This window comes from Amblyomma americanum, chromosome 9 (genome assembly GCF_052857255.1).
Source record: "Amblyomma americanum isolate KBUSLIRL-KWMA chromosome 9, ASM5285725v1, whole genome shotgun sequence".
NCBI classification, from domain to species: domain Eukaryota; kingdom Metazoa; phylum Arthropoda; class Arachnida; order Ixodida; family Ixodidae; genus Amblyomma; species Amblyomma americanum.
This window is the reverse complement of record NC_135505.1, coordinates 150,665,560-150,953,917: the sequence shown is the minus strand read 5'-3', so window position 1 is coordinate 150,953,917 and position 288,358 is coordinate 150,665,560. Positions and strand designations below refer to the sequence as shown.

The 288,358-nt window shown below is 48.5% G+C and overlaps 7 protein-coding genes and 1 long non-coding RNA gene across 16 annotated transcripts; 3 read left to right on the top strand and 5 right to left on the bottom strand.

Annotated features, from left to right (window-relative positions):
- Window positions 1-39,044: 39,044 nt before the first annotated feature.
- Window positions 39,045-56,640, bottom strand: LOC144105755 (aldehyde dehydrogenase, mitochondrial-like). Its single transcript, XM_077638869.1, has 12 exons — window positions 56,477-56,640; window positions 55,644-55,784; window positions 54,714-54,840; window positions 53,841-53,902; window positions 52,229-52,471; window positions 49,268-49,370; window positions 47,492-47,676; window positions 47,272-47,429; window positions 46,251-46,415; window positions 44,675-44,749; window positions 39,351-39,390; window positions 39,045-39,250 (listed from the first exon to the last, which is right to left on the bottom strand). Exons 1-12 carry the CDS (start codon window positions 56,615-56,617, stop codon window positions 39,218-39,220), a joined length of 1,473 nt encoding a protein of 490 aa, XP_077494995.1. The 5' UTR covers window positions 56,618-56,640; the 3' UTR covers window positions 39,045-39,217.
- Window positions 56,641-64,820: 8,180 nt separating this feature from the next.
- Window positions 64,821-87,101, bottom strand: LOC144104888 (aldehyde dehydrogenase 1A1-like). The gene is made up of 12 exons (XM_077638118.1): window positions 86,941-87,101; window positions 79,585-79,689; window positions 78,103-78,243; window positions 77,666-77,792; window positions 74,845-74,906; window positions 73,056-73,298; window positions 72,420-72,522; window positions 67,452-67,636; window positions 66,615-66,937; window positions 65,824-65,898; window positions 65,709-65,748; window positions 64,821-64,985 (listed from the first exon to the last, which is right to left on the bottom strand). The coding sequence occupies exons 1-12, from the start codon at window positions 86,977-86,979 to the stop codon at window positions 64,953-64,955; spliced, it is 1,476 nt and encodes a 491-aa protein (XP_077494244.1). The 5' UTR covers window positions 86,980-87,101; the 3' UTR covers window positions 64,821-64,952.
- Window positions 87,102-95,366: 8,265 nt separating this feature from the next.
- LOC144104887 (uncharacterized) lies at window positions 95,367-114,713 on the top strand. 4 transcript variants are annotated; one of them, XR_013308647.1, is made up of 5 exons: window positions 95,470-96,611; window positions 96,673-96,911; window positions 96,977-97,220; window positions 98,022-98,124; window positions 104,989-114,713. It is a non-coding gene; the product is annotated as an uncharacterized LOC144104887 (long non-coding RNA). The 4 variants fall into 4 exon arrangements; XR_013308648.1 differs by lacking the exons at window positions 95,470-96,611; window positions 104,989-114,713 and adding an exon at window positions 95,367-95,453 and having other exon boundaries at window positions 98,022-101,294; XR_013308646.1 differs by lacking the exon at window positions 104,989-114,713 and having other exon boundaries at window positions 95,456-95,640; window positions 98,022-101,294.
- A 1,688-nt stretch (window positions 114,714-116,401) lies between these two features.
- On the top strand, window positions 116,402-144,749 carry LOC144104885 (isobutyryl-CoA dehydrogenase, mitochondrial-like). The gene is made up of 11 exons (XM_077638117.1): window positions 116,402-116,585; window positions 128,626-128,726; window positions 129,571-129,740; window positions 132,981-133,090; window positions 136,809-137,023; window positions 139,447-139,582; window positions 140,768-140,865; window positions 140,961-141,113; window positions 143,646-143,748; window positions 143,822-143,918; window positions 144,472-144,749. Exons 1-10 carry the CDS (start codon window positions 116,477-116,479, stop codon window positions 143,872-143,874), a joined length of 1,248 nt encoding a protein of 415 aa, XP_077494243.1. The 5' UTR covers window positions 116,402-116,476; the 3' UTR covers window positions 143,875-143,918; window positions 144,472-144,749.
- A 2,408-nt stretch (window positions 144,750-147,157) lies between these two features.
- Window positions 147,158-267,019, bottom strand: LOC144104883 (isobutyryl-CoA dehydrogenase, mitochondrial-like). Of its 5 annotated transcripts, none has more exons than XM_077638113.1 (11): window positions 178,620-178,914; window positions 178,028-178,128; window positions 175,406-175,575; window positions 173,355-173,464; window positions 164,328-164,542; window positions 160,217-160,352; window positions 158,096-158,193; window positions 155,814-155,966; window positions 153,087-153,189; window positions 150,528-150,587; window positions 147,158-148,941 (listed from the first exon to the last, which is right to left on the bottom strand). In XM_077638113.1, exons 1-10 carry the CDS (start codon window positions 178,726-178,728, stop codon window positions 150,535-150,537), a joined length of 1,248 nt encoding a protein of 415 aa, XP_077494239.1. In that variant the 5' UTR covers window positions 178,729-178,914; the 3' UTR covers window positions 147,158-148,941; window positions 150,528-150,534. The 5 variants fall into 5 exon arrangements, with proteins under 5 accessions (XP_077494239.1, XP_077494240.1, XP_077494241.1 ...); XM_077638114.1 differs by having other exon boundaries at window positions 147,158-148,924; XM_077638115.1 differs by lacking the exons at window positions 178,028-178,128; window positions 178,620-178,914 and adding an exon at window positions 266,978-267,019.
- l(2)34Fd (nucleolar protein 10 lethal (2) 34Fd) lies at window positions 165,521-167,794 on the bottom strand. Its single transcript, XM_077638110.1, has one exon. The coding sequence runs from the start codon at window positions 167,623-167,625 to the stop codon at window positions 165,568-165,570; it is 2,058 nt and encodes a 685-aa protein (XP_077494236.1). The 5' UTR covers window positions 167,626-167,794; the 3' UTR covers window positions 165,521-165,567.
- On the top strand, window positions 209,551-220,777 carry LOC144104884 (alpha-(1,3)-fucosyltransferase C-like). Its single transcript, XM_077638116.1, has 2 exons — window positions 209,551-209,637; window positions 215,236-220,777. Exon 2 carries the CDS (start codon window positions 215,250-215,252, stop codon window positions 216,369-216,371), a length of 1,122 nt encoding a protein of 373 aa, XP_077494242.1. The 5' UTR covers window positions 209,551-209,637; window positions 215,236-215,249; the 3' UTR covers window positions 216,372-220,777.
- A 3,757-nt stretch (window positions 267,020-270,776) lies between the features above and the next one.
- Window positions 270,777-275,354, bottom strand: LOC144104880 (uncharacterized). Of its 2 annotated transcripts, XM_077638109.1 has the most exons (4): window positions 274,961-275,354; window positions 273,762-274,456; window positions 272,759-272,909; window positions 270,777-270,902 (listed from the first exon to the last, which is right to left on the bottom strand). In XM_077638109.1, the coding sequence occupies exons 2-4, from the start codon at window positions 273,862-273,864 to the stop codon at window positions 270,809-270,811; spliced, it is 348 nt and encodes a 115-aa protein (XP_077494235.1). In that variant the 5' UTR covers window positions 273,865-274,456; window positions 274,961-275,354; the 3' UTR covers window positions 270,777-270,808. The 2 variants fall into 2 exon arrangements, with proteins under 2 accessions (XP_077494235.1, XP_077494234.1); XM_077638108.1 differs by lacking the exon at window positions 274,961-275,354 and having other exon boundaries at window positions 273,762-274,944.
- Between the last annotated feature and the right edge of the window lie 13,004 nt (window positions 275,355-288,358).

The following is a 288,358-nucleotide window of genomic DNA, read 5'->3' as shown; positions in this document are numbered from 1 at the left end:
TATATAAAAATAGGCTACATTATGCTCCCTGGCATCAAAAAACCCGAAAACTTCAAAACTGCTCGTTAGCGGTGAGCGTCTTCCATGAGAGTTCAATGGCCGAGCTCGCTTTTCAGAAAACACGTGCGTCCGCACCGCCACCTGACGGCTGACACAGCCCTACACACTGAAGGGCGCAAAGGTGGGTGAACCGGGACTTCTTTAGAATTTCGATGATCGCATGGAACGGAAAAGTGAAATTCTTTTTCGGGGTGCTGTTTCTTTAATGATTAATTTCTCGGTTCCTGCGCCATTTTTGGTCTCGCTTCTGAGCTCAATATGTGCAGAAGATAGCTCTGAACATTCTTATGTATAAAAATAGGCTACATTATGCTCCCTGGCATCAAAAAAGCCGGAAGCTTCAAAACTGCTCGTTAGCGGTGAGCGTCTTCCATGAGAGTTCAATGGCCGAGCTCGCTTTTCAGAAAACACGTGCGTCCGCACCGGCACCTGACGGCTGACACAGCCCTACACACTGAAGGGCGCAAAGGTGGGTGAACCGGGACTTCTTTAGAATTTCGATGATCGCATGGAACGGAAAAGTGAAATTCTTGTTCGAGATGCTGTTTCTTTAATGATTAATTTCTCGCTTCCTGCGCCCTTTTTGGTCTCGCTTCTGAGCTGAATATGTGCAGAAGATAGCTCTGAACATTATGATATATAAATATAGGCTACATAATGCTCCCTGGCATCAAAAAAACCGAAAACTTCAAAACTGCTCGTTAACGGTTAGCGCCTTCCATGAGAGTTCAATGGACGAGCTCGCTTTTTAGCAAAGACGTGCGTCCGCACCGCCACCTGACGGCTGACACAGCCCGACACACTGAAGAGCGCAAAGGTGGGTGCACCGGGACTTCTTTAGAATTTCGATTATCGCATGGCACAGAAAAGTGAAATTCTTGTTCGGGGTGCTGTTTCTTTAATTATTAATTTCTCTCTTCCTATGGGCTTTTTTGCCTCGCTTCTGCGTTTAATATGTGCAGAAGATAGCTCTGAACATTCTGACATATAAAACTAGGCTATATTATGCTCCCTGGCATCAAAAAAGCCGGAAACATCAAAACTGCTCGTTAACGGCACGCGCCTTCCATGATAGTTCAATGGACGAGCTCGCTTTTCAGCAAAGACGTGCGTCCGCACCGCCACCTGACGGCTGACAGAGCCCGACACACTGAAGGGCGCAAAGGTGGGTGCACCGGGACTGCTTTAGAATTTCGATGATCGTATGTAATAGAAAGGGAAATTCTTGTTCGAGATGCTGTTTCTTTAATGATTAATTTCTCGCTTCCTGCGCCCTTTTTGGTCTCGCTTCTGAGCTGAATATGTGCAGAAGATAGCTCTGAACATTATGATATATAAATATAGGCTACATAATGCTCCCTGGCATCAAAAAAACCGAAAACTTCAAAACTGCTCGTTAACGGTGAGCGCCTTCCACGAGAGTTCAATGGCCGAGCTCGATTTTCAGCAATCACGCGCGTCCGCACCGCCACCTGATGGCTGACAAACCCCAAAACACTGAAGAGCGTGAAGGTGGGTGCACCAGGACTTCTTTAGAATTTCGTTGAGCGCAAGGAACAAAAAGTGCAATTCTTGTTCGAGGTGCTACTTCTTTAATGATTAATTTCTCGCTTCCTGCGCCCTTTTTGGTCTCGCTTCTGAGCTTAATATGTGCAGAAGATAGCCCTGAACATTCCGACATATAAAACTAGGCTATATTATGCTCCCTGGCATCAAAAAAAGCCGGAAACATCAAAACTGCTCGTTAACGGTACGCGCCTTCCATGAGAGTTCAATGGCCGAGCTCTCTTTTCAGCAAACACGTGCGTCCGCACCGCCACCTGACGGCTGACACAGCCCTACACACTGAAGGGCGCAAAGGTGGGTGCACCGGGACTTCTTTAGAATTTCGATGATCCCATGGAACGGAAAAGTGAAATTCTTGTTCGGGGTGCTGTTTCTTTAATGATTAATTTCTCGGTTCCTGCGCCATTTTTGGTCTCGCTTCTGAGCTCAATATGTGCAGAAGATAGCTCTGAACATTCTTATGTATAAAAATAGGCTACATTATGCTCCCTGGCATCAGAAAAGCCGGAAACTTCAAAACTGCTCGTTAGCGGTGAGCGTCTTCCATGAGAGTTCAATGGCCGAGCTCGCTTTTCAGAAAACACGTGCGTCCGCACCGCCACCTGACGGCTGACACAGCCCGACACACTGAAGAGCGCAAAGGTGGGTGCACCGGGACTTCTTTAGAATTTCAATGATCCCATGGAACAGAAAAGTGAAATTCTCGTTCGAGGTGCTGTTTTTTTAATGATTAATTTCTCGCTTCCTGCGCCCTTTTTGGCCTCGCTTCTGAGATTAATATGTGCAGAAGATAGCTCTGAACATTCTTATATATAAAAATAGGCTACATTATGCTCCCTGGCATCAAAAAACCCGAAAACTTCAAAACTGCTCGTTAGCGGTGAGCGTCTTCCATGAGAGTTCAATGGCCGAGCTCGCTTTTCAGAAAACACGTGCGTCCGCACCGCCACCTGACGGCTGACACAGCCCTACACACTGAAGGGCGCAAAGGTGGGTAAACCGGGACTTCTTTAGAATTTCGATGATCGCATGGAACGGAAAAGTGAAATTCTTTTTCGGGGTGCTGTTTCTTTAATGATTAATTTCTCGGTTCCTGCGCCATTTTTGGTCTGGCTTCTGAGCTCAATATGTGCAGAAGATAGCTCTGAACATTCTTATGTATAAAAATAGGCTACATTATGCTCCCTGGCATCACAAAAGCCGGAAACTTCAAAACTGCTCGTTAGCGGTGAGCGTCTTCCATGAGAGTTCAATGGCCGAGCTCGCTTTTCAGAAAACACGTGCGTCCGCACCGCCACCTGACGGCTGACACAGCCCTACACACTGAAGGGCGCAAAGGTGGGTGCACCGGGACTTCTTTAGAATTTCGATGATCGCATGTAATAGAAAGTGAAATTCTTGTTCGAGATGCTGTTTCTTTAATGATTAATTTCTCGCTTCCTGCGCCCTTTTTGGTCTCGCTTCTGAGCTTAATATGTGCAGAAGATAGCTCTGAACATTGTGATATATAAATATAGGCTACATAATGCTCCCTGGCATCAAAAAAACCGAAAACTTCAAAACTGCTCGTTAACGGTTAGCGCCTTCCATGAGAGTTCAATGGACGAGCTCGCTTTTCAGCAAAGACGTGCGTCCGCACCGCCACCTGACGGCTGACACAGCCCGACACACTGAAGAGCGCAAAGGTGGGTGCACCGGGACTTCTTTAGAATTTCTATTATCGCATGGAACAGAAAAGTGAAATTCTTGTTCGGGGTGCTGTTCCTTTAATTATTAATTTCTCTCTTCCTATGGGCTTTTTTGCCTCGCTTCTGCGCTTAATATGTGCAGAAGATAGCTCTGAACATTCTGACATATAAAACTAGGCTATATTATGCTCCCTGGCATCAAAAAAACCGAAAACTTCAAAACTGCTCGTTAACGGTTAGCGCCTTCCATGAGAGTTCAATGGACGAGCTCGCTTTTCAGCAAAGACGTGCGTCCGCACCGCCACCTGACGGCTGACACAGCCCGACACACTGAAGAGCGCAAAGGTGGGTGCACCGGGACTTCTTTAGAATTTCGATTATCGCATGGAACAGAAAAGTGAAATTCTTGTTCGGGGTGCTGTTTCTTTAATTATTAATTTCTCTCTTCCTATGGGCTTTTTTGCCTCGCTTCTGCGTTTAATATGTGCAGAAGATAGCTCTGAACATTCTGACATATAAAACTAGGCTATATTATGCTCCCTGGTATCAAAAAAGCCGAAAACTTCAAAACTGCTCGTTAACGGTGAGCGCCTTCCACGAGAGTTCAATGGCCGAGCTCGATTTTCAGCAATCACGCGCGTCCGCACCGCCACCTGATGGCTGACAAACCCCAAAACACTGAAGAGCGTGAAGGTGGGTGCACCAGGACTTCTTTAGAATTTCGTTGAGCGCAAGGAACAAAAAGTGCAATTCTTGTTCGAGGTGCTATTTCTTTAATGATTAATTTCTCGCTTCCTGCGCCCTTTTTGGTCTCGCTTCTGAGCTTAATATGTGCAGAAGATAGCCCTGAACATTCCGACATATAAAACTAGGCTATATTATGCTCCCTGGCATCAAAAAAAGCCGGAAGCATCAAAACTGCTCGTTAACGGTACGCGCCTTCCATGAGAGTTCAATGGCCGAGCTCTCTTTTCAGCAAACACGTGCGTCCGCACCGCCACCTGACGGCTGACACAGCCCTACACACTGAAGGGCGCAAAGGTGGGTGCACCGGGACTTCTTTAGAATTTCGATGATCCCATGGAACGGAAAAGTGAAATTCTTGTTCGGGGTGCTGTTTCTTTAATGATTAATTTCTCGGTTCCTGCGCCATTTTTGGTCTCGCTTCTGAGCTCAATATGTGCAGAAGATAGCTCTGAACAATCTTATGTATAAAAATAGGCTACATTATGCTCCCTGGCATCAAAAAAGCCGGAAACTTCAAAACTGCTCGTTAGCGGTGAGCGTCTTCCATGAGAGTTCAATGGCCGAGCTCTCTTTTCAGCAAACACGTGCGTCCGCACCGCCACCTGACGGCTGACACAGCCCTACACACTGAAGGGCGCAAAGGTGGGTGCACCGGGACTTCTTTAGAATTTCGATGATCCCATGGAACGGAAAAGTGAAATTCTTGTTCGGGGTGCTGTTTCTTTAATGATTAATTTCTCGGTTCCTGCGCCATTTTTGGTCTCGCTTCTGAGCTCAATATGTGCAGAAGATAGCTCTGAACATTCTTATGTATAAAAATAGGCTACATTATGCTCCCTGGCATCAAAAAAGCCGGAAACTTCAAAACTGCTCGTTAGCGGTGAGCGTCTTCCATGAGAGTTCAATGGCCGAGCTCGCTTTTCAGAAAACACGTGCGTCCGCACCGCCACCTGACGGCTGACACAGCCCTACACACTGAAGGGCGCAAAGGCGGGTGCACCGGGACTTCTTTAGAATTTCGATGATCGCATGTAATAGAAAGGGAAATTCTTGTTCGAGATGCTGTTTATTTAATCATTAATTTCTCGCTTCCTGCGCCCTTTTTGGTCTCGCTTCTGAGCTTAATATGTGCAGAAGATAGCTCTGAACATTATGATTTATAAATATAGGCTACATAATGCTCCCTGGCATCAAAAAAACCGAAAACTTCAAAACTGCTCGTTAACGGTTAGCGCCTTCCATGAGAGTTCAATGGACGAGCTCGCTTTTCAGCAAAGACGTGCGTCCGCACCGCCACCTGACGGCTGACACAGCCCGACACACTGAAGAGCGCAAAGGTGGGTGCACCGGAACTTCTTTAGAATTTCGATTATCGCATGGAACAGAAAAGTGAAATTCTTGTTCGGGGTGCTGTTTCTTTAATTATTAATTTCTCTCTTCCTATGGGCTTTTTTGCCTCGCTTCTGCGTTTAATATGTGCAGAAGATAGCTCTGAACATTCTGACATATAAAACTAGGCTATATTATGCTCTCTGGCATCAAAAAAAGCCGAAAACTTCAAAACTGCTCGTTAACGGTGAGCGCCTTCACGAGAGTTCAATGGCCGAGCTCGATTTTCAGATATCACGCGCGTCCGCACCGCCACCTGATGGCTGACAAACCCCAAAACACTGAAGAGCGTGAAGGTGGGTGCACCAGGACTTCTTTAGAATTTCGTTGAGCGCAAGGAACAAAAAGTGCAATTCTTGTTCGAGGTGCTATTTCTTTAATGATTAATTTCTCGCTTCCTGCGCCCTTTTTGGTCTCGCTTCTGAGCTTAATATGTGCAGAAGATAGCCCTGAACATTCCGACATATAAAACTAGGCTATATTATGCTCCCTGGCATCAAAAAAGGCCGGAAACATCAAAACTGCTCGTTAACGGTACGCGCCTTCCATGAGAGTTCAATGGCCGAGCTCTCTTTTCAGCAAACACGTGCGTCCGCACCGCCACCTGACGGCTGACACAGCCCTACACACTGAAGGGCGCAAAGGTGGGTGCACCGGGACTTCTTTAGAATTTCGATGATCCCATGGAACGGAAAAGTGAAATTCTTGTTCGGGGTGCTGTTTCTTTAATGATTAATTTCTCGGTTCCTGCGCCATTTTTGGTCTCGCTTCTGAGCTCAATATGTGCAGAAGATAGCTCTGAACAATCTTATGTATAAAAATAGGCTACATTATGCTCCCTGGCATCAAAAAAGCCGGAAACTTCAAAACTGCTCGTTAGCGGTGAGCGTCTTCCATGAGAGTTCAATGGCCGAGCTCTCTTTTCAGCAAACACGTGCGTCCGCACCGCCACCCGACGGCTGACACAGCCCTACACACTGAAGGGCGCAAAGGTGGGTGCACCGGGACTTCTTTAGAATTTCGATGATCCCATGGAACGGAAAAGTGAAATTCTTGTTCGGGGTGCTGTTTCTTTAATGATTAATTTCTCGGTTCCTGCGCCATTTTTGGTCTCGCTTCTGAGCTCAATATGTGCAGAAGATAGCTCTGAACATTCTTATGTATAAAAATAGGCTACATTATGCTCCCTGGCATCAAAAAAGCCGGAAACTTCAAAACTGCTCGTTAGCGGTGAGCGTCTTCCATGAGAGTTCAATGGCCGAGCTCGCTTTTCAGAAAACACGTGCGTCCGCACCGCCATCTGACGGCTGACACAGCCCTACACACTGAAGGGCGCAAAGGCGGGTGCACCGGGACTTCTTTAGAATTTCGATGATCGCATGTAATAGAAAGGGAAATTCTTGTTCGAGATGCTGTTTCTTTAATGATTAATTTCTCGCTTCGTGCGCCCTTTTTGGTCTCGCTTCTGAGCTTAATATGTGCAGAAGATAGCTCTGAACATTATGATTTATAAATATAGGCTACATAATGCTCCCTGGCATCAAAAAAACCGAAAACTTCAAAACTGCTCGTTAACGGTTAGCGCCTTCCATGAGAGTTCAATGGACGAGCTCGCTTTTCAGCAAAGACGTGCGTCCGCACCGCCACCTGACGGCTGACACAGCCCGACACACTGAAGAGCGCAAAGGTGGGTGCACCGGGACTTCTTTAGAATTTCGATTATCGCATGGAACAGAAAAGTGAAATTCTTGTTCGGGGTGCTGTTTCTTTAATTATTAATTTCTCTCTTCCTATGGGCTTTTTTGCCTCGCTTCTTCGTTTAATATGTGCAGAAGATAGCTCTGAACATTCTGACATATAAAACTAGGCTATATTATGCTCCCTGGTATCAAAAAAAGCCGAAAACTTCAAAACTGCTCGTTAACGGTGAGCGCCTTCCACGAGAGTTCAATGGCCGAGCTCGATTTTCAGCAATCACGCGCGTCCGCACCGCCACCTGATGACTGACAAACCCCCAAAACACTGAAGAGCGTGAAGGTGGGTGCACCAGGACTTCTTTAGAATTTCGTTGATCGCAATGAACAAAAAGTGCAATTCTTGTTCGAGGTGCTATTTCTTTAATGATTAATTTCTCGCTTCCTGCGCCCTTTTTGGTCTCGCTTCTGAGCTTAATATGTGCAGAAGATAGCCCTGAACATTCCGACATATAAAACTAGGCTATATTATGCTCCCTGGCATCAAAAAAAGCCGGAAACATCAAAACTGCTCGTTAACGGTACGCGCCTTCCATGAGAGTTCAATGGCCGAGCTCTCTTTTCAGCAAACACGTGCGTCCGCACCGCCACCTGACGGCTGACACAGCCCTACACACTGAAGGGCGCAAAGGTGGGTGCACCGGGACTTCTTTAGAATTTCGATGATCGCATGTAATAGAAAGGGAAATTCTTGTTCGTGATGCTGTTTCTTTAATGATTAATTTCTCGCTTCCTGCGCCCTTTTTGGTCTCGCTTCTGAGCTTAATATGTGCAGAAGATAGCTCTGAACATTATTATATATAAATATAGGCTACATAATGCTCCCTGGCATCAAAAAAACCGAAAACTTCAAAACTGCTCGTTAACGGTTAGCGCCTTCCATGATAGTTCAATGGACGCGTGCTTGCTTTTCAGCAAAGACGTGCGTCCGCACCGCCACCTGACGGCTGACAGAGCCCGACACACTGAAGGGCGCAAAGGTGGGTGCACCGGGACTGCTTTAGAATTTCGATGATCGCATGTAATAGAAAGGGAAATTCTTGTTCGTGATGCTGTTTCTTTAATGATTAATTTCTCGCTTCCTGCGCCCTTTTTGGTCTCGCTTCTGAGCTTAATATGTGCAGAAGATAGCTCTGAACATTATGATATATAAATATAGGCTACATTATGCTCCCTGGCATCAAAAAAACCGAAAACTTCAAAACTGCTCGTTAACGGTTAGCGCCTTCCATGATAGTTCAATGGACGCGTGCTTGCTTTTCAGCAAAGACGTGCGTCCGCACCGCCACCTGACGGCTGACAGAGCCCGACACACTGAAGGGCGCAAAGGTGGGTGCACCGGGACTGCTTTAGAATTTCGATGATCGCATGTAATAGAAAGGGAAATTCTTGTTCGAGATGCTGTTTCTTTAATGATTAATTTCTCGCTTCCTGCGCCCTTTTTGGTCTCGCTTCTGAGCTTAATATGTGCAGAAGATAGCTCTGAACATTATTATATATAAATATAGGCTACATAATGCTCCCTGGCATCAAAAAAACCGAAAACTTCAAAACTGCTCGTTAACGGTTAGCGCCTTCCATGATAGTTCAATGGACGAGCTCGCTTTTCAGCAAAGACGTGCGTCCGCACCGCCACCTGACGGCTGACAGAGCCCGACACACTGAAGGACGCAAAGGTGGGTGCACCGGGACTGCTTTAGAATTTCGATGATCGTATGTAATAGAAAGGGAAATTCTTGTTCGAGATGCTGTTTCTTTAATGATTAATTTCTCGCTTCCTGCGCCCTTTTTGGTCTCGCTTCTGAGCTTAATATGTGCAGAAGATAGCTCTGAACATTATGATATATAAATATAGGCTACATTATGCTCCCTGGCATCAAAAAACCCGAAAACTTCAAAACTGCTCGTTAACGGTTAGCGCCTTCCATGAGAGTTCAATGGACGAGCTCGCTTTTCAGCAAAGACGTGCGTCCGCACCGCCACCTGACGGCTGACACAGCCCGACACACTGAAGAGCGCAAAGGTGGGTGCACCGGGACTTCTTTAGAATTTCAATGATCCCATGGAACAGAAAAGTGAAATTCTTGTTCGAGGTGCTGTTTTTTTAATGATTAATTTCTCGCTTCCTGCGCCCTTTTTGGCCTCGCTTCTGAGATTAATATGTGCAGAAGATAGCTCTGAACATTCTTATATATAAAAATAGGCTACATTATGCTCCCTGGCATCAAAAAACCCGAAAACTTCAAAACTGCCCGTTAGCGGTGAGCGTCTTCCATGAGAGTTCAATGGCCGAGCTCGCTTTTCAGAAAACACGTGCGTCCGCACCGCCACCTGACGGCTGACACAGCCCTACACACTGAAGGGCGCAAAGGTGGGTGAACCGGGACTTCTTTAGAATTTCGGTGATCGCATGGAACGGAAAAGTGAAATTCTTTTTCGGGGTGCTGTTTCTTTAATGATTAATTTCTCGGTTCCTGCGCCATTTTTGGTCTGGCTTCTGAGCTCAATATGTGCAGAAGATAGCTCTGAACATTCTTATGTATAAAAATAGGCTACATTATGCTCCCTGGCATCAAAAAAGCCGGAAACTTCAAAACTGCTCGTTAGCGGTGAGCGTCTTCCATGAGAGTTCAATGGCCGAGCTCGCTTTTCAGAAAACACGTGCGTCCGCACCGCCACCTGACGGCTGACACAGCCCTACACACTGAAGGGCGCAAAGGTGGGTGCACCGGGACTTCTTTAGAATTTCGATGATCGCATGTAATAGTAAGGGAAATTCTTGTTCGAGATGCTGTTTCTTTAATGATTAATTTCTCGCTTCCTGCGCCCTTTTTGGTCTCGCTTCTGAGCTTAATATGTGCAGAAGATAGCTCTGAACATTATGATATATAAATATAGGCTACATAATGCTCCCTGGCATCAAAAAAACAGAAAACTTCAAAACTGCTCGTTAACGGTTAGCGCCTTCCATGAGAGTTCAATGGACGAGCTCGCTTTTCAGCAAAGACGTGCGTCCGCACCGCCACCTGACGGCTGACACAGCCCGACACACTGAAGAGCGCAAAGGTGGGTGCACCGGGACTTCTTTAGAATTTCTATTATCGCATGGAACAGAGAAGTGAAATTCTTGTTCGGGGTGCTGTTCCTTTAATTATTAATTTCTCTCTTCCTATGGGCTTTTTTGCCTCGCTTCTGCGCTTAATATGTGCAGAAGATAGCTCTGAACATTCTGACATATAAAACTAGGCTATATTATGCTCCCTGGCATCAAAAAAACCGAAAACTTCAAAACTGCTCGTTAACGGTTAGCGCCTTCCATGAGAGTTCAATGGACGAGCTCGCTTTTCAGCAAAGACGTGCGTCCGCACCGCCACCTGACGGCTGACACAGCCCGACACACTGAAGAGCGCAAAGGTGGGTGCACCGGGACTTCTTTAGAATTTCGATTATCGCATGGAACAGAAAAGTGAAATTCTTGTTCGGGGTGCTGTTTCTTTAATTATTAATTTCTCTCTTCCTATGGGCTTTTTTGCCTCGCTTCTGCGTTTAATATGTGCAGAAGATAGCTCTGAACATTCTGACATATAAAACTAGGCTATATTATGCTCCCTGGCATCAAAAAAAGCCGAAAACTTCAAAACTGCTCGTTAACGGTGAGCGCCTTCCACGAGAGTTCAATGGCCGAGCTCGATTTTCAGCAATCACGCGCGTCCGCACCGCCACCTGATGGCTGACAAACCCCAAAACACTGAAGAGCGTGAAGGTGGGTGCACCAGGACTTCTTTAGAATTTCGTTGAGCGCAAGTAACAAAAAGTGCAATTCTTGTTCGAGGTGCTATTTCTTTAATGATTAATTTCTCGCTTCCTGCGCCCTTTTTGGTCTCGCTTCTGAGCTTAATATGTGCAGAAGATAGCCCTGAACATTCCGACATATAAAACTAGGCTATATTATGCTCCCTGGCATCAAAAAAAGCCGGAAACATCAAAACTGCTCGTTAACGGTACGCGCCTTCCATGAGAGTTCAATGGCCGAGCTCTCTTTTCAGCAAAGACGTGCGTCCGCACCGCCACCTGACGGCTGACACAGCCCGACACACTGAAGAGCGCAAAGGTGGGTGCACCGGGACTTCTTTAGAATTTCAATGATCCCATGGAACAGAAAAGTGAAATTCTTGTTCGAGGTGCTGTTTTTTTAATGATTAATTTCTCGCTTCCTGCGCCCTTTTTGGCCTCGCTTCTGAGATTAATATGTGCAGAAGATAGCTCTGAACATTCTTATATATAAAAATAGGCTACATTATGCTCCCTGGCATCAAAAAACCCGAAAACTTCAAAACTGCTCGTTAGCGGTGAGCGTCTTCCATGAGAGTTCAATGGCCGAGCTCGCTTTTCAGAAAACACGTGCGTCCGCACCGCCACCTGACGGCTGACACAGCCCTACACACTGAAGGGCGCAAAGGTGGGTGAACCGGGACTTCTTTAGAATTTCGATGATCGCATGGAACGGAAAAGTGAAATTCTTTTTCGGGGTGCTGTTTCTTTAATGATTAATTTCTCGGTTCCTGCGCCATTTTTGGTCTGGCTTCTGAGCTCAATATGTGCAGAAGATAGCTCTGAACATTCTTATGTATAAAAATAGGCTACATTATGCTCCCTGGCATCAAAAAAGCCGGAAACTTCAAAACTGCTCGTTAGCGGTGAGCGTCTTCCATGAGAGTTCAATGGCCGAGCTCGCTTTTCAGAAAACACGTGCGTCCGCACCGCCACCTGACGGCTGACACAGCCCTACACACTGAAGGGCGCAAAGGTGGGTGCACCGGGACTTCTTTAGAATTTCGATGATCGCATGCAATAGAAAGGGAAATTCTTGTTCGAGATGCTGTTTCTTTAATGATTAATTTCTCGCTTCCTGCGCCCTTTTTGGTCTCGCTTCTGAGCTTAATATGTGCAGAAGATAGCTCTGAACATTCTGACATATAAAACTAGGCTACATTCTGCTCCCTGGCATCAAAAAAACCGAAAACTTCAAAACTGCTCGTTAACGGTTAGCGCCTTCCATGAGAGTTCAATGGACGAGCTCGCTTTTCAGCAAAGACGTGCGTCCGCACCGCCACCTGACGGCTGACACAGCCCGACACACTGAAGAGCGCAAAGGTGGGTGCACCGGGACTTCTTTAGAATTTCGATTATCGCATGGAACAGAAAAGTGAAATTCTTGTTCGGGGTGCTGTTTCTTTAATTATTAATTTCTCTCTTTCTATGGGCTTTTTTGCCTCGCTTCTTCGTTTAATATGTGCAGAAGATAGCTCTGAACATTCTGACATATAAAACTAGGCTATATTATGCTCCCTGGTATCAAAAAAAGCCGAAAACTTCAAAACTGCTCGTTAACGGTGAGCGCCTTCCACGAGAGTTCAATGGCCGAGCTCGATTTTCAGCAATCACGCGCGTCCGCACCGCCACCTGATGACTGACAAACCCCAAAACACTGAAGAGCGTGAAGGTGGGTGCACCAGGACTTCTTTAGAATTTCGTTGATCGCAATGAACAAAAAGTGCAATTCTTGTTCGAGGTGCTATTTCTTTAATGATTAATTTCTCGCTTCCTGCGCCCTTTTTGGTCTCGCTTCTGAGCTTAATATGTGCAGAAGATAGCCCTGAACATTCCGACATATAAAACTAGGCTATATTATGCTGCGTGGCATCAAAAAGAAACCGAAAACTTCAAAACTGCTCGTTAACGGTTAGCGCCTTCCATGAGAGTTCAATGGACGAGCTCGCTTTTCAGCAAAGACGTGCGTCCGCACCGCCACCTGACGGCTGACAGAGCCCGACACACTGAAGGGCGCAAAGGTGGGTGCACCGGGACTTCTTTAGAATTTCGATGATCGCATGTAATAGAAAGGGAAATTCTTGTTCGAGATGCTGTTTCTTTAATGATTAATTTCTCACTTCCTGCGCCCTTTTTGGTCTCGCTTCTGAGCTTAATATGTGCAGAAGATAGCTCTGAACATTATGATATATAAATATAGGCTACATTATGCTCCCTGGCATCAAAAAAAACCGAAAACTTCAAAACTGCTAGTTAACGGTTAGCGCCTTCCATGAGAGTTCAATGGACGAGCTCGCTTTTCAGCAAGGACGTGCGTCCGCACCGCCACCTGACGGCTGACACAGCCCGACACACTGAAGAGCGCAAAGGTGGGTGCACCGGGACTTCTTTAGAATTTCGATTATCGCATGGAACAGAAAAGTGAAATTCTTGTTCGGGGTGCTGTTTCTTTAATTATTAATTTCTCTCTTCCTATGGGCTTTTTTGCCTCGCTTCTGCGTTTAGTATGTGCAGAAGATAGCTCTGAACATTCTGACATATAAAACTAGGCTATATTATGCTCCCTGGCATCAAAAAAAGCTGAAAACTTCAAAACTGCTCGTTAACGCTGAGCGCCTTCCACGAGAGTTCAATGGCCGAGATCGATTTTCAGCAATCACGCGCGTCCGCACCGCCACCTGACGGCTTACAAACCCCAAAACACTGAAGAGCGTGAAGGTGGGTGCACCAGGACTTCTTTAGAATTTCGTTGATCGCAAGGAACAAAAAGTGCAATTCTTGTTCGAGGTGCTATTTCTTTAATGATTAATTTCTCGCTTCCTGCGCCCTTTATGGTCTCGCTTCTGAGCTTAATATGTGCAGAAGATAGCTCTGAACATTCTGACATATAAAACTAGGCTATATTATGCTCCCTGGCATCAAAAAAGCCGGAAACATCAAAACTGCTCGTTAACGGTACGCGCCTTCCATGAGAGTTCAATGGCCGAGCTCTCCTTTCAGCAAACACGTGCGTCCGCACCGCCACCTGACGGCTGAGAAACCCCAAAACACTGAAGAGCATGAAGGTGGGTGCACCAGGACTTCTTTAGAATTTCGTTGATCGCAAGGAACAAAAAGTGCAATTCTTGTTCGAGGTGCTATTTCTGTAATGATAAATTTCTCTCTTCCTATGGGCTTTTTTGCCTCGCTTCTGCGTTTAATATGTACAGAAGATAGCTCTGAACATTCTGACATATAAAACTAGGCTATATTATGCTCCCTGGCATCAAAAAAAAGCCGAAAACTTCAAAACTGCTCGTTAACGGTACGCGCCTTTCATGAGAGTTCAATGGCCGAGCTCGCTTTTCAGAAAACACGTGCGTCCGCACCGCCACCTGACGGCTGACACAGCCCTACACACTGAAGGGCGCAAAGGTGGGTGAACCGGGACTTCTTTAGAATTTCGATGATCGCATGGAACGGAAAAGTGAAATTCTTGTTCGGGGTGCTGTTTCTTTAATGATTAATTTCTCGGTTCCTGCGCCATTTTTGGTCTCGCTTCTGAGCTCAATATGTGCAGAAGATAGCTCTGAACATTCTTATGTATAAAAATAGGCTACATTATGCTCCCTGGCATCAAAAAAGCCGGAAACTTCAAAACTGCTCGTTAGCGGTGAGCGTCTTCCATGAGAGTTCAATGGACAAGCTCGCTTTTCAGCAAAGACGTGCGTCCGCACCACCACCTGACGGCTGACAGAGCCCGACACACAGTGAAGGGCGCAAAGGTGGGTGCACCGGTCTGCTTTAGAATTTCGATGATCGCATGTAATAGAAAGGGAAATTCTTGTTCGAGATGCTGTTGCTTTAATGATTAATTTCTAGCTTCCTGCGCCCTTTTTGGTCTCGCTTCTGAGCTTAATATGTGCAGAAGATAGCTCTGAACATTATGATATATAAATATAGGCTACATTATGCTCCCTGGCATCAAAAAAGCCGGAAACATCAAAACTGCTCGTTAACGGTACGCGCCTTCCATGAGAGTTCAATGGCCGAGCTCTCCTTTCAGCAAACACGTGCGTCCGCACCGCCACCTGATGGCTGACACAGCCCGACACACTGAAGAGCGCAAAGGTGGGCGCACCGGAACTTCTTTAGAATTTCGATTATCGCATGGAACAGAAAAGTGAAATTCTTGTTCGGGGTGCTGTGTCTTTAATTATTAATTTCTCTCTTCCTATGGGCTTTTTTGCCTCGCTTCTGCGTTTAATATGTGCAGAAGATAGCTCTGAACATTCTGACATATAAAACTAGGCTATATTATGCTCCCTGGCATCAAAAAAAGCTGAAAACTTCAAAACTGCTCGTTAACGCTGAGCGCCTTCCACGAGAGTTCAATGGCCGAGATCGATTTTCAGCAATCACGCGCGTCCGCACCGCCACCTGACGGCTTACAAACCCCAAAACACTGAAGAGCGTGAAGGTGGGTGCACCAGGACTTCTTTAGAATTTCGTTGATCGCAAGGAACAAAAAGTGCAATTCTTGTTCGAGGTGCTATTTCTTTAATGATTAATTTCTCGCTTCCTGCGCCCTTTATGGTCTCGCTTCTGAGCTTAATATGTGCAGAAGATAGCTCTGAACATTCTGACATATAAAACTAGGCTATATTATGCTCCCTGGCATCAAAAAAGCCGGAAACATCAAAACTGCTCGTTAACGGTACGCGCCTTCCATGAGAGTTCAATGGCCGAGCTCTCCTTTCAGCAAACACGTGCGTCCGCACCGCCACCTGACGGCTGAGAAACCCCAAAACACTGAAGAGCATGAAGGTGGGTGCACCAGGACTTCTTTAGAATTTCGTTGATCGCAAGGAACAAAAAGTGCAATTCTTGTTCGAGGTGCTATTTCTGTAATGATAAATTTCTCTCTTCCTATGGGCTTTTTTGCCTCGCTTCTGCGTTTAATATGTACAGAAGATAGCTCTGAACATTCTGACATATAAAACTAGGCTATATTATGCTCCCTGGCATCAAAAAAAAGCCGAAAACTTCAAAACTGCTCGTTAACGGTACGCGCCTTTCATGAGAGTTCAATGGCCGAGCTCGCTTTTCAGAAAACACGTGCGTCCGCACCGCCACCTGACAGCTGACACAGCCCTACACACTGAAGGGCGCAAAGGTGGGTGAACCGGGACTTCTTTAAAATTTCGATGATCGCATGGAACGGAAAAGTGAAATTCTTGTTCGGGGTGCTGTTTCTTTAATGATTAATTTCTCGGTTCCTGCGCCATTTTTGGTCTCGCTTCTGAGCTCAATATGTGCAGAAGATAGCTCTGAACATTCTTATGTATAAAAATAGGCTACATTATGCTCCCTGGCATCAAAAAAGCCGGAAACTTCAAAACTGCTCGTTAGCGGTGAGCGTCTTCCATGAGAGTTCAATGGACGAGCTCGCTTTTCAGCAAAGACGTGCGTCCGCACCACCACCTGACGGCTGACAGAGCCCGACACACAGTGAAGGGCGCAAAGGTGGGTGCACCGGTCTGCTTTAGAATTTCGATGATCGCATGTAATAGAAAGGGAAATTCTTGTTCGAGATGCTGTTGCTTTAATGATTAATTTCTAGCTTCCTGCGCCCTTTTTGGTCTCGCTTCTGAGCTTAATATGTGCAGAAGATAGCTCTGAACATTATGATATATAAATATAGGCTACATTATGCTCCCTGGCATCAAAAAAGCCGGAAACATCAAAACTGCTCGTTAACGGTACGCGCCTTCCATGAGAGTTCAATGGCCGAGCTCTCCTTTCAGCAAACACGTGCGTCCGCACCGCCACCTGATGGCTGACACAGCCCGACACACTGAAGAGCGCAAAGGTGGGTGCACCGGAACTTCTTTAGAATTTCGATTATCGCATGGAACAGAAAAGTGAAATTCTTGTTCGGGGTGCTGTGTCTTTAATTATTAATTTCTCTCTTCCTATGGGCATTTTTGCCTCGCTTCTGCGTTTAATATGTGCAGAAGATAGCTCTGAACATTCTGACATATAAAACTAGGCTATATTATGCTCCCTGGCATCAAAAAAAGCTGAAAACTTCAAAACTGCTCGTTAACGCTGAGCGCCTTCCACGAGAGTTCAATGGCCGAGCTCGATTTTCAGCAATCACGCGCGTCCGCACCGCCACCTGACGGCTGACAAACCCCAAAACACTGAAGAGCGTGAAGGTGGGTGCACCAGGACTTCTTTAGAATTTCGTTGATCGCAAGGAACAAAAAGTGCAATTCTTGTTCGAGGTGCTATTTCTTTAATGATTAATTTCTCGCTTCCTGCGCCCTTTTTGGCCTCGCTTCTGAGCTCAATATGTGCAGAAGATAGCTCTGAACATTCTTAGGTATAAAAATAGGCTACATTATGCTCCCTGGCATCAAAAAACCCGAAAACTTCAAAACTGCTCGTTAGCGGTGAGCGTCTTCCATGAGAGTTCAATGGCCGAGCTCGCTTTTCAGAAAACACGTGCGTCCGCACCGCCACCTGACGGCTGACACAGCCCTACACACTGAAGGACGCAAAGGTGGGTGAACCGGGACTTCTTTAGAATTTCGATGATCGCATGGAACGGAAGAGTGAAATTCTTGTTCGGGGTGCTGTTTCTTTAATGATTAATTTCTCGGTTCCTGCGCCATTTTTGGTCTCGCTTCTGAGCTCAATATGTGCAGAAGATAGCTCTGAACATTCTTATGTATAAAAATAGGCTACATTATGCTCCCTGGCATCAAAAAAGCCGGAAACTTCAAAACTGCTCGTTAGCGGTGAGCGTCTTCCATGAGAGTTCAATGGACGAGCTCGCTTTTCAGCAAAGACGTGCGTCCGCACCGCCACCTGACGGCTGACAGAGCCCGACACACTGAAGAGCGCAAAGGTGGGTGCACCAGGACTGCTTTAGAATTTCGATGATCGCATGTAATAGAAAGGGAAATTCTTGTTCGAGATGCTGTTTCGTTAATGATTAATTTCCCGCTTCCTGCGCCCTTTTTGGTCTCGCTTCTGAGCTTAATATGTGCAGAAGATAGCTCTGAACATTATGATATATAAATATAGGCTACATTATGCTCCCTGGCATCAAAAAAACCGAAAACTTCAAAACTGCTCGTTAACGGTTAGCGCCTTCCATGAGAGTTCAATGGACGAGCTCGCTTTTCAGCAAAGACGTGCGTCCGCACCGCCACCTGACGGCTGACACAGCCCGACACACTGAAGAGCGCAAAGGTGGGTGCACTGGGACTTCTTTAGAATTTCGATTATAGCATGGAACAGAAAAGTGAAATTCTTGTTCGGGGTGCTGTTTCTTTAATTATAATTTCTCTCTTCCTATGGGCTTTTTTGCCTCGCTTCTGCGTTTAATATGTGCAGAAGATAGCCCTGAACCTTCTGACATATAAAACTAGGCTATATTATGCTCCCTGGCATCAAAAAAGCCGGAAACATCAAAACTGCTCGTTAACGGCACGCGCCTTCCATGAGAGTTCAATGGCCGAGCTCTCTTTTCAGCAAACACGTGCGTCCGCACCGCCACCTGACGGCTGACACAGCCCTACACACTGAAGGGCGCAACGGTGGGTGCACCGGGACTTCTTTAGAATTTCGATGATCGCATGTAATAGAAAGGGAAATTCTTGTTCGAGATGCTGTTTCTTTTAATGATTAATTTCTCGCTTCCTGCGCCGTTTTTGGTCTCGCTTCTGAGCTTAATATGTGCAGAAGATAGCTCTGAACATTATGATATATAAATATAGGCTACTTTATGCTCCCTGGCATCCAAAAAAACCGAAAACTTCAAAACTGCTCGTTAACGGTTAGCGCCTTCCATGAGAGTTCAATGGACGAGCTCGCTTTTCCGCAAAGACGTGCGTCCGCACCGCCACCTGACGGCTGACACAGCCCGACACACTGAAGGGCGCAAAGGTGGGTGCACCGGGACTTCTTTAGAATTTCGGTGATCGCATGGAACGGAAAAGTGAAATTCTTTTTCGGGGTGCTGTTTCTTTAATGATTAATTTCTCGGTTCCTGCGCCATTTTTGGTCTGGCTTCTGAGCTCAATATGTGCAGAAGATAGCTCTGAACATTCTTATGTATAAAAATAGGCTACATTATGCTCCCTGGCATCAAAAAAGCCGGAAACTTCAAAACTGCTCGTTAGCGGTGAGCGTCTTCCATGAGAGTTCAATGGCCGAGCTCGCTTTTCAGAAAACACGTGCGTCCGCACCGCCACCTGATGGCTGACAAACCCCAAAACACTGAAGAGCGTGAAGGTGGGTGCACCAGGACTTCTTTAGAATTTCGTTGAGCGCAAGGAACAAAAAGTGCAATTCTTGTTCGAGGTGCTATTTCTTTAATGATTAATTTCTCGCTTCCTGCGCCCTTTTTGGTCTCGCTTCTGAGCTTAATATGTGCAGAAGATAGCCCTGAACATTCCGACATATAAAACTAGGCTATATTATGCTGCCTGGCATCAAAAAAAGCCGGAAACATCAAAACTGCTCGTTAACGGTACGCGCCTTCCATGGGAGTTCAATGGCCGAGCTCTCTTTTCAGCAAAGACGTGCGTCCGCACCGCCACCTGACGGCTGACACAGCCCGACACACTGAAGAGCGTGAAGGTGGGTGCACCAGGACTTCTTTAGAATTTCGTTGATCGCAATGAACAAAAAGTGCAATTCTTGTTCGAGGTGCTATTTCTTTAATGATTAATTTCTCGCTTCCTGCGCCCTTTTTGGTCTCGCTTCTGAGCTTAATATGTGCAGAAGATAGCCCTGAACATTCCGACATATAAAACTAGGCTATATTATGCTCCCTGGCATCAAAAAAAGCCGGAAACATCAAAACTGCTCGTTAACGGTACGCGCCTTCCATGAGAGTTCAATGGCCGAGCTCTCTTTTCAGCAAACACGTGCGTCCGCACCGCCACCTGACGGCTGACACAGCCCTACACACTGAAGGGCGCAAAGGTGGGTGCACCGGGACTTCTTTAGAATTTCGATGATCGCATGTAATAGAAAGGGAAATTCTTGTTCGTGATGCTGTTTCTTTAATGATTAATTTCTCGCTTCCTGCGCCCTTTTTGGTCTCGCTTTTGAGCTTAATATGTGCAGAAGATAGCTCTGAACATTATGATATATAAATATAGGCTACATTATGCTCCCTGGCATCAAAAAAACCGAAAACTTCAAAACTGCTCGTTAACGGTTAGCGCCTTCCATGAGAGTTCAATGGACGAGCTCGCTTTTCTGCAAAGACGTGCGTCCGCACCGCCACCTGACGGCTGACACAGCCCGACACACTGAAGAGCGCAAAGGTGGGTGCACCGGGACTTCTTTAGAATTTCGATGATCCCATGGAACAGAAAAGTGAAATTCTTGTTCGAGGTGCTGTTTTTTTAATGATTAATTTCTCGCTTCCTGCGCCCTTTTTGGCTTCGCTTCTGAGCTTAATATGTGCAGAAGATAGCTCTGAACATTCTTATATATAAAAATAGGCTACATTATGCTCCCTGGCATCAAAAAACCCGAAAACTTCAAAACTGCTCGTTAGCGGTGAGCGTCTTCCATGAGAGTTCAATGGCCGAGCTCGCTTTTCAGAAAACACGTGCGTCCGCACCGCCACCTGACGGCTGACACAGCCCTACACACTGAAGGGCGCAAGGGTGGGTGAACCGGGACTTCTTTAGAATTTCGATGATCGCATGGAACGGAAAAGTGAAATTCTTTTTCGGGGTGCTGTTTCTTTAATGATTAATTTCTCGGTTCCTGCGCCATTTTTGGTCTCGCTTCTGAGCTCAATATGTGCAGAAGATAGCTCTGAACATTCTTATGTATAAAAATAGGCTACATTATGCTCCCTGGCATCAAAAAAGCCGGAAACTTCAAAACTGCTCGTTAGCGGTGAGCGTCTTCCATGAGAGTTCAATGGCCGAGCTCGCTTTTCAGAAAACACGTGCGTCCGCACCGCCACCTGACGGCTGACACAGCCCTACACACTGAAGGGCGCAAAGGTGGGTGCACCGGGACTTCTTTAGAATTTCGATGATCGCATGTAATAGAAAGGGAAATTCTTGTTCGAGATGCTGTTTCTTTAATGATTAATTTCTCGCTTCCTGCGCCCTTTTTGGTCTCGCTTCTGAGCTTAATATGTGCAGAAGATAGCTCTGAACATTATGATATATAAATATAGGCTACATAATGCTCCCTGGCATCAAAAAAACCGAAAACTTCAAAACTGGTCGTTAACGGTTAGCGCCTTCCATGAGAGTTCAATGGACGAGCTCGCTTTTCAGCAAAGACGTGCGTCCGCACCGCCACCTCACGGCTGACACAGTCCGACACACTGAAGAGCGCAAAGGTGGGTGCACCGGGACTTCTTTAGAATTTCGATTATCGCATAGAACAGAAAAGTGAAATTCTTGTTCGGGGTGCTGTTTCTTTAATTATTAATTTCTCTCTTCCTATGGGCTTTTTTGCCTCGCTTCTGCGCTTAATATGTGCAGAAGATAGCTCTGAACATTCTGACATATAAAACTAGGCTATATTATGCTCCTTGGCATCAAAAAAACCGAAAACTTCAAAACTGCTCGTTAACGGTTAGCGCCTTCCATGAGAGTTCAATGGACGAGCTCGCTTTTCAGCAAAGACGTGCGTCCGCACCGCCACCTGACGGCGGACACAGCCCGACACACAGAAGAGCGCAAAGGTGGGTGCACCGGGACTTCTTTAGAATTTCGATGATCACATGGAACGGAAAAGTGAAATTCTTTTTCGGGGTGCTGTTTCTTTAATGAATAATTTCTCGGTTCCTGCGCCATTTTTGGTCTCGCTTCTGCATTTAATATGTGCAGAAGATAGCTCTGAACATTCTGACATATAAAACTAGGCTATATTATGCTCCCTGGCATCAAAAAAGCCGGAAACATCAAAACTGCTAGTTAACGGTTAGCGCCTTCCATGAGAGTTCAATGGACGAGCTCGCTTTTCAGCAAGGACGTGCGTCCGCACCGCCACCTGACGGCTGGCACAGCCCGACACACTGAAGAGCGCAAAGGTGGGTGCACCGGGACTTCTTTAGAATTTCGATTATCGCATGGAACAGAAAAGTGAAATTCTTGTTCGGGGTGCTGTTTCTTTAATTATTAATTTCTCTCTTCCTATGGGCTTTTTTGCCTCGCTTCTGCGTTTAGTATGTGCAGAAGATAGCTCTGAACATTATGATATATAAATATAGGCTACATTATGCTCCCTGGCATCAAAAAAACCGAAAACTTCAAAACTGCTCGTTAACGGTTAGCGCCTTCCATGAGAGTTCAATGGCCGAGCTCGCTTTTCAGAAAACACGTGCGTCCGCACCGCCACCTGACGGCTGACACAGCCCTACACACTGAAGGGCGCAAAGGTGGGTGAACCGGGACTTCTTTAGAATTTCGATGATCGCATGGAACGGAAAAGTGAAATTCTTGTTCGGGGTGCTGTTTCTTTAATGATTAATTTCTCGGTTCCTGCGCCATTTTTGGTCTCGCTTCTGAGCTTAATATGTGCAGAAGATAGCTCTGAACATTATGATATATAAATATAGGCTACATTATGCTCCCTGGCATCAAAAAAACCGAAAACTTCAAAACTGCTCGTTAACGGTTAGCGCCTTCCATGAGAGTTCAATGGACGAGCTCGCTTTTCAGTAAAGACGTGCGTCCGCACCGCCACCTGACGGCTGACACAGCCCGACACACTGAAGAGCGCAAAGGTGGGTGCACCGGGACTTCTTTAGAATTTCGATTATCGCATGGAACAGAAAAGTGAAATTCTTGTTCGGGGTGCTGTGTCTTTAATTATTAATTTCTCTCTTCCTATGGGCTTTTTTGCCTCGCTTCTGCGTTTAATATGTGCAGAAGATAGCTCCGAACATTCTGACATATAAAACTAGGCTATATTATGCTCCCTGGCATCAAAAAAAGCTGAAAACTTCAAAACTGCTCGTTAACGCTGAGCGCCTTCCACGAGAGTTCAATGGCCGAGCTCGATTTTCAGCAATCACGCGCGTCCGCACCGCCACCTGACGGCTGACAAACCCCAAAACACTGAAGAGCGTGAAGGTGGGTGCACCAGGATTTCTTTAGAATTTCGTTGATCGCAAGGAACAAAAAGTGCAATTCTTGTTCGAGGTGCTGTTTCTTTAATGATTAATTTCTCGCTTCCTGCGGCCTTTTTGGCCTCGCTTCTGAGCTTAATATGTGCAGAAGATAGCTCTGAACATTCTTATATATAAAAATAGGCTACATTATGCTCCCTGGCATCAAAAAACCCGAAAACTTCAAAACTGCTCGTTAGCGGTGAGCGTCTTCCATGAGAGTTCAATGGCCGAGCTCGCTTTTCAGAAAACACGTGCGTCCGCACCGCCACCTGACGGCTGACACAGCCCTACACACTGAAGGACGCAAAGGTGGGTGAACCGGGACTTCTTTAGAATTTCGATGATCGCATGGAACGGAAAAGTGAAATTCTTGTTCGGGGTGCTGTTTCTTTAATGATTAATTTCTCGGTTCCTGCGCCATTTTTGGTCTCGCTTCTGAGCTCAATATGTGCAGAAGATAGCTCTGAACATTCTTAGGTATAAAAATAGGCTACATTATGCTCCCTGGCATCAAAAAGCCGGAAACATCAAAACTGCTCGTTAGCGGTGAGCGTCTTCCATGAGAGTTCAATGGACGAGCTCGCTTTTCAGCAAAGACGTGCGTCCGCACCGCCACCTGACGGCTGACAGAGCCCGACACACTGAAGAGCGCAAAGGTGGGTGCACCGGGACTGCTTTAGAATTTCGATGATCGCATGTAATAGAAAGGGAAATTCTTGTTCGAGATGCTGTTTCTTTAATGATTAATTTCCCGCTTCCTGCGCCCTTTTTGGTCTCGCTTCTGAGCTTAATATGTGCAGAAGATAGCTCTGAACATTATGATATATAAATATAGGCTACATTATGCTCCCTGGCATCAAAAAAACCGAAAACTTCAAAACTGCTCGTTAACGGTTAGCGCCTTCCATGAGAGTTCAATGGACGAGCTCGCTTTTCAGCAAAGACGTGCGTCCGCACCGCCACCTGACGGCTGACACAGCCCGACACACTGAAGAGCGCAAAGGTGGGTGCACCGGGACTTCTTTAGAATTTCGATTATCGCATGGAACAGAAAAGTGAAATTCTTGTTCGGGGTGCTGTTTCTTTAATTATTAATTTCTCTCTTCCTATGGGCTTTTTTGCCTCGCTTCTGCGTTTAATATGTGCAGAAGATAGCCCTGAACCTTCTGACATATAAAACTAGGCTATATTATGCTCCCTGGCATCAAAAAAGCCGGAAACATCAAAACTGCTCGTTAACGGTACGCGCCTTCCATGAGAGTTCAATGGCCGAGCTCTCTTTTCAGCAAACACGTGCGTCCGCACCGCCACCTGACGGCTGACACAGCCCTACACACTGAAGGGCGCAACGGTGGGTGCACCGGGACTTCTTTAGAATTTCGATGATCGCATGTAATAGAAAGGGAAATTCTTGTTCGAGATGCTGTTTCTTTTAATGATTAATTTCTCGCTTCCTGCGCCCTTTTTGGTCTCGCTTCTGAGCTTAATATGTGCAGAAGATAGCTCTGAACAATATGATATATAAATATAGGCTACATTATGCTCCCTGGCATCAAAAAAAACCGAAAACTTCAAAACTGCTCGTTAACGGTTAGCGCCTTCCATGAGAGTTCAATGGACGAGCTCGCTTTTCAGCAAAGACGTGCGTCCGCACCGCCACCTGACGGCTGACACAGCCCGACACACTGAAGTGCGCAAAGGTGGGTGCACCGGGACTTCTTTAGAATTTCGATGATCGCTTGTAATAGAAAGGGAAATTCTTGTTCGAGATGCTGTTTCTTTAATGATTAATTTCTCGCTTCCTGCGCCCTTTTTGGTCTCGCTTCTGAGCTTAATATGTGCAGAAGATAGCTCTGAACATTATGATATATAAATATAGGCTACATTATGCTCCCTGGCATCAAAAAAACCGAAAACTTCAAAACTGCTCGTTAACGGTTAGCGCCTTCCATGAGAGTTCAATGGACGAGCTCGCTTTTCAGCAAAGACGTGCGTCCGCACCGCCACCTGACGGCTGACACAGCCCGACACACTGAAGAGCGCAAAGGTGGGTGCACCGGGACTTCTTTAGAATTTCGATTATCGCATGGAACAGAAAAGTGAAATTCTTGTTCGGGGTGCTGTTCCTTTAATTATTAATTTCTCTCTTCCTATGGGCTTTTTTGCCTCGCTTCTGCGTTTAATATGTGCAGAAGATAGCTCTGAACATTCTGACATATAAAGCTAGGCTATATTATGCTCCCTGGCATCAAAAAAAGCCGAAAACTTCAAAACTGCTCGTTAACGGTGAGCGCCTTACACGAGAGTTCAATGGCCGAGCTCGATTTTCAGCAATCACGCGCGTCCGCACCGCCACCTGACGGCTGACAAACCCCAAAACACTGAAGAGCGTGAAGGTGGGTGCACCAGGACTTCTTTAGAATTTCGTTGATCGCAAGGAACAAAAAGTGCAATTCTTGTTCGAGGTGCTATTTCTGTAATGATAAATTTCTCTCTTCCTATGGGCTTTTTTGCCTCCCTTCTGCGTTTAATATGTACAGAAGATAGCTCTGAACATTCTGACATATAAAACTAGGCTATATTATGCTCCCTGGCATCAAAAAAAGCCGAAAACTTCAAAACTGCTCGTTAGCGGTGAGCGTCTTCCATGAGAGTTCAATGACCGAGCTCGCTTTTCAGCTAACACGTGCGTCCGCACCGCCACCTGATGGCTGACACAGCCCGACATACTGAAGAGCGCAAAGGTGGGTGAACCGGGACTTCTTTAGAATTTCGATGATCGCATGGAACGGAAAAGTGAAATTCTTGTTCGGGGTGCTATTTCTTTAATGATTAATTTCTCGGTTCCTTCGCCATTTTTGGTCTCGCTTCTGAGTTTAATATGTGCAGAAGATAGCTCTGAACATTCTTATATATAAAAATAGGCTACATTATGCTCCCTGGCATCAAAAAAGCCGGAAACTTCCAAACTGCTCGTTAGCGGTGAGCGTCTTCCATGAGAGTTCAATGGCCGAGCTCGCTTTTCAGAAAACACGTGCGTCCGCACCGCCACCTGACGGCTGACACAGCCCGACACATTGAAGAGCGCAAAGGTGGGTGCACCGGGACTTCTTTAGAATTTCGATGATCCCATGGAACAGAAAAGTTAAATTCTTGTTCGAGGTGCTGTTTCTTTAATGATTAATTTCTCGCTTCCTGCGCCCATTTTGGCCTCGCTTCTGAGCTTAATATGTGCAGAAGATAGCTCTGAACATTCTTATATATAAAAATAGGCTACATTATGCTCCCTGGCATCAAAAAAGCCGAAAACCTCAAAACTGCTCGTTAACGGTACGTGCTTTCCATGAGAGTTCAATGGCCGAGCTCTCTTTTCAGCAAACACGTGCGTCCGCACCGCCACCTGATGGCTGACACAGCCCGACACACTGAAGAGCGCAAAGGTGGGTGCACTGGGACTTCTTTAGAATTTCGATGATCGCATGGAACGGAAAAGTGAAATTCTTGTTCGGGATGCTGTTTCTTTAATGATTAATTTCTCGGTTCCTGCGCCATTTTTGGTCTCGCTTCTGCGTTTAATATGTGCAGAAGATAGCTCTGAACATTCTGACATATATAACTAGGCTATATTATGCTCCCTGGCATCAAAAAAGCCGGAAACTTCAAAACTGCTCGTTAACGGTACGCGTCTTCCATAAGAGTTCAATGGCCGAGCTCTCTTTTCAGCAAACACGTGCGTCCGCACCGCCACCTGATGGCTGACACAGCCCGACACACTGAAGAGCGCAAAGGTGGGTGCACCGGGACTTCTTTAGAATTTCGATGATCGCATGGAACGGAAAAGATAAATTCTTGTTCGGGGTGCTGTTTCTTTAATGATTAATTTCTCGGTTCCTGCGCCATTTTTGGTCTCGCTTCTGCGTTTAATATGTGCAGAAGATAGCTCTGAACATTCTGACATATAAAACTAGGCTATATTATGCTCCCTGGCATCAAAAAAAGCCGAAAACTTCAAAACTGCTCGTTAACGGTGAGCGCCTTCCACGAGAGTTCAATGGCCGAGCTTGATTTTCAGCAATCACGTGCGTCCGCACCGCCACCTGACGGCTGACAAACCCCAAAACACTGAAGAGCGCAAAGGTGGGTGCACCGGGAGTTCTTTAGAAATTAGATGATCGCAAGGAACAGAAAAGTGCAATTTTTGTTCGAGGTGCTGTTTCTTTAATGATTAATGTCTCGCTTCCTGCGCCCTTTTTGGCCTGGCTTCTGCGCTTTTTATGTGCAGACTATAGATTTGAAATTTCTGACATATAAAACTAGAAGAGGGCAAATACGGGCTGGTTGGTACATGTTTTACGAATTGGAAAAACAGCGCAATCAAAGACGAGACACAAGAGAAGCACAAAACACCAGCGCTGGTGTTTTGTGCTTCTCTTGTGTCTCGTCTTTGATTGCGCTGTTTTTCCAATTCGTAAATATATAACTAGGCTACATTATGCTCCCTGGCATCAAAAAAGCCGAAAACTTCACAACTGCTCGTAAACGGTGAGCGCCTTTCATGAGAGTTCAATGGCCGAGCTCGATTTTCAGCAAACACGTGTGTCCGCACCGCCACCTGACGGCTGACACAGCCCGACATTCTGAAGAGGGAAAAGGTGGGTGCAGCGGGACTTCTTTAGAATTTCTTTGATCGCAAGGAACAGAAAAGTGCAATTCTTGTTCGAGGTGCTATTTCTTTAATGATTAATTTATCGCTTCCTGCGCCCTTTTTGGCCTCTATTCTGCGCTTAATATGTTTAAAACCTAGCTCTGAACATTGTGACAAATAAAACTATTCTACATTATGCTCCGTTTTATGAGGATAGCCAAAAACTTCAAAATTGCTCGCGAACGGTGAGCGCCTTCTATGAGAGTTCAATGGCCGAGCTCGCTTTTCAGAAAACACGTGCGTACGCACCGCCACCTGACGGCTGGCACAGCCCGCTACTCTGAAGAGCGCGAAGGTTTGTGCACCGGGACGACTTTATTATTTCCTTCCTCGCAAGGAACAGAAAAGTGCAATTCTAGTTCGATTTGCGATTGCTTAAATGATTCATTTCTCGATTCCTACGGCTTTTTTGGCCTCGGTTATGCACTCAGTGTGTATAAAAGATAGCTCTGAGCATTCTGACAAATTAACCTAGGCTACATTAAGTCACCTGGCATAAAAAAGCCAGAATCTTCAAGGCTGCTCGTGAATGGTGAGCGCCTTTCATGAGAATTCAATGGCCGAGCTCGCTGTTCACAGAGCGCGTACGTCCGGAACGGCACCTGATGGTTCCCACAGCCCGATAGCCTTTCTTAGAATTTCGTTGCCCGGAGGGAACATAAAAGTGAAATTCTGGTTCGAGGTACGATTTCTTTATTAATTTCTCGCTGCCTAGGGCCTCTCTGGCCTCTGGTCTGCACTTAACATGTGCAAAAGAAACTTCTAAACATTCTGACAAATAAAAGTTCCTATATTATGCTGCCTGCCATTAAAAAAATTTGGAATACTCTTGAGCTTCGCCCTTACCAGTGGAACGCGACACCGTGTTGCAGCACTGTCAGGGAGTTCACGGAACGCCATTGCACACTTGGTGCGACGCCTTGACCGTTGGGCAAATCGCATACTGAATTACGTGTGTAAGCTTTAATAAACAAAGGTATTTCAAGAGGTCAAAAACCACAATGCATTCACTAGGACCACTTTTTTTTTTGTTCGAACCAATAGCCTTTGTTGCGGTTTATTTTCTTTAGTGCCTGCTTCGACAGTTTACAATGCACTCTCAAATATCAGGAGCGGACATGCGTTTCACTCACATGAGAACATCAGAAGTGTTTCAAGGAACACAACTGTCCCATCAAACCGATAACTTCATCTCCTTGTACACTTCATTCAGCTTAAATACGTTTTCTTTGAGGTAATACATAACACATGATTACATACATAGTACATACATAACATAGCTCCTTGTACAGTTCACAGCTTAAATACGTTTTATTTGAAGTAATCTCTGACAGACCGGGCAACTTCACCGCAGTGTCGTACAGGTATCCTGTTTCGCCAATACTGGGCAGGCCAGGAAGGGGAATACATCGTATTTGCAAAGATCCTGGTCAGGGGTCAGGAATAGTATCCCATGCGGCGTCAAGGGTAAGTATTCCTTTATTGTCCGCTGGAGCACGTCCCAAAATAGCAGCGCATCCCAACAATCAATAAAGACGTGTTCTATTGAATCTGGTTTGTGACACAACAAGCACTCTGCACACCATGGTAAAAACAATCCCTTCTCCTCCATCCGTGCTTTAACCGGCAAAGTACCAGTGTTAAACTTGAAGAAAAATGTCTGCACACCCGCTGGCACCGCCATTTGGCTTACTCTGCTTAGAGCATTTCCTCCTTGGCCTTCGCAATACAGAGGTCGACACATTGGCTCGGGGAAGACACAGTCAAGCAGATCTTTCAGCAATTTCTTTCGCGTGACATTTGTAAGTTATTTCAAACTGAAGAGAGCATCCAGAATCCTGAAAGCAAATATCACCTCTTTCAAAAATCGACTTGCACTGTACCGCATCTCGTAGACAGTGGTAATGACAGTTTTACAAAGCCGAAGAAGGCTTCACTTCAATAAAAGTCGGCAGGAAAGGGTCGCGTTGTTCTTGATATCACCTGCCTCAGGTACAAGTGTGGCAAGGAAAGACGCCATTTTCTCAAACGCATACATAATTATCACGTTCAGTCCTCTCCCATGAGGACTGCCAAACAAAAACTGCGAACAGACGACGAAACTTTCGATGATGTCAGGACGGCGCGAAAAGAACAAGGACAAAAGAGGCACAAGAACAAAACAGTACAGGCGCCAACTAGAAGCTATGCACCAACTAGCCCAAACCAAAGTACTTCTTGAACATATTTCTTCTGCATTGGGCCCTTTCCTCCAAACAAGTTCCCGCACCGACCCTGTCATTGCATGTTCCAACCTTATTGCCGCATCCATCTGCCAGTCACGAGTTGGCGCCTGTCCTGTTGTGTTCTTGTGCCTCTTTTGTCCTTGTTCTTTTCGCGCCGTCCTGACATCATCTAGAAGCTATGCACCGCTAGCCCAAACCAAAGTACTTCTTGAAACTTATGAACGCTAAGTCGAGAGCACGAAAAGACCTGCAACAAATAGCACACTTTTGAAACTAAGTATACTTTACATATATTTGCGCGCGAATATAGGTAGTTCCTTTCCCGACAACTTCTGTGTACGGCGCGGGCAGTTCTTGAATTTTCTCCTTCCAAAAGTCATCGGTATCTCGATACCTGTCGAGAGGAACACCTAGGCATTTGGAAGGAACATGTGACCATTTTATACTTGCATGAAACAAAGGCGCTGATGCCCAGTTCCCGTGCCAAAGGCCCGCACATTTGTCCAGATTAACAACGCTATTAGTTATATCACAGAACCTGCGAACAATCGACCTCGCATGTTCTAGGCTGCTTTGGTCGCTACAAAAAAAAAAATTGCCACATCATCGGCAGTATAGGCAATACTTAAATTTCAAACTTAAGCGAAAACAGCGCAAAAGACGAGGACAAAGAAAGAAAACAACAGAACCAGGGCTGGTCCTGTTTTCTTTCCTTGTCCTCGTCTTTTGCGCTATTTTCGCTTAAGTATGTATCACCAACTCTCCCGTCTTTCCATCGTCTTCAATTTCACATGCTTCAAGTTCAAAACCGCGAATACAGGTGTTATTTAATACATTCCGGCAAACTGGCTCCAGGTACAGAGCAAAAATTGGCGGTTACAATGGGCAGCCTTGCCGCACGGATGCGCTAACGGCAATAACGGCAAAAGAAAAAAAGGATAGCCTTAGTAGTGTGTTCTGGGCATGCTCGCCTCGCAGTCTGAAAGACCTGGGTTCGATTGCCGTATCTTCGCAAGTTTTCTTTTATTTGGAGATTCTCGTGTTACAACGCCGACGCTGGCTTCTCTGCGACACGAGCTCCTTAACGCTGTCGCGTTAAAAGAACGACACAGGGAGACGCGGATGGGACAACGATAAGTGCATGACATGGAGCCTGGCTGCTTGCGTAGCGCCCGCTCACGCCAAACAGCAGTTTCATCCTGCCACCTTCCCGTTTCATCCCGGTACGGTGCCGTCCGTGCACGTCCTGACAGCTGACCGCCGAGTGCACGCTCCCGCAGGCTTTCACCGCAGCGATCACACGCCGCCAACAGTTTAGTCGTGCGCAGTTGCGCTGCCCGCGCGCGCAGCTGGATGACTGGAAGAGGCCGCGCACAGTTTATGAAGTGGCTAAAAAAGGGAGCCGTGGAGCCCCACATTGCAAAGGCTTGACGACGAGGATTTGGTTTATGGTTGTTTAACGCCCGAAAGCGACTCAGGCTATGAGGGACGCCGTAGAGAAGGGCTCCGGAAATTTCGACCAACTGGGGTTCTTTTACGTGCGCTGACATCGCACAGTACACGGGCCTCTAGAATTTCGCCTCCATCGAAATCCGACCGCCGCGGCCGGGATCGAACCCGCGTCTTTCGGGTCAGCAGCCGAGCGCCATGACCACTGAGCCACCGCGGCGGATTGACTACGAGGAAAAGAAAACACATACAAGTAAAAGGGAAAAATAACTGACGGTCTAGCATTGTCAAGCACGAAATATTGCTTAGGTTGGTTTGGTTTTGAGTGAAGGAAATCGCGGACACCAGAACCGCGCCGTAAGGGAAGGGAGGAAGGGCTCATTCACACTTGAGAGTCGCAGAGGTCGCGCGACCAGCAGTCGTCTGCGACTAAACCTTAGTTCGACAACACCGATGTTCACACTTCCAAGGGCGACTTGTGGGTCACCTTCTCGTTCGATTCTCGTTTGAAATGAGAACTCTTGGTAATGACGCCGTTCGCGCGCTTTCGAGAGTTTCGTCTGCTTTGGCCGCGTCTCCTGCGCTCGCGCTTGGCCCTCGAAAATGATCTGGTCCCTCGATATTAGCAATGTACTGCGACGACCTGAGCGAAGAGGAAGATATAGCGGCAATGTGCACCGCTGCCGTATAAGCGGCCTGCCAGCCAGCCTGGATGCCGGCAGCTAGCGTCAGAAAAATGCTTAGTATGATGTTTGTTCGCGTTCATACGATGCTCTGGGAAGTATAAATTCAAAAATGAATCAATTTTGAGGGTCTTTGGCCAATACCGAGGTGCTGAATACAAGCAAATTTCTTCTCATAGCCGCTTTGCTGCTGTTGCCCAAGGCGGCTCGATCGCCTGGCGTCTGCTTTCTCCGCTGCTGAAAGCGTCGCGGAAATCGAGCATATTTTTATATTATCATAAGACGGGGTTCACAATAAAGCCTTGACGAAATTAGCATCTTGGCTACAGCGCTGGTCAGTTCCGAAACGCCCTCAGCTGCGGCATGGATGTGAAAGCGGCTAGGCTTAGCGACGACTACGGCAGCCAAGGAGCAGATAGAGCAGTTCGTCGCTCGGCGCACCCGCGAGCTGCGTCGTTGCCGAAAGCTCGGCTCGCTCGCTGATCGGTTCAGCGGTTTGCGACTCGCAGTCAGAGGCTGCAAAATCGAGCAGCGAGCGACTGGCCCGCGACTGTCACTTTTCGACCAACGCGACCGTTTGCGACTGTCGCTTTTCGACCACAACAGTCGCGCGACATCTGCGACTCTCAAGTGTGAATGAGCCTGAAGTTGGAAGTGTGCAAGGGGAAAAAGTACCCTAAGACAGGTTCGAACGTCCTCCGGGTGGGTCTCCGGAGGATCAAGAAAACTGTACCAGACTGAGCATGTGCGCGAACAGAAGATAAACAATTGTAATGAAAGATGCTACGGATACTCCAACACAAAGCAAAGTGGAGGACAACGAAGCAAGGGTTGTCGGGCTATAGTGGGCTGCATACTTGTAATGCCATCAAAGGTTATGCGCAAAAAAAAAGACGACACGAAGGCGGAATACACGCCGGGCGATAGCAAACAAACAACTGGTTTATTCATAAGCTGACACCTCTAAATATAAGACATGTAGGCGCATGTGCTGCGGATGCACCCACAGCATGCCTAATAAACTCGATAACACCATCGTACCCTGCAAGACGCACATTAACGAGGCTGACTCGCTTCTGTGCAAGGCGAGAGGCGTACCGCTGACGCAATTGTGCGCATTCTTTACCGAAAAGGACTCCATTATTTCCCGCGCCACTGCGTTGCTGCCCCGGCCAAGAATCTTGAGCTCAATCAGTCGTGGCCGGCATTGGCATTTTCGGTCAAATTCTTGCTACTTTACCTATCTCCTAAAGTGCATTCGTGCTCCCCTGCACGGTCATTGACGCAGCGTCCTGTTTCCCCAGTGTAGACCTTTCTACGTGTTATAGTGCAATCTCATATACACAACGCCCTTCGCGCATTTAACGCAGGGCCAAGCAGGACGCTGCGTCAACGAGCGTGCAGGGGAGCATGAATGCACGTTAGGAGATAGGAAAAGTGGCGCGAATTTGACCGAGCATTGCCGAAAATGGGCCAATACCGGCCGCAACTGATTGAGCTCGAGATTCCTGGTCGGGGCAGCAACGCCGTGGCGCGCGAAATAATGGAGTCCCCTTTGATAAAGAATGCGCAGAATTGCGTCAGCGATACATCTCTCGCCTTATCCAGGAGCAGATCAGCCTCGTTAAAATCTGTCTTGTGTGTTATCACGTTTACCAGGCATGCTGTGGCTGTATCCGCCGCGCATGCGCTTATATTTATAGGTGTCAGTTTCTGAATAAACTAATTGTTAGTTTGCGCTCGTCCATTCGTGTCTTCGTGTCATCTTTGTGTTTGCGCATAACCTTTGACGGCAATACAAGGACAACGAAACACTAGAAATGAGAGCAAGGTCACCACTCTGTAGCGTCCAGTCCAGCGGGGAGAACGTGGTGTGAGGGTATATAGCGCGGCAGGTGACCGATGTGCAGTCCCGGCGGTAATCGCAGCTGCCCGTTGCTGGAGACGGCTCAAGCACCGCCGCAGGACCGACCTTGCGACGGCAGGATACGCGGAGTCCAATCCAGCGCGAAGAACATGGTGCATCTCTGGTGGGAGGGTATATAGTGCGGGACGGCTCAAGCACCGCCACAGGACCGACCTTTCGACGGCCGGATGCGCGGAGTCCAATCCAGAGGGGAGAACGTGGTGCATCTCTGGTGTGAGGGTATATAGCGCGGCAGGTGACCGATGTGCAGTCCCGGTGGTAATCGCAGCTGCCCGTTGCTGGAGACGGCTCAAGCACCGCCTCAGGACCGATCTTGCTACGGCAGGATGCGCGGAGTCCAATCCAGCGGGAAGAACATGGTGCATCTCTGGTGGGAGGGTATATAGCGCGGCAGGTGACCGATGTGCAGTCCCGGTGGTAATCGCAGCTGCCCGTTGCTGGAGATGGCTCAAGCACCGCCGCAGGACCGACCTTGCGACGGCAGGATACGCGGAGTCCAATCCAGCGCGAAGAACATGGTGCATCTCTGGTGGGAGGGTATATGGTGCGGGACGGCTCAAGCACCGCCACAGGACCGACCTTTCGACGGCCGGATGCGCGGAGTCCAATCCAGAGGGGAGAACGTGGTGCATCTCTGGTGTGAGGGTATATATAGCGCGGCAGGTGACCGATGTGCAGTCCCGGTGGTAATCGCAGCTGCCCGTTGCTGGAGACGGCTCAAGCACCGCCGCAGGACCGACCTTGCGACGGCAGGATACGCGGAGTCCAATCCAGCGCGAAGAACATGGTGCATCTCTGGTGGGAGGGTATATAGTGCGGGACGGCTCAAGCACCGCCACAGGACCGACCTTGCGACGGCCGGATGCGCGGAGTCCAATCCAGAGGGGAGAACGTGGTGCATCTCTGGTGTGAGGGTATATAGCGCGGCAGGTGACCGATGTGCAGTCCCGGTGGTAATCGCAGCTGCCCGTTGCTGGAGACGGCTCAAGCACCGCCGCAGGACCGACCTTGCGACGGCAGGATGCGCGGAGTCCAATCCAGCGGGAAGAACATGGTGCATCTCTGGTGGGAGGGTATATAGCGCGGCAGGTGACCGATGTGCAGTCCCGGTAGTAATCGCAGCCACCGCCGCAGGACTGACCTTGCGACGGCATGATGCGCGGAGCTCCCGCAGCAGGGGAAGCCTGGTCATGCCAGAGGGAAGACGGCCGCCGATGTCTTGTCAGCCGGCAACAGCAGGGGCGTTACCTCGCCCTGCGGCCCTGAACACGGGTCGGCAGGCACGAAGAGCCTGCAGCGCCGGCAGGATCCGGACAGCAACAGCATGACCGTGCCCAACACGGTGCCCACCGTCTGAAGCAGCAGGAGGCACCCTGGTTGCGCTAGACCGGGCGGAGACGGCTTCCCATGTCTGGCCTCTCGGGTCCGCAGCCCTGCCCGTTGTCCTCTCGTTGTTGTTGTTGTTGTTGACCTTACACAATGTCCTCTCGTGTTTCGCTCCTCGCGCCGTTCGAGCCGCGTTTTCTTTTTCCTCGTCGTTTTGCAGGGCGTATTGCAGCCGCTATAGTAACGCAGGCGGCGCGAGTGTCTTCACAAATATGCCCCCTTTGACAATTTTTACCCGGAAAAAAATCTTTTGCATAAAGGGCCGAAGCACTGTCCGGAGCACTGCACCACACATCACTGACCACTAGCACACACACACACACACACACCACCGACCATTGGCTGTTGTCACTCTGTTAGCACGCACAGGGGAAAAATGCACCGACACAAAAATTCTAATTCTACAATTCTATATAGACAACAAGCTTATGTACAGACTACACCACCTACAGACAGGAATGCTACTCGGAAAAATAAATCATATTCGTGTGGCACAATGTCCGCCGAAACGACCAAAAAGAACTCACCACAAACAAAAAACAAGTGTTCGCCATTAAGGTTGATGTCCGAGAAGACTAACCGACACTGTGCTCTATGTCAGGTGACTCCATCCCACAAGAGCTTAAAAACACACCTCTGGAATCTGTGGGAAGAACCACCCTCGCTGTTCTCTCAAATATCGCCTTCCAAGCTTGCCTACTGTGCCTGCTCGAGCCAATCCGTGCTTACTAGCGGAGTGCTCTATGTTGCTGAATTCTGGCTCCATGTGATTTGAATCGGCATGTTTTATCGATGCGGCCGATGCAACAAAATGCATGAGCTTATGTTCGTCATCTTCGAAAGAGCGCCGATTCGAAGTGAGCATTCGATGCGGATCGCTAGTTGCAAACACCTTTAATATGCATGGGCTATCATCACATCTGGCGCCGTCATACACCTCCGCAGACTCACAGCGCAACGCACCTAATGCCTGAAGCTCAGCTGTCCGAGAACAAATGAAATCAGTGGGGCAGGAACCACACACCCTGCCTCTACGGTCTTCTGCCTGTCGGATGCTTCCAGCCCTGCTGAGCATCTCGAAGCCGCTTTTTTCGCAAGTGCTAACCTGATGCACTTGACGGCATTCGTGACCATGTTACACCCTTGTGCTTCAAGTCACCGTGCTCAAGAATTCCATTCCTATAGCACACGAAAAATCCAACAATCTTTTCTACAAACGCTGCTAAGAGCTGTCATGGCGGACTAACCTCTCCTTTTTCTTGAGTCTTTTTGCGCTTCACACACCCCTCGAAGGGCAACGCTCCTCGCCTCTGTCTGCCTGCGTTGAGTAAAGTTTTAATTATACAGACGGCCTTCTCGGCAAGGTAGTGCTGCTTCGGCACTAGGCTCCACACTAACCATTCTTGTGAAGTCCTCGACAGCGCTCCAGTAAGAGATGCCCGACTCACGTGAGAGCTCCACACTGTCCACGAACCTATAAGCTTTATTTGCATCTAACCGAGCCACGCGTAACTCGAATACACAAAGCTCTTCCTTACGATGCGATATCTCTGCCTCCCATTCTGCTGCACGGTTCTCACGCGCTCTACTCAGTGCCTCATTGACATAGGCCCGTAACTCGACTCCGTGAAGGCCCATGCGCTGTCCTGCAGCAACCAGCTCCAGCGTGCTCACCTTGTCTCACGCACACCGTGAATGGGTCCCTGTAGGATCAAGACAACTGTGCCAGACTGAGCATACAGAAGAAAAACAGTTATAACGAAAGATGCTGCGGATGCACTAACACAAAGCACAATGAAGGACAACGAAACACTAGAAATGTGAGCAAGCTTGTCACCACTCTGTAGCGTCCATTCCATCCCTGGTGCAAGGTTAGCGCGGCAGGTGACCGATGTGCAGCCCCGGTGGTAATCGCAGCTGCCCGTTGCTGGAGACGGCTCAAGCACCGCCGCAGGACCGCGACCTTGCGACGGCAGGGTGCGCGGAGATCCCGCAGCAGGGGAAGCCTGGTCGTGCCAGGGGGAGACAGCCGCCCAGGTCTGGTCAGCCGGCAACGGCAGGGGCGCCCTGAACACGCAGGCACGAAGAGCCTGCAGCGCCGGCAGGATCCCCAGGCGGGCTCGCTAGACTGTAGTGAAGTTCACGATGCAGCCTCCAGCGCCTCGCCGTGGCAGACGGAAGCATAAGAGGCGGCTCACCCACACTCACGTCCACTCAGCTCACGTCCCCTTACTCACACTGGTATCCACTCGCACACTTACGCTGATGTCCACTCACATCTCACTCAAACGCATATCCATTTACACTCACATCCACCCACATTTACATTCCTTCCGCTGCGATCACGTGCATTGTCATGCCTCTGAAAAACGCGCAGCTCATGCGCAGTACTGTTGAGCCCCGATATACTGAGCCCGGGTATATCGAGTGATTGGCAGTAAGTAGCATTGGTTGTCCTCTTTAAAATCCTGCGCAATAAGTACAGGGGAGTCACGCAGCATATCCAACTCCGATTTCGTAGGTCGTTCGACATATCGCACGGCGCAGCACCTCAGCAAGTGGCTGTTCTCCGGACGGCGCTCCCCAATGACATATTTCGCGCCTGCGCTGCCTTGCGCACTCGCTGGCAGCGCTGTGAAGCCACAAGTGAACGTGGGCTGCGCTTAACGATCTCTTGTACTCATTTCTCACGCCACATCGCTGTCATGCAGTGAAGCCAACATGAGTAAAGCCTAGCGGCGGCCCTCGCTTGTATGCCGGAGGTGTTGCGGAAACCACCTTTACCTCAACTTCAAATTTCCGTTTTTTTTTTGTGTGTACTGGTAACAGGATTCGACATCCTAGCTTAGGCGGTGGCTTGTCCTAAGAAGGCACTGTCCAAACCGGCTTAGATGCGAAGTAGGCTAGGAATAACGAGAACTAGTGAGAGGTGCGCTGCCAGTGTACGCCGGCAGGTGGTGCTGCAAGAAGCGCGTCACTAGCGCGGGCGCAATGCAATCTTGCTCGTATGGTTACAGATATAGGCTTGCATATGTTGCTATTTTTGATATATTGACATATCGAAGCATTCCGCGATCTCCCTTCGATATATCCGGGTTCGACTTACGGCTAATCCCGCGGGTGCACCCGACCGCGCTCCAGCAGTGGCTAAGCTGCGCGTGCACCTTTCACTTCTGTATGCGGCGCCACAGGAGAACTGGGCACCTTGGTTCAGTGCGTGAAGGATTCCAGCGGCGATTTCGTCGTCCTACAAGAAAGGAACTCGCAATTTGTGCAGACACTAGCCTGTAGTAAATGCGCGTGTGATTCGTTCGTGCGGCGCTTGTGACATGGTTTCATGTCATTCATGCATCCAGCACCCCGTCTGCCTCGCACTGTGCGGAGAGAGCAGGACAAGGGAGAGACGTTTTACCATCTTGCATAGACCGTCTTCATGCACACTACGTGTGCTATACGGCCGCCGATGAAAGCAAGTGTAATGGGGCTGCTAGTAAATGTTTATTGCTCCCAAGATTTTCCTGTGTTCCTAATATCCGTGACGTTGTGAAATCCTGTGCAAGCAAGATGCGGATAGTACGGCGGCTGTATAGCGCAAAACTGCGAGGTGTTGTATCCGTGCGCTGTGTTTCCGTAACTGCAGCTGTGAAGGGTCCTCGTTAGGAATTTTTCACGGGTATTCGGGCTATAACCTGGAAGCAAAAAGTGCGGCATTGTCAACATTCAGTGGTAACACGAGGACACATATTAGAATACTTGAAGTGAGCAACTTTTCTTGTGTTCAAGACTCACCGCTTTGACTTCCGTGTATTCCATGATGCCGTCTTCTCCCCTGCACGACATTCCACGCGTTAGATGATGCCAAATACGTTTAATTGCTCAAAGCACTTAAGGTCAGACTAGGCACGCACGCGCACACACCGACAACTGCGATATACGGTAATGCGAAATCTGAGCACAGCTGTCGATGTACTTGAATCACGGGCGATCGCACACGGAACACGCAGTGCAGAACGGCCGCACCTGACACGACGCGCCTCTGCTTGGCCCGAACAAGTTTCTCCTGGCGTGCAGAAATGTTCTCCGCGATTAAAGGTATTGAGTCCGAAAATAATGGCCTCATGTGAGATGTTATCAAATACCCCTTATAGGTCGATGGCCATAATGAAGCGTTCTCCACCACGCAGAACTCCTTCCTTTAGAAGTGGGAACGTGACCTGGGCTGACAGTGCGGGGCGGAATCCAATCATGGTATGGGAGAACATTGTCTTCGATGTAGCTGAGGAGTCGTGTCTGGATCACTCCTTCGCAGAGATTCCCCGTGCACGACGTGAAGAAATTGGTCTGAGGGAGTCCAAGGAAGGAGATTTGCCCGGCTCAGGAACGGTGATATTCCTGCTTGGTGCCACTGGGGTGGTACCTGGCCGCTGAGCCACAGTTTAGGTGGATGTGATCGGGGATTAATTTTCGGTTCAAAGTGCGTTCCGTTCCCGGGGCTGTGTTGCGGCCGCAAAGGCTTCTTCCGTGGCATCCAATTCTGGGTTAGGGCGTCGGCAGGGAACACAGGGCTCATTTCGGATGCGATGAAAATTGGACAAAAGAACACAGAGATGCACGATCATGGAACTTCCGAAACGACTTTTATGCACTAACTAGCTCGATCCGCCATCCCTCTGTAATTTTTGAGAAAAGGGTTTACTCTTGGGCCCGGTGAACAAGAGTTTGAAGGAATTGTGGGCCCCCGGCAGACCACGCAGACACCTTTCCATATTATGTGAAAGACCACACGAAATACATATAAAGGCCCGCTTTAACCAAGCTCGCAACCCAGGGGTTCGCTTCCCAACTAATTGCCCGCATTTTCTTTTCAGCGCAGGTCATTTACTTTGCATATTTGCATGTCGTAATGACATTTTAGCCATTATGCGACCTTCTAATCACCAGTTTTAATCACTTTTCAAATCCGCCGCTTCACGTGTGACGTAAACACCTTTTCGACAAATCCGGGTTTTCCGCTCAGGCCGCCGCGAATTTTCTGCGACACGGTTCCCTTGACGCTATCGCGTTAATATCCGATTTGAGTGGTACGAAATGCTGACACCAGTCGGAGCAATTCTGGGCAGGGACACAGGTGAAGATGCGCCACGCATGGTAGCTCGTCCATACGTTCCTTGAACCGAGGATCTAAAACCCAACGACACATTATTTGCCGTCATGCGGCACTGCTCAGAGTATTTTTGACATTCCGCTTAATAAATGAACTAAAATCACTTATGCAACACTTTTAATATTATTTTTAGGCCAAATGCGCTTGTTAAGTTGTAGAGGGGGTCAAAAACAATCGATTTAGTTTTTTTTTTTTCATCGTACCTCCTGCGTGGTCCTTTTTCACGGCATGCGCTACCATATATACTGCTGCGCTCCTGATCGCGTTTCGAACAAACGAAATTGTCCGCACCCAAGTGAGAGGCGGCCGCTGTTTCGACGGTCTGCACAATGACAAAAATGAAGAAAGCGGAGGCTGCCTAGAACCACGCTATTTCCCTTCTTTTGTTTTGTATGTGTGATGGCTCCGTCCGATTTGGCTGCCAGTGGCCTGCCCATCACTTATCGCAGACCATGGCGCTCGCTTTCCGGGAAGCGCGCACGATTCGTTCATTCAAAACGCGTTTGGCAGCGCTACATCACGGTAGCGTAAGAAAGCAATCCCGGGGGTTTTTAATGCGAAAGCATTGCTGGTCCCATTACGACAAAAGCCTCGGGCGTGCGTGGTGTGTGTACTCGCAGATGGTACAGAAAATCCCAGCGATAGGGTGCCATCATCAAGTGGCCGAGAACGCACACAGCAAGCCGAGCACCGCCATTTCAGACAATCCTACACATGTCGTTCTTCTATATATACCCCCACTGGACGACATCAAAGTCCGCCAGTTTTCCCGACAACATTCGTAAAAAAACTATGACACGGCCGTTTGTCGTACAGCGTTAAAATCCGGGTGGTGTCATACGATTTCTCGTTGCATAAAGCTTACATGTGCTAGTCAAGTTGGAGGCTAGCTTGCGAAAGGCATTCGAACCGACGACATATGCATCTTCATTGTATGTCTTCCCAAGCTCTTTACCTCTTCCTTTAAGGCGCGGTTGAGGTGTCTACCTAGGTGCGAGACAGTAACTGTGCCATTTCCTGACCCCAAAAACCAATTTTCCTATAAAAAATGTTACGCAACCATTCGTTGTATACCATTCCGGGTAAAGTCATCAACGCGCGCGCGCGCGTGTGCGGGTGGGTGTCAATGCACCAAAGGAGAGTAATGCTTCCTTCCGCATTTCCGCACGTAAGAAGCTGAAGTGTCTCTGCCGAATTATTTTTTTTTTCATATTTCGCGGGCTTTCTTTAAACGCTGGGAAAAAGGAGCACGCAGGAGGTACGTTGGTAAAAAAAAAAAATTGCATTGGTTGCTTTCTAACCCTCTTCACTAATTAACAAAACGCGCTTGACCCAAAAAAGAAGGCTTAAAATTTTCCACAATTACTTTTAGGTAATTAAAGAATTTACTGGAATTGAAAAATACTCCGCGGAGTGCGACACAGCGGGAAACAATGTCATTGGTTTCACCCAGCTGCTGTGCACCACTTCTTTTTTTTTTTTAATCCCCGGTTCAAGTTACGTGAAACACCCTGTAAAGGCGGGCGTGCCGGAAGCAGTGAGGGAGTGTGTGGGAGTGATGTGTGCGGCGTGTGGGGGGGGGGGGGGGGTGTAGGTAGTACAGTGTAAGCGCGAATTGCTCTATAATTGAGTAAAAACGGTCCTCTGGAGCACTCGGAGATCTGCTGCTCAATCCGTGGGGTAGATTCAGATCACTAAATATAAGGAATGTAAGCTGTTGGTAAACAGGACTTAAGCAGCATACGCTGCCCGTAAAGGGGTGTGCGCTAGATAACAGTCCACAGATGTTATACTACCTTGTAGCGTAATTCGTGTTTACAGTGCAGTCATGGGCTGTGGCCGTGTAGGGCAGCGGGGCGTCGAGAGCACTTGAAGAGCCAGAGTTTTGGATGAAAGAGTAAAGGGAGTATTGGGGTACTGGCCCTGGGTTTTTATACAGTACTCGTGCCGCCACGAGTGGAGTCGATTCTGTTCGTACCAGTCAGCATGACGCGTTTATATTACGTCATGCATGACGTCACTGCTTTCTGATAAGTCAACGTGGTGCGTTGCACGAGCTGTTTCTCTCTCTGTCTCTTCTCTGAAGACTCCTGCCACCTACGTCGGCGTCTTCAGACAAACACCTATGCCAACCTACACGTTTTACGTCGCCTACACCCAACACTTAACGAAGACAAATGTCTGTGGTGCGGCGACACCCCACTCTAACACACATCACATGGACATGTCCCCAAAAACCCCACCATCTGAGCCACGCAATGCAGCCCAGGAGATGTGGAAGGTGAAGCTGATGGCGAGGCGCCAGAAGGTCGACCGAAGACCCCGAAGCCCTTGAATGAAGGCCCACTGACAAGCGCTCCTACTACCACCCTCGCCAATAATCGATCTATCTATCTATCAATCAATCAATCAATCATTCATTCAATCAATCAATCGATCGATCGATCAACCAATCGATGTCCTTGCACCCGTTCATGTTAGCTGCCGCGAACGTAGATGACGCCGTATACGGACGAGAGGACACATACAAGTTGGCCTGCAACGACAGAGTAACCACTCTCTCACCGAAATCGGAGCCCCAACGAGCTAGAAAAGAGCAAGAAACGTCGTCGCCTTCCCATTTTGTCCCTGACGCTACGCTGCACCACATCGGAACGGTGGCATGCAGCTCGGTAAGGACGTCACCGATTTGAATCGAGGTTTCCCGGCGATAAATGCGTCTTTTGCTGACAGCATACCCTGAAAGAGAATCGATCTGTACTGGAAACAATAACAGGATGAAGTTGTCATCACCGTCTCTTCAACAGCTGTAGCTGTAAAAAGCACGGGACGCGGGGCAGATAAATAAAGTGAACCCTCGGAAGTCATGCGTGCCGCGTATGCTGAAACGCACCACACGGTCGGCCATCTACTTGAGCTACACTTTTTTACCGTACGGTTACATTTCATAACATAACCATGCACTACCGCTTAGAAACACTTCTATATCCCCCCGCACATATTTCTCTAACCAAACCCCAAGAGGTTGCATGGAGGCAACTCCTAACGAACACCTTCCCCAACCCCGCGATATATGCCCGCATATACCCTTGGATCTACTCTCTCTCTCTCCCGTCAACTATGTGGCCAACATGCCACTCTGTCGCACATACTCTGGGCTTACCCTCAGGACTCCCCTCCGCGAGGTTTCCAGCTCTCGAATCCCGACCAGTGGGAGGCCGCATTGCTCAGTTCCGACTCGGACACACAGATGCGGGTTGTGACAAGAGCCCAAGAAGTTGCCGAACGCCACGGGCTCATGGCCACTTGGTGGGGCTATAACCCCACACCATGTGCTACTTTTGTCGACGGAAATAAAATTTATCCTCCTCCTTACCGAAGACTACAGCCACCCGCTTTACCGACGCGTGCCATGTTTCGAGGCTACGAGGGGGCTAACGCGCTTCTTGTGCCGCACCCCACACGGCTGCTCCCCATGTCGGTTCATTTGGATCTCGTCCCTAATCCATGACCCACCAGAAGCAGCAGGTGGTGGCCAGTGCTGCGCCTTCCCCTTCGCAGAGCAGTGGTGAAAAGACGTACAGCGCGATTACGTACAGGCCGAGGTCGTGAGAAAGACGGCGAAAAGAGGGGATCCGAACGCGCGTTCAGCACCAACCGAGGCGAAACTCAGTCGGCGGCAATGAGTGGTGCCGGAGCGGAAACGAGTTAAAGCCAATGGGGCGACGAAATGGCTGTGGTTGTAGTTCGCATTTCGCAGTCGTAGACGTAACTTGAGTTTTTTGTTGCTTTGTCCCTGCCAGCCCTGTTCAGTCAACGCCTCGCAGATATGCCCCGTTGCTGCTGCCAAAAAACCTCGCATTGTACACTCGAGCGCGCTCAAAGACAGGCAGGCAGGCAAGCAGGCAGGCAGATTTTCGCACACAGCAATGGCTGCAGTGAAACTTACATTTCGCGACCGATTCCCGACATCTTGTAGCCTCCGAACGGAACGTGAGGTCCTATCTCGAAGTAGGTGTTGATCCTGCGCCGTAAGAGGGTCACACGTCACCGGCGCACTCACCGCCAACGAGGACGTGAAAAGTCGGCATGCTTTGCAACCAAACAGAGCTGATATTGTTGCCGGCCACGTTAGCTAGACTATCCCATAGAAGACCATGCGGCAGCCTCGCTGATAACCGGGACGAATGGGCAGCCTGGTTCCCAGTGCGTTCTGGTCTTACCTGCCACCTGAATTTTCTCACCAACGCAGTTTCGTCTCGTATATCATAAGTGCCTTAATAAGACCGCGCAAATCGCGTCTCTGACTTAGTTCAAACGGTTACGATACGATAATTTAAGCCCCAAACCATGATTCAAGTATTTTTTGTCGCGTTTAGCAATGATGCGGAAGACATTATTATGCATGGATCATCACATGGTATTTGCCTACGACCGTTCAATAATTTATCATTTAATTTCTTGTCAGCTGTTTCGGTTCAAGTAGCCGAACGAGTGCTACCACGTATAACAGGTGACATGAGGCATGAAAAAAACTGCAGTATAAACGCTGTTTCCTCGTTTTCTGTGGGTGTGGCTCTTGAGGCAGGCAGGCTATAATTAACTCTCTTGGGGCTCTTGAGGCAAGCAGGCAGTTTTAGTTAACTGCAATGCTAAAAGCATTGCAGTTGATTAAAACGACGAAGCAGTGATTACATTGCAGTTTTGTTCATACCTCGCGTCACCTATACAGAACTTTGATGTCACAGCCATCGCTCGGCTGTGGAAACCCGGACAGGTGAGAGAAGAGATCTAATTACAAATTATTTAGAGGTCGTAGGCGAGTATCAGATAGTAGCCCATGCATACTAACGTCTTACGCATCATTACAAACAAGAAAACACGCAGTATCCTCTTGTTTGTTCTTAACTCTCCTATGTTTACTTTTTTGGCAGTTCCTGAAACGGAAAGAAAAGGGTACGGCTCTGCCCACGCTCACTAGATAAGAGCACAGACCCTGGAATATTCCCTAGAAAGAGCACTACACCTCTTTTCACGGCTGTGGGGCCTGCAGTCCTCTTCACGGTCGCCTGGATCAGACGCCTAGCGGTGTTCACAGAGTCCCCCCATCCAGGCGGCCGTGTTCTGTTGTTAATATATTCGAGAATTTTTTCGTGGGCGGGGTCAAGGAGGATATAAGCCCATATCACTACACAAGTCTAGAGGAACCCTCTCCTAACCGTTGAGGCCGTGAGTGAAAACAATGTTCGGAGCAGACGTTGAAACGATGAACAGCGACCAGAGTGCAGACGAACACCACCTTCAGAAGCTGAAGTCAGCGCGGCGGTGTTCATCCTTGTCAGCGACGTTTTTCGTTGCCATGAATCACCAACTAGCCCTGTCAGCCACACTCGCTTAACAGCCGTCACGACGAAGAATAGCACTGACGAAAAGCTTTAGCTCGTTTTAGAACGCCACGTCCGTTTCCCTCATGGGGTGGCGCACAGAATGCGAACGGCATGTGGCGGCCATAATAAAGTGCGTACCAGACGACGCCTGCCTGGAGTGCGTGCGCCACCAAGGTGGCGGTGTTGAGGTCTTTCGTGATGATCCCCGCCGCTAGGCCGTAGCTGGACTCGTTTGCCCTCTCGATGACCTCCTCGGTAGTGGTGAACTTGAAGATGCTTTGGACGGGGCCGAATATCTCCTCCCTGCGAACGTCGTTTCTGTCACAACCGGCACAGGAACTGGCTGCGCCGCCAAAGGACCACATACAGCGACATGAAAAAGGGACCATGTTTCAGCCAGTGAAAAGGGAAGGAACTTGCCGCTGACTATCCGCACCTTGAATCTCTGTCAGCCACGGGGCAAGAACGCTTGTTCAGGAGATGTATGGTGTGGATACAGCTCGAGCACGCAGCGTCAGGTGTCCCTCGAAGGGGCCCTCCAGCCAATGGTATATCGGGCTAATGTCAAGAAGTCGCGGCTAATTCGATTAATTCGCATTTAATCTCCTGGCATCTGCCAGCCGCCTGCAATTTCACAATGTCAGATGCAAGGGGATCAACCGCGACGTCATGACAATAGGGTTATGCCAATGGTTGGAGGGCCTTCTTTGCGGGGAAGCTGTATCCTTGAGTTGCATATGATCTGGATAGGCTCTTTTTCTTATTTATCACGGCGCCGAATTACAGACTGTACTTCAAGTCAAGGCAGGGGCTCATTATATTTCAAATATTTTTGGCAGCCCCATGTTACTCAGTGTACTATCGCGATGAAAAGGGACGCGCAAAAAAAAACAATCATTTCAGCGCAGTCACGCAACCCAGTCTCCTGAAATGAGTCAATGCATGAAGGCACGCGCATGCTCTACATGCTCGCAACACTGATCCGCGAGGTAGAGCTGCAATGAATTTTGAACCCGGCTCCTGCGAAATAATCTATTCTAAATAAAAGTTTTCCCTCTCTCTCCGAGTAACATTTTGATCGCTATAGATAGTATCTGAAGCCAAAGCTTAATGTTGCGAATGATTTTTTTTTTTGCTTTATATATGCGGCGAAGAATACCTGGCAATGGTCATGTCGTCCTTGACGTCCGAGAAGACGGTGGGCTGCACGAAGAAGCCGCGCGTTCCGAGTCGGCGGCCGCCGCACTGCAGCTTGGCGCCCTCCTTCTGGCCCAGCTCGATGTAGCCCAGCACGCGATCCATTTGGGTGCCGTCGATCTGCGGGAATGGCGCGCACACCTCTTCGTTTGTGATGCGCTCATTTCTCCGCGGCCACTCACCTGGGCCCCCTGCGCGCATCGTTCGTCGAACGGATCTCCGACAACTCTCTTGCGGGCCAGCGCCACGGCCTTGGCGACGAACTCGTCGTAGATGTCAGCGTGAACGTAGGCTCGCGTAGCCGCAGCGCAGATTTCTCCCTGGTTCCAGAACACGGCTTCATGGGCCAGAGTGGCGGCGAGGTCCACTGCGCAGACGCAGTCCGAGCGTCGCTTATCCGTGCAGCCCCGCCTCTGAGTTCGCCCACCCTGCTCACCTTTCCCCTTTCCCACCCTGTGTGGCCTGTAGTTAACCTGGGTTCGAACCCGGCAGCGATGGCTATGTTTCGACAGAAACGAAACGAGCCTTCAAAAGGCGCCTGTGTGCTGTGCGATGTCAGTGCGCGTTAAATATCCCCAGGTGCCTCCGCTCACGACGCGGTTGAGATATCCACCACCGAGATGTGGCAGTCACTGCGCAGTTTTCTTTCAATGTGTGTATATATATATATATATATATATATATATATATATATATATATATATATATATATATATATATATATATATATATATATATATATATATATATATATATATATATATATATATATATATAAGTTGTAAGACAAAATTGGGGTTTGCTGCTCCAGCGGCCAGTGCCGCCGGAGGAGAGAAAGCTGAAGAAGACGAAGCTTACGCAGTTCGGTTTGCGAAGAAGACGAAGCTGACGCTCTCGAACTCTTGGCTTGGAGCTACGCTGTGTCGACAAAGAGCTTGCCTGTCCACATTTCTTGTGCGTCTGATTTGCGGCTTTACAATATATATATATATATATATATCTTATTCTACCGTCCACGAGAAACAACCGGAAAAACCCATGTGACCTCATGACATCATCAGTAATGCCTACATCACCAGGAAACACCAGGAAAGAAAAATGAAGTTTCTCTCGAAATGATCGAGTTTCGAACCCAGGCCGCGACAATTTAGTGTGACGTCAACGTAATCGCGGAACCGGAAGTGACGCCATCGGTCCGAAAGTGATACCACGAGACCGGAAAAGTGAATCTGTGAGTGACGTCACCAGACCGGAAGGTACGTTAGCTAAACCGGAATTGGCCTGGTGGCTCGGTTAAAGAAACGCTTTATATATACGCGTATGTCGTGTGTTCCTTCCTAAAGGCCTTCACCCTAAGGCCTTCAACCTAGATCTTCACCGAAAAGGCTTTTCAGACATTAGTATTACTTACTACCTATTAAGCAGACATAATTAACTAGTAGCCCATGATGACACTTGTTCTGTCTTTCTTCGCCTCCGCCCTCGTCCTTTCGGTGGCTCATAACTTCGTTATCCGCTGCGAAAACTATAGCCATTCCCACGCTGATTTGAGGATGCAAAATCGCAATCTCAAAACGATCGAAACTCCGTGTTTAGCGCCCATTGTGTTTAGCCTGTCGCGAGACCATAACCTAATTAAATTTAGTCCGTCGCACCACACAAGAAGTTATAGTAACTGTGAAAACGTCTCAGTCTTTTCTATTGCACGGATGGACGACTATATCCACCTGTAACATGCTTCTTAAGCGCTTGTCAAAGTACCCTATTGAGATAAGGTGGTTCGCATTTTATGCGAAATCATTGAAAGGCATATTTCGGATACATCTTTCTAGAAATGTAAACTTAATAAAAACCGAGCTTTCTTCCTTCTCTTGGATAGTGTTTTGCGAAAAGGCATTTTTCCTTTCAATACACAAAGTTAATAACGCGATGCGGTTCGGGTACAGAGCAGGACTCACAGTCCGCATCCGGGAAGATGATGAGAGGACTCTTTCCTCCAAGCTCCAACGAAACTTTCTTCAGGTTGGACAGTCCAGACGCTTGCAAGATAAGCCGGCCAACCTAAGACAAGAAAAAATGAAACATGGTGATTAGGCGTAGCGAAGGCCTCTCGCCTAACTGGTCGTATCATCGTAATACGCTGCTCCACTGAACAGCCCAGCAAGAGACCGGATGTTTCAGTCGACGCCGTAAGTAGCAACAAAAGCCAGGACCTGTACCGGGGGCTCCTCTTGCTGAACTGCCCATTCTTTCACAGCAGCAGCAAACATGCATCGATGTGCATGTGCGGCGAACTAGAAGAAAAATTACGGTGAAAAACATTGAAGGCAAGAATACGAACAATAATCGGAGAATTGGATAAAAAGATTTCATTCTAGCAAGAATTGAACTTGCGTGATGCTGCTATACCCTTAGATATGCGTATTACGGCATCTTTTGCATAGTGTTGCGGCTTTCATTGGACCTATGGTCCTGTAATTTGCAGCCATCAGAGCGCGCTCCCTGCCGGCTGGTCAACGCCGCCTACTTTCGCGGTTGTGCACGCTGTGAGCCTGGCGGATGTATTCCACGCTTCAGAGACTGTCAGTGAGACAGTGAGAAAGTTTCTTGAAGCAACGGCTCCGCTAACTAGCGGCACGCGCCAAATGCAAACGACGAGGCGTGAAGCAACTAATCAGTTCCGATTTGCGTGTGGAGCATGTGTGGCCGTGTTAAGTCGTGTTTGGCAAGCCCGTCAAGATGCTTGTGCTGTCGCCAAACCAGGCTGGACATTACCTAGCCGTCCGCTAGTTTATATATATTTTTTATATATATCGGCCACCACGGTCGGGATTCGATTTCGCTACCTTTCGATCAGTACCCGAACGCCAAAGTCATTGAGCCACCGCAAATAAACACTGAAGTCCACTCTGAGTTGAAGAGATAAGAGCTTAGTGCTTAGACATCTAGAATTTTAGTTCAGGCTCTACTCTGCACGACTCTGTCGCATACTACAGAGCCCACCACAGCGTGTACGAAGCTTTCAAAGAGCCTTCTGTTCCAGCGGTGGTCCGTGCTACAGTGTAGTAGGATATAACTAAAAAAGCAACAATAGTTGGTAAGAATGGGCCATAGTTCGCGGCGACCTGTATTACTCCGCTCACCAATCACAACAGTCCACAAAATCAGTTTTTTTTTTTTTTACTGCGCCAAACAAGTGAGGAGCAGCAAAATTCTTGAGCTTATGATTTCGTCTAGTGATTGCTACTTTTTTTGTGCGTGTAGGTAAAAAGAGCGGCTTTAATGACGGACTACTTTCTTCGTGTCTTCTTCCCAACGCTCTGCTGCCCCCGCGCGTTATTCGCAGAGGTGGAAGCTTCGCGTCTCTGCAGCAGCAGCGCGGAAAAGGGCGACACTCCCAATTCATTTGGCCACAAGTAACGACTAAGAGAAATCTCCACTGCTTCGAGCAGTACAAGGAAATATCCGCGCGGATATCAGCGGCCAGAACTATACACGCCGCAGTTAGCGTATATATATATATATATATATATATATATATATATATATACACACACACAGTGCCGCTTATCCGCCGGCCATTCGAGAGCCGAAGCGAAAACCGAAGGCGCGCGCGCTGTCCACGCGGCGTTCCAAGCACCGTCGATAAAGGCGGTCCCGGGGAATGATTTGTCACCAATTATCATCCGCAGCTATTGTCCTCACTGTCTACGACGAAGGCCGCTGACTGGCTCTCGGTGCTCGCAAAACTGTCGATTTGGGGGCGCGAACGCTTGTATGCGGGGATGAGTGGTACAGTGGGCGGTACATCAACTATCACTCCAGTACCGACAGCTACGTAGTAAAAGACCAAAAAAAAAAGCAACTTCACATTCTCTTGAATGCCCTGGAAGTATTGCAGCGAAAAGTATTTCTGGAATGGATACTTTCAGCTCTTACTCGTTTCCTTTTAGGATATACAGGTCATTGTATGCAGGAAACATTTGCGACCGGCTGACAGGTATGATCCGGTTTTGTTTTGTAAATCTCTCTTGACCGCGGTCACTGTGTAGTTTTGCGGCAGTTTACACAGTCTCAATAAAAACAATATCGCAGTATTTGAATAGCCGTAACAGGATAAAAAGTGGTAAAAAGTGAGTGCCGGCGATGTCACTGAATATCAAAGGCCACCAGATGTTCGGGATTTATCCGGAGCCCCCCCCCCCCGCCCTCCCCCAACCGCTACGGTACCTCTTTCCCTTCTTTCATTCACTCCTTCATTCCTTCCCCATTATTATTATTATTATTATTATTATTATTATTATTATTGTTATTATTATTATTATTATTATTATTATTATTATTATTATTATTATTATTATTATTATTATTATTATTATTATAGAAACAAAGCCATAGCGCTCCCTGGAAGCGGCGACCTGGGTACGACATCATTCATTCGACGGTGGGAAAAGAACTTGAACTACAATAACTGGCAAAGGGTGCAATAAAAAAAATTTTCAGTCGGCAGAGCTTACGCACTAAGAGCATTCCATTTGCCGGCACTGGCAACTTGATCAGAGCTGTTTGATAATAATGCGCCAGCATTAGAAGCCCCGTGGGGCCAAAATGCGCCGTCGGTCCTAAAATTCGCCCATTGCCTGCAGGGAAGCCACGTCACTTCCGGTATGCTGATGCACTCACATGCTAATGATATCACATTGCCATCACGTAAGGTATGAGAAGTGCTTGACATTGGGCTAGTCGGAACATGGTCGTATGAAAGACACGCGCTGCTTAGGTTGACGGAGACGACGCATAATGTAATTGGGTGTCTTCGTCTATTTCCGGCTAGTATCCTGGAGTTGCACTTAAAGAAGCCAGCTTGTCTGCAGCCAGACACGACTGCGCGTGCACTGAGAGAGAGGTGCATGCCTCACCTCGGTGGATCCAGTGAAGGCCACCTTGTCGAGGTCCGGGTGGCTCGAAATGGCGGCACCCGCCGTCTCGCCGAAACCCGGCACGACGTTGACGACGCCGGGTGGGAACCCGGCCTGCGCCACGCAGTTGGCCACCACCAGCGCCGTGAGGGGCGTCTGCTCTGCGGGCTTCACCACCACCGTGTTGCCGGTGGCCAGCGCCGGACCCAGCTTCCACGACAGCATCAGCACTGGCACGTTCCACTGCGGTCACGCAGACAGCCCGCTCCGCACGAATGCTGTCTCATGCGTCGCGCGCATGCGCACGACAGGCCGGCCCGAGGGAGCACGCAGGCTCCGTGCCCTGTTGCGTCCGTGAGCTCTTGGAACGAAAACTAGCTTGGAGTGAGCGTTGATCATGCCCTCGCTCGTGAAGCAGTGGCAGCCCGAAATGCTGCGCGTGTTGCGTGACGCTTTCTCGCGAAAGGCTAGCGAAAAGCAACCGACGGGACCGCGCCTTGACCCACCTTTCAAGCGCACAGCTTTCACAAAGCAAGTGTGATGCGCTAGGTTAATTAAGACGACCACCGAGTCGACGATAGAAGAGGTTCATCGGAAACTGCTCACAGTTCGCATGTTGTTGCAAGTATCGATATGAAACGGTTTGGGTGTCTCGCATAATATCGTTTCCCGTTTCCAGGCGGCGGCATAAAATTAGGTGGGCGGATGAGATTAATAAGTTTGCAGCGATAGGGTAGCCGCACCTGGCACAGGGCAGGGTTAATCGGAGAGACATGGGAGAGGCCTTCGTCCTACAGTGGGCGTAGTCAGGCTGATGATGATGATGATGACATTGAAGGAACCGGCGCGAACGTAAACGCGCCGCGCGAGCCTTCCAACGTTATCATTACAGCAGCGAAAGTTCCCGGAGTCCCTTCCCAAATCGGCTCAAAACCACTGCGAAGGCGGCTTGGAAGCGACTCAAGTGTTCTCCCCTCTCCAATGATGACGCGCGTGCCGACGGGGGAAGGGGGGGGGGGGTACGTCTACGCTGTCAGGTCTGTGTTTGAACGCGCACCGACTTGAAGGCTAAACAACGAACAGACGTAGCGCGCCTATATCAAGAGTGGCGTTTAGAGTCGCAATACAGTCAGTGCAATAGTCACCGTTTGTGAGTTCTGAAAGAAGACTACACCGCACGGCTCGGTACCAAGGACACTCAGCGCGCCGAACCAGTGGAATATGAGAGCGGCCCGCAAGAATGCTCTCGCGTCTTTGACCAGCAGCTATGAATGCGACAGCTGCGTATATAGGCTCCCTGTACTGAATGAAAAGTGGCTGTTCAGAGCCGTGAGCAAAGACACTGAATTTCGCCTAGCCTTAGGAATCAAACTGCGCCGGGTCATATTGAGGACGCCAGGAGGAAGACGTTTCAGCTCTGTATTTCCCGCGTAATAATTTATTTCATACGCACATAGCAAATGAAATGAACAGGTTAATTTTAATATTCTTTTTGGTTTAATCACTAATCGTTGCGGAATTTGTGCAGGGCCGATAAGTGGGATCAGGCACTGGGCTCTACGAGTGCAGCAGCGGGGAGAGAAATGTCCACGCAAGTGTGACATCAACTCACGGGTATGATTTGGCCGACGACTCCGACAGGTTCACGTCTTGTGTAGGCAAACGTGCTTCCGTCTGGGCAGAGGGCAGAGTTGTATTAGCACAAAGGAGGCATACTATACTTGCGAACAACTTTCTGTGGCACTGCAGCAGAGGCTAGCGGGAAACGGAAGGAGGCGGGAGGCGTGAAGGGGCGAGCGGGGGGGGGGGGGGGGGGGGGGATAGAGAGACGGCGTATTGAGGTCGCTAGGGAGCTCAGCCCCACGGCGCGGCGATAAAGGCCTGCCCTTTCGTGCCTAGCTACAGCAAGTTGACCAGGAATCGGCTGCGCACGCCCATAAGTTTGAGGGGCCCCAACCTTGACCCGCCCTTGAGCAGTAGGCGACCGCAAATCCGGCATACGCCTTCGTTAGTCCGTCTCCGTTATGTTAAAACTCTCTAACGTGTGCAGCACATATTGCGCATGTACGCGGCACACATTGCCGCATATATACGTAGGAGGCTAGATTGTCAATGTTCTCCAGATGAGCTTGGAAACAGGGAGCAGGAAACGAAGATAAGCGCCGAATGAATCACAGGCCTCCTTACAGAACAGGCAACAACCCCGTGGGCCTCTACGGGATGTCCCGCAAGGCAAGCTTTTTATCCATGGTGGTGCCGCCAACCTGCCAGCTGCGCGCTCAGGCGGGAAAGGAAACAAAGTGGTGCACTGATATGGTGCAGTGTCACTTCTCAGTTATTGCTCTTAGATCCTACTGGATGCCATCCGCAGAAGCAGTTACGGCCTGAGCGACAAATGGAGCCAGCGTCTGGCTCGGTGAGCAGCACCCTGTCCACAAAAAAAAAGGAATTGCGAAGAACTGCCGTTGTGGCAGCAGCTGCACACCCGTGGGTATTGTTTTTCCGTGAACTTTGTCGGCGAACCCAGCGAAGTAGCGGATGGTGGCGATGGAAGCCATTATGTCCCCGACTGCGCTTGTGAAGGGCTTGCCGTTGTCCAGGGTTTCCAAACTCTGCAAAAAAGCAAATTCGGTTACAAGGGTTATCTGTCAAGGCAACTGATTAAAACGAGAAATGTTCGAAGCAAGGGTTTTACAAGTGGTCAAACTTCCCAAAATACCAGCAAACTCGACCTCTTTCGTCGATATGCCACATATTTTGCAGCTTCTGCTCAAGTCGAAGATAAGGGATCCCGTCGCGCGAAATGCTGGTAACTATGTAAGCTGCCGTCGGAGACCAACCCAAGAATTCTGGACAAAAGCATTTTTCAACGGGAAAGAGTTTAAGAACGTAATATTTTTCATATATTGTAACATTTCAGCATAACAATCAATATGTCCGCATATCTCCGTCCACAGGCTTGCTTTTTTTTTTTTGCTATTAACGTTCTCGCCATCCTCAGAAGCGTTCCCCAGTTGTTTTTTTATGGCAGTCTTAACTGCCCCATACGAGCGATGGAAAAACTTTAAAAGGAAGATCTTGCTACACATCCGAAGAATGCACCACCACCTTCAATATTTACTTATCAGTAGGTTACATCTTTCCCATATCGGAATTCTTTCTCAAGAGATGTTGGACATGCGAGACTGTCGCGTGTCCACGCTGAAAATGTTGCTTTCTGGCTCAGTGTTGCAAGCGCCTCAGTGTCAGTGCTCGACGCCGTTCTTCGTCAGTCGGTTCGTTGGTCTTTCTGGCGAGACGCTTCTACCCAGCGTCTCTGGCTACATGCCACTTCTTGGTTCACTGATGCACGCGCCGCTATGCTTGGACATGGTGAACGCGCGTCGAGCGCAGCAGGCCCGCCCAAGAATCTCACCGCGATGTAGTCGAGCTGCTCCTCCATCAGGTCGGCCAGTCGGAGCAGCAGCCTCCCCCGCTTGGAGGCGTCCATGGTGCGCCACTCCGAGCCCCGGGCGAAAGCGGCTCGCGCGGCCTTCACCGCCTTGTCCACGTCCTCCTGTGCACGTACAGGCACGCTCAGCACTCCTGAACCGGAAGAACCAGCGGTCATTTCCCGCACAAAGAAGGAATAAATTAAAAACTGCCACTAACTTCTAGGCCCTTCAAACAAGTCGGATTGATTATTGATGCGTGGCCAGGTGATTCTATCAGAGAATTTACTGCTTTGCTTTGCTTCCATTTTTCGTATTTGCGAGCGAGGAAATTTTTCTACTCTTCTGCAGGAGGTGACGTCACGCATCGTCGCAGCATCGAAAACAGGGGTCTAGAACAGCGACAGCATGGCGTGGCAAAGTAAGCTGTGCTTTTTGGAGGTTAACCTCCCACTGCGACTCGGGCTATGAGGGAAGAGGGCTCTAGATAATGTCGACCACCTGAGGTTATTTAATGTGCACCGGCATCGCACAGGGCCTCTATAGCATTTCGCCCCACCGGCACGCGACCGCGCGGCCGGGATCGAATCCGCTTTTGTCGGCCGGGTCAGCAGCCGAGCGCCATATAGCATACAGCAGGGTTATGGGTTGTGCGCCCGAGCCGTTGGGAACATGCTCGGCCGGCTACAGCGCCAGTTCCCTTCTCCGGCGCCCACCGGCAGTCAGCGTGGGCGCATTTGCCTCTCGCGCCTCATTCCCAGAACAATGCATGGGGAAGTAAAAGGAAAGCGCGAGCATTCAGATGCGTAACACTCACCTTGTCGCCCTCTTGCACGTCAGCAATTTTCGCTCCGGTTGCCGGATTGTACGTCGGGAAGGTTTTTCCCGACACCGAGTCGACAAACTCGTTGTTAATGAAAATCTGCCACAAAACATAGAGGTTTACTCTCAAATCCATTCACAAAGACCTCCAAATAAAAGAGGAATTAGAGACATTTCCAGGCGGAGCATGACGAGGCAGACTGTCGCTACAACTTCGGTTTATATTGTGGTGGCTATACACCAATTTCTGGAAAGCCTCCAGGCGCCTAACATAAAGCGAAAAGGAACGCGTTTAACAAAGCGTTAAAGACGTCTAGCGCTTCCCGACCAGTAGTCAAGGGCAGCATTGCTGAAAAAGGCTTGACGTACTTTAATCCTGCTGGAAAGCCTCGCGAAGCTTTTAGCGCCATCAGGCAAGTTTGGTCCGTAAGACGCTGCCGCTTTGCAAGATAATCCGTCTGTGTAAGCAAACTCTCGGAACCACTAATGTATTTACAGACCTTGACGAACTTCACTTCGGGGTTACGTATGGGCGGCATCTTTCGAAGTAGGCGTCAAACTATACTTGACCAACTTAGCGATACGGGAGCAGCACTGTTCCGGAGCCTCGACGTTGGCCTGCGAAAAGTGGGCAAAATTAAGCAGGCCGGGAGCTTAAATAGACGTTGCCGGGACTTGGGTTTGCACAATCAGGAGCAGCCCACGCCCACCCAACTGGCGCCCCATGTGTGGGTTGTCCTTGGGCGCGTGTCTTGTGATGAATTGCCGGCCAGATGAAAAGGAAACATGATGAAACGTTAGGAATTTATCGCTCCACCGCAGCGCGCTTTGTCATGCAAAGGGGGCGCCCTGTTCGATTCCCCGCCCGACGGGAGAGGCATTAGCATGCGATGCAAATGGCGAACTTATCGCGGGGCCAGCGAAGCATTCTGGGAACGTTCTCTTCGCAGTCCGCTCGAAACGGATCGGGCTGGGGAAAAGCCGCTTCGAAACGGCCTCTCAGTTTCGAGTGGGCTCTGCCATCTGGACTCGAGAGGGGTTTCGGTGCATCGCTTATGGAACCACCGAGGTTTCAGCATACGCCTTTTCCGGTTTTCCCTTCTGGGCGGATTTCCGATTGGCGGATTTCACTATGCGAGCTTACTGCGCATGCGCGACATAGTCCATAATACACGCGCACTCATTTGCAGAGACTGAAAAAGTGTATAGGCCACCACAATACACGAAAAGACTGCGCCTCCAAACACGACATGCCCCCTCCCCCTCCCCCATTTGCCGTTTTTATTCCTGCCATGCATATTGCGGAAGAAAAGCTGAAGCCTGGTATTATACTGGACGAAGCCATTAAATTGTGAAAATAGTAAAAGAAATATGAAAATTGCTAACGCGCACGTGATACAGCTAACTGCCTAAGCCGCACCATTATGAGATACTTCATATATTCGCTCCAAGTGGACACTGAAAAAAATTTTTATGATTGTAGGCAGAGAACTCACGGACTATCTGAATATTCGACAGAGAAGCTAAGCTTTCGAAGACAAACAGGGTTGAGTACAAAAGCTAATTTTGAACTTGAGTCCCCGATATTGCTGTCTTAGTTAATGGAAGGCTTTTGCGAAGAAAAAAAAGTGCGTAGTGCACGGTTAAAGGGGGATCCGGCATTCAGCTTTTTTTTTCTTGGTATATTTACACGACACAGTTTGAGCACATTATAAACACTTTTGCGACAACTGTCACAAAATTTCACTGTTATATCTCCAGGCAATTTTTTTCTTTTTAATATAATTTGCCTTTGAATCCTGTGAACAGGCTGTAGAGTTAAGAAAATGTGGCAGAAAAAGAGGTTTGACATTCACTGCGTTCCTACTAGCGTGCTACAGGTCAGGACATTGTTATAATTTTTTCCCTAGGCACAAATTTTGGTTTTGAATTTTTGCGATGCAGAGTCCGTTGACAGGTCTAGACTACGAAGAAAATTCCATGCAAGGATTTCAAAATTATAAATTTGAAATACAAGAATGTCCTGGCCTGAACTATGGTCCTGGGAGTGAGCAAAAAAACGGGTTAAAATAAATGAGGCAGCCTTAAGAAATCTGCTCCGCAAGATGAGTATCTGGGCAGGAAACGGTACAGGAGGAAAACGCCACTGTACGAGCGTTTCCCCGCAACGCAGAGCCGCCGCAGTCCACGGAACAATTTGTTTAGAGTGCTTCCCGGCCGATGAAACTTTATCCATTGGATACAGCATAAACATCGAGGCATACAAACGCATACAGCAGCTATCAAAATATTAATTATTAATTATTGAACAGCGCACACAAGACGAGGGCACAAGGAGACAAACGACGAGACACGAGTTTCTCTCTTTGTGTCCTCGACCCCAGTGCGCTGTTCAATCCTTCCATGCACTACCAACATGCCCAAACTGCCACGTTATTAATTTTTTGGCCATTTTGGGGGATTTGAAAGCCGAGTACCCACCTTACGTGTGTGTTTGCTCAACAGGTGTAGGTCATACGCCTGTGCGCCGGTTCGTCAGCAGGAATAGTTTCCAATCCCAAGAACATTAGAATAGACCGTGGTCTGTGGTGCCTGGAATCCGAGTGCGCTTTGAAGCTGGAACGTTAATTTTTTATCTTCTGCGAGCAAAGCGCCAGGACGCAAAGAAAATTTGCTAAGCAGGTTTGTTTCCTCCAAGGTCCAGGTCGACACGCTACAAATTCTAACATGATCGCTTTAAAATCTACATGCTAGACGTTTCTTTTTAATGCGCTACTAAGATTACTTAAATTAAAGAATTCTGTGCTCGCAGCAATGGACGCCCCTCAAGGCCTGCAAAAAAGTCTTTCGAACTTTTGATACCATTAAATGGTATCATAACTTACGACCAATAAATGATTTATAATTGAATTTTTGTTCTGATGCTCTTTCGGTCTCACGAACCGAACGATGGATATGACGTGTAAGGAGTGTTTAGGTCTCGTAAGGCATGAAAAAAAAATTGCAGTACCATGATACCTTGTTTTTTTTTGTTATTCTAGCTCTCGAAGCAGGCTGACTTAAGCGTTGTAGTGAATTAAAACTATAAGCATCAGCGGTTCTAACGATTCGAGCACGAAAATATTCATATCGTCCGAGAAAGGCAGGTCTGGTGGTTTTAACAGCCCTTCCATATCTTAGTGCGGATAAAATAGCGGACAGAGACAGAGAAACAGGCGGGACACACGCTAGTATAGACACGCAGTCTGATTCCATGTCTCTGTCCGCAGTTTTATTCGCGCTAGCTATCATGTCGCAGCCCAACTTTCTTGTTTAAAAGCCCCTCGCGCCTCACATGCTCACTGTACAGAGCAGTGTAGTACCTCGAAAGTCTTCCCACTAATGAGCCGGTAAGTGCTCAGTCGGCATTTTATATTGCCTTGCTAGAAGAAAAAAAAACACATTTTATTGATCTTGCGACTTTCAAAGTCCGCGATGGTAAAAAAAAAATCACCTGTTCCGGCTTGATTAGCTGGAATGGACCTTCCTTACATGCTGCGCAGTGCCAACGGAGGTGGGACGTTAATGCTTGTCTAGCTGCGCCTGAACGCGCAGCGAATCTTCGGCAGATACCGTCGGCCGTTGTGCCCACAAGCGCGAAACCAGAGATCGGCGTCGCGTGACGGCGTAGAATAAGCAACGTATATATATATTTATGCCGGCCGTACATCCAAATGCCCCTCAGTACGACATCCGTTTCATTAATGATGTAAGCGATGTTGGGGGCAACAGACGTCGAGCAGTCCGTTTGCGTAGCTGATAAGGAAAGAGAAGACATATCTGTCGCGCTGCATTCGCTCAAACCAAGAGAAACGCAGTGGCTCTCAGTCAACAGCAGTCCAGACGCGTTGATGTCCTGCAGAGCCATTACTCAGTCGTTGGGGACAGACGACGGCAAACTGTGAGGCCAGCAGAGCTCTCTCTCTCCAACGCCAAACTGCTGCGACGCAAAGAGTTGGTGCAGGGTTTAGCACACCGCCGAAGAGCCACACGAACAGCCAGGCCATCAGTCCCTTCAACTATTTGCTTATCACGGGGAAACAGGCAAATTTCTGGTGCTGTGTGTAAAACTTTATTCACCCAAAAATTTCAGAATTTTGCTTTACTGTGGCACTTCGTAGTGTAGTTATTAGTGTTCTCTTTTCAATTACGTAAAGAGAAAAACAGTATATGCTGTGCCTACCAAGAAAAAAAATACGTTGCCAAAGTTTGAGAGACCGGCAAAAGTATTCACTAAAATGTGTAATATATTCAATCAGAAAAAGAAAATAAATAAGAATATATCACGAAAAAAAAAGAAAATAAATCTAGGATACATGTTTTTTGTGTTACTGCATGTGTCATAAACGAGTACTCAGAGTTACAGAACTCATCGAAACTTTGAGATCCATAACAAAAAGGTGGCAGTGTTTTAACGTAGTCAAGCCGAGTAGACGTGTGAAAGCATGTATTAAGCTTGGCTGGCTCATGGTTCTGCTTTGCTGGGTCGTCGGCACGTCTGGCGACGAAACTAGTTCGATAGCAGAATTAGTTGAAGAAGACGACGATGTGCAATGTGCACAGCGCGAGAGTGTTGTAGGTCATCCCATGCTTGCCATATGCAATCTGCAATTTAAATAGTCACCGCCTGGTTATGGCCAATCCCCCTTGTCGGTATGTGCCATATTGTGAGGGGAACCACAACAACAGTTCAACACGAAGAGTGACGGCTGCGGCGATGGCATATAGTGCTCTCGTACAGTGGCCAGCGAAGCTGGGCTGTTCGCGCTGCCGTGGCATCGAGTCCCAATCGCGGGAATATTTAAATTTAATTTGTTTATGGTTTGCCCAAGGTCACCCTGAAGGTCAAGCTTCACATATACTCGGTGAGCTGGTTTGCGTCAGTTGCCCGCGCGAAGCGGCAAGGTCGACCCCGGGCTGGCTTGTAAAAAAGTCGGGTACTCTGCTGGCGGCACATAATTGTTACTAACACGCCCGGTGCCTTCTTTGTGAGGTTCGGAAAGCAGCGAGTTTCCTCGGCAACGGCGAAAACGAAAGAGGGGCACCTGCCGATAGTCTGGGCTGGACGGAGCAGTCGTATCTCTGTCCGAACGAAAATCAGACGAACGGACGGCACCCTTTCACACAAAGCTGTCGCTTGGATCAACAAAGCCAAGTATCGACGCAGCGCAATCGCGGGGAACAGGGCGGCATTCGCGCCGTGATCGTTGACAGGTTTCGCGTACAGTTTAGAAATACTTGCTTATCACAAGGCTCACGGAAAAACTATCTGTAAGAAACCGAACTACAGTCCTTTTGTAACATATTGGATAGTATTACTTGTCAAGAAGCGGCCGGGATCGCGAAGAACAGGCCATTTTGCGCCATCGTTCAAATTGAACGAACGATTTGGATGGGCGCTTTGTATACGCAATTGTGTACTTAGTGAACTCGGAACTTTTTTTACGGAATGTGCTGCACCCACAGCGGCGATTTCTTCGTTTCTGGCGAGTTTATTTACGTTGTAAATGGAGTACATTTTTATACCAACTAGTGAGCGAAGTAATTAATATTTCTCAAAACAGTGAGTCTAGTAGCACGTCTTCCGCCATTTTCATGCAGGCAGGTTTTGCCACGATCGTATCAATTTTTTTTTACAACTTCCAGCGTCATGTGAATATTTGAAATAGTAAATCATTCCACGATTCATCCTGTGCGTGCATTTGACAAATACTAGTGTATCAATGTTACAGTTTCCAACCATTTTGACACTTATCCAATCTGCTACCTTCCTTCCTCTTAACGTTCTCCCTTACCACCAATAATATCCTTTTTAATAGTTCTCTGTATTGCCCTCATTTTAACTCCCAACATTTACGCGTTGACCTCCAGTGCTCCGCCCCACAGATTATACATACTTTCCTCCTGGGCCAGCCTGCTTGCCATGACCGGAGAGTACCCTCTTTGCCTAAGGTAACCAGGCTTCGTGGTTTGCTTACCATTCGTACAGTGGAGCCCTTACGGATATTAAAACTTAAGGGGTCGCCTAAGCACCAAACAATGAAGCCTGGTTAGTTTTTGGCAAATATGGTGCCTACCAAATGTTTTCCACGTCATGCTCGGCGGCGGCGATAAACAGCGAGTGTGCTGAGCGGTACTCAGAATCACCACCGACGAAGAACCTTCGAAGGGTGCTTCATAAGTGCCGACAACAGTCTTCAACAACTGCTTCGCGGGGGTCACACTCTTTGCAGAGGAACTCCATCGCGTCACACGGGGCACGCAAAGTGATAAGGCCGGCTGCCAGGAATAAATAACGTCGCAAATAACGCAGCAAACTTAGCGGCAATACGAAACGCGCACAACCGTTATAAGGTCGCCAGTGGCGTGTTGCGGGTCATTTACCGTTTTCGCCAAAAAGTGACCAAGCAACGCGGTTTGCTTTTCAACCGTACAGTGGCACCCTTAAGGCAACACTAAAGACTAAAAATTTCTAGAAAGGTGAGGACAAAGGTTCGCCTTACCTTGCGCGTATTTAGAGCTCAAGGTACGTCATTCGATATGTGCTCTATTACATGGCTGAGTAGCAAACGCTGTTGCGTGGTTACTTTTGGGAAAGGCGGTAAACCCACTTCTGCTGGTTCAAAATTCATGAAAAAAATAAAATTCATTCGTTCATAAATGTCTTCATCAATTCACTATTGCATTAATTCATTCGTGTCTGCATTTACTTACGCCTAGACGCATAATTCGTTCCTACATTCATCCATCACTAGCTGAAGGACCACCGAGGTCAAATCGAGGTAGGCCTAGCTGCATTCGTAGGTCACCAATGACAAAGAGGCATCTTTCACTGAAATTGCAGCCTTTGACAAGAGAATAAAGTGAGGTACAGGTGTCGCCATCACCGGCTGATTTCGAAAGTAAACCATGGATGGTGAGCCGGATCTCCGAGGGTATATACACCCATTGAACGGTGATCAAAGAAGTATTTCCGGCGGCACAAGTTTGAAACGAGGGGCGGGGAGTTTTTTTTTTTTAATTACAGGTTTCTCGATTACAAATGTGCCGTTTGCTGCCCGACAACATACCTATGAGAACAACAAAATCGAAGTTTACAAACAAAAATTTGAGTTCTCAGTGTCCCTAACTATTACGCGAGAGCGCATACAGTAGCTCGTTCGGTCGAAAAGCCGTCGGCGTATTCCTCGCCACGTGTCGGAAATAATCGGGGGAGAAGTGTTGGGCCAGTTGGTTCACACGATATTTGAATGGCGCAAAGGAACAAACACTGGAAAACTGTCCCCTTGTTTTCCTGTGTTTTTTCCTTTGCGCCATTCAAATATAATAATCGGGGGCTGCGCAAAAAAAATCTTATGGTAGTCTGCGGTTCTAGTAGCTGATGATTGATTGGTGTGTGTGATAGACGAATACGAGTAAATGAAATCATTGTAATTAAATCGTTTGATTAAAGAAATAAAAAAGCTGAGAAAAGGAAGGTTCGAAGGTGTCAAAATGCTCAGAATAAAAAAGCAAATGCTTGATGGTAATTAACAAAGTTAGAGTGTGCAATTCATCAATTAATTGAAGCAATTGAGAAAAATGAAAATGCGTTCAAAGGCGTTTCCAACGGGCATGGCGTCGCGCCGAACGGGCAATGGCGTTCCACTGTTAAAGGCCAAGCTCAAGCGCCCTCCAATTTTTTTCATTATTAATTCCATCGTGTAAGCAGGCTTCGCACTTCTCTGCTTCTTCGTGTGGCCAGAAAAGAACACGCAGTTGCTGCCTGCTCGAAGATGGCAGAGTGGGTCTTCTATCGAACGATGAGAAGCGAGCATCGAGAAACAAGTCACCGTGCACCTACTTCCTTAGCCAGAGTGAGAGAAAGTTATTGAAGAGAGGAAGGGAAAGTTAGTTGACGCTTATGACTTCAACGCGACTGTGCCAAGGCCGGGGTAGGGCAGATGGGGATTGAAAAAGGACAAGGAAAATAAGTCGGCAAAGAACTGTACGGCGCTCGCCAAGCCATTTTCCGGCACATCTTGGTTAGACGATTAATTTTTGCGGAGCAAGGGTACATGTGGCGAAAGAGCGCCAAGGCACAGGTTTTTCTCCCTCTACGCAAGGTGGGGTCAAAGACCCATTTTTCAGACACTTCACCCCAAAGAAGCCGAGCACCACACCAAGGGAAAGTTTTCCCACTGTATGACCGGTGGGTACCCGACGGCACTGGGGATCGAACCCCACACCTCTCGCATGCAACCCACCTTCATTTCGCTTATCAGTGGCATCGTAATACTATCAGAGTCTACTACGAGTGGTGGCTGTCGATCAAAATGGGCAAATTTTATTCAAAACAACTACTGACGTCAGGAAGCAAAAGCAAGGAAGCAGCCCGCACCCGTCTACGGAAGTAGCCGACCATCCGCGGCCCTTTAGACGTTCAACTTTGCTCACGAATTCTTCTCGGTTACCTTCGTGATGATCTGTTGGGAGAGAAATAAAACATCCTGATTACGGTCCGCAGCAAAATAAAAATAATGTATCTGCACTATGCTGACGCTCTTGAAAGGGGCGACTGATTCGCTCAACGCCTGGTGCGAAGACAGGCGTACATCCAGGAAAACAGTGGAGCTCAAACAAATAAAAACGCTATTAAGTGCATATGCAAGCATATATACGAACGCACTTGGAGATTATTTAGATAAGCTGCACAGTATTTTATCTTCCAGTTGACTGATCCCAGTGATACATATCTTCTGATAAGCGAACTCTGGTTATAGAGAAATTTGTGTTGGTTCCAATGCTTGTTTTGTTGCGACTGTTACTTCTTGAGCAATGTTTGATCATCTAGCTCTGCAATATGTTTTTATTAGAACTGATAGTACGAATAAATAAAATTAAATGAAGGATGTGGCCCGCGCTGCCAACGTATTGGACTTTTTTTTTCTAATCGGGTTGACGTTCTATGGAAACACAAGCAGATCTCATTTTTTCACGAGACTGACGTCACTCCTTCCCTTCCTACCCTGGATGCGTATCTCCTTTTCGTAAGGCTGGCCGTTGGAAATTAACGCCTAAAACACATTGCAATGTATAATCCAGCTATAGACAATTTAAGAGATGTAGCTGTCCGTCCAATAAAGTTGATTTTAAGAACGAAAATCTATTGACGGCCGAAGAAAAAGATATTAAATGGTGTCCCTCACCGTTTTAACTTCCGTGTATGCCAAGATACCATCTTCGCCCCTAGGATGAAGACCATGCACGCATGAGTTATCATTCACATCGCTTTCAGTGCAGCGGGAGGTGCACATAACTTACATTTCACGCGAGAGGCCTGACATCTTGTAGCCCCCAAACGGCGTCTGCGGGGTGATCTCCATAAAAGTGTTGATCCTAGAACAGAGAAGAGCCAGGAAGTAGGTTTCGTCAAAAGCCCGCTCCTGACGATCGTCGGCCTCCATGCATGGCCCTCATCTTTCTCTCGCAGCGGCTCTCCCTCGTTTTCTCAACAACTACGCTCGCGCACTCGTGCAGCGAGATAACAGCGACAGCATCGGCCCACGAGAGCGGAGCAAGGTTTGCGGGAATTGGGCGCACATGAAGCGAGAGTGGGCCAAGACACTGCATTAAACATTTTCAGGCAGATCGCGCTGCTTTCGAACAGTGGCGACAGCAATGACGCAGCACCGCCACCAGAAATCAGCTGTGGACCAAACGGGGCTGGCACGTGACGCAGGAATCTGCAGTCGGCAGAGTCGTCGCACTCATAGTTTCACGATAGTACGCATCTGCCGCTCTGTTTTCGGTAGATGGGGCAATACGTGTTATTACAGAACCCTCGTCTGCAAGCCTACCGGATGGCTAGTGTTCCCCTTTAATTGGTGCTCATTAGACCATTTTTGTTCTTAAATAATACAAATAAAAATAGCAGACGCATGCGCAGACATCTTTTAGGTCATCAATCTGAAAGGACGCCACAAATTCGTGTCCCAACGAACGGTGGCGCACTGCTTTGCCCTGCGTGTTTCTTCGTGTTACGCCGAGGACGACGAAGCCGCAGAACAGAGACACGCGCCTTTAGCAGCTCCCGCTGTAAAAGAACGGCGTACCAGACGACGCCCGCCTGCAGAGCGTGGGAGACCGTGTGGGCCGTGTCCAGGTCGCGGGTGAAGAGTCCGGCTGCGAGGCCGTACGAGGAGCTGTTGGCCCTCTCAATGGCCTCCTCGGTGGTCTTGAACTTGAACAGGCTCTGCACGGGGCCGAAGATCTCCTCCCTCGCTATGGCCATGTCGTCCCGGACATCGGAGAACACCGTCGGCTGGACGAAGTAGCCGCGGTTGCCGTGGCGCCCGCCTCCGCAGTGCAGCCGGGCGCCCTCGCGCTTGCCCGCCTCGACGTAGCCCAACACGCGCTCCATCTGCTCCCGGCTGATCTGCACAGGGTCAGACCTTTGTCTGTGCTGCGACCAGCTGAACGAATGGACCGAACTGACACGCGCACGACAGCGATGACTTCAGCTGCAACTCACGATATATATATTGTATTCGAAGTTTGCTTCAACTATGCAGGTCCGAGTTTTTTTTTACACTGTAACCAGCGCTACTGTGCTACTGTCAATCGCTCCGACAGTATATATTCTGGTTTCACGGACTTTCAGGAGAGCACAGATCTGAGTTGGTCTATGTATTTTTATATGTAAACATGCACGCATTCGCCTCATCGCACGTTTCAGAATGCATGCCTCATGCATTTATGTGCCGCATACGAAACCCCGTCGGGCGCCTGCTTTCAGCACCTTTTCGAACGCTTTGCAATTTTTCCTTTGATATTTGCTGGTCTCTCAAGAAATTAAGAACAATAGAACAATTGTTCGCGTGTGCATTAGAGCAAACTCGAGCCACTTGAGAAAGCAATTGAGGCCGCGAGATTCCTTTGGGGGCGCTGACCAGGGGCCCCTGGCTGGTGGACTCGTCGAAGGGGTCTCCCAGCACCCGCGCCTGCGCCATCTTGACGGAGAGGGCGACGAACTGGTCGTAGATGTCCTCGTGCACGAAGATGCGCGTCGGGGCACAGCACACCTGGCCGGTGTTTCGGAAGACCATGTGGTGGGCCACGGCCGCTGCCACTTGCACTGCGGAAACCGGGGGCAGATTTCAAGCATCGATGTCCCCAGACAGGATCCGACCTTAGAGCGGCGTGCGCTAGGAGGTGACCGACCTCGCAAGCGAGACGTCACACACTGCGAGAGGAGCGACGCTTCCAGTGTCTCGCTTCGCGAGGAGGAAGCTTCGGACAGCTCCTCAGCATCTAGGGCAGGGTCGCCGATGTCAGCCACACCGCAGTTCCAAAACAAAGCAAATGCGCCACTTTTTCTTTCGCATGGAATGTCCAAAATGCACTGTGCGAACAGCGGGAAACAAAACAAACACATGTAAGAAATAACAGCGCTGGACTATGTCTCTCTTGCGTCTTGTCTTGCGCGCTGTGCATTCTGGACATTCGAAAATAACGACTAACTTGTCCTGACACAAGCTTTGCCATTCTTTCAGCCTATAAATGTGGCTGGAAATCGCAGCCAGGCGCTTCTTCATGTGCGCGCTGTGTGCGTACGTCACTGTCAATGTGCTGCAGCGCCGAAGCGCCTGTTGAGAAAACATGCTTCGCACGAAAACATGGCCCAGCCGCGACGACCTCTGCCAATTCTCTGGCAGTAGGGCGCAGGGAGGTCCCTCTCCAAGTGACGACAGAATTTTGAGGGCCCCTATTTTTTATTTTTTGCATAACTCATAGCACGGTGTCGGGCCTACCCTGTACCGCAGTCGATTTCGTTAGAAGCGTCCAGAAACTTTGAGGGTTTTTTTTTTCTATCAGTGAAAAAACTCGGTCTTATATATCCCGATGCTGGAAATAATGGAAGCTAAATGCGAGGCTATCAGCTGCAGGCAGAAGTGAAAGGTCAAGATGCGTGCAACTGCTGTCGTTTTACAGGGGATGAGAGCCCTCGGTGTGATGATTTTTAAGATGCAAAGGCATCTGCGGCTGAACATGGGCATATCACAAGGTTAGTTTGCTTTTATGGGGTTTGAAGTCTCAAAGCGGCTCAGGCTATGAGGGACGCCGTAGTAGAGGACTCCGGAGATTGACCACCTGGGGTTCTTTATCGTGCACTGACATCGCACAGTACACAGGCCTCTAGCATTTCGCCTCCATCGAAATTCGACCGCCGCGGCTGGAATCGAACCCGTGTCTTTCGGGACAGCAGCCAAGCACCGTAACCACTAAGCCACTGCGACGGCTCACATGGCACAAGGTATTTGCGTTTATGCAAGGCGGGATGAAACACCCATTTTTCTAAGCCCTTCACACTGGAGAAGCCGAACACCAGTCCAATTGAGAGCTTGTACTCATTGCAACAACGATGGGCGCCCGGCGGCACGGGGCGGGGTGGGGGGGGGGGGGGGGGGGGGGGGGGGGAACACCGCACCTACCTCATGCGAGGCGGATGCTCAAACCACTAGGCAGCCTCTGCGGTTCACCCTCTATTTCCACTATTTTTTTGTAAAGGGAGACATAACACAACATAATGCATCACGATATAAATGCGGCACCAGTCAGAAAGAACTATCTTAGGCTGAACAATGAGATTGCTCTCTCGGCACGTGCATTCAGCCTGCTGCGCTTCTTCTATGCTAATATGTGCACGCTTGTGTGCGCCCTTTTACGTATACCCGTGCCTACAAGAGCACTGATGCGTGCACGATGTGGCGGCCTCCGCTGGTCCGACACCCCAATATCAACGAAGCTAATCAGCACAAATATTCCCTGCCTCTCCAAAGAGTGCGTAAACGGTAATAAAAAATACAAAAATCTCCAAAAGAAATAATATGACGCATTTAACAGCACTTCGATTATATGTTGGCACGTGGTGGTGGCGGCGCAGTGCTGCAAGCAGGAAGACAGCCCCGAAGGGCTTCCGAACGAAACTCTCGACTGAGCTGACTTGCGCCCACTAAGAATTCACTCGGTGGCGGCGATAGCGCAACAGCACTCGGGACGTCGAAGATCACAATCATCGTCTTTCTCGGCCGCGCTCAACTTAAAGCCGACGAATAAGTTTCGATGGGAGGAAGAATCTAGAATACAACGGAAGCAGCGGCTGCAATCAGTATACAGATAAATATGGTTGCATCTCGCGTCACAATGTTGATGAAACCGCGTGCCAGCGGCTTTACGCATAAATAATAAACAAACTATACAAAGCTTCGCGCCAATATGCACAGAAGCGAGGTCAAAAAGTAGAGATACGGCGATAACAGCAAGCTTCACAACGAAATGTCATTTCATCTCATTTACGTTGGAACTGACTCACTACTAAAACTACTAAAAAACTACAAATCTATAGTCTGAATGACAATAGACGTTTCTGGCATACCGGAGGCGTACTAGCGTAGACGTATACCGGTTTACCGGACCCCTCCTGCGCACGCGCAGTGGCTCCCCTTACCGCAACAATGCCACTGCACATGCGCAGGAGAGGTCCGGTAAACCGGTATACGTCTCCGGTATGCTAAAAACGTCTAATACCACGCCCGACTTTAGCATACGGAAAGGCCCTTTACCTTCCACCGTAATCTCATAACATTTTTGGTGTCCTTTAGTGCTTTAGCACTTGTATAGGCGTTGTCCGTCCGTCTGATTGCTTCGGGAGGGGCTGGGCATTCGGGTGGTGGTGGGTTCGATCCCCAGTGCCTCCATGTACCCGCCGGTTTTTTAGTGGATACAAGATTTCCCCAGGCCTGCTCCTCGGCTCTTCTAGGGTGAGATGCTTGGGAAGACAGCCTTGGACCAAACTGTTGTCTTGACGGATCAGATAAGTTCCGCTACCAAGCAACCCTAGATCCGCCTCGTGCGATAGAAGCCCATTAGTGGCCCTTCTTAACAGTCTGTCTTCTGTAGTCTGTCTTCTGTAGTCTGTCTTCTGTAGTCTGTCTTCTGTAGTCTGTCTTCTGTAGTCTGTCTTCTGTAGTCTGTCTTCTGTAGTCTGTCTTCTGTAGTCTGTCTTCTGTAGTCTGTCTTCTGTAGTCTGTCTTCTGTAGTCTGTCTTCTGTAGTCTGTCTTCTGTAGTCTGTCTTCTGTAGTCTGTCTTCTGTAGTCTGTCTTCTGTGGTCTGTCTTCTGTGGTCTGTCTTCTGTGGTCTGTCTTCGGTGGTCTGTCTTCGGTGGTCTGTCTTCGGTGGTCTGTCTTCGGTGGTCTGTCTTCGGTGGTCTGTCTTCGGTGGTCTGTCTTCGGTGGTCTGTCTTCGGTGGTCTGTCTTCGGTGGTCTGTCTTCGGTGGTCTGTCTTCGGTGGTCTGTCTTCGGTGGTCTGTCTTCGGTGGTCTGTCTTCGGTGGGCTGTCTTCGGTGGGCTGTCTTCGGTGGTCTGTCTTCGGTGGTCTGTCTTCGGTGGTCTGTCTTCTGTAGTCTGTCTTCTGTAGTCTGTCTTCTGTAGTCTGTCTTCTGTAGTCTGTCTTCTGTAGTCTGTCTTCTGTAGTCTGTCTTCTGTAGTCTGTCTTCTGTAGTCTGTCTTCTGTAGTCTGTCTTCTGTAGTCTGCCTTCTGTAGTCTGCCTTCTGTAGTCTGCCTTCTGTAGTCTGCCTTCTGTAGTCTGCCTTCTGTAGTCTGCCTTCTGTAGTCTGCCTTCTGTAGTCTGCCTTCTGTAGTCTGCCTTCGGTAGTCTGCCTTCGGTAGTCTGCCTTCGGTAGTCTGCCTTCTGTAGTCTGCCTTCTGTAGTCTGCCTTCGGTAGTCTGCCTTCGGTAGTCTGCCTTCGGTAGTCTGCCTTCGGTAGTTTGCCTTCTGTAGTCTGCCTTCTGTAGTCTGTCTTTCGTCGACTGTATTCTGTAGACTGTATTCTGTCGTCTATCATGTTTTGTGTCGTCTGTCCTTTGTTGTGCGGTGTGTCGTCTGTCTGTCTAAAGCCTGCTTTGTGGTAGGCTGTCCACGTGCCTGCTGGATTCTGGGTAACCTGCCCACCTGACAACATGTGCGTTTGTCAGTGTGTGTCTGTGTGTATGTGCATGTGCGTGTCTGTGAGCAGCTGTGCGTGTATGTGTCCGTGTGTCTGTCTGTATGTGTCCATGTGTCTGTCTGTGTATGTGTCCGTGTGTCTGTCTGTGTATGTGTCTATGTGTATGTGTATGTGTCTCTTGGTGTGTGTGTCTGTATGTGCATCTGTCAGTATGTGTGTGTCTGTGTGTGCGTCTGTCAGTATCTGTATATGTCTGTGTGTGCATCTGCCTACCTGTGTTTGTGTTCGTCAGTGTGTCTGTCTCTGCGTGTGCATGTGTTCAAGTCCACCTTATCTGGCTCAAGCCCCCACACACCAACAACAAAAGTTACACGGCTTCGCGTAAACGACTCGAGGGCAGCATGCGACGCACCCACCCTTCAGGCAGTGTACATATAGCGGCAAACATCAGACGAGTCCCGAGCTGTCGCATTAAAATTGCAGCCCTATATTCGCGTCAGTATACAAACTTAAGCAGCTGTGAGCAAGGTCAGCACGCCTGTCTAGAGCTCGGGAGCAGTGTGCTGCGGAACAAAAAGTGATATTTTGGCTCAGGTGTTCTATAACTGGTAGAATGGAGATGACAGGGCAAATACTATGCTTACGCGCCTTCGGTTTAGCGCCAGCATTATCTTTATAATCAAGTACCTGCCCGAAACTTCCTTTGTGCGTGAGAGCGACGTTCGAACGCTCTAGACAAGCGCGCTGACGACTGTCATATGACATTGCCTGGTAATGGCGTCCTGAACATAAAGCATATCTTTCTTCCACCAGCGCAGCAGAACGACAGTACTGTAAAATTCGCTGGCGGTGACCAACGGAGCTAGCTGCTCGCAGCAGGCTCCTGTGAGGGCGTTGAGCGCATACGTACAGTCGGCGTCGCTGAAGATGATCAGCGGACTCTTCCCGCCCAGCTCGAGAGACACTCGTTTACAGTTGGTGTCGCCCGAAGCCTTCAGCATCAGCTGGCCAACCTGAAAGACCGAGCACGAAAGTAGCACTTCTCATAAACAGTGTGAAACAGTTTTTCGTTTGCCGCCTGTCTTGAATGTGACAGGCACAGGCTTTCCTCCCTTATGCAAACAGTCACACAGCTTCTCGTTCATTCTGCCTCCCCGTCCAAGGGACGCTGGAGGGCAGACAACATATTTTGGAAACTCGCGTCTAAAGGTGGATTCACACGACATAACATTTGCCCACGGACTACGCGTCACGTGACGTCCCACTTAGTCTCCGCGAGGTCTGCGCCTGGCCCGCGTATATGGAAAAATTATGCTCGTAAGTAATCCGCTTATAGCACCCTCTCCTCCGACCTTTGCCTCTGCATGTGGTAGTTAGAGGACTAGCCGCGCACATGGACTTTCTCCATGCTACATTCACCAGCACTGCGGGCCTAGTGCGAACGTCATGGAGTGGAAGGGACGCGTCACGTGACCCCTGGTCCGCGAGCCAATGGTCCGTCATGTGAATCCAGTGGGGCAAGGTGGCAGCTAAGAAGGGCTGAGACCTGGGTGGATCCCGTGAAGGCGATCTTGTCCACATCGTGGTGGTTGGAGAGCGCCGCACCCGCCGTCTCGCCGAAGCCCGGCACCACGTTGAGCACGCCTGGCGGGAAGCCGGCCTCCCGGGCGAGGCTGGCCGCGTACAGCGCCGTGAGCGGTGTCTGCTCGGCGGGCTTCACCACCACCGTGTTGCCGGTGCACAGCGCCGAGCCAATCTTCCAGCAGAACATGATCATGGGCACGTTCCACTGCGAAGCCATTCAAAAGGCATGCTCTCCAAGTTTGGCCACAGCGCCGCACGACGCGCGTAATACCATAAATGGCGAGGCAGACATCTGTCTGCAACGAGCCTGACGGAGCGATATAACTCGAGGGAGTACACGCCTCTTTCTGCCACCAGCTTTTTATATATAGTCCACAGAAATAAAAATACCTAATGTAAATGAGATGCGTACAGTAGTAAGCTATATAAAATTGAACGAACTTACTGCACACAATTTGTAAATTTTTCGCTTACTTCAGTAAATTCGAGAATTACTTCTTGATATTATACGACACCAATAGAACTACTAGAAATAAATAAAAACTGCAATACAGGCAGAAATCCTTCTGGTTGTAAGGCTTCATTGCTAAATTGTTGATCACCTTTGAATTTTGTTCCTGATTTACGGTATGCACCCACGTATTTGCCCGCACTTTCATTGTCCTTAGACATCATCAAAATTATCCAGATTTAAATGTGCTGTAATAATCTTTTTCCTAACAAATCGCCCAGCATTTCACAATTCTAAACTGAAGAAACCTTTAGTGAAAAAATTCTTGAAGTTTGTAGCTTTTATCCGATTTTTTCAGTCTGGGCACTAGAGTTGTTATTGCGGTAGGTGTTGTGGCACATTAGCACCGAAGGGTATCATGCGCCAAGCGCGAGGTGTTCGTTACAACAAAGTAACTGAAGGTGTTAAAAGCTACATTTTGCTTAAAAGCCGGCCTCCCTTTATAAATCTAGGGGCATATATGTGTACAATCGGGTTTTCACCCGAAAGCTTGGATGGAATGGAATTTAATTATTGTCAAGTACAGTGAAATACTTTCTTCGCAGTTTATCAAGTTCCGCGAATGTAATTTAAACGTGGTCCGCATACTTCACAGACAGGTTTTTTGTTTGTCTGTAAGCAAAACGTTGTGTGTAAGGAGTGCGTGTGTCCAATGTGAAGACGACATAATGTCACATCGTTGACACGTTCTTGGTAAGTGTACGAATTCCATTCTATCAATATGGGTTTTACCGGGTGTAGCTTATTATTTACTTCATTATTCTATGTACACTGCCATTTGTCCTTCAGTTCATGGAGTACTAAATTCAAGAAATCTTTATAGGGCAGTTTACTTTCTTGATTTTCTTGTTGGGAGCTTGTGCAGCGCACACGTCACCTCTCATTGCCACCAAATCCGACGTGGCCTGGGACCCGGCAAAATTTCATGCTACTTCGTTGTGTTGGTGATCACCTTTATTATATTGCCAAGTAAAGACATCATCATAGAGTCAACCCAAAGCGCTTGTGAAGCAGCTCAACGGCGCATTGTCGAAGGACGAAGAAATCTCTGCACTAACCAGAAGCAGAACTCACTCGGGTTAAAGAAAACCCGCCGTATATCGTGCGCACACAGCCGATTTTAATAAGTCATGTGGTCTGCACCTAATACATGGTGCGTTAGAGCACTGCCAGTAAAGGCGGTGCGACTCCCCCCATTTCTCTTGCACTAAAAGGTAGAAAAAAAAGCCACTACACTTACCGGAATAATTTGTCCTATAACTCCAACAGGCTCGCGCCTTGTGTAGGCGAAAACTTGACCATCTAGAAAAGAAGTAAAGGAGCTAGCTGGTGATTCACGGCATATTGTAATTGCGAGTGGTGTTGTGCTTTGTAGCGAGCACCTCTGAAACGAGAAAAAGATTTTTCTTATTTTACGATATTTATTGTCAAAAACTATACCAAAAGGCAAAAGTGAAGCTTTCTTTGGTTGCTGTCAGTGTCAGTCAGACGTTGTTGGTAGGCGTTGTTTGGTGCATTTACAACTTCGTCATCGCACCTGGCGGAGACGCTGGTGAACGGTCAGACTACGCAGCCAACGGCCACAGCGAGCGATGGCTCATATTGCGGAATTTTGTTCCGGCCTGTTACGCACAGCACGAGTCCAATGTCTAGAGTGAAGCTGGCTTACCAGCGGCACCACCTCGGCGGTCGAGGAACCTATTCGTGTAGCGCATCCACATAGCGCCGATGTTGCGACATGATGTGAACAGAAAAGGTCACGACAACCTCAGCCGTCTCAAGAGACGCTACACTCCCTAATGAGGTGTTCTCAGTCCACAATAAAGAGCCGAAGATCTGGCTTTGAACTGAATGAGTCGGTAGCAGAGGTCGCCGCAGGCACGCATTCAGGGTCCTAGCGATAACGGGCAACCAGTGCCCAGCGTAATCAGCGTGGCGTTTTTGTTTTCATGCGGTACTCCGTTAAAGCGGGCAGGGTATATATTATTCTATTCCTTTATAATTAATTCTGAGCAAACTTTTTATTAATTTCATAGCTGCAAAGCGTAGTTTTTTTGTTTTTAGGTGGTCAACGACATTCACCAAGCAGCACAATGCCGTACGTTCGAGGCCACGATGGCAAGCTCGCGAACTCTCTCGACTGAATATTTCAAGCAAGAGACTATAGCGCAGAGTAGACGGGACACAGAAGAAACGAACAACACGAGCGCTAACATCCAACAAATTTTATTTCACACATCAAAGGCCGTAGGCAAGTCAAAGGCCGTAGGCATTTTATCCATCATGAAGGATTGTTTTGAACCCCTTGTTTTAACCACTGAATTTCCAGTAAATGACTATCAGGTTTTTAGACCTCAACTTCATCTTTCATCCTAGTCATATTTGCTGGGCCTACCAGCCTCGTAGTAACAAGCATATATTACCCTATCATTCTGCACATTCCAAACTAGTAAAAAGAGCCATCGTCAACATGTGTTTTCAGAACTCCCTGAGAAAATTATGTGCGCACAGGATGTATGAAAGTTTTAAGGAGCCGACCAAAAGGCTGACTGATGCTGGCTACCCCGACCATGTTCAGGTGTCTATTGCCGAGAAGCTTCTAAGAAAGCTGAATGAAGGTCAATGCCAACCGGCGCCGATGCTCGGCGAAAGGAAGCGCTTTGTTGTATTGCCATATTTGCATCAGATTTCTCACAATCTGAAAGGAATTGGACAGCGCGCAAATGCAACTGTCGTATTTTCGGCACCAAAGAAACTTGCCTCATTGTGCAAGATTGGAAGAACCAACAACAACAGAATACGTGGGTGCACGACTCGTCATCAGAAGCCGTATGTGACATGCTTTGAAGGTGTCGTATACAAAATACCGTTATCGTGCGGGGGCCATTACATCGGCCAGACGGGGAGGTGCCTCAATCAGCGATTGATGGAACACGCACGCGACGTCAAGAACGGGAAAGAGAAATCACTTGTTGACCACATTCGTTCATGCGCATCTAAAACGTGCAAACCAATTTTTGAAAAAACTGCTGTGCTAGCAAAAAGTAGCGACATGACCACACGATTAATAATTGAAGCTGAAAGGATAAATGCTTCGGGTGAGACATGTGTAAGCACTCCCTCTATCTTTCTATGTGATAAAGAACTCTTGTTTCTGAGGCAATGATACTGTTAGCACTGGTGATGACGCGTCTTTGATGTATATATATGCTGCATGTGTGAAATAAAATTTGTTGGAAGTTAGCGCTCGTGTTGTTCGTTTCTTCTGTGTCCTGTCTACTCTGCGCTATAGTCTCTTGCTTGATCATGCACCAACAAGCCCAAAAAGTCACGCTTTTGACTATTTCAGTGCAGAGTCTCGAAACACAAACTTGAACAATGGGAGGGAGGAGAGATTTAATCCACTGCCCAAAATTTTGATGAATGTACTTGTCTTTGTGTGGGCGACTTCGGCTATCATTGGCGGGGATTTTAAACTTTGGTCCAGTAAGAAGGTTGCGGGATGTAGGTGACAGCGAGGTGGGGAGAGATTGGGACATTGGCGCACTTGGTCCTGAAAAGGCGCCGCTTCAGTGGGAAGAGTGGTAAAGTTTCGTATTAACCTGAATAAAGACAGAACTATCAGATAGGGTTGAGAGATTGTTATACCGAAGTCTGCTCGCTAAAGTTAGGCTTTGAATCATTCACTGTTCTTCGAGGCCGAGTAAGCCAGCCCCCTCGCCGCTGCCTCTAGCTCCCCCTCCCATGCATGCTCACGCGAAGACAGGCCCTCACGTCGGAACGCCGGATGTCAGCCTGAGACTTCCCTCCCTTCTGTTCTTTAAGTATGTGTTACCAAACAGAACAGTTTCAAGGTGGGAAAATAGGCTCGTACAGTCCAAGTCGTAAGGAAGCCACGCCTCCTTTACAAAGAAGACATTGACAGCCGCCGAGTTCCCCGCTGTTCGTGGCCGTCACTGGCGCACCGTACGCCAGAAAACGGAGGCGCGAGAGCGGACTCAAAAGACGGCATCGTCACTGAATAAAAAAAGAAACAAAAGAATCGAGGAAGGGATAATGACCTGCTGGCACTGTCTGGCCGTGGATCTTGTCGCTGTATCCGGCGCAATACCGCAGGCACCTCACGCTGAACTTGACGTCACTCGCTGCTTCGCTGAACGGCTTCCCGTTGTTGAAGCTCTCCAAACTCTGGAACCAGTTCGCATTTGAGAGATTTTTCAAAACATGCGCTTTAACAGTGATCAAACATTTTCTATACAATCTATCGCAGCAAGACATTCAGTTCTTCTGACACGTGTCAGCACGTGCACAGTGTACCCTCCTCCGAGGCATTAATTCCCACTTGAATCAAAATCACACAGGTCGTTCACATAGAGTACACCTTCTATTCCCGGAGACGTGTCCACTACGGCGTCCCCCATAATGGCCCACACGCATCGCTTCGGGATCTTAAACCCCCATTTCCCGCTTTGCAGCTTTCTGGGAGTTCGCCGCTCACCGCCACGTAGTCGGCATCCCGTTCCAGCAGGTCAGCCAGCCGTGCCAGGAGTGCGCCGCGTCTGGAGGCGTCCATGGTACGCCACTCGGATCCCCGAGCGAATGCCGCCCGGGCCGCCCGCACAGCCGCATCCACATCCTCCTGCGCACATACAGCGTAGGGGGCATCTATCTACCAGAAGAGCTGCAACGCGCAGCGACACGTATTTCCATGTTAAGCATGTTCACGGTGTTCGCTTCCCGCTAGATTCGCTCCAATATCAACAGTCCCGGACAGTGGCTTTTCAGCACCCGCAGGCGTCGGTACCTGGATTCTAAAGCACTACCGCCTCGCTCAAGACCGGCATGAATCGGGAGAGTAGCAAACCTCCAGCACTGTGCAAAGATGCGAGCCGAGGTACACAGGGCAGGAAAAGATGATCATGCTCACTCGAAGCCACAACGAAGATGCGTACTCGGCTCGACACATGGTGCCTAATCCGAGTGCCACACCACTGGGGTTTTGCGCACGTGCTTCCTGTTCCCTCTGTTGGTGCACGCGTCATCGCCGCTGCTGCTGCGGGGCCATAAACCCGCGTCGCGAATTCGCGGCCGCCTCCTAAATTTCCGTCAGTTCTTTTTGTTCGAAATTCTGGCGGTAAAACCAGGCGATATTTTGTTACCTCAAATTAGGGCAGAAATTAGGTACTCGGATAAAATATCACTTATTGGGGTTTTATCGGGTAATTTTTTGCCTGAATTATTTCGAAATAAAGAAAAAACTGTATGAGCGCTTGCTTTGGCCCCCCTTTATGGTTGATTATTTCTCCATCTTTAACAAGATGCAGATTGCAGTTGCACTGAAACAGTTCACCAGATCAGATACTTTTTCTTAATTAATACAACTATTTACTCGGGTAGATCACCATGTCCTGCGCGCAGCACTTCCACTTTCGTTTACAAGACTTGCCTCCCTTTGTAGACTGCTAAAACATTAATTCATTATCCCACCGACTATTTTAGGCCTTGAAGTAGGACTTCTTCACGGAAGGTAGCTCTTGATACAATGTTGCCAATAAGACGCCTGGTCAGTGCCAGTGTTTCAGCATTTCGCTTCTGCAACGCGCACAAATTTCCGTACCAAATTAAGCTACATCAAGAATAGCGAGCATTAAGTGAGGTTTTAAAGCATCAGTTACCTGAAAAGATTAACTGGTGATTTAATTGAAAGTTATAAGCGCGTGATATCCGCTTATTTTCGCATAGGTGTTCATCTTCGTGCACCGGAAAACGCACATTCTCTAGAAGGCGCATTTTCAGGTAGAAATCGAAATTAACCCAATTTTCAAGAAATATTTTAGAGGTGCAAAAGAAGGGTAACATCGGATTTACTCGTAAACAAAGGGCCTTGAATATACAGCAGGCGACGAATGAGCATGCAGGACATGAGTGACAACGGCGTGCTTTACAGCATAATTTGCATATTGAACAGCACTGTACGCACCTTGAGTCCTTCCTGGACGTTAGCAATTTTTTCTTCAGTCGCTGGGTTGTACGTGGCAAATGTTCTGCCAGACTTCGCGTTGACGAATTCATTGTTGATGAATATCTGTAATGCCAAAGAGAACAGCAATATGAAGCTTTTTCTTACGCTAGAAGCTACAGCAATGCCAGCACAGCACTGTGTAGGCAGACTGTGTCCGGGTTATTCCCGGATGTTATCAGCTAGCACCAGCGAGGCCGTGGTTAGTGACACTCCCGCCATCGTGCAGCCTGTGCGGTATACATCACGAGCGGAGTTTCTTTTATATAAGGGAGACATTTAAGATCAAGCAATGGCAGCGACATCCCACACGGACGCAAATCAAATACATTGAGGACAGACATCACAGCTTGCCGAACCCGATTCATAGGCCCGATGTCAGGTCTATAAAGTAATAGTACCTTCACTTACAAACCAAACTTAATCCCGTATTCCGTAATAACGACGAAACGGATGGAGTCAGTAATCGACTCCTCCCGACGCTGTCTGACGTTGCACTCGGTATTTCGACACTGCTCATGTCCGACGCAGCTGCTGAGCGCGTGCTCTGTCAAGTGTGGGTTACGAAAAAGTTGGCTTTAACGCACTGTCAAATACGCCTCGCAAAGACCAATCTGAGCAATCGGTTGTCCTGGCATGCTGCGAAATGTTCCGCATTTAAATTGCGGTCTACGAAAGAAAAAAGAACGCTGTGCACCGAATTGCAGTAGTAGTAGTAAGTGGTGTAATAAAATAATAAAAAGGAAGGAAAGGATTTTTGCTTCCAAGTCATCTGCCATCGATACTGAAGCACCTGAACTGGGGCAGCGGGTATAAAGGCTAGCAGGCAGAATGGAGAAATGAAATGAAAGAGGTGAGGGGACACGAAGAGAGGATAGGGGGAGAGGTGATGTCTACAAAAATATTTGCATAATAATAAGCATGTACCGGTTACCGAATTTCAGCCACGAAAGTTCTTTTTCAAATGTCCGCAACTGACGTTATAGCTGCCAATTAGCAGATTCCGCGACGCGAAAGGACAAAGAAACGCATTGTCCTTTATTTAGTAATTGCCACTAGGAGGACAGGTACTGATCACAAACGCAAAAGCTTATTCTTCAGAAGAGATCGACCCGCCGCGGTGGCTCAGTGGTTAGGGCGCTCGGCTACTGATCCGGAGTTCCCGGGTTCGAACCCGACCGCGGCGGCTGCGTTTCGATGGAGGCGAAACGCAAAGGCGCCCGTGTGCTGTGCGATCGATGTCAGTGCACGTTAAAGGTCCCCCCAGGTGGTCAAAATTATTCCGGAGCCCTCCACTACGGCACCTCTCTTCCTTTCTGCTTACACTCCCTCCTTTATTCCTTCCCTTACGGCGCGGTTCACGTGTTCAACGATATATGAGACAGATACTGCGCCATTCCCTTTCCTCCAAAAAACAATTATTATTAATGAGAGATCTCAGGGAATCTGTGCGAGACAGAGGACGTCCAGCAATAGGAGGTAATCGAACCAAACCAGCCGGAAGCTTAAATGGCCACTACACGGACACGTTTAAGTATAACATTTGAGTAGAAAGACTTTCGAGACCCCGAATGGTGTTCACACACTACGGAGTTGCACTGTGCTCCACGACAGTAGCAAAAGAAACATTCACACGCTGCAGACGTCAAATTTCGTTTGTGTCTGTTCGCTTGTTAAGCGGTAACCGCATGAGGCGATATTCCTTCGCGATACGTCGCGCGATGACGCCGCCGTCGCCCATCGCTGCCTCTGGCGCAAACCGCACGGAGACGGGACTCAGCGTCGGAGCGGCGCGTTTTCAGTGTTGCTCGATTGCGGCAGCTTCAGCGTTCAGTCATTTTGCGTTAATTAACGAGTAGAGCAACGCTCGTAAGGCTTCACACAAGGCAAAACATAATAAAAACATTGAAAAATATATTTAAGTAATAATTTTATTTTTAGTCTACAACACACAGTCGGGTGACGCAGAAAAGCGCGCCAGAGGGACGCTGCGATGCGGCGCCAGGCGACATTCCTGCGCTGCTGCGACTTATAGTGCGTGTAGGACATATCCCACAGCACCCTTTCCTCTTGAACTTCATTAACGAGCCTTTCATTAAATTCTTGCACAGCTGCCATGGTGAGGGATACGCCGGCTGCTGCTCCGCTGAAAGCCCGCCGAAAAAAACATCGACTTTCGCGCGCAAAACGTATCGGAAGTTACGCACCCGCAAGGCCTACTGTCATTGGCTATAGTCTCGCATGGCACTTCCGGACGACGGGCGAAATTTTCTGCAAACCCAGAACCTGGGCGACAGGATGAGCGACAGTGCTTCGGCGGCCCTCAGCCCATCGCGCGATGCCATCGCGCGGCGTGTCGCCGCGAATTGTCGCCTCATGCGGTTAGCGATGACAGCGTTGTGCGTGTGTGTGTGTTATGCCTTTTTCCCCTTCTCTCTTCCTCCTTTTAGTCCCCTAATTCCTCTTCCCCAGTGCAGGGTAGCCAACCGGAACCCCTTTCTGGTTAACATCCCTGCCTTTCCCTCCTCCTCTTTATCTATCTAATTGTGTCGTATCTGCTGTTTACGTTTATAAATTACGGTGAAAGAGAGGCCGCCGATGAGGGCTCTGTATTTTCTTTGAGGACTGCTGTTATGTACTTCGGCTCCGAAACTGAAGAGATGGTAACTGAAACCAACGAAATCGAGGATCACCACTGGAGACGCCGTCTTGTGCACCTACATAGGCCATTTAAAATAAAAAAAAAGCATTCTTGTAATGCATGTTAAAATTTATCAACTGAAGGCAAATATTGACTCGTATTTTTTTTTTAACGCGGCAGCGTTAAGGGCCCCGTGTCGCAGAAAAGCCGGTGTCGTCGGCGCTGGCGGCGTTGGCCGTGAGCGAAAAATTCCTCCTCCCCCATCCTCCTCCTCGCAATGTACGCCACTGCCCCAACAGATAGCGCGCGACGGCGGCGCCTCCCGCTCGTCTCGTTCGGGCGCAGTGGGGCCGTGCGGAAATGCAGGAATCACGCGGTGAGCGGCGAACAACGCTGCGCACATCCAAAGCGCGTTCACCACGAAGCTTGCGGCTTGCTGCCCGTTCGTTCGGCGCGGAAGCTATGCTGGCGTTCGTGGCATCGGGTTTGTCGAGAACAATGTGCCGACGAACGAACTTGAGTCCCGCGCATTTCGGCAAGGCGCCTGGAAGCGCTTCTACGCAGTTTGCCGCTCCGCGCGTCCGTTTCACCGTACATAGCAGAGCGATTTGTCTAACGGGCAAGGCATCGCGCCGAACGGGCGATGGCGTTTCCGTGGACTCCCTGGCAGTGCTGCAACACGCTGTCGCGTTCCACTCTTAAAGGCGAAGCTTAAGCGTCCTCCATTTTTTTTTTTTTCAGATGACGTCGCGAACACACTGCACATGTGTAGGGGTTTCGAAGGCTTCTCCCCGCCGCGGCGGCTCAGTGGTTAGGACACCCGGCTACTCAGCCGGAGTACCCGAATTCGAACCGGCCGTGGTGGTGGTGGTGAAAAACAGTTATTTGTACTATTTACAGAAAGGTATTGCTTGGACCGGGTATGAAGGTCCCGGCCCTCACAATCAAAAGAAGGGGTCCTTAGTGGCGTTCGCGGCGGCCTGGGCTCTTATCACCAGGGCTCGTTAGTCCTGAAGAGTTGAGCAGCCGAGCAAGGCAGCCTCCCAGTCCTCTCGGGTGGGGAGGGAAAGCAGGATCGGCAGGGCATGCCCACACCACGTGGTGTGGGGAGGGAAAGCATTTCCCCACAGCGTGGACACTCGCCGCGGCGGCCTTGTTTAGATGGAGGCGAAACGCAAAAGGCGCCTGTTAAACCGTTAAAGGTTTTACGTCTCAAAGCGACGCAGCCTATGAGGGACGACACAGTGAAGGACTCCGGATAATTTCGACCATCTGGGGTTCCTTAACGTGCACTGACGTCGCACGGCACATGGGCAAAGGTCCGCCAGGTGGTCGAAGTTATTCCGCAGCCCTCCACTATAGGGCACCTCTTTCTTTCTCCTCCTTCTTTCTTATTTCAATTCTACCTTCCTTCCTTCCTTCATGGCGCGGTCGAGGCTTCCACCGAGAAGCTAAATATTTAGGCGGCTGCTTTTTTATGGAGGAAAAACGCTAAGGCGCCCGTGTGCTGTGCGATGTCAGCGCACGTTAAAGATCCCCAGGTGGACGAAATTATTCCGGAGCCCTCCACTACGGCACCTATTTCTTCTTTCACGCCCTCCACTACGGCACCTATTTCTTCTTTCACTCCCTCCTTTATCCCCCGCCGCGGTGGCTCAGTGGTTAGGGCGCTCGACTACTGATCCGGAGTTCCCTGGTTCGAACCCGACCGCGGCGGCTGCGTTTTTATGGAGGAAAAACGCTAAGGCGCCCGTGTGCTGTGCGATGTCAGTGCACGTTAAAGATCCCCAGGTGGTCGAAATTATTCCGGAGCCCTCCACTACGGCACCTATTCTTCCTTTCTTTCACTCCCTCCTTTATCCCTTCCCTTACGGCGGGGTTCAGGTGTCCAAAGATATATGAGACAGATACTGCGCCATTTCCTTTCCCCAAAAACCAATTATTATTATTATTATTATTACTCCTTTATCCCTTCCCTTACGGCGCGGTTCAGGTGTCCAACGATATACGAGACATACTGCGTCATTTCCTTTCCCCCAAAACCAATTATTATTATTATTATTACTGCGCCTTTCATTTCCTCTAATTCATTTTTTAGGGAATTGGAAACTCTAGAATGGCTCTGAGGTGCAGAGTCGATTCTAATGACATTTCAACCAAATGCCTCTGAAAAACTTCGTGCAGCAGCACAGGACTGGCAGTTGAGTCGAATGACATTCGGTTCGACGGCATCTAAATGCCTACTAGCGCAGGCAAGATTGTTCCCGAATGGAGCGAGTGAGATTATAATCACCTCTAGCAGGCCATGATCTCTGAGTGCAGCTGCGATCAAAACGGACGCAGCCACCGCTTACGAGAGTGCACCTGCACCCGAGGGGCCGTCACAATAGCGCCTTATGCCTGCGTCCTCAAACGAAGAATGGAGAAGCACTTGACATCGTGTGACAACAGCAAGAGGAAAGAAACTGGACGTGTCGTAAAAGAATGGTCGGATTCGAATTAAACGGCCATATATGCAGTTCACCAGTGGAGGCTATCGCCTTCCGACGTAAGGGACGATAACGGCGCTATCAGTTGACAGTGAACAATGGACACAAACTGGAAGGAGACGAAACAGATCTAGAGCTGCGTTTATCACTTTCCATCTTCGGTACTACCCGGAAGGCGCAGCAGCGCACACGGGCATCACGTGATGGAACGCAGCAGTGGCGAGTAAACTAGACGAGAGTTGCTTTTAGCCTGAGGTTGTAGAATGCAAGCATGGCCAGTAACGACGCACCAGCGTCGACATTGCTTACTTAACTGCCGTTATTACCTTTGCAATACAGTAAATCTAGTGACGAGTTCTCTCAAACAAAATGAACGCAACTTAAAGTAAAACATTCGAAAAACACAACTGAAAAATTTTATGTCGTCACAACAGATTTTTTTTTATATTTTCGGCCTTGAGCATATAATGTAGCAACGGAACTTTTTGAAGTATTCTGCTGTCTCTTTTCGTAGCGACACAAGTACAAAAACATACTGCAGTACTACACAAAATACAGTAATTCTACACAAAATCTTCTTACAAGAAAACATGAGGTATTCTGGGCACGATTATGTAGTTATTTTTCGACTGGGTAGCGCCATTAAAGGTGCCATCAAATGGTATTTACAGAGGTTAAGAAAAGCGCACGAGCAACTAGTACTCGATCACTCGCCACCACACCACAAAAAAAAAATGTTAAAGCTAGCTTCAATAACACCAAAGATATCGGCGAGTAAAAAATGATGCTCTTCCTCTGCCTCAGCGCATACATGCCAACGCGCCATAAAAAGATTAAGAAAACACGTCGGGACTGCACCCCACCGCACCCCATCCCACCTACGTCATTTGGGCACGCCTGATCAAAGCTTGCCCAGTTTGCCCATTCACGTCATCGGGATAGGGACGGCTAAGAACGCCCAGTGAGGTGTCACCCTAATCAATTGCGAGCAGCAATTTTTAGAAATGATTTGCAAATGATAGTGTCCATGCAGAGCTTTTAAATTTGACTCGAATGCACACAAAAACCACCTCTACAGACGTGTTTTTTGTTGTTCGGACACCTTTCCGCGCCTCTGCTACCCCATCATTTAGCCTGCTTCTGATGCGAATCGACATTTGGCGTTCCTGATTTTTACACACGTCACGCACCTTACATACATCATCCTATTAAAGGTCAACCACAGGAAAATGCGACTGAATTGCGCACCTAGTTCCTTTTACCTAATTCGCACAAGCACTCAAGAAACCCGTCACCACTTTCGTAACAACTCCATCAGCATATACACGTGCAATGTATACGACTGCTCACCTCATTTTGCACATAGTTCAAGGGTGTACCAGGCCAGCAGGGTATTAGAGGGAAATCAAGCGCGAATGCGCTCTCCCGCGCTGAAATCATGAATTTCTCAAATTCTCTGGTCTCAATCCTACGATCCACGCGAACGTCGCAAGCAACTGCATATGTACAGAAAGGACCTGCAGCTCTCTCTTCAACTCCGTCTACACACTTCCTCTCTTCCACACGCCCGCACCGCGCTTCACGCGTGAAGAAAGCTGGCTGACGCCGCCAACAAAACTCAGAGAAACCTTACCTTAGTAATAAGGGAGTAATTACTCATTGGCATCAAACCAAGCGCAGCCATACGGCTACAGAGGAAAGCTACTGGGTGGATGCCAATGGGTAATTACTCCCTTATTACAAATCTGCTCCACCTTGGGGGATTCCCCTAAACATTTGGCCAAACCTTACCTTACCTCACCTCAGCTAACTTAATATGTCATGGCTGCCTAGATGGTCGTCAGTTACCTTACCTTACCTTAATACAGTCCGTGTAGTGCTAAAAATACGGGTATTCAGAAGTGCCATTTTCGCTCAAGGTTCTCAACATCATATTAACCAACCCTTCGAAAAGCGGAAGGGGTGATAATTGTAAAAAAAAAAAATCCAGAGGCACTATATACTTATGCAGCTGCATTACTGACACGTCATATTCACTGCCAGCAAATTACCTTCCTTTTTTCTCTTAAACCCTGAGGGGTGCAGGTGTCGAAAGAGGTTTCTCGTGCGGTCACAAAGTTGAAATAAGGTTATCGCACTTATGGCCCTCATTCAGGGCTAAGAAGCGGCAGCTTCGTGCCCTCTCACCTGTGTGAACTTGACCTCTGGTTTCCTGATGGGCCCCATTTCGCCGCCAAATTACCGCCGGAGACACACCTGAAAAGCTAGAGCTTCAAATTCCGTCCGGCACTGTCCAGGTCCTATGCGTGCTCGCACCGACTGCGGCGGCAGCCCGCCGATACGCGCAGCTAAGATGCAAGTAACCGCGCCCCCTTGCGGACAGCGAAGAACGAGATAAAACAAGGCGTTCCGCGAAGATAGCTGCCCACCGGCCCCTTCTGCCCCGAGTTGGGCGACGTTTACAGACCGACTCAGGGCTGCTACAGAACTTTTTATTTTACTGTCGCGGCAGCTGATAGCGGAGCCGACTGCAGTCTATCGCACAGGCGTACAAAAACACGAAACTTGAGAGTCAGTTGGGAAGACCAGCAGCATGGGACATCGGCAGGTGCAGAACGGCACACGGGACAGGACGTCGGTCATAATTAAAACGTACAGGCGCGGACATAAGTAAACGGAGCGCGCGATTTCGTTCTAAGTGCAAGCATAAGGTACTGAAGAAACATCGTTCGTCCATGAGAAAGCGCACTGGCGTCCCCTACAAGTATGCGCACACCCTTGCTGGAAATCTGAATCAGGCAACGCGTGAAAAATGTTAAAATCCAAGAGCGTGCTCAGCTTAATTTTGTCCGCGCCTTTACTATCTCGATGGAAAGAAACGCGAACAACCCGGCGCACACACGCTGCGCTGCTTCAATTTATTTTCACCGCGCTTTTACTTGGGTGATAGCAAAAAGACCCTAGACTCGTCCATGATACATTCTAGGACGACTGTAATGTCTTTTTCGTACCACCCAGGTAAAATCGCGATGAAAATAAATTCCAACAGCGGGGCGTGTTGGCGCCGGGCTGTTCGCGTTTCTTTCCATCGAGGTAGTACATACAGCGCACAGGGTAAGGCCACCAACGCGAAAGGGTGACGTTCTTCCCGCATTGCTTTTGCACCGCAAGAACCATCTCGACAGTATTAACACGGTGGAAGCATCGGAAAGAACAAAAAGAAAATGTGGGACACGTGGGTCTCACATTTTGGACAGGGGCGGCCATCACCGCGCAGTTCGCCACCCTCACTCAGTGGACAGTCGACAAGCAACGGAAACGGCCCTGCAGTTTGTGTGCGCGTGTCGAATCGGTCCAGTCGCCGAGGTGCAGCGCAACCGTATAGACGCGTGCATTCCTCGCGTACGTATTCTCTGTACTCACGCTCCTTGGAGGGACCCAGAAGGCTATACGAAGAAGCGTATATGAAGGGCATACTTAACGGGGCCATGAAATGATGATTAGTGAGGTTAGTAAAAGCGCAAGGGCGATCGGCTTTCTATACCACTGGTCACCGCACCCCAAAAATTGTAACTGCGAAAGCATTATACGGCACATCGGCAACGAAACCTGGCGTCGTTGACCGCAAACGTGGTCACAAAATATCCCAGATGATTTCGCCGTGGTATCGAGATAAAATAAAATTTCTTCCGAAGGTGGAGGGAATTCAGCCCAGGACTTTCAGGTTACCAGGCTAGCTCGCAACCTATAAGCCACAAAACGTTTCTCTTTTTTGTTGCCTCTACTTCGCGAAGCGAAATACAGACTGGACGAACCGGAAAAGTGATCCGGTTCACAAACAACTGGTCTCGCTATAAATTATTCAGGTTTGTCACTTTCTCCAGTGCACTTATCCACTCAGTTACACATGGCTGAGTTTTAAAAGCCTCTGCGATTTCACTAACAGAATCGCCAAAATATTGACGAATACCACTGACATGAACATCTCCATGCCGAACAGCCATTCGGCGTTTCCACATGCTGTCTTCAGTAGCCAGCACAGCCAGGCTTTCTTTCACTGCCGTGGCATGACCGGCAAGATTAGACATAGTGTGTAACGTGAAGTTTGCTCGCAGTCCTGAAGGGCATTTCGTGCGGATATGCGAGAGGTGAGTGCGCTGATCAAGCTGCATCCGTTTTTGATACTGAGCACAAAAATATATATACTATCGAAAAATCAAGGGGAGGGGGGAGCCGCCCCCTCTTACCCCCCCCCCCCCCCCCTGAAACGCTCATGATTATTTATGATTTATATCAAGAATAACATCCATATTACCGCCCGTTGGTTAAGTTTTTAAAAATTTTGTCAGTAAACTGTGCGTCACGAATATACAACTCCTTCCTCCGAACGATGCGGCTTTAGATGCCGCCTGACTACTGAGGTTGCTGCCGCTTTAAGCATTTATATCGTAAAATTAGAAAATTAATAGACGTACACAGTTTTGTTAACGCTATGAAAGTACCTTCAAGACAGCTCTTGACGTCACGAATGCCACAGCCTTGTGTTAGAAAACGATGGCATCGGTAGGTATCAGTGAACCAGCTGCTATTTTTTTTATTCGCCAACTTGTGGGCAAGCCTGCAGAGAACGGCCGATGAGTGCTGGCGGCCGGAGCGACGCCCGACAACGGCCCCCTTATCGTCGCTGTCAACATCTGCTTCCGCGAGTGGCCCCTCCACTCGTCTCCGAGGCATCGCCTGCGGGTGATGGTTTATGGTTTATGGGGGTTTAACGTCCCAAAGCGACTCAGGCTATGAGAGACGCCGTAGTGAAGGGCTCCGGGAATTTCGACCACCTGGGGTTCTTTAACGTGCACTGACATCGCACAGTACACGGGCAGTCGCCGTCGCGATGCCACTCGGTGCACCGAATTGGGGCACATTTGACCGGGTGTACATTTGACACCCCCCACCCCCACCTCTGTTCAAGTGTACAGCATTCTATTTCGGCATATTATTGTCCCCGAGAAGAGGCAAAAGGAGGCAGATAGAGTATATGCCTCCAGACGAGGCCTACACCCCGATTACATATATCATGACAACGGTGGTTAAGGAGAAAAATAGAGAATTATTTGGTAACAAACAAAACACTTTCAAAATAAGCACGCACTCTAAAGTATAAACAGAAAGGCGCTGGAAACTGGCAACGACATTGATAAAATTAAGCCGTAACAGAGCCAAATACTGAACTGTCTGCAGAAAAACGCGTACACGACTATTTAGCAGTAAACAAAATGGTTTTGAAGAGAAGCTAACGATATGTGGATACTCCATAAACAGTAACAACAGAACGGAATGTCTCACATTGACGAGAAGTTATAAAGAAGGAAAAAGCAAAGTCAGTTTTTTTTTTTTAAGAAAAAAAAAACACTAGCACTTGCTAGACCGATTCCTTCTTAAGATTGGTACGCATTGCACGAAGTTTCAATTTGCTTACCTATGCTTTATTTTCCATGGTTGGCTCTAGATCTTGTAGTGGACAGGGAAACCATACGCAAATCATTCTCATACGCTTAAATTAGGTTATATTCCTTGAAATATAACTATTATGGAAATAAATGAGATCCGGCTTGATTTTATAGAAAACGTGAATTGTCAAGCTCGAGTTATATTATTCAAAAAAAAAATTGCGAACATGAAAAGTTTCTAAAAGACTTGTTTCGCAGGCGGGCTTGTACACATTGCACGTAAGGCTATTTTTTAGGAGGGAAATAATTTATGTGAACCAGTTTTATTGCAGTTTCCCCAACGGGATTGCAGTATGCAATATAGAAATGAACAAGAGCGAAATACAGTCCAACCCGGATATAAAGAACTCGAAAGGGATCGCGAAATAGTTGGATATACCGTTAACTCGATACATAATAATGGTAACAGATAAGCCTCTCCGTAATCTAGAAGCAAGAAAACTTTTCACTGTCCATGCAGTGACATGCCGCCTGTCCGCGTGCTGCAGCATAGCACCGGTCGCTGGGCGTAGCCCAGACTAACCTGGTGCGCATCGAACGATCCTGTGGAGCTAGGCGTGTAATCCTGTTGTCAGTACAGTACGTATACCGAATAATCGCTCCTTGAAATTAAAGTACAGTGGGTTTACGCAGCGCCTTCGGCATCGAAGCGAGTGAATTCAAGCGCGCCAGCCGTCGCAAGGCTTTAATAAGATTGGCTTCACTGCATCACAGTGCAATATGAGCGCAAGAAATCGAAGGCCACCCTCAAGCACACCCCACGTTCAGCTTGTAACGGGGTTTCACAGCGCTAGCGCTGCCAGCAGAGGACCAATAAAAAGGGTAAAAAATAGGGTGCATTTTTCAGCCGCTCATTCTATGCCATCTGCTTCTTGCTACAAGCCTGCGCACCAGACTTTGCCACATAATCCTCTAGGCGTAAATTAAAGTGCACTGTACATTTTAATATAGCTTCCTCGCAGGGTGAGCTAAAATGGTTATTTGTTTTCTTCCTCATCATTACGATGCAAGAATTCCCTGCCAGGTTGCACTGAAACGCTACAATGTTTGGTTTGGTTTATAGGGGTTTAACGTCCCAAAGCGACTCAGGCTATGAGGGACGCCGTAAAGATGGGCTCCGGAAATGTCGACCACTTGGGGTTTTTTTAACGTGCACTGACATCGCACAGAACACGGGCCTCTAGAATTCCGCCTCCATCGAAATTCGACCACCGCGGCCGGGATCGAACCCGCGTGTTTCGCGTCAGCAGCCGAGCGCCATGACCACTGAGCCACCGCGGCGGCTTACAACAATGTTACTTTTTTTGTTTTGGTCAAACGCTAATACATTTAATTATTATCACTTTTCCTAGCTTTTGTGAAATAATAATAATAATAATAATAATTGGTTTGGGGGAAACCAAATGGCGCAGCATGTCTCATATATCGTTGGACACTTGAACCGCGCCGTAAGGGAAGAGATAAAGGAGGGAGCGAAAGAAGAAAGGAATAAAGAGGTGCCGTAGTGGAGGGCTCCGGAATAATTTCGACCACCTGGGGATCTTTAACGTGCACTGACATCGCACAGCACACGGGCGCCTTAGCGTTTTTCCTCCATAAAAACGCAGCCGCCGCGGTCGAGTTCGAACCCGGGAACTCCGGATCAGTAGTCGAGCGCCCTAACCACTGAGCCACCGCGGCGGGGATAGCATTTGTGAAACGTTTCAAATACATAAACGCCATAACGCAGCGCTGAACGCAGACCGTGCGCCGTTGCACAGTTTCACGTCCATCGTGCAAAACCAACTTGCCCAACAGTTCGTGCTTTCAAAATAAACGACAGGATAACATTTTTCGTACCTTGGTGAAACATTAAAACGACATAAATGCAACTTTTGCTAAAAGGGCAAAGTAACCCTCCAAGTACAGGCTCGCCAGTTGTGGCCCGTCACTTCAGTCGTCACTCTGTAGGGCACCGTGGGAACTATAGAAGCAGGTGTAGTGGAAAAAACGGGAGCTGCGGCGAACAGGTGCAAAGCGGGAAATATCGACTCTCGACAAGGGCGCTGGTGTACTATTCCCGTTGCCAGTCTCAACGGTCTCAGCCACAGTATACCTGCAAACATACCCAACAGTTCTGGACAAACCACACAGTGAACAAGGGAGGGGAGAATCTCAGGGAACAGTGCCCCATCTCTCGCGCTCGGAAAAAAAGGAAATTATTTACAGGCAAATGTAATTGTAGGTTCAGGCAGGTAAAAAGAAAAAGATAAAATATGTCTCCGGTGTGCTCCTGTACGCAGCTGGTATGATTTGCTTTTTTTTAGTTTTGATGCATTCGTCATTTGTAGCCCGGCGTGTGTAGATAGCTTTGAACAGTTGGCGGCGATAGCGGCGCTTCTCTGTGTATAAAAGTCCCGCGTGTGTGCAATAAATTTCAGCTGAAGTCCGGCGTTCGTGTTGTCTTCACCCTTTGTCCTTGTCTCTTGCGCTGGTACCATGTTCCATAATAATGCAAACAACCAACTAGCCCAGCTGTCTACCCATAGCGACATTAGCGAAGAAGGGAAGCAAATGATGTCACTGATGATCACAAACTTCGATCTCACTAAGATTATTCCGGTTAGTTGCTCTTCGTGACAAAAGAATACCTATAACAATGATTTTTTGTAACAGCAATTTGCTCCGAACGTATCTTTGCATATGTACGTACAAGTACTTCATACAAACATTCGGTAGATGTGAGCTAACGCAGCAGTGAACGTAAGCCAAATAACATGATTTTTTATGCATCTTTTATTTCGGTGATTAGTGTCGACTAAGCTAGTCATGTACATGATTTCAGCGCCAATTAACATAGGATAATTGCGCACAGCCATTATGGCATCAGGAATGTCCACGCAACGAACGTTGCAGATAGCATCCTTCTTCGAAGTCAATATACAATAAGAGTGCGCGTCGGACGGACTATGCTGGTTTCAAGCTCCACAAACACCGCTGGCAGAAACTGATGAAACTATGGCAGAGGCTGATGAAGCGGGCTTATTGCTTCATTTGCATGAGTATATTTATGGTGCAAAGGGCAGCTGCCTGTCCTTTGCTGTTCGAGCTATACTGCACATATCTGAGCAAACAAAATCTGCAGCTCTAATAAAGTAAAGCATGAGCACTAAACTTAATTGAATCCCAATGGTTGATTGTAGAGGGTTCTAAATGTATAGCATAGTGATCTTGAGTCTAAAAATGTATATATAAGCATGTTCTGAACGAGTTCTTACGAGTGTAAGGAAGACGACGAGCATACGTGCGAGCCGCATTGGCCATCGCCTGGTGCACGTTCCTGGCTGGACTAGCTGACTTCCGACTGCTGTTGGCCCTGCTCCATTCTCGGAATAAACCACACTTTACACGAGGAAGTTTTCTAGATCTTTTTTGGCGGAGCATTAGCAGGCATATAACACCTCTTTTTGCCTCATTGTCCACAGAACATCTGAAAATAGATTTCTTCTAGGCATTACCGTATAGTTTTGTAGACGTTTGTTACACGTTGCGTAGCCCTTCTTGTGTTTCGTACGAGGTGCCGTAGTGGAGGTCTCCGGCTTGGTATCTTTAACGTGCACTGACATCGCACAGCCCCCCACGGGCGCCTTTTGCCCAAGAGTGATGCCCAAAGGGCCAACATACGTCGGAACCATATCCCCCCCCCCCCCCCCCCCCCGAATACCTCATAGCACCAACCACCACCACCTTTTGCGTTTCGCCTCCACCGAAACGTGGCCGCCGCGGTCGGGATCGAACCCGGGTACTTCGGCTCAGTAGAAAGCCCCGAAGAATCCGAAAGTAATAGCATTCATAGCGTGTTCTGCAGTCAAACGGGCGCCGTAAAATGCTCCTCACAGCCAAACAGTTTAACTGTTAAAGCTAAAATTTCGCACAGAAATGGCACTTGGTCGGCAGAGTGGGTGAGGCGTAGCGTTGCAGCTCAGAGGATCATGGGAAAGTCGTCTGCTACCACTACTTCCGGTTCAAATCCCCCACCCCCTGCTCGATCGCTTGCTTCACGACAGTCGCTGTGTTGAAAAATCGCATCTTACACACCAGATGTCGACTCTGCTGTACTTTGCAGCGTGTTTTCGCATGAAATTCAACCAAAATTATGTAACTGGTAGGAGGCTTTCTATGTTTATGGCGCTTATGGAGTGCGATGTGTTGAGACGCGGTGTGTTGAAGAAAATACATCTATCGTCTGCTAAACTGTGAAAGTTTCCCCTTCGTTGCATTCGTAGTGCGGCTGAAAAACATATATACAATGACCGACGAGTTAAAGGGACACTGAGGAGAACCCTATCAAAATTTTTTTGTTAGCAATATCTGATAGTTCGGCATTTCATGGCTTTGTTGACGCTTGTCCGGGAGCGAAAGATGCATTTATTTCAAAGAAATTTGGATTCGAAGTTGAAAAATTTTTCCCTCCGCTCCAATTCAAACTCGAGAACTTTTATGACGACACGGAGAACTCTTATGACGACACAGAACGGAGTGACGTGACACGTGACGTAAACGGAGACTCCGTGATTTCTGACGGCGAGCGGTGCGGTGCGCAACCTTCCTTTGCAAGCCTCAGAGATTCGTGGCTTCCATGAAGTAAGGAAAATTCCTCCATGGTGGCGCCTCTTGTCCTAGGAAGTCATCACGCTTGTACTTGCGAGATTGGCCTGTGGCGGCGATACCTGTATTTTGGTTCTTGCTATTTTCTACATTACAAGAGCTTTGTTTTCAGGAAGAGGGGCGTTTTTGTGATCAGGAGCTGGTATTCTATGGATACAAGCCAACTTCAATTTCTCCTCAGTGTCCCTTTAAACTAGTTCAAAAACACTCTTACCTTTCATTACTGTCAATTTCTGCGCTCATGAGAGTGTTCATACGCAGCACGCGCTGATCTCACGGTGATGCTGTGCAATAAGCAATGTCGCAGCACAAAAAAAAAATGAGTGAAAAAACGATGCCCGCAAGCACGGATGAAAGAAATATGAAACCGGAAGTAGCTGGCAGACGATTTTTTCATGGTTCGTTGCGTTCACTTCGGAAACGCATCTCCCTAATTTTTCTGCACTACATTTGTTTTGGAGACTTACTTCAATCAAAAGGAGTCGGGTATTTGCATCGTCTGCAGCAACGACGAAACCAAACAATGCTCTCTCAGCGACTGCACAGGTGGCGCCATCTCGTTTGTCGGCCGTGGAGATTTGACAAAGGCGGTGGTCTAGAATTCTTTGCAGACGTTTTACCGCGAAAGTCTTCAAACTTTGTGCAGTTTTGACCAAACTAAGCTTTTGTGACCATTGACAAGGCAGTTGCAGAAGAGTCTTCAAACCTCCCGGAGAAGAATTTCCTTAAAGGAGTAAGCCACGATCACCTGTACATTGCCTCACAATCTCCAAGAACTCGACTGCGGACAGTCAAGGAAAAGCTCTCTGTCGCGCGAAGAAAACTTTATTCAGCCACACAACAGTTAAAAGAAGAGAATGATTGACCTCAAAAGCCTTCTAAATGAAATGAAAGAAAAACAACTGATTTCTCCGAATGGACAAGCACTGGATATGCATTTGGAGAACTGCCACGAGAGCTTGTAAAAAGCTGGCGCTCTAACAAGCCCAAATCACCATCACAAAGACGATACAGTGAGAGGATAAGGAAGTTCGCCACTACATTGTATTATCAGTCTCCAAGGGCGTATGAATATGTGGCCAGCATTTTCCCAATGCCCAGCAAGCAGACAATTCGCACCTGGCTCAAAGTGATTGATGCATGGCCAGGGTTTACAAATTATGCTCTCAATCATATCAAAACATCATTTGAAACAAAAAAAAATGAACAAGAGTGGCTTTGCTGCCTAATGCTAGACGGAATGAGTATTAGGAAAAGGTGTGAGATGGACACTATGACAGGGAAACTAATTGGCTACGTTGAGTTGGGAAACAGTCAGAGTCCACTGGACACAGATGGCTCATCATTAGCTGGAGATGCTCTTGTGCTCATGACAGTTGGCATGGCAGCTCCATGGAAAATTCCCTTCGGACACTTCCTCAACAGTGGACTCAGTGGGGAGCAATTAACTCGAGCAGGTGACACAATGTTCACTGAACGTCAGTGCTGTTGATTGCAATGCTCTAGCTGCTAATGTATCCATGGGCAAGCTGTTTGGCTGTCAGATCCATGAAGCTACAAGTGAGCAGTTTAATTGTGACGGCCTTTCCCCACCCCTGCAACCAATCGAGGACCGTGTCCCTGGTATTCGATGCTACCCATGGATTAAAATTACTCAGCAACCTCCTGGACGATAAGAAAACACTGCACAGCAATGAATATGGAGTAAGGTATTTAAGTTTGATAAAATGTAATTCGCCTCTAATATATTTATTGTCTTTTGCAGTCAAATGAATGGGGGTTTGTCGAAAAGCTGCAAGACCTGCAAGAAGCTGACGGTCTTCGAGCAGCAAATAAACTCTGGAGGGCCCATATTGAGAACTACAGACAAATTATGAAAGTGCGATTGGCTGCACAAACATTCAGTGCATCAGTGAGGAAAAGCCTAAAGTTTGCCAAGGAGTTTGGAATACAAAACTTGCATGGGTCCGGTGGAACCGCAGAATTTATTGCTGATGTCGATCGGTGAGTTCCGACGTAAAGTTCTTGTTTGCATAAGTAGTGCAATCTTCTTTTAATGTTTCTTTCAGGGCCTTTGATATATTAAATTCGCACAGTTCAACTGCATTGGATTTCAAAGCACCGCTGCGAGCAGCAACATTCAATTTTCAAAAGTAGACGATGCTCCAACTAGTATCTACAAAGCTTATGTGTCTGAGTCTTCCATCTCTTGAGCTCGTATGCATCTTGGAGAGGAGAATGTCGTAAGTTTGGCATTCTCGTTGAAGAGTCCTGCAGAACTTGCCCAGAAGCTCTCCGATTCACTGTTTGCAGGTAGGACTGCATATTGTGTTTCATATACATGTCAGTACACAAGTGTACCAATTTATAGAAATAATGCTATCCTATTAGACATGCTTACAGCATGCAGATTTAGTCTATCGCTGAATAATTAAGGCAATAACAAAATACCTGCCGGTCCGAACTCTAGCCCAGTGACTTCCTAGTGTAGTGTTGCTCATAACAAATGTAGTCAAAAGTCAAATACAGAGCCACAATAGGACAGCACAGAGTTAGATACAGAATAAACATGCTGCAATTCTTGAAAGGAAATGAAGAAAAGTATTTTTCATGTTATTTTATTTAAAAATGAGTGCAGTAGAGTTGAGAAAGTTAACAAAAATGCAATAAGAATGCAAAACAATCCAATCATTTTACCATGCTGGTGGAAGCATAAGTAATAAATATCACTGTCTCAAATTATTTTAGCATTCCATGAATATAGATTTCAAAATGAAGCTACATAAAGATGACAACAAAAAACTACTGGCAATATAATTATCAAAAATGAAAGCAGAAGGCTCTCCATATTACCATGGCTGCAACAGACATGATGCAAATAAGCATGGCTGACTACAAGTCGAGCCTTATTGGCTATAAAACAAACGAGTTACTAAGCAATAACCAAGCCGTTTTGAGCACTACTAGAAACTGCTCTCACTAGATAAGCTTTCACTGTTATTTCGCTTTGTTGCATTAAAAAGGAACTAGAAATGGAGATATATTTTTTCCATTCTGTTTGCCAAGGCAGGAAAACAATTGCAAATTATCATGGTGTTTTTATTTTCATTACAGCTACATTTGCACATACAGGTTCAGTCAAGATCACCGTGAAATGTTCTTTAGTTGCATCCGCCAGAGGGGGATGGAACAATAACCCCTCAGTTCTGCAGTTCCGGTACGCATACAGAAGCCTACTGGTGCATGCAGATGTGCGGCCTGTGACGACCGGCAATGTTGCCCCAGATTTTGAGGGAATTGCAACAGTGGCCCATGAGCGTGTGCACAGAAGCAACGACGATGAAGCTGATGGGTCACCAGATATGTACATTGCTACTGCCACAACTGACCATGACTACAGCAGTCTTGGCTATGGACTCACCAATTTTAGCACTGAGGTTGTGACTTACATAGGTGGTTTTATTGTGAGGGTTGTGCAAAAAGCATAAACTGCACCTTGTGCTTAGAGATGCTTGTACAGGATGACATCGCAAGTGTCCTTATTTTCATAAGAAATAATGGAGGCCTAATAATGCCTTCAGCGCTCATAATTCACACCCTGAGCACTGCAGAGCACATTTTCCGCTGCAGTGACGAGCAAGGGCACAAAAATGTTGACTGCTTGGTCATACAGTCCTTTCAGCAGTTCTGCCAGTGACATGAACAGAGCTGAAGGAAGTATAACATTACAAAGAGAACCCAGCACATGTAATTGGAGTGATAAAATTCATTTTGAAGAAATATGTGACACTCAGGCTGAGAGAGAAGGCAAGAGGGGCGTATGTTACAGCACTGCTTACAAAGCAAACCTTGTTTCAGCAACAATAACAACCACTTTCAATTGCACTAATCAACTTAACGACATATACATGAAGGAATCCAAAGTCGTTGAACAGTCAATGTATATGTCATAATAAGCACCTCGGTTATCTGCCTTTGTCTGCTCGGCAACTTAATGACAATTATATAGTGCAAAGCAAGGAATGAAGGAAACAGGAATAAACTAATAATAATAAATTTTTGCAAGCCAAAGTTGCACTTGGGTTATGAAGCACGCTGAAGAAGAAGAGGTTTCTTGATTAATTTTGACCCCTGGGGGTCTTATACACGACCCAAATTTATTACAAAATACAGAGTACCAGCTGTTCCAACTAGCCGTACTGTATATTCTCCTAAATGCTCCTGGTTTTACACCATCAAAAGTTGGCATTCAACAACTGTTGATACAGTGAGAGTTGTGGGGTAGCTTCACCAGTGCATTGTAGGAATGAACGTGGCCAATGTGCATGTTTATAAAGTAGTATCCCAGTGTCAAATTCAGGCCTGTGTTCCTTTACATTTCAAAAATCTCGTGTCACTTCTTATGCCAGATATGGCAATGATGCATGGTACGCAAGGTAAATATGTCTGTTGATTGTAGTAGAGGAAATAAGAGTCTTTTTGTTGTAGTTTCTTAAAACACACCTTATATGTGTAATGCAAAAACCCTTCACCAGTGCAATGTTCAGTGCAGAAAATGTTTCTGAAGCTTAGGTCACTGAAGTGTTCAGCAAGTACTCAATTGTTTATTTGCGTTAAAGCAATCTTTTACACAAAGCAGCTTTTACACAGATGCTCATGTGCATTTCTGAAGGTTTTATTTTTTGGTTTTGTGGGGTTTAACGTCCCAGAGTAGCACAAGCTACAAGGGACGCTATTTCTGAAGGGATCTGCACCAGATGCACAGTCGTATAACAGGTATGATGAAGAGTGACATGGAACAATTATTTCAACACTGTTCATGTGAAATCACTGTTTTGATACTACGTTGAACATGTTTTTTTTTTTCCAAAAACCCCCAATACTGCATCAAGGCTGCCCTATTAGGTGTTCAACAAATAATAGCAGAGGTCTTGGTACTTTCTTTTTTTTTTTTTCATGTGCATTCTTTGAGTGTGTGAAAAGATGTGCAAGGTATTGAATGGTAGATTATGTATGACTGAGACATTATTTACATGCTATGATATTTTTATTTGTTTAGTGTGTACAACAGTAACATCAGTGAATTTATAGCAAAAATAAAAAGCAGGCATTCACGAACATAACTGCTCAAGTTAAATAACTGTCAACTATGAAACCGGCTGTAACTTTGCAGTGGCAGGTTGTATAATAATCTCATATACTTGTGATTGTGCAGGTATACACTGGATGTCAAAATTACTTTATTTTTTTTTTCACAGAATATGGCATGAATTTTTAACATTTCCAAAGCTCTGTGCGAGCAAACTGCATTCCAACATTTCTCTTTACCATCATTACCTTGTACAATACTCTGTTAGTGCTCTCTGAGTGCAACTTATCCCACATGTATCTTGCATAGCTCTTCCATGTATGTACGCTTTGGTGCTTCGTTGCATGCAGATAAAACCTTTCAGAGCGGAGTCTGTTAGATTTTGTGTTGTATTCAAAATTGCGTTGTTACACAGGCACGAAGCTAACAAAAAGAAAGAAAAAGGACAGTAGCTGTACAACCAGGCACCGAGACCCTATTGTGCCTTGTGTGAAGAGCACTGTATATTCCATTCCTTTAACTTGCGGTAAGGCTTACATAGGCCAAACAGGAAGATGTTTAATGAAAGGTCAATGGAACATAAAAACGATTTATCTAGGGCGCCATTGAGGAATTTGTGTGCCCATTGCCGGGTATGTGACAGCAAAAAGAAATGCATTCCTTGTTTTAAGACAGCAACTGTCTTGAAGAAAACATAAAAACCAACTGATGTGCGAAATCGTTGAATCCACCTAACTCCCAGGGCTTAGGGAAGGTTGCATATAACCGCCCCGTCTATCTAATTATCTGAAAAAAAATCACCTTTCTCTCTGGTTTTATCTGATTTTACCTGGATTTTAGAGGCACACTTCACATGTTGCTTTTTCGTTCTAGCCATGTTAATTATTGGCGCTCATTCTTCTTATCACTAATCTTTTACCGTTTTCTCGCCTTTTCATGTTTTTTAGCAAAATTTGCGCCCTCAACCGTGTTTTTCCAGTCTTTTTTCCACATGTAACTCGTGCTCCATTTAATGGAATGGAACTCATCGTATAGTGTCATTCTTGTTATCTTTTGATGCCCTGGACAACTTATGGGTCCCAGTTCGTTCGCGTGCCTTGATTATTCCCCCTGGTGGGTGTATATAAGTGCGGGTTCAGTTTTCTTCAAATAAAGTTGGAAGTTGAGCACTCTGTCCTACCTTCTTATTCTTCCTGTTTTGTGTTCACACTGCTGATACATATGGATTGCAACCAACTAGCCCAGCAGATGGTGTTATTCAAGCGGCACTGAGTGTTATTCTGTAGTTCCAGCACCGGCGCTTTCTTCTTATGACATTCGTTCCAGCAAAGAAACGGTCCATCAACTATTTGTAATACGTGCTGTGGGAAGCGATTCGTGAAGCAGCCACGATGCTACTCCAGAACCAGTTGCTGATACCCTGTCGATGGCTATGAACATACGTGCAGCTTTTCTCCTAGTGCAATGTTCCAGTGCAAGCAGAAGCTGGGGAATCACCAGCACAGACCCTTTGCGCCAGATCCCAAATGTTCACTGGAATCACAAGGGACCCTGGCTTTCGAGTGACATCATGGTGCCTCATCCGAGGTCCTTTTCAGTTTGCGCAATCAGCTTCTGCATGTACTACATGACCAGGTACACAAGAAGGCAGCTGGTGCAGACGTTTACATGCACCTCGACACAAACCATGTGGTCTCCTAAGTCATGGCAGCGACCAGTGTTCGCCATACCATCTAGTACACCAACTGAGCACCAGGCACCACGCGCAGGAAGTTGAGGCTAAGGTGAGGGAACACATTGTCATAATAGGAATGTGAAGTGGCTAACCTTGAAAGACGTTTCAGAACTGCTAAGAGATTTTGCAGTGTTTTTTGAGTGAAAAATAAGTTTCAACAAAAATGTGGCATCGAAGTCTGAACAAAATTAGGAGCTTGGGTAAAGGGTATCCGAAATTAAAGCATCCATTTCAAACTATTCCATTTCCAGCAAGTAAAGCACAGCTAGCAGCAAAATGTATATACCGGTGAATATATGCCACTTCCATTGTAGCAATGCTGTTGACTGGCTGGGGTACATGCCAGTGGCTGATGATCTGTGATCAGTTTCACGTATCTTCCATAAAGTCACTTTTGGATTCTCCAGACAATGGCTAGTGCTTTTTGATCCTAGGGTTCAGAGTTTGAAAAGCGAACACAATGTGAATCCACTCGTGTCAGTATTGTGAAAAAGGACAGCTCCATTCCCATGTGATCCTGTACTGCATATTAGTCGTACCTGCAGGACAGCGTGTGGGGCTACAGTCTTCACTTCCTGAATTGTTACGTTGCACTCTTCCACGACGGCCATCTCACCAGAAGTGTGAAGTGCTCCAAGGCGGTTTGCACAGTTTGGAATGCATTTCTCGCAATTATCCACAAGGCCAAGGAATGATGTGAGCTCAGATGTGGATTTCTGAGCTCAGGGGCTCCCACCACCACCTTTATTTCATGCTCTGTCCTGTGTAAGCCTGTTACAGCAAGCTTTTAGCTACAGTAAGTTACGTTCATCTACGAAGAATAAATGTTTCTGCAGGTTGATGTTCTACCCATACTTTTGCAATCTTTTTATTGCCTGTACCAGATACCTCGCACGTTAATTCCCTGACTCACCGGTGACAAGAATGTTGTCTTTTGCTGCATGGCACATTGGGATTCCTTGCAGAATTTGGCCCATTGTCCTTCGCCGAACAGCTGGCACAGGCAAGGCAGTAAAAGACCATTCTGCTATGTTTGTACAGTCCTTTTGCCGTGTTGCTTGCCAAAAGCGGCTGGGATCACTAACTTCCTCTGTAGGTCGGCTTGTCCAAGATATATTTTTAACAATTTCTGTCCTTCAGCTAAGTTCGCACAGATGTCCTCTTTCTGAGGCAGGGCATACTGATGAGCTGCCACCAAGTGGGTGATTTTGAACCCCCTCAAATATTCACTACTGATACAATGAATGAGGCCCGTTCATTGTGGTTCCCTTTCATTGGAATGTTCTAGCTCGATGTCAGAATTTTTAATCTGAAAGTATTATATGACTTATTGGCAATGAAACCTGCTGGCGCTGACCAGCAGCAGTGGTCCGAAAACCCCCCCAGTGACGTCACCGTCGTCTTGCATGACATCAGCAGTAGACAATAAGATAGTGATGCCTACAGCAAAGAGAATTAAAATTTCCTTCGAAGGTGCGGCGAACTGAACCAAAGACCTACAGGTTGCGAGGAGAGCACGCAACCCATGGGCCACAAAGCCGCACTGCTTCCCAGCGAATAAAGGGGAACCTAGTGTATGTGTTTCCTTACGATTGCATGATAATGAGTAGGTGTGTCTTTAGAAAGGAAGGAATCTTTAATGAATCTAGAAACAGCACTCACAATGAGACAATGCTTTCATATTCAAAGGATGTAAGTGGTCTTAATTGTCCTCAGTAATTTTTCCTTCAAGGTATATGAAGACATATCAAAGACATCCTTTTTGTGAAGATCTTGTTCAGCTGGTCTGCCTGTTGATCCAACTATTTGTCGGTCCTGAATGTACTGCTTCGATCAAAAACAAATTGCACTTACATGAAAGACAAACACAGGAGACAAAGCAGACAGAACATGTGTTCGTGGTCAAGTCATTATGCAAACTGCCATCACGTGACAGTGAAACAATTGCATGCTCCCAACCACCACATCTGTGACAGGCGCAAGATGAATCACACTGCAATGAGGAATGTTAACGTGCATAGAGCCGATCTTTTCTTGCAGTTACATAACAGTGGTCAGATATGCGACAGTTACTGTCTCAAAGCTGCATGATAGCTATGCAAAAACTATAGGGAGGTCTTCACATTAATTTGGGCCACCTTGGGTTCTTTAACGCACACTGACATTGCATAAGACATTGGTCTTTTGATGCAACAGTAGCCTTGTTTGGGCTAGTTGGTAATAGTTTTTTTAAAACATAGTGCAAAAAGGTTTTCTTGGTTTTTTCGGGGTTTAACGTCCCAAAGCGACTCAGGCTATGAGGGATGCAGTGGAGAGCTGCGGAAATTTCGACCGCCTGGGGTTCTTTAGTGTGCACTGACATCGCACAGTACACGGGCCTCTAGAATTTCGCCTCCATCGAAATTCCACCGCCACGGCTGGGATCAAACTTGTGTCTTTTCGGTCAGCAGACGAGCACCATAACTACTGAGCCACCACGGCGGCTTAGTGCAAAAAGGACACAGACGACTCAGATGTGGATGGGACAGGCATGTCCAGTCCACATCTGTGTCGTATGTGTCCTTTTTACACTGTGTTTTAAAAAAATCAGCCTTTTGCATGTCACCACCATCGGAATGCAGCTGCCACGGCCGGAATTCGATCTTACGACGTCATGCTTAGCAGTACAATGCTTTAGCCAGTTCATAAAAGTGGTGGCCTGGATACATTATGAAAGAATACTTTAGCATCATAGAAAAATTGAAGCACACTTACAGAAGCACAGACAATAGTTTCACTGGCATGTCACCTTGGAGGAAAAGAAACAGTAAACGGAAAACAGCTCTGATCCTGCATCCTTGGCTTGAGCATGAGAAGTGGATTAGGTGCTACCAAATAAGAAGCTGTCACAAACTGCAATTTCACTCTCTAAATATTCTTGAATAATCTGAAATTAACCTTTTCTCTTAATGTAATTTTCCCCAGCAGACTGTGCTACATGCTTGTGCACATATCAGGGGCAGATTTATTAGCAACTCTTGGGAAGTGAGAGGTCAGTTGGGAATGGAGGCCAACAAAAACAATGTGTTTCTTTAAATATATTCATAGAAAAAAAGAAATGTCAATGTTGTTATTCAATAGAAATGTCACACAAGAGGCAGCCACCTGGTCCCCTGCATTCCCCTTAGATTTGCCCCTGGTACGCCCACTGTTGTCTCTCACTGGCTCAATCACCATATACATATTCAAGCACTGTGCATCGTGGTCTTGTTCCCTAGTGTTCCTGGCTGCCCACCCTAGGGGGATCCCGATGCAACGCCCAACACCCCTTGCCAGACACAGCCATACATCCTGGCAGATGACCATGCAAAAAAGCCCAGTGCACGCAGACGGCTCATGCACCCTGTGGGGCTGCTCTCAAGCCCCGGAGTGATGGCAGTTCACATCCCATCGACCTCACCTCGACAGAACGCCCAGCAAATCTGGACGTTCACCGCAGCCAAGCAATGAGCTGCATCAATGGGTTATCATGCAGAGACACCCTTGGCTGAAGACGGCAGCAACATGCGATACACAGGTACCCTTCGGACCCGAGTTGCATCAATAACGTCAATGCTCCCGTGGTCTCCACATTGCCTATTGGGCATTTCCAATAAAAGACTGTGGCAGCAATGTATACTAACAAAAGGAATGAAAGAAGACTAGATTAAAAAACACCACGTGGTCAAGAACGTAAAACCCAAAAGCACTTGTACATGAAGATGCATTCAGGAAAACACACTGAAAACAGCTTGGTCAAGAAATGAGCTGAATGAGATAAACATTCCCAGCTGTGCCCAGCCCTACCTGTCTGATAAATATACTCCTGCTCGGTTGCTGTTTGCTATTGCAGAATAACATTTCTGGAAACTTGACAAGAAAGTACTTCGCAAATAATTATGATTAAAACAGAAAAATGCAGAAAACAATCTTCTGCCTAATTGCTGTTCATAATTAGTGTGTGTCCGTCACTGCAGCAAAGGCAACACCACCATTGAAAAGTTGGAGGTGTGGTGCTATCACGTAACCCTTTAAGTGACATTGCCTACAGGCTAAAATCAAAATCTGGTCCTCCAGAGTCAAACATAGGGAATCTATGGCTTGCTTATTGCAAGCCATATCTCAAAGAATTGCAATTAAGTCCGAAAAATGCAGAACATTTTTTCGTGGTTTTGCTGCACTTGAGAACGCATTATGTAGAAATGAATCCACGAATTGTAATCTTGGGAAGCGAATTTGGCACTCTTCGTCCACTCTTCCCCCTCATGTAAAGCCCTCACCCAAGTGCCCTTGAGGTATCTGTAATAAATAAATAAATAAATAAATAAATAAATAAATAAATAAATAAATAAATAAATGGGCTAGGTTACCTAAAGAACCACATCATGGTGACATACCCCCAACTCTTCAAGGGCTACTTCGCCTTGGCATCTTTTTTTCTCAAGTTCAACTATACGATTTTATGCATTCAATGAGTTCCAGGTCACTGCACTTGAGGCCATAATGAGCTAAAAATAAATTCCCAGAGTTTCATGTGGAGAAGCACGTGTGCACAAGGTCATCTAAAGAACCACACCTCCAACACTTCGTTTGCGTGAAGGGTGCTTCGCTGATCAAAAGTATTCTTGCTTGCTTCAAGCATCACAGCTCTTCCATTATTGTTAATGAGGGAATTCTTTTAGAAACATTATTTGACATCAAAGTAGCTAAGCGTTTTCTGCAACTGAGGTGGTTCTTTATTTGTGTAGTGCTGAAACAGAGAAGTCTTCTTAATGTGTAGTACGGAACCGACCACGGTGTGCTCAAGCTGGGCGCAGGTCAGAGAGCACCAAGTTGGCGAATACTTTCTCTGCACTAGTATTCTGTACAGCATAGTTTTCCAAATGAATTCTTTCCAGTCATGTGCAGAAACTAATGGCATTGCTGGCTTCTAGAATCATTCTATGCTAAATTAACCTCCCTGCCTATCCTCCTCCTCCTATGCTAAGTACAAACGATTCTATGAGCTTACTTTAGTTTTACTCTACTATGATTTTCCCAAAAGCGGACAATTTAATTAAATTTTTGGGCATACTGACAACTTTCTTGCTACGACAGGCTCTAATTTAGTCTACCAGTCCTATTCAATAGTTTAGTTTCATTAGACTCTGCACACCCCAGACAACAAAGAGGACAATTGGTTCTTTCTGTATGGAATCTGTGCTCCTGAAGTCCTGTGCTCAAATGATTGAATCTAGTTTTAAGAACCAGATTACTAGGAGTACTTACTCTGTTCTGCTGCTAAGTACTGCCGTTGAGAATCTACTTCAAAAATAGAATGGCAGAAAAACAGCCAGGCCTGAGGCTATTACAGAAAGGTTGCTTATTTGTCCCCAAGTGCACCGAGTGGCACAGCCTGAACAAATGGGGCACAATTTCCCTTGTCCTGTTCTTGGTGCAATGTAAGCCAACTGGCCGGTGCCAACAAAAATGCTCCAAAGTGAAAAGAAATACACTGGGCCTGACATTCAACATGTATTTGAGTAGTTCATGAAATACCACTGAGAAGCAGAGGGTTCAGTACAAGCCGTTCAATGCACTAACAACAAAGCACAGCAACATGAACTCTCGTTTACGAACAAAGACACACTGCACTTATCAGTATACTGTCAGGCCTGCACTAGTCGGTCCACACCAAACAGCAGATGAATTATGACGAATGCCTTCCATGTTAAAATGAGACAATACACATTCGTGACAAACAGACTGCACTTTGAGGGGAAAAAATGTAAGAGGAGTTAACTTAAAATTTATTTTTGTGCAAAGTAATCACTGCAAATTGAGAATGTGAGCATCTTCGTGTGAATGATGAATGTAGCTTAAATGCTTGCAAATGTGTAAATGGAATATTAATCACAGTGTGCATCTGTGATTTTCTTTTGTCACAGTTTCTGCACTGACCTGTTAGTTTAGGTTACAGGATGGCTAGGTTACAGGGCTGAATCCTGGCCTCAGTGCCTGCATTTCGAAGGCAAAATGCAAAAATAAAAGTGTCAGCGCTCTGGATTAAATCTGACCCCAGGTAGTCAAAATTAATCCACAGCCCTCCACTACAGGACTCAGATAGCCCATATGTGCAGCCTCGGAATGTTAAACTCCACACACTATAACGCAATACTTTCTATATAGACCAACATCAACCAAATTTACTCTAAGAGAGCAATAACAGGGGCTAGTTGGTGGTTCGTCGTGTGGAAACCGCACTGTACTGAAACAAAGAACCGCCGGTGCAGAAAATTGTGTCAGTGCTAAATCATTAACTCTTGAAGATAGAGAATTTTTGTGGCTGAGTTCTTCACGCTGAGTAAGTAATGAGGATGGGTGATGGTTGTCCTTGTTTGTGGTGCTTTCATTTTTCTTTCGTAAACAAAATTTATCATGTCATTCTCTGTATCACATAAATAGCGTAAACCATTCGGAATAAAATCAGTTGAAAGTTCACGCTTCGTCTGTCCTCCTTATAGTGTGTCTTGTTTGTTTTAGTACAGCGCGGTTTCCACATGACACGACCAAATTTACTCGCAGTCTGCTATTTTGTATCAGTTTCGGACAATCTTTTTTTCCTTGAAAAGCAGTGCAAATATGCTAAGTAACTCAGGGAAGATGAATTGTCAGCATGACTGTGCACCCAGAGAAGAAAAGTTAATATGAAGGAACCTAAAGTAGTGTTCAACAGCCTGGCAAGGGAACAACTGTTCACGGTAGGCTGTGTAGCAGCTGAAGTGGTAAGGGAATGCATCCACTTCAGGGTACACAGTGACTGCAGACCCAGAGCACGAGAGTAAAATAACTAGGAGGACAGGAATGGGGCCGAGTGCATTTGGCAGGCATTCTCAGGTCATGAATAGTAGCTTACCAGCATCCCTCAAGAGGAATTAAAGTAATATATGACAGTTGTCCATTGAAAGCACTCACCTTCAGGGCAAAAACATGTAGGCTTAAGAAAAGCTTAGAATTAAGCTGAGGACAGTGCAGCGAGCTATGGAAAGGAAAATGATAGGAGTGGTGTTAAGAGGCAGGAAGAGAGCACAGTGGCTCAGGGAACAAACACGGTTTAAAGATAGCCTGGTTCAAAATCAAGAAGAAATCAGCTTGGGCAAGGCATGTAATGCAAAGGCAAGATAACCGATGGTCTCTCAGGATAGCAGAGTTGATTCCAAAAGTAGGCATGCATAGCAGGCAGCGCCAGAGACTCAGGTGGGTGGATGAGATTAGGAAGCTTGCAGAGATCAGGTGGTTGCAGGTGGCACAGGACAAGGTTAATTCGGCGGATATGAGAGACTAGATGGCATAAATGTAGCATCACTGCAGCCACAATTAGCTGTAGGGAACTCTTATCATATACATTAAGGAACATAAAACCAGCCGCATAATAGACCAAGTTCTACCATGCAAAAGTTGCAACACAAGCAATGCGGACAACTATGAGTTATTGATAACTTTCAACAAAAGAACATAACCCTATTTTAAAATAACCACCATTTCCTTTGTTCTGATTCAGTGAGCTCAAAGTCATTACAATCATCATCAGTTTTAATTTATGACAGGCTGCAGCATATGACAAGCATTATCTAATTGGTACAAGAAATGATAACAAATATGACTGCACTCTGTTTTTTGGCATTTCAGGTGATCTGAAAACAGTTAACAGTGACATACTGTTAGAAAACTTCATATTCAGGAATTTCATAGCTGTGCAAGATTTTGTAGAGCAATCAGGTACAAAGCTCTCCTACACAGCAGCAGTCTCTGCACCTGAGCAATCCAGCTGTCAGCTTTTCTAACTACTGTGCCTTTCAGTACATGCTTGTCATGAAAATTCTGCTCTGATCATTAAGCAGCTTCTCTGACTTGCATAAACAAATATGACCAGACTCAACCTGAGTATGATCAGGGGCAACATTGCAGACAAGAAAAGTTCTTCATATGCCTCCAAAGCAACTTCCTGTAATCACTGAATTTCTCACAATTACATCTGCCTGATAGTAGTACCATAAATGCCTGCATATTCGGCAAATATTGTGAGGGAAACATAGGAAAGAATTCTTTTGTTGGGCCCCAGAATACCACTCAGCCTAAGACTGCATAAAACAACAAGGTGCACCTTGTGTATAGCATACTGTTGGGCAAGAAAGTTTGTTAAGAGCGCATAAAACTAGAAGAATGTCTGTTTACTAGCTTATAATGCATTGCAACATGGTTTATGCTTCCACTTTTATACCAACACCTCACACAAAAAAGAGACCGAAAGCCCAGTCAAGCCCGTTTATAATGATCTTCACAAGAGGCATTCTAATTAGGCACAAACGTTCATAACAACTGCGGTACCTAGCATCAGGTCACAACATACGGAATATTTACAGAGCAAAGAATTTGCTCACAAATGTTTCCTGAATCAACGTGAGTGATTTCTTCAAATAAAAAAACTTGAGAGAATCCTACAGTCTTATCTACACAGCACACACCCGATTCTTAGCAGCTAACAATGGTCAGTGTGCATTTACAAAGCCAAACATCAATGTCATCAATGTTGACTGTAGTGAGTTCTCTAATAACTTCCCTCAGAACAGTTCTGAGGCAGAGCTTAGAGTGATGCAGCCAGCCCTTCCGTGGATAAAATCAGGAATGTCTACTGCAAGTGGCTGCCTCCCACATGACATGCATAGTGCATGATCTTGTGCAGCAGATCTGAGGACAATTAAAGGGACATCACTGGGAATTTTTCCTGTATGTTGCAGACTAAATTATCTAACACACTATCACACCATCCAGATGCGCTTCAGAGTTTTATACAGCACTGATACAAAGAAACACCGTAGGCACTTGTGTGGGCTACATGCTCGACATAAAAAGATATCACACCCCATTTTTACCATGTAATAACAAGTATGCTACTCTGCCAATGGTTCACGCTGCTAGACTTGCCAACACAATCAGCTCAGCTCAGACTAACGAGACAACTTCAATCACTACGAACAGCGCCGAAAACTCACCAGTCACGGTTTCTATACTAATGTCATCGGTGCCACTGGGTGCACATGACAAACCAATGGGCGAATTCGAGGCATTTTTTCATGACAAAATGCTGCATCTGGATTGCACACAAATGCAATGAATATAGTCCAGAGACTCAAAACTTCACTTTCAGAACAAATGAATAACATACGACTCATCTGTAGTATGGCTTCAATAAGGAAAACAAATGCACGGAGCCACTATCCCATAGGGCCTATGCATTACTGTAACAGAGACCTATGCCAAACAGTCACTGCCATCAAGTAAACTACGTCACTTCAAGTTACTGATCAATTCGCTCTCGCCCTACCATAAGCTTGCCGTCCCGGTTAGCTCAGCTGGTAGAGCGACTGCTCCGGTGAAGAGGTGGTCCCGGGTTCGAACCCCGGACCAAGACAAATATTTTTTCCTTTAACTGCGAAGTTTCTGAGAAAGCTGTATAGTTTTCCTTTGTAGCCATATGGCTGCACTTCCTTATAAATTTACTCCACCTTGGAGGGACTCCCCTAAAAATTTGACTGGTATGACATCTAGATTTGCAACTGTGTATTCACTACAAGCTCCGATCCTGCCTATCTTAGGGCTCTTTGTACAGGCATTGTGTGTGGGGATTAATGCCCTAACACTGCCCATGGGTAACGAGTGGAGGGCTCCAGGCTGATTTTGACCAACTGCTGTTCTTCCATGTACAAGGACACCACACAGCATACTTGGCCCCACCGAAAGGCGCCCACTACAGTTGGGATTCAAGCCTGCAACCTTGAGCTTAGCAGCAGAATGCCTTAGCCACTATGCCATCATCGTGGCTGTTCCTCTGAAATAGCACTGCATTTCAGAAAAGGAGGAACAACATCCATTTCAATGTGATTCCAAGTCGCAGGTGGCCAAACAAGGCCATCAAGGAGGAACTCTTGCTGCAAGCTCAAATTCCTTTGAAAACAACTTCCCATCAAAATATCTGCTTGTAAAAAATCTTACATGTAAAGCATTTTTGGCTCCAAAAATGTAAAGGGAGCAGCAGTGCATTTTGAAGCTAGCAAAGCAGTAGCCTTCGTTTTGCGACTTGCCTACATTTATGCCCCTGCTGGGAAGGCTGCACAGCTGCCAAATGGGAACAGATCTGCAATAATAAAATTTTACTCCCTCTCAAACACTTCGCAGCCCCATGACCCATATCCTATTTTCAACGTTTGCCTACACTGCTTCTCCAGTCACTTCCACATTGTTCATATGCATTCACACTGTCAGTGCAGCCTACATCATGAATGCAGCGACACTGAAAGTGAGCGCAGACAGCCTTAAAGCTAACACTGCGACGGCGAGTTATGGCGCCTGTAAGATGCAAAAAATTTGATTTGTCTGAGGCGACCTCCTCCTCAGAAAAAAATTCTGAACTTTGGAAACAGAAACGCGTTTTAAAACATCACACATATCACAGGGTTGACTGCTTTCAAGCTACTATATGCAGCTTTTACCTCAACTTCCACCACTTTTCTGAACGGAATAAAATATGCAATACAAATAATCCAAAAGACATTTTATTGGCCCTTCGATGAACGAGTGCAAATGGACAACGGACAAGCAGAACAACGACGACGTGGACGGAAGCACTGAAAATTCAGCACTTCCATCCACGTCCTCCTTCTACTTGTCTGTGGTGTTTTTGTGCTGGTTCAGCAAAGCTCATGGAAGACCAACTAGACCAACAGCAAGTGTTATTCAAGTTCATTTGATGGGCCGTGCCACAACAAATTCTAAATGAGCAAGAAATCTTCCTTACCTGCATGTGCCCAATTTGCATGCGTTTCTGTAGTTTTCTGCCCCATGCTTTTCACACAAACCACCTGTTTCTTTTAGTTGGCCTGATGATGGTTGCATCATTGGTTTTTCACAATGGGCCACATTTTCAATTACATAAAAATGTGTATTCTTTAATTTTCACTCTGGCCACTGTCCTTGTAGTTCGGTCGCCATGATGTTGCAACTTTCACGCCTTTGCTTGTGTGCTTCGGGCAGCGGCCAACCATTAATGCGTGCCACACTTCAGCTCCAAAATAGTCAGCCTAGTGTTGCGTCTTAATGCAAGCAATGGCAGTGGTCATCGGCAGGACAGTGGTACAGAAACGGTGGTGGTGATAGTGCAAATTTACAGGTGGGATTAGCCTTGCAGCAGCCTCTCAGCAATTTCACCACCTGAGCCACTGATTTAAGTGATTGCGCCTCTACCACTGCTCCATAAGGCCAGTGTCCTCCAAAAACTTCAATAGTGATTGCGATACTATAGTCGGATGCAACTCAAGAATGAAGCAGCTTTTCCCCGTGAAAGGACCCCCTTCCAACCAATGGCATCTGCTGATTCTCGTGAACTTGCTAGTGTGACAGTGCAAGGAGCGGCGTGACAATGCAGGGAGGGCACTATCCACACAGCAGGCTCATGAGAATTCTTCAACGGCAATGGCTGGAAGGGGGTCCTTTGACAGGGAAAAGCCACTTCGTTCTTGAGTTGTATCCAACTATAATCACCGTTCAGTTCGGCAACCCTCAGAGTACACGATGCATGAGACGTCATCTATAGGAACATTCAGCCTCTTCAAATTTTCCAGGAGTGCCTCACGTTCGGCACAAAAACGCGGGCGCACTAGAAGGAAATGGCTCACATCACCCACATCACGGTGTACACACATAGTTGACGTGGCACCGTGAATCTTGTGCAACCATACTGGCACAAAGGCTGAGTTCGTGCGCAGTCGATAAAAGAGAGTGGCTCTGTCGCGCGGCAAGCCTCGCATAAATTAAGGAAGATGCAAAGGTGGCCAAAGTGCAGAAAAGTGTTGCACCTCTAGCTGCCTAGCGAAGTTCTCATCCTTTGGGACAGCCACTGAAAATGAATAATACCGGGCTTCTTGAGCAAGAAGGTCAGCCACCGTGTTACCAGCGACTCTAACGTGAGATGGTAGCCACGGGAAGAAAGCTGTGATTCCTTTCAACAGTAGCTTTCTCAGCCAGGTGAGCTCAGAGGGTAAATTTATCATCGGAGGTCCCTCGTTGCAGACGCTGTAGTGTAGACTTGAGTCAGACAGAATGACGGCTCTCGGTGGCCTGCAGAAAGACAGACGTTTAAGAGACCTTGCAATGGCCAATGATTCCCCCGAAGTGGACGACACTACTCTTTGTAGACGTCCAGCCCAAAATATTTCAAGGCGCTACAAATGCGGCTGAGCAGGACTGCCCATGTCTGCTCCGAGAGTCATATCAGTGTAAACTTAGAGGTGGCCATCGTAGACGCTGTTCCGATGTTCAAGAACAAGGACCTTACTTCCGCCAGACGTAGCGATCGTTTCGTGCCTGGGATGACGAGGCGGCAATGATCTCACTATAAAACCATGGCGGTTCTGCTGACACCTGCGTCCAGTGGGTGACCAACCCACTGTGCTTAGGGTGTGAAGGGCTGCAGATGAGTGGCTTTTGGTCATAGCTCGTAGTCGACGAAGCACAGCACATGTCCGGATCTCTCCAAGGGAACGGTCTCGCCCTGGAACGGATAGCACTCTCGGAAACGGCCAATTATTCCATGTCACCGCAACAAAAGTGTGATGACCACCAATTCGTTGAGGTTTTGCCGAACCACATTTGCGTACACTTTTCTAGTTTTGTCAAGTTCGATTCATGAAGCAAACATTCCGCGCATTCCCCCATCGACTGTTCCGGAGTGACCACACAAACAGAAAGGGATGCTCCGCCTGCCTGACGTCGTCGTGCCTTTTACAGGCGCCTATTTCGGTCGCACCAGGCTACGCGCTTCCTTTAGAATTAACCTCTCGCGTACATTTGTGGTGAATTCACCAAAACTAACCAAGCGAAAGCACGACTGCACGCCGCCCAAGCTGCCGCGCTTGCCGCCATCAGTTTTGTTTTCTTGTTTTGATGATGATACCGAAAACGAAAGCAGATATTACGACATCTGAACTAAGCAGCCGTTCATCTCACACCCCTTTTTAACACGCTGTCTCGCCTTGATAAGGTTAGCATTGGCAATCTTTTGCGATTCGCGTGTAAATAACACCCAGAAAATGCACAAAACACCCACAGTGTAGTACTTAATTTAGCGATTACTAGGAAAATTAACCTGCGTCTAGCCTGCTCCACATGTAAAGAAGCCAAAACAAACGCAGTTTGCCCGCAGTAAAATCGATCGATGTTATACAACTGAACATTAACAATAAAATGTTTATTCAAAAATATAGATAGGTTTTATCGTCTTACTAAAACAACAAGTATAAAGGTGCCTGTATTTTCCATTCATGCAACAGCTGAATTGCTGCACACCCATCTTCAACAACAATTAAGCATTCAACAGCAGATGGAAAAATCTTATTCACAGCGCACCCATCTTTTTTTTTTTTTTTGCCGGTTCACAATTTTGCGCTATTTAGTTCAGGACTGTTTGGGTTCACTCTTCTGCACTAGTGCTCTATCCATCTGTCGGCGCAGATGCTAACAGTAAGTGCATGCAGTGACAACGCCTTAATCGCCATTTTGTATCAAATAATTACAGGAGTTCGACATATCTCAAACTGGTGCGCTTCCGGAACGTACCGTACGTTTCGTTGCATGGTGGCGAAGTCAGCGAAGAGCCGAAACTGCAACTCGCCGTTCCCGGCGGGCAATATTCGCTTACGCGAAGCGAACTGACGCGGTGTTCGCTTTGCTGTAGTTTCGCTTCAACCAAGTTCGCCAACCTCCGACTGGTGTCTGCTCGAGCCACCAGTCATTCGTTTCACAATAGGAAAATGGGCCTCAGAGCAAAATTAACGGTTGACGTCGCTTCTTCTGTGATCAGAGACCACGCGTAGGTGGCACAGATAATTTTCTGGACGCTAAAAATGGTAGAAATGTAGCTTTTTTTCCGGCCTGCCTGTCAGCCGCTTGCCGCCGCTTAAACTCGGCGCAAGCAATCTTTTCGGCGGTGCTGGAAGGCGTCCACGAACACCAAAAAATCTCACCAGCACCACAGACGAGATCCTGACTGCAGAGAATCCGCAGGATCAGGCTCAACCTTGTGAAGGCTTATTAAACCTGTTTAATTTTCCCTCCTTTTTTCGCTGCGAGTGTTCTGCTAGCGCGTCGGCCTCACATGCTCTCGGAAAAGGTGCGATATCTGCAAGACAACGCGCTTATGAAGCCGTTCATAAGCTTCTGGATGTGCAGCAAGGACCTGACTTCACGTTGTGTGCTTGTGCATGTAATTGAGGCTGTTTACTCGTAGCGGCAATTTAAACAATGCAGGTGAAAACCCCGCATAGTATTGCCATAGAGAATTCGAACTCTCAGCGAAACCTTGAAGTTCGCTCAGCAGAAGTTCGCCCGGACGTGGCCTGACAACCGTCGAGATCTTGTAGTAGTGACTCCGGCTACCTTAAAAGTGTCTGGATCGGCCCTAAGACACCTCCAAAAATACCGTTCAGGCTGGGGAACATGAACATGGAAAAATACGAGTTTTTCAGGACCGCTGAGCGATAGTCTCTTGCGTTGCCCAATAGATGGCGGCACCATCGCCCCAACTTCGTATAAAAATCGCGTGCGCTCTTCGAGCGGCTCTACTTGAAAATCGCGAACTACAGTGACTCCGCACTATAACATTGGTCTGCAGCGGACGCCCGAGGATATCTAAAGATGGGGCTTTTTAGCAGAGCGCTTAGGAGTCGCCAGTTTTCCACCTTGCTTCGGGCACAATTTGCATTGCATAAATGCGCTACCCGCAAAGCGTCAACTGCTCTGGACGGTACGTACAAAATGTTGCCGACCTGTGTCACATGTCTTCGCTTGTATCGCGTGCCTACCCTCATGACATGCTTCCGAGTGCGCACAATTGCTTCTGCGATTCCGCTGTGGCATACAATACCGCAATGCTAGATGTAAAAAAAAATAATAATAATAAATGATGAGGCGATACTTTCTGACACTGCACCAGCTGTAAAAAAAAAAAAAACTTAAGATGTCATTTTATGCTTTTTGCTCACTTTGCATGTGTATAACCATACTATCCTTCTCTCCAAATGCGGTAAAATGGGAGAAGTGAAATAATGTGCGTATTGTCGGAGAGAGCAAGATATGCGCGATAGGCCAGCAGTAAACTTCCACTCACTGCACCTTGTGCGTTCGTCGGGTGATTTGTTATCTTCGTTAGTGCTCCAATCTCTATTCACTGCCTCTCTCTTGCTCATCATTTATTTTTCATTTATTTATTTTTCATTAATTTATTTCCGTTGGGCCTCTGTCGACTATAGTAATTCTCTCGAAAGCAGTGAAAGGAGCCTTGACAAGCTGAAGCACTCGCAATAAAATAATAGGTGCAATAGTAAACCCCACAGTGGAAAACTGTTCTGAAATTCACGCATAAATCCCTAGCAAACTGTCAACGCCTAAAGAAAAAAAAAGGGGGGGGGGAGGGGGGATAGTTACTTTTTGAGGGCCTGCCAGTTGGAAAACGTGCGATAAAGCCCCACGCATAATTTATGGCGCGACGGTGAATTCTGGCCTAAAGTCACTTAATATGCAACCTGTGAGCTCGGTTCTCGAGAATAATTCGCGCAAGGCTTTACTAAATTACCCGCGACAAGTAATTAATGTACCCCACACGCGACAAGAGCAATTGAATGGGTTATCGACTTGCTTTTGAATTTAATATAATAGCTAGCAAACATCAATAATGTAAGACGCGCCGATGGGAAATATCTTAGATGAATCGTGCCTGTATTTTTCGCGCATCGAAGTAAATGTTCAGTAATGTCGCTGCGCGGCGTGCCTAACGTTTTCCTTGAGCGCGGGGAGCATTATAGTCCGGGTGCTTTCCTTTCGTGGCCATTTAGCGCAGAGCAAAAGAAACTCGCGGACTAGTTTAATTCTTCCACTACTGCGTGCCCTATCCTACCATTCGTTACAAGCTGACGTAGTGCGTACTCGTCCACTGAACCGCTCACAACGAAAGGCCTCTGGCCCGCCATTAAAAGAGCGCAGATGTGTTTATTTTTTTTCCGTTACCGACTCTTTTTAACACAAAGCTATATAGCGAAAGCCAGAGAGTATATATTATTATATCACTATGCTGGATTTCGCTGCGTGCTAGCCCAAATAGATAGACAGCCTTTGCTAGCGCAGACTCGATCAATCATTTATGTCTGCACCTGTCGAAATCGCTAGAAGTGCTCGTCAGGGAGTTGGAATGCATATTTGTGATAAAAGTTTTTGTGCGTCCTCACAGAAGTGTGATGTAAGATTAAAAGAATAGTGGAGCTTAAGAACTGCGTAGCCCAGTACCGCTATCTAGAGCCGCCAACGACGCATACGCTTGCAAGGCCAGTGCGTCCGCGCCTGGGCCCTCGGGGCAGGCCAACTGCGCATGCGCTGCTGGCCGCTGGTGGTCGCGGTACAAGGTAACGCTATGCTAAAGCTCTCCATAATCTGTGGCTGCAGATTTAGCAAGGGGCGCGGCGGGTTTCTTTTTATCGAGGTCAATAATGTCGGAACGAACAACGGAAGATCGTAATTAAGTGTTTTATTCTGAAGTTAGTCAGGCTGTCACAGCCTCGCCTTACTAAACGAACTTATAAATATCGACTTAAATGCGCGCTTATCGTAACATGGAAACCCTGACGTTGAACTCTAGAAGCGCTCTGCCCCAATTCGTGCAGTTTTTTCCCCTCTGAAAATTTGTAATAACAACGCGTATACAGACGGGCACGTCAATTAACCGAGTTGTTTCTGAGAAGTTCTGTTATTTCTCATTGTATAGTAGTAGTACTATTTGGGGCAGTACAGCTGATCTATCAGGAGCGAATTCATAGCCTCCTGTCGACGAATTCCCTGTCCGGGGCCCGGCGTGCACGTTCTTTTCTTTCTCTGTGCCCAGTTTTCGCATGCATTCAGGGCCGGCATGCAAGGTGCGTCACGCGAGCGCTGTCCTGGCAGCTTTTCGTTCATTGTGAAGGAATCGGAGAAAGAAATCGTTACCTCCGCATATATGCTTGCTAATGTACCCAGCCTGGTGAAAATCTGGTTTGTGGAACAATTCCCAGTTGGTTCGAACTGATATAGCACCTGGGTCCAGTAGGAATCAAGTGGGAATAATTGTATAAACGAGTTGGACTGGTTAGGATTTTCACCATGCATGCACATTAAAAAGCCGTTATAAAAATTTTTGTTAGCGCCGCTTAATTCTGAGAAATCGGCATGTCGCCACTTAATTAGCACTTGGCCCATTTTCCGCAGCTGGACCGAGTGCCGTCCAACTCGGAGACCTCGAGCCAGCTCGACTGTCCAGATGCAGTAAAGAAATTTTATTTAAAATCGTCTCCCTAGATATTTTTCCCTCGACAGGTGTCAGAAACTTGTTGCGCGCTGGCTGGTAGCCGAACATTCGAGCCACCTTCATTTTTTTTTTTTCCTACACAGCATATGCTCATAGTGACGCCAAACATTTTGACTCGAAAGCGCTGGCTACTGAGAACTCGTCGACATTAAACTTTGTGTGCAAACTTCGTGCAGCAATAAGTACTGGGAGTGCAAACAATTCGCGACGCTGAAGTCTTCGAAGAAAGCTTTCGCCTTCGTCTATTCGATTGACGCATATTCCGCCTAGAGCGCTCACGCGTTGTTCTGCGATAACACGAAGGGAGCGCCCAAAATGCGATCGCTCGCGTTTTTTTTTTTTTTTTCGACGCGCTCCTTCCCCTCTCCCGCTGACCGCCAGCCTGTCTGACCAATTTGTCTGACCGCTCTGCCGTTGCGAGGGCGCGCAGCAGTCTGGCAACGCCGCTCCCCCACCGTTCGTAAGAGCAGCACAAGGTTGCCCAGAGCTTTGTAGGATCATAGTCCTTCAAAAGCATCGCTGGACTATGGTAGGATGCAACATGTTCCGCGGTTCTGCCTGTGTATATAAACAATATTTGTCGCTACTAATTAACTGCTCATGTTTCGTTAAATGTTCGCATAATTGCGCGCATCCTCGCTGCTGCCAGAAAGCTCGAACGATATAAGTGACGAGATTTTTTAATCTCGGTTTTGCAGCCACTGCCGATAACGCGCGCGTATCGCCTCGCTGCTCGCATCGTTTGGCTCTGTGCCCAGAATTGCTGGGCTGCGCGTCCAAGTTTCAGAGCTTCCTGCAACTGTAGCCGGGTGATTTTATTTGTACGAATACAAGCGTCGAATTGCGCGGGGTCGCAGTGTAACAATCGGGCAGAAGCTAATCGCGCATTAAAAAAAAATGAAAAAGGCCATTTGGGGGGGCTGCACTAGCTTCATCTGCTGCTGAACATCCCCTGGTCGCGCGCACCATCCAGGGGCGGTTGAGATATATTTGTAATGTTTTTAAAGTTATGATTCAGACATAATAATGTTTGGAAGACTATATTGAAACAATATTTATTTGAAATTTGGAACTAATGCTTATGGTAGGACATAAAGCATTATTTTATTGTTTAACAGTACAATCACAATTAATAGACGACATTATAATCATGTTTACTTCGAATTTTAATCTACTGTTCTAGATGTAACATATAATGCTATTTGTTAATTTCTAACATTAATGTAACTTTTCAAGTAGAGAGATAACGTTACTGCAACTCACATACTGTATTTATACCATCTTTCAAATGTTCGGTGATAGTAATTACGAATATTAGTAATTAATTTTAATCATGTCCACCATGTGTACTTCGCACGTCACTGAACGTGTTCATTTTTTTTTTTTAATGTCGTTCCCTCTGTCGGGCTGTGACAAGGGAAGAAACTGTGGCATGTACTACCTAGCTTAAGCTTGTCATAAACACAACACATTATTAGCACATCAAAATATTTTATAAGCGCATTCGTAATTATTGGGAAGGTTCATGGTAGAAAATTAATTCATACTTCATACGCTCATCAGTAAGCAGACATGCATTTCCAATGCATTTTCTTTTGCTTAACAAATGCCTTCTCAGTATTTTTAATGAGAAAAATCCTTAATATAAGTTTACTCCATTCTTCCATTTTTCGGGCCGTTAGGAAGTACTTCAAAGCACCAACTCTGGAAATTGTTATGCAACTGTTATGCTCATTTGCTACTTCGTTGTTATGTGCGACAAGATGTCGTGCTAGCGTCCGCTCCTAGAGGCTAGGAAAGTGGCACAATCGTCTACGTCCGCCTAAGTCCACACGCATAAGCGTGCATGTGTGTGTGTGTGGGGTGGGGGGGGGGGGGGGTATTTTTTTTTTGGCAACTTCAAGCACACCACATTAAAAAGGCTGGTTCACATGTTCACTCCTCTCATGGAAAGGCACATATACATGCTTAAGCGCATGTCCTGCGAAAATGTTCGCAATATAAGCTACAGAATGTTCATGCATCCGTTCAAATAGCCTAGTATGCATTTAAGTTAGTTCCTTTCTGACTTGCGTTACCTTGCTGCACATGGGCTGCAATTATGATCCGGGGAATGTGCATGCATGCCTTGACCTGCGCACACGCTGCGTGGTCGTGAGCCGGCGCTTATTCGGTTTCACGTGCATTGTCCCTCGAGAGCTGCCGCAACCCAAGCTTTGTGCCGGGAGTGTGCGAGTCATGTATAGACGCGAAAGCACATGCTCGGCTGGAACGGGGGAAGACAAGGACATACTCGCCGCTTGTCTTCTCCTGTGTTCCACGCGCTCGCGTGTATTCTGCAGTTCGAATGGATCACCAGATGGCCCAGAAATCAACTATGTTAATCTACAAGCAATACCCACGCCAGCACTAGCCCATACTAAAATTCTCAATCTGGGGACTTCACGACAAATGGTGGGCTGACCACAACAGAGGCCGCGCCAAGATCCAAGTGGGATCACCTGGTTGGAACACTCGAGCGCCGTTATATTCGTACCTACCCTTTAAGTAATGCACCTCAGTGGGTCTTGGAGGTAATGGTAGGGACATTTAGCTTAGCACGTGCCGCCAGTACAGGCCAGGAGTTTGCGCAGCTGGCCGGCACCTGGCGCCCTCAAGGCGATCTGCGCATGAACACTGAAGGCGCGCGTTACGCGATAGGTGGTAGCGGTACGCGCACTGTGCTAAAACTCTCGAGTATTAAATTAAACCGCTGCATAGCGTGTGCTCACGTCGACCAACATCGCAGCGCCGGATCTTATTGCACGATGTCACCCAGCAGAAACGTTCCAGTTAAAACCTTTTCAGAAAACAACAGCCTCAAAAAGAGCGAAAACTTCAGGAATTACTTTTCCAAAGCCCGAGATAAGTCTTGGCACCAGATAAGACTCGCCAAAATGGAGACTTGCATGCATAAGCGTTTTGCTATCACAGACGCTGACATGAAGTGTGGCAGAATTGTTATCATATGTACGACCAGCTCTTCTTGCACGTGAATTGCACGTGACACCAATGATGACAAGTGCGCAGTCCTGTACGGGCCTGCGTGCATGTGTCGCCTGCATCGGGGCAAGGCGTAAAGTATAGAAGTGACGCGGACTGGACGTCCGTTGACACTGAACTGAGGGTTTTACTGATTATTATTACATACGTGAAAAGACTGCATCTCAAGAATAAAATTAATTATACGAATATAAAGGCAAGACTTGGCCCCCACGGTGGCTCAGTGGTTATGGCGCTCGGCTGCTGGCCCGAAAGACGCGGGTTCGATCCCGGCCGCGGCGGTCGAATTTCGATGGAGGCGAAGTTCTAGAGGCCCGCGTACAGCGCGATGTCAGTGCACGTTAAAGAACCCCAGGTGGTCGAAATTTCCGGAGTCCTCCACTACGGCGTCTCTCATAGCCTGAGCCGCTTTGGAGCGAGCGTAAAACCTTCATAAACTAAACTAATCAAGACAAGCCCTGGAGCCCCTGTGAGTACGACGTGGGCAGTTAAAACCGGGGCAGCCCCTCTATTGTCAGTGGACATTTGTAATCAATTTAGGCTTCTTTAATAGACGACAAAAACATGCTTTGGTGCTCGCGTTCATGTGAAGCACGTGCAAAAAACGCAGTGCACGCAGGAAATGACCAGCGCAAGGAGGCTGCGTCTGTGTGCCTTCTTTTTCTGTACCCGCCCCTCTGCGCTACGTATTTCGTGTTGCAAATGCACCAAGATGCCCAATTATCCACTCCTGCTCACTTCAGCGCTGTTTGGGACGCACGGGGCATCCTATGTGGGGCGGCCGCACTAGGCTGGGCGTGGGACCGATCACTGGAGCCCACGTAGGCTGCAAATGGGACTATAGTTAGCAGACCAGACGCGGGGTTCCTGCAGTGGTCCGACGTGGGCTGTTTGCATTTGTGCAACCATATCCAGGGAGTGTGATGGCGATCACTTCGTATTAAAGGCCACTGCAGTCTCCGACGTTTTCTTGATCGGTATGTGCGCATGCGAAGAATCAACGACCCACACATATATTCACAGACGTGTAGACGCACAAATGGTAAGCTTGGAGATGCATCAAGGCAAATAAGAATGAATCTGATGTTACTGACGTGCAGGTAATGCTACAACTCACAAGGAAGCGATGCAGGCAACAGAAGTTGGGAAAGTTTAAATACTAGGCCAATGTCCCGATGGTGGAGCAGGATTGTAGTAATCAAGTGATTACTCATTAGCATCCATCCAAACGTATCCATAAAACTACGAAGGGAAACTTTAGTTTTCAAAAAAAATTCTGTTTCTGTGAAAGCTGCGTAGCAGAAAAATTAGTCCTGGTCATCCCGGGACATAGCCGTATGTCTGTGCCATACCTGCCAACTCTTCCGATTTTTCAGTAAAATGTACGAATTTTGACCCGTATTACGATTTTACGAATCTTGCCTGAAGTATTACGGAATCTAAAATTTATTTGCGATAAACGTTTAAAATTCTGTAAAAAAAAAGCACTGTTGCCGGTGGTAACCTTCCGCCGCCACGAAGAGGGATATGTATAGCATTTGCGAAATGAGCAGCACCTGGAATACTGTAGAGTAAAACTTCGTCAATTCGAATTAAATAACCCTTTATTCCTACTCCTCAGCCTCGGTCAATTCAGACAATCCGCGCTGCCGTCACAGTCCTGCCGAACGTAAGACTGTGGCGACGGGTGCTCGTTTACTCGGACGCCCAGGGGCTGGCATCGGCCAATTCTGACGGGCTCCCAAACAGTGGTGCCGTGTCGCGCTATGATGACGTGCACGACTAACCGATCGCCCAAACATTCGTGCCCAGGCCTGAACTGCATGTTACATCTCTTATCGGCGCCCCTCTAACATGCGCGCAACTGCAGGTGTTTTCAGGTTCGGCAGGCCCCCGCCGGTAGGCCGATAGTCTGGCCGCGTAGTTTCGCTTTTGGAGCTTCGCCGCCAGCCCGAAGCGTCGGCGGCTATCGGCTCCGCTTATCAGTCAGCCGAGTTATGCCCCGTTTAGAACGACGATTGCATAGTCGCGGACATTTTTGTATGCTTGTTTGTTTGTCGAGAGCATCTTAAAGGGCCACAGAAAGGGGTGTTTGAGCTTGGCTTTAAAATGTTTGCACTGTGTAGAGTTCAGGCCACCGAGCGTTCATGCCGCATACGAGACATCAAAAGCGAGCGGAAAATTTACAATAAATTTTTAAAAATTCCCGCTTTCGCACCTCGCGGCGACGCGCGGTGCCGGGCTTTTGAGCGAAAACCTGGCTGACGACGTCTCGTCTTGCAAATGACGTCAGCAGCTGGGGGTTATCATTGTTTCACAGCGCCAAATTCTTTCCGACGTCACGCGCTACCACGGCCGCGGCCACTCCGCGCGCCATAGAGTTTCTGCGGCGCTGCACCTGAACCTCCATGGGCGCGCAAAACATCATGGGGCGATGAGCTACCTGGTTCGGGACAGTAGTTTTTTTTTTTTTTTAGGGACATAGAATGGCGTTACTTAAGATGTCCCAATCCGTATCCACGGCGCGCTCCGCGCGCGTACGACTTCGGCGTAAAAGTAGTGCGCAAAAGCCATAGTAGCAAAAACGCAACAGCACTCGACGCCAATAAAAGGTTTTGTTTTTCTAAATGCTGTGGGAAAACCTTTTAAAATGTTAGTGACATTTTTTTCAAAAACATTTCTTTTTAAAAATGCGCCTGTTGAGCAAGAAATGTTGGCTTTTGTGGTCCGCTATGCTTGGCCAATAGGAGAGCAAGCCATCGCTTATTTTGAGGAAACTTTATATTTACATGCTTTTCTGCTCTTTTGTTGCACTTTATAGACATATTTAAGGATAGGACATTCTTGATTATCGAACGATGTTTGTTTTTTCATTATTTTTTGGCCAAAAGTTGTAGTTCTGCAGTCGGTAGCTCTCCGCCCCATGATGCTTAGAGCGCCCATGGTGGCTCAGAGGATCTCGAGGAAGCTCCATGCAAACTCCCATAGACGGGCACCAGCTTTCCCTCTAGTTAATAGTAAGAAACTCTATGCCGCGCGCACCACAGCCGGCGGAGGTAGGGCGGGGCCGAGTGAGTGGGGCCGGCGGAGCGCCGCCGTTTTGGCGCGCGAGAGGAGAGGGAAAGGCGCGAAGACGCGGAAGTTCAAATTTCGTCTGCATATAACTCAGCTTCCACAAAACGCATTAAAATAATTCTTGCTGGGGGACAATTGTGAACCGTCGTCTTTTAACATCCCAGACATATCGCACTTTTATTGAGACCCCCTTTCTGGGTCCGTTTAATGGCCGCTGCCGCAAGACTGAAACAACTGTGAGCGGCCCTCAATTCAGACCGCGTGATACTTGCGTCCTTCCAGCGTGCTGAAATTCCGCGCTCGTCACGTGCTGTTCGCAGTTTATGCGTTTCCTCACGTGCGACGCCACGTGTGAAGAAGCTTCAGCGCTATCGCGTGTCGTGGACTGGCGACAAAACGCGACGTTTAAGAAAATGTGTGCTGGCTTGGCTACCCCCCCCCCTCCCCCCCCTCCTGTCACCAAGGTTTTACGAATTTGAAACCCTGAGGTTGGCAGGTATGCTGTGCTTGCATGGATACAAAACAGAAATATCTTGGAATAATTTTGTTCTAAAATTAAGCGGAGTGCTCAGATATTATATGTTGTGTCAGCGGTACTATGAATTCTATGGCCATGTAACACTGACTATAGGCTTGCAGCTTACACATCGCTGCAGGTTAGATCCCAGCCACAGCGGTCGAATTGTGATAGAGGCGAAATTCTAGAGGCCCGTGTACTGTGTGATGTCAGTGCAAAGGTGGTAGAAATTTTCGGAGCCCTTCACTACAGCGTCTCTCATAGCCTGAGTCGCTTTGGGACGTTAAATGCCATAAACCATAAACCACATCGCTGCAGGTCCATCGCAAACTTGTCACACCACATCGAAGATCTGCAGAAGAAAGGCCTAATGTGCCTACAACAGACAGATATCTGCCACTGAACTCGGAGCCTCATCTAGCATCAGTTAATGAGGAATTACAGTGCCTTCAAATTATGTTAACATCGTAAAGTGAAACAAACATGTTATCCGACAGTAACATGTAGTTTAATAGACCGTTATCGCCTTCAAATGATGTTCATCATCGTGAGGTGCAGTCTAGCAGATCAAGACAGAAAAACAGCAAGCACATGGAAACAATTGTAGTGTTACAGATAAAAATTTATGAATGCCTGCCGCTTTTCAGTTTTCTCTAAAACAATGCTGAGTGCAAAGCCCTTCTAAAGAGATCGGCAGTACGTCCGAGGTCGAACCTTCTTATCCGCTGTGAGAGATTATTCGTTACAAAGAGAATTATTTTCCTCATTTTACTCTTTTCGTTCTATCTGTCTGCAAAATTCAATTGTTGAAATGTGCACTTATACTGGCCGTGATGTCACCCACCGCATTACGCACGTATGTATTTTTTTTTTCAGTATTGCCACATTTGTCAAATGCTTGTAGCTGTCATATGTCAGTGATTTCATTACGGAGGTGCTGTTTTTTTTTGTTGCTGTTACAGTTGTCTGATGCTGAGCTTGTGCCTGTTCATTCACAGCTACGTATTGCGCACCTTTACTGCGAAAACAGTGCTAGTACCCCCCTCCTCCGTCAATCTGATACCTGTTGAATTGAAGCTTCCACTCTTCAGAAACGTCACCCACCAGCCACCTCCCCACCCCCATCGCATCCCCCAGCTAAGGGACTGCCCACCTTCACCCGCCAAAAGAGCCACCACCACCACCTATTCACCCAACTCTACCCACACAGGCGGCACCCACCACCCTACACAAGGCTTCCACTCACTAATAGCCCGCGCAGGAGCAGAACGAGAACGCGACGGCGCAATCGAATTCAGACGCAGTGAGAAAAACCAGGAAAACCAGCTGCCATCCAGAAGCACCATGCACTAACCACTTGCTTACCCGCTCCCCCCTCCCTCACTTAGCTAGGGGGCTGCCCATCCACCCCCACCTGCTTTCACCCTCCAGAAATATTATGCCGCGTGTGTGAAGTCTCAGCTTAGAGTAAAAGCATCAAAGTAATCATCGAGGGCAAATTAATATGTTTTTGCCTATTTGTCGCGTCAGATGTATGATCGTCCCTTAATTTTTTTATTTCACTTCTAGTACATATTTGCAGTGTTTTGACATTCAATCAGTTTAATTCTACATTATGCAGTCGTGCGTGTGCCACCTAGGCGGCAGTGTATTGACTAAATAGAACAGTAATGAAGATTAACAGCACGAGAGAGACAACTTCCAAGCACTCGGAAGACTTAGCGCCGGCTTGATACCGAGACGGAAACGGCCGCCAAGGTCGCGCGTTCGTATACGTCACTGCTGGGGGCAAGCCTCGACTTAGGTTGGCGCCAGTGTTTCAGCGCGCCAGTTGAACTGTGATGTCATTGTCTGATGACAATGAGAAAGCTGTCACACACAAAAGCAGTAAGCCACCTTTTTAGAGTTCTTGGATACTTTTGGCTTCTGGTAAAGACATAGATGCACCGGCAGCATGCAGGTATTGAAGAGGAGTTCGAGAAGTGTGTTGTGAAAAATTTCTTGAAAAGGTCCTCAGCTCAACATGTACGAGCAACGTCGCACTCTTTGAAGTGCCACTAAGGGCTAATTAAAGTTGTCTTATATCAGTTACAGCGCTCTAATGGAAAAGTGGCTAGTCCACTGAAAACGGAGCTTTTATTTACCCTCTGTAAAAGTGCTAACGCCAAAACTAGGAGATGTAGCAGAGTGCGACTTTATGTATGTGCATACAAACCGAGAATTGAAACAAAAACCACCACAGTGACATAAACAAACAAAGGTTTGTTACATTAAACGACACAATTTCACAATACAACACGCAAAGTGGCGACAATAGCTTTTACTGCATACAAACAACAGGTATTGTCTCACACACCGTTTTAACACTCTACTGTTACTTCGTAGTGCAAATGACTTCCATTGGGCAGTCATGGAATCCTAATCTACTCGACGTTGTCATCAGTCACGAGTTAAAATTGAGTGCCGGGAAAATAAACTTAATTTCTAGCTTCAAATTTCTCACCAATAAATACGTCTTTGGTTGTCAAATAAACGCCAACACAGCCACAAAAAGACAAACAATCGAATCTTATTGAGAACGAAAATTGGTCGCAGTCACCCTCAGCGCCTCTTTAACGCCACCAAGCGGCCTTTGATTGTCACAGCGGTGAGCTCATGTTCCTGTTCTTGAGATGCCGCAGCACCATGGCAGGGTCACAGGACATCCAACTTAGTTAAGCTTGGTGCCCTGTGTGGAGCGGAAACTCAGAAGCAGCTCCTGTCTCGCGAATGTCTAGGCATTATTTTAATTACCTTCCTCTTTATTTTCTCCACCTGCAGCCACCATAGGACTCAGTGAAGAACAGATCCAGATGCAGAAAACCGCCTCCGACTTCGCTGAAAAAGAATTTCTTCCATATATGCAAGAATGGGACGAAAAGGTGTGTCTGAATGTTTAGTCAATAATTTGAACTTATTTAATTAGCATGCACTAGAAGCTCTTTCTCTAATCATAGTGACCACAAACAATGTGGTTTTACCTCCACTCGTGGAACCTGCAACACTGATTTCCTTCTAAAAAGCAGTATCACTTTAATAGGTACACACTGTGTACACAACAATCCACAGTCATGGATTTCCACTGAGGAGGCGGCTCCACTAGCCCTTTATTCATTTCCTTGGGAGTCCTAAAATATCGTGAAACGGGAAGCAAGAAACGGGATGTGAGGAAAGGAAAGGCGAAGCAACTGCCTCACTTCTCAGTGGGCACAGAAGGAATGAAGGATGGAGTGAAAGAAGAAACAGAGAAAGCAGCGCCGTAGTGGAGGGCTTCGACCACCGGGGGGTCTTTAACGTGCACTGACATCAAAAAGCGGATGCTGCGGCAAGGATTCGATCCCACGTCCTCGCGCTCATGCCGAACGCCTCAGCCACTGAGACACCGCTGCAGTATTCAAAACCTGGAGCTATGCAGAACAAAAAACAATTTTCCCAACCTCACTATTATTTATTAACTACATAAAACTTTCCTGTTTGACTCGGTAGGAAGAATCTTTTTCACAGTGAGAATGGGGTTATGGGCCCTTCCTTCCCTGACGGTGCGGTGGAGGTGTGCACCGAAAACTGAGACAGTTAGTGTATCTTTCCATTCCCCGCAAGCGATCTTCATTCAGCACTACCCTTCGAGCACGTTGCTCGCAGAAGTAACATGCAGAGCGGGATGCGCTCTGGCCAGGCCCGCTCCTTTGTTGGGGGATAACAGATATATGCTCGCTGGCGTCGCAGGAGATCTTCCCTGTGGAGGCGATGCGCAAGGCGGGCGAGCTGGGCTTCGGAGGCGTGTACATATCCGACGAGTACGGAGGGGCCGGCCTTAGCAGGCTTGACGCCTCCGTCATCTTCGAAGCTCTCGCCAAGGGATGCGTCAGCACCACCGCCTACATCACAGTGCATCAGTGAGTACTGCACCCTAGCATTGCCGCGGCTTGTTTTCCTCAGAGTTCTGCTCCAAGAACAGACCCTGTGTAGCTACTTTTTTTTTCTTTTTTGCTTATAACCGTGTGCGCAGGGTGACGACAGAACTAGAGAAAATACACTCCAGTGTGCTTTATAGTACAATATGTCATTTCTCATGTCCACATTTTCAGGTGACTTGTAAGGCCAATCTCACGACAAACATTTCTGTTGCTGTAAGCATCTTTATTGGCCCAGACAGAAAAAAAAAAAATTGCCTGCTATGTCAGCTGGGCGTACCGAGGCTTTCTGAGCTTGAGGCCAGTGTACTCGGGAAAGAGATCCTTTCCCGGGCTGTCATTCAATCTGCAGAAATGAAGCAGGTACTTCCACCAGCAGTGTATACGTCACAGCGGTTGTGCTTCATTTTTACAGCTGTTAGATGTACACAGTCGAGGCGAAATATATAGAATCTGGATATTTAGATATCGAACACACAAATTTGGATATTTCAGGATATTCGAATTATAGGTTATATCACACACGCACAATTATCCTCTTGAAAACCATTTGTAGAAGTATAGGGAAGTCGAGCTCTTTATCGAACTGAAATGACGCTGGTTGTTCGATACATACCGAAATGTGCGCCGGGTCCCTGCAAGTGGCGCTTATCGAACACTTTCCGCGCTCATCGGCTGTTTGGCCTTGGGCACCTGCTGGGAGCGCCGTGAAATCGCGACAATTGAACTCGAGCAGAGGGCCTTCGGTCTCTTCTGCTCATTCTCCACGTCACATCGCTGTAATGTGGCGAAGACAATCGAAAGCCTTGCAATAGCCCTGGCGTGGACCTCTTCGCTGTCAAAGGCGATGCGGAAGAAAACTGTACCTTAATTTCAATGCACGATCATTTTATTTATAGCGTACTCGTAACAGGATTGGATGTGTTATGCTAGGATAGATCTAAAACACCGTTTGCAGCGGCTTCAATATGACTCGAAGACACAAGGCGCAAGAGTGGACAGGACGAACGAAGAAGGAACACGGACACTTCAGCTGTAGTTTATTGCACGAGCTCGCCTTTTATAGCAAGGTGCAAGAAAAAGAGCAAACAAACAAAACACAGGCATGACTGTGACGTGTCGATATCAGTTCACATGCTCGGCCAATTACACAAGCTCTTTTTCTGTCAACGATACAGAGGGGTGCTCACGCATACCTCACTGGCTTCTTTTTTAGGAAGGGTTCAACTATTTCTCTGGTGTCCGTTTCTTTATGACAGAAATTGACAGAATAAGAGCTTGTGTATTTGGCCGAGCGTGTGAACTGATATCGACACAGCTATCGTCACAGTTATGCCTGTGTTTTGTTTGTTTGCTTCATTCCTTGCACCTTGCTATAAAAGGCGAGCGCGTGCAATAAACTACAGCTGCAGTAAGCGCCTTGTCCGTGTTCCTTCTTCGTTCGTCCTGTCCACTCTTGCTCCTTGAGTCTTCGAGTCATGCACCAACTCGCCCAACAGTCGATTCTTCTGGTCTTCAATACGAAGCAATTTAGACCTAGCAAGCGGTACGCTAGCACACCAGCAGGCGGCACGTTGCGGCAGCAAGCGCTTCACTAGCGTGGATGGAATACATTCTCACTTCTAGGTTACGAATAGACTCATCTAGTGCCATTTTTAAATGTCGAATTATTGATATACTGAACCAATTTCTCGATCCCCTTCGGATTCGATATACCCGGGTTCGAATACGTACATAGGAGTAAAGCAACTCATCAGGCTTGTCTTCCCCACGCACTTATGCTACAAGCCTTCGCAGTCCGTCAAGTTTACTATTTTACAGTTGAACCTCGTTATAACGTAGTCGAATGGGCTCCGCGATTTCTTCGATTTCGTTATAGCCGTTGCTTCGTTATAGCGGTATGCGACCATTTGGGCTTACCTAGCAATAGCGGCATAGCTGGCGTTTAGTGTGTCGCCAGTAGGAGGCGTTGCGGGAGCCTTCAGCACGCGCACCAACGTCCACCACGAGGTCGAATAAACGTACGCCAACTGCCTTGCCAACGAGCGCCCATTTCTACCGCGATCCGCATGGGCTTCAGGGGCTGGGAAACAGGGACGAATGTCGTAGAGGACAGGGAAAGACTTATTCAGAGTCTTCAGAGAATATTTAGCTCCGTCTTCCAGGTGCTGAAGCCGATACGAGCCACTGCAAAAGAGGGCGCGCGACGGCAATTTTTTCATGAGCAGCCGTTTGGGTTGGTTCCACCGCACAGCTAACGTGCACCTGCACCAGAACACTTCACCACACGACAGGAGTCATCAGCATCATCATCAGCCTGACAACGCCCATTGCAGTGCAAAGGCCTCTCCCATGTCTCTCCAATTAATCCTGTCCTTTAATTTACCAGCTGCGCCCACCCTGCGCCTGCAAACTTCTTAATCTCATCCGCCCACATAACTTTCTGCCGCTCCCTGCTAAGCTTGCCTTCTCTTGAATTCCACTCCGGTGCCCTTAATGACCAGCCGTTATTTTGGCTTAGCATTACATGCCCTGCCCAAGCCCATTTCTTGCTCTTGATTTCGAATAGGATGTCACTAACCCATGTTTGTTCACTCACCCACTCTGCCCGCTTCCGGTACAACAGGAGTGCTTGTAGCGAATGCATATACAAGACCGAAGAGTTTGGAGAAAGAATTCCAATGATATTGGCAACTCTGTAAAGGCGAGCATAGTGTAGCAGGCATTGCACAGCACAGCATCGTTCACTGCGGCCCCGTACCCAATTTTAAGCCAAGAAGGGAGCTCCAGCGTCAAGCCACGCGCTGAAGCTGACGAATGCGAGGCGATTTCAGTTTGTCATGTCGCATCGAAGCGAAAGTGATGCGCATCGATACGAATCGACACGCTCCAAAATTTTGAGTACTTTCTGTGCATTGTGCTTTGAACATACCAGTATATTTAGGCAGAAAAGTGTTCCAGCCATCCTTTTTATTCAGTGCCTAAACAGAACTTGCGCCACCAGTTGTACTGATTGGTACACGAAATATGTCAGCTGTGCATAACTTAATGTGACCACTTTCTCTTTGCCCAAACTGAGAACCTTTTTTTACCACCTTGGCAGCAAGCCAAACAAGTACAGATTCCGATGTTATAAGGCCTGTTTGCTTTCTAACTGCAAATTTCACCCTCTCTGAGCGAGCGCATCTGTTTAACGCACCTCTTGATCACATGGCGCTGCAGCATGGCACTGTGGATGATCGACCAGTACGGGACTCACGAGCAGAAGCAGCGGTGGCTCCCCGATCTGTGCTCCATGGAAAAGTGCGCTTCGTACTGCTTGACCGAACCAGGTGAGTATAATCTCTGGTTACTGGCACGCTCCCTTTAACCATGGCCCCAGTGCAGACATTGTTAATGCGATAGCATTAGAAGCCTCGTCAGGAAAATAAATGCATCGTCGGTCACAAATTCCCAGGACCAGAAGTGACGTCACCAGACCGGAAGCGAGAACCATGCGTTTCGGTGTCTCCACCTCTACACACCTTCGGTAAACATATAACCACTGGCCAGATGACCCAGAGATGTCTGGTTGTGGGCAGACAGACATGTCATCATCATCATCAGCCTAACTTATCGCCCACTGCAGGGCAAGGGCCTCTCCCATGTATCTCTAATTAACCCTGTCCTGTGCCAGCCGCGGCCACCTTATTCCCGCAACTTCTTATCTCGTCCGCCCATCGAATTTTCTGTCGCTGCCTGCTACGCTAGTCTTCGCTTGGAATCCAGTCCGTTACACTCTAAAAGAAAGCTGTCCACTGGCGCACTCCCTTAGGGATTGTGCGTGTAGGAGTCCTCTTCCACAACCATAGAAGAATGACACAAAACTCTATGCAGATGCAACAACAGCTTCTAAAACCATCGCACTGCCGACGCATAATTTAATTGTCTCTGCAAATTTTTTGAGTGCCCGGCTGCAGACTCGATCGCTGGATGGAATTTCCCGCTTATAGCTTTTGGCGTCACCAGCAACGCAGCTAATTTACCTCAGGAAATGATGTAAGCAAATCAACAAAGTAAACCAAGTAACTTGCTTCACTGTTTTTCGCACCCAGCCATGGCAGAATCGATACTGAAGACAACATGTGCAAACCTTAACCTGTTCATGCTGAGCTGGGATCGCTACGATTTGGCAGCAATAACGGCAACGATCGTCGTAATAATCAAGTGGCGCTTTTGTCCCAACAAACTTAATTTGCAGCTAGGGTCGTGAATAAGCACGGATTCTTAGCAGCTTCCAGCTGCCACAGGAACAAGGGCTCTTGTCTCTTACCTTTTGTCGTGTAATGAAGAAAGGCTTCCCTGGTTTTGCGTCAAAGAAACCGGCGAGGACGGTGTATTTGGTTCGAAACGGGCGCGCAGAACGTCGGGCGTTGCCCAGTTAACGCAACCGCAGGTCTGCTGGGTGAACTTCACTACGCGAAAGCAGTTTCTCCTGGTAGGGTCGCTTCGCTGCATTATAGCAATGCCGTTAGGAGAGCGGTACGCCGACAAAGTCGACTTCACCACACAATCCCCCTGGTAAGGTGGCTTCACTGCGCGGCACCAATGCAGTTAGGGGAATGGGTATGTCAAACTCGCAGAACGAACGATCGACTGAGAGCGGTCTCGGTTACGAGATCACGGGTGCGCACTCTAGACCATCTCTCCTTTTCCATCAAGCAGCCCCGAGCTGCCCCAACTCCCATCCGCAACAGCAAAACCGGCCCGAATTTGACGATTTTTTTTTTAGGTCTCGAGTGGCGAGATGCTTTCAAGCGGTACAGATCTTGAGATAGGTGGTGATCGCCGAAAAGTTTCTCAAAAGTACTCCGAGGAAAAAAAGAAAGGCGCTGTGGTCACATCGTGGGTAGACGCACGAAAGCTGGAAATAGCGGAAGTTTTAGCGCAGCCAGACAGCCATCCGGTAATTACTTATGGCAACGTGTTGCCGTTGCTACCGTTGCCAGGCTTGCCTAGCCACATTTGCCATACAGTACGAGTTGCCGTAGTTTACCGATGTGTTTACCGTACGGTGGGGCTAAAACTCTCTATTATATTAATGCTATGTCGGCAAGGTCGTGTCCGCAAAATGTGTCGGCAGCCGTTGTGTCGTTCTCAGAACAGTTAGGATGAAACGAATCATTGTAATTGATAGATGATGATGTGAGGGTGATGTGTGACAAAATTTTGTGTCGATATGACGATTACCATCATCATCAGCCTGACTACATCCACTTCAGGGCAAAGGCCTCTCCCATGTCTCTCCAATAAACCCTGTCCTTTGCCAGCTGCGCCCACCCTATGCCTGCAAACTTCCTAATCTGATCAGCCCACCTAACCTTCTGCCGCCCACTGCTAAGCTTGCCTTCTATTGGATTCCACTCCGTTACCCTTAAGGACCAGTCGTTATCTTGCTTTAGCATTACATGCCCTGCCCAAGCCCACTTCTTTCTCTTGATTTCGACTAGGATGTCATTAACACACGTTTGTTCCCTCACCCACTCTGCCCGCTTCCGGCCTCTTAACGTTACACCTATCATTTTCCTTTCCATGGCTCGCTGTGTTGTCCTGAACCCTTTTCGTTAGCCTCCATGTTTCTGCCCCGTACGTGAGTACCGGTAAGATACAGCTGTTGTACACTTTTCTCTTGCGGGATATTGGTAACCTGCTATACATGATCTGAGAAAACCAGCCGTATGCGCTCCACCCCATTCTTATCCTTCTAATTATCCTTCTAGTTCGAGCCAAAAATGTCGAAAAACCGTCGAAATAGCGCAGACACCGATATAGTGAGTGGACGGGAAAACAACCGAAGACGGCAAAATAGTGGAAAAATAGACAAAGGAGTGGAAATAAAGTTTTAAATGGATTGAAATGTGTTTGACGAGTGATAATTAATCCAACAAAAATTTTAATTTACATACAGTAATCAGTTAGATAATTATAAGCAAAAGTAATTGGACGGCCAAATAGGCTGGACGGGGATATAGTAGGCAGATGGGAAAGCAACAGTGGGTGCCAAATTTGACAAACCAAAATGAGTGATTGAGCTGAAAGGGGGATTTAATTACAGTAACTGTGCAAACCTTCTTCTAAAGTCCTACTTAGAAGAAAAAGAGGAGCAAAGAGAGGCGACGAGTTATCCTCAAAACGTGTTTTCGCATTCCTCCACGTAAGTAGAGTTAAGTGCCCTCAGAATATTTTTATTTACTCACGCCCGCGAAGGTGGTGGAAATGATGAAAACAATCCAGCAGGTAACGCTGCTAATACCTTTTTAACAGAAACCTTTTTAGTTCACTGTTGTATGTCAATAATGAGCAATATGCAGTTGAGAATTTGGACCCATTGGAATGTCCAGCAGGAACCAATTGGATTTATCCATTTGGACAAGCTGCAGCCAATTGGAACTCAGTGACTCCTACTGGTTCCAGTTAACATCAGTTGGCAAAACCAGTAGGACAATACGCTGCTGCCAATTAGAACCAAATAACTCCAATTGGTTCCAGTTAATATCACTTGGCAAGACCAGATGGACAAGCTGCTGCCAATTGGAACCCAGTAACTCCGATCGGTTCCACTTATTACCAGTTGGAATCCAACTGGAACCAATGGACTTTTTCAGCTGGGCATAGGCGTATGGCGAGCGTGGCTTGTCGAAGTGCGCTAGGGGCTTACAAGAATTGAACTACAGTGGATTAGACAATCACGGCGCAGATGATTCAGCAGCAGAACCCGCGTTTTTCTGCCTAGCACTAGCCGAGCCTAATACGATGTTCACCATTCCTGGCATTCCCGCGGTGGATGAAGCGTTCGAGAAACCCGCACGGTCGATGGCGCCTCTTTTTCCTATGGGTAATTTTGAGAAACTCGGCGGAAATCCTCTACAAGCAAATGGACAACACGTCCCCATCTCTTCGCGCAGTTCGAATGTGTCACTTTCTTCCGACTAAGTGCACATGCAGACTGAATACATGCCCTATAGCGTGCGCGAAGCGGTGCCGCAGAGCAGTTTTCTTCCGTTGGCGCAGGAAGCGGCAGTGACGCTGCTTCTATCAGCACGACGGCCAAGCGGGACGGCGACGACTACATCCTCAACGGCACAAAAGCATTCATCAGCGGCTCCGGGGCCAGCGAAGTGTACGTGGTGATGTGCAGGACCGGGGGCGCCGGACCCAAGGGCATTTCTGCGGTCGTCGTCGAGAAGGGCACACCAGGACTCAGCTTCGGCAAGAAGGAGAAGAAGGTACCGCGCCCGCGCTTTCCCTTCAATCTGTGCTCACCCCACATAGTGGAAGCCGCACTTCCATATGCAGGTTTTCGCTAACCGACGCGTGGTGGCAGTCATTTTGGTAACGCCTCTTGACAGCTAGCAGTCACTCCGTGAGCCAAATGCACTGCATGCTAATCTGTCAGCATGGAGATTGTTTTCACGTCATGTAATTCTAGCTGGTATCATGAAGGCAGCTATTAACATTAAAATTACGATTGCCTACAGCAGTCCTGAAGCATTCTCGCAACCAGGGTGCTTTGGTTCTCTCTCTTGAAACAGATTAGGGTGCTTGTTGGAGCTGTGGGTCGTTAATTCTCTCCCTTTGTAGCATGCATCCTGGCAATACCACGATGGCACCGCATAAGACAAGCACAAAGACATACATATATATATATTAAAGAGAGAAAGAGCCCTTCGTTTTCAGCTTTTATTTTAACCTGAATTCAAGGAGTGAAAATCAAACCATATTTCTCGAGCTCAAATCTGGGTACAAATCGGGTTATTCAGAAAAAAAAATCTTCGTAATTCCGAGTTTCTCAGGTCATTTCTTGCGGCACAAGAGTTGACTATAACGGTTCGCTTTTCTGCTAGACATAATATGCCCTATTTTTTTATCGTTCTTTCATACACAAAGTGAAAATTGCAGGCTGCACTAAACAATATTTACTTACGATTTTTTTCCTAACCTATAACAAATATTTTTTCTTGTATGTTACCAATCTCTTACGGAGCACGCCTGCATGTGAGCAAGACCGGCCAGGCTTTATTTGTATTGTGCGAAAACATTCAACATCTGAGCAACCATTTTAAACGCACAAGGTTTTTGGACAGGGTTGTCATCAGTGAGGGTAGCGCTTAATAGAGTGACACCAATAAGAAGTCTGGTCGGTAGCCATGTTTTCACCACTTGCTTCAAAATCGCGCTTTTCAAACTTATCCTCAAATTCATACCCCTCAAGAAAGAGAGTGTGAAAAGATGTTTAAGAGCCCCATTTGACCGACAACATCTCTCTGGAATAAGCACTAGATATCCACAACTTATGCACTAGATACCCACAACTTTTTCCTCGCAGTGTCTTCAGGTTTGTGAACTGGACAACCAATGTCGTCTAGAAAGCTCATTTTCGGACAGAAATCGAATTTAACCTGAATTTTAAGAAAATGTTCAGGGCGCAAGAATCGGGTAAGATCGTATTTTACCTGAGCATGAAGGTATACATAACCCCCTGCAGCACCATCTCGTTGCCGAAACATAATTGCGTGCAGGGGTTCAGCCAACACAAAAGGCGACCTAGACTTTGCACGCAACAAGCTTTAAAATCTCTATGAAAAGAACATTTTGGATTTCTGAGCACCCTGGTCCTCAATTTAATGCTGCAGAAATGCAGCCAGCTTCCTGATAGTAACGGTAATCATGATACTGGTTACAAAAACCACATCATTTTAACAGACCGACGCTGCCAGATTAGTACGCCATGAATTTGGTCCGTGCAAACGGTAGCCTATCAACAACCGTACCATAACAGCTTACATAATGGCGGATAACCAGCTAAATTAGTCAGCTCTTGTGGGGGCGAGGTTGGTACATGACTACACCTTACCAACAGACCAGCCAAGCACCGGTGGCTACTGCGTCGATAAACAAAACTGACCACAGCGCAGATTTTCTCCCCTTTGTGGACGCTGCGAAGTAGGATGTATACGAGCAGGAATTCTCCACGTCTATCAGGCATGCGATGCATGAATGCCCCCATTCAGGGACGTTTTTGCCTCCAGTTCATTGCGTTAGCCGGCTATCTTCCGAGCTGAGCCAACGGTGTAAGCATGAGGGGATGTTTTGCGGACAACCCTGCAGTCTACCAAGTCTATTGTTATGCGATAGTCTTATGTTACCGATGAACGCGTGTTTTTCTTTGTCTGTGGTAGCCATCATGGTATATGTGGTTACATTAAACTTATTGGACCATGACATACGATACTTGTGCCATGACAGTCACGACTAATTATGAATCATCAATAGGTAGTGTTTGGTATATGGAGTGCCGTGATCTCATGTGCCGCAGCATGTGTGTGTGCATGAGTCGTATGACCTGTCATGACTCATGACTTCAGATATGTCATTAATGCAGCCATGGTTATGATTCGTAAGTAATTAACAAAGTAGTTAATGAATGACGATGAAAATGCATGCCATCATGTCATGGTGACGTCACAATGACATAGGTGAGGTCATGCCAGGTAGTGACACTTTGTGTCGCGTGCGAATTAGTTGAAGCGTGTGACGTCACACACGGCGTGATGTGTATCGCTCACAAGGAAGTTCTTACGCTATCGCACTGTTGAAGCTGACGGTTATTAGGCATGCTCCAAGTTTTTTTCACATCTTTGTCGCGCAGCTCGGCTGGAACTCGCAGCCAACGCGGATGGTCATCTTCGAGGATTGCCGGGTGCCTGTGTCGCACCGCCTCGGCGAGGAAGGCCAGGGGTTCCACATCGCCATGGAGGGCCTCAACGGGGGCCGCATCAACATTGGTGCGTCCACAAAAGCGCCTTCTCCGGCCCTGCTCCTTCGCACCCTGTACCCTTCAAAGGGACACTGAGACAATTTAAATTTGCTTATGTCGTTTGGATACCACATTCTAATGACAAAGGCCCTCACTTACGGATATTTTATAAGCTACAGCAGAGACCAGTGCCGCCGCCGCACACCGCTTTGACCAGCTAACTGCTATAACGTCAAGTGCCTTTTTAGTGGACCTCTGAGGCTACAGACTGCTCTGCCAGCCGCATTTGTAGGCAATCACGGAATCCCCGCTGCACTCGAGATCATCAACAGCAAGTGTTTGATTCTAGTGGTGGGAAATATATTCCAAAATTCAAGTTTCTTTCCAAAGTGCCACAAAAACATTACAGAGTTTTTCAAAGGTGGCCCATTGTGTCCCGTACAACAATGAAAAACAAAAGTGACCAAAAATGAGAACCCTCAGGTTTTCCCACGGCGGGGGCAGCACGGACAAACACGTTTTCAATGTTCTGTTCTCTCTTTGGCTCTGCTTTGGCCAAATTGAGAGGACATGTCATTAAATACTGCGGTAATTTGGCCACTTAAAATCCTCAACAGTTCTCCTAGAATCCACCTTGCTCAAGCCCATGTCTTTGGACACTTTTCCCCGGGTGTCTGTTCCCCACTCTGCGCAATGCAATATGGACACAATAAGAACAGGCACGCCGAAAAGCCAGAGCCAAATGCCTTACCTTCGCTACCCTTGCATCGCACCGAAATTACATGGGTACAGCCTTCTCTAAGGCGACCACCCCCTAAGGGCAAAAAAAAAAGTTTGAGTGTTCCAAAATTTGCACGACAATGTATCCACACCTCTAGAAGCAGAGCTGCATGCTCTCTATGGCACCCTTTCCGCACGCTCTGCTTGCTTCTTTTCCGCTATCCATGAGCACTAAACTGCTTGCGATCAATGCAACCGTGACCACTACTTCCGAAAAGCTAGCTCAAGATAGCACTACCACCTCTCTCCCAGAACTTAAACGCTGTCCGAAGGGGACGCTTCTTTCGAGCTGCAGCACTTAGCCCGATGAGTTTCCGTACCCCCCCCCCCCCCCTCCCCGACTGCTGCTCTCAGACAGTGCTCGCCATAAAACACCAGATATCAGTACAATACTGTGCAAGCCGGTCAGATAAAAAATCTTTGCGCACCGCAGCCTCCTGTTCCATGGGAGCTGCCGCTGCAAGCATCGACATCGTCACGGAACACATGAAGGTTCGGAAGCAGTTCGGAAAGCCTCTGGCATCTTTCCAGGTACAAGATTCAGCACAGCATGCCATTTTGTTTGAACAAGTTTGTACTCTCAAGCGTCATCAACCCATTCCTAATCCCTGTTTTTCCTTGCGCAGCACAACCAGTTCTGTCTTGCCAGGATGGCGACGAAGCTCCAGGCGGCGCGCCTCATTGTGCGGAATGCTGCGGAAGCCATCGATGAGAACAGACCCGAGAAGGTCACCATGTGCTGCATGGCAAAGTTGCACGGAACAGAGGAGAGCTTCAAGGTCGGTCCTGGCAGCCCTTATTTCTCAGTCTCATGCTGCACGCTTCTCTCTTAATGAGCTGCACCTCCTCAGCGGCATGCACGTCCACTTCCTGAAGGGCAGAGAACAAATGGGGATGAAGGATCGAGGTGGCCGAAACGTGCAACTGTGCCACGCATCAGCCAAGTGGGTAGCACGTCGAATCACATGCACGTGCAATAGATGCACTATGTGGCGAGCACGGCATTGCACACTACCCGTACAGCTACCGCGAACCAAAGGTACATGGTGCTAAACCGCTCTCAAAGGCACAGGCTCTCTTGAAAGCAACTACGCTGTGAAGACGGCAGGACAATCGCGGACATCTTGACGCGAGTTGCGCCGCTTGGCCTCCGTTGCTGCATGCCTCAACACAAAGCACGCCGATCACGTTCGTACGTGCATCCCTCCAAACGATGGTGTTGGCCTGTTGTCATGCTGTCGCAGTCGACCGCCTTGCACCTGCTAGGATGGCATTGCAGGTGGCTGGCAGGTATGTAGAATTCGACTGCCCACGACGTCATGACAACAGGCAGACATCATCGTTTAGAGGGCGTCCTCTGAGGGGCAATTGCCGCTGCGTTCTTGAATTGTATCCGACTGTATAGAATGAAGTTGCACACAGGTGCAGTCTCTGTATGGGGCTTCCGCATTTCCTTGCTGACAGAGAGAGGCCCTTGGGCACAGGCAGTAGCGCGTCTTTTACCCACTTGATACTCTATTGTCAAGAACGCCACCAAGATAAAGAATTGGGCTGCTTGGTGAGATGAATCAAGGTGAGTACAGCGATAAACTTGCAGATGTACCGTCTTTGTCAAGAGTAACCAGGAAGCGCTGCTTGCTTCCTAGCCATATAGTAGACCCCTTCCGACACCCCTAAAGACCAAAAGGTCTCAAAACGTGATGAGAAGGGCTCTCCTTGCCTTACACAAATTTAGAGCTGAAGGGGTACCGCAAGTCCTCCGCTACACGGCTGAGAAAAGATTGGTTATCAGGAAATTAAAGACGCAGTTACTGCCTCACTTCTCGGCAGACACCTCAACCGTGCCGTGAGGGAAGGGAGGAAGGTGGGAGTGAGAGAGGAAAGAGAGAGGTGCTGTAGTGGAGGCCTCTGAAATAATGTTGACCAGCTGGGGATTTTTAACGCACACTGACATCGCATAGCACATGGGCGCCTTATGCGTTTGGCTTCCATTGAAACGTGACCGCCATGACCAGGTTCGAACCAGGGTACTCCGGCTCAGTAGTCGAGCGCCCAACCACCGAGACACAGTGCCGGGTACACGGCTAAGAACAAGCACCGTTGCCCGACTACCTTTGGCAAAAAATGCGCGTACGCGAAAAGCTGTGAGCAACTGCATCACATATTCACCCCCAAAAAGGCGCCAGTATTCCATAAGGCAATTTTATAACTATACCTTAGATAGCGCATGGATAACTTAATCCTCCTACCTACGCTAGGCACATACGCTATGTGCCATACTTAGAGGGAACACAAGAAATGGTTAAACCCGCTCTTAACGTGGAGAAAAGTAGCTTTTTCACCGCACAGTGAAAAAAAAAGGGAGCAAAGCTAGAGAGAGGTGGTGGAGACGGAGACAGAGCTTTGGAAGGCCAGCGCGAAGGCCAAGTCAGCTCTCGGTCTGTACACCGCGGTCAAGCGAGAGATTGTGCAGGAACGCTTCTATGACAACTCCCTTGGCAGTGCACTACTCTTCGAGGCTCGGGCGGGGGTGCTGCGCACAAAGAAGTGGCAAGCCCGGATTGCCAACCAGGTCAATGCGGACATCACGTGCACAATATGTGGGCAGGAAGAGGATACGATCGAACATGTTGTTCTGACATGTCGATCACTCCACCCCTGCCAACCGAGTGGATGTACCCTTCCGCAAGCGCTCGGTTTCGATTCAGGTCAGCCGACAGAGGGCAGAGTGACCGACAGCAAGGGGAATGAGCAAGAAGCCATAATTTGAAACAGGCTCAAGTGATAGGTGGTGGTGACAACACGGCGGGACAGACTCCGTCGTAGCGTCTCAAAGTTAGCTAGGACTTTGGTGTAAGGTCTGCCCGTTAAAAAAGGATAAGCCCCAAAATCCAATCCAATCCAAGAGGAGCCTGAAGCCGGTCTCCTGCTTTGTAGTGAAACCCGCACTTCTTCGCGTTAAGAACCGGCTTAGCCATTATTTGTGCTCCCTATGATACACACTATGCACAGTGTCCGCTTTCAAAGACTCAGGTGATCTCTAGGACTAGTTATCCAAGCGATCTCTGCAGTGTGGACGCAAAAGTTTTGGCACGCAATGTGTGGATACAGAGTGGGTGAAAATGTGGCGTGCAAGTGATTGAATGCATTTCCAAATTAAAAGCAAAACAAAGCTAGGACGCCATGACGAACCCTCTTGAAAGTTCGGCATTTGAGTTCATCTCTGCATCGACTCGCTGTTTTTGCTGCACTCGCCAAAAGAACTCCGCCCTCCACACATTTAAATTGCCTTTTATGCATTGCCACTGCAGATCACCAACCAAGCCCTACAGATGCTAGGCGGATATGGCTTCATCAAGGAGTACCCGGTGCAGCAGTACCTGCGAGATCTCCGTGCCCACCTCATCATCGAAGGTGCGCACGATAGGAGCCAATTAGGAAGCAACTCACGCTGGCGAAAACGTGACGCTTTGCAATTTTCATGCAGGAACGAACGAGGTCATGCAGATGGTGATTTCCAAGGACATCCTGAAGGGGTGAAGACAGAGCTCGGCACACCAAACAACTGGTGTGTTCCCCTGCTGGTAGGTTTCGGCATTCGCTATTTATTATTTTTTTATTGCGTTTTAGTTCTGTTGGCATTGGCGGCTCTAGTATATTGCATACTAGCCAGGATGCACTGGAAACAGCGTGCGGTGGATGCAGATGTCGCCGTAGAGTGGTACAGGTCCTTTAATAAAGCAGCCAAAATGCGTAAAGGATGGTGCACCGAGCATTCTTTTCTGTGCATAAGGTGTCTGGTGGTGGCTGTTAGTTAGCACTTTTTTAACACGTTAGCATTGAACACCTATTATCGCAAACAGCGTCCAGCGTTAGCGTGTGAACCTTCCATTGGAGAAAAGAGGAAGTGGAGATGAAGGAGGGAGAGGGAATGGGCAAGAGGGACACCGCAGTCGCCATTCGAAGTCGAGGGGTGGGGAAAGTGGAGTGGAGGTACAGTGTGTAACACGATGGTAGATGGATCCTGCCACCTGCTCGCGCAGTCTGAACCCGTCCAGGGAGCACACTAATGCCAACGCATACTCTGCCGTATGAGTCGCATTAATCGTCTGCGAATTTCATTTCTTCTGTCCCCAGTGCCAACACACGACATGCCATACAGTGCTGCGATACGGACCTGCAGCCATCATTGCATTGCTCGGATGGAGCATACGCTGCATGAGATGAAGGTCTCCAAGACGTGCGAGGCCGTCCACGGTGGCCGACAATGGGTGTAGCAGGCCAGTGCGCCCCGGCAGGCGCCGCAGCTGCCCAATCGCCGCTCGAACGTCCTGGAGACTTTTGACATTCATATCTGCCTTGTACCTGAATGATCATAGTTGTTTGTACAGAATAAAATGCCCCAACTGTTTCCATGTGCTGTCCAAGTGTTCCGTCTCCACACTTGCATTTTCCGTTATGCTAAAGTAAAACGTAAGCAACTGCAAGTTTTGCGCAAATATAAAATTCAACACGTGGAAGGAGTTGCCAAAACTACTATCAGAATGGAAAAAACAGGTTATCCTGTAGGTGCGGCTAATGATAAAGTGCCACCCTTCTCTGGTTAACCTTGAAACAGCAGAAGTAGGCAGGTATAGTAAAGCATTTTATTCAGAGCCTGCCTGCCTCTTCAGGTGCTCAGTACATTCTGAGTGATGGTGGCTCGCTGGAGGTCTTGGATCAGTGACCTCAGCCAGGTGGGCCTTGTGATGGTGGAGGGAATGGGTAGGCAGGGGGCTAAAACCGATTAGACTCTGAGAAAGGCAAAGTTCCAAATCGGCATAGGGGAGGGAGAAATTTGAGCAGTGTGGGAAAGAGGCTTGTCCAGAGAGGAAGGTGTACGGATATTAAATTGGATGCGTCGGAGGATGCGAGTATCGTGGATCACGAGAGATGGATAAGGAGTTGGGGGGGAGATAAGAGATGTTGGCGGGTGCAGAAGATGACAGCATGTTCATAGGTGCCAATAGATGTGTTAATAGTTGACCGCACCACGTCGGCTGACGTAGGGCTCACCCATGGGATCCCTGGTGCCCTGTGTAAGGCGAGTTGAGGCTGGAGATGGCTGCGATATGACTTATCCAAAAATAGTAAGATATGGGCAATGAGCAGCGGTCACAGTGTTGGGCATAACGAAGCAGGAGGAGCGAGCCAGCTCTCCAAAGAATAGGGCACGTGGGTGAGCAGGGATACATGTTGGAGGTAGTATGGTGACTGCCTGGCATGTAGGCAGGTCCAAAATGTGAGTGCTGTCGAAGTATGCGCCACATACCAGAGAGTGGAGGTGTATGCAGCAGTCATGCAGGTCATATAGTTGAGAATTTCTTTTGCGTTTGTCTAATGTAAATAGATTCACGTAAGCAGAAGAAGGATGAAGGAGACATCGGGGATTGGCGCAGTTCTTTCAGCCTTTCTCTTCGGTGTTAGCGATGCTTAGCCCACTCAGCCTAGGGTTTGTAGCTCTCCGGCCAATAAAAAAGGTTGCTCAGAGACTTGTCGTGAGCGAGTGCAGGTCTCCTTTCATCACCTGGGGACTCGTTGCAGAAGAACATGCAGGTATGGTTGCTGTTAAAGGTGGGTGTTTAGCTGGCCGCGTCTAGCTGAAGTGTGGTCAGGAAAGCCAGTGTGATGACGGCGGGGGTCTACAGGCGCAGTCATAGCGTTGGAGTCGGCAAAGGTTGAGTCCGTGTAGTAGGTGCCACGGGGTGTGGTCTTGAGTTGACAAGCCCTTGCTTCTAGATGTGCGAGACTCCACTCTGGGTCTATGTTGTGGGGCAGATTGCTGGCACGGCGTAGGTGGTCCCACAGCGGCCAAGAATCAGGAATTGCTAGTAGGTGCTGCGTCCAAATGTTACCAGTATGGCACGGCCTTGACGGGAGGTGTTCAGATGAAATTAGGAAGCTTACAAACATGAGGAGCATGCAAATGGCCCAGGACAGGGTTCAATGAGAGGCCTTTGTCCTGCGGTGGACATGGTTACATTGATCATGAGGACGACGACTGCTATCACTAGCAAGCACCGAGACCCTGAAGTATGTGAGAATGTGAAAGCACGCCACACTGCAGAACCTCATGTGAAGTGCTTCAGCCACTCTTCAGTATTTTCCTTACAGGTGAAATGTGTACTTAAAAATGCTTGTTTCTACACCTCCTTTTTCCTCTTCACTAATGATTTCTTGCCACCCTTCCATCAAGCACGCATAATGTCTGCTCAAATAAAGCATAGTCTGTGGATAGTCAGCACTCGGTAGGTGAGGTCACATTAACTTTGGTTTTATCTTGCCGTGTTTCTGCCATGTTGAAAGTGGCACCAAGTGAACCATTGCCATTCCACTTGCCATGTGGTGCCTTGGTAATGGAGGCAGCGGAGGTGCACAGTTTGGTTCAGTTTTCCTTTTTCATAATGTGCAGCGCATGTACTGAAATGCCTGCTGTCTGATGACGCACTACCCTTACACACACACTCAAAATCATTTCCTATGACAGAGCTTTTGGCAAAATATGATGAAGCAGATTACCTGGTGCCTCAGCCAAATTTGGCGAGCGACACTCTCTGTGCACAATAGCGTGAACTAGTGCTTGCGCTGTTCGCGCCCCTGCGCATAGAAGTTGGCACTCCGTGGCACAGCAACTGACACATTCGCCCCCGCAAACAGCTGTCGCTGAATTTCGCATTATACTGGCGTGTTATCAAGCAGCCAGTTTTTTTCTTTTCCATGAACAGCTGCCATTCACACGCACACGCAGCTTTAAAATGCTGCTTCATAGAACAGTTTTCAGAAGCCCAACAGAATTACCATTTTTATTCAAACAAACAGTATTCGTGTCCAATGTGCACCATATTTTCTTTGATAACAGATCGTAGTAGAGTCATGAAACACCACTAAATATTACATGTAACAATGAGATCGTACATTGCGCACTGGTAAAATACTAAATATGCCAAGGGCAGACTTATTTTACCTCACGATCAGCAACAATGAGACGACAAAAGGAAGGTTTGGGACAGTCGGTCCCAAACCTGGCTCCATCGAAGTTTTAACAAAAGCTGCAACATTGACAAGAATATAAAATGTAAAAAAAGAAGAAAAAAACAGTTGCAATGACCTTGTCCCACAAGAAGTTTTTATACAGGTAAGTCACATTCAATTGCAACCAGAGCAACAAGCACAAGCAGAGGTATCAGTAGCTCTTGGAGGGGGCAGCTGGGAGGAGGGCTCTGTTTGTGCCATACAATTCCTGAACTTCCTTGGGGAAAAAAAGTAAGATAAAAGCGGGGGATGGGAGTTAAAGTGTGGTTTTCACATAGGAAATTTCTCGTTCAGAAAAGAATGGTCACCCTCTGCCTCTTATCCTCCTCTTTCTCGCATACACTGCATTTGGTAGATTTAAGTGACATAGCACGACAGAGTACAGCCATGACTCAGGCAGCACTACTTCTTTCTATGCCTTACACTGCGCTTCTAGCATTGTTCTCCATGCAGCAAGACAAAAGGGGTGCTAAGCTTGCTATTAAAAACCGTATATGGATGCCTTGCCTAGCTGAAACTTCACCGTGCACAGCACTAACGATGGGGTGACTTGCTCAAAACAGCACATTGAATATCTCCTATATCTCTGCTATTACGCAAAATGCCATATTATGCCAGGAACACTGAACTGCATCACTTCATCTTGCCTTTTTACAGCAACAGCTGTTGAGGGCATGTTTCCTGGGTCTGCAGCATCGGCAGCATTGGCGTAACATGAAGAAGCTAATAAAACTAAGTAAAGCCGAAAGTTGGGCGAGTTGGTGAAGGTTCATGATGTAAAATATCTGACAGGACTCTATCTGTCACATTTCCTTCACGCAATTTTTTTACATCATGAAGCTAAGGGAAGTGGTGTTGTTCACCGCTCCACGGATCCGTGGTGGCCCCAGTGTGCAGCAGGGCGAACTAGTGCTAGCACCGTTCATACCTCTGTGCAGACAAGGCGCCACTGTGTAATGCAGCGAACGGTGCATTCACCACCTCAAACGGCAGTCGCTGAATGTTGCGTTACACAGGTGTGGTAACATTCGGCGAGTTTCTTTAAGTCATCGATAGATAGACAGCCACTCCGACATCACTCGATGCGCCACCTGTTGTGGTCTACAAGTAAGCACCTTACCCTGCCTTCGCTGCCAGTGCCGTAATTTGTAGCTGTGACTGCAACATGGCAAAAAAGTTTAGAGCCCGCAGTTTGTGAGCAAAGATGGAGCAAAGAGTGTGTGGAAAGGCATGATGAAAACGGCACGCAGGTGGAGCTAGTGGGCATGGAAAGATGCTAGGCAAGTTACACTACCCAGGCATTAGGGCAGCATGCCAAATGCACTGTCAGATAGCAGAGTCAGCTCGCCTACCCATCTTGCTCCATTCACACATATCGTCCTGTACCAGATTCCACCATTGTGAGTGTGGCCACACCTCTACACGGGCAGCAAATTATGAGCAGCACTCCGGTGCATGGTCCAAAGGTGCACTCAGCTTACAAGAGAGTCTTGCCTTGAGTGTCAGAACTCTGGATGCACTGCAGAGTGAAGGCACCTGCGAGAAACCAGGTCGAGGGGCTCAGGGGGCAACAAGTTGAGCCCGATAAGTCTGGATAGTGTTCAGGATATTTGGTTGACCAATGGCAATGAAGCATTTGCGAGCACTGAATAGCGGCGACTAGAGAGAGGTTAAGGAGGACAAAAAAAGAACGAGCAACACGGTTAGGTGCACAACAGTTAGGGAGTGTGCACCTAACCGCTAGCGCCTAATCGTGTCCACGCAACAGTTATGCCCCAGCAACATTCAAGTCTGTAACGGACACAGTACTGGTTAAGTGCACACTGCTTAACCGTGTTGCTCGTCTTCTTTTGTTTCTTCTTAATCAGTGTCTAGTCGTCATTGCAGTGCCCGTAAATGCTTCCACTAGTAACGTTAAGTAATGTTAAGGGGGGACAAGGGTTTCAGAGGTGAAATTCGTTATTTTTTCACGTAAAGCAATTAAATTTGGCATGCTTATTGAATGCTCAAATAAAAAATTTCACTAAAATATCTTGGGTAGTTTGACATAAATTTTTATATGCTTCACTGCTACACCAAATCTGCAGAAAGCCAGGTGTGACGACAAAACGTGATAAGATTCTGCAGTCACACTTAAGTTTTACCCAAAAGAATGGTTGATGCAGAGACATTCTCCAAATATTTTTAGCAACTGTCATTTTCACGGAGATTTCCGCCAGTTTTTTGCAACCCACAGTCACAAAAACATTTTTTAAAGTCCCTTCTGGGCTGTTTTGGGGAAAAAGATTTTCGGGATATAGCTAGAAAGACCTTATATACTGGTTTCTTGAATAAACAGCGCGAACAAAGACGAGCACAAAAGACAAGAAAGCGAACGACACGGCGCCGTGTCGTTCGCTTTCTTGTCTTTTGTGCTCGTCTTTGTTCGCGCTGTTTATTCAAGATGCTTAACCAACTAGCCCGCCAAAACGTGTTAACGCAACTTATATACTGGTGTTTTCTAAAATTCAATTTTTTTTCACGATGTTCGTGATTTGAAAGCTGCATCCCCCTTAGAGCAAAAAGAAAGCAATAAAGGATTTGCATAACATCTGCAGCTCAGTGCTCACTGTGTCTTCTTTATTATACTTGCTGATCAGGGATAAGGCACAGCAACATCTGCCACACAAAGTTGATTGTTTCTAGTGCACTTCAAATCCTGTTATGCCAGTTTTTTCCCGTAAACCTTGTGCCAGACAGGTGTTCATTTTGAGAGTATCTCTGTGATGCGAGCCAAACAGGAAGTACCTGTGACCAACATGTGTTGCTGGCCACGTATTACTTTAGTTCATGAAAAACTTCAGGCTCACAAGTGCCAAAAAGCATCCACCAACTGATGGCGAGGATTGTGAAGGACCAGTGACATGCTGAAATTTTTGCATTTGCATCACGCCTCGCTGGCTGTGGTGACCTTCCCCATCTGCTCCATGTATGACGGCTTCACATTATGAACACAAGGTTCAGAAATCCAGACTCAAAGCAAGTAGTCAAAGTGCCGGCTATAAGTGCAGAACTCATCGGTACTAGGCTAAGGCACCCATGAACTGTGGGTGTCAAGCGTCGAGGGAGAAGTGCTCACTCACCAGGTGTTCAGCCCTGCAAAATGTCCCTTGATATCACCATTTTCATCACTTCATTTGTTCCTGCAAAACAAGATGGTTCAAGAAGAACATACTGTAATCAATTGTTCAGGGCAGCATAAAGCAAAGAATTTACACTGAATATAAGACTCATGAATGACACAAGTAACAGTAGTTCATCCTGGCCTATGATCATGCAGCTATTAAGGAAAAAACTAGATTCGCAGTGATGGAATACCTGCTCTTAGCAAAGGGTGTAAGCACAAGTGGACATGGGAGACTAGGGAAAAGGCACCAGAGGCAGGGTCGAAGTAGAGAACACTGAGGACAAATAGAAGTTGGCCTCTGTCGGTCGGGCACCCCGTTCTAAGAGGCTACTCTCACCGGAAACAAAGCTTTTATACCTAAGCTAGGAAAGACCAAAGAACAAAATACAGGTGTCAACATCAGTGCGCGATTTCGCAAGTGAAATGCATGCATCAACATCAGTTTTTAGGTGTGGATCCCAGAGGCTGCGTTCACTTCAAAACCATCTTTTTCAGTAAGGACGTCACAGGTTTGAATTGACTAGTGGGAAGATTTTAAACCCAATTTTCTCAATGACAAATACATGGTCTGCTGCTGGAAGCATAAACATAGAGAGAAAGATGTAGTCGACGGTTTGACAGCATACCATCTGGTCAGGAATCATGGCTGAAGTTCACTGATCACTAACCATGGTCAAAAAATAAATGATGCTTCGGAAGCACTACGGCTTCCTTGTTCACAATGAGGCTACATCCTCGAGGGGATGATATCTGTGCTGCAGCCACTTGTCATCTGCCTAAATAAACCATTTAAGCACAAGGTGCTGAAACTGTACACCAATTGGATAAGGGAAGATCAGGCCCTGACACCCTTGAGAAGAATCAAGCAACTGTGTACATTGCAGATCGCCGAGTGGGTGCCTGTTGCTTGGTACAGCCTGCCTGAAGACATTTATTTGTATTTTTTTAACTCAGACTTGCCATGTGACATCAAGGATGACATCGTCTAGGAGGCTGAAAGTGAGAAACAGTACCGAGTTTCCGAAAACACGGCCTCCGAAAACACGGCCTTCAAAAACAGAGAACAGTGAACATTTTCGAAAAAAGGGCAACTGTTGGCCACAATGTCCAATAAAGATACACAGATACCATATAAACGCGTGTAAGGGCCGCACATTTTTTTCCTGATTTGAGGGCCAATTTTCGGGGGGCGGCCCGTACACGCGATGTGCAAAAAAAACCATTTTAAGTAAAAACACACCAATTAGGGAATGAGCGGCATTTATTCTACGTTCAGTCGTCACTCTCACAGAGTCTTCCAACTGTGAGCTGGTGCTGTGCTCCAATGCATGCTCAGCCCACAAGAAGTCTCACAGCATGTCCGTCGTCAACGCGTAGCCGTTCCACACTGCCATCACATAGCAGAGCAGCTCTTTTTCCGGTTCAGGAAACTTGTACGGCTCGCCTTGGAAAGCGCGCTTTTTGCAATTTCTGTTCCTCAATGCATCCTTTTGGTTGCACCATTATCGGACGCACTTCTCAGCCACGTCGAATTTCCTGCCTGCTGCAGGCTTGCCATACTTGAGAGCAAACTCTCAGCCGTGTAGCTAGTAAGGTGTTTGCCCATCTTGCTAAAATTTCAACGCTCGGCAGCAGCACATGAAAGCCGCAACCACGATGAACTAACACTCTAACACAACTCCTGTGCTTTTGACAGCCACAAAAAGCTGGCGCTGGTGATACTGATGCCAATATGGATAGCGGGAGCTTGCGGCGGAGGAAAAATTTGATGATGATGATGACCTGCGGCCTCGAGCGTCATCCACGGGTGGCACCTGGAAGCTCCTGTGCACGTGCGTGGCCTCCGCGGTCAAGCGCACCATTGCTCCCAGCCGAGGCTGACCGTGGAAACCACAGCACATGCATTTAGAAGGCTATTCACGCATGGGTTGTGGAAAGTTTGGATGCGGCTTTTACAGAGATCTTTTTTTTTATACATTTCCTTTGGGAAAACAAGGTGCGGACTGTACACGGGTGTGGCCCTTACATGCGTTTATATGGTATTTTTTTTTAATCTGCTGGTATCGCATTACATTTGTGGTTTTATTTTTTCCCACTCAGCAGCATCTACAGTCACCCCTCGTGTTATATTCATGTCGCATTGCATTCAAGTAAATAGGGTAAACTTCACCACACGCATTCACAAGAATGCGCTTACACTCGAAATCACAACGCGCTCAGATGTTCCCTTCACGAAAGCACAGTTTCATACATGCATCTCTCCAACCAGATAAGAGAGCAAGTTTTGGACCAAAGTGCAGAAAATTCTGACAACACAGCACTGTGCAAAAACAGCTCTTGACAAGTGGCGAGCAAATGAAGACGATAAGGAGGACAATGATGAACAAGAATCCCTGAAACTGCCTTGCGACCCTGACAGCACACTGAATGTTTAGAGCCATGCTAACACCTTGCAGTGGCAGGCTACTGAAATGTTCAGTACCAATAGTGTAGGTGTATATGGCCAAGCACGCACCTTCAATAATGAGGTGAGCCCTCAGGTCCCTCAAGTACTGCTGGATGGGGTACTCCTTGATGAAGCCATAACCACCCATCATCTGCAGGGCCTGGTTGGTGATCTGCACAAATGGAAAAGGATGGGCACATTCACCTATTTATTCCCAAAGCTGCCGTGGAAGGGCATCACATAACGGTGAGGACAGGAGGCAATCGATGAAATGCACATATGCATGCCAAAAACAGACAAGAAACGGAAAGTGCAAGAAGGAACAAAAAGGAGAATCAAAAAGATGACAGTCGCATTAGAACAAGTGTACCCTGACTCCGCTGCCTGAAAGGGCCTCCACATCATTATCATAGAAATTAAAGCAGCTCACATGTTCCATGCTACAGTCGCAAATAGATTTGCCAGTCATGAAGTATTCATGCTACCATTAGTTATCATTGCTGGTTGCCTTGTCACGAAAAATGTGATCACATCAAAATGAGAAAAAACCGCTTGCTGACAAGTTTTAATTCCTTGTCCTAGTATACTCCCAAGTTGTGCTAGCAGCAGAAATTTCAGCAACGTGAGGCACATTTCATAATACCACAGCAAAATCAGAAAGAAGCAACATCACAACTTGGCAATCCTCGTGTCCCTATTCCAGGCAGCACTAAAGGTGGGTTCACACAAGCGGACCGGATTGCGGATGGTCCGGGTGCGTCAGCGCTGTCTGCGTGCCACGTGACGTGAACGTCACTGCTCTGAGTGACCTTGTGCGGGCGGTGCGGTCTTTTCCGGGACCGGACCGCAGACTGGATGAAAAAGACGAGCGCCTTATTCAGTCCGCGGGCTTGGCGGTGGACCGGGATTGTTTTTGCTCTTTTTTGCTTCTAGGTCAGTCAACGTTGGCTCGAGCGCTTGTCTAGCTAGCTATCCGCAATGAAGACGGCTTTGCTCCATGCTACTGCCTTTTATTTTGGCGCGCTTTTCGCTGTATTTGCAGCTCGAGTGCAGCATTCTGTGTCCTCTTTTTCACGTTTCTTTCACTGCGTTGTTCACTCCGTATTTGCTGCACTGCGTCGTTATTGTGTGTTTGAGCGTGTTCGCGTGCGTGACTGCCTGCTTTACTTCGCTGTTTCTGCTAATATGAGTGAAGTTGGAAAGAAGGTGCTGTGATGAAGCAACCGTCACATTTTTAGAGCTCGCTGCCAACCTATATGAAATGTTGAACACGCTGACCACCTTAACATGGTGCAAAGGAATAGGCTGTGGCAAAAGATCACCACGGAAATGGATATGCGACACCCCGAGTCAGCCCCATACACAGTCAGTACGTAATGCTTTTATTTTTTTACTGAAACCTTCTGAGCTAAGTGGGCTTGCAAACTTGCCCTTGCGATGCATTTTACTCTGTAACGATTCCCTACGTAGGATTCTTGAAGGCGCTGTTTGGAAATAAGTGCCGGAATGTTTCGAAATGAACGCAAAAAATTGAGAGCGACGAAGGACAGCCAGGGCACCGACGAAGTTTACGCTGGCAAGCAGCGGTTTTACTCGTGCTCTTTTCCAACCACAGCTTTGTCCAACAAAACCGCTTTTTAGCCGCGAAGGCTTCCTCATCATCCTCAGACACTTCAATGACTACAGCCAGTGCAGCGAGACTTTTTCGCCGGGCATCCTTGAAACTCTCGGTAGAAGAGTTTTTGGAGCCGTGCAAACAGCGCAAGCACGCTGAGGGAGAGTACGCGCGAATTTTCCGCTGCATTCGTGCGAATGCTCGACGTCCGGACTGACTTGCGGATGCTTGGTCACGTGTCACGATCACGTGTCTGCGATCACATGTCTGCGATACGGTCCACTCATTTGAACCCACCTTAACAAAAACCAGTCCAGCAGCAAGAACCAGCCTGCTGGTTCAAAAGAATGCTGAAAAATCCCAGGGTAATTTGACAGCAAAGCTAAGGTGGTTTGGCAGGGAGGGGCAGGGAGGGTACAGGTACACAAAACAACTGCACTGAGGCACTCTAGCCCAGAAACATTTAGGCTTGTGTTGCTTATATGTTCAATCCTCACAGCGCTGATTGCACACATAACATACATGGAAATAAAATGGACAGCTGCAAGCACTAATATCCCAATTTTATTCGTAAGCCAGATGTTTATGCACCCTGTGGAAAAACAATGCACCGAAGAGAAATCCTCAAGAGGCACAGGAAATGAAAAACAAAAAAAGATGAATCCAAACTGCAATGCAGAGCCCCACACATCAACCAGCAATCAGAAAGCTGCCATGCACCATCATGCCCCATCCTCGAGATATGCACTTCTTTTATTAATGAATAATCTGACAGCAAACTCACAAGCTTGAATTTCTTGTGCTGCATTTCTGCCCTCTTCAACATTCGGATATGTGTACGGTGACAAGTGTCCTGATACAGGATCATGCTGTAATATCATAATGGGGCTCCCACCTACACTCCCACAAGTTATGTGCCAGCACTTTTTGCACTAAGTGTCCAAGGTACCACAAACAACATCGCACCGGGTGCACAGCTAATTGTGATCTAGCTATAAAGAGTGTTCGGACCACGCCACTTTGAACAGGGGGGCATCAAATATGTGCGGGCGAACCACCCCACTTTTACTCCAGCATATTATTAACATGAGAAAATCAGGGGCTGGGAGCCACTGAAATTCGATGCTGTGCTGTCCCACATGCAAGTTGCAGTTTGTGCCCTAGTTGGTGCAATGAGTCACCTTGAATCCGACTTCCGTGGCATGCAGTTTGGCCATGGCGCACAGTGTCGCCTTGTCCGGGGTGTCATTATCGATTGACTCGGCTGCACGCCTCACAATCAGGCGGGACGTCTGCAGGCCCGTCGCCATCTTGGCCAGGTTGAACTGGTTGTTCTGTTAAGGAAGGAGGAGGAATGCCACCAAACTCACCTCCAGCAGGTGGCACTAACATAGGCTGGCAGCAATTCAGAAACCTCACGTGGTCACAATACACATCTGAAACCTCCATTTCATAAAAAGGTGCTTCGAAACAGAAACACAGGGGACACGACAGGGAAGAAGTGGACAGCAAGACACCTTGCACTGCACTTCTTGTCTGTAGTGTCTTGCGCTGCCACGCTAAAGCCTCTTTTTATAGAATGAATAAAAACCCTCCATGTTTAAAATCCTTTCAAGCTTAACAATTGTCTCCCCAATTACTCAAAGATTATATTTTAATGATGCACGCTTCCTTCTTCTCCAAGAGAGCACCAAGAAACTGGGACATGGTACACGTTTCCCTATGTCCAGACCAAACAAGAGTCTTGTACCGCACCAGAAAAGCCAATCAGAACAGCCTACCAGTTTCCTGAACACGCTGTGGCTTGAAGTCCTGGCACACCACATGCTCAATGCCAATCATATTTCTACGATCACCTGATGCAGCTCTGCAGTTAGCCCTACCTAAACACCAGCTATATTATGATGACCAGAAACCGAGCAAGGTGTTGACTTCATGCAGTGTGCATATGCAGGCACAAAGTAATTTTGTGCGGGCAGTCATTAAGAGGGGACACAGCTTTCGGAGGTGAAATCTTTTATCTTTCGGCATAGAGCAATGAAATCTGGCATGCACATTGGGAAGTGCACTATAAACACAAATTTTCACTCATATATCTTCAGTAGTTTTGACATAACAAATTTTTATGTGCTTCACTGCTATACCAAACTTGCAGAAAGCCTGGTGTGACAGTAAAACATGGCAGCAGCCTAGAGTCGCTCTTAAATTTTATCCAAAGGAATGGTAATGATTCATGCAGTGACATTCTGAAAATAGTTTCATCAGCCTGAGTTTTTTTCCTATACAGAACATTATATTCATGTTTGCTTAATGCACTCATTACTGTCATGTCAAATTAGTAGCAGAGTGAAAAAATGAGAAAGTAATTCAGAAATACAGGAACGTCACTGCATAAAGAATTTATCAAAGAACACAATGCAACAAACCGCATGAAAATCAATGAAGCAGTTGACAAGTGGTGCTTTCTGCAAGCAGGGCAGTCAGATAAAAAAATACTTTTGAGAAAAATGGCGTTTTCACGGATATCTCAGCCTAGTTTGTTGCTACCTACGGTCACAAAAAAACGTTTTTAAAGTCATTTCTGGGCTGTTTTCAGGGAAAATATTTCGGGACATAATTAAAAACACCTTACAAACACGAAATCTGGTGTTTTCTAAAATTCAATTTGAAAGCCACAACCCCTCTTTAAGGGTCATCAAGGACAACACAATCCAATTTTTTTCAGAGTAAAAATTGGTTCTGTGGGTTTTTCCGGTTCCGTTAATGTTTGTCCTGCAGCAAAAGACACACTTATTGCTTAAAAACTTCACTTAACCCACTAAGTTGTGCCGCGTTCCTGCACAACACATGGCGATCAAAAACTAAGCTTTCAGGCACAAAATTTACTGAACGAATGCCCTGAAATATCTGAAACACTGGCTACTACCACCTTTGTGCAGTGACTCAGATGAACGCTCGGGGACTTTTTCCCAACTCTAAACTGAAGGCAATGCTGGGCTGAGGTAATTTGTTTGTTTCCACTCTGGGTCTTTACGTTCACTGTGAAAGTTGGAAACGTGTACTCAGACGACTGCTGTTCCAAATAATCTGCAGCTCTTAATCCAACTTTACGTTTCAAGTACCAGTATTCATGTGTTATTCATGTCTTAATTTACCATGCGATATTAACATGCTTTTACTCTGTATTACTGCTCCTGGATTACATGGTTGTGCGCCCGCAGCAGCTATGGGGGGCACAGCTGCATCAGGCTGTCTACTGCCTTCTGCCATGTCCCCCAAGACATTTCTGCAATGGAATGTCTTGAATAAAAGAAAAGAAACTGCACCATAGACTAGTGCCTAAGGTGCTGCTGACGATAAGCAACATACTGCCACTGAAGCAATAAATATCAACATTTATGTGCTAATATTTAGAGCTGTTTCCCCCATTTTTCCTCAAACTGAAATAAACACGCAGTAGTACCTGGTAAGAAGCAAGGGGCTTGCCAAACTGCTTGCGGACTTTCAGGTGCTCCGTCACAATATCGATACTGGCCGCTGCGGCTCCCATGGAGCAGGATGCTGCAATAACCCAAGAACAGGGCACAGCTCCAAAATGCGCTCTCTCTCCGCTGCTACTGCACTCATTTTAACTCTTGAGGACACCAGCTTACACGGAAGCAACTCCTTTTCAATGACTCAGTAGCACATGGACATGGCACAACAATCGCAGGGCTTTCAGAGAGGACAAGACAAAAGGGGGGAAACCCATCAAAGAAACAAAGAAAATAAGATTACGGCAGATCTTGAGAAGAACGTCAAGATGTGCAGGTTTATTTAGACACTCTAAGGTGCTCCGATGGTGCCCAAAGAAAGTTGAGTTATGGTATACTACAACCCTAAGAGAGCTCATATTCAGCTACTGCCTTAACACATGGACAACATAGAAAGTGCTCCCTACACAGCTGACTGAGATGACATAACAATCAAACACAACCTGTATGCATCACAATTCATTGCATAAAAAGAAATAGGACATGTACTCAAATACTACTGGCAGAAAAGAGAGTTGTCAAGGTTGCCTCTGTGATCGGCTGCAATCCACCTCGTCTGGAAAATTGTCCCAGCAAGCAAAAAGGCTGGAAGTCAATCTGTAAGACCCTGTATGTTACATAGTCATAATGACCAGAGAAAAAAAACCTAGAAAAAAAGGGTCAAGCAGCAAGGGTGAGATGACACCAAAAAAAAGGAGGCAACCCCAGGTATATGCCACCACTGACCACCACGAAGCTTTCGCGGAACTCCGCAGAGCCGGCGAGAGTCTCTTCAGTATCCGGCCAGCATAACGAGCGGCTGCAGCCGCACGCTCTCGTCACCTTCCGTGGCAGGCACACAGAGATCCGTCGTGCCTTGCCGCTGGACTTCTGGTTCCAGGCAGTGAAGTGAGCGCAGCAAACGGGCACTCTCAGCACCTTCCCTAGAAAATGCTCGGGGACAGCTTTGCCCTAAGAATGCGGCGCGCATGGGAAGACCCGGCTACCATTGTCGGCGCATAAAAACATTCGTCGCCAATACCTCCGAAGTCGCGCCCCTGCCCCTGCCGGTAAGTCAGAAGCCTTTCTTATGTAGTCTTCCACTTCCGATGAATGCCTTGCTGATGTTCTGTAGCTAGCTGGCCCGCTCTGTGTATTGTTGATAGTCGAGAGAAAACCGACGCCAACCAATATTTTCTTTTCCCAACGTTTCGGGACCAACTCGGTCCCTTCTTCAGGGGTAACAAAAGTATTATTAAAGTATTTGCACGTGTAATAAATAGCATATGAGTGTACACGCTTTGTCATTTCTCTTTGTTCCCTCGAGCATGAACCCCTCTGCGGTTAGCGAGTGGAAACGCTGCATCCGCGGAGTGGGAGTGCGGGACATTTCCACGAACAAAGTAAAACATAACAAGCAATTATCTTAGTGCACATTCACATCTTTGCCATTTTAAAACTCCCTACCATCTTCTATCCTCAGCCTGTCATCAACAAAATTTCAGGTCTCTCAGCCGTCCACTCGTTGCTTACTATGCATGCTTTCCTCCAAACCAAGCTTGCCAGGCAGACATAGGACCGTCAGAGCATATGATTTCAAAGGCTGTTAAAGCAATGACCAACCTAGTCTTGTGCCCTTTGCTTCTCTGTACCCTCATATTGCAGCCACCTATTATCAACTGACTATACAGCATTCTAATGACAAAACAAGTCTACTTTAATGAAAAGGAACCTTTATAACCGAGCAGAATAAAAATGTGAGATACAAGCATTCACAAGTGGCCTGGAATGGTGCCAATACATTTTGTACATGGATCTCTGAAGACAGATCACACCATCATCAACTCTATCAGAGATCATGGAGTCTCTAATTATCTTGGTGCCATTAACGTCATCGCGAGCTTGAATCCAGAGGAAAAAAACATACCCTCTTCAGTTCCAAATTCCTGAGCAATAATAACAGGACAAACATGAACGTCTTGTTTGTAACCATCCCCACTGTAATACCAAAAGGCACTGTGGTTATTAGGTAAATGAATGAATAAACGAAAATAAATAAACAAATAAATCACCAATGTTGACACGTCCCCCATTGAGGCCCTGCATGGCAAAAGAGAAGCCCTGGCCTTCCTCGCCCAGCCGTTGGGAGACAGGCACCCGGCAGTCCTCAAAGATGACAGCCCGCGTCGGCTGCGTGTTCCACCCCAGCTGCAACACAGAAGCAGAGACAGACATGCAGCCCATTGCTGGTAAAACAATCAAGTGCAATTCCAAAACCAACACCCTGATGGGGTCAACAGCACAGAAGCCTAATAGATGAACCCACAAAAGAAATGATGTGCACAGTGCGTTTTTCACTCCACACATGCTAAATTGGCATTTATGGAAGCACAGCATGGCACAATGAAATGGAAATGTTTTTTTCCTATGCATACATATCTTTGTCAGTGCATGAATAAGATTTGGTTTGGCACACACACTCGCTGCCCCTGTTATGCATGTATTTTTCATATCTTTTCTCTGCTGTCAGGTTTGCTCACAACTTCGCCGAGCCAAGCAGGCATGCAGTGTCATTAAAGTCCTTGCCTTGTCATTAAAGTCCTTTAGTTAAGCGTAATAAACTGAAGCTAAATCCCACAGGTTTCACCAACCACCATTGTACTATGCAGGTGCAAAATAAACGTAATCTTGCATAAAAAAAATTGTTTTGTAACAGTAAATTTCTTCCTTGAGTCTCCTAAAGCGCCATAACCACTGAGTCACCGCAGCGGCACCTCATATAACCATGTTGCGACTCTAAACAGCTTTTAAGGTCTCGGTGATACTTCTTATGACTGACTGCTGTCATATGAAATCATTGTGTGTACAGATCAAGAGGATTAGGCAATTCGATGCATCACACTTGTAAAACACGCAAACAAAAACACACACGTTGGGGCCACATCAGAGTTGCCGTACAACACGAAGGTGTCCATTTTAAAAATGATTTTTTCTGTTCAATTTGCATGCCTGGCTTGATATGTTTCTACGCGGTTTTTCAGACTTTGGAATATTTTATTGTGCCCACATTAGAGAACACTGCACCTTGTACACAGAGAATATAATAGTTCCCATTGCATCCACGAATGTCGGATGCGGAGTTACGAGTTTTAAAGTGTGAACTGCTTGCATAGGGGAAAGCTTGGGTTCGGGCTAGTTGGTTAACATTCACAAGCATTTTTTGGCGCTGCAAAGTTACTACAACTGTGTTGTCCGTGTGTTTTCGTTCCTTTTTACCATCGTCTTTTAGTAACTTTGCAAAGCCAAAAAATGCTTGTGACTGCTTGCATAGCTTGCACACTCTCACCTGCCAAGAATGGAACGGACCTTATACTTCACCTTACAAGTTGTTTGCAGCGCTGTGAAGGCTGCTGCAATCTGAACCAATCAGAAAGACAAGCACTGTAAAACTTGTTCCTCCGTGACCCTTACCCCGCGACTGGTGGTTCCATTCCAGGGAAGAAAATAGCAGGAGTGTTCAGCTTTTTTTTTTACTGCAACAGTGTACCTGCTGGCAGAAGATATTTACAAATATAGGTACACACTGGACTCTCGAAAGCAGTGTGCAGCTGCTGCGCGCAGGAGATTAGGCTGACTCAGTGCATGCCATGTTTACGAATGAAGGTGCACCCCTTTGCACCAGGCCTTGCACTGCTGTGTGTGAACTACTCTTTCAATTACCGCAGTAAATGTTTGAAAAATAGTCACAACACAGCTCAAATATTCGAGCTACTATTTGTTCTCTTCTCTGGCCCTGACTGGATGAGAGAGCTCTACCTTGAGAGATGAAGTACAGGCCAAACTGCCACAGACACACTGTTCCTTATACTGGGTATTCGCATGAATGAAACAGGCAAATCTAAATGTAAGGCCATGCAGCCAAGTCACACTGGCGTTGAATTACCAGCTGCAGCAACTTGCATGACATAAAAGGTCCCACTTTCTCCCATGCCTTCCCCAGCACACGCATTTAAAGCATGCCTTTTGTTGAACAGCCTGCACAAAGTGTGGTGAAAAGAGGTGACATGAAAAGAGACATTTAACTTCCTAATTATCATCAGCCTAACGATGTCCCCTGCTAGACAAAGACCTCTTCCATATCTCTCCAAGTAACCCTGTAATAAGGGAGTAATTACTCATTGGCATCCACCCAAGTGCAGCCAAACGGCTACACCCGGCCAAGCCCTGTCCTGTGCCAGATGAGGCCACCTTACCTTCGCGAGCTTCCCAATCTCATATGCCCATCTGACTGACCCCCGTTGCTACACTTGCCTTCTCTTGGAATCCACTCCGTTAACTTACGGTACCATTGGTTATCATGCCTTAGTATTACAAGCTGATCATGTCCATTTCCTCTTCTTGATCTCAGCTAAGATATCCTTAACTTGCATTTGTTCCCCGATTCACTCAGCTCTCTTCCTGTCCAGAATGCTTCAAAGGTGCAACAGCAACACCGTTGGCAAAAGGCTGCTCAAAGCCCCTTAAAATAGAGAATGTCAGGCAAAGTGCTCAAAGATGCCAGGCTGCTTGCTGTGCTGATGTGCCAGCAGTGCTGGTTTGGCACACTTGGTTACGATTAGAAAAACACCACGCTGGCACTGTATCTAACGTGTACACTCGGCTTGCTTGAAAAAGTGCAGCGGGTACCAGGTTGCCACGGCTTGTGAGGCTTCAGTGTTTCGGGCTCGACACATTCGATTAAGCTCAGAACACCAGTTTACCACTGCATAAAGGCACACCGAGGACGACAGCATCCAATTACTGTTGTTAGTAAATATAAATTCACCAGCTCCTTCTTGCCATGCTGATGCTCAACCGGCAGCAAAAGGTACATTTTCGGTTGAGAAAACTAGATTTAAAGACTTTCCCCACCACTCGATTGAAACTCGCGATGTTAACACCAATAAAGACTCCGTGATCACCGTATCGAAGTGAATTTCGGTGTAGCCTAGCCTCCGAGTTCCACAAAGAAAAAAAAAATTGTGTTCACATACTGCATTTTGCTTGCAAGAAATGGCTGGCGGTTTAGCATTGCTAAGTACGAAATATTATGCGAAAGCACACTTTTTTTGAGATTGACACCAATGCCATGTACCTGAAAGGATAACTGAGGTGTCCACTGACCCAGGGAGCCAGTTACGCGTGCCTTCAACCTTTTCATTAGTGCCAATTTCTGCAGCAATGTTGTCAACGCCAACGCGTATTGCTTTAGTGCAGTGTTTCTGCCACTACATTGTCCATGCCAACACATGCAGCGCACATCTCTCAGTTACTAGACATAGCCACACTGCCACATAGCTCAAACCACGAATATTAGTTTGATAGTAGTATTAGCGGATGAAGAAGACAATGTGCAACCCACAGCACGAGGTTGTAGTTTAACACGAGGCGTGTTCGGCTGCAGCGACAGCCAAGTGCTCTGGCGCAGCGCCTGCGAAGCTGATCTATTCGTGCAGCTGCAGGTTCGACTCCCAGTCATGGATATTTATTTATTTTTATTTCTTACTTTCACTTGCACAAAACCAAAAACACCATAAGCATACAAATATCCCAAGACCTTGTTCGGTGTTCACCCACTAGAATAGTGCTTTCGCACTAAAAGTTGAAGACGTGCATAACTGGCTCCCTGGGTCAGTGGATACCTCAATCACACTTTCACATATGTGGCAGTCATGTCCACCTACAAAAAACTGTGCCTTCACACAATATTCGTGCTCAGCAATGCTAAACCGCCAACCATTTTTTTAACTTTTTACATTTTCTAAAATATAACTGCTCCATATTGGGAGAGAGTAATCTCTTTGTGATCAGAGTATGGTTATCTATCCATACAGGCGAACTTCAATTTGTTGTCAGCGTCCCTTTAAGGTGTGTTTGCAAAGTAGTGTAAGCATGCCAATGGTTCAGTACCCTTCAACGCCTGCCTCAGAACATCACAAGTGAGAACAGGGGACCTGTCAGGTTACTAACTGCCCGTCCACTTCACTCACAGGGCACAGCAATGAGTTAGTTCCTTCTCCCAAGAGCCTTATCTCGATTCTGTCCTTACGTCAGTGACTCTGGTCTGAAGTCAGATGATCTACTCGTCAAAACAAAATTCATACAGAAGCCAGTTTTGATGACGGGGAAAAAAAAACTGCGAACCTTCTTCTCTTTCTTGCCAAAGCTAAGACCTGGCGTTCCTTTCTCAACGACGACTGTGGAGATGCCCTTGGGGCCTGGCCCCCCAGTCCGACACATCACCACGTACACGTCGCTTGCACCAGAACCGCTCACAAATGCCTTGGTGCCATTGAGGATGTAGTCGTCGCCATCCCTCTTGGCCGTGGTGACTAGGGAGGCAGCGTCGCTCCCACTGCCTGTGGTAACAGACAAGGTCAGGTTTGCCGGAGAGAGGCATGACTTCCGCCAACTCCAACAAAGACTGACATACAACTTGTGGCACGCGCAGGTTCAAAACAACAAAACATACAGAGCAATAGGTGCAGACAAAGCAAAGAAAACACACTCGCCAACAAATTATTAAATTCATTTGCACACGCATTCATCACAATGACCATGAAATATGGGAGTGAATCATTAGCATCCACTCAAGTACAGCCACTGGCTACAAAGAAGAGTCATATGGTATTCACAGAGACCTCACAGTTCAGATAAATTATTTCTGGCATGAGGATTGAATCCGGAACCTTGGCCTCTCCAGGGCAAGTTGCTCTACCAACTAGGCTAACTGGGACCTCAAGATGGGGACAGTGTTTGTCCAATGCATAGCTTTCCTTTAGCTGTATGCCTGTGCAAGGCTGGATTCTAATGAGTAATTATTCCCCTATATAAAATCTACTCCACATAGGGAGAATCCCTTAAACACACTACACTAATGCCATTCAAGAGCTGCCACATGTCAATGTTCGGCTAGAAGGAATTTTTGCTCTTATGGCAACAACACTTGCGGAGGTACATTCACACAAGTTACCCTGCAGCATCGCCATCCCTTGTGCATCTATTCGATATAAGCTCACAGCAAAGCTTGCAACTGTACTATTTTTCACCACGCTCACCAATGCAGACACCGTGGGTACAGGTAGACTACCCTAGATAACCCATCCAAGGGCATAACCAGAGGGTGTCAGTACACACTTGTCAAGTAATACAACGTGTGCAGAAACTAACTTTTTAAGGCACACGTAACCATGGCCCCAAAGCCGAGTGCACGACACTTTCCCCAGCTCCCGTGAACATCAAAACGTTCCTGGCGTTGCACTTTCAACAAAAATGTGGCTTAAACATGGGCCCACTACAAGCCAGCCTTCAATTCCGTCGTCCAACAACAGCGAGGGTGACACGTGAATAAGAGGCACTTTATTTACAAAAACTGTGAGATAGATTAGAGCTGTCCTGCCTTTCCCATTTTCAACCCTTTTGTCGAACGCCTAACTTTCTTCCGCTCAGTCATATGCACCTTTGCCCTCTGTTCTCTGTCCCGCTCAGCCTTTGTTTTTCTCAGCTCAAAAGTCATCATTCTGTTCCCACCAGCGCCTGCCACCGCACTGGCATCTGCCTTCTCTCTGTGCAGTCTTTGCGCGAGCGTCAACTTTCGTGCAGTCTTCTGCTGCCTTCTCACAGCTTCCACACTAGCACTTTTGCCATCGAGAAGCCCACCACGGAGCTCAATGCCGCTCTTCAGCTCATACATCTTGGGGCACGTCTCAGATTTTGCCTCCTGCTTTATAATTCGATGCTGCCTCTTGACCTCCTTCGTCCATGTTCTATCGTCATCTGAACTTTCTTCCTCACTTGAACTGCCTTGACCCTCGCCACCTTCAACTGGATTGAGCAAGTCCATGATGTCATCCCTCTTCTTCACAGCTTCATCCTTCTGCTTCTTCTGTCGTTTGTCCAGGCTCTTTACAAGTGGGTTTAACAGCCTGTACTCATCGCTGGCTGGATCAACTTCAAAATCAGGGTTCTCGAATATTGCCTTGAACCTCGAGTCACCCAAAAGAGCAGTCTTTGGAGCCTTCTTTGAAGCCACCTTCTGTGTTGTGCTTTCAGTTTCAGCTGCTTCTTGGAGCTTCCTCGCCAGCTCTCGGTTAACCGTTGGCAGCTTGCATTTGCTCTCAACACGGTTCTTCCTGGTCGCCTCAAGTGTGTCTCTGATTTTCTTTTTTCGGTACTCATCATAGGCAAACGGCTGCACCAGTGCTTTAGCCTTGTGGTAGAGCCGCACATCCAGGAAGTAGCCATGCATGTAGGCTCGGAGGAGGTTTGTGCCCACGAGGTGGCCCAGACCAAGGTCCTCTAGCTCCCTCTGCGTGACGAACTTGTAGTCGTCGTACACAGTGTCCTGGTGCGTCTCCTCCAGCTCCTCAGTCAGGTTGTCCAAGAAGGAGCACCACTTCGGGGCGGGGCCCAAGCTCGGTATGTAGTACGACAGTATCTTTTTATCTTCATTTGCCAAAAAGAACAACCCAGAGTTACCCACAAGGCACAGGTCGTTCAAGTCGACACCTGGTGTGACCGACGTAAATGCCTTCCCTGAAGTGCGGTCCCACAGCTTGAGCACCTTCGAATCCATGCTCATCACGACATCGGCGTCGGAGTGGAAGGCGATTTTCTTGACGGGCATACCATACAGGTGGTCCTTCACGAGCAGCGGCTTGTCGGATCGAATGTCGAACAGCAGGATCTGACCGGTCGCCGTCCCAACACCGAGCGTCAAGGCGTCCTTGAACGTCATTGCGGTCACCGAAGGCATTCCTCGAATCTCCGTATCTTCAGTCACGCTGTTCAATGCGCACTCTAGGACTCCAACCCGCGACCTGCACCTGGGATCGAAGGCCTCCACTTTGCCCTCTTCCGTTCCCAGACAGACGAGATTGTGGTAGGTGTTCACGCGGCACACATTAATCGCCGTCGCCTCAGTCAGCAGCGGGTTCAAGAAGCGACCCTGGTCCAAGTTGAGCCGGTAAACTTCGGCTCCATCGCAGCCGAAGTACAGCTCGCAGGCGGCCGACCCGTATGCCATGTCGCGACCAAACTTCGGGATCCTGATCCGATGATAGCGCCCGTAGCCGGCGTGGAACTCCACATACCGGTCACAGTGGAGGAACACCATCTTGGTGTAGTCGTCGCTGAGGATGTCGAACGCGACGACGTCGGAGTCGAAACAGCGCTCGAACTTCATGGATAGCTGCGACACCTCGAAGCAGCGGATGCGCGGCTTGTACGTGCCGGTCGCCATCACGTACTGGCCGTCACGCGACATAGCTACACCTGTGCTCACGGTGGGCATCTCGAAGTCTTGGATGAGCTCGATACGGTGACGAATCTCCGAGTGTTTCTTGGCCAGCATGCGTTTCTTGCGGTCCGACAGCCATTCCGGCAGCGACCTCCCGCCGCTCAAGTTGTAGATCTTGACGTCGTTCGTGCTCGACACTTGCATCTTGCTCGCCTTTTGCGGCTATGCCGCGACTACTACTCTCTCAATGATCAGCGGCGCCGAAAACTACCGCGTTGCATAACGTTGCTGACAGAAACCACATGTTACATGCCGCAAATGGCGTCGCCAGCAAACACCGCCTTAGCTTGGATTGGACTGGCTACCGGTGGCTACTGGTACTCGTTGCCTAGAAACGTTGCCTGCAGCTTCAATAATTAGCGAGTACTATTCGAGGTATTGCTTTTTTTATTTGCTTTTTCTTCGGCTAGAATAACAAGTGGTTTACAATACATCACAACAAAAATAGAAGTCCTCTGACCAGAGTTCTTTACCGTACAGGGGCGATGGAAAGAAACGCGAACAGAGCGGGGCGCCTAGGCGGCCTAGGCGGCCTAGGTGCTCCGCTGTTAATAATTGGTTTTTGTGGAAAGGAAAATGGCGCAGTATCTGTCTCATATATCGTTGGACACCTGAACCGCGCCGTAAGGGAAGGGATAAAGGAGGGAGTGAAAGAAGAAACGGGCGCCGTAGAGGAGGGCTCCGGAATAATTTCGACCACCTGGGGATCTTTAACGTGCACTGACATGGATGGATGGATGGATACGGCTGAACCCTTTACATCGGGCGGTGGCTCAAGCCACCTAGCCGTGTCTTGTGAAATTTTACTCCTGTCTTGCTTTTAGCCACCAATCAGATAACCTTCACTTGGTTACTTCTAACCTCTTAAAATCCACTTTCCCTTCACTATCCCTAAACCCCAATGCCTTGGGGTTTATTTTCACACCGTTTTCACCGTTTATTTTCACAGCAGCAGCAAGGCGACGCTTCACAAACTTCAGTTTCGGTTTTGGTTTTCTTTCTTTTTTTGCTGCCACGGCTTGTTTGCACTAAAACAAACTGCGATTTAAAATAAAAGAAAAAAGAAAAACAAATTGTTCATTCAGGGAGAATCAAACCCTGGTCTTCCGCGTGTAAAGCGAGTTCACTAACAACTACGCCACGCGGCGCGCGGGTTCTGCCGCTCTTAAAAAGGCACCTAGGGAAAGATAACGTTCGCAGCGATCCTAGCGGAAATTACCCTCTTTTTGCCTCAATTTTGATACACAGGCGGCATAGGCGTTTGACACACTCTATCTTCTAGTTCACTCTAGTTTGCAGTGAAGCTCCTCCCACATTCACGACCGCCTTACAGATTTCCTCCACGAAAAAAAAAGTAGACCATCGTTAATACTTTTCTTGTTGCCCACACAAAGAATTAATCACAAGAAAAAAATTATAGGAGCTAGAATTTTGATACGTGGCTTGTTTAAAGGGACACTGAGGAGAAATTGAAGTTGGCTTGTATCGATAGAATAGCAGCTCCTGATCACAAAAACGCCACTCTTACTGAAAACAAAGCTCTTGTAATTTAGAAGATAGCAAGAACCAAAATGCAGGTGTCGCCGCCACAGGCCAATCTCGCAAGTACAAGCGTGATGACTTCCTAGGACAAGAGGCGCCACCTTGAAGGAATTTTCCTTACTTCATGGAGGCCATGAATCTCTGAGGCTGGCAAAGGAAGGTTGCGCACCGCACTGCTAGACATCAGAAATCACGGAGTCTGCGTTTACGTCGCGTATCACGTCACTCCGTTCTGAGACGTCATAAGAGTTGCCGTGGCGTCATAAGAGTTCCCTGAGTTAGAATCAGAGCGGCGGGAAAAACTTTTTCATCTTCGAATCCAAATTTCTTTGAAATAAATGCATCTTTCGCGCCCGGACAAGCGGCAACAAAGCCATGAAATGCCAAACTATCAGATTTTGCGAACAAAAAAAAAATGATAGAGTTCTCCTCAGTGTCCCTTTAATATAGTCAAACGTTAAAAAGTTGTTTTCGTTTACTATTAAGATGGGCCAGCGGAGTAATACAGTACGCTGCGGACCGTGGCTCAGTGTTAGCAACTGCTGTTTTTTTAAGTTGTATCCTACTATAGAATCGTCCATAATGCATGCTAGGACGACTCTAAGGCCATTTTTTTTTTTTTTTACCGCCCAGTTAAGAGCGGGATCAAAAGAAATTCGATCAGCGGAGCACGTAGGCGCCACGTTGTTCACTGGCGGCTCTTCAGTTTTCACTTATCCATGAAGGAATTTTTTTTTTTCCTGGGCACCCGAGGCATGCCGGGAAGACAGCACATCGGATTGGCATCTAGTGGCTTGTTGCCTGTGCTACAGATTAGATATTTTGGGTTGTTCCGTTTCGTTTTCACCACTGTAGTGCAGCTACGCACGCAGTTCATTTGAAATCCGAAGCATCCGAAGGCGCTTGACTCGAAGTGAGGTGAGCGCAGTGTCTGACGCCGCCCTCTAGACCTAAATTCCGTTTGCCCCCTCACTGGGCGCCATTTGGGCAGCAAGCTGGGTTTTGCTCGGCGGGAACCTGTGCTACCTGTGCATTGAAACGTGAAAGGGAACAGGTTTTTTTTTTTGTGAACTGAGAACTCGGCAGTCTGCTGCTGTGACCACTCTGCATATTTCTTGTAGGAGCCTCGAAGACATTTTAAAAGCACAAGGTACTTCGACAAGCGCAACTTGTCACTTATTTGTGGAGAGGTTTGCGCTTCCTAAGTCATGTTTTTCTTGGCAAAATCTGTAAACGCAGTGTGAGGACATGCCGAGCGCCGGCACATTTAGTGTGCGCAAACTAGTTTCTCATAGAAAACCAGGGGCTTGGGCAAGTTTCTCACGGCACAAACATATTCTATGCACGGACATAGGGCACACTCCCACAATAGCAGACTACACCCTACACCAATTACACGTTTCTGTTTTTCACAATGCGAAAACGGAAGCTTCTAAAGTGTAGTATTTTAACAACTAGCAATTTTTTTGCAAGAATACTTGGTCTAAAAAATGTGTCTGTAAAACGCAAAAAAAAAATTTCCCACGGTTCACTATATTTGGCGCTATGAAGAGAAAGCTCTCTCTTGCCGTGGGCAAATTCGGTGGTCGTTTACGCCTATCTTGTGCTCTGCTAATTTACTGTGATGTACAGTTACTATATTTTATTACAAGACATACTGATTGCAAAACAAAGCATCCTTGCAACACATAATTTGCGAGCATTTGTATTTCTGCAGTAGTAAGTCCCCGCCGCGGTAGCTCAGTGGTTAGGGCGCTATGCTACTGATCCGGAGTACCCGGGTTCGAACCCGTCAGCGGCGGCTGCGTTTCGATGGAGGCGAAACAGAAAGGTGCTCTTGTGCTGTGTGATGTCAGTGCACGCTAAAGATCTCCAGGTGGTCGAAATTATTCAGGACCTTCCACTACGGCAACTATTTCTTCCTTCACTCCCTCCTTTATCCCTTCACTACTGAGATGTGAGACAGACACTGCACCATTTCCTTTCCCCAAACACCAATTTTCAATTTTCAGCCGTAGCCATGCTTTAGGGCCAAGCCAAGTATGCTATGCTGTCTTCCCGGCATTCCCACGATGGATGAAGTGCCCTTTAAGAAACTCACATAGACGGTGACGCCAGCTTTCCCTCTGGGTAATATTTACAAACTTTATGGCTCTGACGGCACAAACACGCCCCACCAGAAGGGGCACCTCCTAATCTTTAAGAGGCCTAATTTCCACGGTCAACCAATGAGATGGCGCTACCAGTGCAATCGCTGATAGAGCGGCGTGTTTCATTTCATTGTCACTGCTGACGATGCAAATATCCGACTTCTTATTGATTCAAGCAAGTACCCCCAAAGAAATGCGGTATAAAACAATTCTGCGGATCAAATGCCATTTCTGTGCAAAATTTGAGCTCGAACTATTCACTGGTTTATCTGTGAGGAGCATTCTACGGTGCACATATAATTGCGGAGCAGTCTGTACAGTTAACCCTGTCTTTTGCCAGCTGCGGCCACCGTGTCCCCTTATGTAGTGCTTTCATACATGAATAACACATGCAATCGTGCCGTTAATACGACCCCCGTTAATGTGGAATTCTCTAATTATGGCCAATGTTTCCATTTATATTCGCCTCAATATGGAAACTCGCTGTCCAGACATGGACAGGGTGAAAGTACACACAATCCATAGAAGCCCATGTATTATTGCTGCATTACAATGATGAGAACAAAATCTCGACTTCCCTAACCTGATTAAGTTGAGAGTTCAAGTTATTGTAAGCTAGTGGTGGGGTTAGCATTGCAATTTTTCTGTAGGCAATTGTTCCTAACCTGATAATTATTTTTCTGTGTTCTTAGTGTTGGACACCAGTGAAAAGCAGTGCGAGATGCCCGAATGATGTCCTTTTTTTCTGTAGATTTATGCTCTGCAGTGCCCAGGTGCCCACTCGACACACCTTACCTTTTTGCATATTACATCAATGATTGAAAATAAATTCTCTCTGCACCTTGCGCTATGTCAAAAGCTGTATTTGGCAGTTGTCAGCTGACTAAGTCCATATAGGTACTAGCAGTTCAGTTCGTAGTATGTGCAGTCATAGTAAGAGACACGTGATCACGCCATAAGAGACAATCATATGTTTCATAGACCACTAGATGCTTGACACTGTGTCACATTATTTTACGTAGAGTGGCGATCTGGATAACACAATAGGAAATTCCAAGATTTTGCTTAATTCCCCTTCACTGCACACCACTATACACAGAAGTAGGTATTATGCTAAAATGCTTATTGCTCAAAAAGTTATTTTTGTTTGCGTTTCTTCACTATTTGTTTTTATGGACGATTCGCTTGATGGACACTTATGCTCAGCAAACTAAGTGTCCCTATTAACGAGGCACGATTGTATACGCTGCACACAGCTCACTAGGCAACACATACCATTAAGATAACAGTGTTTCATGTAAGCTTCAAAATGAAACAGTGCAATGAAGATCAGATAGCTGCTGACCACAAAAATAATTTATCCATGACCAATAACATAGCCTAGACAACTACAGCTAGTAATGAGAGCGGTGATGAAAACGAGACATTCTTCCAGAAAGGCACACTTCAGTCAGGCTGGTTTGTACTTGCTACTTAGGTTTTTCCACTAAACTTCAGGCATTAGCTACTTTATCTCGCTGACAAACCATTATTTCTGCGCCAGGCTTACTATTCTCGGTTTCATCTCATTCCTGAAAACCCCAGGCAGCATTTTTGCTCAATCATTTTTCAAGTAAACGGCTTTTTCATCAAAAACCCCTTAATTCACTTTCTCTTCTTCACTGTTTTTGCCACTGATGCACTTCAAGGTTTGAAAAAGCAGGCGATTTTTTTTTTCTTCTCAGCTTGGTAGCGTTTTGTTATTCATTTACAGCTCACTACATCGCAGTTACTTTTTCTTTTCCTGCAGAAATTTAACAGGCTTGTTTTGGCCATCAACAGGTTAGACCCCATTTTCATGAAAATGCCACTTCTGAAGCATTTAATTACACTGCTAAGGACAATGTGATATTAGCAATTTACATGTAAGTAAGTGGAAGACTCCAGAATATATTCGAATGCCTGGGGTTCTTAAAGTGCACTGACAACACGCAGCATATGGCTACCTTTCGCATTTCCCCTCCATGGAAACATGGCCTTTGCAGCTAGGATTCAATCCCCTTCCCGTTTAAAAGTTTTCACAGTGATGGTGATTACTGGTACGAGGTAAAAGCACATCTTTTCTTCCGTATCACTAAGCAAAGAGTAGCAAGATGAGTTAGCGAGTTCAACCTGTTAACACATTTGTCCTCAAAAAGTTACCTGGCTCAGTCAGGCAGTATGATGCAAACTTTTCCATTGTGCACAATTCAGGCAGCCACTTCAACTTTTGTTCATGATTCCCAAAGGCATCAATCATCCACAGGGCCATGCTGCAAATGAAACGTCTGAGTAAGGAATGGAAACTTGCAGGTCATTTGTCGTGCATGGCTCAAAGGAAAGCTAGACACAACCGCCCAGAGGAAAACGCACAGATAGGACAAGTGCTTGCTACAAAATAAAGTGGTAACAATAGAGAGATTTAGCACAGTGCGATCCACAGTCAGTACCACTATCTGCTTCTGCGGAGAGCCACTGCACTTGCACAGGTCATCGTGAGGGCGCTTTATAGTGCAAGGTGTCGGTGAGCTGCGCCTAAGCCAGCTGCATTGGGGCCAATCAGTGCGTGCGCAGTGGCGGTGCACAGAATCGGATAGCGCTAAGCTACATCTCTCTAATGTCACAGTGGACAGCAGGTGAATGTGGTAGTTTTCAGTTACAAAATGCCAAGGCAGTGCTGCTCGCCACAGAAAAGGCCCCCGTAAGCCATCACTGTTAAAAATACACCATCACATGAGAACATTACATGTGCAAGTGACAGGCCAATATGTCTGCAAATGTGAGCAGGTGAAATGTAAAGAGAAAGCAGCAAAACCTTAATGAGAAAGTCAGAAGAAAAAAAGAATGGTAATGAAAGGATGAGCGGTGGATGGGAAATTTAAAAGTTGAGCAGGGATAGCTGGGTATATGAAAATCTTGAGGCAGCACAAAATTGGAAAACAAGATTGTACAGCACAATACCAATAATCTTGCCTAAGAGGGAGCTAAACTTTCAACAATCGCTTTATACCCTTGTCATACGAGCAAGTTTTGTGACACTTCCATTCTTGAAGTGCACTTCCCTAGAACGAATGACACTTACAGTGCACGCTGTCACATGGCAAAAGGAAGCGACTTTTTTAAATGTTGCAAGTGACAATGGATGTTGTAGTACTCTGTGGAAATTAATTTGCTTTTGCACAAATAGTTTGAGAATGCAATTTTATCAAGAATATAATACTCCAAGCCACTTTTCAGAGTTTATTTGAGCATCTGATAACATATTGTTAACTACAAGAAGCATCACGATCCAAGACACGTAAGAGGTTAATTCAGAGTACGCCTACAAGGTAAACGTGGCGGAACACGCAGGCAGGGCGACTTCGTTGCAAACGAAAGAATGCAAGCATGCTGCAGCAGTAGCATGTTGCATGTGAGCCCACGCTCGCACTGCATTGGTGCAGCTTGAGACTGAGTTGCAAACAAGTGAGTCGCAAGCCATCGAGTGAAACAACAGAACAACTTGACCACCCTAGAACTAAGATCGAGAGTAGGTGTTCAAGTGTGCACATTATTTTCAGTTGCTGGTGACTTATAACAAGTGCCCATTGAAAGACACATACAAGAAAATAAGATGAAGATTTTGAGACCTTTAATTCTCGAAAACTTTATTTGTGTGAGAGCACTGCTGTTGAGACTACATACTTGTTTCGCTGGACCAAGTGCAGTGAGATCGCCAAACTCCCTACAAGGCGAGTGTGTTCTACGAGTGTCACTGATGTTCAGCAGGTGACACTATGTGAGTGACACTAAAGGCGAATGTCACTCGTTGAAAGTGACACTAAATGTGTCCATGTGACAGGGGTGTTAGTTGCTTGCCCATAGCACTCTGCTTATGTCTCCACATTCCTCCACCTCTTGGCATTCTCAGCACTATGGAGGGTAGCAGGTCAAGAGCATCACACACTATGCAAGTGGCACAGCAACAGCAGCAAAAACGCAGTTTTCAGCTCTAAAGGCTTGTGAATTAAAACATGAACAACATCTGAAAAGAAAAGTGTCCAGCAACATCCTGTAACCGTAAAATCTGTCACAAATAAACAATGTGAAGGAGACTGAGTACTTGAGGTACAGTAGGCTAGGCACATTACACTGAGGGTACCAGGCAGGGCGATTCCTGATGGATGATGATTAATAAAAATTATATGTGTAAACTGATTAGCAAAAGAGCGTACTTGTGGATGCTGATGTAGGCAGTGGTACTGACACAGCCCTTGGCCAGTGCTTCAAATATTACTGAAGCATCGAGACGACTCAGCCCAGATCCTCCATACTCGTCTGAAATGTAGATGGCTCCAAAGCCAAGCCCAGCCGCTTTCCTCATGGCATCCACAGGAAAGTGCTCCTATAGAAAAGAAAACAACACATTCATAGCTTCCTTTTCTACAGGATGTGCACACCCTAGTAGTAACTCCCAATTCCACTTACAATAACTGCTTCGAGTGCCTTTTCTTTCCTAGGGCTGTTAATGAATGAAATAAGCTTGACAACAATGTATGGTTTTATGTGGTTTAACATCCCAAAGCGACTCAGGCTATGAGGGGTGCCGTAGTGGAGTGCTCCGGATAATTTCAACGGCCTGGGGCTCTCAACACACACTGACATCTCACAGTACATGGGCCTCCAGCATTTCACCTCCATTGAAACTCAACCACCAAAGCCAGGATCAAACCTGCGCCTTTTGGGCTTGCAGCCGATCGCCTTAACCACTGAGCCACCGCGGCGGCTCGACAACGATATAGTCTTACTGCCTCCTCTAAACCTTTTCCCCTCACATCTTGATGTGCGGTTTTTTAGTGTGACTGCCTCAGATTTATTTGCACTAGTGCATTTTGTTGCACCTCCTGCTTTGTGCTGAATTTTGTTTGCTAGTTAGACTAAAATCCCAATCAAATGCTAAAATTCCGGCTGCGATTGCAATATTTATAGATAAATAGATAAAGAAAAACTTGCTTGAAGTTTGTGCCACACGTTGGAGATACAACATGGAGTAGCAGAGTGTTCTCAAGCACAGATACCAGCATCTTCACATTTTGAAGAAATTTCGCTCTTCAGGGCTGACTACTAACTAAGCAGTAGTAGCAGTAGTAGTAGTAGTAGTAGTAGTAGTAGTAGTAGTAGTGTTTAATGTAAAATAAAAACAAAAAGGAAGGCAAAAGATTTTTGCTAACCCAGGCATCTGTCATCACTACGGCGGCACCTGAGCTGGGGCAGCGGAAATAAAGGATAGCAGGCAGGTTGAAGAAGTAAAATGAAAGAGGTGAGGGGACAGTAAGAAAGGATAGAGGGAGAGGTGATAAATATACTATTTACATAACAATACATTTGTACAAGTTGCGCACGTGCAGAGTCAATAAAGAAAATAAAAACACATGCGCACAACACTTTGCACACAACAGCAGGGGTGGGGTGCCCAGCTGTAATCGTCCGACGTAGTACACATGGAGTGTTCAATCATTGCGCGACACTACCTGGCGCAAAACAGACGGGACGGTCAAGCCCATCTGTTCGAGAAATGCACAGAGGCTCACCAAGGTTCGCTCATGGGTGCGCGCACTGCCATGCGGCCACAATAGCGTCTTGAGCGAGTCTGGAAGTATGCCCAGCGCCCTGTAGGTTGCAAGCATATCACGACGAGCGTCGGTGAACACGGCACAGCGAAGGAGCAGGTGCTCCAGTGTTTCCACTGCACCGCATCCATCACACACATCACTCGTCGCGATTCCGTGATGCACCCGTCGTTCCCCAGGCCACACTAACATAGTTCAAGGACCCATGATGTAACGACTGCTAAGAAATCCTCTGGTGTTATGTTCAGGTCTTGCTAAGAGCGAGTCCTTAACCCAGGAGGGCTGAAGGTCTCAATACAGTAGAGCTGCAAGAGTAGTTTATGCGAGTTTAACATCCCAAAGCAACTCGGGCTATGAGGAACGCTGCAGTATAGGGATCCGGAAATTTCGACCACCTGAGGCTCTTTAATGTGCACTGACATCGCACAGTATGCGGGCCTCTAGAATTTCGCCTGCATCGAAATTCGACCACAGCGGACAGGATTGAACCCGTGTCTTTTGGGTGAGCAGCTCAGCGCCGTACCACTGAACCACCACAGCAGCTAGCAGAGCTGCTTAGCTGTCTAGCAAGAAGAGGTATATATGATACTCATGCGAGTGCTATTTGTGTGCTCGTGCATAAAACCTTCTTATTTCCTATATGCAAAGTGAGGGCAGAATCAGAATGCTGAAGTGTGATATGTAATATTCTGGCCTCAACTGTATGCTGTCTCATTAACAGCAGGCAGTCCTTTGCACCGGTATTATGGGAAGTGGGTTGTTTGTTGTTCAGGCTAGGGGTGCGGAGGGGTGAACAGCAGTGAATGGGGAAAGTTGGAGAGAGGGTGCAGGGTTGTGCTGAGGAGGCCACTCTCCATGGCAAGAGGACAAAGGACTATTTCCTGCCTAGTCTTGTATGCACCCATAATGGCACCTGTGACTTCAAGTGAAAGCTATAATAGCCGCTGTGCATATGCTGCACAGTTTGCAAATAAACGACTTAACGGGGAGGGAAGGCACATTAAACAACTTCAATATAGAATTCTTGGTACATACTCCCTTTATATGAAAGGCATAATGTAAATTTTGGAATGGCATTGACAATAAAATAAAGTAGAAGCAATTAAAACATAACACATCAGTTCAGGTGCTGAACTAAGAAAATGTCAAGAATGCAAATATAATCAATTTAAGTATCTGTAAGTGCATTGCTGTCGACAGGAGGGCATGTTATGAGTTAGGTGTTACCTTTTCATCCCACTCCATCATGTTTGGAAGCATCTCTTTCTCAGCAAATTCTGCTGCTGTTCGCTGCATCTGAATCTGTTCCTCTGAGAGTCCAATGGTGGCTGGGGCAAAGGCAAGGAAAGAAATACACTTAAAACCTGAGCAGGAAGGAATGCTCCCAGTGACATGTATACCTGTGATACTTTCAAGTGCACTGCTTGCTGACTAATATGCAACAAATATAAACTATATTATTGTCGCTATAGCCAAAAAAAAACGGGGGGGGGGGGGGGGGTAGAAAAATTCTAATACTTTTGTAGCCTGCCCGCGAAATTTGCTTGAGAATTAGGTCAACTATTTGCCGCACGCATGCGGCAACAGATTCAACCGTTCACAAAGGGAAAATTCAGAAACAAATGTCTACACCAGCTGTGTGGATTTACTTCGGGCAGGCAGATACAATGCGAACGAAGCGGAATTCCAAGACTGCCTAGTATATTGTACGACTCGCCTCCGTACATTACACAGTCCATCAACTTCGCGCGTGCAAATCTGAACAGTGTACCAAGGAAAATCGCACGGCGACATCATGACCGCTATCAGGCGCGCTTACCATCGAGTGATGTGGACGCACTACGAGTCAACAAACTGGGAAAGCATGCTTGATATCGAAGAAGTCGCCCTACGTTGCGGGTTCTTGCGAGCGCGCCAAATGCACTCATGTTTACGTCAAAAACTAATATTCGCACTCTTTATAACTGTCTGCAACATACGATACCACATAAACAGCCGGCACAGAGTGACAAGCAACGTATGGCGCTCGCGTGATCACATACACAAAAGTTCGCTCTAGCTGCGCAAGCCGCGACGTTCAAGCACAGGCGGAGGTAGCATAGCGCGAAACTGCGGGCTACTTGTATTCACGCGGAAATCCCACGAGGGGCGGAGCTTTCGCTTGCCATGTGACTTGACAGAGAGCGCGCGTGATTTGAATGCAGCGGTGATTCTACATATTGGTTTTGCTGTGCGCAGAAAAATGGGTCCCACGAGTCACTACCGGTCACGACTGTTTAAAGCAGAAGAGCCTGAAGCCAGCAAGCCAGCCGTGTCACGACCTCCACCGGAGACCCCTCGTCTAAGGCTATCAGAACTGGGCCTACCTACCTACAGACTCAGGACAACACCGACAACGCTTCCCGCTCCCCAGCTATAGTCATATCCCAGCCCTTCGACTCATCGTGGAGTACATGGACACTACTGGGGTGGCAGTGATTTTGTGAGCCGGCCCACGGCTCACGGACGAGTTATTCATTGTTCTGGCTTGGGGTGCGGTGGGGTGAAGGGGAAAAGTTTAAGGGCAACTAAAAGGCATGTGTCCTTCCCTTTTCTGTCTCGACGACTTCACCACAATGCCTCGGCCGCACTCAGGTAGGCCCCGCGCTCTGCTCCGCACAGACCGTGCGCGCGGCAGTTTTGCAGCAACGACGGCGCTCTCGGTCTATGACGTCACTCAGGCGAACGTGGGCAACCGAAGAATGACAGCTATTCATAAAATGCCTGCATATGACTCGAATAACTGACCTCACTATAGACAGGACCACGTACAAGGGCTTGGGCTTGTTGGTTCATTTCAAGGGTAAGAAATGTACAAGGCTAGACGCTAAAAATGTGCAGGCGAGGCCATTCCGTTACAACCGATAAACGTGAGTTTCACAGAAGCACTAAAGAACTGATGCGGGATAAAGGAGTCCGGAAAAAAATTACGGGGGACGCTTAAGACTGCATTCCGTGGCTTTGAATGCGATAACATTTTCTCATCGAGAGCTGAGTTCCGAGGTTCATTACGGATTCCTTATTTCTAATGACACACCCACTCATCAGCACACAGTCGTAAGGAAACGCGTACACTAATTTCACCTTTATTCGCCAAAAGGTAACGCAGTTTTGTGGCATATCGTGGAGTGCAAAACAAATTAAGCTTTGACCTACTGGAAACTGTCGAAGCAGGCAATAAAGAAAAAAAAGCAGGTTTGTGGCTTATCCGTTGTATGCTTGCCTCCTAATCTGAAGGTCCTTGGTTTAATTGCCCGCACCTTGGAAAGAAATTTTATTTACTTTTATTTGCTGTAGACTCCACTATCTTATGGTCTACTGGTGACGTCATGCGAGATAATGGTGATGTCACTGAGGAATTTGGTGCCATGGACGGCGACGGACGATGGCTATTGTGCTAATGGGAGATATAATGCTTTCACATTAAAGAAGATAACAGAAGGATTTGTTCTTCCCTGGCCATATTTTTTCAGCACTATTTTAAAGTACGCTACTGCAGTTTCGTGATGCTGTATTCATGGGAGTAATGTTCATCGGCTCATTTTAGCGCCGCAACCACCGTGGCTTGGCATGCAGGTGCCATTGATGGTAAACCCATACTGCAGTATAGGTAATTTTGTATATCTGCAAGCATGATGCGAATGAAGAACTAGTTGTCATTAATGTGGCCGGGACGTTGCTATGTTAGAAGCCGCCTGAAAATCACTAAAGGGCTGCAGCAGCAATTATGCAACTTTAAAGCGATGCTACTATATGTGCGTTATGCTAGGTTAACAGGTTCTTTATATCCCAGGTTAACACACCGAAGTTCGTTATATGGCGCACTAAGGTTCGCATGCCACGCGGGGCGGTTGTCGCCACTTCCACTTACACAGCCACAGACTCTTCTAATTCGAACGCATTAAAAGCAACGCAGTGACGGCAACAAACTGCGCTACTGTAGGGGCGCCTTCTGCGAGGAGGTTTTGAAAACCATGCAGCAGTCGGAACGAACGCATAGGTTTCCGGCGAAACCTACCGTGAGCGCAGGGAAGAGACGCACAAGCAACGAACGAAAAGTGACGCGAAGGTTGAGGCGCCTGCGGGTTTACGCCGTCTGGTGGCGGCGTCCCCGTCGCTGGCGAATTTTCCTCGGAAAGCCCTGGCGTGCACCGCGATGGCGACACTCTTTGCATAGGCGGCAGCGCGCGTTCGTCGGGAGCTGCAGAGTGGATGCGAACTTTCACGCCTCAGCGCGCGCCTCATGCTAATCCGGTCGGCTCTCTCTCTCTCGTGCTTGTTTCGCGCCTCGAGCCCTGCCCCCGGTCTTGAATTATGCAGTCCGGGCATAAACTTTCCCTTTCCAGTAAGGTGTGCGCACAACTCGACGCCACCGGGGTGCAGCCAAGGGATGCCTCGGCGAAGCCCCAGGGTCACGTTGGTCGCAGTCCGTCCGATGGTGTCAGCACGGCTGCAATGGGGGCACCTTCGTCACAGCAGGATGCGGCTCGGATACGCGCGAGCACCCAAGTGGCATCGACACGCGTTACAGCAACGTTAGGTTTTTGTTTTGGTCAAACTATACAATGCATCGTTCTTAGTGTCATTTAACAAATAAATGTTGGAATAACCTTGCCCTAACCTTATTTCAACAACAAAAATGCAACTTTCTCTGCAATAGTAAAGTAGCTTTTATTTATGGCGCACCCCATCGGCAACAGAAAGCGTTATATATATCAAGGGGGAAGTGACAAACATTCCTTATACAGGCAAGGAAAACAGGAAAAAAAGAAGTACAACGAAAAAAGTAATTAGAAAAAAAAACACGCACGCAATGCTTCACATCACACACCTAATATGAAAACTCGGAACCGATCTTCAGTGGAGCATTCAACGATGACGGCAGGTATCCCGTTACAGTCATCGATCGCCGTGCAAGAGAATAGAGGCCCGGCAGTAGTCAAGGCAGCCAACGTAATGCTTCGGAACGACCAATAACGAGGGCGACACCTGAGTTCTACAGTAGACCGCAACCAATTAATACATGCGCCGCCGCGGTGGCTCAGTGGATATGGTGCTCGGCTGCTGACCCGAAGACGCGGGTTCGATCCTGGTCGCGGGGGTCGCATTTCGATGGAGGCGAAATGCTATAGAGGCCTTTGTGCACGTGCAAGAACCCCAAGTGGCGAAATTATTCGCAGCGCTCCACTATGGTGCTAATCATAGCCTGAGTCGCTTTGGGGCGTTAAGCTCCGTGAACCATATAGACCCGAAACAACCAACATATGCAACTTACTCACCTCCGAACAGATGCTGTGGAGACTCAATTGTCAGCTTATATATGCGTCCCATGAATGATGTGGTGAATTGGTAATAACTGATGTTTACTGCCAAAATAATGGGTCTGTGCATGCGATCTATGGCAGGTACAATCTGAGAGCTTTATAGTAAAGCACTGCTAGTTGAAGAGCATCTTAACTGTAAGAACAGTAGGACAAATTATGGGACACAATATTTCAAATATATCTGTAATGCTGTTGAGTGTTTTGTCTTAAACACTATGGTGCTAATCATAGCCTGAGTCGCTTTGGGGCGTTAAGCTCCGTGAACCATATAGACCCGAAACAACCAACATATGCAACTTACTCACCTCCGAACAGATGCTGTGGAGACTCAATTGTCAGCTTATATATGCGTCCCATGAATGATGTAGTGAATTGGTAATAACTGATGTTTACTGCCAAAATAATGGGTCTGTGCATGCGATCTATGGCAGGTACAATCTGAGAGCTTTATAGTAAAGCACTGCTAGTTGAAGAGCATCTTAACTGTAAGAACAGTAGGACAAATTATGGGACACAATATTTCAAATATATCTGTAATGCTGTTGAGTGTTTTGTCTTAAACACTATGGTGCTAATCATAGCCTGAGTCGCTTTGGGGCGTTAAGCTCCGTGAACCATATAGACCCGAAACAACCAACATATGCAACTTACTCACCTCCGAACAGATGCTGTGGAGACTCAATTGTCAGCTTATATATGCGTCCCATGAATGATGTAGTGAATTGGTAATAACTGATGTTTACTGCCAAAATAATGGGTCTGTGCATGCGATCTATGGCAGGTACAATCTGAGAGCTTTATAGTAAAGCACTGCTAGTTGAAGAGCATCTTAACTGTAAGAACAGTAGGACAAATTATGGGACACAATATTTCAAATATATCTGTAATGCTGTTAAGTGTTTTGTCTTAAACATTATGACAACATTTAGAGCACAATATTAGAACAATGATGAACTTGAACGTCACACTAATGTTTACAATGCAGCAAAGCATAATTTATTAATTTTAGCATTATAATAGCACTTTGAGCACACCATTAGCACAGTGTTAACTCTGAATGTTAACTAACATTTATGATGCAACATGACACGTTATTGGTCATTTTTTAACCTTAAAAGAACGTTCCAGCGTATCATGTGACGTTAGAGGGGCTTACACAATTTCGTCATATTACTTCCCTGTTCGGTGCTACATGGGCAGAAATTTATGCAGGAAGAATGCATCCTAGGAGAACGAAGCCCCATCTACAGTGCTTGCAGCGCCATCAAGCAGCAACGCTTGCGTGCACGGAACAAGCAAAAGTTCATTGCATGGCAGCCCCCTTCTTCGCCCGGTTCCATCTTGCTCGCGACGCTCATCGGACGAGAGAGCAAGCGTTGTCCACAGACGAAGGACAAAACCAAAACAGGCGACTCTGTCCTAAATTCGCTCTTTGCCTCCTTCCCTTTTTGTGTGAGAGGATCGCTTTGACGCCCATGTTCCCGGTGCTTGGGTCCTTCATTCTCCGTCTTCTCCAGGTGCGTGTGTGAGAGAGAAAGAGAGAGAGACGCATTTAATGAACTGAATAAAGCCAGGTTAGTTGGGCGGATCTTCACTCAGGGAACCCATTGGCTTTTGCCGCCGCTCTTGCCCGGCCGGTAGAAAGTCAAAGCATTTTTCAGTTTTTCAGACGTACAAGATATTAAATAACAAAATATTTGAGCAGATAGCCGTGTGGCTAGTAAAAAGGTCTAGTGCAAAATGAAATCCACCAGGCAGCCGTAATGAGCAAAAAAATCAAATAAAAGAAAAACGAACTGGAATAAAGTACTCACTAGAAGCAACCGTTCATAGCTGCGCAATTAAAAATAAAGAAAAAGAACCACAGAATATGACAAGGGACCGCAAAGATAAGTTCACAGAGGTCAGCAAATAAAAAGGGAAAACTATAGAAAGGGCTTTTTTTTTTCATCTGTACTTATATTATCCCAGTCCAGATGAAAAAAAAGTTCCCATTTTAGCTGGGTTATTAAACTGGAAATCATGCGTCTAATACCTGGAAAATTTCCAACTCCTGCTACTCCAGCTGGAATCAGTGTCACCGTTTTCAGGTGAGAACTGAGTTCGCTGCTGGACACTGACTCAGCCACTGAAGTGGCCGCGACCCATTTTTGCTCGCCGTCAATTACTGGACGCGAGCGACACTCGAGCAACAGCGGTGATCCGTGCACCAATAGAATGCCCGCATCCTGCTCCAGAGCTGCGAAATATGCGATCGGGGCCATGCGGGCGGTGTAACCAGTCCCACCGTGCGCTCACCGGTGATACAGTTGGTACAGGATTTTCCCTAGCCTAGCGTTCAGCTTCTCTGGGCGTTAGATGCTTGGAAAATGGGTATTTGACCTGACATTGTTTAGACGAAACATGCCGTGTGCCATTGCGCTTGGCTAACTAAACCTGCCCTTGCGCCACTAAAACTCATCACCACCATTCGCACTGGGGATGCTACGAAACTTGCAATTGTACAAAGTTGATTTGTTCTGCAATATCTTTCTGGATAACACTACAACGTGGAATAATTAGTGAAATTAAATAAAAGCTACTCGCGGCTGTTTGTCGAATAAGGGACTGTGGGCATCAGTTAGCTATTCGTGGCAAGAACTCCGAGGCGTTAGACAGTAAGCGTTCGTAGAGACTTTCAGCGCGTGCCTTAGTCGACTTTTTGGAGGCATCTAATGTTTTAAATTAGTGTTACGCGTGACACCTGGAAGGGCATCTGCACGCCTGCGCACCACTTTCAAACTCGGTCTTACACGAACCAAGTGCGGCAGTATGTCTTGTCCTGCGCACTAGTGGACTTTTTGTCTCATGTGAGTGATGATTTTCTATACGGCAGGCATTCCTGCTGATTGTATCCGGAATAGGCGAGTGAAAGCAACTGGGTGCTGCTAAGGGTCGTGTAGCCTAGTCCGCGCTATTTTTTTCGTCCCGCAAAGCTAGTTAATTTGTCAAAAACAGTTAGATATACCTTCTTAAATATTGGCTCCGGGGGGAATGTCAATAAGGAAGTTTTCGATGGTGATGGAAATGGTAAGTATTAGATGTTTACAGCACTTGTGAGTAGATCTTCCCCACCGAATCCAAAAACTACCACGTGGTAGCGTAATAGCGTTGTGACTTCAGAGCCCCAATACGCGAGAAGGAAATCCACTCATCTCTGGACGCGTCTTTGCGTTTACAGTGGGCCTCAAGGTATGCGCCGTAATAACTTTTTCATTGCCCCGTTGCGAGAGGAAAGTGCTCTTCCGTTGCTCACTGGAGTGCACCTGCTCTTTTCTTGTGTTCGGCTATATGCCACTCGGCTATATGCCGACAGGTAAGAGGACGCAACTATTCTCTGCTGCTGAGAGCGCCTTTTATGCCACGCAAAGTGTGTGCACCTCCGGAGCGGCAGCCGTTCCGCGTCGACGCAACGCATCACACCGCAGCCGCGCATGCAACAGCGCGGCGACACATCGGCGAGAAGAGGGCGCGACATTCCGTCACAGCGAGCATTGGGGAAAAGACTCAGCTGGCCCAAATGTGCGGGCGTGACAGCGTTACGCCCAGAAGAGAAATCCGCCGCCGAATCATCGCCGCCGCGCCCCGCCGAGAAGGCCCGGGCGTACGCGTGCACTGCGCCGGAGGCAGAAGCCGCAGGGCGAGGCCCGCACGCACGGTGGCTGCTGCCGAGGGATTTTCCTGGTGCGCAGCCACGGCTGGCTAGCGTCGCCGCTGAGCGAGGCACCGCGGTGTCTCTGCAACGATGGCGTCGTGGCTGTGTAGCACAAGTGCGAAACATGTTCTGTACGAGGCAGCCATCCGGAAGCGAGCTGCTTGTAGAGTCAACAGTGTGTTACACTGCTGGCCCGAGACAGCTGAGGCCCATCCTCGGCGCTGCAGGGTGCCGGACTCGTCGGGGACGCGGGGCTCATGTTCAACCGAAAACGCACCCCTCTCGGACTTGACATGTTTAGGAGGGTGGCGAAGTGCGGCTGTCTTCCCTCCTCTCGCATCGGTGCCATAGGGTTGGCCACCAGGCACGCTTCCTTCATAGAACCCGCAGCTTGGTCACGTGACCACGCCGTTCGAAAACGCGAACGCCAACGGACAACGGGAGTCTTTCTCCGGCAGCGGCCGGAAGAGAGCAGCTGCTCGTTGAGCTATAGTCTGTACCTTCCAAGGGCCTGGGGCGCTCTTCTTTTGGGTAATATTCTCTAAATATAGGCCCAATTCCTAACCTCCACTGAGTCCGCAGCCCGTGCCGCGCAACAACCGGACAGCCCCACAAGCGAAAGGCCGCGTGACGTTCATTCGATGGGCCAACCGTGTAACAGCTACTCGCTATAAAAACACGGACGGCCGAAGGAACGAAATGGGCAGGTCCTTCCATTTTGTTCCTTCGACTGCCAAGGACGGGAGATGAAACCACTGTCCGCGTGTAGGGCGCACGAGAGGCGCTCCCTGACCGACGGCTGCAGGTGTCCGGTGTGCTCCTCAGTCTGACACCGTTCAAAGAATTATTGATGCTGACCCATCGGCGGCAGTCCCGGCTCTCCTCTTCGCGTACGCGATCAACAGAGGGCTGCCTCCTGCGTCCTTGAATGCGTGAGCACTGAACTGACCCGTGCACACGCTCTGGAAGGAACACTGTCCCGCGGACAATGGACGCTTCTTTGAATGCGGCCCCTCTTACGCTGTGTTCCCGCCTTTTCTTCTTCTTCCCTATCCTCGAGCTAAGACCTCCTTTCAGCGGTGCACACGAGCCGCATTCACGACAGAGCCCCCTGCCGGCCCGACAAAGCGGGGAGCTGCATATACTTCATCCCGGTAGTTCCTCGCCGCACTACCAATGCTGCGATGAGTGCACAGGCAACGTTCTGACGCTGCTGAATGTAGTGCCAGTATAAAATAATTCGTCGTTGTAGCGAGCACTGGGAACAACAGTGCCAAGGACAATCAGGAAACGTTGCGGATTTTCAGCGGGTCCTTGAAAGTGCATGCAGTTGACGTCTGGCGACCTTTCCAAGGAAAAAACAGCAGTGCCCCTCTTGCGGGCCTTTTCTTACTGTGTTCAGATTACAGAACAAGAATTTGGCTTGAAATTTTTCAGCAAAGCTACTCGTTAAGTTAATGGGTGAGACGTCAAAAGAGAGTTGTATAGCTGGGCGGGCAGGGCTAGGCAGGCAGCCCTGTAAACGCCCAGCACGGTAAACGGCAACGTGAACACGGTAACTCTCTAATACCGGAGTGTTAACGACACGGCAACATGTCAGCGACAGATGCAATGCAATCTGCGCTGACTGACGGACCTCACATGCGGCACGTATTCAAAAAGAAACGTCTACGCTTAGCGATGATTCAGCTGGCCGTCCGGGCACCCCGCAGACGCGCCATATAGCCAGAGTGCAAAAACACTCGGCAGCGTGACTTGTTCGGGGAGAAGGCGGAGCCGCACCAAAGATGATGTCGATGACTGTCCAAAGGCCTTGAACGAGAAGATTGGCTCAGCACACCCCCATCACATCGCTCGCCTGCCTACCAAAAGCGTGCTGCGCACCCCCGGCGCTTTGTCTCCCACTCGGGACTGGTTAGCTGTTTTCGCCCCTCTCCGCGTACTTTGCTCTTTGTCCGGATTCGGCCGCAGTGAATGCGAGGCCGCGACAGCAGGCACACGCGTGAATAGCTGCGCCACTGCCATGGTCACGTACCGTTTTGTACCGTGTCCCAACAAGCGGCCTTCGTTGAGGCCGGCGAGCAGTTGTAATTGGGACTTGTCTGGCGTTGGTTATTTTAGAGCCCTATGAATAGCGGGGAAAACTGTCACCACACACTGCGACCTCGGAGAAGCAATAGTTTATCCAAACGACCCGACATTAGGCCCCGGAAAAAGTGACTTTTTCAAAAAAAAGACGTGAACTGCTAATCCTGGGCACTCATCCAGGTTTCTATAGTAGCCTGAAAAACTTCCAGGTTGCACAAGTTCTCCAAGTTTTCAAGAAGACGGAAAAAACTACGGGCCGTAAGTGATCACGGCTAGTTCCTTTTGGCAAACGGCATCAATTTTACATTCACATGATGTGAACCTACGTCATTGTGACGTATTGTGTTCGCTGTAGCCTTTCAGGGGCACCTGGCGCTTTTGAAGATGTCATGAAGCAGATATTCGCTCGGGGACCCTCAATCTCATGTTGAAAAATATGGCTGGGGTTCATCGTGGCTTCAATCTAGTTACACGAGCTAAAGCTCCGTTAAGCAAGGACTCACTGTCTCAAACCAAATGTCAAGGTCAAGGTACCCAATTTTATTTTATTTTTTTATTTCAGTATACTGCAAGCCAGAGTTGGCCCAAGCAGGAGGGGCATACAACTAAAAAAATTTCTAAAAGAGCACCAGCTACAAAACCGCGAGTCTGTAAACAGGACACAAAACCAGAGTCATCAAACAAGATACTGGGAGCCATACAATAAGTTCTTGAGCTCCTTCTCAAAATTCCTAGACTTACATAGACCCGAAGGAAGGCCATTCCACTCCGCGGCAGTGTTCGGAAAAAAACTGTTCTTAAACCCACTAGTTCGCGCGAAAATTGGTGCTAATGACTGCTCATGTACATGACGTGTTCTCCTAGTGCTCGCCAGCTTCACACAATCAGGAAGATCTGCCTTCAGATTTCCAGACATGTAATTATGAAGCAGTACTAGACGGGTAACTTTTCTTCTTATTGCCAAGAACTGTAAATTACTCTTTCGAATTAATGCAGTTGGAGAGTCTATCCTTCTATATTTCCCATAAATAAAACGAACTGCTTTTCGCTGAACACGCTCCAGTTGAGCAATGTCTTTCTTGTTATGCGGGTCCCACACTGCTGCCGCATATTCAAGTCGGGACCTAACACAAGCCTTGTATGCAGTGATTCTGGTGCTCACGGGAGAGTTTCTGAGTTTTCTTTTAATAAACCATAATTTCTTTACTGCTGATGAGCAGATGTCAGCGATATGAGTGGACCAAGTAAGTTTGTTCGTGAGGGTTACTCCGAGGTATACTTATAGCTTTCTACTTCTAAAATGGGATGATTGTGAAGTATATAACTGTGAAATCTGGGCACTTTTTTCCTTGTGATTCTTAATAGTACGGTTTTGTTTGGGTTAATATCCATGCCCCAGCGCTCACACCAGTCCGCAATTGCTAATACAGTTTTTTGAAGTGACAAGTGGTCAGAATCACCTACTACCTCTTTAAAAACTATACAATCATCGGCAAACAGCCTCACCTCTACATCCTTTTCAACAATATCCACTAGGTCATTTACATAGATTAAAAATAACAGGGGTCCCAAGACACTGCCTTGAGGAACCCCTGAAGTCACATGCAGCATGTCAGAACAAAAGTCCTGGATTGCTACAAATTGCTGCCTATCTGTAAGATAGGCATGCACCCACTGAATTATAAAAGAGGGAAGTATGGTCGTATGATTACGTTGTCATACTACCATAGCTTGGGCCGTACCACCATGCAGTTAAGTTCGGTTTGACCTTGCATTGAAGGTCACTGTCTCATTCACACCCACATCGGAAGTTGTACCCCGAGGATATCTAGTTCACTATACCCGGGGAGTAGATGCTTTCGACCTAATAATGAATAAAAATAATTGAACAGATTGAATTAATTCGGCGGACGTGTTCCAGGGGAAACGGCGTTGGTGTGAGTCGCAACTGGAGACTACCGCGGTTACCTTCTAAGAGCACTGCTAGTGTCACCGGGGATTGTTGGGTGGGCGCTGTCGAAGATGCATTCCCACTTTGGTCACGGGATGCAGGCGAGGGCGCCGCGCCTTTGAATAGGCGCCTCGCGGGGATGGGGGGCAGGCATAATAATAATAATAATAATAATAATAATAATAATAATAATAATAATAATAATAATAATAGATGCCGCCACCGAATACGTTGGTTAGCGGTTAAGCGCAGGCTCTGTTAAGGCGCGTTTACGCTGCGGCGTAACACGCGCGCGCGCGCGCTGCACGGCGACGTCACGTCAGCCAAAGCGAGACCCTCTATACTCCAACTGCGCTTGACCGCCGACGCGTTCGGCGGCTTCGGAGCACTCTGACCGCACTGGCGGGGAGACTTGGGGCATGTCTCTATTTCGCGCCGAGTGCGCCAGCCGCCGCCGGCCCGTTCAGACTGATCCGACTCCGCGGCGAGGTGTGCGTTGTGACATAATTCAATAACTTCGGCAGTTGGGCGGAGTTGTTCTTTTCGAGCTCTCGGCTAATTTGATCCATTCACGGTACACATCTGAAGGTACATGCAAGTGGGCGAAAGAGCCCGATCCAGTGGACCCGTTGGATCTAGCGGAAGCCGTTGAAGCGTCGTGCGTCGGCTTTAGTTTCAAGGCGCCCACTTTAAACGCGACCGCCCTTGAGCACCTATCCGTATTTTGTGGCAATAAAATAAATAAATAACTTAACCCTTGCAACCGTGGGAGACCTCGACGCCGCCTGCTGCCCCGTGCCTGGCGCCTCGCGACTCCCCGCACTGGGGTTATGATATTTAGTTTGCAACGGCTGCTCACTGAGGAAGGGGAAAACGACCCGCCGGCGCCTAACCTAACCGTCCTCCCTCAAAAGCATCGCACGCTCTGTGGGGCTGAGGTCGCTGAAATGCAGGCCGGAGATTTTGCGAGAACTACGTCGTCGGGTTCGGGAACGGGATCCATCGCAACGCTGGCAAGACGCCGGTGCAAACGTAAACAGAGCAACGGTAGCGATCCCCGATAGATTCCTTCAACGTGCGGCGGCGGTAGCTTTCATTCCGGCAGCTGCTAGACGGCACCGCTAGCCACCAGAAATCACGGAGTCTCCGTTTACGTCACTCCGTCCTGTGACGTCATAAGAGTTCGTGTCGTCATAAGAGTTCTCGAGTTTGAATCGGAGCGGCGGGAAAAACTTTTTCAACTTCGAATCAAAATTTTTTTGTAATAAATGCATCTTTCGCTACCGGACAAGCGGCAACAAAGCCATGAAATGCCGAACTCTCAGATTTTGCTAACAAAAAAAAAATTTGGTAGGGTTCTCCTCAGTGTCCCTTTAAAAGCAGGCTACTTTCGCGCCGACTCTCCAGCACCCCCGGAACATGAACCCGTTGTCCAGCATGCGAAAGCGCATGTTTTCGGCTACGCCAACTGTAGCAAGTCTCTCATGCACCCGATGTAAAAGCAGGGCGAACGCGAACTGCCCGTCTCGCTGATGCGCGCCAAGTGTTCCGCATTTCAAGAGCCTGACCTTGAAGCTCGCGTCGGTGTGTCTCTCCCTCCTCCCTTAATGCTCTCTCCGCCCATCGAGAAAACCATGGAGGAGAAAACAAACGCAACGAGAGCGCGCGTCTTCTGCAGCACCAGAATGCCAGCAGAAAAGCAGAGCGTCAACACTTCAGGGCTGGTAGTACGCCACCCTTCGAGGGAAGAGACGCTAGCGGCGCTGTGCACGCCACGCCTTGTACCCAGTTGTACGCGCGTAGCGAAAGATGGCGCCACCGATGCGCCGGAGGCGCAAAGAAATGGGGCGGACACGCTTCCGAAGCTTGTCGCTCCGAGAAAGCTAGCGCCAAGCAGCGAGAGAATCAGGGAACAAAGTATGCAGGAGTGCAGCAAAACGCAGGAGGTACGGCGGAAACCCCTCTGCCTTCGGCTGCCTCTCTCTCACTAGTTTTGCGAAAAGAAAGGAAAAAAGTTCGCTGGGGTGCTCAACTGAGGCCGTGTTTGGCCTGGTCTTTTTGTCTTTTCCCGCCCTCTCCGAGACTGCTGCCTCACTTTTTCGCTTATTGTCTTTACCAGCCACCGTCACGCGCACCCTCTCCCAACGAATTCTCCGCTTCGTTTTGCGTACTTCTTTCCTTTCCTTCTCCGTTGTTTTGGCGCCCTTTCTTCCCGCCCGAGTCGCCGCTTTCCCCGCTTGGGGGAGCCGCGGCGCTGGCGTGGAAGCTTTCCGGCATTGTGTGGCGTACTCGCGCGCGCTCTGTTTTTCCCGCCAAAATAACGGCGCGAACGCGAGACGGCGACCGCCACGCTTGGCTGCCTGACCGCATTTTCCATTTATTCGTTTACAGCGCGCTGCTCACCGAAAGCGCTGGGTTGTGCTGTGACGAGCGCCCGCTTCGGTCTGTAGTTCTGCGCCTCCTCTGCGGCTGAGCTGCTGCGAAGCTTTTTGTGTTTGTTTTTCCACGTTCTCTTTTTATCACTGCCGGCACGCGGCCTTATCACTTTGTTTGCTACGCGAGAAACGACCAGATCGCGCTGGAACGATTATGATCATGCGTGACAGCCTCTACGATGTTCGGGATTTTTTATCTGTGCTTCGGGCTCCTTATCTTGAATGTTTCCAGCCATTTTAAAACAGCGTCGCTGTAGCGATGGCCATTCTGATTCTGACGATCGCCGAGTGCGCTGTCGCCGCCGCCAAGTTATTTTATTCTTTGCAGGCAAAAGAATTACCCCGCTAATTCGAGTGCTTAGCCAGCATGTCTGCGCCGACGTCCGTGCCTGGTGTCATCTTCACGTGACGATATTCAGCAGCACTGCCGCAACTCACAAAGCGCATATTCGACATATTCCTAGTTTCTCAGGAGAGAAAAGGTCTGAACGAGAAATGCTCGAACATGAAAGTACCGTACATAGCTATCAAAGCTAATCATTAAACGTAAGGTAAACGAGGATCGAGCAAGAGAAAGTTATGCATGGGCAAAAATCAGATGTATACCCATCAAGAGATAAGGAAGGCAATGCCATTATCAAAATGGACAAGATTTATATTATGCGCGCAATTCTGCATGTATATGCACAGCAGGAAAGAAAAACATGATGCTAATTCCAGCGTCATGACGTCAATGACATTACTAGCCTGGCGTCTTGACAGCCAATGGCGACGCCATACTTCATGTCGATAAATGCAGCGTGATGAGAATTATGGCTAAACAATTCATTTTGATAGCGAAAAACATAAGTGACAAAGAGAGAACGCATGCACGTGCCGTCTCGCACTGGTGTGGCGGGTGCCAATGGTCATTATTGATGCATGCAAGCACATACGTGCTTTCTATGTTGTTCCTGTGTTAGGTGCTGTGCAAGGCCTACAAGCTGAAGTTATTCTTGTCGTAAGCACCTCGTGAGGCGCAATAAACACGCGAACACACACGCACAAGAAAAAAAAAGCAAGCGATTGGTTGTTGCTACCAGATGTTAAGTGACACGGTCTCGAGCTCTGCAGCCCGTCGCATGGCGTGTTGCAGAGGCATCTCCACCACCCTTTAGAAATGAAATCTGCTCCCTCCTCTCGGGACGACACACTCACAATGCGCCGTTTATCTTGTTACGCAAAGAACCCCTACCAGCCAAACCGCTAAGTCGGTTCCCGCAGCGCGCGACGCAAGGCTGGACAAAATCAGTCCTAGCTTGCACACTAGATGGAGAACGGGTGTCGAAACGCATTAACCACTGCCGATCTTCCAGCCACCGACACTGGAGCCGAAGCCGACTCAGCCCAACAGTCCATCCCGAGAAGCTGAGCACCCCGTCAGCTCCGACGCAGAGGGCGGCGGCAGGATGAAACAAAGACCGACGGGCATGGTTGAGCTGGAGCAATACAATTAAGCCCATCGTCTCCTGGACACGACGATGGCCTCGACCTTCGTGCTCGATAAATGGCCAAAAATGTGGCACGGAAATAGGAAGCTGCAGTAACGGTGCCCACAGCACCACATTATGGCATATCATTTGAGGGCAGCTCGATGACTCTACGCCGCAGATAAGTGCGGATGCTTGACACAGTGAGCAGCGCGGAGGACACAGCTTGCGGGAACGAAACGGGTGCTGTGTCCTCGTCGTATACGCGCCGTTAATTGTGTCTAGCCACCAGCAACTCGCACGATTTCTTCTCTGCTCCGGAGGCACACTTCCGAGGCTTCGGGTGGACAGCTCCAGTGCCTGTAGAGAAAAAGTCGCACCGCCGCGCATGCATCTTAATGCACCAGCACCTTTCCATATATAGCGAAGATGATCCAGGTAAGCGTGACCTTTCCACGGGTGCCACCTGCTCGCGTGCCTCACAGCTCTTGTTGGCTTCCGCCACTGAACATCTCTGTGCTAGGCGCAGTCTCTGAGAGTCCACATCGCAGGCTGTTCTTGCTTCGATCCTAAGCTCACCATTGTTAAGTGCAAACTGAGAGGTGAATGGAATACGCAGTGAAGATCACCACCGCTAGCCGAGTTAAGAACTGTACTGCGTTGTGCACCTTGAAGAATGCCTCTTTACGATGTAAGCACCTGCCTTGTGTCAGGACCAGCACTAAACCAGCGAGTTGTTCGTACAGTCGATGTCATAACGTGGATGATTTTACCGCAACATTATTTCGTCGGCGACCTCTCCGTGGCGCATTTTTTTTCCCTTTTCCTGCTTTTCCTGGCTGCTTAGCCACGATCGATACTGTGTTGTGGACCTCCTTTGAGGGAAACCTTGAAACCAGGACCGACAGGCAGCAGTTTTTGGGGCAGGCAGTCGGAGGGCGCCTCGGGCGAAACAGATGGAAGGGGCAGATCAGTCGCGGAGTTTCTGCACAAAAAAAAACGGAGGCGCCCTCGGCCGGTCGAAAGATTAAGGTCTCCGGCCGTCCCACGCATGCGAGATCGCTAAGGTGCACTACTCACTAATCCAGCCACCGGTGTATATATCTATACTTTCACCCCCGCGATTGAATCTCGTAAGACTGCGCGAAGAAGAGCGCAGGACGCTGAAGCCATGCGTGCGGCTGGAAGAAGTATCTTCGGCTCGAGAGAGGGCGGCCGGTTTTGTGGAGTGGGCCGCCCCCCGCGATGCTGTTTTTCTGGATGCGCGCGGGCAGTACGAAGACGACCGCGCTATCTGCCGTCCAGCCGCGCGCTCGGAATACGATCAATCCCAAACCACGCGCCGGCTACGCCCTCTCTCCAAGAAGATCTTCCCGCGTGCGTGCTCCGGGAGGCGAGAGAGAAAATCCCCGCAGATATCGGCGGCCGAGTCGTCGTCAGCCAAGGACTTCGAGGTGCTTCGACCCTGCCGGCAGCGCGCGAGCAGAATTCAAGGCCAGCGTCTTCTCTTGGCCGCCTCCAGCCTCGCCTCGTTACAATTTACCGCGCTGCTGCTGCTGCTGCACGGGCTGCTTTTGCTACAGCAGCTCTGTCTACGGCTTGCCCGCTTCGTAGAGGTCGCTGCTGTCGGGGTAGTCGTTTCTCTTCTTTCGACCTAGCTGCGAACGAAGGGAGAGGGAAGAAGCGTGGGCCGCTGTGGCAGATGCAAATAGCACTCGTGTTTACACTCGAAGATTGCGAGGCCGCCTCTGCTCTTGGCGCAGAGAAGCAGCTCGTCGCGGTGTCGTGATTTGGTGCCCGCCGCGACACGCGTAATTTCACGCTGCCCGCCGCTGGTCAAAGCAGGCCTCGAGCTCGCTACGGGCTGGACGAGATCGCGGCAGTCGCCAGCCGCGGTGAGTGCGCCCGGACCTTACCCTTGTTCCACGCGGTGGAAGAACCTGTTCCCAGTTTTCCGCCGCTGGCTCGCGCTTCGAGGGAGCGCATTTCTACCGCGGTGCGGGAAAAGAAGGCTCTGTGTGCGTCTTCGAATCCTCTGGTGGACCCCTGCAAAATTGAGGGCGAATTCGGGCCGGCTGTTGACAGCGCGATTACACTGGCCAACCGAAGGGCGGAAACAACGTGAACGCATTAAACTGGCCGAGTTGATGTTGGTTTTCTAGATGCGTATATTTTCTAGCGAACCTGCATGTGCATAGACTACTCAAAATAATACAAGCAGCTAGTGTCCGGCTGTTGTGGCTATAGTCTCTAGCGGTTGACAATGGGCTAGTTGGTTCATACTTCAAACACTAGAAGGCAGCGCAGAGAAACGGCACAGAACACAGCATAAACACAGGACAGGCACTGGATACCAACTGTTTATTGCGGAGCCACCCCGCACGTTATAAAGCCATAATAAACCACGTGACAGCCAGGGAGCCAATGAAGCACGAAGCAAAGGGGAGAAGAAAAGTACAGTTCTTTCATCCACACGGCCAAAGGGCGACGTCCAAAACAAAAGTAACGGCGGGCGATCACCCAAGAACCACTAAAAACAACCGAAGCAAAAGTAAAAGCCATGTCACATACAGATAACGCGGCTAAACACAAAAAAAGCGTAATCAGGAGGCAAACCAAAACACGCTAAAATTCACTAAACGCATCACAGCAAAGGCAGAGTCAAACAAGCAATAAGTTTATGTGCTTTGAAGATGAAGCATAAGAAAGGATGCAGATATGCGTTGACGTAAGCATGTGCAACATAGAGGAAACAAACTTCAGGCACGATCCGGGAAATGCACTTCTTTTTCGTACAATGAAACTGACGGTGTGCTGACACGCGAGTCACCTACCTTCTCAATGTGATACGCCTCAATCACTTTGAATTTTGTTTGTCGTCGCCAGGAACCACGTACTCGCTAATAAAGGCTGACAGATGCGGTTAACGATGATTGCAGTGTTTCGGAAGATGTCCTCCGAACCTGTTTTTTACTATGAGGAAGTGCTCCGCCTATGTACACTTTGCCACAGGTTAGTGGTATCTCATATGCTACCCCGGTTCGGCAGTTTATGTAGCGGTTGCATGCCTCGTTGTGCGAGCTGGCTGTCTTTGCCTGTTAACGATCGCACATATTTTTGCCAGCTTGCGCGGAGCGGAGAACACGACCCCAACACTGTACCTTCCTGCTGTCTTTTTTCATGCTGTGCGAGATCTTGCGGAGGTAGGGGATGGCGGCAGGAAGGTACAGTGTTGGGGTCGTGTTCTCCGCTCCGTGCAAGCTGGCAAAAATATAGACAAAGACAGCCAGCTCGCACAACGAGACATGCGAACCGGTACACAAACTGCCGAACCAGGCTAGCATACCACTAACCTGTGGCAAAGCGTACATAGGTGGAGCACTTCCTCATAGTAAAAAACAGGCTCGGAGGACATCTTTCGGAACACTGCAATCATCAAACCGCATCTGTCAGCCTTCATTAGCGAGTACGAGGCTCCTGGCGAATGCTGCGTGAGTTGAGTCGATTCCAAGGCGAGGCAACGAATATCCGAGGAATCCAAAAGGAGCCCTCGAAACGTTTCTCGCGCACCTAAAATTGTGTGTACTGTATCTTGGAAAACCGCCTAAAACCGTGTGCGGAGAAATCAATCAGTGACGCTGCGCATGCAGTCGTCAAGGCCAAGCTCAGTCATGAAGTCGCACTCCACGCACGCCGTGACTCTGCGACGCCAATCGGCGGGAAACTGTGCGAAACTAACCCCTTTTCGCTTTAAAATTCCCAAAATGAAAAAGAAAACAGAAAACATGACACGTGCTTCTTCAGTTCGCTCGTCTTCAGGGGCGCAGCCGGGGGGGGGGGGGGGGGGGGGGGGGGGCTTCATTTCCCTCCCCGAATTTTTTTCGAACTGTCACGCACCGCTGACTAAAACAACCACCGGCGCCAGAAGTAATTATGTATTTTGTCACCTACAGTGTCTTTTTCGGACTAGAAAAGACATTGTGGCGCGAACATTGCTAACTCGTGTTGGATTTCGTGGCAACGCCCATGCACCTGGAGTCTTGTAATTCAACGGGCCCCATCCTAGCACAAACTTTCAAGGGCCTATCGATGGCTCGCTGTTGCGACTAAAATTTCGGTACAATTACTCGCAGTACATGACCGGTGACAGCTGCTGCTGCGCAGTACGCTGGAACGAAGGACAGCGTCATTGAGGTTTTTTCCCTGGCCGTTGCATATGTGCAAAAATATAAAGGTTCTTGAACGACAAACATTCATTAGAATATTTGTCCTCTACTGGCAAATTTCATGGCCTTTACGTTTTTTTTTTTTTCATATCAGCCGCATGCACTGCTTTGCTGGTTCCGGACCGATATAGTTCTAGACTTCGTGTGATATTTTCTTATTAAGTACGCAAAGGCATGGAAGCATTGGTATCAGTTATGCCTGCCACGAGTGAACGATAAGGGGATAGTTGGTATGACATGATTACAAGACATAAAACTGAGCAGGGGACAAGACACAGAAGAGAAGCAAACAGGACGAGCTCGTCCTGTTTCCTTCTCTCATGTGTCTTGTCCTCTGCTCAGTTTTATGTTTTGTTATCATTGCAGCCACGATTTTTAAGACATACGAGTACATTCTTTTATTAAAAAAAATACATATTTCACTTGTCTAGACAGTGCGTAGCGTGATCTAATACACAATGGCAGTACAGTTATTATTGTTGCGTTTGATCCTTCCACAAATTCTATGGGAGGCCGCGCTGCAACATGACCCTCCGCCCCCCCCCCCCCCCCCCCCCCCCCCGAACAAAATTTCTGGCTACGCCACTGCTCGTCTAGGATCCTGGAGCAACGACGAGCCACAGGAGCCCCGGCTATTTTCCAGCACTAAGGCAGCATTTGATTCAGGGATGGCCTCATGCTTTCCAGGGGAGCGCTTGTACAAGCGCATGAATGGAGGCCAAAGCTGCAGCCTGCTTGCTGCCTCGGGCCGTCGCCTGTTTCCATCGCAGCCCGCGCAGGAAAGAAGGTGAAAGCGGTGCTACTCGCTCCATTAATCGTCGCTGCCACCAGCTTGGTACACAGCGGCCTGAAGACGAGCCGCCGCTCTGCGCTCAGAAGCGGTCCGGCTCCCCCACCTTCCCGCCCTTTGTTTCGCTTCGGCCGGCTGCACGCGCGCAGGAGTGCGGCCACGGCGTGGCCGAGTAATTGGCGCGTGCTGGCAGCCCACACCCACCGGCGCACGCTGCACGTGTCGTGTGCCAATTGGCCTTTGCAATTGGCTTTCCGGCCGCTGTGCGACGAAGCGGGCTCCGGTCGGAAGCAGCGGGGGTCGGGGCTTGGCCCCCGATCCGGGCCACAGCGGTGGGCCAGCGTGGGAGTTCCACCGGGGAGACGCGCGCGCCCTGAGTGGGGTGAAAGGTGGCCACCCTCAATGAACGGTGGGCCACCTTGATGCGCCAGGGGTGAGTCACTCTGGCTGCAGCCTCGCTGTGGCCCTCCGGCGAACCGAAGCGTGCGGCGTCCAACGGCGATACTCGCTGATTGACAGCGCGCCATAACCAGCGCTGGTGTGGGAGCATCGGGATTAACGGCGCTTCCGATGACGTCACCGACGATCGGGTGCCCTCTGCCGTTAGGGGTGTTCCCGCAGGCGTCGGCCCAGCGGGAGGGTCGGGCGGCGATGGCGACCGTTCGGCCGCCGAGTTTATTTTTCGCCGCACTTTGTGCACAGCACATGGCGAAAAACGTGGGAAATAACCGCCCTCAATATGGCCTGGACAAACGCTCCCGGAAGGGAGCGAAAAAAAAAAGGAAGCCGCAACAACCCGCACGTGGCAGTGCTCAATGCGCTGATAATCAGAGGCGCTGTAAGCACCCGTCCTTTGAATGGAGACTCGCTAAACGTGTGCAAAGGACGATACTTCAGAACTTGGAGTCAATAATGTGCCATTACGGCTGCATGCATCGTGCACCCTGTTAACCTTCCGGGCCCCGACAGTGGCCTGCAACTCACATGGCAGATTAAAATTTATTTTGACGGAATAAGCGTGGCGTCGAGTTGAGTCACTGGAAAGGTTTCGGTGCACCGCATTCGTTTCCCCCGCGTCGCTGCAGCCCATTGTTGCCAGAACACCGAGAAAACTTCTGCAGATGATTTGCGAAGAGCGGCGCTCTTCCAAGCCTTTTGCATAGTAAAAAATGCGCCCTTAAAGGTGTAACACTAAAGAAGACACCCTTTCCACACCCTTAACTTTTCTTGTTCTTCGGAAAAGGGCGTGCTGAGCACGCCGATGCTAAGGGTGTACAGATGCTGTAAAACCTTGTTCAACTTTGAGATCGTTTGTAAATTAAGCGTGGTTTTAATACGCGAGCTTTCCAGCTTTCCATTAAAGGACAACTTCGGGTTTAATGCGATGTGCAGCTACGATTGCATGTGATTTCCGCCACCATAATTCGAGAATTAGCCTGATAAGCGTTACTGACTCCAAATGGGGGCTCGCTCAAATGGAGTATAAAAGCGCCAAGAAGAAGAAGATGATGATGATGATGAAAAAGTTTATTGAATATCAAAAAGGCTTAATTGTGTTACGGGAAGAATGATCGGGTCCTATAGTCCGGGACACCGTTGGTAAAAGCCGTTGCCCGTGACCTTTCGACGAGGCCTCGTTGTTCCTCGAGGTCCGAGCTGGGCAGGGTCGCCTGCCGGCACTGCCACGTTGGCTGATTTATTATGCCAATACTATTATTCTCCTGACAAGCCCATACCGTACGGTATAAGTCTGTTTTCTGACCATAAAATTTGCACTGCGCCGGAAAGGAATCGTGCTCAATGGCGTGAAGCATAACTAGATTTCTAAACGGCATAGTTTGTAGCCGTCGGAGGTGACACTCTTATGATTTATTAAGTCCTTTAGCGGACCTCTGGAGTGTCTGTCTATCAAGGCGCAAATGCTGCAGCATCTCTGAGTATGTTGTTAACGGGAGGACCCAGAAGGATTCCGGGGAAGAAAAGTCCGGGCTGAAGCGTGTGCATGCTAGTTTCCTTCCATTCCCTATAGTGACCCGCGCCAGCTCCTTCCGAGCAGGTGGAGCATTGCATTGACTTATAATTTTGCAGGCCAGCGGCGTGCTTCCGTCACGCATATAATTTACAAGCCGCCTGGGAATCAGTAAAAGCGCGAAGGAATAAGTATGCGCTCCAAGGGCAAGCATAGGGCGCACGGCCGTGATTTTCTTTTAAGTTGCTCTGTCGCCTCGGTATCCCTCACTTCACTGATGCATCAGCCCCGTTGTGTTCCCGTGGAATGAATACGTGGCGTACGCTATAGCATCGTGTTGCTGCGCGAACGGCCTAGGATCAGTTTTTGGCTTTTCGAATATGTTAAAAAAAAATCACAGATGCCTAGTAATTAGCTTATGCTTTGGCAGTGCGATAGCATTAGAAGGAATTGATTCCTTTACCGGAAGTGACGTCACTTCCCTCCAGTCAATGGGAATTATCCGGCCTGGTGACGTCACTTCCCTCCATGTCCAAAGAGTGAACTTTAACATCGACGTCATATTTTTCCCAATGAGGCTTTTAATAATAACGCATTAAAACAAAAACCTGCAACATGCGAACATTATAAATACAACTCTACTCTAAACATTTGCATATGCAGATACGCAGTGAAATACGTATATATCTGTATAATAATCATAGACAGATCGTCGGCAGCTTTTCGTAGGGACTGTTCAGCTTCCGTCCCCTTTTAAAGCTGACGGTATTTGTGAAATTGTAAAAATAATCACGACCTGTGAAGCTGCAAACCAGTCGGTCGGAAAACGGTGCAACTGTAACTGCCATCACACCCCATACTACCGGTGCGACAACCATGCGCACTTGGCACCCATTTTCGCTGGTAGGAGTAAAACAGCGCATAAAAATGAGGCGACGACACAAATGTAGACAAAACAGGCGCTACGTCCACCTTTGTGTCGTTCCCGCTTTTCTGCGCTGTGTTTTACAAGGAAAGCCCACTCGCCCAGCCTTCCACTAGGGTGCCAGTTATAGAAACGAAAACGCACCGTTGAAGGGGCCATGAAGTGGTATTCACTGAGGTTAAGAAAAGCACACGGCCGATCAGTATTTCATCACTTGCCACCGCACCGCAAAAATTTTGTCGGTGACCCCTGGAGGCGGCCGCTGGAAGGGGGAGGGGTGTGCGGCAAGAGTGCGGTTCTACTTGTCCCATGCATTTTTAAGACTCGTGTCCAGCTTTCCTGGACGTCAGAAACTATAGTAGGATACAGATAAAGAGGGCAACAGCAAACACCGAGTCTCATGACGTTGCGGCTATTCCCATTTCATGGCTGGCTCGCCATTCGCTTGCGATTTCGCACCAGGGGGTTAAACCCGACGTCATGAGGACGGCACAATTGGCTGGAGGGCCTTTATTTGAGTTGCTTAGCCGCTGCCTTCTTGACTAGTATCCGACTCGACTACAGCACCATCTGTTGGCCGCTAGTAGCGAACACCATGTGATTCAATGTGGATATTTTAAACATCAGAAAACTGGACAGTCCCGAGAGATTCTGCGCGAACATATTGGTTATCACGGCCGACTCTCAGACCTCCTCGCTGTAAAATCAGGCCTATAAAGTGCTTCCTATGCTGACATCAACTATTTCCTATACGGACATATAGAAAATCAATAAGTTCTACCCAAAGGTTGAAATTCCAGCTGTGATTTTCAGTGTTCAGCACCACGCGGCATGTGGTGGCAGCCACGTGAGCTATAGAACCGTTTCTCCAGATTTCCCGGGCTTGTTCTGCGTCGACAAAATGGGGATTTTGGTGTTTTCTTCCACAGAAAAATTCTCGTTCAGGGAAAGCGGCCATCCCGTTTAGAAGCTAGACAACCAAGCATCTCTCCTCGTTCGCGCTGTGCAGCTTGTGATTACGCCCAAGTAGAAGAGGCGCCTCCTTTGCAGCGCTTCAGCCGCTAGCAAGAAGGCAATCTTTTCTAAGAGGGCTTCTGATGACCTAAGCCCCGGTTCCGAGATTCAACTGCGTCTGCGGCGAGGCGCTGACGAGGCGTGGGCTATTTTATATATTTACTTTTTTCCCTGAGATTTCCACGAGCGACATTGTTTGAACGGTGGGAATTAGGCCAAATATCGGGTGTTAACGTGAGCCTTTAGTGGCGTTTGTGAAGTGCCCGAGGTGGCTGCAGCGTTCGGTCATATTCGGCTTCCCAAGACCAACTCCGCGCGTCCCCAGCGCGGCCCAGATAGCGCCGGACGTGGGCCGCATAATCGACCGGAAGTCGTTAGCGTGCAGCCGGAAGCGTCCTTGTGCAAGAGCGACCGGAACCGCTTCGCGTGACGCGATGCCGACAGCGCACGCCAGCACGTGCACCGCCGAAGGGTTGCCGCGGTTTCAAAGGGACGCCGATGACAGCCCCGTCCAAACTCCCGATGGCCGAGTTTTTTTGCGACTGTGTGTCTTCAGCATGCTGAAGGACGCTTATCCACCAGCGAACGCCATTTCCCGGAGCTTTGTTTTGCTGGCGCGCCGCTCGTCTGCACCTGCAATGAATGTGCGACGTTCACGCGAGCGAGCCGAAGGCAGCAAGTGGAAGAGCCAGCTGTGTTCTCTTAAATCTAAGACTCGAGTTTTACAAACGGCTCCAGTAGTTTTGTTTCATTTCACTTCATTTTTATTTCCTTAAGGGGTGGGGTTAACATGAGGAAGCAAAACATTCTTTCATGATGACAGGTGGGATGTAACTTTTTCTAGGCAGGTTGATGGACAGGTGATGGCTGCAATTTCATGGGGAAGGTCGTTCCAGTCGCTTGCTGTTCGGAGGAAAAATGACTTGGAAAATGTAGTCGTACGGGCACGTTGGCGTAAAACTTTCAGCGGATGACCAATGCGGTGAGACTTGCGTGATGGCGGTGCGCAGATGTGTGGCTGCTGTTTGAGCTGGGAATAATAACATTTGTGAAGTAGGCACAGGCTAGAAATACGGCGACGGAGGGAAAGACATATGTATGACTGGGACTGTAGCTTGAGAGATGAAACACTAATATAGGATGAGTATGAGCGGTGAATGAAACGGGCGGCTCTGTTTTGCACGGCTTCTAATGAATCAATGAGGTAAACTTAAATTATAAGTTATAAATTTAGTCCCGTTCATTGTTGTCAGTTTAGTTCCGGAGTTCAGCTGCCAGTTCAGTTCAGTTGGGACTCTCGGTTTCTAAACAACAAAGCGGTTCATTTATTTCTCTGTGTTATTTAATGGCTATAGCTCCGTTACCTGCTCCGTTATCGCGAGAATGTTTCTGGAATAGCCCTCACGCGCTTTTTCTTTTTCTTTTTGTTTGTTTCAGGGCCATCTTAGGATACTCATTTGCGCCTGTTTTCTTTTTTTTTCCCATCTATTCCCTTCCCCGGCCCGTCCAGTGCATCTTGACCCTCATCCGGCATCGGCTCAGGAGGTTGGCGCAGCAATCAAGGCGCCCAGGTCTCCCGTACGGATTCCTAAGTGCACCCTCTCTGGTCTCTCGCTGCAGGGCAGGCGGCGAAGTACGTGTGAAGCAGCTCGCGAATCGAAGCAGTGGCTGCACCAAGCCGACTGGCCTCACGCAACCTCCGATGCGCCTTCCACTCTGTAAGGCGCAAGAGTGCGAACACATAAACGGCGCTGCCCGGAGACGGCGACACGCGCTACGGAAATGCAGGGGAAAACAAGCGGCGTGGAAGGTAGAGTATAGATAGGGTTGGAGCAATCGGGTGAAACAGGACAGCACATACTCATGAATATAAGAGAGGATAGGAACCGCGAGGATTAGACAGCACACAGGAACCGAGCAGCGGATAGCTCGGATTGTGCAGAGATGGAAGAGGACCGAATAGCACTCATAGGTTCTGGAGTCTATAGCTGTAGCATACTTAGATCTATATCGTTGCATACATTGTGCACGTCTACAGTTCTCGCGCAAAAAGAAAACTATGTCCTTTGTGTTTGATGCCATCTGCCGTCAGCCTGCCACAATTATTTATTTACATGTTTCCTTTTTTGGTATACTGTGACATTCCTTGTGTGCTACGAGGATCCACGTTCGACGGCGCGGCGTAGACGGAGACCCAGATGACAGGCATCATCAATTACCCCAGCCATGCTCTTTGAGTGACGACCAGAACAACCGGACCCGCCGCCGCCCCGGGGGAACAGGCTTTATCCTCCCCAATTTCCGGGCACATTCCAGGACAAGGGAGCTGTCAGCGGGCCAGAGCGCGCCGTACCACAGCCGACGCTATGCGCTACCGCGAAGACAACATTCTTTCCCTCCTTCCCCTTTCGACGTGGGCTATCGCCGGGAAGGCACCCACAGCTTCCCGCCGTGCCTCGTGAACAAAAGCGCATTCCCAGAAGGGCCGTGACGGACACCTGTCATGGCGGACAGGCAGTACTCGCCAAGAATGTGGAAAGACAGGCGCTAGTGAATTAGCTCCGAAGAGAGAGCCTGTGTATACTCTCACTTGAGAGAGAGTGGTGGCGTTTTTGTTGTTTATTTAGTTTGTATTGTTAACAGACTCTGGGTTCGAGGCTAAGCCCAACCCAAGGGGTGGTCCCCATCTCGCATGTTATTTTGGATTGGAGAATTGATGCTTTGGGCGGGCCACTGGAAATGACCGCCCTTAGTCCTTTGTTAATCAAGTGCTTAAAAGCACATGTAAACGGATGCAGTCCAGTCTGAGCTGGGGCTCCATGCTTAGCATGTAATGTGATGCTACTTAGGCACTAACCTGCCCGGTCGATGAGTAAAGTAGTGCAAAGTTTGTTCTTTTGTAAATTCAGTTCTGCTTTTTCCAGTTTAACTCTCTGTATATGTATGTTGTAAAATTATGCTCTGCTGTCATCATCTACAAGCTCGCCTCCTGTTCATCTTCCAAGCCGAACGACACTAGAGGAAGGGTTTGTGAACCATCCTCGAAGAAACGGACGACTATTGAAATTCTACTGCAAGCACGCTCAGGACGACATCGTTCGCCAAGAGGGCCTTCAGCGCCGAAGCCCGTCGGCGTGCAGCTTCTGCCAGCAACCGCTCGAGCCCAACTCCGGAGCCACTCCATCGCCCCCATGAAGTCGTCGGCACGTAAGCTCGGACGCCCCAGCCTCTGATGTATAACCTTAATCATGTGTAATTATTGAATATACCTGTTTGTTTAAACTGAGCCATACGGTGTCTCTTTGCCTCTCCGTCCCGTGTGGACCTGCGCATTATGGGGGTCATCACAATACTGTGCATGTGCACGGGCGCAGGTTCATGTTAAGCCCACTATATGTTTTTCGCCATCCAGCTACACATCTGTACGTGGTGTCAAATAAACATGATTGATTGAGCGAATCGATCGATTAATTGATTGATTGGTCAACTTATTTATTTATTTAGTGGCCGATTGCGACGTATTAATTAATTAATTTACTGGTTGACTGACTGACCGACTGACGGACCGACTGACCGAGCGACTGGCTGACTGAAAGCTGCCTCGGTTTGGTTGTTTTGCGAATAAAAGTTTCGCACAACAGGAGCCAAAGATCACAGACAACATTACGAAGCATCGCAAACTGTCACAGATGACGATATTCAGGTCAGTGTTGCCACCGCCCTTCAATACATTTTCACCCATCACGAAACATCCCCGCGCTGTGCCTAACTATATGTCGCATGGTCATTCTATTTCAGAACGCAAGTTAACCGCTAGGTGTCCACAACGTGCTTCGCCTACAACACCAGTTCGAGCTGGTCCTCTTATTTATTTATTTATTTATTTATTTATTTATTTATTTATTTATTTATTTATTTATTTATTTATTTATTTATTTATTTCCAGTACTCTCAGGGCCTGGAGGCATTACTAAGAGGAGAGGTACATAAAACCGGCAACAATTTTCTTGGTGGATATATACCGACGGAGGCAGGGAGGTGGTTCCAGTCATTTGCAGTGCGTACTGCGCGGAATAAGTGGATTAACACAAAGGCTGGTTCGGCAGTGCGGGATCCCTGTCTTGCGGCTGTAGTCAATGCGTGAAGGTACGCACAAGGTGGAGGAGCGAATGACTGGACTTTGAGAATAGGGTTAGTGTAATAAATCCCGCGAAAAAGGCTTAAGCGAAAATATTTACGGCGCTCAGAAAAACTGGAAGACCAAGGGTTGCTTTTATTACAGATACGCTTGCTGTTCGAGAGTAATTTGAAACAACAAAACGGGCGGCAGGGTTCTGAATGGACTCTAAGCTGCTAACTGAAGTTACCTGATTAGGATCCCAAATAGGGCACGCATATCATAGTTTCGGTCTTTTAATGTTCTGTGTACAAACTCAGCGCCGCTATTTGCAGCTATAGACGAAATGACGGCGCAAGAACCCGATAGTGCGGCTAGGCTGGTTAAATACGTGGCTCACGCGCATTTTCGACGATATAGATTGTGTGTTGTGTGGACAGACAGATTTATACGAGGAAATAGAAGATAACGGAGTGTTATTAAGAAGATACCGAAACGCGTGCCATCATGAAGGCGGCTAGAAATGCACAAGTATTTTCACTTAGTTGTGCTAGTCATCATGAGCCAGTCACTGCACCATGAAGGAACTGCGTGTAAGTCAGATTGTAAACATGGTTCATCACAGGGATCAGTAATTAAATGATATAAAACACAATCCGCTGCGAAAAGTCATAATTTCGAACTTAGTCGACATGTTGGTGACGGTTGGAAAGAAAATATTTAATCAAGTCCTAATAGCTGATCGTCGATATATCTTGACAAGAAGGAGCCCAGGAGATGTTCGAATGAGGATAACAGAGGGGGGCAAAAATTTAAGGGGGTTGAGCCGCGGAAAACAAAGGATCACAAAGTGACACTGGTATAACAACTGGTTGATTAACACTCTAAAGTAGCGTGTTGGCATCACTACGTGACGTAAGAAAGAAAGAGAATCACCGAGTGGCTGCAGAACAGAGCGTGATAGGGCGCTAGGCTTAGCGGCACCGCCCGGGCGCAATGTGCGTGGTGCAACCTCCACACGCGCGCCGGAGTTGACTTTCGAAGCTGCGACAGCCATTCTGCGCACGCAGGGCTTCCCCGAGGCAGAGGTGCAACACCTCGAAACTCGGACAATCTGAGCGGACAACGTTGCCGATACTGTTTACCTTCATTTAGAGGTCCTTACAGATAGGAAATTATAAAGAAAGAAATGTATGCACAAAAACAAAGAAGCATAGCACAACGAAGCATATACGTGTATGTACGATATGTACTATATATTTTCTATACCCTATACAAGATGACGTATTTTCTTTAAGTACGGAGTTTCTGAGGAAGTCTGTATCTTTCGTTTGTAGCCGTATGACTGCGCTTGGGTGGATGCCAGTGAGTAATTACTCCCTCATTATAGCATATATAAGACAACTCACATATCACTATGAAGCTACCTTCCAACGAAAATAATGTGAAGCTTCAAATGCACACACGCTCTCATGTGGATATGATTTCTAGGAATAATTGTTAAGTTCACTAGAAAATGTTCCAACATTGGAACTCGAAACTATTTTCACTGCCCTATACAGTTGTAGGACTAGCGAGCCCTCAGGCTCTCAGAGAGGGATCTCAACCGCCCTTAACTGTTGCGCTGCAGCGGGTAAACCTTTTTCTTTTTCTACAGCAACAGCTGCTAAGGGCGCGTTTCCCTCTTCTGCAGCGTCGGTGTAACTTAGCCTGTCGCTTACTGGGCAGTATGCACGCATGACGTCAGTGCAACGCGCCACGCTCAGTGCTCCGAAGAGTGACGGTTAGTGAACAAGGGCGCCGTAGTGCTCCAGAAACGTCTTTCTATCTTTGCTCCTTTATTATTTTAATTATATTTTTGTCTTTATTTATTTTTAGTTTATCTTTGATGACCTTGGCCAGTGACCATGTACTCCCGACCAGAGTGACGTCGCTAGAGAGAGCAACGTCACGCACATTTTACACAGAAGAGGACAAATCAATAAGGAACAACCTATCTTGCTCAAGAGCGGCAGCGCTTGGGCTAGTCGGTTAACTATGTTTGGATCGTGAAAGCGCTCACAAAGACAAGGAGGCAGAGCGAGACAGCGCACGTGTGTCCGTCTCTTTCTGCCTCCTCCTCTTTTTGAGCGCTTTCACGATCTTGACCCGTGTCACGGGCACTGCAGACAAAGAGGGGTCACGTTGCACAGTCGTAGCCGTCCTTGGAATTTCTAATCACGCGAGATCTTTTCCACAAAACCCGCCACGGTGGCTGCACTGCCTTTGCCGTTCGGCTGCTGATGCCAACGTCGCGCGGCAGTAGCAGGTATCCGCTACACTGTGACGGTGCCCACATTTGCATATACATACCACACTTTATTATAGATTTTTTTTGTTTCGTTTCTCTATATATCTATAGGTTGCTCACGAGTAGCAACCTGACGGGCAGGCTGTGGTGGCGTCATGCCGATCTCTTTCGACCAATCAGCGAATTTCGCGGCAGCAGGAATCGACGAGCTTTCGGTGTTACGATGAGTCTAATTTACAACTTCTAAAAAAAAAAAAAGAAGGCTCGCGTACTTCCCTGCTCACGAAGGACGCACAGTGTTTGGCACTCGCCGTGTGCGGCGCTCCGCACGCGGCGGCAGAGCGGCGGTATAGAAGCGGTTGCGAATTGTTTCCTCACCGAGCACCGCTTCCTCTCGTGCATGCCTCCGAAGGAAGTGACGCATAGTCGTTCGCTTCCGGTAGAGGCCCTGCGGCGAAATCCACTCGTAATCCGGTGATACAGGCGTCATTCGCGCGCGCAGGGCTGTGAGTAGCTGCTCTTTCCTATCTCGGATTTCACAGCGCGTGCGCCGACCTCTCGATCCTGCGCCCGCCCGTGCAGCAATTATCAGGCTGCTTTGGGACTATACGTCGCGGTTATAATTTCCGTGGCAGTGGCATTCCCGTCAGGGGGGGATTAATGGGCCACGTCCGTCCACCCCGGAAAGACGAGATTTCTCATTAGTCTTGGCTAGTGCTGGGCCGAAAACGTCGGTCCCACCTCGGAATCGGCAGCTTCGCCGCGAGGCCCTCGTCTGCGCGCGGATGAAATTATTTGACAGCGTGCTTTTCCCACCCTCATAAATTTAACGCAAGTGCTAGGCTGGCGTGGAAACTTGCACAGCATTTCTTCGAGGTTTGCCGCGAGAAAATGCGTGTTGCAATGGCCGAATCCACGCTTCATGCCCAACGACAGCCAGTCCAAGTAAGAAAGCTCGTCTTCCCGGCATTCCTGCGCTGCTCCATGGTGGATGAAGTGCGGCGTCGCCTGCTTTCCCTATGTGGGGTAACAAACACTGAGAAACTCTACGATGGGCCACTCTTGGAGTGAGCGGTCTCATTTGAGCCACGCATTTCTTGTGCTTCTTCTGAAGAAAAAAAAATGCAGTTTCAGGCTTAAGGTCTTTATTCAGAGAAACTTTTGGTACAGAATTAGTGTTGCGTGAATTGTACAGATGGAGGCCTTAAGCCAAGCTATCAGAGGGACGTCCTATTACAAAATGCGCAATACAAGTGTAAAAAAAAACTGAGCATGGTTTTCGCACACGCCGCTGCTATGTATTCGCACTTTCTGCGCGTTTCTGTTCCCGTATATGAAACCCCCGGGGATTCAGCGAACCGAAGAGGGTGCGCGCGGCACAAGCGCGTTGCCGGATGCCAACAAGGCCGGATGCAGCGAAGGATGGCGCAAACAGCGCCTGGTTTATTTTTCGTCGAAATCGCGTCTTTAAGCGAAGCTTGAGCGCAGCCTCGAGAACTATGTACTGAACAGATTCTACCAGATTCGCAATGCCAGTTTAGCGTAATCTTCTCAGGCGAAAACGGTAACTTCATGCATCGACGCTGAGCGATCGGGTATGCGAGACGGCCAAGGCGTGATGGGCGAACCCCTGCAGGGTGTAAGGAACTGAGTGCGTTTGAGACGAGTGCCTGTTGAACCCTGCAGTTGCTGAGGAGCCTCAAAACAAACGAGCAGCGCGATACGACCTATACTATATAGCTGTGGTAGAAGGAGAGTTTCTTATGCACTGCAGCAGTACGTATGTCGTTTTCGTTTAAACGAAGTGTTAGAAACGCGGGTTCCACTGAAGCTTTCAGTACGGTTGCATTAAGTTCATTACAGGGTATGCTGAATGTATTGCTCTCACGAGGCCTAGCTGCGAGCTACACAATTCCCAGAACCGTACCGAAAATAATGTGGTGATAGAAATGATCTTAACGAATTGCACTAACGCAGGCGAACGCGGACAGTGAAGAAGGCGAACTATACGGTATCGAACGCTATACATTAAACTTCGATCGTCAGTCAATCAATATTCGCATAAAATATATAACAAACAGTGGCTACAGAAATACAAATAAACAACAAACGACACATGGAGGTCGCGCGTGATAAAGAGGAGCAAAGACATGTCGTCTCGCATGACTCGGACAGGGATGTAAATGCAACAAGGGACCAAGATGAAACCAGCAGAGAACAAAGGCGAGAGAACCTAATCACAATCTCGAAATACCCACAAAACGTTGCATAGAACATCGGAGACAGAACGAGGGATGCATGCTCTCTTGTACCGATACGGAGGCTAATGCTCGCACGGCCAAGAAAAAATGGCAAAAATACCTGGAAACAAAATATGAAACAAGCATCGAAGCAAAGTCATGTCAAAGTAACAACCGACAAAAACAATGCAGTGGCCTAAAAGCTAAAAATAAAAACATAAATAAGGCCAACTAAGAAGGCTAGATATGAGCTAAAAGAAATAATAAAAAGGACACCAACAAAAACAAGGCAAAAAGATTAGAGCTAATCAAGGAAGATGGTCTCCATATTGAAAACCTTTAAGCCAACTAGGATGATCAAGAAAACCCATCAAGAGGCAGAAAACCCTAATTCGCACACCTACTCGAGCAATTGTGAATGACGTATGTGCAGCTGCCATGGCCAGTTTCCGACACGAAATCTCTTTCTTCCAGGCTCATAACAGAGGGAAATCTGACGAAGGCACCTTTTTCAGGACCTATGCCGAAGGATTCAAAAATTTCTATCACTTTTTGAATCTTGAATCAGAGGCATACACATGCGTGTACGGGGTGGGCGAGACTTCAGAAATGTGCTAGGAATGCGGTTCTTCGCAGTGCCTCTTTTTCAGGAATTTTCAGGGCACCGACATATAACTTGGGATGCCACTCTTATTGCGCGGTCTACGCTACTTGGTCACCGCCAGTGAGCAAGCACACATTAAGAAATTCCATGTTTGAATTTCAATCTTTCGAGAATACCACAAAGACGTTAGTAAAATCTGCAACAGCCTCAATCCTCACGCCAGGCTCCATTATGGCTAAGAAATCATACCCAGTACTGCCAGGTGGAGCACAGCATGGAAGACGACGACGTGTACTGCTCGCGCTATCGTGTACCGACCGCCAGTGCCTCATACTCCTGCCTGGCTGTGGGCATAAAAAGCATCCCTCTTCGACAAGTGACAAACTGGTGGAGGTGCTTACAAAGTGCTACGGCGCGTCCTTGACGTTAACTATGAAGTGCCTTCGGATGGTGCTAGCTGCGGCGTCGACAGCCCAGCTCTGACATTGTGCGCGGTAACGGGCGAGTCGTCGTGCTCTTCAGTTGTCACTCTGCCGATTTGTCCCCTCTCGCTTATTTCCGTTTCCACCTTGGCTTGACTGCGATGCTGTCGGCATCACGGCAGTGCTCTTCTTTTTCAGATGGGGGGAATAATGCCACCTAGCATTGCCAGGTGGCGCATATAGCTGTCCTGAATTTTGTCTGAATCATTTGTTCAGGTAAACGAGGGTCCAGCCGCCAATAATTGCTGGAATGCCGAGTGCGTATGCGTGCCTACAGACGACGGAAAGCAGCCTGGAAGAAACTCCTCGTGAATCAATGCCCCCCAAAATTGGTTAGATTATAAGTACGTTGCAGCAAAATTTAAGCCCATTGTCCTTCGCGCAGAGGAGGAGTATAATACATGAATTTCTTTCACAATCAGGAAATAGAAGAGCTTTGTTTAATTACATAAGCAGCACAAAAATAATTCGGCCATCTGTCAACATAGAATCACAAGTTCAGTCCTCTCCTGGCATCGCCAAGGCGTTATAGGGCATCGTGTGTGGCCTATGAGTGTAGATTTACATCTGTTCTTCCCTCCCCAAGCATATTCACAAGCACCTGAAATGATTTTATTGAGGTCTGTATGCCTCACCTATCGCAAATTGTTCTGCGTCTACCCACAGCGGCTCTTAGCCCTTACAAGGTTCTACTTCTATGATTAAAATTTCTTTAACGAATTTCCTGAACGCCTATTGGCTCTATAGTTAACCATTCTATTGACGGTCCACACCTTGCTTTACTTATCCTCCACCCACAACCTGAAGCTGGATAAACAGCGTGCGCTAGCCGAACAGCCGACCCAGCTTTTGGGGTCTTCACCTGACTCCGAAATTCTGACTGCCAGTAGCGTCGAACGCGCAGTAAGGAGGGCACTCCATATGTGATGTGACTGCGCAACCAATGATTGCGAATAGAGCCATTACGAAGAATCGCATTCATCGCGCACTTCTCGAGTCTCGCCCGCAGAGCATATAGCTCACAATGTACCGCCGGCTAAAAAACAAGAAAAAGAAATTTATGAAGGCTTCTGCGTAGGTCTTTATTAAGGTATACTTTCGTTAGCTCTCCGTCTGTTAGGACACCGGAGAAAGAGATATATTATCTGAAACAATGCCGTGCCACCTGCACATTTGTAATTCGCGCTCACTTGGTTCTTAAGTACTACAAACTCTTTATATCTTAATGGTTCTTCTTAATTATCCTTGTTCAGTTAACGAATTTGCGCTTAGGGGTTATCTTCTTTTATTGCTGCTAATATTTTTGTGTTATTATTGGTCTCAACCTTTCCTTGCCTTCTTTTTTTTTAGCTTCGTTCCTAGCCAAGTTTTTGTTTGTATTTTGGCCTGCTTTCTATGATTTCATAACTTATTTTTAGCCATATTTTTGTTGGATTTTCTTTGGCTTTTATCTTTACTTTCAGCGTTTATGTCACTATTATTTTATGCGCTGTTGCTTTTGTTACTTTGAAACGGTTATGGTTCGATGCTTGTTTACCTATTTTTACTCAGGCTTTTCATATTTTTTTTTCCTTGGCTCTCCGAGCATGCGTCTCCTTATTGGCACTTAGAGCATGCATGCATTCCTCGCTTTGTCTCCGATATTACGTGTCGGGGTTGTACTTTTCTGTTTAAATAAAAAACAACAACATAAAAGCATGCCGAATTAAATTTTCGCTGCCATCAACACACAGATGATATGCGGCCCCGCCCTGCCCTGGTGCTCAACCGAGCGTAACAACCCAACGATAACATGTTGACCTATAGTTCCTACAAATAAACTTCCACTTGCGTTTTTGTCTGCCGGCTATCTCGTTTAACTTGAGTTACTCTCTTAATGACGACAGAAATTTCTTCGACAGGCAAAGCTCCAAGTACTACCATCTGCATGTTAATTACTATAAATAAATTGCTTGCGCGGTCAAAAATTCTGAGACAGACTTTAAGTGAATTTCGGCAATACAGGATTCCTCCCTTAAATCACCGAAAAAAAGAGTACTTAATTCGTAGAAAGCAATAATGTTCGCAAAAAAACAACTCGTGTTCTGAAATAAAAAGCGAAAAAAGACAGCCGAATTTTCGAAAATTAAAAACCGAAAAGTGCGATCCCTAAACTTTTATGCAACTTTTTATCGCGAGTTCGAGAAGGTGATTAGGTTGTCTCGCCTTGACTATTCGCCACTCTCCTCGATCCTCCTTGTAATACACTGGCACCGCTGCCTCAGTCATGAATGTAACGAGGTGTTGTTGCCTCTTTCACGCGCGGCCACCATGCGGCATTAATTTCGCCTGTTGTTTCTTTTTTTTCTGGGATCACTGTCTGGTATATTTACGGCGAATGGCTGAATGACAAATAAACTCCATAGTTAGCGTTCAGTGTCACCGTTCGTCTTCTTCACGGTCCGCTTGCGCTTGCACCGTGCCTTTTAGTGCAAACCAACTCGCCCAGCTGCATGGCGGCTCTAATATAAATATGATCACGCGGGCTCCCGTGAACGTCATCCATTGACGCTTCTGCCAGGCTCGCAACGATCAACTTTTGTTCTCATGCCCACTGAAACGAGCGTCGAGTGCGCGCCGAAGGCACTGCGTGGAGCGTAGGCAATCTGCTTCATGAGATTGCTCTACTGAGCGCACCCTTGGCCTGTTCCTTTTTTTTTTTCCCCTTTTCATTCTCGTTGCCAGCTGCGAGCTTGTTCGTCATGAACGACCCGACTCTCCTTTCTTCTCCCCTGTCAGCTCGACGCCGCAGGATGCGCTGCGGGCGGGGAGCAGAGCGAGGCGTGAGACGCGTGAAGAGATGCGAACGATTGCTCCTCAAGGCTGCGTTTCCGTGCGCTGTGCTCTGCGGTGTGGCCTACCTGGCAGTGCGAGCATACCGCAGCGGGGCATCCACCGGCGAAGACCGCGTCGTCCGCATCCTCATCTGGCAGAGCTTCGGAAGGGACTTCTTCCATCGCATATTCAGCGACAACGCCCTCAAAGAATGCTCTTTCCGGTGCAAGTTCACGCAAGACCGCAGGCAGCTGGACCGAAGCGACGTCGTCGTCTTGCAAACCTTCTTCCGCCCGTTTTGGAAAAGTCTGCCTCCTCGCCGGAAGCCGGGACAGGCTTGGCTGCTGTACGCCATGGAGCCGCCGCACAGACTTCCGGCGAACCCGTCGAGACTGGACAAGCTGGGCATAAACTGGACCTTGTCCTACCGATTCGACGCGGACGTGGTTCACAGGCACAGCTTCAGAACAGTGCGCAGGAGAAGTGAGCGGCTCCTCCCGGCGCCCGACCCCAAGCCCAAGCTAGCAGCGTGGATCGTGTCGAACTGCAAAAGTTTCAGTCACCGGGAGCAATACGTGAGGGAGATGCAGAAGTTCGTTCCGGTGGACATCTTCGGGCGCTGCGGTCGCCGTCGCTGCCGCGAGAAGCACTTCGGCTGCTACAGGGAGATAGCGAGCAACTACTCGTTCTACCTGGCCTTCGAGAATTCCATATGCAGGGACTACAGCACGGAGAAGCTCTTCCATCCGCTCCTGAACGACATGGTCCCCGTTGTGATGGGAGGCGTCAACTACTCCCTGGTGGCACCCCCGGGGTCCTACATCGACTTCGCGTCTTTCAGAACGGCGCGGGACTTGGCCGCCCACCTGCTGGAGCTGCAGCGGAGACCCGAGGCGTACAGGCGTTACTTTGACTGGAGGAAAGAGTACGCCATCGAGAGGCCCCCACTGGGCTGCGCCGCGTGTCGACAGATCCACCGGCTCTTCTCGCGCACCTCCGCGAAGCAGCCACGGCGCAGCTTGTACAAATACCTCTGGGGAGACGCCCAGTGCATGACGTGGGAAGGTCTGCTCAGAAAGAAGTGGTCGCCCGGTGAGTGACCACCGTTGGCAGTGCACTCTGCTAGGAGGGAACACGTACCGGGCCTGTGCGCATTCCCAGTGGGTATACACGGCAGCGAGCAAGGAACAAGCGTGCGTTCTTCGTGTTGTATTTATACGATGTGCGTGAAGAGGACAGTTGCGTCTCTGAAGTGCAGAGCGAACGAGTGTACGTGCGGTGACGTTTTTCTCAAGCGTAAATTGAAAACAGACTCCTTGAGCAGCGCACCCCAACCCGCGACAATGCTCGGCGGCCGATGACGTCAGACCGCGGCCGCGTGCCGCTGCTACGCGGGGCTGCAGTCAAGGGCCTGACGGGCCAAAGCGACGTCAGCTCCAAGGGTGCAATCAATCGCTTTCTTGAACGGTGGCTGAGGAGGGAAGGAAAAACTGGTTGGGGTTTAACATGGTTAAACCGAGTAGACGTGCGAAAGCAGGTGTTCATTTTTCAATTGGAGGGACACTTAAGCTCTGCGCCGCCGCGGTGGCTGAGTGTTTATGGCGCTCGGCTGCTGGCCCGAAAGGTGCGGGATCGATCCCGGCCGCGGCAGTCGAATTTCGATGGAGGCGAAATTCTAGAGGCCCGTGTACTGTGCGATGTCAGTGCACGTTAAAGAACCCCAGGTGGTCAAAATTTCCGGAGTCCTTCACTACGGCGTCCCTCATAGCCTGAATCGCTTTGGGACGTCAAAACCCCCATAAACCAACAAAACTTAAGCTCCGCCTTAAAGGTATGGCGTCATAGCTTTAGTGATATCTAAAGATATCAAAACAATTCTTTTTCTAACGGGCTAATTCAGGTAACAAATACAAAAAAGTAGGTGGAGCTAAGTAACGGCTTTCGGGCGCTTTGTTCGATTCCGAGGCGCTTAGTGATTTACCTTCCCCCATACCTCCACGGTCTTCACTTTTTATGCATTATTTCAAGCATTTACATTTTGGGAGCGTAACTGCGCACGTTGAAGTGTGTGCGGCATCCTTTAGGTTTATTACGTGCTTGGGGCTGCGTTGTCACCATGTGGACGTCAATGGCGGAGTGGCGTATAGCCTCAGTGATCCGGGCTGCATCTCGGCGTTATCACTGCAGTTTCCTTCCGAAAACAGCCAGTGAAGGTGATAAGCGTATTGCAATTTTAAACCGAGCGCTGTTTCTAGGTCATTTTGCCACTGGAGCAGAATCGCTCTATCCTGCTTACTCTGCTTACCCCGAGATGGCGCTGACTTCATCGGCATCTACTTGACTACGCACGCTGCGGGCCAAACGCCTCTACCATCTCTCTTCGAATACCTACAATGAAATCACGCTACACTACAGAGATGAAAAGCTTGCATATCCGCCACCACACCACACCCTCACGAAGGAACAACAGACTGTATGGAGGCAACTCCAGTCCAGAACGTTTCCTTCACCGGCATATATCTGGCACTAATACACCCTGGTCAATACAAGCCCGAATGCTCTCTTTGTGGGGCTCCGAGAGCAAACTTCGAACACACACTATTCATATGCCGAGAACTCCACCTGCCATATCTCGCTGGAACCTCAGGCCTAGAAGGTTGGGAGATCGCGGTCTCTAGCTCAGAGCCAGCCTCACAGAAGAGGCTGGTGGAATGGGCGGAGAAGGTCGCCAGAAGTCATGGACTGATGGCCGCCAACCGGGATTAAGAACCAAGCCAGTCAAACCTCCATTAACGGCTACCCTTACTTGGTTCGCCAATAAAGTTTTTACCTACCTACCTACCTACCTCGATTAACCCTGGTCAACTTAGCTTAACACAACCACAGATGGCGCTGCCGCATTATTCGGCATTGGGTGCCTCGATGTATGGTGGCACCCTAATTCGGCCTCTTAATCCCAGATTGCGCCGCGTCCGCTAAGAGACAACTCTGTATGCCATTATTGTTCTACCGAATTAGGTGTGCCTTCACTGATCATGTATCTGAAATAGGCGCCCAGTGTACTTGATAAAAAATACGAATCCACGTAGAAAGGCCAATACCTGGATAATTATTCCTTCCCTTGAGGCAATGGGAACGCTCCGGTCTGATGACGTCCCTTCTTGCCATCCATAGGCAAATTTTGTGACCAACGACGGCACGATGGGGCTTCTAAAGCGATCGCATTAATAACTGGACGACGAGAGTATAAGCGACAGGAAGCAGCAACGCGTGAGCAATTAAGCAAAGCTCCCCTTCGTTACAACGCTATCGAACGGTTGTCTTGCTGCGCATTCACAGAGCTCTTGGTGCAAATGCACATATGATGCACGCTCCGTCCTCCACGAAGACGAGGGCCAGTTTGGCGTCGTCTTCTGCTCCGCCCTTAATGCGCGACAACCTTTCTGTTCGCGACGGTGGGCAGAAGACGAAACAACCGCCAGTCGCGCCTCCCGCGATTAATGGCTGAAGAGCGGCGACACGGCACCGTTCAGAGAGAATGGCGAGGCAGGCCTCGTATGCAAATTAGCTTGTATATAGCGCCTTAATCTGGGAATCTGAACGCCCGTCCGCGCACAACTCTTTCGAAAGACGGAAACGATGCAATCGCCGCCGGGCTCTTGCAAGAAAAATACAGAAGAGGCAACAAAGTCAAGGCCGCCGGGGGGAGGGGACGAAACAGCCGCCATTGCACGCTGTTCTACACGCGAGCTCGTCAGCCTGCTTTTGTCGTCGTCGATCGCGTATGCGGACTCCGATCACACGTACTCCCGGGGCTCCCTCTGTAACTGCAGCCAAGCTATGGAGGAGAAATTTCGGCTTTTTTGCGCGCACTGTTGTTTTTGACTAGTTGCGCGCAACAGCTCTTGCTGTTGCTGATAGGAAGAAAGGAAAGGAAAGGCCTGCCTACTGGCTCAAGCCGAGCCATGCTCGCTGCCGCGTGCTGAAAGTAGGAGAGTTAAAGGATAGAAAGAAAGGGCGCGCGCTATTATGTCCCGGACCGATCCCGGAGGCAGTGCAATACCGGGCCGACCCGTGCCAGAATGGTTCAAGCCGAGCACTCCGCCATATTAGAAAAATAAGTTTATCTTGGGTCCAAGGACCTACAGCACTGGAAATGTTGCTTTGCCTGCGTGTTTTTCGAAAGCGCATGATTTTGGCACGATGTAGCCAAATCTTGTCGACATACAGCGCCGAGGATAATCACGTTTTCGAAATTCTAAAAACTTATATGACTGCTACTAACGGCCGGCTACAAATTTCTAATTGCAACCAGTTGCTTAGCTGCGGTAGTTGAAAAGTTAATTATCAGGAATTAGTTCCAAGTTTTTTTTTCTTTATTTTTAAAAAGGGGTTTTAAATGTGATGAATGATTGCTCCCTTCTTAGTGTATTTGTATTCCCACACCTCTCCCTGTAACAGCTCCGCAAGAATGTTATTAGGGCTGTTTTCTTTTTTTGTCCGTGTGGCCGTTTTAGAGTCCCGAAGCGACAGCACGGGCTGCAAGAAACGCCTTAGTGCAGGGCGCCAGATTATTTTCGACCACCTTTAACATGCGCTGACATCGCACACCACACCACGCGTTTTTGTATTTCGCCTTCGCCGCGGCCGCGATCGAGCCCACCACCTTGGAGCCACTGATTCACTGCGGCGGGTTACTGTAAAGAAACAAAGGCGCCTGCGCGACCAAGTCTTGCGAAGCCCTCATCGAAGGCAGTGTGAGCAGGGCACGGCGACGGATCTGAGTCGTGCTGATCTCCAGAGGAATCTCAGTTGTTTAAGTGGGCCTCCGCTACACAAGAACGCCGTCTTTTCTTCTAGCTGTTTTCATCCTTCCTTCGTGCTATCTTCACGTGGCTGCTCTGCGGTCCCGTCAGTGCCGCCTGTGAAAAGGAGCGGCGTCGGTCGGTCGGAACCGGACTGGCCGCTCGGAAACCTTGATCGAACCGCTTCTGAAGAGCGTCGCGATTACAGCTCCCGATAAAACGATTGCACTGAGCGTGTGCGTGTGTGGCACGACGCGCTGATGTTCCGGCGGAAAAGCAAGACTGGCCCCGTGTCACTGATTCATCGCCTTATTGAGCTGTTGCTTTCTATAAATATGACCGCAGGTGACCAGCACCTTCACACACTGGGATCAGTTAACGTGTGAAATCTTAGAAGCCTTCCATATCCGTCTTATAAAGGGACACCGAGCACAGACAGAAGTCGGCCTGCCTCGAAGAGACTCCACTCTCGCCTCAAACGGAGCCTTTATAAGGTGGAAAGACGCAGGTGTCGCCACCAACGGCAGATCTCTGCGTCGGCATCGACTTCCGGGAGCCGATCCCAGAGGAAGCTTCTTCCTTTTCGGTAAGGACGCCACGGGTTTGAGTCGTCTGACGGGGAAATTTTTTTACTTTATTTTGTCAGGAATAAATCGCTCTTTCGCTGCCGGACGAACGTAGCCAGAGAGAGCCAATTTTCACTGAGAGCAATTACTGGATGCAGTCTTCTTCAGCGTACTTTCAGCGGCATAAGCCATCCACCGGCAGAACACCAAGGGCTGCGCTGCAAAGAGTGAGTGCACTCACCTGAGGCCGCAGTGCTATCATCTCCCCTACAAAAAAAGAACGCCTATTTGTGGCTTCCTCGAAGGCCAGAGGCATTTATGTAAACAGTGCGTCGCAGATAGACTCCCGTAAAGCGCGCGTTGAGTGTGAAAACATGTTTCTATGCGTGCGTCCTCAGCTGAAAGCAGTCACACGCCGCGGTTACTTGGCTGCGAGAGAGAGTTGGCGCAGCGGCCACTGTGGTAAGCCATTGACTGCAGTAAGCCATTGAAGTGGGCCCTCTTACATGGCGTCGACGCAAGAAAGGCCCTTCTGGCTGCGACTCTCTGTCGCAGCTATGTAAACTGCGCCACAGAGTGAACTGCGACGAGGCGACACGAGAGCGGCGGCGCTCGCTGTCGCTAGTACACAAGAGGCGTGCGCGTTATCTCGCTACGCGACATACGCCCGCGGGTAGACGGCGGTGTTTTGAAAAAAAAAAAAAATATAGTCTTGAGGCAGGCGCGTGGCTAAAAGGACTCCTCCGAAGAGGCGCGGAGTGACGTCATGACTGGTTGAGTCCCACGCTTGGGCGCGCTCGTGGCGAAGAGCAAGCGTGCCAAAGACCGCGCATTTCCATACGAAGCGCGCTGGGCTGCGCCTTGGCAGCCGCCGCAACGACGCCTCCATCGCCTCCTCGCCGTCGTCTGTGTACATGCGGTGGCGCCTCCCAACGGGCAAACACGCCCGTACTGGAAGCAGTAGTGAATGGTAAACGTCCCGAGGCGACGCACGGCATATGAGTGATTAATGTAGTGAATTGGCACATGCTTGGAAATATTACAGCAGTGCGCAAAATGGGACAACGGATGGAGAGCAGACAAGGACGAGCGCTGACCTATGAGGGGAAAAAAAAAAATTGGGTATGAGGGGAAAAAAATGGCGCAGTAACTGTGCCGCATATCTCGGCGGACACCCGAACCGCGCCGTTCGAACCCGGGTATTCCGGCTCAGTAGATGAGCGTCTTGACCACTGAGCCACCGCGGCGGGTTATGAGGGACGCCGCAGTGGAGGGTGATTACTAAGTAGAACAAAAAAAAAAAACATGCCGCGAGTGAGATCCAAATAATGACGCATTATGGCGTGGGTTCCCTCAGAGCAAAGTTTCGATGGAGGCAGAACTTAAAAGTCGCCCGTGTGCTATGCGATGTCATCGCACGTTAAGGAACACCAGGTGGTCAAAAAATTAATCTGGAGCCCTCGACTGAGGGGCGCCGCATTGGAGGGCTCCGGAATAATTTTTTTACCACCTGGGGTTTCTTAACGTGCGATGACATTGCATAGCACACTCGAAACTTTGCGCTGAGGCAACCCAAGGCATAATGCGCCATTATTTGAATCCGACTTTGGGCATGTGGTTTTTTTCTTCTACTTACTAGTCAATTACCTTCTAGCCATAAAATGACTAGTGTACTAATTTCCCATTGATCCACAAAATATACTTACAAAAAAACATACCCGAAGAGATTTCCTTGGTTTCGTGGCTGTTGGCTTCATTAATACACTGTGGTACGAGCTTCTATGCTTATTGACAAGAGTTCAGGACATATTGGCTACAATATGATCATTTGTCTAGGCTGTAATTAAAGGACGCCACTGCCCTTTAGAAAACTGAAAGTTTGTTTACACGACACAGTTTGTCCATCGTCAAGTAAAAATGCCGGATGAAACGGGTTGCACGGTCAATAAACCTCACAGAAGCAACGATGTCATCTAAACACATGAGAGGCGCACGGAATTAAAATGTGCGCATACTTACAGCGCATTTCCGTACCTCCGCTACGCGTTCGTTGGTCGTCTGCCTACGACATTGCACGTTCCGCGTCTGTGTGGCGGGGGCTGGAACGACAGACGGAATTATTCCGGAGCCCTCCATTATGGCACCTCTTTCTTCCTTTCTTCTTTCACTTCCTCCTTTATCCCTTCCCTTACGGCGCGGTTCAGGTGTCCAACGATATATGAGACAGATACTGCGCCGTTTCCTTTCCCCAAAAAACCAATTATTATTATTATTATTGCCAGCGGCCGCGTACACCTGTTAGCAAGGCGCTGGCGAGAGTGGCTCGGGAAAGCGAATTGTTTTTGACGCAGGAAAGAGTGCTACACGTACGACTCACAGGCCAGATTCTCGCGACGACGCTTTTGCGTGCGCTCTGCAGAGCTGGACCTGCATGACAGTCCAAGTGAGAGCCAATTAGCGTTGACTTGGGCCACCCTTGTCTTTACAGTCCGCGTAAAATCACGACCGTTGCGTCGTTCAGCAAAAATCGAAGAAAGATGCTCCGGGCTAAACCGCTGGATTTTCGGCACTAAAATTTCTCGCAGTCGCGACATTTAGTCGTAATTTTTTTTGTTTCATACCCCGTCTAGGCCTTTCCTGAAAGGGTGAGAATTATCTGAAATTTCGCATGGCACGCGACAATGGCGGAGCAGGAAATATGGTTCGCAACAGCGGAGGAGCCACGACGGTGTGTGGCCGCAATATTAGAGCACTGAACTGCGCAAAGGACCGAGAAAACGAACGCACGCAGCGTCGACCCTCAGCCCAGCGTCTGTCCAGGCGCTGCATCACACGGGCGTCGACACAGCGCGCAGTGGCTGCGTCGGACATAGACGCCCCGACGTCAGCAGCTCGGGGCTCTGGCGGCTGGGAACAAATAACGAGAGTAAAACAATAACGCTCAAGCATTGTTTGCTATTTCTTCGCGAGATGACAGCAGTAACATTTCTTGTTTCTTTTTCTTAATGCTGCATCTCGCACGTATGTTAAAACACACGCATAAGTATTTTCGTGGTAATCCCTTACATTAAACCGGTCAATGGGCTGTTTGAACGCATAGACGCCATCGATTGGTATACCAAGCGCCCCTCTTTCTCCGCACAGGCCTGAATGTTCGCGATGGCTCAGCGACGTTGGCTGCCTGGACACGGGAGGAGGGCAGGCTTCACTTGGCCGCGACATTCTTGCCCTAAAGCTGGGCGGGAAAGAGAGTGCGACATCTTCAGAGAGAGAGAGAGACTCTTTAATGAAGAAACAGAGAATTTAGCCGGCGTTTCAATATCGCTGGCATGCTACTCTGCGTAGGGAGGGGAATTTGGGAGATAAAGACAGAAGGAGAGCAGCGTGGAAGAGGTGGAAGAAAAAAAAAACGAAGATAAAATCAGCACAGTGCCTATACGCTGCGCGCTCCTTCTCGTGAAGCAAAGCAGAAAGAAAGTTGTTTCGCAGCCATCGCTGGAAGCAGCGCACATTAGACGTCAGACAGCGCCGCTTTGCACCGACGCTCTCGCTTCACTTTTTTGCTTCTACTCAACCGGCCTCCGCTGAAAGGGCAAAGCAGCTCGCGTTACACCGCGTCGACACCACGCATTCCCCAGCACAGCGCGAAAACACGACACGAGGCTCGGAATTCCGAGAATGCCCAAACACGTCAGCGGAGAGCAAGTACAGTCGCGAGCACGGTCAGAGGGAACAAACCTGTCGCACGAAAGTGCGAATTTTCCGATTATTTCTCCAGCGATTTCGAGAACGGCTTTTGGATATTGAAGCGAACGAGTATACAAACTGCGCGATCAAGGCGGGACGTAAGGCACACAAATGCGCTTTGCCCATTTGTGCGCCTCACTTCCCGTCTTGTTCGAGCAGTTTGTTCGCTTCATTATGAACCAACTAGCCCGCCAGAACATCCTTCGTCTCTTGGATATTAAATGCCAGAGGAAAACTGAAGTTAGAAAGCAGAAAAAAAAAACTGTGCTTGTCAAGCGTAACTTTAAAGTAATCAACAAATTAATGCTCAAACTCTGTTCGCTCTCATAATGCTTACGAGTGTACATGGCACCGAGAGGTGAGCAGGAGTCCCAGCCGTGATATTATTCGTTCCTTTCTGACGTAACTGCCAGAGCAGTAATCGAGTGCCGATCATGTTCGATCGAGAGACCGAGCATAACTCTACCGGAGGCCGTGCTCTGACGACGCTGTACCGATACAAACCGTAATAACTTGACCTTGTTGTAGACTCCACAGTAGTCGCGTGACATAATGCCGCTACAGCGGAGTCAATGAAGTCTGCAGGCGCACTTCAGAGCAAGAAACAAACATCCAAATATCTCCCTCCCTCGATTACCGCCCGCGCCGAGTTATACTTGTTTCTTCCTACGGGCGGCAGTCCGCATGTTTCCCGACTGCGGCCTATGTTTCTGAAACGCCGTTATTGTCGTTGGTGCGCCCTCGTAGTTTGAAGCCCTCTCTGTCGTTCTTTATGGATCTCGAGCGATAGATAAAGTGCCTCTGCTATTCAACGGGCGCCCAACCCAGCCATCTCGCAGCAACATATGGGTTCTGACTGGTGCAGGCTCCCGATCAATTCTCGTGGCTATAAACCGGAAAAGAAACAGCACCTTCTTCACTGCAATCTGATGTCGTGAAACAAATCTGTTGTATCGTTTCATGATGCGAACAACCAATTTCCGACCACATTGATCAGATGGAAAGCGAGATTCCAGTCCCATAGCTGGACACGGCAGCTCCAATCAAAACGCAGCGCCGATAAGCGCGCTTGTTTCGCCGGTCACGGAGCCACCCGGGCGTCGGAGCGCACTGGCAGCCAAGCCGCCGAGGCGGATGACGCCGGGATTCCCAGAAGCGTTCCACGCACAGGATGCGCTTAAAAGCTGCAAACAATCTTTCTCGCTCCTCGATGCGTTCGTGGCGACCTCTTCCGGCCAAGGTCACTCGGACGAGGCTTCGCGCAAATTAACGGGCGCGTCTCGGGGAGCACGCCTTCGCCAATGACTGCGCCACTGCCTGGGCCGAGGGCGTGGAGAAAGTGAGCAGTATTTTTGCTGAGAAAGCGTCACGCCAAAGCTAAGATATTCTTTTGAGCTGCTGGCAGGTTCGCCTCTGATATCTAAGACATTATTATTATTCGCACGAGTCGTTAAATGCTGGACCGCTCCTACGTAATTAAATACACAGAAATGCGTCGGCATATAGGACGCATACATCTGCAAATACATACGCACGTGTACAGCTCATACATATTTACACAAATGCACCCGCACTTTCTCTTCGAACTAACTGGTTTAAGATCGTATTCGCCAGAGCGCTCAAATCAAGATCGGCTTAACGCGAAAAAGTCAGCCCGCTGCTTCCCTACTGAATTATGATGCCGTTATTTGTGCTGCTGCTGTTTTTTTTTTTTTCTCGCCCATAACGGTAAAGCGTGGTCAAGCGACCGGACTTTCAGCTCAGAGATCGGGGGTCTGATCACTGCGTAGCTGAGGGACCGATTGCATCGGCGAATGGCTGCTCTCACTTCGTGTACTAAAAATGATTACCGCATAGGTGGCCAGATTAATACGGCGTGACGGTAATTGCGGCTAGGTAGTACGCCCTTGAGCTGGCCAGCTTTCACAATGCTTGTCAGCCGAGTGTTAAACAATACTGCGTGGCTAAAAGAACGCCATATTTTTTTTTTAATTGGATTTATGGGGAAAGTAAATGGCGCAGTATCTGTCTCATATATCGTTGGACACCTGAACTGCGCCGTAAGGGAAGGGATAAAGGTGGGAGTGAAAGAAGAAAGGAAGAAAGAGGTGCCGTAGTGGAGGGCTCAGGAATAATTTCGACCACCTGGGGATCTTTAACGTGCACTGACATCGCACAGCACACGGGCGCCCTAGCGTTTTTCCTCCATAAAAACGCAGCCGCCGCGGTCGGGTTCGAACCCGGGAACTCCGGATCAGTAGTCGAGCGCCCTAACCACTGAGCCACCGCGGCGGGAGCAGCAGACTACCCCTCACGCCATATTTCGCGAAATAACCTATTTCGCTCCACCCAAAAAGATATTCCCGCATTTATGGCGAGCGAAATGTCCGTACGCAATAGACGACGGTAACATGGGTTCCACGGCGGGAGAGTCTCGAGGTTGCCGTTCACACGATGATGACGATGATGATTTATCCTTTGTATCGGGTGGGTCAGAGCGTGCCGGTGCCCTAGCCTCCCCTCGTAAACCATGGCGCTTCCCAGCGCTCAGCAAGCAGACAGCTCCTGTTCCCGCGCTTCCATCTGCCCGCAGCAGTTCCGCATAGAAGCGGTGCTGGAGGGACGTACTACAGCGCACACGACAGGAAAGCGCCATAGCCTCGGTGAGCGTCAAGAGGCGACGTTCGAGTAATCCACGAGAAAGCTTTCTCCGCAAATGGCAGTTTTGGGAAGGCCGCGCCCGTGGATGTGGAAAGCGGAACTCCCTCCTGCGGTGTTTGCTTCTCTCTCGACCGCAGAACGGAAAAGAACGCGGCCAAATGTGTTTTTCTTTTTCGGGGGCGTCGCCGCGGAACGTCCAGGGAGGAGGCCGAGTTGTCGATGCGAAGCCGTTTCCCACTCGTGGCGACGTTTTCCTTGCCGACGCTTCCTGCAGCTGCGCGCCAGAGGCGCCAGTCCCCGATCAGTGTCCGCGCATGGAAACAGTCTGCCTTGCACCTGTACTCTTCCTTCGCGGAAGCTGCCCCGGTCGACATCTGCTGGCACGGGAGATGCAGAATTCCAGGAAATTTTGAAAGTCTGGAAAAAATACGTGATTTTTCGTAAATTTCTCCAAAAGAAAAATATGAAACTGCCGAAGAAAAAAAAAAACGACAACGCGCACTTTCGTTAAGTGCGCGTACATTGCAACTCATAAATAACTAAAAAAGTACATTTTCGCCCTAGCACAAATATGCTCCAAAGCCTAGTCAGGACAAGATAGTGACGCGTTGCATACGGTATACAATCGAGGCAAAAAACATTCGTTACTGTTGGGTAGGGAAATGCTTGCTTGCGCGCCTTTTCCCACGGTGTGGTCCCAGTAGTACGTACATCGCTCAGTGAGCAACGGCGAGTAGAGTGCAAGCGGCGAGCACTTTGTGCGCAGACCTGCCTGTCTCGGCGCCTGGCTCGGTCGGGCACTGTGTACGGCCGTTTCTCTGACGCTGGCGTCGTACTGTTTTAAACAGTTGGCCTTGTGCACTCTTCCGCAGTCTTGCTGCGTAGCTGTCGTATGCGCATTACCGAACTGCGACAAGTTTCTTTCACATGACAGCAGACGAGGGGTGAATTCCGAGTAGCCGACAAACGACTGACGTCAGCGGTTGGTCGCTACAAAGACCTTGTCACCATGTCGTTGGCTCCAGATGCATGCTTGGCAGACTGCCAGACAGCACCTATGGACCACATTGTCATGAAGAGATTCAGCGTGGTTTCAGAGCGCACACTCGAGTTAGTGGAATCGTGCAGTGAAATCCAAGAAGATGAAAGCGACTTCGGCAGGTCTTGCGCAGAACAGGCAACCATGCAATGCCCCGTGACAGAGAGTGCGGGGAGGGAGGCCTAGTCGGGGATGGGAGATGCAGACTATGGTATGGTATGGTATGGTATGGTAGGGTATGGTATGGTATGGTATGGTATGGTATGGTATGGTATAAAGTACGGTGCGATGAGTTTAGCGTCGCAAAGCTGCAAATTGCCTCCGAGGGACGCCGTTGTGGACGGCTCGGAAATAACTTCGACCGCCTGGGGATCTTAACGTGCGCTTACTATAGTGCACTATACACCGACATCGCACAAAAAGCGGGCACCTTTCCGTGTTTCGGTTCGATCGAAATGCGGCCGCCGTGGACGGCATTGGCCCCGCAACCTTGAGCTGGGCAGCCGAAAACACATTAAGCCACACCGGTGGGAAGGTGGGAAGATGATAATAGAACGTGCTTGGACAGGGGCTAACTCATGACAGGGTTGATGGGAGACCCATGAGGAGGCCCCGCGGTCTACTTAACCTGCAGCTGGTTGTGATGACGGCTACCATGACGGTGGGCTGGTTTTGGAACCACGAACTTCAGCTAGAAATTTTAACGCACTTGACCCCGCTGCAAAATGCGGGGCTCAGACAAGGCACGAAGCGGAGGGAAACGCAGCGTAGCTGCTTGCCTCGTTGATTTCAAGCAAACGTCACCTGTGTTGTATTCTGCGCCACTTCATTATCTACGCATCTGAGCATGCACTGACCCCACGGTACCAGTCCTCACTGCAATTGGCGGATCGGTTGTCCGATGCACTGAATGCACCACCTGTCGACTGATCGTTGTGACTGTAAAATTGGCGGGTAGGGGAAACGATTGGTCGACTGATTACAAAAAAAAACAAAAAAAGCACGCGCACACGATGAAAACAATCGCGGGAATGAAGACGGGGTCGGCAACGTCAGTTTTCTTTATGGCGCAATAAATTGGGAAAGTTTCTTTTCTAATAATTTTTCGAAAAAAGACTGTAGAAAAGTACAGTAAGTGCAGCATTTGCCAACTCTGACTGCTTGTTATTCCCTTTTTAGTAAATATGTTCTAGACTATTAAAAGTAGTGCGTAAAGGTGGGATCTAACTACCCACTTATTTCGTATTGTTGCTCTTTACTACCCTGCAGGAGATGAATGGCACAGACTCAGTCGTGTGAACAAAATGGTTTTGTAATGAAATATTTTTGCAGCGTTCTGCGTTCAGGATAGATTAAGCTGTTTCTGCAACCAAAAGTTCATAATTAAGGCTGGCACCTTAGCACAACGTTTAAGACAGAGCCCACACTGAGGGTCGGAGTACAAAGAGGAAGGAAGAATTTTTCGCCCACGCGGAGCGAGCGTGTCGCGCTTCCTTTCTCATCTGTGGCTTTCCTGCAGCTCTGTGCGTCTCCGGCAGAAGGGTGATAGTGCATGGGTAATTCACGTTAGGCTCCATAGTGCAAAACGCAGGTAAACGACAGAACGCAAGCGTTTGTGTTCTGTCGTGCCCCGTGCATTTAGCGCTATGGAACCTCATGCGTCTCCGGTAGGTTTGCTTGATGCCATTGCCTCGCATGATTTGTAGTGGTAATTATGTATGCAGCTCTAAGCCTAAGTGCGTGATTTGTGGCCGGCACACTGCTGGGTAGCTCGCACATTCAACAGATATCTTTTTCTTATTATTTTTGCAACTATAACGTAAATATAACAAGTCACGCCAACACACCATACTAAGAACCTAGCTACGCATGCAACAAGAATTTACTTCCTGTTTTAGTAAATAAGTACCTCACTGTTCACGAGTGCATAGTGCTCTCGAATAGCTTGAGGTAGCAAATTACATTATTTTTTACTACCTCCCCTTACTAAGAAGGTAGTGATTTCAGCGACTTGGTTACCCGTTACTTAGTGAATTCTTTGGCCTTTTCCTCCACAGCGTACATTTGGTGGCTCAGTCGGTTTAATTTCGCTTTCGGCGCATTAGCCGCCGCTATCGGCGTTCAGGACATTTCCTTCAAAACGCCAGCTAGGTGGACGACTTGGTGACGCATTTTCAAAAATAACAGCGCGAAAAACGGGGACGAAGTGTAGAGGAACACAGGACAAGCGCTGTTTTTTTTTTCTCCCCCGGAACCTTAGCGGTGAACTGCAAACCATATACATTAGCTTTGAATACTTCTAACACTGCTAACAAATGTTTTTGAAAACATTTCCTTCACATTATTTTCTACCAATGAAGCCAGTGGAAGCTGTGCAAATTATGGTCGCCAAACGCTAACTTTTCAGTCTACTAAACTGCTGAACAGCTCTGGAATGCACATGGATTTCAACAAATCCTTTACTGTTTTTAAATGTGAATGCAGACACTTCTTGGTTAATTTAGCAATATCATACACAACTCAATGATATGTGTTATTACTAGACCTTTACCAAATCGGTTGAATCGCCCATGCGTGTTCCGCGGTTTGCACATGGAATATGGCATGTAATGCTTGCCATTGGATACAAAATTGTTCTGGTGTTGTATTTTTGCTCTTCTTGTTCACGATGAGTAGATGGCGCAGGGGGAACACGAGGGACGGAAAGGGAACGACGCGTGTTCCTTTTGCGCTATTTTGTTCATCATGAACGTAATCCAACTCGCTCGGCATTGCTTTTCACGTGTATTGTTTTGTTGTTTGTGGTTCCGGTTTCGCACTTGATGTTTCCTGTTGCCTGTGCCCACTGTTTACAAACTGGGATGTGTTAACAGAAGCCGCGTTTTCTTACAACTTTCGATCATTTGAGACTGATGTGCAGGGCGGTGCGATTTTGCCTCTTAAAGAGTTGTTTACATTGTATCCCTACTACCGATCGAAGTATTATGTGTGAGTTCTGTTTGTTGCTGCAAAAATTTGTACGAGGGGCCAAGGCCTCGTCAGGCTCTTAGCCTTTAGCCTTGGCCCGCTCTTAGACACTGCCTGAGGAACAAATAAAGGAAAAAAAAAATTCCCGAGTACCGAGCCGTACCCCCGAGCAGGCGGAGGTTATACCTAGAGGAAAACGCATTCGCCGTAACGAACTTATTAGAATGAAGCGGTTAACTTTCCCTCACTAAGTTCTTCTGTGCACAATCTCCGAAGAAACCTTGCCCATATTTCTTCAAGAGCCGAAATGACGCAAAGCTTGCGATATTCATCGTCAAAGTTTCTGTTCAGCTCACCTAATCGGGTGACCAAGACTGCAACGCCATGCCCCCAGTCCAGCTATCCATTTTAGCGACGTTAAGCACGGTGTTATTTTCATATTTTCTTTTAGCCGACCTCTTCCTTTTCATCCTGCCCTGTCTCTCTCTCTCTCTCTCAACACAATTAGTCCCTCCTCTCCGATGCTGCGCTCAGTGAACTCGGCAATGCAAAGTATAGCGCTGTGAATTCAGCGTGTTCATTTATTAGTATTGCTGCTGCTGCTGTTCCTTGGCCTCTTACGTTAGAGTCGAACAGCAGCCTCGATATGCGGCGTAATGCTTCGGGGGTCCAGCTAAGGGCGCTTTACCCGGGCATAGCCACGAATCAAGGCGGCCGGATCAGAGAGCCCCCGCTGCGCGCCCCATTGAAGCCTTGGCGCAATCAGCGAACGATAAGAAAAGGCTGCGGGACAGACGGGACCTGTTTGCATACGCGGCCTAAGCAGCGGCGCCCTTGGCCAATTTGCGCGTCTCGGGGGAAGAGGCAGGGAGTGAGGCCGATCCTCTCTGCCAAAGAGTGCGCCCTCCCCCCGCTCATTCGCGGCCGTCTTTCCTTTCTCGCCTGTTTTTATTTAATTATTATTATTATTTCTTCCCCGCTCTCTCACTCTCACGAATTGCATATATCTGTGCACGACAGCTTAAGGTGGCTGTGTGTGCGTGTGTGCGCGCGGATGTCATTTAACGCAACATTACGTCATTCGATGAAAAGATAACGGCCGATATACGCTTCCAGAGCGCAATGCACAGCAGCCGCCGGGTATCCAGACCGGTTGTGGCACCTTGGGATACACGTTCGTAAGCGGTTTGCTTTTCCTCCATCCAGGAGGACAAAGGTTGAGAGTGCAAACACTGCGCAGGCGACCCCACGAGGGCATGAGAAGCAGTACTCTTATATATATATATATATATATATATATATATATATATATATATATATATATATATATATATATATATATATATATATATATATATATATAAAGATCACCAAACATAAATTGAAGTAACATAACAGGATTTAATTCACGACGTTTCGGCTGGAGGACGTGAAGGCTGGTCCTCCAGCCGAAACGTCGTGAATTAAATACTGTTATGCTTCTTCAGTTTATATAATTATAATTGGTTTTTTTGGGGGAAAGGAAATGGCGCAGTATCTGTCTCATATATCGTTGGACACCTGAACCGCGCCGTAAGGGAAGGGATAAAGGAGGGAGTGAAAGAAGAAAGGAAGAGAGAGGTGCCGTAGTTGAGGGCTCCGGAATAATTTCGACCACCTGGGGATCTTTAACGTGCACTGACATCGCACAGCACACGGGCGCCTTAGCGTTTTTCCTCTTCAATGTTTAGTGATTTTATATTATATTGACCAAATCAGCTGCCATAAATCACTTTTGGTATATATATATATATATATATATATATATATATATATATATATATATATATATATATATATATATATATATAAATATATATATATATATATATATATATATATATATATATATTGTAGGGGTGTGTTTATTCGATGAACCCAGATGATTCCAGCCGCTCAGGGGAGACTCGCAGCGAAGCGTCAGGCGTGGCGAAAAAGCAAGGCAGCGAACAACTTCTTCGTCCTTGAGAGCGGCAGCACGCGACGCATGTCAGTGGTTATATCGATGAAGATTACCACACTACAGTTTCCCCCCCGGGCAGAGAAGGAGCCATCCTGGCGACTCATGGTGCCGAAAGGACAGACGGATCGTAGTAGGGCTTGATTCGGTCCACATGAACTATTTCGCGTCCACGGCGACGCAAGTCCGCAGATGGCGTAACGGGCTCAACTACGTAGTTCACAGGAGATGTTTGTTGAAGCACTCGGTATGGACCGTGATACCGAGCAAGAAGCTTCTTTGACAGGCCGGCGGTTGTGGCAGGAACCCAGAGCCACACCAGGGAGTTGGGCGCATATGAAGGCGCCTCACCAGTGTCACGATGGTGTTTTTGTTGCCATTGATTTTCCTTTGTGAGCGAACGAGCGAGCTGACGGCATTCTTCTGCATACTGGGCGGCGTCCGAGAGTGGCGTCGATTCAGAAACATCAGGGCGGTAGGGAAAAAGCGCGTCCATTGTGCAGGTTGGCTCGCGCCCGTAAAGAAGAAAAAAAGGAGAGAATCCAGTGGTGGTCTGTATCGCAGTGTTGTACGCGTAGGTTACGAAGGGAAGAACGTGGTCCCAGTTGGAATGAGCGTCGTTGACGTACATGGCCAGCATGTCACTCAGAGTACGGTTGAAGCGTTCTGTCAGGCCATTCGTCTGAGGGTGGTAAGAAGTAGCGGTGCGATGAATGATGCGACATTCTTTCAGTAGGGCCTCGAGAGCGTCGCACAAGAAAACGCGTCCGCGGTCACTGAGCAGTTCCTTCGGAGTCCCGTGGCGAAGAATCAAGTTGTTGAGAATGAACAAAGCAACGTCTCTTGCAGAGGCAGAGGGTAACGGTGATGTTTCAGTGTAGCGAGTCAGATGGTCTACTGCCACAATAATCCACCGGTTTCCAGCAGGAGTAGTCGGAAGAGGGCCATAGAGATCTATGCCAACGCGGTCAAACGGACGAGCAGGGCAGGGTAACGGCTGCAACGAAACAGAGGACTTCTGAGGAGTTTTTCGGCGTTGACAAGATTCGCAAGCGCGCACGAAATGTCTTACGAAGCGGTACATTCCACGCCAGTAAAATCGCAGACGTAGGCGTGTGTAGGTTTTCAATACGCCACCGTGAGCACATTGTGGGTCACCATGGTACGCAGCACAAATGTCGGCGCGGAGATGACGCGGGATGACTAGAAGCCACTTCCGTCCATCAAGCAAATAATTGCGGCGATAGAGAAGACCGTCACGAATGGAGAAGTGGTGTGCTTGGCGGACGAGCGCTTTGGAGGAATGACCGGGAGTAGGACTTGAGAGAAAATTCAAAAGTGCATTGATCCAGGGGTCATTCCGCTGCTCGGTAGCCATGTCGATAGTTGTAAGAGTCGACATATCGTAGGCACAGACGTGGTCAGACGAATTATCTCTAGGCAATGGCGAGCGGGAAAGAGCATCCGCGTCCGTATGCTTCAGCCCTGATCGATAAATGACATGAATGTCAAACTCCTGGAGACGAAGAGCCCAGCGAGCAAGGCGACCGGATGGGTCTTTCAGAGAGGCAAGCCAGCACAAAGCGTGGTGATCGGTCACAACGTAAAACGGTCGACCATACACATAAGGACGAAATTTTCCGATAGCCCAAATAATGGCCAAACATTCCCTTTCTGTGACTGAATAATTAGATTCTGCCTTTGTCAATGTTCGGCTGGCGTATGCCACAACATACTCGCTGTAACCAGGCTTACGTTGGGTAAGGACGGCACCAAGCCCAATACCGCTGGCATCAGTGTGGATCTCCGTAGGCGCAGCCGGATCAAAGTGGCGTAGAATGGGCGGCGAAACCAAAAGGCGGCGTAAAGTGTCAAAGGCTTTATCGCAGGCTGGAGTCCAGGCGGAAAGGTCGGAGCTGCCGGCAAGGAGCTGGGTCAGAGGAGCGATGATAGAGGCGAAGTTCAAGATGAAACGTCGAAAGTAGGAGCAGAGGCCGATAAAGCTCCGAAGCTGCTTCAGGGAGGTTGGCTTCGGGAACTCTGCAACTGCGCGAAGTTTGGTGGGGTCGGGAAGAATGCCGTCCTTAGAAACTACGTGGCCTAAAATTGTGAGTTTTCGAGCGGCAAAGTGGCACTTCTTCAAATTCAACTGAAGCCCAGCGCCGGCGAGACACGTGAGGACATCCTTTAGGCGGAGAAGGTGAGAAGAAAAGTCGGCAGAAAAAACTACGATGTCGTCCAGATAACAAAGACAGGTCTGCCACTTGAGTCCACGAAGAACAGTGTCCATCAGGCGCTCGAAAGTAGCCGGGGCATTGCAGAGGCCAAAGGGCATAACGTTGAACTCGTATAATCCATCCGGTGTTATAAAGGCAGTTTTCGAGCGGTCATTATCAGCCATCGGTACCTGCCAGTAGCCGGAGCGCAAATCCAAAGAGGAGAAATACTCGGCTCCCTGTAAACAGTCCAAGGCGTCGTCGATTCGCGGCAAAGGATAGACATCTTTGCGCGTGATTTTGTTAAGCCTACGGTAATCGACGCAAAACCGGATGGAACCATCTTTCTTGGTGACCAAAACAACCGGAGAAGCCCATGGACTGTTAGATGGCTGTATGACGCCCCGGCGAAGCATGTCGTCCACGTTGTCAGCAATGACTTGGCGCTCAGAGGCCGACACGCGATAAGGACGCTGTCGTAAAGGTGCGTTTGTACCAGTGTCGATTGCGTGCGTAACGACAGACGTGCGACCCAGAGCAGTGTGAGGAAGGTCGAAGGCAGAAGTGAAGTTCTGTAGAAGAGCAGCGAGTTGATCGCGTTGTGCGGGTGGGAGATCTGCGTCAATAGCTTGTTGAAGAACATCGGGTGGTGTCGAAGCGGTCGCTGTATCGCAAGAGCTGAGCACATTAACGTCTAATGAAGTAGGCGTTGCAGGAAGAGTATTTACAAGCGCGGGATCAAGTTCTTCAATACGACCGAGACACTCGCCGCGTAGCAGGACGGACGGGCACGAAAATGGATTTGAGACGTACATTGCACTAAGGCCATCTTCGATCTTGAGGACCGCAAATGGAAGCAGGAGGCAGGGATGGCGTGAAGCGGCGTCGGAAGGTGTGAAGAAGACAGTCGAACTAATAACGCTTTCACAGGAGAGTGGAACGAGGGCAGCAGAAAATGGAGGAATGTCTGTGTCACTGGCGACGAGGAGTTTTGCAGGTCGGGTAGGGACGTCACACAAGACGGTATCACAAAGAGGTAAAAAGGAAACTTCCGCGCGGGCGCAGTCAATAACGGCATGATGAGTGGAAAGGAAATCGTAGCCCAGGATGATGTCGTGTGAGCAGCGAGACAGTACAATAAACTCGATGGTGTATAAGACGTCTTCGATGAGAACACGGGCCGTGCACGCCGCTGAGGGATGAATGCGCTGTGATGAGGCGGTGCGAAGCGAAAAGTCGGAAAGTGCGGTGGTCACCTTACGAAGACGACGGCAAAGAGCTTCACTGATGACTGATACGGCAGCGCCCGTGTCGACTAGAGCGAGTACTGCGACGCCGTCGACAAACACTTGAATTACGTTAGTGGGAGAACACCGAGGACTTGAAGAGTTCGAACCAAGCGCAGTTCTTGCCCCGGGAACTGCGACTGTTAGTTTCCCTCAACGGTGCCGGTAGAACGTCGGAGTGGGGACGGGGAACGGCGACGAGGGGAAGGTGATCGGCGAGCTGTGTACGTTTGATTGTCACGAGATACAAATTCGGAACTGGGCGGATTTCTCGGCGAGGGCTGGTCTGTATTGTAGGAGTAGTTCCATAGTTCAGGTCGAGAAGGTGGAAGGCGTTGGCGGCAAAGGCGTGCGACATGGCCCGGCAGCCCGCAAGAGTAGCAGATTGGTCGGTTGTCCGCGGTACGCCAAGGGTTCGTAGGGCGTTGGCGTACCCTTGGAATAGGGACATGGAATGCAGACCCAGGCAAAGGCGAAGGAAGGTTGGAAGGAGCGGCCTGGTAGGAAAGAGATGCTGATGGCATGAGCGGCCTGGCCGCAACTTGGGCGTAAGTCAGTGGTGCCGTTACTTGCGCTGGCACGGGGCTGGGCGGCAGCACAGGGCTGGGCGGGAGCATGGAGCTGGGAGGAAGAACGTCAGCGATGTGATCTTGAACGGCACGCCGTATGGTAGGGGCCAAAGACGGAGCCATGTCAGGAACAAGGCGGCCACTATCCTGTAACTGAGGGACCAGCGATAGCTGGCGGGCGACCTCTTCTCGAACGAAGGCTTTGATTTGCTGAAGTAAAGGGCTGTCCTCTGATGGGGTAGAACCGCCCAGCGCAAGTGTAGAGATGGCGTCGTCTCTAACACCGGACCGCCGGGTAGAAGCGCGCTTCTTACGAAGCACGTCGTAGCTCTGGCAAAGCTTGATCACGTCACTCACCGTGGCAGGATTTTTTACCCAGAGCATTTGGCACGCGTCGTCAGAGATGCCTTTCATGATGTTCTCGATCTTATCCGCTTCAGTCATTAGCGGATCGACACGCTTGCATAGGTCCACGATGTCCTCTATATAACTAGTGAACGACTCATCGACTTGCTGAGTGCGCTCACGCAAGCGTTGTTCTGCCCGGAGCTTGCGAACTGCAGGGCGGCCGAACACTTCTGCAAAATTCTTTTTAAATGCAGACCAAGATGGCAGGTCTGCCTCATGGTTGCGAAACCAGAGGTTCGCCACGTCAGTCAGATAAAAGATTACATTGCTTAGCTTGATAGCGTCGTCCCATCTGTTGTAGCTACTGACGCGCTCATATGCCGCCAACCAATCGTCGACGTCCTGGTCGGCTGTGCCACTGAAGAAGCACGGATCACGCTGCCGTAGAGCTCCAGAACACAGCACGGTGGTTGGGAGGGGCGACGATGTCGTGGCAGTGTCATCCGGCATGCTGGAAGCAGAGGGTAACGTGCGGCTTCTTAGTTCCAGGGTGGACGGGAACGTACCCAGCAGCACCTGCACCAATTGTAGGGGTGTGTTTATTCGATGAACCCAGATGATTCCAGCCGCTCAGGGGAGACTCGCAGCGAAGCGTCAGGCGTGGCGAAAAAGCAAGGCAGCGAACAACTTCTTCGTCCTTGAGAGCGGCAGCACGCGACGCATGTCAGTGGTTATATCGATGAAGATTACCACACTACAATATATATATATATATATATATATATATATATATATATATATATATATATAAGAACTGCTACCATGCGGAAATGGAGCTGTTGGGACGCTGCATTCGATGTCTGCTTTCCACCTCTGTGTGCGCATCGTGTTTAATGTGAGAGTGCAAAGCTATTAACTTTGCGTCGGTGTAGTGGGAATTGTTCTTGATCAGCTTCGCTTTCTAACGTCAAGATAAACCCAGGGTCGGATGTCTTGAAGTGGAATCGCGGTAGTCTGGGATGCTAAAGGGGCAACTATAGGACTGCTCCACCCAGGTGTTGTTATCAGCAGAAATGAATTATCTGGCTCTCCCAGGGACCAGCCGCGGTAGCTCAGTGGTTAGGGCGCTCGGCTACTGATCCGGATTAGCCGGGTCCGAACCCGATCGCAGGAGCCGCGTTTCGATGAAGGCGAAACGCAAAAAGGCGCCCGTGTGCTGTACGATGTCAGCGCACGTTAAAGATCCCCAGGTGGTAGAAATTATTCCGGAGCCCTCCACCATACGGCACCTCTTCCTTCCTTTCTTCTCTCAGTCCCTCCTTTATCCCTTCCCTTACGGCGCAGTTCAGGTGTCCGCCGATATGTGAGACAGATATTGCGCCATTTCCTTTCCCCAAAAACCAAAACCAATCTATCTCGGTGTGTCCATATGTTCGTTCGGCAGCAGAGACAAAAGCATTTATTTCTGGGAAAGTTGAACTTCAAAACTTGTGGCGCACACACTGAGAAGCCTGTTGGCACCGTTTTGAAGTCAGAGGCGGGAAAAAAGAAAATTCAGTGTCGACATGCGCAATTTACTTTTCGAAAACGGCCGATGATGGCGACTTACTTATCAGTTTAGTATCCACCATTGCGAAGCACTAGCAATCTCGGCATACGTTTTCGAGAAGGGCGGGGGCGGCTATTGACGGCACCAACGGCGCACCGCCCTTGACTGTCCGGACCTCGCGCCGTCGAATTTCAGGCCGAATTTTGCCGGGTTGTTACGGTTGGCAGGTGGAGGCTTCACACTGATGAATCCGGTACCGTGGCGGAGCTTGCCTCCAGCTTATGGGCATTGTCCCTTCTGCTGACGTCACTTCCGCTCTAGCGACGTCACGCCCTACCAGCTGATGGAATTTCTCCTCTTTAGTGTTGCCACTAATGACGTCACTGCCCGGCAAACAGTCAGGCGTCGGCTTATTGCCCCGATGAGGTGGTGGTGGGTGTACAGGCGGGATTAACTAGGCTTACAATGGCTCGCCAGCAGTTGCTCCGCTTGAGTCATTGATTTAAATGATTGTGACTCTACGACTGTTCCACATGGCCAGTGTCCTCTAAATGCTTCACAGGTACTGATTGGGACACTGATCGCCGCTCAGCTCGGGAGCCCTCAGGGTGCATGATCGATGCGAGAGGCGTCGTCCAATGAAACATCAGGTTGTCCAGACTTCTATGCTATCGCAGAATATTCTCCGCCCTGCTCAGTCTAGAGACCCAATTATCCGAGGCAGTGATTGGCACAATATCAGAAGAAAAGTTAAGTCTCACCTCCTCCCCCTCTCTCCTCATTCACCGATGTGTGGCGCGCCTTTCGCACGCCTCCGCCGCCGCGCGCAGAGTTTACGCTCGCTCCGGCCTTTCCCCCGGCCAACAGTTAACATCCGGCCTTCAGCGTAAACGTTGTACATCATGTCGGCCCTTCTCTGAGCCGCAGCCGAGAAGCCGTAAACACACTCCAAGTGGCCGGCCGGATTCCGCTTTCGGACTGGTCTCGCTTTCCCTGGGTTATAAATAGGGCCGCCCCGGAGGGATGGGGCTAAGGCCAGGCGGTCACTCGGCTCGGGGCGAGCACGTTTCGGCCGGGCCTACTCGCGGCGCACAGTGGAGGCCCCTTGCCACGGCTCCGCAAGCACGCTTCTCCGCGCAGCAGCAGAGACGGCGGCGGAACTCGGCCTCGAAGAAGAAGTGGACAGCAGCGAGGTTGCTGAAGGGGAGAGCGTCGGCGCTCCGAGTGCAGGCAGGAGTCGCCGCAGACCAGCGCGAAGCCCCAAAGTGAAACGAGAAATGAAACGAGAGAAAAATAAAACGGTCCAATTGTAAATTGTGAATTGTGAACTTTATTATGACGTCTGCAAGCAACATACGGGCTGTCAAGGACGTCGTAGTGGAGGACTCCAAATTAGTTTAGACCATCTTGGGTTCCTTGGCGCGCGCAAATACGGCCACCGCGGCCGGGACCGAACCCGCAACCTTGGGATTAGCATCTGGGCGTCAACACATCAGCGGGCCTTCTGAAGCGCCCACTTACACTCATTTAGGTAATGACTGACCCAAAATGAAACGGAAGCGGGACCAGTGAAACCAGAGCAGCCCGGTCAGATCACGCTAACTTGGAGAGATTAACTTTTCTCCGCTGCTCTATACATGCGTGGCGGAGGTTCTAGCAGCATGCGGTATGGGGAGCTCAGGCGCGCCGGCGAGAAATTCTTTCGTCCCTTTGTGCCTTGTCTGCTTGCTGAAGAAAATCGTCGACTGTTCGCCAAGTTCAGGGCCGCGCCTCGCTTCCGTAAACACCGCCGGGTCGGAAGCAAGAAAGATACCCGGGGCCCCGTTTCTCTCGAGACAAAGTTATTTTGAACGCACCCTCCTCAACAAAAGTGGGACCAGGCCAACGGTCGTAAACGTCTGTCTTTGCAAACCTTGGGAACCTCGGATTCGCGGAAGCTGGGAAAAGATAGTAAACACGGTGCCAAACGAGCAGACTCCCTTTGCTACATTGTGGCTTTGACTTGTATCGCTCAGAGACGAATGCTGCTAAGCTGAACGCTCCAGTAAACATTTTTCTGCACGCATACTCTCTTCGCATGCACGAACACACTTGCGCTGTACAGCGCCGTATGTGAGTGGCACTTGCGTGGTTATCGGCGCGCTATGGTCACTGTTCAGCAGAGGCAGATTTATAGCAGAAGGGGTGGGGGGGTGGGGGTCCGCCTCCCTCAAGAGAGAAATTTTACATCGGAAAACCATCCTAAAGCCCATATTTTGGCGAAAAATAGTCCAAGCAGTGCATGGTTCAATTACTTTCCAGAAGTTATGTTGCCATGTAAACATGCCGGGTTCGCACGCGCGGTGAAGTTCAGAAGGACTCTGGTTTCCTGGCTACGCTGATTTTACCAGCGCCGATCCTGCCGCTTGTGCGTCTTTTCTGTCTGCGTTGGTCGCTCTGCCTTGACGTTACTTTCACAATGAAGCAACTAGCAACGGTTACTAGCTTGCGGCCAGTGGGCGAAGCTGGCTTGACGAGCTGAATCAACTTTACACAAAGGAATAAGACACATGTCAGCTACTGCGGACCACCTCACTTGCTGGATACAGACGAGCTTCGCAGCAGATATATCTGCAGGGGGCTCCTTGTATTATTTTACAGCGAGAGCTGTTAGCGCAGCCTGTCTTTTGCTAGTCCCAAGAACTTGTGCCAACCTGGATAACCACAACGACAGCGGCAGGTCGTTGTGTTGACCGGTCAGGCGACAGTCGCCTGACCAGATGTTGGCAGTCTGCGCCACGGCATCCTCCGTATAAAATTTTCACTGCAAAACGTACGGATTCCATCACTGTCACCCTTGGTCGAGATGGATCCATCTCAATCTCAGATAATTAAATGCAGCCTTGCCCCGCCTTGCTTTTCGCTCCAGACGCTGTGTCAGTGATTTTCTTGGTACGACTTTCTTCTGACGGCTTCTGTCATACTCCATGTCGTACATGTGTAGTAGGATACAATTTAAAAAAAAGCAGCACTTGACAACAAGGGCTCATGGCCCGCAAGGTGTTTCCTTAGTTCGCTGACCAATCAGAAAAGTAAGTGAAAGCAGGTTTGTAATGTTTGACTGTAGGAAACAAGCCAAATGCTTCATAATTATTGAACTTATAATCTATTCCTACGCATAGCTTCTTTTTTAAGTAACAAGAAAAGCTTTAAAACGGATTGCTTTCATTCTGTCGCGGAAGAATTCAGTGTGGCGGTTATGACAGAGCGTGGAGAGTTGTACGCGACGATAAATATAGGCATACCGACTACTTTCTCTTCTTCTGGCTTTGTTGAACTCATACTTGTTCCGATGAGCTGAGAAAAAAAAAACAGCTATAGGGCTTCACTGACGGCATGCTTTGCGTAGCATCGACACATCCGCCCCTTCGGCAACGGTCGATACGTTTTCCTAGCCGCAGCACTCACGTTTAAAGCACCTGTCACGAAAGGAGTTGTTTGAGGCGTCCTCATCGGAGGTTGTCCGACGGCGAGAGAAGAGGAACGCAGCGGTGCCGCCATCAGCCAGGCGGCTTCGGGGGCCTTTCGAGTGTCCTCCAAGTCCTGTCAATCGGACGTAACCAAGTCGGCCTTCAGACGCCGTCAAGCTCTGTTTGCGCACGCGCGCTAGTGGGCCCCTTATGCGCCACCCGGCCGCTGCTCAATGAAGCGACAGCCGACCGTCACTTTCCTCCGATCTGCCTGGCCGTCCCTTCCTCCTTGAGAGCCCGCTGCTTTGCGCGACCAGTCGGCGTCGAAGATGCGCTCACCGGAACGCCTCGGACGCGACAGCAGCGCTTCTTGTTACTCCGGCTGGCAAGAGGCGAAAGCCTCGGCAAATGTCTCCGCCAAACCTATTATACGATCGGCTACTATTGCGAAACGCCATCACCGGTTGGTTGGCTCTGGAACTTTGGCGAATGCTTTTGGGGAGTCTTGAAATTTCTATCAGAGCTAGATATATTATTCGCAAGCGTGAAAGCTAACGTTTACGGCGTAGGCGCTTTACGTACCCTGCAGTTGTAACGCGCTATAGGTTAGTAATCGGTTCATCTCGTGCCTATAGGCTGCGTACATGGTTCGTTTCCCAGAAAAACTTGACGGCGTTGATAAAACGACAGAGGCGTTCGCTGGCGACACGAAGTTATCGCGGAGATATGGAGATGGAATGGCAGATGGATGCCAAACGCGATGGATACAGACGGAGGCGCGTCAACAGGGAAACAAGGAAATGGCGTCTCTCTGTTATATATTATGTTAGACAGTTTCTTGCAGTTTATCAACGTTGCTTTATTTCTAAATGATCTCTGTATTTCGAAATGTGCCTTTTTATTTCTTTTCGTTAGATTTATTCCTTTTCCTGCTCTCATTCATTTTTACAGCGAAGCTGTGTACCTCTACCGTCCAAGGAAATTTTCGTGGTGTCGTTGTGCACTGACATCGCACAGCACACGGACGCCTTTGCGTTTCGCCTTCATCGAAACGCTGCCGCCGTGGTCGGGTTCGAACCCGGGTACTCCGGGCCAGTAATGCGCTCGGCTACTGATTCGGAGTACCCGGGTTCGAACCCGACCGCGGCGGCACCGTTTCGATGGAGGCGAAACGCAAAGGCGCCCGTGTGCTGTGCGATGTCAGTTGCATGTTAAAGATCCCCAGGTGGTCGAAATTATTCCGGAGCCCTCCACTACGGCACCTCTTTCTTCCTTTCTGCTTTCAGTCCCTCTTTTATCCCTTCCCTTACGGCGTGGTTCACGTCTCCGCCAATATGTGAGACAGATACTGCGCCACATCCTTTCCTCAAAAAACAAATTTTCCAATTGTTTCGTCAGCAAAAACGCCATGGCTAAAGAAAAACCACAAAATAAGCATCAAAACCACATGACGGATGATAAGGCTGAACAATGGAAACACCATCCGAGGCGTTTCGGTAAACATTAGGTTTGCAGCTGGCTCGAAAGCGGTTGACATCACTCGAAGCCGTCGTTACGGCGCGGACACCTGAATCGCGCATAAGTGCAGGTATAAAGAAGTGAGTGAATGAAGAAAGGAAGAAAGAGATGCCGCACTGGAGGGCTCCGGAATAATTTCGACCACCTGGGGGTCTTTAACGTGCACTGACATTGCCACCCTTCACATATCACCTACTGCCACTTCGGAGGAGGCGGTAGAGGCCGCCATTGCCCTAGCCATCACGCGCACGGAGGCCAGGTATATACTATCGGACCCTTAAACTGCCATACTAAATTTTTCCCGCGGGAGAGTTCACGTCCCTGCATTTCGCATACTGAACTCCCGCACACCCGCCCCGCCACATATGGAGCTCATATGGGTGCCTGCCCACTTCGGGAATCCCGGAAATGAGGCTGCCAACGTTTTAGCCCGAGGTTCTCTCAACCTGGCACCGGCGGCCTCCGATCTGGGGTTATCGCGGGAGCGCATGCATTCATTCAGTGAACTGACGCAGGCCTGCAAAGCCGACCGTCGGCGCTACCCCCCCCCCCCCCCCCCCCTTCAATCCGTCCCTCGACAATTATCACCAGACACTTTGAAGGCGGCTCCAAACACGCACCTTACCCTCCCCTTATATACGCTCGCGCTGTCGCCAAGTCCTCACAAACCCCTCCTGTACCCTCTGCCACCACCCCAAAGCCACTCTCGATCATATCCTTTTACTCTGGCCGGCGGATCCTCCACCGCGGGGCCTGGAGCACCTTACCACCTGGAAGGGTTGGGAGACCCTACTGCGCTCCGAGGACCCGGCCAAGCAAGCCATCGCCACTGGCCGGGCTGCCAGCGTCATGAGCCTCCGGGACATGAACGTTTGAGTGCAGTGGGGCAGTGCGGAGGCCCAAGGACCTGCGTGTCCTAAACTCCCCTGTGTCTAATAAAGTTTCCACTACCACCACCACAGCACACGGGCGCCTTTGCGTTACGGTTGCGTTTTCGTGTCGTTGTCGTAAGCAAAAAACGCTAGGCTAAAAATTGAATGCAAACAGCATACCTCCTTTGAAATCAGGCATACTGCTTATAGCTCAAGTACATTTCACTTGTCTCTGGTTTCACTCTTTGTAGAGCCACGTGTGTGAATTTTCAAGTGATATCGCAATGCGCAACTGGGTGCCGTTTTACAGCTTCGCTGTCCAACAACCTTCACAGCGGGGATTGCAGCCACAATATTTTTCTTCTACCACTTTCCCCCCTTTTTTTGCTTGCAAAGTGCATGGATATCTGTGCAGCTTTTGTATGCCCTATGATCTGCCTACTGCGTTTTTTTTTTTACTCTACCACCTACAGTAATGCACCTGTGAGGGCTTTTGTTCATATAAAGGGACGCTGGAAGGGACTCGCAAGAAAGGAGCGATATTCTTGTGACGTTGAAGGACGCCGCTGCACGAATATCTTCCAGCAAGAATTTTTTAATGTGGTTTGTAGAAACTGAGTTATTTGAAGTCAGAATTTTAATTTCAGCGTCTCCGCGCCCTTCAATCTCCTCTCGTCTCCTTCTGCACTCTGAAAGGTCAACTCTCTTCCTCCGGCCTGAGGCGCGCGGGGATTCCCCGGCTGGCGGAGCTTCTTGACCAGCCGCGGCCATGGCAGCTGCGTGACGCCTAACCAATAGCCACCTCTGAACAGAATTGCGCAGGAGCGTGCGACGGAGGAGGGTGCGAGCATGAAAAAGTCGCCGGAAAGGGCTCGCCAACTTTCGCACGCGACTGTGGGTTGTCAGCTACGTGTAGAGGTGTATTGTTGGCTCATCGGCTCATGACTAGAGAATGTAGTGATTGAGCGAGTTTATGTAATCTCCTCAGAGGGTGTTTCAGAGCCCCTAAAAAAAAAATCACAGGGAGACGTAATTCCACTTGATGCTGCTCTTGACGCCTTTAAAGGAACCGGCGTCACTTCCGGTATGATGACGTCAGTTCCCTGCAGTCAATAAGAATGCTCCGTTGCGGCGACGTAACTTGCCTTCAGCCAATGGGCAAATTTTATGACTGACGGTGCATTTTGGCGCATATATAATAAACAAATAGATACCTGCTCGTAAAAAAAAAGGGAAAAACATTCACAGAAAGCTGAGCGTACAAAAAGCAAGACAATAGGGCGTGAGGAGAAATGAAGGAATGGTGACAGCTCTGCATGTTGACATGCCACTGGTCGAATCGGGCCACGACTGTGAAATTTTGGAGCACTTTGGAGCAGACAAAGTTTACGAACAAGCAAGACAGCGTCGAGACTTGCAATGTGGGGTGACTTCGAGGCTGGGAAAAGTGAGACAGAAGCAAAACATACTGGACGTGCACCTGCGCATGCATGCGCACCATAGAACGAGGGGTGACATGCCCAGACCAAAGAAATACAACCGAAAAAACGAGCAGGAACTCATGCCGCAGCCTTCACTGCGCTAAATATCCGATGAATGCCACCGACGGCCATGGTACTTCTGATAACACGACGATCTCGTCCCGCGTAACGGAGAGAAGTGCGAGGATTCCGGCACCTCTGCGCCACCAGCACCGCATAGACAGGCCAGGGAAATCTGGACAGCGGCTTCTAGCTGGTACGGCTGCCAGCACGTGCGTGTTGCGCGGCGCTGAGCAACGAAATTTACCGCGGACATTTTGAATGAAGTTGTTCCTAAGGCCGACAAAACTGTTCGGTATACGCTCATCCCTTTTTCACCGCGTCGGAAGAGTCATCGTCATCACCATCAGCCTGACTACACCCACTGCAGGGCAAACACCTCTCCCACGTCTCTCCAATTAACCCTGTCCTTTGCCAGCTGTGGCCACCTTATCCCTGCAAACTTCTTAATTTCATCTGCCACCCTCTGCTACGCTTGCCTTCTTTTGGAATCTACTCCGTTACCTTTAGGCACCAGCGGTTATTTTGCCTTCGCATTGCATGTCCCCAGCATCAAGGCTTTAGTTTTCTCTCAATTTACAAAAAAAAAAAATATATGCCACCTTTGGGTGTACTCCAATTACTGATTACTCCCTCATTATAAGCCACTTTGAGGAACAACCCTAAACATTTGACCAACTCTGTACCCGCTGCGAGTTATTGATCAAGTCGCTCTTGCACTACCATATGCTCGTCGTGCTGGATAGTTTAGTTGGTAGTGCGACTGCTCCGATGAATCGGTTGTTCCGGGTTCGAATCCCAGACCAGGACTAATTTTCAACTGCCAAGTTTCTGTGCGAGCTGCATAGCTTTCTTTTGCGGCCGCTGTTTGGCTGCGCTTGAGCGGATGCCAATGAGTAAATTATATTATTGCGGTGTTCACTATTGTCGACCGACCGATGCCGCCAGTTGGTTATGTCCCGGAAAGCTGAGCATGGCATTCACGTCCGCACAATTCTCGGTTATGCGAAAAGTGAAGGGAGAGCTCGATCAAGTGACCATGATTTTAGTTTTAGCTAATTGCTTAATCCTGTTATTGGCAACTTGGATTCAGAGTGGGCAAAAAAGCCGCTTTATTAGCCGAGCATTTTCGGAAAATCGCAATATTGGAAGCTACTCGCCGCACTTCGTAAAAGAAACAGTCGCGTGCATATGTCTTGCCAAAAGCCTTTTGCAGATGGCGTACATGAAGCGCTTCGTGCCACGCTCAGGGACATGGTCACCAGCATTCGAAGAGCAGGCTCGAGTGGCAGACATTCCAGGCCAAATTAAGAAAGAAACAAGTACTGGCCTCGGCACAGATTTTGGCGGCTGAGATCAGACAAGAGCCGCAGAGAGTTGGCACCGACGCGCAGAGAGGGGACACGAGGAGAAGGGACGAGGCGGACGCAGAGCCTCTCTGTGGGAGAGGAATCGGGGAGGCTGCTAGTATAGAAGGAAACTATCACGACTGTTTTTCATACGGGACCTCACAGCAGCGCGAAGGAAGATTGAAGGTGATTAATTTTTATGGCATCTGTGGCCAAAGAGTGTCATGGCACCAAGTTTTTTTCGGCCACTCAAGCTGGGGTCAAAAATACATTGTTCAAGCATTTTATCCCAAACAAGCCGAAGCCAGCGGAAAGTTTGCATCCATTTTATCACCGGTGTCATTCGGGATCGAATCCCGCACCTCCACCATGCGCGGCGGACGTACGCCACCGCTGAGGTGCAACGATTCATGCAGCGAAAGCACTTGTGTTATCGCAGTTTTATTTCTGCAGTGGAATAACCTGTTTTGATGGGCAGCGTAATAAAGCACTTTCTTAAAACGTTAACGCTATATAATACTTCGAAGCAGAAACTTTTTTACCGAGAAAAACAAACAATTCACACAAATGCAAAGAACCAAGAAAGGTGCTCTTTTTTTGGATTATTATTATTATTATTTTTATTTTCATGAAGAAATCTAATATGGAGAAAAAATGTGCGTGCGCGCATGCGTGCGTTTCGTGTATTCTTTGTGTATATGAGCGTTTCGTCTGTGTGTATGTATATTTGCTGCAAGGAAAATTGAGAAGCCTGTGAACTGTTTAATGCATCATTTTTGAAAAAAAAAAGCTTTCTAACTTGCAACTGCGGCAACTTGTGTAGTGTTCTTAATCCCGTGTTTTTCGTTTTAGAACGAGAGCATTACTGGAGAGCTGTACTTTGTTTTTTGGCCCTTTTTGCGCCGTGAAAGTGATTACTGACGCCAATTAAATGTTATTGACAAACTGTGGCATGATCCGTAATAAGCCCTACAGTGTGCGACGTCTGCGCCCCTCTCGAGACCTGTCAGCATCCAAAAGCAGGCAACAAGAGAAGCAGGAGCATAGAAGAAGATCGCCATGCATGCATTCACGGGCCCTGTGTGTGCCAAGGAGGAGAGCGCGTCAGCTGAGCGTAGTTTCCCCCTTTTCGCGATGCGGCCAATCCTTGGCCGGATGTGGCTGAACGCTCTAGGCGTCCTTGGCGTCTGAGTGCGGAGCCAAGGCCGACCCGTGACGTCGTCCCCTCGCCCTGACGTCGCCGACCGCTCGCTCCTAGCTTGCTCGCGTCACGCTGCCTCGCCTGGAGCCACCGTATAACGCACAAACGCGTCTTTCATCGGGTGGCGACGATTGGGGGGAGGGGGTCGGAGCCCTTTTCACATGCTGTCAGGCGACTCTTGAGCGTTCGGCAAAAACGGCCGATGGCTTGCTGAGGAGCAGCGCTTCTCGCGATCGGTTCAAAGCGGAACCTAGGGTTCGCCTCTAAAAAAATGTCTTTAGACAGTATACAGACTTTCCGTAGAGTTGTGTCTATATGCTGTAGACTTTCTATAGAGAAGACCTATAGATTAATGTATGGACAATACAAATCCTATAGCCAGTCTATAGGCTATCTATATATTCACAGCCGTATACTTTTAGTTCACTTTTGTCTATAGACAGTCTAGCCTATAGGCTATGAACAGACAAGAGGTCAACCTTCTGGATCTGCTTCGGTTTTATGTAGCAGACTCTTGAATAAAAGTTCCTACGCTGTAAACACAAATACGCCCATATGGGAGTATAAAAGGGGTAGGGGTTTGACGTAGCTAAACCGTGTACACGTGCGAAAGCAGGTGTTAATTTTTCAATCGAAGGGGGTTCGCCTTAAGGCTATGCCGCGATAGCAGTGTGCAGAATTGGTCATTCACTTGAGATTTCCAGACCGTGGCGAGTCCTGATACCAGCGCAGTGGCGCAGCTGTTAAGCGAGGCACCACTGCACTGGCAGGTGGATATATTTCTATCACAGCCACACGTGTTGCTCTTCCCTCGCGACCAATCATTCATTTAACTCCGCATTAAAAGGGAATCCTCTCCCTTTGGTCAATGGGAGATGACAGCTTACTCCCTTCTTACGCAATTCCTTGTGTTCAGAGTTCACCGTGTGTACTGCAGCCAGGCCAGGTGGTGGCCTCAGCAGTTTCCTTGCCCCACATCCATTGTTGCCTTGCGAAAAGTTTTGCTTGGCCGTGTGGACAAAATGGACAGCGATGAGAGGAGAGCGAGAAATGGACCCCGTTTAGAAAATACGAAAGCGTGAGATGTCTGAAAGGCTGACTGTACGAGCAACCGATGGAATATCTCGTTTTAGGAACTGGCGTAGGCTCCCCCTCCTTTCATTTCGCACCACCAAAGGTGACAGCGCGTGCGTAGCTCGACCACCCGAAAGGCGAATTACGTGCTCTGGCGTAAGTAGTGGTGGCACGAACTTGTCGCGCTTTCTTTACATTGCTGCACCGATGTTCCTTGTCGTCCGCGTCATGTTTTTCATGGTTTGGGATATAGCCTTGCCTCGAGGTTTCAGTGCGTTCAAACTGCCTCGTGCACGCAGTAAATGTTCATTCGGTGCAAATGCGCTATTCTCGCCCATGCGGTGTCTTTTTTCAGCCGTGTGCCCGACGCGGTGCAAAAGCAAAATTTCCAACCCACCCAGCCCGAGCACAGCTATTGCTCTTGGATCTTGCTACGTGACAGCCCATGAAAATTCTTTAAGTTTATACAGATGCTGCGGCAGTGAACACAGTAGAAATGAAGGCATCACAATTAGTCATGACTTAAACTGGAGTGATCATGTGCAAAACATTTGTGGAGCAGCTCAACAGAAACTTGGATTCCTAAGGCGGAAGCTAAAAGATGCACCATCGGATGTCAAACTACAAGCCTATAAATCAATAGTAAGACCAACTCTGGAATACGCAAGTATAATTTGGGATCCAAATCAGCAATATCCTGTAGAAAAAATTGAACGTGTTCAAAGATTGGCAGTAAGGTTTATATTTTCGTCTTACCAAAGAACGCAGTCTGTATCTGAAGTTCTTTTACGAGCGCAGTTACCAACATTGGCTATTCGCAGAAAAATTGCTAGGCTAAAATTTTTTGATCAGCTTTGTCACAAAATGTTCAATCCGGATTCCAGCTTGTACTTGCGGCCACCCGGAAGATTGTCATCGCGTACTAACCATCCTTTTGCAGTTATGCCGTACATGCCGAGAGTTGATGTGTATAAGTTTTCGTTTCTACCTAAAACATGTATAGAATGGAATAACCTTGACCGACGCGTATTTGACAAAACATATTCACTTGAAACCTTTGTAAAACAGGTGGAACTGTGTCGTATTGACTGATTTTCCCATTCCCACCTTGTAACAGCCCGCAAGGGCTAACAATGTTTGTAAATAAATAAATAAAAATAAATAAATAATGGCAATGCATAAAGCAACGGACACCCACAGGGTGGAATGGTGCTCGCTCTACGGGCATATGTGTACTCGCTTTTTGCTCCACCCCAGCCCTACGTAGACGTATACAGGGCGTTTCACTTAATACTTTACACAATTTTCAAAAATACGCTTTTCAAGTAAAAAGAGTGCTTTTTTCTCGACACAGCATTGTCAGCGGTTAGTACACCAGAACACAGCTAAGACGTGCTAACTAGCAGGCTGGTTAACTAATATTGAATAGTTAACCTTGTAACTATTATTGTTAGAATCCTTAATTATTGAGAGGAGTGTAGCCCACGGTAAGTAATACCCATATCAGTTTTTAGAGTTTCAAAAACGCAGTTACTCTCGGCGCTGTGGCTCAACAAAAAGATTTCGGGAAACGTCACGAAAAACCGCAGCCGATCTTGCCTCGTGTTAAACTGCAGCACACTCTCGCGTTGTGCACTGCACATCGTCGTCTTCATCAACTTCCATCTGCGGCGTCGACGGATCAGATCAGCTTAACCTCGATCAGAGCTTAACCTGAATCTAATATCGTCGCCAGACGTGCCGACGACCCAGCGAAGCAAAACCGTGAGCCAACCAGGCTTAACACACGCTTTCGCACTTCTACTCGGTTTAACTGCGTTAAAAACCCTAACACTTTTTTTTTTGTTTCCCTCCGTTTCGCCTTTCTTCCATGAGCCTTGTTTCTGCCAAACATGGGTTCCGCCCAAGAGATTCGCGACGAGCACACTGTCGCGTGTCGCGTAGTACAGTACGCACGTGGCCGCGCATTTATTGGGCGACGTATAGCGGAGCCCACGAAGACTGCCCCTTGTGCGCGCCACCCTCTTATCCGCGCGACGGACGGCAGCCCGCGCTTGTCGGCGTGTTCTTTCGCGCCATTTGAGAAACACGGACTCGCTGGAAATGAGGCCTGTCGGGGAGGGACAGCGCAGGCATAAAAGAGGGAGCTAGGTTCAATGAACCCGGAGGACAGCTCTCTCTCTGACACGAGACTCAGCTCGCAGAAACTGCCACTGAAGATACTGCGGTGGAAAAAATGTATCTCCCCCGCCACGCGTCAGAAGACAGTTCTTCGGAAAAAAAAGGACGGAGGCCAGCGCGTCTGCTTCACAGTCGTACATAATACGCCCTGGTCACGGGAGCAAGCTTGGCAATTCACTGCGGATTACCACACGCGCGGCTCGAGCTACACATCGAGCTTCGAGTTGAGTAGTAAATTGCCCGCGCTCTCTGCGCGGAGCCGCACAGAGAGAACAGCTGTCCGCGATGCCCGCAACACACTTCGGTCTGCCTCCGATGAGTCCGATTTCTGTGCATCCGAAGAGTCCACGGAGCGAGACACAGCCACACGCGGCAGCAGCGCAGAACAGGCACAGCTCCCAATGTGTGTCCCACACACTAACTGCAGAATAATGCACGCACATTCTCTGCGTATCTGCAAGGAATGCGGCAGAGGGAGGGACTGGCATGGCAGAGGTGACACATATAGTGCGGTAACACTTATCCATTATGTGTCACTTGAATCTTCACACTTGGCCAACATCAGCTTCCCTGAAGTCGTCTTCAGAGTTGCGCCGAGTGTGCCTCGGCGCAAGGCCCGTTCACTGAGTCCACAGAGGAACAACCGAGACGGTGATCAGTGCCGTTGTAGCCGCTATAGTGCCATGTTGGGTGCAATATCGGCCCTTGTTGAGGACTTGCAGAGCTGTTGGTCGCTACGAACACGCCATCGCGGACAGTCCCGCAATGGCGGCCTCCTTGTCCGCCGCAGAGCAGTCTGGCTGACCGGACGGCCCCACACAGCACAACGTGCGTTGCTATAGAACGGACGTTACAATAGCCTTCGCCGATGAACGCAGAGACAGCGACTGTCGCAGAAGCACTGCGTGGAAGCCAATCGAAACACCATCCTGACGGAGCAGAGCAACCGGGAAGACGCAGTGGCTGTACTCCTTCGTTCGAAGACTGCAGTTCCAAGACTGGCGCTTGAGCGCAACCATTGTCCGTTAAAAACATTGCCTGCTTAAAACTTTCGCTTGCCCTGCTCCGCAAAGCACCGCAAGCGTAGTAAACAAGCCTGCTCACATGCACTCGCACTGCAGCTATACCAACCACGAAGCTCAGAAGAATGTGCTCCCATCGTTTATGCATGCATCGTATACGCAGGCAGGCGCAGGCACATACGGCCGTGCATATACTATATATTCTGAAAATCGGACCTCGGCGGGAAAAGCTCTTCTCGTTGCTGTAAAACAGCAGCGTGCTGTTCACGCTATTGTCTTTGTTTATTGAGAGGAACAGTGTGGTCTTAGAACAGCGCGATCCACAGACGCTACTGCGATCCGCGCGCCGCCAGTGCGCACGCGCGGGTTTGGCCCGCCGCGACAGGCGAGCGCGCACCTCCATGGCGGCGCCATCTGCCGCCCTCAGGGCGCACGCGCAGTGGTACCTCCCGCAGAAGCGCATCGTGGACTCACGGTTCGCACTCTGCTGAATGTCTGCATTTGCACCGTTCCCCTATGGTTTCCCTTGCCTCGCATTCACGCAATAACCGCGCGAGCCATTAACAGGCGGCTTCCGCCAACTCTGCAGGAAGCGAATACTGCGAGTCATTTCAAGGCCAGGCACTGTCGAGCCGAGCATGCGGCGTATACAGTGCTAACTGTGAAATCCTCACACAATGTCACCGAGGACGGCGCCCTTTCCTTCTGGCGCGGCAGTCGTGTGCTGCCGTTGCTGCAGGGGCGTTTGGCGCGCGAGACGCAGAGTCCCATCAGCATCCTGTCACGCACGGGCGCATTGACGAGACGTCGTAATATGCGCACCGTTCAGGAAATCATCCTCTCGGAAAAGTGCTTTCGGACCTCCACGCGTGGGCAACTCGTTCTACACGCAATTAAGCCTCGATTCTCGGAGGCTGGGGAAAAAGAGGTGGCGCTTCGGTGTCGCCGTTGCTGCACCGCTGACGGTCCCTTATTCGGGTGGACTCCTCCTGCTCTGTCTCACGGGGCTGAACACATGCGAAGCGAGCATTGCAGCTTCACTGCAGAACCGGCATTAGGCGCAGTTAATTGATGCACAAGCAGCAGTCGTCTCACCCACGCGCGCTCAGCCGCGGATGCCTCAGTGGGGAGGCAGACTCGACGCCGAGGAAGTATTGTAGCCCACTCGGCAAACGATCGACCGAACGCATCCCCGACCAGCCTTGCACGCGGCGGTGCATTAGCTCTGCGCGGTCTGCAGTTCGTGGCCTTGGGTGATACGCCGTCGCCGCTCGTAATAGCGGGCTGCAAACCACGATGAGGAAAATAAAAGCTTTCGTGACACTGCAATCCGTGCATGGACTACGCGAGTGAACGAAAACATGAGATGCTGCTCGCCAATTTCGTTCAACCGGAGAAGATGGCAATATCGAAGCATGGCCGAAAGATGATGCTCCTGGGCTCTGCTGAATTGCTCGTGACTGCGGACTCGCTCGTGACAATAGCGAGGCAACTGCTTTGTGCACAAGATCTTCACACTAGAGTTGATGAACTGGTGTCACTTACAGGCTGCTACAGCCTCGTCAAATTGCGTCAAGACAAGACATCACGATCAGCGTCACCCCTTATCATCATCTTCAGCCTGATTACGCCCACTGCAGGCCAGTGGGCCTCTCCCGTGTCTCTACAATTAACCCTGTCCTTTGCCAGCTGCGCCCACCGTCCTCCAGCAGCACTGCTAGGGTAGCCTCGCTAGATAAGGCTCAGAATCCAATGGCGGCCTGTCCGGAGCCAGAAATTCTTAGCACCCTCCGCTGCGTCACAGGTCTGACCGCCGCCGTGGTCAGTTGCTCTGCAGCCGCTGCGGACTGAGGGTCGAGGGTTAATTGGCTTGTTCATAGAAGGTTGTGGCCAAGTGCTGCACCACGGTGGCCAAATCCTGTTCTATAGTGAGGGAGTGCGTTGTCGGTTCTGGTCGCCGAGATCACGCCGCACCCCAGGCCTGGATATGCAATACCATCGACACGCGGAGTTTTTTTTTTTTTTTTCACACCCGGTGAAGAATTGCCCGGCCTCAGGATTCGAGCCCCGGTCCTCTTGCACGCGATGCGGATGCTCTACCTCTACACCATCGCTGTCAGCTCACGCATTATATGAAACAGCAAATTTTGACGGCTTTCGGCTATGTCGCCTGATGTTTTATGACGCCTTTTCCTTTTGTGGAGCTGCCCACAAGTGTAACCAACCGTTATTTGGACGAGACGACAGAAAAATCCGCGGGTGAGGAGGGAGGTTTCCTCGTGTGATCAGGGCGAGGGAGAGAGAGCTAGGCAGGCAGTGCGACATGCCAGCAGTACACCCCTGCTGCGCGACTACTGGACAGACTACGCTATATCCCGAAGAGAATTTGCGGCCGTACATCTGGCGCGAAATACAGGTGGTGCTGTATCTTCAACACCGGTCTTAATGGAATACTGAGGAGGACAACCTTAGTTGGACCTGCATCGATAGATCCGTGTTGTAATGAAAAGACCCTATTTTCACTAAAAATGGAGCTTTTACAAAGCTAAGAAAAAGTGAAGCGCAATGAAATATAGGCAGCGCCATCATCGACCGTTTTCGAAAGCAAATTATAGTGACTTCGAGACAGTTCACTTGGTTTCGAGGATCCCTGAGGCTACGATACACTGCTGTTCGTTTCTAGCGGTGATCACGGAGTCATTTCCGGCCTTTACGTGATCAGTTTGAATCGAGAGGCGGGAAAATTTTTGAATCCGCTTTTCTCATCAATAAATGGTTTTTTTCGCTACCGGACAGATGGCTTGGTTTTATGGGTGTTTTAACGTCCCCAAGCGGCTCAGGCTATAAGGAGCACACTAGTGGAGGCATCCGGATAATTTCTACCGCCTGCGGTTCTTTAATCAGCCCTGACAGCGCGCAGTACACGGGCCTCTAGCATTCCACCTGAATGGAAATGCAATCGCCTCGGCTGGCATCGAACCCGCGTCTTTCGGGTCAGCAGCCGAGTGCCACAACCACTGAGCCACCGCGGCGGCTTGCTGTCGCGCAGACATCAACGTAGTCAGAGGGAGCCATGGAGTCGGTTTTCAATAAGAACTAAAATGCATGGAGTTGTCCTCTAGTGCGTTTAATATACCGTTGGCTTCAATCGCGTACTGGCCCGCAGAAAAGATGCTTTTATTTATTTATTTAGTTTATAATAGCCTCAGGGCTTACAGGAAGCATTATACAGGAGAGGGGCTGAAGAACACGAGTACATTCAGAACATACAAACAAAAGGGAAGAACATGCATTATTACATGCAAATCAAAGTACAAACAAAAGGAAAACTACAGGTAAATGAGCACAATAGCACCGAAACAGGAACCGTTAAAAGAAAGTAATGAAAAAAAAACAGCAGCAATGACCGGCAATGCGGTAAAAGAGCGGTTTTAGGCCTATGCATGAAGGTGGTTCATGTTGCGGTTGTGAGCGCTCTGCGAAAACGATCGGTGTTGATAGCGACTAGTGTGCCAAAGTTGTAATTTTTTTGTTCCCCAATTTCTTGTACACGCATTCACAGTTAAGACATAGAGTCCGCGTTGGTTTTTACTTCGGCTTGGCTTCTAATTCGGCGCTACTTGGTTCATCCTGCAATCGATCAAAAGCTGCGCAAATTAGCAGACGACCTGCGCCGCGCGTGCAAGTAAGAGCCTCTCTTTTCCGCCTTGTTCCCTTTAGTAAAATCAAAAGAGGGAGAAGAAAATCGGACGAAGACACGGGGGGAGGAGCGACCCCAGCCAGGCGCACCGTGTCTGCGCCGCTTACGCCCTCTCGCTGCAATATCGCCACGGAAAGCTATTTTGGCCTAATCACCTTCGGCGTTGACTCACTGCGCGCGCAGCTTTCCGCTTTCTTGGGCGCTTTTCCTCGAGCGCGCAACCCGCTTCGTCTCCCGCGCGCACAGGGGGAGGAGGAGGAGGAGAGCTTGACCGAGGCGCCGCGGTTTTGTAAATGGCCCTCGTTGCGAGAGCCGGTTGTTGCCTGCGCTGTTGACACGGCAGGAAAATTAAGCGCCATGTTCGCCGAACAACAACAGAAAAGAAACACGGTGCTATAGACGGGCAATATATCAATGCTCTCCACCGTGTTGAGCGGCTGCACGATTAGCGCAAAATGGCCTTAACACGGCTGTCAGAACAGTCATGTGCGGCGACAGTACGACCTCGAAAGGCTCGATGATTAAAATGGGAAAAGTGAACGTATTTGCCTGTACTAGCTGTACAGCAACAGCTGTTATAAACTCGTTTTCGGATACTGCGGCGTCGTCGGAGTAACACCGATTGGTCAGCACGCAAAGACTTCACCGATGACGTTGTTGCAACGCACCATGCTGAATGGTCCCAGCACAGTGATGTCACAAGTGATAGAAGAGCGACGTCACGTGCACTCTACCATAGAAGACAAATACTGAATAAGCAATATTATATTCACAACAGCAAACAGCTCACCCTGTGTCTTGCGTTAAACTTTAGCGACTTTTCGGCGCATGGCCGCTTGATGAGCACGGGTCGTCTCCTACTCTCTGCCCCCACAGGAACAAGGCCAAGAAGAGCGCTGTTTGAAGCCGACAAGTTCGCCCAATGTTGCACGAGTGATGGGAGAAACAGGCAATGTGGCGAGTTACATTCTGGGCCTCGCACTACGTGCCATTCTGGAGAATTCGCTTTTTATTAATGCCTTAGCACTACCGTAGCTTACTTGCTCAAAGTATGTTCGTCTGGCGCTGAGTGATGCCGTCACCTTTGCCCTCCACTCATCTCCACCCTAGAGAATCCTCCACCCACCACCAAACAATCCACCTCACCCTCAAGAACTAACCACTTCCATACAGGCTGTAGTGTGGAAGTACCCACCAACCTTCAACCTTCACCTCGAATGCGGGAGGTGCGGGGTTCGATCCACAGTGCCGCCGGGTACTCACCGGTGACACAATCGGTACAAGCTTCCCCCTGGCCTGTTGCTCGGCCTATGAGGGGTGAAATGCTTGGAAAATGGGTCTCTGACTCCACCTTGAGTAATCAAAATACCTTGTGCCATGCCGCTCTTTGGCTATAGATGCCCTTGCGCCATAAAAACCTGCCCACTGCTCAGTTGTAGAGTGTAAAGGGGGCGGACGCTTCGTCAGGCAACTTTTGATTGCCTTTTTGTTCGCCTCCTCGGCAACCAAGTGTTGTTCAAATAAATCTGAATCTGAATAATCATCATCAACCTTCACCGCCAAGAAGCCGCCACTCATCACCACCAACCAGCTTACTTCCACCCCATCGCAACTTTTACCCACCGCAAAGCACCCACCTCCCTACCACACACTTCCACCCTCCAGACGCATCTACCCACGAGAAGCTCACGCAGCCCCGGAACAAAAGAACAAAGGCAAGTCAATCATTGTATCAGCGAAGTGCATGCAACCAATACTGCCAACGCAGATGTGTCGCATCATTTCGTACGGAGTGAATGGAGAAGGGAGTGAAAGAAGTAAGTAAACTTCCCCCTGGAACAACTTCCATCACGTGGGCATATTTAACGTGCACTCACATCGCACAGCGTAGGGGCACCCTTTGCGCTGCGCGCCGCCCGAGCGTGCTCAGTCCCGTGGGTGCGTTTGCGTGTGAAAGTTTCGCCCTATCGTCGAGATGCTCCCCAACGCCCTCCGTGTGTGTGCGACGTTCGTCGATGTTTCATCGCTCTCCAAGCGTGCCAAGCGGCTGGTGTCCTCGCGAGCACGGCGATAAACGCTGGCGCCGCCGCATGATCTCAGATGAGGGGAATCCTGAGCGGCCGAACCGAGAAAAGCTGAGCGAGCGTTGTGTGGTGGAGGGCCTCCGGGAACGAAGCGTTTTCCTGGAATCGCGCTCCCTCGCCCGCTACGGCGAGGGCAAGCGAAGACGCGTCTCTTACGAAAGGGACGCGAGCGGGCAAGACTGCTGCGTGTCAGATTACTATCACCCCAGTTCTCATATGTCGTTCACATAAGTCATATATAACATCCACAGCACCCTAAAGGCGCGTTGCGCCCCTGGTTTTGGAAACGGGTCGCATAAAACGGGGAACGGAACAGTCGGTAGACCGAAGATCGGGGCTTTAAGCTCGTACTTCGTACGGATAGCGCTAGCTTTGATTACAACTGCAATCGCCGAAACCTCCTCTCTCCTTCCCTTACAGAGACGTGTACCAAAAACCATATTCCTCAGCTTGAGAACAAAAAAAAGTCGAAAATGCTGCTGCTATAGGTATTTTTTTTATTTATGCTGTTGAACAACGGGGACTTAGCAATGTAATCATTATAGCCTGAAATATAATTGATTATTAAGTCGGAGAAAATCAACCACATTTGTCGCCAGCGGGATCGGAAGCCGAGACCTCTGTATGTCGCTTACGGTGCTCTACCAACTGACCTACGGCGGCGGCTTTCTAGAGTGCATTTATGTTGCGTGTAGCCCAATCTTGAGAGTGTTCACCAGCGCCGTCCTCGTCCATAAGCGGCGGATTTGAAATGCCGAGGTGGAAATGGAGACATTTAGAATAGGAAGACCCTGCATGTCAGCTACAGGGGGACAGAGGAATAGCGGGGTGCCAGAGCGCATGCGCAGAAAAATATGCCGAGTTATTGCCCTGCGCTTGCGCACTGGCGCTCCGCTATTCCCATATAAAAGTCGCAATGACTGTGTTTCCCTCGTATGTATATGTATAAATACGTGTCACGTGTGTAGAGTTGTATCGTGTCTTGCGGCGATCTAATGGTTTTATTGGCAGTCTTGTGGTTAGCGGGCCACTTGTTCCTAATAGACGTACCCCTTGTGCTGGCCTCGCCTTTGTTGCACGAGGTAGTGCGAGCTTGTTAAGCCGCCTGTAAGACAGGTCTTTTTTTTTTCCCTTCACCCCATTAATGTCCTGGAGCACATGCAATGAATGAAATGAAATATGTCGCACAACGGGTTGCGCACCCTCCGAGGGCGGCGCTATTGCATATACTGTAAAGGGAGTGAAACATATTGACTATAGCGCATAAACAGACGGGGACTAAAGTATGAGTAACAGACAGGACACACGCTAGACTTGCAACTGGATATTCTACTTGAAACACAGTATTTATACACTTTCATTCTGCGCCACCAGTGCCACCTATCAGTTGCCGTCGCGTCAAATGACGATGAAGAAAATGAAGCTTGAAGGAACAAAATGAACAAGGCACTCGGGAGCACCCCGAAGACATCTAGGAATACAAGATAAGTGAAATCTAACTTGATAGGGTGCTATAAAGGGAGTGAACTTAAACGCTCGCAGAGCTGTAAATCAATCCACACACTAATTGTGAATCGGCTCGAGAGGCAGCGGGCGGGAAGTGCCACGATCGAAAGCGGGCACAACAAGCCCAAGGTTTCCGGTCTGCATGTGTTCCGCGCAGCGCTCTTTCTGATCCTCTTAGCTGCGCTGAGTGGACAACGATGTCACTACTGTCCGCGCATCGCGTGCGGCTGATGAGCGCAAATGGTCCCGTACAGATGTCCACACAGAGCGCTCCAACGGCGCACTGGCGAGTGCGTCCAAGGGTGGCCTCGATCGGAACGAACACCTCGTCGATCGCGGTTCGTTTCTCTAAACTCAGGAAGCTGTAACGAGGCAGGTCGAGGAATGCGACAACGCGCAGCGCAGCGCGCCGTTGGAGCGCTCCGGAGGACGCCTTGTATACGAGTGGATGTCACTATGCGTTATCTCTTTCCGTTTGGAACTAAACTGCGATAAGCTGACGGTGACGGCGCCTTAGTTCGCTTTGTTTCGCTGTCTCAACAGTGTGCGACGAGCGAATAGGAATTATCGCCACTGCACGGCGGCCTTCGTTGGGAGAGCGGGCGACGCCCTCTCCGACCCACCTCTCGAAGCATCCCGAAGGGTTCCCCACCTGCGGCCGTGCAGACGCTGCAGCGGCGTCTGGCTGTCAGGCGCTGCACAGTTTACGGGACGACCGGAAGGGAAGCCTGAAAGGGCTCCGCCCACATCCACGGCACGGGTTCGCTGAACTGAGCGGCGCGGGCACGAAAAAGGCTCGAGGCGGGCTGCTCCTTTGTCACCCGGAAGGGCCGGCACACCGCGACAAGCGATAGCTTCACGCAACCGTTCGATGGCCGATGTGTAAGTGCAACGGGAAAGCGTGTCCACCGATCGCGAAGAGGCACCCGCAAAAGCTCACGCGTCATCGCGGATGAAACAGAGCCAGGTTGGAATAAGCGCTCCACTGGGGCCCCGGACTCCACCTGGGAGGCACATACGTATCAACAACAAAATTGCTTTTCGGGCAGCGGCTGCAGGGCCTCCTTTGCGCTTCGTTCCTTAGTTGTATCCGACTGTAGTCAACACGAAGCGCTCCCAAAATGGCTGGTGCCTACGAATGCTTTGGCACAGGATCTTCGCGCGGTAGGGTATACCCATTATAGTGAGAGGTGCTCCACAGTGCGCGGTGAATTTCAGACGCATCGAAATAAGTTATAATTACCGATTATCTCGCATTTAATTATTCTTCTTCATGTATTTCGCTGTGTGCTGAGGGTTAATATAAGAGCGCCCTGTAACGAACGGTATGTGACAATCTAGTCCCCAGCATCTAATTTTTAGATCTATATACTTGCAGATAATATGGCCGAGTGAACTCGCTTCTCTAACATGCGCACAATTTTTCGTGTTCTTGATCAACATGGAAATTCACAAAGACCGTGATGATGCTAGCACGTCGTTGGCTCGGCTTCTTTCGAGTGAACTGCGGTACAAGAGGCTTCCGGTGCAAAACAAGCAAAAAATCTGCCTCGTCTAGCATGCGAGGAAGGTGCCTCGAAGGAAGACGTAAATCATGGCAGCGACGCAGCATATGCGAAGATCTTCCGAGTGCAGCCGAGGCTTTGAATGTGGTGCACCGCCCCCGACAGGGTAAATCAGGCGTTGCCCAGTAGCGTTGTTGCTGTGACCGCGGGAGGCAGTAAAGCGGTCTGTGCCGCTTGTATGCAGGATCGACCGCGCTTCCGGGCTCCTCCTGACACCTGCAGCCATAACCTCGTACAGAATCCCGTCAATGCATCGGGAGGCCGCGTGCTTTATACGAGGCCGAATGCAGCTGCCCACTGACGGCGCCGCCCGTGCGACCGCCTGTTGTCGGCGCCAATGAATCTCGCGCCGCCGCTGCCGCGTACACATTGGAATCCGCCAGACGGCGTCTCAATCACGGCAGCTGCTGGCCCCGCAGACGGAGGGAGAGGGGCAGTTACGTGCAGTGCCGCCGCCTGCTGGCACACGTTGGTCGGTACAGCTGCCTGCACGAAGCGTCCCTCCGCCGTTGCTTCTTCTGCGTTCTGCCGCCAGCGCCCGTTGAGAGGCGAAGGCGGAAGGGGGACAGGTGCCTGCCATCTTCACTGCGGCATCTCTGTATGGGAGGCGGAGGTGGCGATCTCGCGGGGCGCACGCGCTGGGTTCAGCGGCGCAGAGAAGCCTCGCTCGTTTCCACACCCGTGCAGTGCGCCTGAAGCGACGATCCACGGCGGACAAGGTCACTCGCCGGCTCACCATCGGTTCGGGAAGCCCATCGAAGATGGATGCAGCAGGCATGTGCGCCTTACTCGCACTGCACGCACATAACATTTGCACTCTTAAAGGCGTAACACTAATGACGGCACCCGTTCCAAACCCTTATTTTTTTTTTTATTGAAAAAGGGTGCGCTGAGCACGTTATCACCATTAATGTACCTATGCACCCTTCAAAGGTGCATCGGTGCAAGGGTTTTTCAGCGAGTCGGGTTCAAGGGTGCGTAAGGGTATAATCGAATTAAAAATCTAATCATTTCTTGTCATAAAATATTTAAATTATTAATTTCCATTGAACAACACCACAAATTGAAAAAGAAAGATAAATATTTCCTCATGCTTCATTTTTTTTTTCGGCGACTGTTTGCTTTCTTTATATCAAAGCATGGAAGGTGTTTGTCTGACGAGGCTTCGAGAAGCGCTTTAGCTCGGCTGCGCTGCGCTGAAGAACGCAGCATTTATCCCTCTCCTGTCTCAAAATTATTTTCGTGCAAAAGAAAAAAAAATCGGGGTTTCACTGGACGTCATCCGCAAGGGCCGCTATAGTAGGATACAATTAATTTGAAAAAAAAAAAGAATTTGTTGGTAACAGTGGGCACAGTCCGCGGCGTTCTGTATTACTCCCCTGACCAATCACAACAGTGAACAAATCATTATTTTAATGTTTGACTTGAATTTTGATATTGTTATTCTGTTATTGACTTGAATCTGTTATTTCTTCTCGTGACTAGCTTCTTGTTTAGGTAACGAGAAAAGCTTTAGCAACGGCCCACTTTTTGTCAGGGAGGAATTCTGCTCGGCTGTCCTGAATGTGGGCGGAGCTTCACTGCAGACTTGAGTTGTATGGCGCAGCGTCCGCCATGTCCCTAGTCGCTGGTGCAGACGCCGCATGCAGTACTACTGCCCCGAACTAGGGGCACTGAGCGCAAGAAGTTTTCACCACCGCCGCCGCTGTATACACGCGCGGTGGTGTTGCAATGGTTTTGCGCGTCCCGCTGCAAATAAGCTGTGTCCAGCTCTCAACAACGCCATTTAGTAGGCAAACCCGTGATCTGCGTGGCGCAGAAAAGGGCATATAGTATGTCAAAAAGATTCGACTGCGCGGAAACAGCGGTCCCTACGTACGACTATACGGAAACTCGGACGCGGTGCGTGATGTGTTGAACTCACGGACGTCAAAGATTACAGGTGCGTTCTATTCGCCTGCACTCGCTGCACCAGTTCTGTAAAGTTCTGCGGCGGTGCCGCGAGCGTGCAGTGCCGGTTCCGGCAGTTCCAGAGCAGTTCGGCACTGGGTGCTTCCAAAACAAACGGTCGAGTGCAGGTCTTGGCGTTGCCATCACACTGCACTCAGCTGTGTGCCGCTCACCTCAACGGCCCTGTGAAGAATTTTTAAACAGCACACTGCTGCGAAGTGTTGCCATAAACCAGCATGTGCACCTCGCGGCAGCTGGTGCAAAACGCACGTGTGTTCTTTTACCGAACACTGCTGAGGTGTGCGCGGGCCTAGTTACATGTTACGTACTTTTTACAACAACGTGAGTCATGCTGCATGCGCATGTTTGCTTTTTAGTTAACAAACCTGGTGGCGAGTATTGTTAGAACTGTATTGGTATAAAAGGAAAGATGCCGGTAACGGTCGAGAGGTGCCGGTGAGAGCCACCGTCCCCCTCTGTCTCCGACGCCGCTTTCTCGGGTGCAGAGCCTTAATTCACAGGGCCCCAGTGACGACCCATACGAGTCGGGCCCGAGTGGAATAACCTGAAGGTCTTCGGTGTTACTGTTACTGCGGCGACATCTGCACGATATTTCGGCGCTGGCCACTGAGGAGGTGCACACTTCCCTGAACTTTTTCTGACCTGAACCTGCACGACGTCTGCACTTTTGTTTCTAACGAGTGGCGTCGAGCAGAAGGCGCCATGTTGGCATGTTGCACCGCTGAAATGAACGGCGAAGCGCAGCACCGCGAGAATCAGTTCCCCTGTGTGCAGCCTAATCGAAGGGACTTTGTGGAGGGCGCAAGCTTTTTGTGACCCGAGAGAAATGTAAAGCTTGTAAATTCAAGGATGCGCACGGTTTTCTGACAAGCGGATAGGCACAAGAGCCGTGCGTGAAGGTGCTTGCCGGCGGTGCTACTGCCTATCGCAACAGGATAACAAACACAAAAAACACGAACAATGGACAAATATATGCAGTCATTTCCGCAGCTTCTTATTTGGAAACTGAGCTGGCCGATCCGTCGGCGCAGACACGCTGTCGGGAATCCCTCCCTGGGCGACCGCTCCTCCGCTTTCTTCTTCTGCGGAAGGTGTCGCGGGGGAGGCTCGGTATGCGGGCCAAGCCGCGCTCTATCGCGGTCGCGACCTTTAACTCCATGGGCGCGCCTCCCTTCCGCAAACGCTGTCCCGATGAAAAGCGCTTCCTGCGAAGATGTCGACAGGCCCTTGCGCAACCACCCTCTCCTTGCGCTGCTTTTTCTGTTCGTCGAGGCGCGGCGAAACGGACCTCCGCGCTTGTTGTTCACCCTTGGAAGTAGATTCGCAGAAGATGCGATTGTTTCGCGGTCACTCTGGTTGCAACAGTCGCGGTGCTTCGAGATATATTTGGTACTCGATCCGCCCTGGTACGGGGGTTTCCCGACTCTCTATGAGAGCGCTCTTTCCTCGCTTCCGTATTTTCACTCGTCTGTTGCCATGCGCCCAAGTGAAGCATTCGGGTAAACGTGAGAGTAGCAGACGCGTCCGAGACAACACGCTTTCCCAGCATCGAGTCCTTCTGAGGCATTGTTAATGAGCAGGCATTAGAACGCTCACGCGAAGTCGGCAGTGGCCGTCTGTCGGTGACCAGCCTCCGAGAAAGCAGAGAACGAAAAACGCCTCGAGAGGGATTCGAACCCGCGGCGACGCGAACAGATCGGCATCGCTAGCCGCTGCCTTATGGCGCATTGCGCCACTGGCAGAGCAGGACAACGGCCGGAAGAAACAGCGCCAATCTGTGCAGAAATAAGTTTGAGCAGAGTGCGAGATACGTCGTCAGACCGGCGACCACGAAACCCGCAGTAATAAAAGGCTTATAAAGCTGTTTGCCTAAACAAATCATTTGTGATCTTTCCGTCTCTGAGCATGAGCTACTCGTAGGCAGACACCGTTTTCTTGACGTGTGCCTCGACTCTGGGTCTTTTCTGCGGCGGTAAGAAGTTCCTCCAACATTTCACCGTACATGTCGGTGTCTCCGTCGCTGACAGAGCTGCTCGAACTCGAGCTAAAGCAACTATCGCTGCTGTCGTCGCCCATTTCGACGAGTGAATCCGCGAACTGACGACGCTTCGCCGCCGCCATTGCTGCCGAGAGGAAGAAAACGCAACCGAACTAAAAAAGACGTGACGCGTTTGCGTCAGGTGATTTTCTCCGCACTCCGCTTCACGCGCGGGAGCAGCTCGAACTGCTCCCGGCGTCGCCAAACCGCTCCTGCTCTGCCATTGCATCACAGCTCCTATTCGCAGCAACTTGCGAGAGAGCACTCTTGAGTGCAGTTAGCAGCGTTGCTGTTTGCCCTAGGGAAACCGGTATTAGACCACTTGGCCATCGGCGCAGCATTTCGCGCTTTGTGTTATGCTGCCTGCAATCTGTTTCTGTATCATTGTGAAAAAGGCACCCGTAGCGGAGCCAAAACGTGAATGTTTTTACGTTTTTTTCTTCATAATTCACATTGGCGAGTGCTTGTGTCTTCAGATGCAACATTCATCCGCTTCCAAAGAGCTGATCAGCACGGATCAAGTCACAGGGCACGGCGGGAGATTTGAAACACCAGCGCCACATGACGTGCATGGAACAAGTCACGCGGAACGACGGAAAATTTCAGCCACCGCCGCAGGGTAACACATAACCTAAAATGTCTCTGATCTGAATGAATGCAGTTCGCCAGAACAAAGCGCTCACGAAATCTGAGGCCACATGCGAACGCATTCCCGGCGCAGCCATCGCATTGGTCGCCCAAGGCTTTATACACCTGTTACGCGAAGTATTGTCTGAGCAGCTATTGCATCTTACGCGGAAAGTTTGCGCCAAACGCAGCCTTCCAATGTTATTTTGTGGACGCACAAGCAAGAGAAGAAAGAACTGCCCAGTTGTTCGCATACCTCTTTTGGCGCGGAAATGGACTGCATGGCGCCCCGCTTGCGGCCTTTTGTCGAAGTACTCTTCGCAGCAAGCTTGGATGATGCTTGCTGGTACTGCATAAGGCAAAAATAAACAAAAATACAAAAGAAGAGGTGTTCCAGATTGTCTCAAAGTTTGCTTGTAAGACAAACATAGCTCAGAAGAAAAAAAATGTGCTGGCTCAGTGGAAGCGACATTTAATGAAGAAACCGGTGAAGACACTTGAGCTCCGCCTTGTAACGCGATAACGTTAATGTGTTAACGCCCGTATATGCGGAATTGGTAGTTCTGTACTTTGCATTCATATATCGCTAGGAGTCCTCATACCACTCGTGGCGGCGCAGGGGTGCAGCGGTTCCACAGTATCCAATCATCGCCCCTTTCTATTACAAGCACTTGCATAATATTTTTAAACAATAATGTCGCAGTCTTTATTTGTTAGTTTTTTCACACACCATAGCATCCGCTCTCCATTAGAGCATGGGTTTAAAAAGGTACTGTCGACTTCGACTCAGCTCGTGTCAGTCGTTCATGAAACCTCTGAGGTGCTTGACATGTTTGGACAAGTCGATATGCTCTTTTCTTTATTTTAGGAAAGCGTTCGGTAAGGTCACCCACAGAAAGTTACTACATAAGCTGGAGCGCATCGCTCTTTCTACTAATATTATATCATGGACCGAGGCCTAATTACCCTGCGATAGACAACAATTCGTAGAAATAAACAAATATTTCCAATATCCGACAGTTAACTTCAGGCGTACCGCAAGGCAGCGTACCACTTTTATTCTTTTATCTATCATATTGTCGCCGACAAACGTAGGGCGACACCAAAGGGGGCTTTTAATCGGACGGCCAAGCAGACCTTCCTCGCTTCCACATGAGCCAAGTCGTGCCGCACGGCCGCATGGCGGCGCTCGCAGAATGTGAGCAGTGTGGCAATATTAATGATAGAGTGGAAGAAATCCCTGACGACGTTCATGCGAATTTATTTGCGGACAACCGTGTCATATATAGGAAAATAGTGTCAACAAATGACCACGAATGTTTGTAGAGCTCAATTTTTGCTATACGCGATTGGTGTAAACTTTGGGGCAAGGAAATCAATGCACGCAAAACAGTTTTTCTGCCAGTTACACTGAAAAAACAACCTAGTGTATTTTCTTATGTACTTAACGAAGCAAGCCTCCCAGTTCGGGGGCGCGAAACTCTTGATTGAATAAAATCTCTTGTCATCTGCGGGAATGAGTGTACTCAGTTGCTATACCGAATGGCAGCAAGGTTAATGCCATTGAATTTGTGCAGGTGTCACGAGCAGCAGGAGGCCCTTTTTTTTCGGGCTTATCGCACACACGTGGCGAGCACAGCCCATGAAGTTTAATGGCACGTTTTCGGCCAAATGCGCACAGTTTGCAATAATGTCGATGCTCATTCAACCACACACTCGGCTGCCGGTGAACATTTCTCGGGCGTCGACGAGCAGCGGGGAACTTTCTCCATTGCAAGACTGCTTCCGTATTTACACAATATCTTTCCAACTCGCCCACAGTGTACGGTTCTGAATCCCATGGAGTGGCGCCATCTCGTGTAAGTCGGCCGCTGCGGGCACAAGGATGGATATGGGCACGAAGAAGCAAAGAGCAGCGCCAGACGGTCCAACCGTTCAGCGGCGTCTGCGGTTTAGATGGTGCCCGGCGAACCCGACACCGCCGACAGAGACGCGGGTTGGGCGAAGGACCCGTGGGAACCAGGCCAGTCAGAGCGACCCAGAGTTGGCGCCATACTGACGAACGACGGTGTGTCTGCTCGGCACGATGAGTGGCACCATTCTGCGTTCTAATGCGTGCAGCAATGATCAGGGCGTGCTAGACCATCTTAACTCGATTTAGCTTTAGTGGTCAGCACCTTTTCTTTTTCTGTCGGATGCGAAGTGGAATAGTACAACTACGCAAACCTGGCCAGTTGGCTGCGACACCTCAGCTTTTCGTCCGAAGCAGCAACGCGGGATTGACGGCACATGACCGCAGCCTGAAACTCACTCGCCACCCCACGGAAAAAGCAGCGGTGCCTGCAATCGAACGCTGCCGTCCGTTGCGTCGCGGCTGCGTCCCGGCCGGGGATCCGTTCGGAGCATGGCACGGAGCTCTCTTCCGGCTGCGCGTCGTCAACCGATCCCTGCGTCCGGACGAGGACAGAGCGCGCCGGTATCGCGTGCACGCTGTCTTGTTTTCGGCCGATGCAGCTCATTGTTGCTGCGGCGTCACGCGCCCCCTCCGCCGGCGGATGGAGGAATCCGAGCCCCAATCGCACTCGTGACGTCTGGCCTCGGATCTCTTTCCGAGCGTCACCTGCACCCTTACGTGTTGCCTTCACTGCTGGAGGGAATAAACCTACTTTCGGAACTTCGCAGCCGTAATGATATCCAGTGCGCGTTTTCGATGAGAACGAATTGGTTGAGATGTAAAAAAAAAAGTAATAGGCCGTCTGTCACACAATGTTCTGCGACAAATATGCGTGAGCAGCATTGGTTACATTTCCGCTTTTACTCTTCCCCACTGCGTGTTCGAATGTGCGGTCGCCTTTCCGTTTGGTTGTTGCGCGGTCTTCTAGCGGGTGCGGCCTACGCAGGGTGGTTGAAGGGTGCAGAGTGAGGGTGGGTGGAAATGTGTGCTTCGGTGGTATGCATGGGTGGACACCCGCATAGTTGGGAGATGCATTTTTACCGGCGCGTGTGCACCCACAGGAGTGTGATACCAACCTAGCTGTTGTCGTCTTTCTCAGCCGCGGAGGAACTCTCGAGATCACGGGGCATTCGAAGCACGCTGTATCCTCAGCCACACTTGCCTGCAGAAGAAGCGAAGCGAGAGCATCCCGTTGTTCCCCAACTAGCCCCAGACAAAGCACACAAAGCCGTGACGACGACGCAAGCAGCGCCTCCAACAACGAATTCGGGACAACCGTACACTGTAAAAAAAAATCCGTCAAAATGACGGGAAATACCTTGGCAGCTCTATTTCCAAGCATTTGACCGTTAAAATGATGGCACCCCGTCATTTTAAAATGACGGTGCTTTTTCATCATTTTGATGTCTTTCTTGTCAATCTGAAATACAACTGAAACGTCAATTTGATTACATTTGACCATCAAAATGACGGCAGAACATCATTTCTAAATGACAGTTTTTCCATCATTTTGACGTCTTTCTTGTCAATCTGAAATACAACTGAACCGTCAATTTGATGACATTTGACCATCAAAGTGACAGCAGAACATCATTTCTAAATGACAGTTTTTCCATCATTTTGATGTTTTTCTTGTCAATGTGAAATACAGTCAAACTGTCAATTTGATAGCATTTGACCGTAGCAGTTACAGCAAGATGTCATTTCTAAATGACGTTTTTTCCTGACTTCGATGTCATTTTTATCGATTTGAAAATATAGCCAAACTGTAATTATACCACTGATTGTCTGCGATGGCAAGCTGTCAATTTTAAAACTGTTTTTATGACTTCAAGACTTTTTGCAAATTTGAAATTATCTATAACTGTCAGTACAGCATTTCGCCATCAAGGTAATAGCAGGCTGTAATTTCGAAATGACTATGCTTTTAACCATTCCAAAATTTGGCTTGTCAACATGAAATGCAACTGTGTTGTCAGTATGATGGCCCAACACGACAAGTCTCAACATAATTCTGTGTCAATATATAGTGTGGTGAACCTGACCACATGAAAGTCACTTGCAGTGGGCAGTACCGCATAAACCATGCAACAAAAACAAATTTACATTTCTACTTGCACATTTATTCATAAATTAAAGTGCATTCAGCAGGCTCAGCAACTTTGGTGCGATTCCGCAGGCCCTGCCTTTGCCGCGCCCTTTCGTTGGGTTGCTCTGCCCACGGTACCTGGAAACAAAACGAGGATAGAATAAATCCATGCTCCATAAACTGTGCCAATCACATACTCTGCCTACACGCGTGAAATGCCATGAATGTGTGAACTGCACTACCTTCTGCAACACACAGTATTACGAAATTGAAAGACGAGATTAAAATCAGGTAGCAACAAATGTGAGCACACTAGTAGTGCGCTTAAATAGCTACATATACATGCACTAACAATAGATGATGTACCTAAATGTAACCATTATTATAACTCGTAAAAACAGCCCACAATTGCACATACACACTGTATAGTATTTCTAGTAACAATAGGTGCTCATCATGTACAGGAACCATACACAGAGTCTAGAAACCATAACTATGCAAGAGCATTTTGCTGCATTTCAGTGTTTTCAGCTATCAGCCGCAAACATAGGTCAGTATTGATGTAACACCCTGATGTCCAGGTATAGGCTGCAATTGCACATGTGGCAACCATGCATACATTTAAAAACCTCATTATCATGCCTCATCATCTTACCATTTGCACAATGCTCATTCTAATTTCTGTGCCCTTGGCCACAAATAAGCGGAATTTCACACCTGGAATCTTCTGAGCAATCAGCAAACCTGTCACGATGATGAATGTCTTAATTTTTTTTCTTTTACACTGCAACTGTTGACACAAAGGGCGGCCAACTTCTCAGGTGCCAACATAGCAGACTTCACGATGGCTCTTTCACCTGTCCATTTCAAGTACTGAGCAATTCTGGACAAATATGGGATCACAGCATAATTTTTTTTGAAAGGGGCTAATAACCCTGCCAGCCCCTAAAAGATCACCAGGTGGAAGGGGAAAGTGCCATGTAATGGTTGTGACAGTACCTGTGAAGCTGTCCTGCCTATGTGTCACGTCTCCCGTTTCAATGCAAAATGAAATCTGACATTCATCATTGCAAAAGGTTTGTTGAGTGCCCAGAAGGTGAGGTAGAGAGCTCTACTTTCTCGGGGCTGATTGTACACAGGCTACAGCGAGCACTGCATCAATGGTAACAAGGGAACCTGAGGCCTGTAAAAGTGCAGAGAGGCATCCGGCAACTTGCCACATGTGTGGACGCAACCCATAGTCAGACACACTGTAATGTTGCACTAGGACATTAGCCAGTGGACACGATACATAGTAGAGCGACTTAAAATAACTGCATTTACACTTAATCCTCGCTCCTATTTTTCCTGACGTCGGTACTTATAAAAGTGCTGCACACATTACATTTAGCAATAATTGACAGTCGCCCGTCCTATCTGGTTCTTCGTTCTAGCCCCTTTCTTGCAGTAGCCAACCAAAAAAATAAGCAAAACACTGAAAAGTGTTATCTAGATGCACTCACAGGACACGTGACCAAGTTTAGGCAATGCAAACTGCCAGCCTGGTGCATTCATCACATGACAATGATCAAATCCACAATTCTGCAAGTGTCAGAATACCAGAACTGGGTGCAATTTAAAATTAAAAGTCCGGCCTTCATCTCGCAATTGCCAGAGCTAGCCAATGTGCAAGGCTTGTTAGCATGTACTGCTGGCAAGCAGCACTATGTCAATAATCTTACCATTCTACTTTCTAAAGACGCCTGTGACTGGCAAATCACCATACAGGTGTGCCAAAAAAGCAACACGGTGCTGTGCCAGAGAACGAAGAAATGCACGAGAGGAATGTATGTGACGACATCAGAATTTCAGGGGAACAGGGCAGAACTGATCATTTGCAGGCACTGGCTAAGGAGGGCGAGTGCCTTTCCTCAGGAAAAAGAAGCCTGCTGCTCACACTATTGCCTCGGATTCCGATTGCTTATCAAACGCATCATCCACATTCACTCATTTACCTCTGCAAAAGCTCCATGGTGAGGGGGCAGTCGGGAGGGTACGCAACGTTGAACACAAAGAAGGCACCAAGGAGGAGGCCCATGGCCTTCTCAAGACTTCTTGTAGAATCCACTGCAACGATGATCTTCTTTATGTCCCCCATGCTTGATCCTGCAAGGAAAAAAAATTAGTCACACGCAAACACTACCCACTAAAGGGGTGATCTAATAATTCGAGTAACTCTATGGCCTTCGATGTGTACACTGAGAGAAGCCGAATTCAAATGTACTCGTAAAAAGCCATACTGGGTCTTGTTGCTAGGCCTTATGGTACCCTGGCAGTGGACAGACACATGCAACGTGCCCTCCCTTATCAGTGCTTTACACGCCACTAATTATATCTGTTGAAGATGCTTGGTTCATGTAAACATACTACATAGAACTTGTTTATGGAAAAAGCTTTACAAATATTGCACGACAAAAAAGAATTAACTTTGTCGACAGAATACTTCGTTTTTTTTTTTAAATAATGGGGAATAGTGATGAGGTAACCAAACTTGGGCAAGCACCGAGGCAACTTTTCAAAGGCCCTCCATTTTGTACCTAGCCTGCCATGACATTGATGAGAAAAGCCAAGCTCAGCTTCGTTCATGCTTTCTAGCAGAACGTCATGCTTTTGGCAAGTCAAAAGGCCGCACATTAGTCTCGATGAACTCTGGCATATCACCTTATAGTGCGGAGATTGCCCCACCCTCCCCACTTATCAACAGTACTGCTACTGAGTTCCAAATTTTTTGTACACTCTAATAAGAATGGAAAACCACTGGCCAAACTTACAAACTGTACATACATAAGATGAAGCAGCAATTAAGCCTTTCATCCAGGGCTAGCCTCATTCCTAAGTTTTGAATATGTCCTACTAAGTAGAGTGAAGTTACACAAAATCAGGTTACATCGTAGAATAATAAAATACACTGTACAAGCCATGTTTTGAGCCAAAGTTCTATAAATGACAAATACATACCAATCACAGCAAGGTGTGGAGTTGCTGGCAGTCCTTCCAGCCCCCCTTCAGCTGCATGCTGGGAATTCACAAGCCACATGTTATTAGACTCCAGAGAAAACATCAGTGATCAGATACATGCATCTCAATAATAAATCATAACCATACTTCCAACGATCCTGCTGTCATCAAGGCACTTTCTACACCTCGGGTACAGTATCATTTCAGCAGAAATGGATGAAAATGCGGTATAAAATTACAAGACTACAAATTTACTTGATTCAATAATTCCCAGCTAATGGATACGCCAGTCGAAAGAAATTTTTGGCCCTTGTTTGAGGCTTATAGGCAATAAGCTATAAAAATGAATAGAATTTATTTGGAAATAACTATTGCTGAAATAATTAGGCCCATATCTTAATGCTATACAAGAATGAAACTGCACACTATCAGTACACGAACTAAACACTGAGCTGCCCCATCGCCACCGGACACCGACGTATGGGGCTCGGTGTGCCAGGAAGCGAGGAAACAACAAAAAAGAGAGAGCGTAAGAAATAAAACAGAAAAAAGCTGATCAGTGCACGAAAAGTAGTCTGCTTTTTATTGACGAATACTTTTACGAACCTACGACAGTAGTGCCGACACCATGAATTCAAGGGAGCTGCAGATGGCCAGCATGGTAGTCATAGCACATGTCTTGGCCTGAATTACAACTGAAAATGTAAAAAATGGTTTTTACGACTATTTTTACTGCCCATTAAGCCCATTCATAAGGTGTTCTGCATTTAAACAGAGGCGCATGGCGCGCTAGAGCTCGACCAACTCGATTTCGATCCTTGGCCCGCGTAGCAGTAATCGTAACCGAAAGTCAGGCTCGATCGCGATTGTATGTGCCCGCATGATAGAGATACTATAAACGACTTTCTTCGACTTTCTTCAATTAACGTGCGCCAATGCTCTTCGTACGCTTCAGTGTTCCTCACAGGAAGTTTTTTTTTTACACGTGGGCGCACGCAGCCCCTGAAAATCGCTGCACGTGGCTGAACCATGAGGCCGCGATTCACGCTTTACGTAGAAGCACGTCTCTGAACGGCAATCTCGGGCCCACGGCCATCGGTGCGTGTATACATTAAGCGTGAGAACTAGCGTGCTCCTCGTAGCTATGTGCCGCACAGAACGCGTACTGCACGAACGAAGCATATAAGCAGAACACTTACCTCTACCCGCTGCAGTTGATTTTCGGCTGCAGCCCATACGTTCCTTGATTGCGTCTTCGCGGCCTTCCAACGCGTCGCACACAAAAAGGCAAAATGGCGCAAAAATGCAGAACGCACACCCGGGCAGAAGCAGCGCGCACAAAGAAAAGCGAGAGGGAACCACGACAACCGGACTCCTTCCTTGACAGCGGGGGCCGGAAGCGCGCGTTGAGCGACGTCTCACATGACGTCCCCCTCCCGCCAGCCAATAGAGTTTCTCGTTTTGTGTTGCGCTCTCCGTCTCTTTCTCCTCGCCCGCTCGTTCACGGCGAAGTCTCCGTCTTTCCCGTTTGACGCCGGCGGCTCGTCAAAATAGATAAAAAAGTGGCCGTCAAAATGACGGTTTGTTTTTACAGTGTAGAGGGAAAATCGATCGTGCGCAGTTTCGCCCCGCCACTTCCTTCCGAGTGGTTGGTTGCTTCACATTTCGCCACGTCAACTCCAGAAGCGTGGCAATTTGGGCCGGACATAAAAGCAACCGGACAGGATTCCTGGCGCTGTATATACGACGTCAACAGCAAGGCGCAAGTGCAGTGCTGACCCAGAATTCAGTCGCATTGCGTAGAGTGGACGCAGCGCCAAGAACGACTCTCCGTTTGGGTCGTCAATCCCGACGACTGCAGACCACGCATGCGCAGACGAAGCTGCGCCCACCAGCGGCTTCGCACGATGAGCACTCTGGCGGAAGGGAGGTCGCGCTCAGCTGCCGCGGGGTCCAGGCGCAACAGCAGAGACCCCGTCTGCCATCGCGGACTGCGAGACGGTAAACCACACGGCTGAGCTTCCCAGAACACTGTGCACCTGGATAGCGGCGGAGTTTCGCTTACGTGTGATTCCAAGGCAAAACAGCAACCCGCGCACAACCGGCTATGGCAATAAAAAGGAGCAGCCATTCCGGATGTGACGCTCTCACATGTCGCCGGAACTGGTGACACGGTCCGCGCGTCGGGGCCCTACGCGATCGGGTTCCGGTTTTCCCCCTCGTCGGCCGGGGCCCATTGTTTCTGCTCGCGGAGGCAACCAATGCTTCTCTCTCCCTATTTTTTTTTTTCAACCCGCTTCCATTTCAGCGCTCACGCTCGTCACGCAGTTCGGCCCACTGCGTGGGCACTAGCGGGGGCAACGCCTTGCCACGCCAGTCACTTCCCCTTCTGACACAACATTCGCCACATTCGGTTCAGGTCCCGACAGTTCCGCTTTCCGAACCGTTTCGTTACTTCCTTTCCCCTGGTGACTGAACGTATATACTCCGTCGTTCATTGCGGCGACCGCACTCAACTCCTCTAATTTCTTCTGCTTTAAAATGTGCTATAGCTGGATACAGGTCAAGAACGAAGCGACAAATTAATGCCACCCAAAGGAGGACCTTCAGCCAAACGCGCCGACCGATTTTCATGATGCTGCCATTTTCACGATGTTGCGTGGTTAATCCGTGACAGAGGATTAACCAGTGATTAACCACGACGTCTTGAAAATGGGAAGACGCTATTGGCAGAAGGGCCTTCTTTGAGGGGAATTTTCCGCTTTGAGCATTTTCCCCACAGTCTCGAGTCGTTTCGACTGCCTCGTCTGTTTGTGGCTTGAGAGCTTTGTTCTGTTACCATACGCTTTATTGTTTCTCTGTGCTCCACGAAGCAGCAGCGAATATTCACAAGCTCAGATAATCTGAACGATTAAACGCTTCTAATTTCCGTTGTATGGCGTTGAACATCAAAAACTGGCGCGGGGATGTGAAATACTTGGTACACCCCACATGGCCGCCAGAGTTACTCCATGCAGAGTCCCAACAAACCGACGCTTGTTCTTCACAAGAGCACCTGCAAAGACGTCTGTCGTTTGCTCGAAGTGTCTCACTGTGTCAGAGCAGTGGAGGGAGGCATGTTCGGACCCTACTGAGTGCCAAGGGTATCGCTAGCTGCGGGCCAAGGTGAAGCGCGTGTCGCAGAAATCGTCTGTTGTGAGCAAAATCTGCGGGGTGGGGGGGCCGCACCTAATCCAAATGGGTCAGTGTGTCGACGTGCCGAGAGAGGGCGCTTCCTGACAGCCGGCCACCAGGTGACGCTGCCGTCGACGACAGCCGCCCAGCGAAAGAACGCCACGACGGCGAGATGAAAAGGCGCGCGCAATAAGAACGCTCCGACGCCCTACTCAGAGGGCGTCGTCAAGACCACCCGGTTTCCTTAGAAACGGCTCGTGACAGTTTATTTCGCAACAAAAGGAACCACGCGAGCTCAGTTCAGACGTCCGGAGGACACAAACGACGTGGTGAACAAAATAAGGCGGAGCATTAATAGAAGAACAACAAAAAAAGCAGACACGAAGCCACACCTGCCCGCCCTGGAGAAGCGCGCGAAGTTAATAATAAAGGAGCAGGCCGCCAAAGCAAGCAGCGCAGAACAGCGCCGAGCAGGGCGAAACTGGATCGCGCCTCATCCCGGGTTGATGTGTCGAGCAACGTTGTTGGCACTCTCTTCTTTTTCTTGCTCAAGGCGAAGGGCGGTGAATGACAACCTTGAAATTAAAGGAGCCGCCCTGAACCAAAACAAGCCGGGGCTAGAAGGCGCGCGGCCGACGTCCATGCACGGTCACTTAGATCACATTGTCGCTACACCCCATGACCGCCACTGCGAATGCTACAGGAAAAATAGGGGCGGCGTTTTGTACGCTTCACTAATTTTCGAATGTGCACAGTCACGGCGAACTTGTTTTGCGAGCGAAGCCCTTCGAACTCGCAACTCCTGCTGAGCTCAGTGGTTTAGTTCCCTTGGCTGACTACAATAGCGCATATTTCCTCTTCAGGCGAATCTTTTCCCAGCACGCACCTTCTTGAGACGATCAATTGCGGTCCTGCAGTAGGCTGGGATTACACGCATACCCCGCTTTTCAAGACGCACAGTCGTATATTAATTCCGAGGAAGACACCGCGTGCTGCAAACTGAAATCCGGAACCCGTCGCAAGAGTTATACACTTGCCGAGGAGAGCTTTCTGAGGCTGTGCAGTGGAAGCTACGAACGCGCGCAGCCGTTTGTGGCTGGTGCGAGCAGCGCGCTTGTGGAAGCCGGCATCTCGTAACTGCGCAGCCACAGAACGCTGTCCGCAAGTACTACAGATGCGTATGCATCTCTCCCCATAAATGGCTGCATCGAGCTGCAATGCGAAAGCGCGGATTCCCTCTTCGCCTCACCCCAAAACAAGCTGGTGGGGCAGCGGGGCCGCAAGGCATCGCTCGATGACCGACACGGAGAACCGATTCGACTTGGCCTGGTCCAGACTTCGTGATCACGCGTTATGCAGCGTTTATTAGGACGAATGAGCACCACCAGCCTGAGCACACACACACACACACACACACACACACACACACACACACACACACACACACACACACACACACACACACACACACACACACACACACACACACACACACACACACACACACATATATATATATATATATATATATATTCAATTTTTGGTGATTTTATATTATATTGACCAAATCAGCTGCCAGAAATCACTTTTGGTATATATATATATATATATATATATATATACGAAGGAAGCCAACAGCCACAGAAACCAAGAAGCATAGGGGGAGTATTTTGTTTACTTTGTGGTGCTGATCAAAAGATATTAGTGATTCTTTTATCGCTTAAAGGAAATACATTAGAAAGCAGGAAAAAAACAAACTCACAAGACGGTTACGACCATGCAAAGCGAGATTCAGCGATACCTGATTACGCATTTAGTTTTGGGGATATTTTGAGGCAGAAAAGTCTCGTATCGCACTGGTGTAGTGGTCACGTGATGCACCCTTGCACTGGCGGGCGGCTGTTCCAAACAGAGCCACCCGTAGGCTCACTATGCAACACAGGTTGACCGGCGCAACCGGTGGGTGCGCTGTAGCACGTGCCGGTTACGGCGACGGCGACGAGAAAGCCAGGGATGGGCACCTAACAGCTATCGCTGTAAAAACAACCGCGTGCCGCCGGTGGGATGCGAACCCACGACCTCTGAATTACGTGTCCGGTGCTCTACTACGGCGACGGCTGTCCAAACTTCTGCTTCTGGGCCTATTTATGTTAACGTGTAACATAACCTATATACTCAGTTTGAAACATCACGTGCATCGCTGTCAGAGCGAGCGCTCTTGTTTGCGCTGCCTGCATCCGCGACCAAAAAGTATTGCGTTATTTGTGATGAGCGAAACATAGTAAATGCTTTGCCTGTAGACTTACCACATGACACATTTGTCATTATCTCGATTAAACGCACTCTTATTGATGACAAAACGCTGTCGCTTCCTCGTGCCATAGACCGCTCGGGCACAGAGCAAGCGCGGAGCAACACGCCTCCCTTTATTTCCCCGTCCGGACTACATCGGTATTTTTCACAGCGTTGCACCTGATGTATGAAATGGAGTATAGAGAGTGTTCCGCCCTCGTCATTGCGGCGGACGCAGAACGTCTTGCACTACCACTGGTGTGACGTGGAACGTCATCGAACGGTGAGGGCGGAAGCTATGCGAGAACCCTTCGCCCGCCTACAAAGACTGCCAAGACGAGGAAAACACGGATCTCGACCAGGACACCACAGTACATGAAGTCCATGCAACGCTTCACAAAATGCACTGACATCGCAAACACATGCGCAAACGTGCACTGACATCGCACAGCACACGGGCGCCTCAGCGTTTTTACTCCATAAAAACGCAGCCGCCGCGTTCGGGTTCGAACCCGGGAACTCCGGATCAGTGCAAAACCCCTTTACCGTATATATATGGAAAAAATGAAGAAACTCTGTACACAGACCCCGCAACATAGCATATTCTATACGGCAATGATGGCGATGACAGCGGCGGCTGACTGGAGGCCATAGTGCGCACTGGAAATACCACAGAGGCTGAAGAATGTGCCATAGCACTGGCACTAGATAGTTTTCACGTGATGTCACGGACGCCATCTTTGGGTACAGCGGCTAGCTTCCACAGTACGCGGGAACCAGTAGGCGATAGGTGGGTTAGCAGAACGCCTAGGCTTTCGCTGCGCTTTCCGGATCCCGTCGCGGTGGCTCAGTGGTTAAGGCGCTCGTCTATTGATCCGGGGTACCCAGGTTCGAACCCGACCGCAGCGGCCGCGTTTCGATGGAGGCGAAACGCTAAGGCGCCCGTGTGCTGTGCGATGTCAGCGCACGTAAAAGATCCCCACGTGGTGGAAATTATTCCGGAGCCCTCCACTACGTACGGCACATACTTCTTCCTTTCTTCTTTCACTTCCTGCTTTAGCCCTTCCCTTACGGCGTGGTTCAGGCCTCCATCGAGATATGTGAGACAGTTACTGCGCCATTTCCTTTCCACAAAAAACAATCTGTGTCATATATCGGCGGACAAACTGAACCGCGCCGTAAGGGAAGGATAAAGGAGGTGTGAAAGAAGAAAGGAAGAAAGAGGTGCCGTAGTGGAAGGCTCCAGAATATTTTCGACCACCTGGGGATCTTTAACGTGCACTGATATCGCACAGCACACGGGCGCCATGGAGCCGAAACGCTAATGCGCCAGTGTGTTGTGCGATGTCAGTGCACGTAAAAGATCCCCAGATGGTCGAAATTATTCCGGAGCCCTCCACTTCGTACGGCACAGCCTTCTTCCTTTCTTCTTTCACTCCCTCCTTTATCCTTTCTCTTACGGTGCGGTTCGGGCGTCCACCAAGATATGTGAGATAGATATACTGTTCCATTTCCTTTCCCCAGAAACCAATTTTCATTTTCATTTCCGCCCCGCCGCGGTGGCTCAGTGGTTAGGGCGCTCGACTACTGATCCGGAGTTCCCGGATTCGAACCCGACCGCAGCGGCTTCGTTTTTATGGAGGAAAAACGCTAAGGCGCCCGTGTGCTGTGCGATGTCAGTGCACGTTAAAGATCCCCAGGTGGTCGAAATTATGCCGGAGCCCTCCACTACGGCACCTATTCTTCCTCTCTTCTTTCACTCCCTCCTTTATCCCTTCCCTTACGGCACGGTTCAGGTGTCCAACGATATATGAGACAGATACTGCGCCATTTCCTTTCCCCAAAAACCAATTATTATATATTCATTTCCGGATCCAAAGATAGATGCCTGTATATGACGTCGGTGAAAACTATGTATATGAACAACGTTACAAGATCAATCAATAAGTATCATCAGTGACTCGCAAAATGCCTCCTGCAACTACGCGTAGGCACGCACCTCCCCTACAGAGCGCATGGCATGGCCCTACATCGCACACATAAAATCTTGAAAACTCGCCTCGTCTCTGGACACAAGGGCATGCGTCGCTCCCTGGCAATGGGCGCGTTCATGTGACATCCGAGAACTTATCGTCCAGGCGGCTGGGGAAGGCCATCCCAACCCAATAGGAAACGGGTTACATCCCACTCACCTATTCGCACATGCTCCAACATTGCACTTTCCCGGAGAACGTATATATACCAATCACCTCACAAGAAGCTCCGACGAGAGGAGGCGGCCTCCTGGCGCCAAATCCAGAGTACCCCATGCACTTTCTCCCATCTTGAGCTTAGGCACACATCTTACCCCACACGCTACCCCGCAAACTGCCCTGTTTGTGGAGCACATCCGACCCTCTACCACTTCACATGGGAATGTCCGAATCCTCCCTCTGTACACCCTACACCCCACCCCAGCCCACCCAGTCTCAGTGCATGGGAAGCCGCACACTCAGCACAGCCCTGGACGGCCAGCGTGACCTGACTGCCCTGGCCACCCAGATATATCTGCAGCAAATGGGACCCTGGACTAAGGGCTCCAGTTTCTGGGGGCCTCCATTCAACCTGTATGCTCCTAGTAAAAGTTTTTTTATCTCTCTGTCTCTCTCTAAAAGGCAGATTGAGATGCCATCATTGGGCATTTGCGTTATACAACCTTTGTCCGTAAAGTTTCGAGACTGATTTATTTTCTTCTCTAGAAATGATTCCCCAAAACAAATGCTTGTGCGTGTGTGTGGCGTCATCTTTTCAGGCTAACCTAAGCTATTTATGTTAATTGCTGTGGCAGCCGCTATAGATGGCACTGCATGTAGAAAAATACGCTGTCACTAGTCGTCTGTGAGTGAATATGGAGAGATGGACGTTCACCTCGAACAGCGTGTAAACATAAAATTCTGTGTGAAGCTTGGCAAGACAGCCACACTTACGGCAACGAGTCATTATCACGGGCGCGAGTTTTCGAGTGGCACAGGAAGTTCGTTTCAGGGAGAACGTCGGTGGAAGACAACACAAGGCAGGGGCGCCCTTCAACCTCACGAAATGAAAACAAAGTGGCTCGGATCAGGGAAATCGTACAGCAAGACCGCATCATTACAGACCGCATGCTGTCAGAAGTTCTCGGCATTAGTAAGACAACATGCCACCAAAATTTTGCGTGAGAACTTGGGGAAACGAAAGCTGAATGCCAGACTTGTGGCGCACTCCCTCACACAGGACCAGAAGGACACGCGGGCCTCAGTGAGCTCTGATTTGCTCTCCGATGCAGAGAAGGATGCTGTATTCGTCGACAGCATCATTGCTGAGGACGAAACATGGTGTTTTCAATACGATCCTCAAAGAGGCAGAGCGCCGAATGGCGGTCCACAAGCTCTCCGACATCGAGAAAGGTGCGGCGACAGAAGAACAAAACAAAGAAGATGCCAGAGGTGTCATACACCACGAGTACGTCCCACAAGGGCGGACGGTGAATCAGGAGTTTTATGTCCGAGTGTTCCAACGCATGCGTGATGCACTGCGACGCCGTCGCCCTGACTTATGGACATCTGGACAATGGAGCCTTCTCTACGATAACTCAAGGCCGCGCACTGCTCTCAGCTTGACAGAAATTCTCGCCAAGCACAGCATTACTGTACTTCCCCATCCGCCATACTCACCTGACCTCTCCCCATGCGATTTTTTCCTGTTTCCTCGTGTGAAGAGAGCCCTAAAAGGTCGCTGGATGGGGAGCGTGGAGGCCATTCAAAGCGCCACGACAAAGGACCTGACAGCCCTGCCAAAAGAAGCGTTTTCCAACTGTTTCCAAGACCTCAAGGAGCGTTGGAAGCTGTGTGTAGACTGGGTGCTGCACAAATGATTTCAATGTTAAACGCATTTTTTAATGGACTCAGTCTCGGAACTTTACAGGCAAATGTTGTATGTTGCGAGAGGGCAGGGCACGCATCACGTGGTCTGCGTGTTGACGACAGCTGCGTATAACCGCCGCGGTAGCAAGAACGTGACACTTCCTCGATGATTATGCATGGACTGAAGCGTGCTTGCACGCAATGAAGGCACCTCCAACTGCTCTACCCTGGCGATGACAATGAACAGCGTTAATCTCTTGCACTTGCAGTGCACTTCCGCACGGTCTACCCTTCGGGTGGGTTCACGGACGTCGCTCTACTCTTCGTGGAGGGCAGCAGCGTTTACTCCCGAGAGGAAAACGCGCCGCTCAAATCAACCCCCCACCGCCCAGTACGATAAAAAAAAAGAAAGAGCCACCGGAGCGGCCTCCGGGAGAGAGAGAGTGTGTAAAAGAAAACACAAATGGGGGTTAACAGTTGGTCCTTGCCGGCGCTGCCGTTGTCCACTGTTTATCGCGACACGCTCGGCCGACCACGGCGCAGGTGGGGACTACTCCCTTTACGGCGCCGCAGGCGAGAAGACGTTCAGCCTGGCTGCGGCCCCCGCATTCAATTTGTTTGGTCCTAGACGGTCTCCGCTGCAGATCCTATTTCCTTCTCCGGCTTTGTCCTTTCACAACACATTACTTGTATGGGGTTCGGCAATTGTGCTTGGGTGCGTTCTTTTCGCTACCGCGTCCTCCATCGGCGTGCCGACCTTCGCGGACGCTCGCCAACCTCCAGTGTGTGCGTGCGTGTGTGTGTGCGGGGGGGGGGGGGGGGGGGGGCTATTCTTTCGTCTCTTGCGCGCACTGCGCTGTGTGCAGTGGATGAGCGCTTCGACTTCCTGTCTCGACATTCGTCTCGACTGTTTCGACATTTGTTCTCTCATTTGTTCGCGCGCGCGCCGCGGCTCAGTGGAAACGAAAAATGCAAAAGGCGCCCGTATACGGTAGCGCGAGTTAAAGAAGGTCGAACATAAGTCGGCGTCCTCCACGACGGCACCAATTTCTTCCTTTCACTGCCTACTTCATCCCTTCCTTAACGGCGTGGTTGAGGTGTCCACTGAGAAGTGAAATAGCACCCTTTCCTAAAAATTAATTTGTTTTTTTTTTCTACAGAGTACCACACATGCCTGGCGGAAACCGTGTTCTGCAGTCCTTACCGCTGCGATGCGTCTTCCAATGCTGCATCCTGCTTCGCTAAGTTCCGCTACTGAGCCCGGGGACCCGAGTTCGAACCCAGTCGCGGCGGCCGCGTTGCGATGGACGCGAAGCGCAAAAGGCACCGGTGTGCTATGCGATGGCATCATCATCATCATCAGCCTGACTACACCCATTGCAGCGAAAAGGCCTCTTCCATGTCTCTCCAGTTAACCCTGTCCTTTGCCAGCTACGCCCACCCTATATATGGCTGCAAACTTCTTAATGTCATCTGCCCACCTAACCTCTCAGTAAAAATTGATTCTGACTCTTTTTTGATGTGCACACGTTTGTTCGGCAGGAAGCATTTACAGCCTCAAAAATTTCACTTCCTTTGTGCGAGAGAGCAGCGATCGAGCGCTCTGGACAAGCGTACAGACGACTGTCAACAATGCCGCAGCCGCTGACAAATTCTAGAATGCAAACAACAGGTGTAATGCTCTGTGCGCAGTAACATAAGTTGGCGCATGTGCACGCTTGGCTTAAGCGCAGCCTCCATGAAAGTGTGAATTAATGCAAAGAAACTGAGGCGGCAACGCATCTGCATCCACATCCTCCAGTTGGCGAAAGCCTTGGATCCAGGGTAGACGCCGGCTGCGGCAATCGCAACAAGCCGCGCGCCGTCGGCTTCACCGGAAACGGGTTGGCTGCTGGGGGCGCGCCCTCGTTTGTTGCCGTCTTCATTCTCGCTTCTGTGATTATCCCTTTCCTCCCTCGCGCAAGAAGGCGCATCGCCGGGTTATCCACGCGCCACAGCTTGGCTACGTTGCAGCTTTCGGTTGTTTCGCTCCTCTCGCTTTGCCCGGCTGGTCTGCTGGTTAGCGCGCTTTCCTGCCCTCTCAAGGAGAGGCAGAGGGACGCGCGGCTGACCTTGACCGTGCGCGGCAGCCTCTCTTCTTCCTTTTCTGTCTTTTCTTGCGTCGCCGTCAACTTGCGCGGTAATTTCAACGTGCGCGGTAAAGCTCATGCGGGCGCAGCGATTGCGATGACTCGAAAGAGCGCGTGCTAACGGCGGGATCCTGCTGCCATTTTTTTTTTTCGCCAACGCGCTTCGCGCGCGTTCCGCTGCTTTCCCACCAGTGCACCGAAGAGCCGCGTCTTTGCGGTCGCGCGTAATCTTCAACGCGAGGAGATCGCGGCTTAACTGTTAGATGCACGTTTGCGGATAAGCGTCGCTGCTGGGGGCCAGTTTGTTCAGGCGACGCAGTTGGAAGGAAGATCAGGCGCACGTAAACCAACCAATTCCTCAAATCAGAACCGAGGACCGCTGGTGTTTAAACGCGACACAACGATCGCATTTCGACAAATAGGCGCTGTCCATGACTCGTAAAATGTCCAGCGAGCGCCAAAGCTCAACAACCATCGCATCATGTTCAAGATAAAATAAACTCTTAGTCTATCTCTCATCCCATCTACTTTGTTAAACCAGTTTTGGAAAATTCAGCTCCAACCATATATGAGACAGATACTGCGCCATTTCCTTTCCCCAAAAACCAATTATTATTATTATTATTAAAATTCAGCTCACAGTTTTCACTCAATCACCTAATCGCAGCTGTTGTTTTGCTTTGTCTTGTACCTCGAGTCGTTACAGTGTGTCATTGTTTGTTATTAGAGTCTTAGCACAGCAGAGACGCGTAGGCGCATACGGGATTCACGGCTTTCACCTGCATGGCAAGTGCGCGGCAGGGTGGGGCGCACACGTGCCACCGCGCGTGCGCAGGAGGCGTCCGCTACGTCGAAACTCTTTACTGCGTCGTTTCTTTTCTCTATGTTGCGAACAAAGGCTTAGGGCACGTTTACATAACTTTGGAACCTTTTCCTAAATCCAACTATTACCATGCTGTAAAAAAAAAAATGAAAGTGCGCTTGAAATCGACTCATTTAAGAGAGTTTAGTGAGGAAGATTTTGCGGTTGTCCCCTTCTGTGATCTCGAAATTCAGCCGTTCTCCTCAATGAGGGTATCTCGCACTAACTTAACAAATCCCACGTATACGCTTAATAACATCTCATTAGAGTCTGTGACATCGTACCGCTACCTTGGTGTAATCATTACCAATGATCTCTCTTGGAAATCACATGCCAGTTCCATCAGCGCCAAAGCCAGTCGTACTCTTGGATACATTCGCCGTAATTTCTCTCTTGCACCATCATAGTTAAACTTCTCTTGCCCTCCTACCGATGTGAACAGCGGTTAGCGGTAGGAAGAGCACTTCAGGTCTTCGTCCGGCGACACGTTGGGGCAGCAATTCCAACTTCTCAAAGCAAAACTTATTTATTAAAGACGGGACCGAAATACAAGGCAGTGATGACAAGGCAGTTTAAAGAAAAGGCAGTTTAAAAAAAGGCTGTTAAAAACGGCCGAGCTTGAGACTCGGCGCGCTCGTCCTAAGACGTTGTTTCCCACGGGTTTTAACCCCTTCGATAATTGGGCGGAGCTTGAGTAATCTAGCTCTCGCCCAATTTTAACCAACCGCAGTGCAGTGGCACCATATGTGGAAGTGGGCGGAGCCCAGGGCTCGCCGGTCCGAGCCCAGTGGAATGCGCAGCTCGCTGCATGCGCATTCGATCCACCGATTGCCACGCGTCGGGACAGAAAGGATTAGTGCCGCAGCTCACCCTAAGCGCGGGCGTCACGCCTCGACGAACATTCCTCGATTGCCTCCCCCCGGGCGTGACCTCTCCTGGTAACAGGTGCGGGGGGGGGGGGGGGGTCCCATGGGGGGGGGGGGGGGGGTCCCATCGGCCCTGTGGGCTTCCACTTAACAATCATCATTAAAATTTATAATGTACGCAACCTACATTCGTCCACAACTCGAATACGCATCACCTGTTTGGGATCCCGGCCCAGTAACCCTCATACAGTACCTTGAGGAAGTGGAAAATCGCTCAGCCCAGTTCATCTTAAACAACTATCAAAGGACAGCCAGCGTTACTAATATGAAAGCATACTTGAATCTCCCGTTATTATCAACTCGAAGAAAGCTAGCTCGCCTCTCACTTTTTCGTAAAATATACCACCATAACTCAACATTGCGCTCCTTGTGGATTCAAACCCCATCATACATTTCATATCACCGTAACCACAGTCAAAAGGTCAACATTCCACACTCAAACACGGTTGCCCATTCTAACTCGTTTCTTCCCCGGGCCTGTAAAGCCTGGACTCCATGTACGCGAAAACTCACGCGAACGCGAAGGCGACGGCGGCGGCGACGGCTGGCGTTCGCTCTGTCGCTTGTGGGCAACCTCCATGCAAGCGAAGGCGGCAGGCGACGCGAACCCGCGACGTGCGCAGCGGATTCCGTGCTTTGCGCACTCAAGCTTAGAAACACGCCCGTAACCTGTTATCTCTCTTAAAACTTTGTGAGTGTGCCTCATAGTCAGGGCCAAAGGAATATTTCCTCTACGGCAGCGGTGTAGCGGCAGTGGAAATAGCCAAAGGCGTGCTTGCGGAGACGAAGTCACATCACGGGTTCACGGGGGAGGTGTGCTTTCGTTCGGTGCCTGTGCACTCCGGCTTAGTAAAAACACTCGCATAAACTATCACCGCAGTTTGATTGTAGGTGAGCAAACTATAATATACCACTGAGAATGCGCGCCGCGAGTGTTTCTGCAAAGTTGGAGCGCAGCGGCACGGTGGATCGAGCGCCGGTACCCGCGGCTCGACACGCATCTCTCCCTGCAGTACGCCCGCTCGCGTAGCCCGCTCCAAATGCTGTTAGCCCTCCGCACCCAACAAGTAGATTGTTTTAATTATTTAAATCGTGCGGGTCTGCCTCTCAGCTACAAAACCAAATATTTTCTCGGCGGTGGCGATGACCAAGACGACGGGCTGGTAGGGTTTCGTGAGATGTGCCCGTGAGAAACCGTCGACAAACCGGAAACGGCTTTGGGGGGCTCTGATTGGACAGTCGCGTGGGGGACTTCCGGGCGACGAGCGAAATTTTCTGTGGGTGCAGATCCGAGCGACACGGCAAGCGACACATGCATTTTGCTTCGCGCGAC

Coding starts and splice junctions, on each gene's coding strand:
- LOC144105755 (XM_077638869.1), bottom strand. CDS start 56,617: ATGGATTTGAGAGTAAACCTCTATGTTTTGTGGCAGATTTTCATTAAC. Junction 53,903..54,713: donor CGGAAAAACAATACCCACGG/GTGTGCAGCTGC, acceptor CCCTCTGCCCAG/ACGGAAGCACGTTTGCCTAC. Junction 46,416..47,271: donor GACGACATGACCATTGCCAG/GTATTCTTCGCC, acceptor CGACGTTCGCAG/GGAGGAGATATTCGGCCCCG.
- LOC144104888 (XM_077638118.1), bottom strand. CDS start 86,979: ATGGGGCCCATCAGGAAACCAGAGGTCAAGTTCACACAG. Junction 77,793..78,102: donor GGGATGCCGACTACGTGGCG/GTGAGCGGCGAA, acceptor AACTGGTTCCAG/AGTTTGGAGAGCTTCAACAA. Junction 66,938..67,451: donor CCACCAGCCAGGGGCCCCTG/GTCAGCGCCCCC, acceptor GACCCTGTGCAG/ATCAGCCGGGAGCAGATGGA.
- LOC144104885 (XM_077638117.1), top strand. CDS start 116,477: ATGGGGCTTTTTAGCAGAGCGCTTAGGAGTCGCCAGTTTTCCACCTTG. Junction 128,727..129,570: donor TGCAAGAATGGGACGAAAAG/GTGTGTCTGAAT, acceptor CTGGCGTCGCAG/GAGATCTTCCCTGTGGAGGC. Junction 143,749..143,821: donor TGCCCACCTCATCATCGAAG/GTGCGCACGATA, acceptor ATTTTCATGCAG/GAACGAACGAGGTCATGCAG.
- LOC144104883 (XM_077638111.1), bottom strand. CDS start 176,992: ATGTTAGTGTGGCCTGGGGAACGACGGGTGCATCACGGAATCGCGACG. Junction 158,194..160,216: donor TGGGGGACGTGTCAACATTG/GTGATTTATTTG, acceptor GGGTTATTGCAG/CATCCTGCTCCATGGGAGCC. Junction 155,967..158,095: donor AGCCCCTTGCTTCTTACCAG/GTACTACTGCGT, acceptor CTTCCTTAACAG/AACAACCAGTTCAACCTGGC.
- LOC144104884 (XM_077638116.1), top strand. CDS start 215,250: ATGCGCTGCGGGCGGGGAGCAGAGCGAGGCGTGAGACGCGTGAAGAGA.
- LOC144104880 (XM_077638109.1), bottom strand. CDS start 273,864: ATGTTTTCTCTGGAGTCTAATAACATGTGGCTTGTGAATTCCCAGCAT. Junction 272,910..273,761: donor TCCACACCTTGCTGTGATTG/GTATGTATTTGT, acceptor TTTTCCTTGCAG/GATCAAGCATGGGGGACATA. Junction 270,903..272,758: donor ACCATGGAGCTTTTGCAGAG/GTAAATGAGTGA, acceptor TTTTGTTTCCAG/GTACCGTGGGCAGAGCAACC.